At 43.3% G+C, this 220,413-nt stretch overlaps 2 protein-coding genes, 1 long non-coding RNA gene, 1 other non-coding gene and 3 pseudogenes across 7 annotated transcripts; 5 read left to right on the top strand and 2 right to left on the bottom strand.

The window, feature by feature from the left end:
- The first annotated feature begins 78,080 nt into the window (after positions 1-78,080).
- STOM (stomatin) lies at positions 78,081-109,049 on the top strand. The gene is made up of 7 exons (XM_012771736.3): positions 78,081-78,237; positions 93,261-93,361; positions 94,283-94,355; positions 95,652-95,734; positions 98,526-98,729; positions 100,004-100,138; positions 106,829-109,049. The coding sequence occupies exons 1-7, from the start codon at positions 78,177-78,179 to the stop codon at positions 107,021-107,023; spliced, it is 852 nt and encodes a 283-aa protein (XP_012627190.1). The 5' UTR covers positions 78,081-78,176; the 3' UTR covers positions 107,024-109,049.
- Positions 84,823-85,171, bottom strand: LOC142874311 (HIG1 domain family member 1A, mitochondrial pseudogene; annotated as a pseudogene).
- Positions 109,050-114,632: 5,583 nt separating the features above from the next.
- On the bottom strand, positions 114,633-174,389 carry GSN (gelsolin). 4 transcript variants are annotated; one of them, XM_012771732.3, is made up of 18 exons: positions 174,301-174,389; positions 160,403-160,475; positions 140,943-141,147; positions 140,071-140,225; positions 132,685-132,846; positions 131,055-131,204; positions 129,863-129,952; positions 127,199-127,331; positions 125,837-125,925; positions 125,457-125,672; positions 124,088-124,221; positions 121,516-121,606; positions 119,622-119,792; positions 118,840-119,014; positions 117,711-117,835; positions 117,401-117,478; positions 115,641-115,701; positions 114,633-115,025 (listed from the first exon to the last, which is right to left on the bottom strand). In XM_012771732.3, exons 3-18 carry the CDS (start codon positions 141,136-141,138, stop codon positions 114,856-114,858), a joined length of 2,196 nt encoding a protein of 731 aa, XP_012627186.2. In that variant the 5' UTR covers positions 141,139-141,147; positions 160,403-160,475; positions 174,301-174,389; the 3' UTR covers positions 114,633-114,855. The 4 variants fall into 4 exon arrangements, with proteins under 4 accessions (XP_012627186.2, XP_012627188.2, XP_012627180.2 ...); XM_012771734.2 differs by lacking the exon at positions 160,403-160,475 and having other exon boundaries at positions 174,301-174,359; XM_012771726.2 differs by lacking the exons at positions 160,403-160,475; positions 174,301-174,389 and adding an exon at positions 142,691-142,899.
- Positions 128,223-128,342, top strand: LOC142874587 (uncharacterized; annotated as a pseudogene).
- LOC142874312 (uncharacterized) lies at positions 173,653-177,897 on the top strand. Its single transcript, XR_012922135.1, has 3 exons — positions 173,653-173,759; positions 175,185-175,334; positions 177,390-177,897. It is a non-coding gene; the product is annotated as an uncharacterized LOC142874312 (long non-coding RNA).
- Positions 177,898-185,527: 7,630 nt separating this feature from the next.
- On the top strand, positions 185,528-218,959 carry LOC142874247 (small ribosomal subunit protein uS2-like; annotated as a pseudogene).
- Positions 198,777-198,883, top strand: LOC142874640 (U6 spliceosomal RNA). Its single transcript, XR_012922299.1, has one exon. It is a non-coding gene; the product is annotated as a U6 spliceosomal RNA (small nuclear RNA).
- Positions 218,960-220,413: the final 1,454 nt, after the last annotated feature.

The raw sequence follows: 220,413 nt of genomic DNA, 5'->3' as shown, positions 1-220,413 counted from the left end.
AGACATTTTATGAATAGCTGAGGTCTAGCTAGGAAAACAGAAACTACTATTCTAGGTATTTCAAACAGTGGGAATTTAATACAGGAAATTGGATATATAAGTGATAAAATAGCTGAGAGGAGATACAAGAAAGAATCAGACAATCCATAATTTTTTTTAAATGAAGACAACAACACCCTGAGGGCTGTAGAGAAAATGTCCAGAAAAAGCTAGAACCTAGCAGAAGTTACCTGGTATGAGCTAGGACAACAGAGAGGGACTTCCTGCTACTGCTAGATATGACACCCAGGGTGTGTGTGGGTGGGGGCGGGCAGAGATCCAGGCTGTCCTTTTTCCTACCCTGCTTTTTTGTCAATAATTTTCATTGCCCGATGTTATGCAACAGTCAGAGAACAAGTCTCTGCCACATTGAGCAGAGCACAGGAAAAATGAAAAAATAGATTCAGAAATAAACAGGCAAATGGCTACTACAGTCCACCCATTTTGCTACAAAGCACGCATTCTCACCCTTCTACCCATACCTAACTCTCATAAAACCAGACGTGAGGGCGATCTGGCTGTGACATTTGTCCCCCCATCGATCACCAGGGTTGATTTGGCTAACTCTCAAAAAATGATGCCATATTTCCACCTAGTATAATTCAATTAACTTTTGTACAAATGGACAATCACTCTCTTCTCAAAATCTCAAAAATACAGAACATAAAGTACCACCTGACAATATCTCTCACCATGTCCAGGAACCCCAAATAATATGAGGTCCTCTCCACCAGAACTGTACGTGGCTCCTCACAATTTTGTGAACTCTGATCTAAAGTAATAAAAGAATGTAAATCTAAATAACAGAGAGAGATTCTCCAAAGATATTGAATTTATTTGGGAGTGTACCAGGGATTGACAAATCTAGGCTATGCAGGCTATGGGGAGCATAAGTATATCCAATGAGGTTGAAGAAGGGATACTTTTAAAGGCAAAAGGAAAAAGTATAGCAATTTGTTTTGAAACAAAGAGAACATCGGTTAGAGGAGCTTATCTCAGGAGTTAATGCTAATTCATTACTGGAGGTAGTGTGTCAGGCAAGTGTTCTTGTGTATACCGTTAGCTGTCCTTGGGACTCATGTGGCAAGCTATAATTAGGAAGTCCTTGGCAAAAGTTCTTGTTATAGGCATATGTATGTAAGAGCCTTTGAGAGAGTCTTTGTAATAGTTCTTATCATGGGCATGTGTGCATGAGGGTCCTTCTTTCTCAGCACCATTGGCTTTATTTATTTTTCATTAGGTTTTGACACAAGTGACTCCATTTTTATTCTGACAGCTTTCACAAGAACAACTTCTCATTAAAAAAATAAGAGTAGGAAAAAGGAAAAATAAACAATTGGTTAACATATATTATTTAGATACAAATTATGTAATATATTTATATTTATAATATTTAGAAAAGAAGAATATGCATACCTGCTGCATTCCTCATTTCTTTAACTGGTCAAAGGGTCAAATTAATATTTATTCATATTTACCACTTCTTCCTTTCACCACCCATTCCATGTTCCTTACTTTCTGCTAGAAGCTCAGATAGACAGGGTTTTTCACCTGGTAGGATCGTATAAACCTTTTCCCTATAGAATCTTCAACTTTGGTGGGTCTCTCTCTATTGGATTGCCACAGTTTTCCCTTAACAAGGGCTGTTGGATAAGGTAGTATTAAGAGGCTCTCAGGGAACACCTTGAGTTGTAAATATAGCCCCCATTCCATTACTGTATAGTAGCAATCAACTTTCTTCTTGATAATTGTGATGAGTCTCTCAATCCAGTAAAGAGAACTCCTTCTCTGGCTGCTGATTCAACATGAGAATGCAAAATGATCAGGAGAAGTCTCAAATTCCAATTCAAAAGGATTATAACTGTGTTTACATGTAGGAATATTCCTTCCTTATACACTAGGACCTTCAAACCCAGTGAGCCCAACCCAAGCAGAGACAGAAACAAAAATTATTCCAGTGACTATTTGGTGTAATTTTAAAAGAAGGGCCACATGACCTCTACCTTGTGCATTCTGGTTATTGGGAAGCCAATATGACATAGTGGCCACTATTTTAAGGCATATCCCACATCCTTTAGGACAACTCCAACCTCACAGAGTGTTGTCTCACAGCTGGCATTATAACTAAATCTTCAGCAGGCCATTTCATAAAGTAAATTGCTTCCAGTCAAGAGTTGCATGGTCAGACCAATGTACTTCATGGACATGAGCCTATTGTTACATTTACTTTACAATAAAATGTATCTCCTTGTCAGAGTCAATGGATAAAGCAATTCTGTAAGACCATAAATAGTGGCCCTGGCAGAAGAACTATAAGAAAGGAAGATAAAAAAGAAAAAAGAAAGAAAGAAAAAAGAAAAAAAAAAGAAAGGAAGGTAAATCTGTACCCAGGATATATTTGTTTAGTGACAAATTTCTTCATTTATCTGATGGAAAAATCCAAGGTAACCATATGCCATCAGTAGCCAGATGGGCCCTTAGAAGAAAGATACCATATAACCATATATGAGGTAATCAGGTGGCCTCTGCTGTTGGTAGGCTGGGCATTTACCAGTAGAGATAGCCAGATCATCGCTGATGAGAGGAAGTCTATCTTACTGAGTATGGGCACAGCATCCATCCCTGTACCAAGGCCACTTTGTACAAAGGCCCGTTGAGCAAGTCTTTCTGTGGTGGCTACAGAAAGAGGCTAAATGAACTCACAGAATAGATTATCACATCTACTTGATTACTGAGGACCTCTTCTTCTGAGATTGCTCTTTGGTGAGCATTTTCATGGGGCATATATATTCTTATACTCTGTGCCTATTTCAAAAGCCCATAAAGGAAGGACCTCAGACTGTTTTGTCACCAATCTTACAATCTGTCTGAATCCAATCTAATATAAACCACTTTTATTTCATAATGGATTGCAGATGCATACATCCAAGCTTTCAGTTTGTTGGATCAGAGAGCATTAAGTTCATAGTGGATAGGGGAGATCATAGCTCAAGTAAATTTCTCACATATTAAGCATTTCATCCTCTACCCATGCAAAATGCTTTACCCAGTGTCTGTATTTGCCATTTGAATCTACTAAGTGGCACAGACTAGTGGCACAGTCTTCTCTGCAGACTAGACTTAATATAGAGCTTTCTTTTGTCCTGGGCCTCACTCAAAACTTAGTTTCTTGAACCAGCCCGGCACTGCTTGCTGTGGAAACATGGAATTTTGCTCTGCAAAGTGAGCAATACTACAGCTTCTCCATAATGTAGCTCCAGCAGACTGCCCACTGCTGCTCCAGTAGATGCAAACTACCTGAGATTTTGATGAATTCACTCAAGATAATAATGACATTACGTTGAAAAGCATAGCAGGGTATTGCAACTAGAGTGTGCAGAGTCCAGATCTGGCAGCCAACAACTGTGGTCATGGCACCAGCAAAAATCTTGACGGGGAAGGAGGCCTATGAGCAAATAAGGGAGAGACTGAAGAATGAAGTCACTCAGATGAAGGAGCAAGTACCTGGTTTCACACCAGGCCTGGCAATTTTACAGGCGACAGAGATGATTCCAATCTTTATATAAATGTGGAGCTGAAGGCTGCTGAAGAGGTTGAGATCAAAGCCACTCACATTAAATTACCAAGAACAGCCACAGAATCACAGAATGAAGATTCTACTGTACATGGATTCATACTGCAGCTACCTTTAGATTCAGAAAATGCTATTAACACTGAAGCAGTGATCAATGCTATTGCACCTGAAAACGATGTGGATGGATTGACTAGTATCAGAGCTGGGAAACTCGCTAGAGGCGATCTAAATGACTGTTTCATTCCTTGTACACCTAAAGGATGCTTGGAACTCATCAAAGAGACAGGGGTGCAGATCGCCAGAAAGCATAGCGTGGTGGTTGGGCGCAGTACAATGGCGGGAGCCCCAGTGCATAACTTGCTTCTGTGGAACAATGCCACAGTGACCATCTGCCACTCCAAGACTGCCAATCTGTGCGAGGAGGTAAATAAAGGTAACATCCTGGTGGTTGCAACTGGTCAGCCTGAAATGGTGAAAAGGAGAGTGGATCAAACCTGGAGCAACAGTCATTGACTGTGGGATCAATTATGTCCCAAATGATACAAAATCAAATGGGAGGATTGTGGGTGATGTGGCATACAATGAGGCCAAAGAGCAGGTGGGCTTCATCACTCCTGTTGCCGGCGGTGTCGGGCCCATGACAGTGGCAATGCTGATGCAGAGCACGGTAGAGAGTGCAAGGCCCAGGAGTGGCAGACTCTGCCCTTGGAGGTGGGGTGAAGCAGAAAAGCCACTTTCTCTGTGTGGCTGGTGTGAATCTGTAGGACTTTGGTGCTCAAAAATAGTCAGTGGCCTATTGATTTGGCCCATCAGAGTGGCTTCGGTCATCTAATAAGAACATAATGCCAGGGCTTGCTCTCTGGGTCTGGGTGGCCACCAGCATTGGGATTTGTGGACAGGTAAGGAAAAACCTGGCCAGAGAGCTCAGCAATTGCACCAATTGACCCCTCTCATCAGAAGCATCCTTCCAAGTGTAAAGAGCCCTAAATAATATGTTAGTGGTTCCCCCTAGTGGCAGATGAAGCAGCCACAGAAGCACACATACCCAGGCTTGTGTGTATCAACTACAACCTATCTTACCCTTACCCCCACCTTAAGGGGGAACAGGGTCCAATAACCCTCGGGAGTGTCACGGCCCCTCCCAAAGATCAAGGCATTTGTATACCCCATCTGGGAGACCATAGACTACCACAGAGACATCAGATTCCCTTGATAACTGGGTCCTCTATGCAAGCTACAATCAATGACAGAGAGAGTAACCCCATAGCTTAATACAATGCCTTCCATCTCAACCTATTAGAGTGTAGTGTAGTCATACAAGTGTTATCCACCAGCTGGAAGGTTAAGCTGGGGGTCCAAAATCACTAGTCTTCATTGGTAAGAGGTGAAGACAATAGGTCAGAGATAACCCAACTTGCTAAAATATCTGTAAGGCAATACAGACCTAGCATGCCTCTCCCCAGCACTGTCAAGGAATGACCCTTGGCAACTTGGACATAGGCCCATAAATCAGTCCTAAAACCTCTACTTCTTGACCAAGTAGCCTGATAAGAAAGAATCAGCAAAAGAATGCAGGAAACATGAAAGATCAGAGAGAAAAGTCACCCCCCAAAAAATCATTAGATCCTCAATAATGGATACCAACTTAAATGAAATGATTAAAATGACAGAGGAAGAATTCCAAATATGGATTGTAAGAAAACTCAATGAAATTGAAGAGAAAATAGAAACTCAACACAAAGAAGCCACAACAACAATACAGGAAATGAATGAAAAATTTCTCTAAAGAAACAGAAGTTTTACAAAAGAAAAAAACATAAATACTGGAAATGGAAAAGGCATTAATGGAACTACAAAATACAGTGGACAGCCTTAAAAATAGGGTGGATCATGCAGAGGGAAGAATCTCAGAGTTCAAAGTAATGCCGATGTGCTAAACAAATCAGATGAAGATAAAAAAACACAGAAACAAAAGATATGAATAAAACATACAAGAAACATGGGATTTTGAAAAGAAACCAAACTTAAGAATTAAAGGCATCCCAGAAAGAGGAGAAGAAAATACACAAGGGCTGGAAAATCTATTTCTTGGAATAATGGAGGAAAACTTACCTGGCCTGGCCAGAAAACTAGATGTCCAGGTACAAGGAAAACATAGAACTCCTGGAAGACTCATTGTGAAAAGACAATCACCATATCACATAGTTATTAGGCTATCCAAAGGTAACATGAAAGAGGCAATCCTTCGAGCAGTAAGACAAAAATGGCAGATGACCTACAAAGGAAAACCAATCAGACTAACCACAGACTTCTCGACTGAAACTTTATAAGCCAGAAGGGGCCGGGTGCGGTGGCTCATGCCTGTAATCCTAGCACTCTGGGAGGCTGAGGCGGGCGGATTGCTCGAGGTCAGGAGTTTGAAACCAGCCTGAGCAAAAGCGAGACCCCATCTCTACTATAAATAGAAAGAAATTAATTGGCCAACTAATATATATAGAAAAAATTAGCCGGGCATGGTGGCACATGCCTGTAGTCCCAGCTACTCGGGAGGCTGAGGCAGGAGGATTGCTTGAGCCCAAGAGTTTGAGGTTGCTGTGAGCTAGGCTGACGCCACGGCACTCGCTCTAGCCTGGGCAACAAAGTGAAACTCTGTCAAAATAAAATAAAATAAAATTAAAATAAAATTAAAATTAAAATAAAATAAAATAAAATAAAATAAAATAAAATAAAATAAAAATAAAAAAATAAAATAAAATAAAATAAAATAAAATAAAATATAAAATATAAAAAATATAAAAAATAAAATAAAATAAAATAAAATAAAATAAATAAATAAATAAATAAATAAAATAAAATAAAATAAAATAAAATAAAATAAATAAAATAAAATAAAATAAAATAAAATAAAATAAAATAAATAAAATAAAATAAATAAAATAAATAAAATAAATAAAATAAATAAAATAAATAAAATAAAATAAAATAAATAAAATAAAATAAATAAAATAAAATAAATAAAATAAATAAAATAAATAAAATAAATAAAATAAAATAAAATAAAATAAAATAAAATAAAATAAATAAAATAAAATAAAATAAAATAAAATAAATAAAATAAAATAAAATAAAATAAATAAAATAAAATAAAATAAAATAAAATAAAAATAAAAATATAAGCCAGAAGGAACTGGGGACACACCCTCAATCTTCTAAAACAGAATAATGGCCAACCTCTAATTCTTTACCCTTCAAAACTAAGCTTCATCTATGAGGGATTAATAAAGACTTTCCCAGACAAGTAATAACTGATAGAATTTGTGAAGACCAGACCTGCCCTGTAGGAAGTACTCAGACCTGCATTATACACTGAACAATGCAATAGACACCCACCAAAGTAAAATCATTCAAGAGTTAAAGTCCATAATACTGATTCCACAATGGCTTGAGAGGTAAAACAAAACAATAAGAATTTATCCAACAGTATAAACAGAAATCTACCCCAAACATCAATTCTCTCAATAAATGTGAATGGCTTGAATTGTCCACTAAAGAGACATAGACTGGCTGAGTGGATTTAAAAGACAAGTGTCTGCTGTCTTCATAAAACACATCTTACCCACAAAAACACTTTCAGACTCAAGGTGAATGGTTGGAAAATTAACATCTAGGCAAATGGAAACCAAAAGAAAGCTGGGGTAGCTATTCTTATAACATAACATAAACTTTAAAATGGCAAAAGTAAATAATGACAAAGATGGCCACCATATAATGGTGGAGAGAAAAATCCAACAAGTAATCTTAACAATTCTTAATACTTGTACATCCAACACAGGAGCACCCAGATACATAAAGCAAACCCTGTCTGATCTAAATAACATGATAAACAGTAATGCCATAGTAGCTGGGAATTTCAATACCCCACTGACCGAACTAGACAGATCCTCCAAGAAGAAAATATGCAAAGAAACAATGGACTTAAACAGAGCTCTAGAACAAATTAGTTTAACAGACATCTATAGAACATTCCACCCAAATAAAGCTGAATATATATTCTTCTCATCAGCTCATGGAACGTTCTCTAAAACTGATCACATCCTAGGCCAAAAATCAGGTCTCAACAAATTTTAAAAAATAGAAATTATACCATGTGCCTTCTCAGACCACAGTGGTATAAAATTAGAGATCAATTCCAACAGAAACACTCACCACTTCATTAAGTCATGGAAATTAAACCATCTATTGCTGAAGGACTGTTGGGTCAAGGAGGAGATCCAGATGGAAATCAAAAGATTCTTGAAACTAAATGATAACAGGGACACAAGTTATCAAAGTCTGTGAGATACAGCAAAAGTATTCCTGAGGAAAACACATAGCACTAAATGTTCACATCTAAAAGACAGAAAGCTCACAAATCAACAAAATAATAAACTGTCTTCAGGAACTGGAAAAGGAAGAGCTAATCAATCCTAAACTTAGCAGAAGAAAATAAAATAAAAATAAATCAGAACAGAACTAAATGAAATTGAAAACAAAAGAACTATACAGGCCAGGTGTGGTGGCTCACGCGTGTAATCCTAGTACTCTGGGAGGCCAAGGGTGGTGGATCATTTGAGATCAGGAGTTCGATACCCGCCTGAGCAAGAGCGAGACCCAGTCTCTACTAAAAATAGAAAGAAATTAGCTGGAAAACTAAAACATAATACACACACACACACACACACACACACACACACATATATATACACACACACACACACACACACACATATATTTAGCTGGGAATGGTGACACATGCCTGCAGTCCCAGCTACTCAGGAGGCTGAGGCAGGAGGATCGCTTGAGCCCAGGAGTTTGAAGTTGCTGTGAGCTAGGTTGACACCACAGCACTCTAGCCTTGGCAACAGAGTGAGACTCTGTCTCAAAAAACAAAAACAAACAAACAAACAAAAAACTATACAGAAGATTAATAAAACCCAAAGTTGGTTTTTCAAAAAGATAAACAAAATTGACAGCCCTCTTGCTAGATTGACAAAAACTAGAAAGGAAAAGACTCTAATATGCTCAATGAAAAATGAAAAGGAGAGGTCACTATAGACATCATAGAAATATATAACATTATCTTTGAATACTATAAAAATCTATATGCACCAAAACTACAAAACGTGGAGGAAATGGACAAATCCTAAGAACACACAACCTCCCTAGGCTCAATCAGGAAGAAACAGAATTCATGAACACACCAATATCAAGCACAGAAATTGAAGGAGTAACTAAAAATCTTCCAACAAATAAAAGCCCAGACAAGATGGGTGCATACCTGAATTGTACCAAACTTACAAAGAACACATACCTATACTGCATAAATTATCCCACAATACTGGAAGGATGGTATCCGCCCCAACTCAGTCTATGAAGCTAATATCACCTTGATACCAAAGCCAGGAAATGACCCAACAAAAAAAAGAAAACTACAGACCAATATCCATCATGAATATAGATGCAAAAATCCTCAACAAAATCTTAGCAAACTGAATCCAACAGCATGTCAAAAAAATAATTCATCATAACCAGGTGGGCTTTATCCCAGAGATGCAAGGATGCTTCAATATACACAAATCTATAAATGCAATTCACCACATAAATAAAAGCAAGAACAAAGACCATATAATTGTCCCAATAGATGCAGAAAAAGTATTTGACAAAATCCAGCACACTTGCATGATAAAAACTCTTAACAAAATAGTCATAGATGGGACATATCTTTTTTTTTTATTTTGGCATATTATGGGGGTACAGATTTTAGGGTTTCAATAAATGCCCATTTACCCCCCTCCCCCCAAAAGTCTGAGTCTCCATCATGACCATCCCCCAGATGGTGCACATCTCACTCGTTATGTTTGTATATACCCGCCCCCCTCCCCCCTCCCACCTCCCCAATACCCTATTACTGTAGCACCTATGTGTCCACTTAGGTGCTACTCAGTTAATACCAGTTTGCTGGAGAATATATCTGGTGCTTGTTTTTCCATTCTTGGGATACTTCACTTAGTAGTATGGGTTCCAGCTCTAACCAGGAAAATATAAGATGTGCTATATCACCATTGTTTCTTAGAGCTGAATAGTACTCCATGGTATACATATACCACATTTTATTAATCCATTCTTGGATTGATGGGCACTTGGGCTGTTTCCACAGCCTTGCGATTATGAATTGTGCTGCTATAAACATTCGAGTGCAGGTGTCTTTTTTGTAGAGTGTCACTGGATCATTTGGGTAGATGCCCAGCAATGGGATTGCTGGATCAAATGGTAGATTCACTTGTATCGCTTTAAGGTATCTCCATATTGCTTTCCACAGAGGTTGAACTAGTTTGCAGTCCCACCAGCAGTGTAGGAGTGTTCCTCTCTCTCCGCAACCATGCCAGCATTTATTGTTTGCAGATTTTTTGATAAAAGCCATTCTCACTGGGGTTCAGTGATATCTCATTGTGGTTTTGATTTGCATTTCCCTGATGATTAGAGATGTTGAGCATTTCTTCATATGTTTGTTGGCCATTCTTCTGTCTTCTTTAGAAAAATTTCTGTTCAAGTCCTTTGCCCACTTTTTAATGGGGTTATTTGATTTTTTCTTCCTGATTTTCGTGAGTTCTAAGTATATTCTAGTTATCAGTCCCTTATCGGATGCATAGGATGCAAAAATTTTCTCCCATTCTGTAGGTTGTCTGTTTACTTTCATGACTATTTCTTTGGCTGTGCAGAAGCTTTGTAGTTTGATCATGTCCCATTTATTTATTTTTGTTGCTGCTGTGATTGCCTTTGGGGACTTCTTCATAAACTCTTTGCCCAGGCCGATGTCTAGGAGAGTGTTTCCAACTTTTTCCTCTAGAGTTCTAATAGTTTCATACCTTAGGTTTAAGTCTGTTATCCAGCATGAGTTGGTTTTTGTGAGAGGTGAAAGGTGTGGGTCCTGTTTTAGCCTTCTACAGGTGGCTATCCAGTTTTCCCAGCACCATTTATTGAAGAGAGATTCTTTTCCCCAGTGTATGTTTTTGTCTGCTTTGTCAAAGATGAGATGGCCAAATGAGGATGGTTTTATATCAGGATTCTCACATCTGTTCCACTGGTCAATATTCCTGTTTTTGTGCCAATACCATATTGTTTTAATTACTACAGCTTTGTAGTATAGTTTGATATCTGGCATATTAATGCCTCCCATTTTGTTTTTGTTGCCTAGAATTGCTCTTGATATTCGGGGTCTTCTTTGGTTCCATACGAAGCGTAAAAGTATTTTTTCTATATCTGTGAAGAATGCTGATGGGATTTTAATAGGTATTGCATTGAATCTGTAGATCAGTTTGGGTAGTATAGACATTTTGATGATATTGAGTCTGCCGATCCACGAGCATGGTATGGATTTCCATCTGTTTACATCCTCTGCTATTTCCTTCCTCAGTGTTTCATAGTTCTCCCTGTAGAGGTCTTTTACCTCTTTGGTTAAATATATTCCTAGGTACTTTAATTTCTTTGTTGCTATTGTGAAGGGAATTGAGTCTTTGATTTGGTTTTCAATTAGATTGTTGTTGGCGTATATGAATGCCTCTGATTTCTGTGTATTGATTTTGTATGATGGGACATATCTTAAAATTATTAAAGCCATATATGATAAACCCACAGCCAATATCATACTGAATGGGGAAAAATTGAAAGTATTCCCACTTAGAAGGAACCAGACAAAGTTGCCCACTATTTCTACTTCTATTCAACATAGTGCTGGAAGTCCTTGCCAGAGCAATCAGACAAGAGAATGGAATTAAGGGTGTCCAAATGCAGGCAGAAGAGCTCAAACTCTCACTCTTTCCTGGCAATATGATATATCTAGAAAATCCAAGGATTCAACCAAGAGACTCCTGGAATTGATAAATGAATTCAGTAAAGTCTGAATACAAAGTTAATGCATACAAATCAGTGGCATTCATATATGCTAATAACAGTCAAGCCAAAAATCAAATCAAAGATGAAACACCTTTCACAATAGCATCAAAGAAAATTAAATATTTAGGAATATATTTTACAAAGGAGGTGAGAGACCTATATAGGAAGAACTATGAAACGCTGAGAAAAGAAATTGTACTAAATGTAAATAGATGGAAAACTCTACCATGCTCATGGATTGGCAGAATCAATATTGTTAAAATGTTCATACTACCTAAAGTGATCTATCTACAGAATTAGTGCAATTCCTATCAAAATACCATCATCACTCTTTACAGACGTAGAGAAAATAATTCTATGCTTCGTATGGAACCACAGAAGACTTCGTATAGCCAGAGCAATCTTTTTTTTTTTTTTTTTTTGAGACAGAGTCTCGCTTTGTTGCCCGGGCTAGCATGCCGGCATCAGCATAGCTCACAGCAACCTCAAACTCCTGGGCTCAAGCAATCCTTCTGCCTCAGCCTCCTGAATAGCTGGGACTACAGGCATGCACCACTATACCTGGCTAATTTTTTTCTATATATTTTTAGCTGTTCAAGTAATTTCTTTCTATTTTTAGTAAAGATGGGGTCTCACTCTTGTTCAAGGTAGTCTCGAACTCCTGAGCTCAAACAATCCACCTGCCTTGGCCTCCCAGAGTGCTAGGATTACAGGTGTGAGCCACCGTGCCTGGCCAAAGCCAAAGCAATCTTAAGCAAAAAGAACAGATTGGGAAACATCAGTCTACCAGACTTCAAGCCAAAACAGCATGGTACTGGCACAAGAACAGAGATGTTAACCTTTGGAACAGGACTGAGAACCCAGACATAAAACTATCCTAATACTGTCATCTAATCTTTGACAAAGCAGACAAAAATATACATTGGGGAAAAGAATCCCTATTTAATAAACGGTGCTGGGAAAATTGGATAACCACATGCAAAAGATTAAAACTGGCTCCCCGCCTCTCACCTCTCACAAAAATCAACTCACGATGGATAAAAGACTTAAACGTAAGGTGTGAAAACTTAATGATTCTAGAGAAAAATGTTGGAAACACTCTTATAGACAATCGGCCTAGGCAAGGGATTTATGAAGAAGACCTCCAAAGCCATCACAGCAGCAACGAAAATAAATAAATGGGACCTGATCAAATTTAAAAGCTTCTGCACAGCAGAGGAAACTATCATTAGAGTGAATAGACAACCTACAGAATGGAAGAAAATATTTGCATGCTACACATCCAATAAAGAGCTGATAAGAATAATCTATATAGAACTTAAGAAAATTAACAAGAAAAAAATCAAACAACCCCATCAAAAAGTGGCAAAGGACATGAACAGAAACTTTTCAAAAGAAGACAGGATAATGGCCAGCAAACATATAAAAAAGTGCTGAACATCTCTAATCATTAGGGAAATGCAAGTCAAAACCTCAAGGAGATATCACCTAACTCCAGTGAGAATGGCCCTTATCAAAAAGTCCCCAAACAACAAATGCTGGTAGAGATGTGAAAAGATAGGAACACTCTTACACTGCTGGTGGGATTGCAAATTAGTACAACCCCTGTGGAAAGTAATTTGGAGTATCTCAAAGAGCTAAAAATAGAAATACCGTTTGATTCACCAATCCCACTACTAGGCATCTACCCAAAAGAAAAACAGACATTCTATAATAAAGACATCTGCACTCAAATATTTATGGCAGCACAATTCACAATTGCAAAGTTGTGGAAATAACCCAAGTGCCCATCAATACATGAGTGTATTAATAAAATGTGATATATGTATACCATGGAATACTACTGAACTACAAAAAAGCAATGGTGAACTAGCACCTCTTATACAATACTGGATTCCAAGCTTGAGCCCATCCTTCAAAGTGAGGTATCACAAGAAAGGATAAACAAGCACTGCATGTACTCACCATCAAATTGGTACTAACTGATCAACATTCACATGGTAGTAATATTCACTGGGTGCTGGTCAGGTAGGAGGGGGGTGATGGGAGTGGGTAAACTCACAGTTAACAGATGCGGTACGGCTGTACAGGGAAAGGGCAAGCTTGTAGCCCTGGCTTGGGTGAGGCAAAGGCATTATATATAACCAAAATGTTTTTACCCCCATGATATTCTGAAATAAAAAAAGAAAAAACTAAAGACTCCACAAAAAAACTCTTAGACTGATAAATTCACTAAAGTTGCAGAATACAAAATCAATATACAAAAAATCAGTAGCATTTCTATACACCAATAATTAACTAGCTGAAAAAGAAATAAAGCAATCCTATTTACAATAGCTATAAAAGAAATAAAATACCTAGGAATAAATTTAACCAAGGAAGTGAAAGATCTCTACAAGGAAAACTACAAAATACTGATGAAAGAAATTGAAGAAGACACAAACAAATGGAAAGACATCTCATACTCATGGATTGAAAAAATTAATATTATTAAAATGACCAAACTACCTGAAGCAATCTACAGATTCAATGTATTCCCTATAAAAATACCAAAGACATTCTTCACAGAAATAGAAAAAGAATTCTAAAATTTATATGGAATGGAAAAAAAAAAAAGCCTGAAGGGCCAAGCAATCCAGAGCACAAAGAAAAAAGCTGGAGGCAACACAGCACCTGACTTCAAAATATATTACAAGGCTATATTAACCCAAAGAACACAGTATTGGGATAAAAACAGACACACAGACCAATGGAACAGAATAGAGAAACCAGAAATAAATCCATGTTTTTAAAGCCAACTGATTTTTGACAAAGGCACCAAGAACATACAGTGAGAAAAGGACAGATAAATGGTTTCGGGAAAACTGGATATCCATATATAGAAGATTGAAACTAATCATTACACCTTCTATGCATGTAACAAAATATCACATGTACCCCATAAATATGTAAAAATATTATATATCAATAAAAAGTAAGGGTGATTATCTGAAGACAGTGTGATTACATTTGATTATCACTTTCTTCTTTGTTATTTAATGCACTTAATACATTTTATATTAATAACATGAAAATGTGTTACTTCTATAATTAGAAAAATAAGTACTTTCCAGACATTCTAATAATGAATATGGGATTAGCTCTGCCTGGAATAATTGGACAATATCTAAAAGAGGATTCAAAAGAGAGGATTTTGCACTTTTTCTCTGTTATTCATACACACACACACACAAAAACACACACACACACTCCACACATCATTTGAAATATATTTCCATACGAAGTAAAGATTGATCATCTTTAAGATTTACTTCCAAGTAAAGATAAGTCATCAAGAAAGGTAAGAAATACAACAAAGAAACTAAAGACAGAATATTTTTAAACCTTTAATTTTTCACATGAAACAAAGTTCTATTGCTTTGTTGCAATGAGAACTTGCTACCAAATGTATCATTATGACAGTTACTTTCTAATGCTTTCATCATCAAAAGAGTCTGGTGACATCACCATTAATAGAAGACTCAAACAGCAGGAGAGTAGTGTATAATATCTGATTTTATTTATTTATTTATTTATTTTGGCAAAGAAACGTCTATCGTAGCACTTCTCTGTGTATCACCAAAACTAAAGGTAAAGTGACTCTTAGGAAAGGACTGTATAAAAGTTTGGATGATCATGGAAAAATGATAGCTGGGATCTTCCCAAAATATTGGCCTTAAAAGTATATCATACAGAATAGTAGGTGACACATTAACATATTACTGGCTTTTAAGAATAATGTCATTGAGGGCATACTGTCAAAAATAATCTGTCTAGATGGACTGCAGTCTTACCTCATTCATATGGTATTTCAAATGATCTTGAATTTAAAAGATGATCATTTCACATTGCTGGGACACTAAAATTGTGTCCAAGTTAAGCCTGTCTAGTATGGTATTATCTATAGAAGAACTTTCTAATAGAAATATAATGCAAGTCATAGTTGTCACTTTAAATACTCAGGAACCATATTGCAAAAAGGTAAAAAGAAACAGATAAAATTCCTTTTAATAACATATTTTATTTAACCCACTATCCAAAATTTCATTTCAATTGGTAGTCAATATAAAATTTATTATTGAGATGTCTTAAATTCGTTTTTTTCATATTAAGTCTTCAAACTCCACTGTTTGGACTAGCAATGTTTCATGAGCTTACTAGCCATATGTGGCTATTGACTATTTTTTTTTTTTTTTGAGACAGAGTCTCACTCTGTTGCCTGGGCTAGAGTGCCATGGCATCAGCCTAGCTCACAGCAACCTCAAACTCCTGGGCTCAAGTGATCCTCCTGCCTCAGCCTCCCGAGTAGCTGGGACTACAGGCATGCACGGCTAATTTTTTCTATATATTTTAGTTGGCCAATTAATTTGTTTCTATTTATAGTAGAGACGGAGGTCTCACTCTTGCTCAGGCTGGTTTCAAACTCCTGACCTTGAGCAATCTGCCCACTTCGGCCTCTCAGAGTGCTAAGATTACAAGCTTGAGCCACCATGCCCAGCCAACTATTGACTATTGTATTGGAAGGTACAGGTTTAAAACATCTCACTCCTTAAATATTTAAAAATTAAATATCAGAGACCTCTCTTTTACTCCAGTACACATCCCAAAGGCAAGACGTACTCTTGGAAGATGCCCACCAAAAACCAGTTTATGCTTGTAAACAGACATCTAATCTAACACCTTCAACACAAGCTCAATGCATTGGCTAGAACCAAGGATTCCATTTTAGAGCTTAATGCCTTTAATTTAGACTTTTAATCACTGTTTACAAGGATATACCTTTGAGAGAGCTCATATATTTTTAGGTTCCTAGTCCTACAGTTTTTGAATAAAATGCTGGTCTCACTATCTCTGTGAAATAAATACATAAAAATCAACTTTGAGGCAGAATAGATCACAGTGCACAAGGACATCTCCAGAATTACCTCATTTTATGTTCACAGAGGCACAAATGAAATAGGAAGAGAGTTTTATTGAATTTCTTTTATTCAATCAGGATGAATTTTGATAAAGGAATACAAAGGTGTGTCATAGACACTTTGCACCTAATCTAGAAAGAATCGGTCAGTATCCTAAGGGCAATTGCCAGGCACTTCAAACAGAACAGGTGGTTTTTCTGACCCAAGGATGCCTTCTTCCTAAGGCTGAGAATTCTACAATCAGACACTTAGACTGGTGACCAAATTTCCATAAATTAATTTATTGTTAGAATATGCCAAGGAAGTAGTTTTTTACTTCCCCAAAAATCTCTATCCTCCTTTTCTAGGACAGAATGAATTTGAAAAGAAAAATGCTGTTAATGATTTTGTGTGCTTTATCACTGTCATTGATTGAGCGTCATTTCAGGTAAATATAAAATATTAATGAATCATCATCTTTAATGATTGGCAGAGTTGATCTAAAATGCTAAGCTTTGTCCAAAAGATAACACTCCCTAAATTAATTAGAAATAACCTCTTCTTGGGGGAAAATATATATTAATTCTTTCATTTTCTTCAACATTCAATAACTATTTATTGACCACTTTCTTGGTGCCAGGCCCTGTTCAAGGTGCTGGAAAAACAGCAATGACCTAGAGTCACTGCTCTTATGGAGCTTCTCATTCTATGTAGAGAAGAGTGACAATAAACAAATAAATATATCATATAATGCCAAGGATGGTACATTTTATATAATAATGCTATGAAGAAAGAAATAAGGCAAGATAAGAAGAGAGTTTTGGGCTGCTGTTTTAGATAAATTTTAAACTACATCAAAGTCCATTTAATGTGAACAAGACTCAAAGTAACCTGCTATAGAGACATGGCTGTAGTGGGGAACCAATTACTTAACCTGCTAAAATTTTCTCACTCAGATTCAAATTATTACTTCCTCCATGCCCTCCTCTTGTGGTCTTCTTTATAAGCATGCACCTTACTGAATGCTGTTTAAAAAGCAGCTATCTTGTGAGAACTAATGTATTTTAAAATTAACGCTATTGGTTTGGTGTTGTACATGTTATTTGCTCTCCATAGGTATTGTACCTTAATGGAAAGGATTCATGGCCAGTTACAATAGTATTAACAGCATCTTTTTGAGGATAATATATGGGTATCTTAGTCAAAAAGGAAATAATAGACCAAATCTAATGGTAGGCCTGGATTTTGTCATGTATTCCAGAACTGTAGAATTATGCTTGGTATATACTAAGCATTTAGTAATTATATGGCTAACAAATGAGTGAATTAATGAATTTGAATTCTAGATTTTTTTCTCATTCTAATTGCAATAGGCCTTTATTCAAATTTAAAACTTAAATGACTTTTTTCATTTATCTAAAGAATAAAGAATCACCTACAGAAGATGTATGACTGCTGGTAAGAATCTATTCTATTAATATAAATATTCTACAAACTATTGAGGGCAAACTGGCAGAAGTCAAATGTATTCTAATAGTGGGTAAGCAGAAAGAACAGAAAACTAGACTGAATTCTCCAGAGATAATCACTGATAAATTTCTTCAGTGTCAGTTCATAAATATTCCACACACATGCATATATATATGTATATGAGTTTACATGAACAAGTGTATGTGTACATCTCCAAAAATTTGGCTCACATACTCACCTGCTTACACTGGGCAAATTTCTGACATTTGTTATTATTTAAGTATCTCTACCCCCTTTAGTAGACCATGTTTTCTTCCATTGACTACCGTGTAGGACCCCCAAATTAGTGAAGCCAACCCTGAAAAGAATGAACTTTTTAAAAGTTCTCCATTTGTCACTGTACATTTTTAATGAATTTATGCATGGACAATTTAGATTTTGAAAGAACACCAGTCCTGGGGAATCCCATAATGAAATATCTTTGGCCAAAGACACCTCAAAAAATATCATAAAGGACATACTCTTTAAGGTGTTTTTTTTTCATTTTATTTTGAAATAATAATAGATTCACAGGAAGCTGCACATAGAAGCCATGTTTACCTTTCACTCAATTCCCCCAAAGTTATATCTTACATCATTGTACTAGTAATAATCAAAATCAGGAAATTAACATTGAGACAAAGTGCCTGTATAGTTATGTCATTTTATCATATGTGTAGATTCATGTAACAGAACTACTGATACTTCATCACCACCAAAATGTCCTATTTAAACTCACAGGCAACTCCCTCTCCCAGACCCTACTTAACCTCTGGTACCATTACAAACCTATTTTCCATCTCTATAATTTTGCCACTTGAGAATATTTCATAAATGGAAGCATACAGTATACAACCAGTTGGGACAAGCATTTTTCACTCAATGCAATGCCCTTGAGATCCAACCAAGTTGTTGTGTTTATCAATGGTTTACTCCTTTTTATTGCTATGTAGTATTTCATGAATAGATGTACCAAAGTTTATCTAACCAGGGACATTTTTTTTTTGAGACAGTGTCTCACTCTGTCGCCCAGGCTAGAGTGCCATTGGTGTCAGCCTAGCTCACAGCAACCTCAAACTCCTGAGCTCAAGTGATCCTCCTGCCTCAGCCTCCCAAGTAGCTGGGGGACATGCACCATCACTCCTGGCTAATCTTTTCTAATTTTAGTAGAGACGGGGTCTCACTCTTGCTCAAGCTGGTCTTGAACTCCTGAGCTCAATCGATCCTCCTGCCTTAGCCTCCCAGAGTGCTAGGATTACAGGCGTGAGCCACTGTGCCTGGCCCAACCAGGGATATTTTTGATGACAGTTATTTTCTTATAGCACCCGAAAAATACTTTGCCACTTCCTTTTGGCCTCCATGGTTTCTGATGACAATGCCATTCACATTGGAATCATTTCTCTCTGAGTGCTTTTGAGATTTTTAATTTTTAGTTTTCAGAAGTTTGACTATCTTATGCCTTGGCATGGATTTCTTCAGGTTGATCCCAGTTAGGGCTCATTCAGCTTCTAAATCTGTTTATCTTTTGCCAAATTTGAGGGATTTTTAGCCATGATTTTTTTAAAATTACTTTTTTCAGCCCCACTTTCTTTTCCCTCTCCTTCTTAGACTGCAAATATATGCATATCTTTTAGTCCCCCATATTCTTGAGACTCTGTTCTTTTTTATGTTTGTTTTCCTCTCTGTTGTTCAGATTGAGTGATTTCTATTATTCGATCTTCAAGTTCACTGATTCTTTCCTCTGTCCTCTCCACTTTGTTGTTGAGCCCATCCATTGAGTTTTTCATTTTAGTTATTGTATTTTTAAGTTCGAAAGTTTACATTTGATATTTCTTTTTTTTTTTTTTTTTTGAGACAGAGTCTCACTTTGTTGCCCAGGCTAGAGTGAGTGCCTTGGCGTCAGCCTAGCTCACAGCAACCTCAAACTCCTGGGCTCAAGCAATCCTGCTGCCTCAGTCTCCCGAGTAGCTGGGACTACAGGCATGCGCCACCATGCCCGGCTAATTTTTTTGTATATATATTAGTTGGCCAATTAATTTCTTTCTATTTATAGTAGAGACGGGGTCTCGCTCTTGCTCAGGTTGGTTTCGAACTCCTGAACTCAAACGATCTGCCCGCCTCGGCCTCCCAGAGAACTAGGATTACAGGCGTGAGCCACCGCGCCCGGCCTGATATTTCTTTATATCCTCTATATCTTTGGTAAGACTTTCTATTTCTGTTTTTTTTTTTTTTGAGACACAGTCTCAGTCTGTTGCCTGGGCTAGAGTGCCATGGTGTCAGTCTAGCTCACAGCAACCTCAAACTTCTGGGCTCAAGCGATCCTCCTGCCTCAGCCTCCTGAGTAGCTGGGACCACAGGCATGCGCCACCATGCCCGGATAATTTTTTCTATATATTTTTAGCTGGCCAATTAATTTCTTTCTATTTATAGTAGAGACAGGATCTTGCTCTTGCTCAGGCTGGTGTCGAACTTCTGAGCTCAAGCAATCCTCCTGCCTCGGTCTCTCAAAGTGCTAGGATTACAGGTGTGAGCCACCGCACCTGGCCAAGACTTTCTATTTCTTTAACCTTCTATTTCATGTTTCAAGTGTGTTTGTAACTGCTCACTGAAACATTTTTGTAACGCTGCCTTAAAATCTTTGTCAGACCATTCTATTATTTATCTGTGTTATCTTGGCATCTGCAGATTGCTTTTTTAAATTCAAGTTCAGATCTTCCTGGTTCTTGATATAATGAATTATTTTCTTACTGAAACCTGGACACTGGGGGTATGTTACAAGACTCTAGATCTTATTTAAATCCTGTGTTTTCTCAAGTGTCCTCCATCACTGCTCCAGCTGGAAAATGGGATGATGCCACCTAATTCCCATCAGTTGGGAGTGAAATTCCAGATTTTCCACATTGCTTCCACTGAAACCAGGGGTATAGATTTGGAGTTGGGAACTCCTTGTTACTGATGAGTGGAGATGGGTGCTCAGGCTCCCCACATGGTCTCTAATGACACTGCATGGGATGGGCTCAACTGATGAGCAGTGGTCAAATTTTTAACCTCCACCAACCTCCTCTGACTCCGCATCAGTGAGGAGGAGAGGGGAGCTTCATTACAGTCTGGCAAGGATGGAAGTGTAGACTCTCTACTTGACTTTTGCTGGAGGGAATAGAGTTAGAGATCACATTTTTGTGTGTGTTATTTGGCTACAGTGGAATGGCTGGTGCCTAAAAGTTTTCTGTCTTGCAAGGGTTGCCCTTTTCCTGGTTCTTTAACTATAAAGAACAGCCTTTTCTTAGGGCTATTTTTGTGTCTGTGCCCATTGGCATTTCTGGGTTGTTGGCTTCTCCAGTATCCACTTTGGGAGACATATATTGCAGAAAAATAACCCATGGAACTTGCCATGAAGCTATTCTTCAGATCCCTAGGTCCCTAAATAGTCTGCCTTCTTTTTACCTTTCAGAGTTTTCTTATGTTTGTTTTATGTATAATGTACAGGATTTTTATCTGTACTTAGTGGGAGGAGTAGGGAAAATTAGGACTACTACATCTTTCTAGGAGCACAAGTTTTTAAAAGTTATTATTCTTATTTTGCAAAATATCCCAGGTTTATAAAAAGGAAGTTGCCTAATAACATTGTTAGTTGAATAATTAACTTAAATGTACAACAAAATCCTTAGGTAGATCCTATCTTTATATAATAATCAAAGATAAATGTCTGGACCCCCACTCTGACCCCATTATTTCAACATATAACAGAATACTGATCACATAGTAAGCTACTAATGATTGATGAATGAATTAGTTAAATCTGTATTTTTGTATGAATATACATTATTCTGCCTGTTCTATTAACTTTTAAAATATATCCCCCTCCCCAAGAACTATACTCTTCCTTGCCTTTGATTATGAACTCTTTATCATACACCTCTTACCTGGACTAGCTCTTATCCTTCCAGAACCAGTTGACATATTTCTTTTCCACATTTCCCTTAATCCCAAATTTATGTTGGATGCCCACTTGTGTGCTCCCATGGAGCTTTGCTTTTCCCTATTAGCACTTACTACTCTGTACTAGAACTGTCTATTTAATATTGTCTTTCCTGCTAGTCTATAAAGGTTCCTGGTGGGGGGGGGGAGGTTAGATCTAAATGTTCACAGCTGTAGAGTCACCAAACTGTGCCTATCATATTACAGGGGCATAACAAATATTTGTTGAGTGAGTGGATTACTCTTAACTTGATTTCTTTTTGTACCTAGGAATGATCAAGTAGAAGAACTTCAGCTCTCAACATGGTTTAATTTTAAGTAAGAACAAAATAATAATAATATAATTCAATTTGAAGAAAGAGGGTTTTTTTTCATCACCAAATTATAGCTATCCTATGAGATTTCTAGGACTTAGAGTTTTTACTTTGAAGGTTTTTACATATAAACTTAGGGTCTATTTATCAAATATCAGGCAATTAAGGGTTATAATGATGAAGCTGTCCCATTCTATCTGGTTTAACACCCCCAATATTATTAGGGGAAAGAAAAATGTCTTTAGAAGCAATCATTAGTGACTCCTCTTGACTTTGGCATTAACACTCAGGAAAGAACCCCATTTCTTTTAATGGTTATATAATATTTTATTTTATGGTTATATACCAATTTATTTAGCCAATTACTTATTGGCTTTGTATTATTTACTATTTGAGGGCTATTATAAGTAATGCTTCAATAAATATCTTTGTACATATATTTTTATACATCATCCCTAAAGCAGAGCCATAAGTTAAAAGGATATAGATTTTAAATTTTGATTCAGGTTTCTAAACTGCCCTTTAATAATTGTACCATTTATTTTCTAATCTTCAGTGGATAGATGTTAGTAACATTTTATTTATTTACTTAACATTAGTCTAGTAATATGAAACATTTTATTATTGGCAAATTGTTAGTTAAAATATCTGCATTCAATTTTCATTTCTCTAATTATTATTGAATTTGAGCATCTTTTTATATTTTTATTATTCATATGTGTTTCATGTTCTGTGAATTTTTTTCACATTTATATTTTTCAATGGGCTGCATGTACACAGACTTTGATAAATAATAATCCTTGGTTCATGACACATGTCATCGGTTTGTGAAAAAAACTTGTATTATTTATTTGTTTGCTTCCTTGTTTATTTTTAACAACACAAAAATCACAACCTTCAATAACTTCAATGTCTAGCTTTGTGTCCTTTCTAATACCCTCAGCCTTTCCTCACTTGATCTCCTGAAACAGCTACTCTCCTGAATCCTGGTTCATCATCCCCTTGCTTTCTTTTTTTAGATTTAAATTTATATTCTATATATGTATTCCAGGGACAAAGTCCATTTTTAAACTTTAGTTATTTATAACTTTATAAAGAGGATATCAGGTGGCATGGCATCTTCAGGGACTTATTTTTTCCTTAATATTAGATTGCTAAGATTAATCCAGAAATTATATATCACTATAATTCATTTTAATGGCTGCATAACAATTGCCTGTGAAAATATACCACACTTTATTTATTCATTACTCTGTTTACGGGCACTTGAATTGTTTCTAGGTTTTTGCTATTATGAACAGTGCTGCTATAAATATTCTTACACATAGTTCTTTGGGTAGAAGTAGAACCCCTGAGTGGTAAGGTATGTGAATATTCAACCTATGAGATAGTGGCAATATTATTTTTCAAAGTGGATATACCAATTTACATTCCCACAAGCAAAGAAGAATAGATCCTATCGGTGTGTGTGCTAACACTTGGTACTGCCAATAGAACGGACATAAATATCTACCTTTTTGTGGTCTTTTGAATTTCTTTAATCACTAAAACAGTGGAAAATTTCTTCATGTGTTTGTTGGTTACATGTGCTTCCTCTTGAGTAACATGTGTTCATATATTTTGCCCATTTTTGTTGAATTATTTGTATTTGTTGATTTATAGAATATATTCTTGATACTAATCTTTAGTCAGCTATAAATATCATAAATGTCTTCTCTCAGTTATAGATAAAATAGCCCAACATTTATCTCTGATTTCATCTTTATTTACTCCTTTACTCACACTGCTCGAATCACACTGGACTCCTTGATGTTCTTTAGATACAAGAAGCATGCTCTGACCTCAGGGCCTTTGTACCTTTTATTTTTTCTGCATGGATCATTCATCCTCCAAATAGCAGAATGGTTCATTTTTCATTTTCCTCAAGAATCCACTCAAATGGTACTTAAGCAATGAAGCCTTCTCCAACTACCCTGCATAAAATGACAGCCCCCCACTCCCTTTCTCCCTTATCCAGCTCTACTTTTCTCCACTGTACCCATAAACATCTGACATATAATATATATGATTGTTTATTCATTTATTATCTATGTCTCCTTACTAGAATGTGCCTAGAAAAGTACATATAGTGGCTCAATACTTGTAGAATAAATAAATGAATAAAACCTCTTATTCAATTGTAATGACAGCACTTTCATAGCAATGTAATAGTGGTGGTAGCAGGCATTCTTTAATCGGAAGGCTTGTGTTGTATTATTAAGTATCACATAGGCTTTCAGATTAGGATATATATTCAGAGAAGAAATGAAATGACTTCTTCAGTGTATTCAATATCAGTAAAGATCTTCATTGTTGATTCTTATTAAAAAGAAAAAAACTATAAGCTTAAAGTAAGTATGAAAGAATAAATATCTCAGAAAAGGAAAGTGTGAAAAATAAGAGAGTTAAGAGGATTTTGTCTTAACAAATATCAGAACATACTATAACTCTACTGCAATCAAATCAACAAGGAATAGATTGGAGGAATGGTGAATCCGGTATTAGATCACATTAAGTATGAAAGCTGACATATAACAAAAATGGTATTTTAAAAATCAGTGGGAAAAGGATGGATTCTTTAATAAGTTATGACATCACTACTAGCAATACAAGTGGAAAAAAAGTTGGCTCCCATCTTATGCCATACATAAAAATAAATTCCTGGTGGATTTATTTAATTTTAATATTTATTAAATTTCATTTGCTTAATAAAATACATTTATTTTATGTATTCATGGCAACTGTAAAAAATAAAACAATAAAATATTTTCTTAGAAAGTCTAAAAGACAATATGCAAATCTAGGAAAGGAGGAGATCTTAATTAATGTTGAAAACCTAGTAGCTATTTTAAAAGATATATTGACTATATAAAATTTTTAAATGTTTGTTTGATTAAAAAACTCAAAATTTAATAAATTAGAAAACCACCTGGAAAAATATTTGTAATACAAATGACGGTAATTATCTAAATACAGGACACTCATAAATTTCTGATAAAAAATTAACAATGCAATAGAAAAATATGAAACTCATAGTAGAACACACTGAGTTGGCCAAAAAGCTTATGAAAAGGTGCTCAAATTCACTAGAAATCCAAGAAATAGAGGCTGGTCCGAAGGTAGTGAGTTTTCTCACTTAATTGTTCATGGTCGGTTACAGATTGAACTCCTTGTTCTACTACTTTCCCCCCTTCTCACTACTGCACTTGACTAGTGTTTAAAAAAAAAGAAAGCAGAGAAATATAAAATAATGCAACAATAAGCTGCTATTTATACCCATCAGTCTGGAAGTTTTACAATCTAAAACCTAATATTAGTAGAAATATTATATAATTAGTATATAAATATTATATAATTATATAAATATATTATACAAATATATAATTAGTATATAAATATTATATAATTAGTGGAAATTTATATAATCTAAAACCTAATATTAGTAGAAAAAATATTAGTGGAAATAAAGTACTATAGCCTTTAAAAAAATTATTGGATGGTATCTATTAAAAATAAAAATACCTCTAGACCCAGCAATCTCATTCTTGGAGCTGGAACTATCCAGTAAAAATAACAGGACCAAAACATAAAGACATAAGATTAAGAAGATTATTGTACCACTTTTCATAGTGACAAAAGTTCCAGAGATAAAATGAATGCCCATTTGTAGGCAAATGACTAAACAAACTGTCCACATCTTGGAATATTATATAGCTATTAAAAAATACATAAGAACTATTCCTGATAACCTAGACAGATTTCCACAAAGTAGTACTGAGTGATAAAAGCAAGATACAGAAAAGTGTATATTATCTCATAATTATAAAATAAACATGATTTTAAAAGCCTGGATAATATGTATGTATATATGTGTGTGTGTGTGTGTGTGTATTATATACATGTTACCTATAGAATCACATAAATATGGAGAAAAAGGGCACAAACTAAGCTACTAATAATGGTGATTTAGCCAGGAAGACATGGGGTGGAGAAACTGTATACTGACAGAGCAAGAGTAGATATGGAGATCATACACCCTGGCAATTCTCTACTATTAGTCTATCATGATTCTTTCAGTTCATGGTATATTCCCCCCATAGCACTTCTATTTCCTTCTCCATTTAGATTCCTTCTCAGCTTCCTAGATCTAAATATAGGCAAATATAGCCTTCACTTAAAAGAGGAGTCCCTTACTCTTTCTCTCCAGACACATTTTTGGAATAAATTATATTCCCATCTTATTATCATGAATCATATATCATCAAATCTTAGTAATAACTTCTAGCATTGACATTTCAAATTCTTTTTTTTATTTCAGCATATTATGGGGGTACAAACTTTAAGGTTTCAAATAATGCCCTTTTCCCCCTCCCCAATATGTCTGAGTTTCCAGTATGACCATTCCCCAGATGGTACACATCTCACTCATTATGTATGTATACACCCGACCCTCTTCCCCCTCCCACCTGCCCAATACCCTATTACTGTAGTTCCTATGTGTCCACTTAGGTGCTGCTCAGTTAATACCAGTTTGCTGGTGAGTATATGCGGTGCTTGTTTTTACATTCTTGGGATACTTCACTTAGTAGTATGGGTTCCAGCTCTAACCAGGAAAATACAAGATGTGCTATATCACCATTGTTTCTTAGAGCTGAATAGTACTCCATGGTATACATATACCACATTTTATTAATCCACTTTTGGATTGATGGGTACTTGGGCTGTTTCTACAGCCTTGAAATTATGAATTGTGCTGCTATAAACATTCAGTGCAGGTGTCTTTTTTGTAGAGTGTCATTGATCTTTTGGGTAGATGCTCAGTAGTGGGATTGCTGGATCAAATGGTGGATCCACTTGTATCACTTTAAGGTATCTCCATATTGCTTTCCAAAGAGGTTGAACTAGTTTGCAGTTCCACCAGGAGAGTTCCTATCTCTCTGCATCCACACCAGCATTTATTGTTTGGGGACTTTTTGATAAAGGCCATTCTCACTGGAGTTAAGTAATATCTCATTGTGGTTTTGATTTGCATTTCCCTGATGATTAGAGATGTTGAGCATTTTTTTCATATGTTTGTTGGCCATTCTTCTGTCTTCTCTAGAAAAGTTTCTGTAAAGTCTTTTGCCCACTTTTTGATAGGATTGTTTGATTTTTTTCTTGCTGATTTTCGTGAGTTCTAAGTATATTCTAGTTATCAGTCCCTTATCAGATGCGTAGGATGCAAAAATTTTCTTCCATTCTGCAGGCTGTCTGTTTACTTTCATTGTAGTTTGATCATGTCCCATTTATTTCTTTTTGTTGCTGCTGTGATTGCCTTTGGGATCTTCTTCATAAATTCTTTGCCTAGGCCGATGTCTAGGAGAGTGTTTCCAACGTTTTCCTCTAGAATTCTAATAGTTTCATATCTTAGGTTTAAATCTGTTATCCAGCGTGAGTTGATTTTTGTGAGAGGTGAAAGGTGTGGGTCCTGCTTCAGCCTTCTACAAGTGGCTATCCAGTTTTCCCAGCACCATTTATTGAAAAGGGATTCTTTTCTCCAGTGTATGTTTTTGTCTGCTTTGTCAAAGATTAGATGGCTATATGAGGATGGTTTTATATCAGGATTCTCAGATCTGTTCCACCGGTCAATATTCCTATTTTTGTGCCAATACCAGGCTGATTTAATTACTACAGCTTTATAGTATGGTTTGATATCTGGCATATTAATACCTCCCATTTTTTGTTGCCTAGAATTGCTTTTGATATGTGGGGTCTTCTTTGGTTCCAAACGAAGTGTAAAATTATTTTTTCTATATCTGTGAAGAATGCTGATGGGATTTTAATAGGTATTGCATTGAATCTGTAGATCAGTTTGGGTAGTATAGACATTTTAGTGATGTTGAGTCTGCCAATCCACGAGCATGGTATGGATTTCCATCTGTTTACATCCTCTGCTATTTCCTTCCTCAGTGTTTCATAGTTCTCCCTGTAGAGGTCATTTACCTCCTTGGTTAAGTATATTCCTAGGTACTTTAATTTCTTTGTTGCTATTGTGAAGGGAATTGAGCCTTTGATTTGGTTCTCAATTTGATTGTTATTGGTGTATATGAATGCCTCTGATTTCTGTGTATTGATTTTGTATCCTGAGACTTTACTAAATTCATTTATCAGTTCTAGGAGTTTCTTGGTTGAATCTTTGGGGTTTTCTAAATATAATATCATATCATCAGCAAACAGTGAAAGTTTGATCTCTTCTGTCCCTATTTGGATACCTTTAATTTCACTTTCCTATCTGACTGCTGTAGCCAGGACTTCCAGGACTATGTTGAATAGAAGTGGAGATAGTGGGCAGCTTTGCCTGGTTCCAGTTCTAAGTGGGAATGCTTTCAATTTTTTCCCATTCAGTATTATGTTGGCTATGGGTCTGTCATATATGGCTTGTATCATTTTTAGGTATGTCCTTTCTATGCCTATTTTATTACGTGTTTGTATCATGAAAGGGTGTTGAATTTTGTCAAAAGCTTTTTCTGCATCTATTGAAGAATCATGTGGTCTTTGTTTTTGCTTCTGTTTATGTGGTGAACTGCATTTATAGATCTCCATATGTTGAACCATCCCTGTATCCCTGGAATGAAGCCCACTTGGTTGTGATGGATTATTTTTTTGATAAGCATCTGGATTCGGTTAGCTAAGATTTTCTTGAAAATTTTTGCATCTATATTCATTAGGGATATTGCTCTGTAGTTTTCTTTTTTTGTTGGATCCTTTCCTGGTTTTGTTATCAGAGTAATATTTGCTTCATAAAAGGTGTGGGGGAGGTTTCCATTCTTCTCGATGTTGTGGAATAATTTCTACAAGATAGGCACCAGTTCTTTTTTGTAAGTGTGGTAAAATTTGGGTGTGAAACCATCTGGACTGGGACTTTTCTTTTTAGAAAGATTTTAATTGCTGTTTCTATTTCAGCTCTTCAGATTGGCCTGTTCAGGAGTTCTATTTCTTCCTGGTTGAGCCTAGGGAGACTGTGTGTTTCTAGAAATTTGTCCATTTCCTCCACATTTTTCAGTTTGTGTGCATAAAGGTTTTTGTAGCATTTGTAAATTATATCGTGTATCTCCTTGGGATCAATTGTGATATCTCCTTTTTTGTCCCTGATGGAGCTTATTAGAGATTTTTTTTTCCTGCTTTTTGTTAGCCTAGCCAATGGCGTGTCAATTTTGTTTATTTTTTCAAAGAACCAACTTTTTGTTTTATTAATCTCCTGTATAGCTTCCCTGTTGTCAATTTTGTTCAGTTCTGATTTGATCTTGTTGATTTCACTTTTTCTGCTGAGTTTGGGGTTGGTCTGTTCTTCTTTTTCCAGCTCTTTGAGTCATTTCATTAGATTGTCGTATTTGTGATCTTTTTGACTTTTGGTTATAGGCATTTATGGAAATAAACTTTCCTCTCAGTACTGCTTTAGCTGTGTCCCAAAGGATTTGATAACTTGTCTCTCCATTGTCATTTTTATTTCCATCTTGATTTCTTCATTTATGAAGTAATCATTTAGTAGGAGGTTGTTTAATTTCCACGTTTTTATGTAGAAATGTGAATTTCTGTTAGGGTTGATTTCTACTTTTATTACACTGTGATCTGAGAAGATACATGGTATGATTTCTATTTTTTTAAATTTCTTGAGGCTTACTTTGTGTCCTAGAATATGGTCAATCTTAGAGAATGTCCTGTGAGCTGATGAGAAGAACGTATATTCAGTGGATATTGGGTAGAATGTCCTGTAAATGTCAGTCAGACTCAATTGTTCTAGAGTTTTGTTTAAGTCCATTATTTCTTTATTAATTTTCTGTTTGGAGGATCTGTCCTATGCCATCAGTGGGGTGTTGAAATCTCCAGTGATTATGGAGTTGCTGTTAATCAATTTGCTTAGATCCAGTAAGGTTTGCTTTATGAATCTGGGTGCACCTAAGTTGGGTGCATATATATTTAAAATTGTTAAAATCTTTGTCTTTTACTACTTTTGTTGGTTTAAAAACTAAATCATCTGAGATTAGAACTGCCATGCCAGCCTTCTTTTGGCTTCCACTTGCTTGGAATACTGATCTCTACCCCTTTACTTTTAGTCTATATGCATCCTTGCAGGTTAGATGTGTTTCCTGAAGACAGCATATACTTGGCCTGTATTTTCTTATCCATTCAGCCAGCCTATGTCTCTTGAGTGGAGAGTTTAAGCCATTCACATTTATTGAGAGAACTGATAGGTGAGGTAGATTACTGTTCATTCTGTTGGGTTCGATATTGTTGCTTTGATTTCTCTCTTGAGCCATTGTAATATCTGGCCTTTAATCTTTGGGTTTTGGTTGTTTTTATATTCGTGGGTTTTTATTATGGTGTTCCGTGCATAACACTGTTTTGAGTACTTCTTGTAGGGCTGGTCTTGTCTTGGTGAATTCTCTGAGACTTTGCTTATCTGAGAATGTCTTAATTTCTCCTTCATATATAAAGCTTAGTTTTGCAGGGTACAAGATTCTAGGCTGGGCACTATTTTGTTTCAAAAGAGTGAGAATGGGGCCCCAGTCTCTCCTTGCTTGTATTGTTTCAGTTGAGAAATCTGGCGTTATTCAGATCCATTTTCCTTTGTATGTAACTTGCTTCTTTTGTCTTACAGCTTGTAGGAGGGTCTCTTTTGTTGATAGTTTGGTCAGTCTGAAGACTACATGCCGTGGTGTTTTCCTGTTTGCATTGTATCTCCCAGGAGTCCTTTTGGCCTATATTAGAAATACAAGATTTCTAATTCTAGGTTACTGGTTAGACCTGGGAAGTTTTCCTCAAGTATTTCTTCAAATAGCTTATCCAATCCTTGGGTTTTCTCTTCCTCCTTCTCCGGAATCCAGTGGACCCACAGGTTATTTTTCTTTGTATAACCCCGCAATTCTTGTAAGCTTTGCTCATGTCTCTTATTTTTCTGCTCTAACTCTGTGACTAAATTATTTGATTTGAATGTGTTGTCTTCAACCTCTGAGATTCTTTCTTCTGTTTGGTCCACCTTATTTTTGAGACTTTCCACTGTGTTTTGAATTTCCCTGAATAAATTCTTCATTTCCAGGATATTGGATTGATTCTTCTTCAAGATCTCAATCTCCTTGGTGAATCTTTGTTCCAAGTCCTGTATCTTCTTTGTAGTTTCTTTGTGTTGGTTATCCATTTTTTTCTTGCATATCATTGAGCTTTCTTACAATCCAATTTTGGAATTCTTCTTCTTTCATTTTAGTGTTTTGGGTTTGTTCAGTGTCCGTTTCTTGAGAGCTGGTGTATCTCCTAGGGGGAGTATTTTCGGTTTGATTTTTTTAATTATGCTGGGCCCTCCCCATCTGGATCAATTGCTGGAGCTCAGGCGTCCTCTCTTTTGTAGTTTCTTGATCAGCCACTGGAGAGAGCTCTTCCACCACACTTGGAATGTTCCGCTGATAGGGGTAGTTTCAGTGGGTTCTCCCTAGATTTGGGGGAGAGTGGGTTTTCTTGTCTCGTCCCACTTCCAGGGGTGGAGCCTACCACTTTCGGCAAGAGAGATGCGGGCTGGGGAGAGGAAGTATCTCCCCAGTCTGCCCTACACCCCGGCGCCCTAGTGGCTGTAACTTCCCTTGGCTGTTAGACTTCTCAGTAGTTTGTTGATGAAGCCAGGCCTGGCAAGCCTATCGCAGATTGTGTAGGAGCGGGATTTGCCAGGAGAGACTCTAGGCTGGGTGGGGAGAAGGCTTGCCTGCCACACTGTATGACGGCTGGGCTGTGGACCCCCTCAGTGGCGACGGCTTGTCCACTCGCAGGGCACCAGTATTGGGGGCAACTGTTTAGGGTGCGGCAGGTGCCGGGTTGGGAGCCTGGGTCAACAGGATGACCGGTAGCCTCTTCTATGCCACCTGCCCGACCGCCAGTTTAGCCATAGCCCTCGATCTTACTGACCCACCCTGTGCAGTCTTACTCACCCGGGGCAGTTCCAGCTTAAAGCCCCCGGCTTAGTCCCGCTGGTTACCAGAAGCAAGACATCTAACTGCCTCCCCATCAGCTCAGTTCAGTTTCCTCTTGTCTTGGAGCCATCCTAGCACAGGGTTCAGGGGAGTTCACGTTGTTTTCCACCATTAACCACACTCTCCAGCACCCTCTTCTCCTGCCATGATTTTGCACAAGTTTCAGACAGCTCCCTGGCTGAGTGAGTGTGGAGGTCAAAGGAGTTCTCCTGTGGGTCTGATCCCACTTCACCCCCTGGCCTAGCAGTCTGGCGCCCTTCCACGTGCCCTATTGTTTGCTTTGCACTCTCCAGAGAACATGATCTTATCTCCTGATCACCTTGTTTTTCCTTTTATGAGAGTCCACGCTGAACCTCTGTGGATTCTCGATGCTGTCCTTGTAGTGGGGAGATCCACTCGCGTGTAGGAGACCAAGATCTGTGTCTCCTTCTCTGAGAGCAGGAGTCCAGGGGGTTACCTTTACTCCGCCATTTTCCCCAAGTCCCTCAAATTCATTTTAATACCCATGTTCTCCCAACTGAGAATGTGGATATCTTAGGCTATATATACCATTTACCTCCTTTATCATTATGCTTCTTTCTATATCACATCTATCATACTCTATAGTACAGTACTATGAAACTTAGCATTTTATCTGTACACTTTCTTTCTGGAAACTTTCATTGCAAATATTATACCTCATGATCAGATCACCTTGTATACTACTGAATACCAACTGCTCATGTCTCGTGTGATGTTTTCTAACCTGCTCAGATACTGAATCTGTTGGAGTGTAAGAAGAAAACCCAATTGAGCTGCAGTAACTTCAATAATGAGATTGTTTGCAGAGATTTGGGCAAGGTTTAAAGACCTTGGAGGCACTCAGGGGCTTACACCAATAGCAAGCTGTGGTCGCCCCTGGGCCTAAAGAGGCAAGGAAAAGAATGGTATTACCAGAGAACAGAGATTGCTAGATCCATGAAAGAGCCACTCAACAGAAGTTGTAGTCACAAAAGCACACAACCACTGTCAAGGTCTCACAAAACTGGAGGGAGAGGAGGAAAATAGATAATTCGACCTGTCTATCTTCCTGTCCTATGATCATATGTTGGTGCCTCCCATTAGCAGAACCCACTGGAAGCCATAAATCAAAGGATATACAGCCTGGCAAAGAAGGGCTGAAGGTAGATGGGGAAGTAAATGGAGAATAACTAGCACAATTCACCTCTTTTCCCATTCAGCATCATTTCTCAACCTTCACTTAGATAAAGAAGCTCATGGTCCCAAAACAGGAGAAACACAAACTCCCATAATCTATTGTATCGTCATGAGGTGATGACAATTCAGTCATAATCCCACTGGAACCTAAATTGTAACATTAGCCACCTCCAGTACTCTTCATATGAGGTAGCAGGGAAAGGGGAGAAAATAATTTAATAAATCACTGCTATAGCCCCATCTCTGTACCTGTTCAGGAGGTTGATAATAAAAGAAGGTAGTTAATAATCACTGTTTCATGGTTTCCTTATCCTCTGCTAATACCATTGATGGCCACAGTCCCTATTTGGTAGGGTGACCCAAACCTCCATCCCTAAAGACTCTGAGTTCTTTAGTGGCCCTAGCTTATTATTGAGTTGACATCATTTCCCATTGATCATTATTACTGGAAATGAGAGGACTAAGGAGCATCCCAGAGAATTCCCTGGGTTCTACATGTAGCCCTCCTTGCCAACATTGTGTAGCAGAAACTTAATGTCTCCTTGGTGATGAGGACCAGTTGCCCCAGCCAATACAGTAACACTATTTCTGCCTATTAGTGCAGCAGCATGGAGAACCTCAAATGACCTACTATTAGTTTCAGAGAACCATGATCTTATTCCCAAAAGAAGGATTCCTTCCTTAGAAACTAGGAACTCCAAACACACAGAACCCAAGGTCATTAACAATGGCAAGCAAACATTCCATAAGTGAGTTATTAGATGTAATAGTGAGCAGGAACATTCCCACAACCACTTTGCTTTTAATAGACCAGGTATTTTAGCTTTGTAAGAAAATGTATCTCATATTGGTCACTGATTCAAAGAATGGATGGCACTCTATAGGACCGTACGTCAACCTTTCAGGGAATTGTCTCTGAACTAGCATTCAAATGGAGACTTTTCCTGGCCATTCCACTTTCTACCAGGCCAGCTGCCTCTGGACAGTGAGACACATAGTAAGATCAGAGGACTTTATGGAAGTGAGCCAATTGCCACATTACCTTCACCATAAAGTACATACCTTGGGTGAGGCAATGTTGTGTGTGATACCCATGGCAAAGAATAAGATATTCTGCAAGTCAACAAAGCTGGCAGATTTGTAGACAAGGAAAGCAAATCCATACTCATAACATGGAACTATTTCCCCTAAGGAAAAGGTGCTGTCCCCTTCATAAACCAGCTCTCAGATGGATGGATGGTCACCCTGGGAAATCATGTCATATTGCGAGCTCACAGTTGGCTTCTGCTGTTGGCAGGTTGGGCACTCAACACTGGCTTATAACTCAACCTTAGTAAAGGGATGACCTGAGCTCATACATAATCTCCATTCCTGTAGCAGGGGCCACTTTGTGCATAGGCTCACTAAGCCAGCAACAGGGTGACTAGGGAAGGTGTCTGGCTGACATCCAGTGGGATAGGTCATCTTGTCCATTTGATTACTGACAGCCTTCTTTGTAGAGGATGCCCTCTGCCCAGTATTTATCTCTCAAGTGAAAAGTTTCATGTTTATAATATAAATCTAATCTCTTACTTTTTCCTCTTTTGTCTTTTATTAAATAATTTCTAGACACAGGTTTTAAATGGCCTTTGGCTTTCAGAGACTCTTTTTCTTTCATTCTGGCAACAAACCTTTAATCTTATGAGGAAAGAGGGATAATCTTCAAACCCTTTCATCTTATCAAATAGATAGTGATTTGTATCTGCAGCATGACTAATTTATAAACATCATTACTGTGACAAGAATACATCTGGTCAATTTTAAGATAGATTTTGAGATTTGTGAGTCAAATAGAAGTATTTGACTATAAATTCTAAGTATAGAGAAGGTTTTAAAATAACTATATTAAAAATATATAAATGTATTCAGCTCTAAGAAACAATGGTGACATAGCACATCTTATATTTTCCTGGTTAGAGCTGGAACCCATACTATTAAGTGAAGTTTCCCAAGAATGGAAAAATAAGCACCACATATACTCACCAGCAAATTGGTATTAACTGAACAGCACCTAAGTGGTCACATAGATACTACAGTAATAGGGTATTGGGCAGGTGGGAGGGGGGAGGGTATATACATACATAATGAGTGAGATGTGCACCATCTGGGGAATGGTCATGATGGAGACTCAGACTTGTGGGAGGAGGGGGGAGGGGGGAAATGGGCATTTATTGAAACCTTAAAATCTGTACCCCCATAATATGCCAAAATGAAAAAAAAAAAAAAAAGATAAAGTGCATGTCAGGCAGGTGGGTGGGGCATGGGCAATATACGTAACCTTAACATTTGTACCCCCATAATATGCTGAAATAAATTAAAAAAAGATAAAGTGCAAAATACATACATATATATATATATATAAATGTATAAGTCAAAGAATCCCTAACACAGTAAGAGGGAACACTTTTGAAGGACTTCTTATATTGTTATTATTATGACTATTATTAATATACAATTAAGGGTTGCCAAATCCTACCCTTGTCTGGATATGGATTTGTAATTAAAACTTCCAATCACCAATGGCAAAATGTCTTCTCACTTTGTATTTGACTTCTTCCAAAATGAAGTTCTTAATTTGCTTTAATAGATTAATGCCTTGATTCTAGCCAAACTATTCATTATTATTAATGTTGCTACTTCTGCTGTACATTTTGTTGTTATTATTAGAAGCAAATCTAATGTTTTTCTCCCTTTTGGCACTGATATTTCCATCCTGGTTGCATCAATGGGTAAAACATTAGGGAAAAGGTGAAGAGAGTAGTATTCTAGATCTTCCGGGGCAAAGAGGAAAAAAAAAAAAGAAAAATGAGAAACAGGATAAACAAGAACACATATAAAAAGACATTGATACTATCAACTTTAGGCAATAATCAGAGAAATGTTCAGATATTGGGCTACCTAGGTTTAATCTGCAGTCAGAGCTCAAAGAAAATAATCCCTGGCTCAAAAGACAGTATGGTATGATAACTAAAGCATATACTCTGAAGCCAGACTATTTGGATCTTGAATTCTGACTCTGCTGTTTATTAACTGTGTAATACAAAGCAATTTACTCAACCAATCTGTGCCTAAGTTTCTTCATATGAAACATAAGGATAATAATAGTACTTACCTTATAGGACATTGCCAGAATTAAATTAATTATATATCAGCACTTAAACACAGTGCCTCTCACACAGTAAGTACTCTATAATCACTAGCCACTGTCACTTGGACAACTTCTGCTGTCATAATAAAGTGATATTTGCTTAATTTGTTTCTTATTTGTTCAACAGAAAACGACCTGATGTTATAGCAAGAACTGACTGGCTTGCTCCAATCATATGGGAAGGAACTTACAATAGACATGCCCTGGAAAAATATTACAAGAAGCTGAATATTACCATAGGCTTGGCTGTATTTGCTACTGGAAAGTAGGTGTTACTAATATTCATCCTTTTTTATTTTGAAAAATATGTATAAGCACCCATGGACTTTCAGCAATCAAAGAACTACTCATAATTAACCATAATCATTATGTTTGACTATTCTGTATCATTATTTATAGTGGTTATTTTCTCCAGTTTGGGCTGAGTTCTTAACACCACTTGGGAATCTTTTCATTAATATCCATTTAGCTCTTTTTCTCTTTTTTCGCAACAAACTTTATGGTTTTTTTTCAGGTCCCCAAACTTAATACATTCTCTTTCACTAACCAATACAATTGAAGCTCTAGACCCAACTTCTTTATGCTTACCTTCTTTAGCATTATTAACACATATGTTAGTGTGTTTAAATGGCATGCATTTTCCTGAAAGTTTTTAGCAAAATAATTTTTTCTGTTTTTTTTATGTTTCACAGATTTATAGATCAGTACCTGAAACAGTTCATACAATCTGCTAATAAGCACTTTATGATTGGCTACAATGTTATCTTTTACATCATGGTGGATGACTTCAGAAAGCTACCTTACATAGAGTTAGGTCCCCTTCGAACATGTAAAATGTTTGCTGTATTCAAAGATCGTACATCTTTGGATCAAGACTTTCATCTCATATACATGATGAACTTAAATGTGAACATCATAGCCTACATCCAGCATGAAGTCGACTTTCTCTTTACTATGGCTGTAAACCAGATCTTCAAAAGTGACTTTGGAGTAGAAACCCTGGGCAGCTCTGTAGCTCAACTCCATGCATGGTGGTATTTTAAAAATTCTAAAGATTTCCCTTATGAGAGAAGATCTACATCAGCAGCTTTCATCCCCCTTGGACAAGGAGATTTCTATTACCATGGTGCAATTCTTGGTGGCATGCCCCACGAGGTTTTAAACTGCATTAGAGAATGTCAGAATGGAATGATTAAGGACAACACAAATGACCTTAAAAGCCTATATGAAAGCCACCTAAACAAATATTTTTTTGTCAATAAACCCACTAAGCTGTTATCACCAGAATACAATTGGGATCCAAAGTTTAGAACCCCTTCACAAATTAAACATATTAAGATAGAATGGAAGTCAGAAAGAATTTGATAGTTATACCATTAGGTTTAGGATTAACTAGTGAATCACAATAATTCCTCAAATATAAAATTTATAAAATTTTCAGCATTTTTAGAAACTTACAAAATTGTAAAATCTTCCAAATTATTTTTCTCTTTGTAATTTTGAACCATCTAATTCTACCTATGCTGAATAAACAATAAATGGATGTAATTTAATGTTATTGCTTATGTAATGGAATGTTTTTATATATGTACTATAAATAATGTGGAAATACTTTGAGTCATAAAGTGATTTTTTATGAAGAAACACATGCAGACTGTAGTTCAGAAAATATAGATGGATATACAGACATACAATGTCAAAGGGATATGTGCAAGGGAAAAAATTTAATATTCATCAACTCACTTCCCATCAGATATTTGCTATGTTTTCCAGTGTTAGCATATATATTGCTTGTGATTAATTTCCTCCTTTGTATTCAGTCTGTTTAGCATATGATTGACTTTAGAGACATTGTACCAAATATGTATCTCACTTTTATTGTTACATTGTACCAAATGTATATCTTACTTATATTGTTACAAAGAGAGATGTTGAGTTCATATTTTTAAATGCTATGGGGATGTTTTTTTAAAAATAGCTATTGTACCAAATATGTATCTTATTTTTATTGTTACAAAGAGAGATACTAAGTTCATATTTTAAAATGGTATGGGAATTTTTTTTAAAAGAGATATTTACTGAACTCCATGGTAAATGGACTCTTCTGGGTGCAATCAGAAATGGAAAAATATTAAAAACAAAATTCTTCCTCAAGGAGCCTGCAGTCTAGCAAGGGAGATAAGATTATTCATAAATATTTCTTTTGCAATTTTAAAAGTGTCCAAAATCACAAGGAATACATGGCTAAAATGCTATGGTGGTTCACAAAAAAGAGCAACCACCTCCATAAGAATATGTAGTCATGTTGATTATGTTTTCATAAATTTGGTGAGATATTATAACATAATTATAAGAACTGGAGGTTCTAAAATCACAGTTATTATTTTAATGTCCTTTTATGGGAGAAAAACTGAAGTTTTGTAAGTATTCTATAAATGATAAGTACTATTGACCATGAAAACAGTAAAATTATAAGGAATACTGATAATGACTATAGGAGGCAGACTATGATGGCTCTTAATGATCCCATTTTGATATCCATGTCCTTGCATAATCTGCCTCCTCTAATCCCTCAACTTGAGTGTGAGCTGAATGTAGAGATTTGCTTCCAATCAAGAGAATATGACAGAGGTGATGAGATGCCACTTCCAGGATTAGGTTACAGAAGATTGTGACTTCTGTCTTACTAGTAGATTTTCTTGCTTGCTGCCTTGGATGTAACAAGTTGCCATGTTGGAGAGGTCCTTACAGCAAAGAACAGAGGGCAGCCTCTAGCCAATAGCCAGAAAGGAACTGAAGCCCTCAGTTCAACAACCTTCAAGGAGCTGAATACTGCTACCAACCACATAAATGAGCTTAGAAGATCTTTTTACAGGAGAGTCTTCAGATGACACCTCAATGCCAGCCAACACTTTGATTACAGCCTTGTGAGAGATCCAGAAACAGAAGATTCAGCTAAGCCATGCCCAGATTCCTGACTTATAGGATGATCCATGCCTACTATTCCCTGACTCTTCCCCTCCAACACCAGTGGTAGAAGGCAGTCCAGGTAGATGTCTCCCACCTCAGCAACAATAGCCAAGATGCAATAAGAAAGAAGCTCATAGGCAACAGGTGACCTAGAGACCAGGCCCTCGGAAACACCCTCTGTTCCATGGGCCCAGCATTCTCCCCCCATCACCTAGCACTAGGGAGTGCAAAAAGCACATTCTACCTCCCCACCCCACCAAGCAATACCAGTAAGGATCAAGCAGGAGCCTGGCTGGCACTGGCCAGCCCAGAGGGCAAGGGTAGGGAAACATTTACTGACACACGGCTTAGCATCTCCCACACTTCAACTGGCAGGACCAGACCTGAGAAAGTACGTTCCACCCTGTAGGCAGGATCAGCAGAATCAAGCAGGAGCCTTGGGGGTACTAGGTGAACAAAGTCCAGAATAGCTCTGCATAGGCTTTGAAATCTATATTGCTATTACAACCACACCCTAAAAAGTAGGCCAGGAACTATTATTAGTTAGGGTTCTTCAATGAAACAGAGCCAATACAGTCAGTCTTCCATACCCGTAAATTCTACATCCATGGATTTAACCCACTGAGGATTGAAAATATTCGAAAAAAAAAATTCTGAAAATGTACTGACTTTTTTCTTCCCTAAAACATAACAACCATTTACATAGCATTTACATTGTATTAGATAGTATAAATAATCTAGAGATTATTTAAAGTATACAGGAGGATGTGCATAGGTTATACGCAGATATTATGTCATTTTATATAAGAAACTTGAGAACTGTGGACGGAAAAATCCAAGCCCTGAAATATCTGAAAAAAGTTTATTCTAAGCCAAATTTGAGGAACATGACCCAGAGCCACTTTCAAGAAGCCTTCAGCAAGTGGGCTCGCTGTGGCTGGGTTACAGCTCAGTTTCATACATTTTCAGAGAGACAAGGGTTACAGGCAATCACAAATCAATACATGAGAGGCATACATTGGTTTGGCCCAAAAAGGTGGGACATCTCTAAGGGGGGGGGGCTTACAGGTTATAGGTGGGTTTAAAGATTCTTTGGCTGGCAATTGGCTAAGAGAGTTAGACTTTATCTAGAAGACCAGAAAGGATATGTTTATTTTAAGATAAGGGTGTGAGCACCCTGGGAGGTCCAGACAGGAGGACATTTTAAATTTACAATAGGCGCCTTCTAGGATGTTTTAAGATGCTTTAAATTTAAGAATAGGCATCTGCTAGGATGCTTGAGTTAAGACATTTTAAATTTATGATAGGCATCTGCTAGGATGCTTGAGTTAAGACAGGGGCTTCTTATTTTTTAGTGACGTTAATGCCATACCAGAATCAGGTTGGGAAGTAAACCACTGCTTCATTTGGTTAACAAAAGCCGCTTAGTGGGAATTTACCATTTGTCAACCTGACCCAGCTGGCCTCCTTAGGAAGGAGTTTTTAGCAAAAGAAAAAAAAATCAGAGTTCAGTCCTCAGGACCCTCAGATTTTGGTATCCACAGTGTCCTGAAACAAAATCCCCATGAATACCAAGAATGACTGTGTTGAGAAAGAGAGAGAGACAGAGAGATTGATTTTCAATACAAGAATTGGCTCACACAATTGAAGTTGAGAAGTTCCAAAATTTGCCATCTGCAAGCTGGAGAACCAGGAAGGCTGGTGGTGTAATTCAGTTCAAAGACTAAGTCTCAAGAACTAGAAACATCAATGTCTGAGGTTAGGAAAAGACAGATTTCCCAGCTCAAACAGGGAATAAATTTGCCCTTTCTCTATCCTGTTGATTTAGTCAGGCCTTTGGTGGATTGAAGCCTGCCTACACAGGTGAGGGCAGAGATTCCTTACTTGGTCTACAATTCAAATGCTAACTTCTTCCAGAAACACCCTCACAGACACACCTAGAAATAATGTTTACCAGCTATCTGGTTGCATTAGTACGTTTCACACTGCTATGAAGGAATACCTGAGACTGGGTAATTTATAAAGAGAAGAGTCTTATTTGGCTTACAATTCTGCAGACTGCACAAGAAACACTGTGCCAGCATCTGCTTCTGGTGAGGGCTTAAGGGAACTTCCAATCAGGCAGAAGGCAAAGGGCGTGTAGGCATGTCACAGGGCAAAAGAGGGAGCAAGAGAGGGAGGAGGTGGTGCCAGGCCCTTTTAAACAACCAGTGCTCCCATGAACCAATAAAGCCAATTGAGAACTCAATCCTTTCATGAGGATTGGTGCCCTCATGACCTAAACAACTTCCACCAGGACCCACATTCAACACTGGGGATCAAATTTCAGCATGATATTTGGAGGGGCCAACAATGAAAACCATATCACTGGGTGCCCATTAACCCACTCAAGTTGACACAAAATTAACCATCACAGGTTACATACTGTATGATTCCATTTATATGACCTTTTCAAAAAGGCAAAACTATAGAGACAATAAACAGATCAGTGGGTTTGGGGAGGGGAGGGTTACACAAGTGAAGCACTTTTTCAGGATAGTGAAACTATTCTGTATAATACAGCAGTAGTGGATACATGTCAGTATGTATGTGTCAAAGCCCACAGAACTTAATAGCACGGAGTGGACTTAAATGCATACAAATTTTTAAAACATCACATAGTAGGTCAGGAGATTCCAGGATAGAAGGTAGACCGTGATAAAAAAAGAAAAAATCTAACAGTATTACAAATGTATTAAATGACCTCACTGAAGAGGTTGTGAGGGAAACATCCTAACTTTGGAACTTTGGAATGTAACTTTGGAAATGAGTGGAGACTGTAAGACTAAAGATAAAAGGAACCACACATAAGGCTGAATTATTAACCCATAGGGGTATGGGCTAATAATTGTGAAATCACCACACATGGACATACTGGAATTGAACAATTAAGTAAATGGATGGCAGATGGTTTCTCACTGTTGGAGGAGGTTACAGACAAGCTAGAGGAAGAGGCCAGAATGATCCATGTGGTAATGGATGAGAGTTGGAGACAATATGAATTCATGTTTAGCTCAATATAGACACAAATGGATACATGTAGGAATATTTATAAATATGTATGTAAATACACATGTTAATAGAAACATATATCTCCTTGTTCTGTCAGCTGAGAGGGGCTTAGAAACAATGACACCCCAGTAGCAACAATAGACCTAGCACCCAGATCTTGGTTTCTGATACCATTCCTCAGTAAAAGGAACCAGGTGCTCCATGGAGAAAATGGTTGATTCTGGAGCACAAGTAGGGAATATACAAAATGAGCTGGAATATATTCTAGTGCCAGAAAGGAAGGAAGTGCTCAAAAAGAACACAATGATGGGGATATGTCAAAGGGACACAGAAGCCAACTAAAAGAGCTTCCAATGGAAAAATCTGAACAACAAAATAAATAATGTAACCCAAAGTATAAAATAAATATCCATGAGTCCATACAGATATGAATAAGTGAATTATTGCAGAAGAATTCCAAATAATTTATGTAGCTACTCTGGCCTCAAGGAGGTGGAGAATAACTTCCCACACATTAAGTATGGGCTGCACATAGTGACTTCCTTCCAAGGAGAACAATATAGAAGGAGGGGTGAATAAAGAGTAACTTTACAGTGAGGAAATAACAAAACCACCTTTGCCAAGTGATCAAGGTTAACGTCAACAACGATAAGCCATGCTGATTATCTGTATCCTTCATATGACATGATGAGAACAGCACTGTTACGGGTTGAATCATGTCCCCTCCAAAAAGATATGTTAATGTTTTAACCCCTAGTCCTATGAATGGGACCTTATTTGGAATTAGAGTCTTTGCAAATGTAATTAGTTGAGTAAAGGTGAGGCTATTAACTTAGGCCTTAATCTAGTATGTCTGGTATCCTTATAAGAAGAGGGAAATTTTAGCACAGCCATTTCTCTGTGAAGACAGAGGCAGAGATCAGAATGAGGTACCTATAAGCCAAGGAATGCCAAAAATCACCAGCCATCACCAGAAGCTAGGAAAGAGGCATAAAATAGATTCTTCCTCACAGCCCTCAGAAAAAGGCAATCCTGCCAATATCTTGATTTGGGGCTTCTAGCCTTCAGAACTGTAAAGAAGAATAAATTTCTGTTGTTTCAAGTCACCCTGTTTGTGTTACTTTGTTATGACTGTCCTAAGAATCTAATACAAGCAACTTACTTCTATGTGTGGTCTTTCTCCCAAAAACCCATAACCTTACTGTAATCATGATAAGCACATCTGACAAATCCCAACTGAGGGACATTCTGCAGTCCCTCAAAACTATGCAGTTATCAATACTCCTCAAAACTGTCAAAGTCAGAATAAACAAGAAAAGTCTGAGAAACTGTCACAGCCGAAAGGAGCCTAAAGACATATGATGAATAAATGTAATGTGGTCTCCTGGAACAGAAAAAGGACATTAGGTAAAAACTAAAGAAATCTGAAGAAAGTGTGCCCACTTTTTAATAGGGTTATTTGATTTTTTCTTGCTGATTTTCATGAGTTCTAAGTATATTCTAGTTAGCAGTCCCTTATCGGATGCGTAGGATGCAAAAATTTTCTCCCATTCTGTAGGTTGTCTGTTTACTTTCATGACTATTTCTTTGGCTGTGCAGAAGCTTTGTAGTTTGATCATGTCCCATTTATTTATTTTTGTTGCTGCTGTGATTGCCTTTGGGGACTTCTTCATAAACTCTTTGCCTAGGCCAATGTCTAGGAGAGTGTTTCCAACATTTTCCTCTAGAATTCTAATAGGTTCATATCTTAGGTTTAAGTCTGTTATCCAGCGTGAGTTGATTTTTGTGAGAGGTGAAAGGTGTGGGTACTGTTTTAGCCTTCTACAGGTGGCTATCCAGTTTTCCAAGCACCATTTATTGAAAAGGGATTCTTTTCCCCAGCGTATGTTTTTGTCTGCTTTGTCAAAGATTAGATGGCTATATGAGGATGGTTTTATACCAGGATTCTCACATCTGTTCCACTGGTCAATATTCCTATTTTTGTGCCAATACCAGACTGATTTAATTACTACAGCTTTGTAGTATAGTTTTCTTATCCATTCAGCCAGCCTATGTCTCTTGAGTGGAGAGTTAAAGCCATTCATGTTTATTGAGAGAACTGATAGGTGAGGTAGATTATTGTTCATTCTGTTGGGTTGGATATTGTTGCTTTGATTTCTCTCTTGAGCCATTGTATTATCTGGCCTTTAATCTTTGGGTTTTGGTTGTTTTTATATTCGTGAGTTTTTATTGTGGTGTTCTGTGTGTAACACTGTTTTGAGTATTTCTTGTAGGGCTGGTCTTGTCTTGGTGAATTCTCTGAGACTTTGTTTGTCTGAGAATGTCTTTATTTCTCCTTCATATATGAAGCTTAGTTTTGCAGGGAATAAGATTCTAGGCTGGGCATTGTTTTGTTTCAAAAGAGTGAGAATGGGGCCCCAGTCTCTCCTTGCTTGTAAAGTCTCATTAGAGAAGTCTGGTGTTATTCGAATTTGCTTTCCCTTGTATGTTACTTGCTTCTTTCGTCTTACAGCTCTTAGAAGGGCCTCTTTAGTTGATATTTTGGTCAGCCTGATGACTGCATGTCGTGACGGCTTCCTGTTTGCATTGAATCTCTCAGGGGTCCTCTGAGCTTCTTGAACTTGTATATCAAGATTTTGAGCAAGACCTGGGAAATTTTCCTCTATTATATCTTCAAATAGCTTGTCCAACCCTTGAGTGTTGTCTTCTTCCCCTTCTGGTAACCCTATGACCCTCACATTAGGTTTCTTCACATAATCCCACATCTCTTGTAGGCTTTGCTCTTTTCTCTTGTTTCTCTGCTCTATCTCTGTGACTATTTTATTTAGTTGGAGGGTGTTATCTTCAATCTCTGAGATTCTTTCTTCTGTTTGATCTACCCTGTTCTTGAGACTTTCCACTGTATTTTGTAGTTCCCTGAATTGATTCTTCATTTCTAGAAGTTCGGTTAAACTTTTCTTCACTGTGTCTATTTCTTTAGTGAACTTTTGTTCTAGGTCCTGGAGGCTTTTTGAGGTTTCTTTGTGTTGGTTATTGAGTTGTTCTTGCAGGTCGTTAAGTGTTCTTATGATCCACATATGAAATTCCTCTTCTGTCATTTTGGTTGCCTGATTTTGGTTGGTGTCCGTTTCTAGGGGGCTGGTGCTCCTCTTTGGGGGTGTGTTTTCCGTTTGGTTCTTCATATTTCCTGAGTTCCTTTGCTGATTTCTTCCCATGTCGATCAGTTGTTGTTTCTTTCCTTTAGGTTTTTGTTTGGGTATTCACAAGCCTTGTTTAGTTTCTGAGCCGGTAGGTGGTGTCTGTGGGTGAGATTCGAACACTCCCTGTATAATGAGTCAGTAGGTGCCGTGAAAAGGCTGTGCAGGATGCCCTCCCTGTCAGTAGGTGGCGCTTGCTTGGAGGAATAGGCTACGCTGTTGTTTTTGTGTCCTGTTATCAGCTCTTGTTCCTGTAGGGAGGCACTCTAGTGCCTCAGGTGGTCGGTGGGGCCCTGGGACTTCCAGGTGTGTCCTTTTCTCCCCCTCAGTGAGGACTGGTCTAGGAGAGAGTCTGGGCGGAGCTGGGTTGGGTAAGCCTGCCCTCAGGAACCACCAATGCCATTAGCAGGGGTCAAAGTTCTGTTCTCTGCTTCCAGGAAAAGCTGTCAGGGAGGGGCTGGAATGGCCCCACTCGGCCAGAAAGTGTGTGTGTGTGGGTGGGGCTGTCTGCGACCCGCAGTCTGGAGCGGGCCTCACTTCTTTCCACCCTCCCCAACTCCACAGCTACTCCTGGGCCTCTGCCAGCAGGCCAGACCACACCCCACCAGGCCTCCCTGGACTGTGATGCCGGCGGGGAGGTTCCCTGTGCAGGAACACCACTTGGGCTGGGCATAGGGCCTCCTTTTGGGAGGAGGTTTGCCCTCTAGGACGCTGATCTGCCCCTGAAGGCACACACACCTCAGTAGGCTGTTCACATATATCCCTTCTGTGCCCTGGGCAATGCGAGACCTTGGTGCACGGGATCTGGTCTGCAGGTCTGACCTCTGGGTCCCAGAGTTCAAACTGTATCCCCACCAGGGAGAGGAGTGCTGATCCCAATTCACCCACAGGGAGCCCAAGCTGGGTCTATGTCTCTCAGCCTCAGGGTCTGCACCATTCTCCTGGGATCACCATGCCAGCAGCACCCAGCTGGCGGGTAGGGAGCTCACAGTCTGAGTTCCCCTTAGTCAGCTGTAGGGTCCCAAAAGGGAGGGTCCCGTTCCCTGGAGGTGCCTCCGGCTGGTGGCTATATTGTCTCTCTGGGCAGCCGCGGGTAGGGTCGGCAGAGGGGAGAAGGAGGCAATATGGCGCCTGCCGCGCGGCTCAGGTCTGTGCACATGGAGGTGCCCCGAGGGATTTGGGAGCCTGGTGCCACGTCTGCTACAGGCTCACCACTAGCTGGTGGCAGCCATCTCTGTCTGGGCTAGTGTCCGCAGGTCTCTCCACCCGCTGGGGAGCCCACCAGCAGTCCCAGATGCAGGGGAGAGGAAACAGCATATCCACCTACCCTTCCCGCTGGTCTCTGGGCTGCTCCAGCGGTCTCAGCTTCCAGTTCTCCTCCACAACCTCCTCCCGTGGAGTCTCCAGGGGTCTCAGGTATCCCTCCTTCTGGCCCTCGTCTTTTGTATGCTCGTCTTCTTGCTTCTTTTTTCTAATTTCTGCTAGAATCTGTCTTTTCTGCAGAGACACTTTGTCTGGCAGTGTTTCTCGTCCGCCATCTTGATCCTCCCCTATGCTAAAAATTTTTATCATTAATCTATTAAAATTTCATCAAAATTTTTTGTGTATCCATGAAGATGATCAAAAAATTTTCTCCATTATGTGTTGATGAGGTGAATTGTTAAATATATTGATTTTTTAGTTCAAATTAACCTTTCATTTCTGAAATAAATTCAAATTAGCCAGATTCTATTAGAGAACCTAAAATAAAAATTTGTAACAATATCAACTGCTAGCAGGATGCAGAAAAACTGCATCTTTCATACATTACTGACAGTAAAATGGTACAACCACTCTGAAAAATATTTTGATGGTTTCTTAAAAATACTAAACACACAGTACCATACAACCCAGCAATTGCATTTTTAGGTATTTATTCCAGAAAAATCTTATGTTCATACAAAAACATGTATATCAATGTTCATAGCAGCCATTTAGCCAGAAACTGGAAACAACCAAAATGTCCTTTAGTAGGTGAATGGTTAACCAAACTGTCATATATCCATACTGTGGAATACTACTTGGCAACAAAGAGGAACAAACTACTGATAGACCCAACAACTTGGATGGACCGAAAAAGCATTATGCCTATTAAAAAAAGACAATTTCAAAAGGTTACATACTATATGATTTTATCTATAAAACATTTTCAAAATGACAAAATTATAGAGATGGACAACAGATTAATGGTCGCCAGGGGTTAGAGATGGTATAAGTGAGGGGAATGAGGTGCCTATGAAGATATCCTTGTGTTTTAGGTAACATAAGAAATATCTTTGTGATGACAGAATAGTTCTGTATCTTGACTGTGGTATTGGTTACAGGAAACTATACATGTGATAAAATGGCATACTACTATACATGAACATAGTTCCAATGCCATTTTCTTGGTTTCGATACTGTACTATAGTTGCATAAGACATAACTATTGGTGGTAACCAGGTAAGAGCTAACAGGACTCTCTGAACCATCTTTGTGATCTCTTGTAAATATATAATTATTTCAGAATAAAAAGTTTTGAAATATGTAACCTCAGTGAGGTCTTACATATCCATCCACCATTTCTTTTTTTCTTTTTTTTCTTCTTTTTGAGGCAGAGTCTTACTCTGTTGCCTGGGCTAGAGTGCTGTGGCATCAGCCTAGCTCACAGCAACCTCAAATTCCTGGGCTCAAGCAATCCTTCTGCCTCAGCCTCCCGAGTAGTTGGGACTACAGGCATATGCCACCATGCCCAGCTAATTTTTTCTATATATTTTTAGTTGGCCAATTAATTTCTTTCTATTTTTAGTAGAGACGAGGTCTTACTCTTGCTCAGGCTGGTTTTGAACTCCTGACCTTGAGCAATCCACCTGCCTCGGCCTCCCAGAGTGCTAGGATTACAGGCATGAGCCACTGTGCCCGGTTCATCCACCATTTCTTAAATTGCAATCCAGTTTGTTCACTTCCTATTCCCTTCCTTAATTATTTTTTTTCTTAGCCTTTAAATACCTTCTAAGATACTTAAATATTATATTATTTACTTATTTATGTATTATAAATCTCCCCCTACTAGAATGTAAGCTTCATGAGAGTAGGAATTCTTGTCTGTTCACTAATGCATTCCCAGCACATAGTAGGTGCTCAAAAATATTTATTGAATGAATTAATGAATAATATTTAGCAAAAACAACTAGCTTAGAAGGACACATACTGTATGCTACCATTTATATGATAGTTTAAAAAGTACAAACTAATACTACCTACTGTCTAGGGACATATACAGATAAAATTATAAAAATGTGAATTACAAGAATAATCACCAAATTCGTGATTGTGATTACCTCTGTGATAGGAAGGAAATGCAATTAGAAAGAGATATTCAGTATGCTTCATCTATATTTGAAATTCCTTATTTCATAAGCTTGGTTGTCAGGTATTAGAGTATTCATTGGAAGAGTCTTTATATTTTTATGTCTGAAATATTTTATAATAAAAACAACTTTATTGAAAAACTGTACTGATTGATGCCTGTCTCTTATAGTTCAAAATTTTTCACTCACTACCTTAAACAAAACATTAAAGTGAAATATGGCTAATTTTTGCTTTGTCTAACTTTTAAAGTTTTAAAATTATAAAATCTGCTGTACCCACCAAAGACTGTACAAAATGAGTATGTTTTAAAGAAGAACAAAATATATATGTGTAAAACCATTATCTAGGCTAAGGTCCAGAACATCATCACTACCTAGAAAAGAAGACTGACAACATTCCACTTCTTACCTAATAGTGGTTTTTATTTTAAAAAACTAATAAGGTCATGTGCAGTGGCCCACACCTGTAATCCTAGAACTCCAGGAGGTCAAGAAGGGAGGATTGCTTGAGCTCAGGAGTTCGAGATCAGCTTGAGCAAGAGCATGACTTTTTCTCCACTTAAAAAAAAAAAAAGAAAAAGAAAAATTAGCTGGGTGTCCTAGTACACACCTGTAGTCCCAGCTACTTGGGAAGCTGAGTCAGGAGGATCGCTTCAGCCCAGGAGTTTGAAGTTGCACTGAGCTATGATGATGTCACTGTACTCTAGCTGGGGTGATAGAGCAAGACTGTATATCAAAAATTTAATTAATTAATTAATTAATTAATTAAAAATACTAATAAAATTGACAAACCTCTGGCAAAATTAGACAAGAAAGAAAGCACAAATAATCAATATTATTAATCAAAGGGAAGGCATTGTTACCAATAGAATAGATATTTAAAAAGATAACAAAAAGATATTGTAAACAACTTTATTCCAATAAATTTAAATAGATTGATGAAATGGAAATTGTTTTAAGAAAAATATAAAATTGCAAACGACACAGGAAGAAAAGAAAACCCAAAATATCTTAAAGAAATTCAGTCAGAGGGAAAAAAATCTTCCCACAAAAATAACTCTAGGCTCTTCCCTCAGACCATTTACAAAAGTTAACTCAAAATGGATAAAAAATCTAAATATAAGATCTAAAACTATAAAACTCTTAGAAGAAAATACAGAAATACATCACAACCTCAGATTTAGCAATGGTTTCTTAGATATGATATCAGAAACACAAGCAAAAGAAAAAATAAATTAGATTTCACCAAAACACAAAACTTTTATATATCAAAGGATACTGTCAAGAAAATGAAAAGACAGCCCACAGAATGGGAGAAAATATTTGCAAATCATTTTCTGATAAGGTTAGTATCTAGAATATATAAGGAACTCTTACAACTCAACAACAAAAGAATGAACAATACAATTTTAAAATGGGCAAAGGAGGCTAGGCACAGTGTTTCACGACTATAATCCCAGCACTTTGGGAGACGAAGGTGGGAGTATCACTTGAGGCCCAGGAGTCCAAGATCAGCCTGGACAACATAATGGGACCTATCTCAACAAAAAATAAAAAAAATTAGCCAGATGTGGTGGCACATGCCCATACTTCCAGGTACTTGGGAGGTTGAGGCAGGAAGATCACCTGAGCCCAGGTGTTTGAAGTTTCAGTGAGCTATGATTGTACCACTGCACTCCAGCCTAGAGACACTATCTATAAAAAATATAAAACAAGATAAATAAAACGGGCAAAGGACTTGAATAGACATTTTTCTAAAGAAAATACACAAATGATCAGCAAGGATTATTTTAAAATTCAACCTCATTAATCATTAGGGAAATGAAAACAAAAACCACAATGAGATACACCTTCACACACACTCAAATAGCTATAATAATAATTAAAAAAAAAACAGAAAATAATTGTTAGAGGAAATGTGGAAAAATTGAATCCCTTATACATTGCTGGCAAGAACATAAAATGGTGCAGCTGCTGTGGAAAACATTTGAGCAGTTGCTCAAAAAGTTAAACATAGAATTACCATATGACCCAGCAATTCCACTCTTAGGTATTCACCCCAAATAATCAAAAACAGGTGTTCAAACAAAAATATGTACATGAATGTTCACAGCAGCACCATTCACAATAGCCAAAAATGGAAACAATCTAAATGTCCATCAATGGATGAATGGGTAAATAAAATGTGGTGATTATACACATACACACACACACACACACACTAAAATGTTATTTGGCCAGAAAAAGGAATGAAGAATTGATAAATGATATAATACAGATGAATCTTGAAAATAGTATGCTAAGTGAAAGAAGCCAGCCACAAAACCTGCCTATTAAAGAATTCCATTCATATTAAATGTCCAGAATGGGCAAATCCACAGAGTCAGAAAGCAGATTAGTGACTGCTTAAGGCTAAAAAGTAGAGGTGTAGGAGGGAGATGGCTAAAGAGCACATGCTTTCTTTTTGTGGAGATGAAAATGTTCTAAAATTGACTGTGATAATGATTACAGGTTACGTACATTTGTGACTATACTAAAAAACCTTTGAATTGTATACTTTAAATGGATGAATTTTTTGATATGTGAATTGTATCTTAATAAAGATGTTTAAAATAAATCAATTAATTTTAAAATTTACTCCAAGCCCTGATGGGTTCTCCAGAAAATTCTAAATTCAAAGAAAAAATAATTCCAAAATCACATAAACTGTAAGATAATAAAAAAGAAATATAATTGATCAACTTGGTTTTAAAGGCTAACCCTAATACAAAAACCTGACAAAGACAAGAAAAACTATAGGCCAATCTCATTCATAAACATGAGTACAAAAGTATTAAAGAAAATATTAGGAATCTAAATTGAAGAATATATTAAAAAGATAATTCATCATGACCAAGTTGCATTAGATTCTAGCCAATACATGAAAAATAAATAAAAGGTACAATTATCTACAGGTAATAAATTGTGTATGCAGAAAAAAGATTCATTAGAATTAATTGGAATATTTAGCAAAATTGCTAAATTAAGAATGAATATGCCCCAAACACCAGCCATAAATTGTTAGCAAATAATTTTTTAAAGATATCTTTTACAGGCCGGGCACGGTGGCTCACGCCTGTAATCCTAGCACTCTGGGAGGCCGAGGCGGGTGGATTGCTCAAGGTCAGATGTTCGAAACCAGCCTGAGCAAGAGCGAGACCCCGTCTCTACTATAAATAGAAAGAAATTAATTGGCCAACTAATATATATAGAAAAAATTAGCCGGGCATGTTGGCGCATGCCTGTAGTCCCAGCTACTTGGGAGGCTGAGGCAGGAGGATCACCTGAGCCCAGGAGTTTGAGGTTGCTGTGAGCTAGGCTGATGCCATGGCACTCACTCTAGCCTGGGCAACAAAGTGAGACTCTGTCTCAAAAAAAGAAAAAAAAAAAAAAAAAAAAAAGATATCTTTTACAATAGCCTAAAAAAATCAAGTATGTACAAATAAATCTATCAAAAGATATTCAAGATCTCTATGTTTACTGAAAAACACTAAAGAAGACTGAAATAAGTGGTTAATTAAAAAACTCAATAGAATAAAAATGTCAATTCACTCTAAAATGATTTACCAATTCAACTCAATCCCAATTAAAATTCCCAACAGGTTTTATAGAATCTGACAGACCAATTTTAAACTTTGTAGAAATTTTAAAGGCCAAAAATATCCGAAACACTCTTTAAAATAATAATGTGGGAGTTCTTGCTCTACCAAATATTAAGACTGATTATAAAGTAAAACAATAAAGACAATATGATCTTGTCACAGAAATTGACAAATGAATCAATGGAACATAAATGAGACATGCAATGACCCACATATAAATGGACATCATATATTACAGTAATGGCCACTGCAGAGTCCTAAGAAAAAAGATAATCTTTTCAGTAAATGGTGCTAGGAAAAAAGAATATTCATATGGAAAAGATGAAAATGTACTCTTTCGTCAATGTAAGCTTCCATGAGTTCAAGATTTTTTCTGTTTTGTTCACAACTGTAACCCCAATACTGAGAAAAGTAACTGGTATTATAGAAGGTACTCAGAATCAGTATTTGTCAAACGAATGAATGAATGATGACTTTGGAAACAGGTTCTTAATTCATCAGAGCCTTCTTTTTTTTTAATATCTTAACTACGAAAAAAGAAGTACATGAGAGTTAACACTAGATGGCAGAACATAACAAAGAAAGTAACCCTAATCTACACATTCTTTCCATCTGGCTGGAATTGCTTCAAGGAAAGCCTGCTGATGTCACCTTTGCTGTAATAGCTCAAATTTCACTGATTTATGTCCCACCACACAGACATAATTCTGCTCTTCTAAGTATTTCTGTTCTTCTGTGTACCAGTACATGTTACCAAGTTCCTCCTTCTCCCTCTTCCCCACCATCCCCATTCCTTGCAACTCCCCCAACCTATATTCAACTGAAGTCACCAATGCACTAAAGCCCTCAGGTTGCCAGAGCTATGAGGTAGTCCACAGTGAGAAAGAATCTATCCCCTCTTGGTTACACTCTGTTAGAGGGGGCTGCAGATTAGGGAAACAGTTCTTTCTTATTTTATCTCTAATCTCCTGTCTCCCTGTAACCCCAGACTAGATCCACTGGGTGGTGGATTTGAATGATAGCTAACATATAGTTTAAAGAACTATCATTTCCCTGCACCACTGAAGGCTCTCTCACTGGGTCAAGGTTGTCCCAGGAGGTGTCTCAGTGCTCATGCCAATAAGCATGTCACTAATCTGCCCACCAGTTAATATTAAACTAGTGTGACCAACTCATCCTGATTTGCTGGGGACTTTCCCAGTTTTAGCACAGGAAGTCTCACATCCCAGGAAATCCCTTAGTCTTGGATAAGCCATAACCTTTTGTCACTCTACATTAGGCCTGGATCTGTCCGAACCCCTCTCAAACTCAAACCAGAATTGTGTCACACGAGTGTAAAATTTTTGACCACGTATATAAATTTTTGTTTTCTCCTCCCACTCCACATGTAGTAAGTCACTGAGCCTGTCAATTCCACCTCCTTTGTATCACTTGAATTTATTTTCTCCTCTGATTCTCACTATCTTACTTAGCTCATGTCTCGTCACCTTATTCAGGCTAAGTAATCTTAAGCAACAATTTTACCCTAGTGTTGCCCATCTCCAATTCTCCCTTCTCATGCTCACAGAATGTCTTTCACAACAATTAGATCACATCACAGTCCTAGAAAAAATCACTAGTTTCTCTCAGCCCATAGGATTTTGTTGACATTCTTAGCATGGTACATAAAGCTCCTTGCAGTGTAGCCCTATGCAATCCTTCCAATTTTATCTCCCACCACTCTCTGTACTCTTTATCCCCAATGCCACTTATTACTCTTACCGAAGTAACTGCTGCTCCCAGAACCCACTATACCTGTAGGCTGTTGCTTCTCCTATTCTCATTTTCTAGAATGCTCTCCTGTTTCTCTATCTGGTAACTTCTACTCATCAGAACCACCTAAACTGGGAAGGGAAGTTTGCCATATCAAGAGATGCTATGGAGACAAAAAAGAAAAAAAAAAAGAAAGAAAGAAATATCTACCCAGCTTGAAGCTACCCTTCTTACCATAAGATCCAAAAATTTTCCTACCTAACAAAAATGCACTATTTTATGTTCAACTATATATGAAGAGAAAACAGCGAAAATCACATCTGGCCACCGTATCAATAGGTAATGTTATGGAGTCCTTGTTCTCCAAATTCAGGATCAAAGTGTGCCAGTCCTGGATGGACATCTTTAGATTTTGTAGGCAACACAAACCACATTTGGTTATGCTGCTCAAACCCATTTATATCAAGTAACTGGTAAGGCTGCTACTTCTAAGTGATGCCTGGAGCAAGAGAAGGCTCTGTAATGGACCCAGGCAGTGATGAAAGCCACAATATCACTCCAAGCCATCCAACAATGTCCAAAGTGTCAGGGCTAAAAATACTGCATGACTCCTTTGGCAAGCCTCAATAGGAAAATTACAGAACAGGTAGCTAGGGTTTGAGAACAGAATCATGCCCTCCTCTGCTAACAATTATTCTTCTTTTGAGAAGCAGCTCATAGCTTACTATTATACCCTGGTAAAAACTAGATGTTCAACAATGGGATAGTACATGATTCTATGACCTAAGCTGCCCATTATGAACAAGAGTCTAGCCATAAGGATGGGCATTTGCAGCAGCAATCCATTATCAAATGGAAATTGTATGTACAAGATCAGACTCAAGAATGTTCAGAAGGCACAAGCAAGTTATATGAGCAGGTGGCTCTGATCCCCACAACACCTATTTCTGCTGCCTTGTGGCTCCTCCCTCAAACTACACTTAAGGTTTCATGGAGAGCTCCTTATGACCTGTTGAAGGAGGAACAAAAACTCAGCCTGATCCCTATTAAAATACCAATAACATTTTTCACTGAAATAAGGGGAAAAATTCTAAAATCTGTATAGAAACACAAAAGACCCCAAATAGACAAAACAATCATGAGCAAAAGAATAAAGCTAGAGGCATCACACTACTAGATTTCAAAACATACAACAAAGCTATAGTAACCAAAACAACATGATACTGGCATAAAAACAGATACACAGACCAATGGAACAGAATAGAGAACCCAGAAATCAATCCATGTATCTACAGCCAACTGATTTTTTTCTTTTCTTTTCTTTTCTTAATACCCTATTTTTACTGTATACAGCCAACTGGTTTTTCACAAAGACACCAAGAATACTCACTGGGGAAAGCACAGTTTCTTCAATAAATGGTGCTGGAGAAACTGGATATTCATATGAGGAAGAATGAAACTAGACCCCCACCACTCGCCATATACAAAAATCAACTCAAAATAGAACAAGACCTAGATGTGAGACCTGAAACAATAAATGTACCAGGAGAAAATATATGGGAAATACTTCAGGACATTGGTCTGGGAAAATAGACCTCAAAAGTACAGGCAACAAAGGCAAAAATAAACAAATGGTATTATATCAAACCAAAAATCTTCTGCATAGCAAAGTAAACAGACAATCTATAGAATGGAAGAAAATATTTGCAAACTACAAATCTGACATGGGCTTAATATCTAGAATATACAAAGAACTCAAACATTTCAACAGTATAAAAACAAATAATCCAATTTAAAAATAGGGAAATGATCCAAACAGATACTTCCCAAAAGAAGACATACAAATGGCCAATAAATATTGAATAGATATTGGCCATTTGTATGGCCACTATCACTCACTATCACTTATCATCAGGGAAAAAAAGCTCACTATCACTTATCATCAGGGAAATGTTAATCAAAACCACAATGAGGTATCATCTCACCCCACTTAAGAGGACTATTATCAAAAAGACAAAAAATGACAAATGCTGGTGAGGATGTAGAGAGAAGGAAACTCTTATACACTGTTGGTGGGAATATAAACTAGTACAGACATTATGGAGAACAGTATGGAGGCTTCTCATAAAGCTACAAATAGAACTACCATATAATCCAGCAATCCTACTTCTGGCATTTATTCCAAGGAAAGAAAATCAGTATATCCAAAGAAATCTGCACCCTCATATTTATTGTAGCACTATTCACAATAGCCAAGATAAGGAATCGACCTAGGTATCCAACAACAGATGAATGGATAAAGAAAATGTGGTATAGATAGGAAATGGAATACTATTCATCCATAAAAAAGAATGAAATCCTGTCATTTGTAGCAACATGAATGGAACTGGAGGATGTTATGCTAAATGAAATAAGCCAGGAACAGAAAGTTAAACACTACATGTTCTCACTTACATGTGAAAGTTAAAAAAAAAAAAAGTTGATCTCATAGGAGTAAAAAGTAGAACAGAGGATGCTAGAGGCTGGCAAGGGTAGGGGTAAGGAAGGGATGGGGAGAGATTTGTTAAAGAATACAAAATTAAAGCTAGACAGGAGGAATAATTTCTAGTGTTCTATAGCACTGTAGGATGACTATAGTTAACAATAATATATTGTATAGTTTCAGATACCTAGAAGGAGAATATTAAATGTCCCCAACACAAAGAAATGATACATGTTTGAGATGATGGATACTCTAATCACCCTAATCTGATAACTATACACTATATGTATCACAATATAATTATGTACCCCTAAATATGTATGATTATTATGTGTCATTAAAATTTTTTATAATTTAAAAATGTGTTAAAAAACTGGTTCACAGAAAGGTCTACACATTATGCTAGTACCAGCATACTCACGCAGGGATGCTGCTAAAGGAGAATGGTGAAAGGAAATCCCCCAAAGGACAGCACTTTTGGCAGTACATATTGCTGCACCGTTGGCCAAGATGGAGAAGGGGCCCTTAGCATAGGTGTACATTTATTCATGGACAATGAATAATGCTTTTGGTCAGCTGGTCGTGAAACTGAAAAGAACAAGCCTAAAAGACTGATAACAAAAAAGACTAAAGAAAAGATGCATGCACAGATCTTTCAGAATAAGCACAAACTATGAAGAAATTAGTGTGAGTGCTACCAAAGGACAGCAGCTGTAGAGGAGGTCTCAATAATAGAGGTGAACAAGATGATGTGTCCGGTAGTTATCAGTCAGCATTTGTCCTCATCCTAGTGTTTTAATGGGCCTATACACAAAACAGCCATAGTGGCAGGGATGAAAGCATAGATCCAACAACCTGGACTTCCCATCATCAAGCTAATCTGGCTATTGGCATGGTTAAGTGCACAAATTACCAAGAGCAGAATCTAAACTGTGAGTCCCCAGTACAGCACCATTTCCCAAAGGGATCAGCCAACCGTGCATTCGTAGGTCCATCGTGTGAGGGAAAGCCATTTGTTTGCACTAGAATAGATACCTATTTGGGTCTACATGTACCTTTCCTGCCCATTGCGCTTCTGCCAGCACCACCATATAATTCCTTGCTCACTGTCATGCTATCCCACCCATCATGGCTTCTAACTAAGGAACATATCTCATAAAAGACATGACTAGGGTTTGTAAACCATGGAAATCATTAGTTTTATCACATACCCCATCATCCAGAAGCAGGTGGCCTGATAGAATGATGGGATGACCTACTGAAAACTCAGTTATGGCATTAGCCAAGAAACAATATTTTATTAGGTTGGGAATCTGTCTTCAAAGATGCTTTGAGCCATCAACCAATATATGGCACTGTTTTTCCCATAGCCAGAATACCACACAGGTCCAAGATCAAGGGGTAGAAGAGTAAATGGCTTTTCTCATTATTACACCTATTCATCAAATTTCTGTTTCCCATAATTTAAACTCTGCTGGTTTGGTGGTCTTAATTCCCAAAGGAAAAATGCTTCCATTGAACTTCTAACAGCTATCTGGCCATTTTAGACTCATTACACAACTGAACCAAGGGGCAATGAAGTGAGTTACTGGCTGGAGTGATTGATCCTGACTATTAAAGAAAAATTGGGTTGCCACTACACAGTGAAGCCAGGGAGGACTATGTCTGGGTATGCTATGGGGCACCTCTCAGTATTCCCATTGCTGTAGTAAAAGTTAATGGAAAACTACAATAACCAAGAAAAGACAAGACCACTAAAGATTCAGACCCTTCAGGAATGACAGTTTAAATCACACCACCTGGTGTATGCTGGCTCAGAGCAAAGGGAACATGAAATAAATAGGGGAAGAAGAAAGTTATAAATATCAACTATAGGCTCATGACTACACAGAAAAAAGGACTAATAGCTAAGCATTACTTTCTTCCTTGTTTAATGTATATATGTTTATGTGTGTGATGACACATTTTTGTATATATTAACAAATTTTTCTTCTCCTTTCTCATTGTAATTTTAAGAATTAATGGTATATCAAAATATAAGTTAAAAGAAAAAGAAAGAAATAGTGGGAAAATTTTTTAAAAAACAACAAAAAAAGAATTAATGGCAGTGGTTAACTTTAAATTTTAATCTTTCAGTAACAGAACATTCATGAGGGACTCTAACCAAACTGAGGCATAATTAACAAAATCCAGAGATTAATGTAATGACATTTGGGGAAAGGGTGAGAGTGCCTATTTCTACAAAGGTTAGCTGTATCTTCTTAAAGAAAATCTGCAATTTGTTATTGCTGTCTGAGAAGCTCGAATACATACATAAAATGTGTATGGATGTTGAGTATGCAAAGTGATGAGCTGTCCCAGGTATTTTGCCATTGTCTCTCACTCCAAACCCACACTTTTATACTCTGCTTTGTGATGACAGTGCTGGGACTATGAGAACTGCATTTCTATTTTGCCACTTGGCTTCCTGTTAAGTTCTTCAAGGCAGAAAGAAATAGAGGGGATATAGTTCTTTCCTGACCAAGGGTTATCAATTACAATATTCAAATTTTGTTGGCATTCCTAGAACCAGCCTCAACATGCCCAAAGATGTCAGCAACAGCAAGGCAGTGGCCCCACCTCAGAAATCTGAGATGCCTCTCCTTCCAGTTTCCTTTTGTGCAAACTTCCTTTTGTCTCCCCAGACCTAGGAGTGGTAGCTTTTTCCTATAGTTACAATCTCTATGTTAATTCAGTATCCTTTTTTTGTTCTCAAAAATCTCTTAACGAAATTCTTATTTTAATTCTCTCACTTGATTTAATTTCTCACTTGAAATGCCAAGTGTCATTTCTGTTGTTCTGATTGTTTCCTAACTGATATAGTCAGGAAACCATGCTACCAAGTAAAGAACCCTAACCACTTGCAGTTCTAGCTAAAAACAAAGGAAATATGAAATAAGTGGTAGAAGAACAAGTGATAAAATTAACTATGGCCTTGTGCCTTTTTATAGCAATATGAACTGTAGCACTTATGCATGCATGCATGCGTGTGTATAAATATATTTATGTACATATATATATAGTGCAGTGAAGAAAGCAGAGAGTACAAAATAGTAAAAATAGTATGGTATATTTTGGGTAAGAGAGGATAGAATAAGAATATATATACACACACACCAATAATTCTACTTTCCCTCTATCTCCCTCCCTTACAATTTTGTATGGAGAGTGGAAGTGGTTGCTTAATTTACAATGCATAAGTTACCAGGCCACAAAAACTCACATCTGGACCTGACGGAAAGGAATGAGGAGCCCTAGTAGATTCCAAATGATTAACAAGACTTTGAGTCTCTTTTCTTGTTTGTTTGACAAGCAGAAGTATGAATGTATTAAACTTGGGTAGAAGGGTGAACTTGAATGCTCAGTAGCAAAAGGGGTGGACTACGTGGGTTCTGAGCCCATCTGTCCTCGAATCCATTCCTTGCCCTTCTCCTGCTCTGCTCTGTATTGCAAGGGGGCTGACTGACCCCTATTGATTATGATTCCCAGGCTCACTATCAGATGGCTCCTGAAAGACTGGAGGGCAAGGGAAGGAAAGAATAAGCCAGGATATTTCTCTCCTCCCTCTTCTACCTCAGGCACTTCTCTGGTAGTGACTGCATCTCCTCAGTGGCCTCAGCTCCCACCAAACAGGTCCATAGCCACTCTAACCCTAGCAAATGACCCCAAACTCCGGGATTCAGTGACTCAGCCTTCTTACTTTTGTCTTTCCAGGCTACAAGCAATGGCTTTTCTGTTGTTACTAATCTCTGAGTTGCTTCATTTGCTCAGGTAAATGCTCAGTTCCTCCATCACCTGGTAACCACTTCCTTGCATTAATTTCCTCTGTTGTAAGTACTAGAAATTGTTGCTATTTTCCTAGTTGTCCCTGACTATTTAAACAGATGATAGCTAATCCCACTGTAGATATACTGTAATACTAAATCAATATTCTGCAACTCTCTCACTTCTGGGTATTTATATACAAATATACCTACACATCTACAAAATTCATTTGTAAGTTATTCATTGCAGTATTGTTTGTAAAGCTAAAAATGAGAAACAAACTTAAATCATTTTCTATAGTGTACAGGTTAAATAAATATTGGTACACCCACAGAGCTATAGGAAAGAACGAGGAAACTCCCTATGTACTAATATATATTATGCAATGAGGAAAGCAGAGAGTACAGAGCAGTATAAATAGTGAGGTATCTTTTGGGTAAGAGAGTGGAGAATAAGAATATATGTTTGTGGCCGGGCGCGGTGGCTCACGCCTGTAATCCTAGCACTCTAGGAGGCCAAGGCAGGCGGATCACTCAAGGTCAGGAGTTCAAAACCAGCCTGAGCAAGAGTGAGACCCTGTCTCTACTAAAAATAGAAATAAATTATTGGCCAACTAAAAATATATATAGAAAAAATTAGCCGGGCATGGTGGCATATGCCTGTAGTCCCAGCTACTTGGGAGGCTAAGGCAGAAGGATTGCTTGAGCCCAGGAGTTTGAGGTTGCTGTGAGCTAGGCACTCTAGCCTGGGCAACACAGTAAGACTCTGTCTCAAAAAAAAAAAAAAAAGAAAAAGAAAAGAAAAAAAGAATATATGTTTGTAATTGTATAAACAAATATCAAAAAGACAAACAAGAAACTAATTAAAATGGTTACTAATAGGGAGCAGGGCAAGAGAGAACAAGGCAGACAGGGACAGGAGTGAGAATTCTCAATACATACTCTTTTATATCATTTTGGTTTTTGAGCTACACTTACCTATTGAAAAAGTAATGTAAGTTATAAAAATGCATGAAAAAGAAAAAACTGCAAGTCACTAAAACATTATAAACATAACTGGTACCACAATATTCTATTTAAAACTGTAGGAAAATGAAAGGTGAAAGAGAAGGGAGGGAGAGAAAAGAAAGAGCAAATATACACAGAGCTATAGTCCTCATTTATGCAAGTGGTCAAGGAGCCATAGTGGATATTTTAACACCCCACCTCTACCTGTTCAAGTTTTGGTTGGCTTTGGCTAGCTCAAGCCAGTTAAGGTTCTTTGTCTCGTGGACTGACCCAAACTTGAATTCCCAAAGTGTCCAATCCTGCCTTGCTTTTTGTTAACTTTAAAAACTGAGCACGGTAGTATACAGAAGCACCCCATTGTAAAGCCTGCTTTATAACAATAACCCTAAACCTTTGATAATCAGGGCCAGTCACACCAGCCAACATTAGGAGACTTGGTTCTCTAGCTGTGAACTGAATTTCTGATTGATCATGTTTTATGGAATGTAACAATGGTACCAAAAATAGCATCTAATAATTCCATGTATTATATCAATAGCAGAATTATGACAAGCAGAAATGGCAGATCCAAAGATAGAATAAATATCAATTGTGATGATTAAAAATGTTTCCCCCAAAGCTTCCAGATAAAGAAGGCAGACTGAACATAATAATCCAATTTTATTTCCTCTGAAACTCCACTAAAACCATAGTAAGAGGATTTTTTAAAACCCCAAAACCTATAAATACAGAGAGAAGAGGATGCAATAGCAACAAAATTTTGGAAGCTGGAATGCAGAAAAATGGTTTAGGATACAGCAGGGAAAGCCAAAAACTAAAGTGATGTATACCACAGAATCTTCCAAAGGCTCAGGAACCAAGTAGAATTTTGGAAGTAAGGATAAAAAGGGGTATTAAATAAAGATTGATAGAATGGAGGCTTAAAATGCATTCCCCCCCTCCTTGAGTGTGGGCTGGACTTAGCAATTGGTTTTCAGAGTATGGAAAGAGAAAAAGAGTAACTAGAGAAATCTTTCAGATACCACCTTAACCAAGTGATCAAGGTTAACATCACCAGTCATGTAGACATCATGCACCCCTTATACGATGCAATGGTAAGGACAGTTCACCTCTGTGGTATTCTTCCCCCAAGTGCATATTCCCAATATTATCATGACAAATCCAAATATCAGACAAATCTAAATTAAGGCAAAGCTTACAAAATATCTAATCAGTACTCTTCAAAATTGCTAAGGTCATGAAAGACAAGGAAAGATTAAAAATAAAAACTGTCGCAGACTGGAGACTAAGGAGACATGATCACCAAATGCAGTGTGATATCCTGAAACAGAAAAAGGACATCAGTGTAAAAACTGGTGTGATCTGAATAAAGTCTGTGGTTTAGTTAACAGTACTCATATTAATTTCTTAGTTTTGATAAATGCACCATGATTGTGTAAGGTGTTAACATTAGGGGAAGCTTGGTGAAGCATATACAGGAACTCTCTATCATCTTTGCAACCCTTTTGTAAATCTAAAATTATTTCAAAATAAAAACTTTTTTAGATACAAAATTTTTAAAGGAGATAGAGCTCTACTTCTCCTCTCTCTCCCATGGCATTGAGCAGCTACCCCTAAAGATAACTAGAACTGGTGATCTATGGAATGCAGGGTGATAGAAACAGTTGTGGGAATAACTGCCCTACTGGGAAATAGGAGCAAGAAGTGAAAATGTGCATGCTTAATGCAAAGACTCAATGCCAGCCTTAGAACTGAGCACCTGGGCCCCACATGCTCAGGTCCCTACATATCAGAGAGAGAAAGAAAGAGAGAGATCAATGTATGAAAGAAGACATGGGGCCGGGCGTGGTGGCTCACGCCTGTAATCCTAGCACTCTGGGAGGCCGAGGTGGGCGGATTGCTCGAGGTCAGGAGTTCGAAACCAGCCTGAGCAAGAGCGAGACCCCGTCTCTACTATAAATAGAAAGAAATTAATTGGCCAACTAATATATATAGAAAAAATTAGCCGGGCATGGTGGCGCATGCCTGTAGTCCCAGCCACTTGGGAGGCTGAGGCAGAAGGATTGCTTGAGCCCAGGAGTTTGAGGTTGCTGTGAGCTAGGCTGATGCCACGGCACTCACTCTAGCCTGGGCAACAAAGCGAGACTCTGTCTCAAAAAAAAAAAAAAAAAAAAAAAAAAGAAGACATGGGTACAGGTATCTATCACTCAGGCCTGGAACAGAGCAATCTATTAATATAACCTTAAAGATTCCCTTTTGTGATAATAACCTCATTTAGGCTCCAGGGAAATACTTCACCCCTTGCTATGTAGGGGTATGGGTTGTGCCTCTGCAGTCAGAGACAGACTGTGCCATGGACAACAGTACAGGCAAGCACTTTGGTAAGAGAAAATACAAATGAATTAGTATGACAAATCCTTCCTCTTGGAGAGCATGAATGAAATAGATATGTGTATAGCAAAGTCTCAGAGTGTCAAGTGTCCACCCTTTTCTTTACTTCTATTCAGGTTCCACTAAAGTATCCAGTGACAATCACTAATTAGCATACTATTCAACTGTTACACATGGTGGCTGAGAAACATTTTGTAATATTAAACAATTTATATTACTCTTAAATCTGTGTATATATGTCAAGATGTAATAGGTATGAAGCAAGCTATTGATATTTTACATTGACAGATGGATATTGATTCTAGAATTATAATTAGTTTTATTTTTATAAAATGTTTAACAGTGTTTAAGTTTTCAAAATAATAAATTAGAAAGTCCAGCTTTAAATATTTTATTTAAATTTTTACATTCATTGGTATAACTAGTATCTTTCCTTTTAATTTTAATAAATAATTCTGAATGTTTTAAAAGAAAAATAAATGAGGTCTATAATGACTTAAGAAAGGCCTACTTTGGCATTATTGTCAATAAATCAAAATTTATGTGAAGTTTTAATACAACATTTTGCTGAAATTAAGACAAGAAAAATAAAATGTATAGAAAAGGGCCTGATCACTTATTATAATAGTTTTGCAAGCCTTTACTACTTATCCAAACATCATTGACCCAGACATTTGCAATAAAAATTTAAATTCAATTGTCAGTCTTTCAGTCATATAAAAATCACAGCTTGATATACATTTTTCAATTTTGCTGTGAAGATACATATGTTAAGACTGGAAGGCCGGGTGCAGTGGCTCACGCCTGTAATCCTAGCACTCTGGGAGGCTGAGGCAGGCGGATTGCTCGAGGTCAGGAGTTCGAAACCAGCCTGAGCAAGAGTGAGACCCCCATCTCTACTATAAATAGAAAGAAATTAATCGGCCAACTAATATATATATAGAAAAAAAAAATTAGCCGGGCATGGCGGCACATGCCTGTAATCCCAGCCACTCAGGAGGCTGAGGCAGTAGGATTGCTTGAGCCCAGGAGTTTGAGGTTGCTGTGAGCTAGGCTGATGCCATGGCTCTCACTCTAGCCTGGGCAACAAAGTGAGACTCTGTCTCAAAAAAAAAAAAAAAAAAAAAAAAAAAAAAAGACTGGAAAAGAGAAGAGATTTTATTTGGTAGTTTGATTTATAGCTTTTAAATATGTAAACATGTAGACTGTGGACCTCCATTTGTATTTGCCCTGGGCCACATGAAATTGTACTAAAAGGTAGTAAGACACAGTGTTTCACACCTATAATATCAGCACTGTGGGAGGACAAGGTAGGAGGATCACTTGAGGCCAGGAGTTCAAGACCAGCATAGGCAACATAGTGAGACCCCATCTCTCCAAAAAATTTAAAAATTAGCCAGATGTGGCGGTACACATCTATAGTCCTGGCTACTCAGGAGGCTGAGGAGGGAGGATAGCTTGAGCCCAGGAGCTCACATTTACAATGAGCTGTGATTGCGCCACTGCACTCCAGCCTCAGTGACAGAGCAAGACCCTGTCTCTAAAAAAAAGAAAAGAAAGAAACTGTACTGAAAGGCTATTTGAACCAATAATGGGTACAAAGAAAAAAAGTAAAATTTAAAAATAGGCAATTTTTAACTTCAGGAAAAACAAAAAATAAGAAATATGATCCTAATACAATATTCAGCTATGAAAAACATATGCATAGGTATAATGTAAATACTGAATAGTTATTTAACCAAACATTATATTGCAACGATAGGGAAAGGAGGCAGAGAGGATGGCAGCATGAAAAAGAAATCTTCATCTATCAGAAAGGATGCCACTAGATAAGATCTAAAATTATGGCTCCCTGCTCTCCACAGCAGAGGCAATCCAAAGTAATATACCTGCCAAAAGAGAGCTGGTTTTACCCTCAGAGGTATAATGCTAAGACCAGGACTCAGAATTGGTTGCTGATGCAGACAAATTGAGACCTCAGCAATGGCAGTGATCAAGTCAGCGTTGGAGAAGGGAAGTCTATGTTGTTGAAGCCAGTGTGTAACCTTCACTACTGATACCATGACTGCTTTGTTTACAAGCCCATTAAGCAAGCACTGGGTTGCCTGGAGACCAAAGACAACTGGCATTGAAGAAAGGGCCAACTTGAACATCTTATTATCAACAGCCTCTTTTGCAGTGGGGAATTTTTGGTGAAATTCATGAAGGCAAGAATAATAAGAGAAGAGCCTGGGCGGAGTGGGAGAGTTCTTTTATTTATTTTGTTTTCATTTTTAACAATAAGAAATATTGATATATTGCTCCTACAATCAAAAATAAATTTTGCCAAAAAATGATAAGTATGTGAGGTGATGGCTATGTTAATTGGCTTGATTTAATCATTTCACAATGTCAACATAAACCAAAATTTTATCACACTGTACACTGTAAATATATGCAACCTTCATTTGTCAATTATACCAAAATAAAGCTGGGGGAAAATAAATTTTAAAAATACATAAATTTTAATAAATTAATTTAACTAACTATAGTAGAACTTCCTTGAGATTTGATTATCATATTCACCCTGCTGTCTATTTGATGATCATGCCATCAAATAGACATGCTTATTCATTTCTGTCATAGGGCTATGGCACCCCCACAGAGATTAGAACTCGAGTTCCAAATGTAACTGCTCCCATCAGCATTCTTGGCCTAGAAAGGGCAGCCAGTAAAGTACTTTTTAAAGTTTCTGTTCCTTCCTTCACTAAGGAAGGCATTCCTTATGCCAAAACTAAACTGAGAATCTTCTGGACCATCCCAGAATATATATGAGGAGTACATGGGAAGATTGTATGACACATCTAATCTAGCACTCTTATTCTCTAATGTTTTTTAATTCCTTCCTCTACATTCAGCCAAATTCTTTCTGGCCTTTCAATATTATTTGACATTAACCAGCTCAGTTCATTGTTAGAACTATAGCTGGCTGCCCAAGTAAGCACATGGACTTCCAAATCTCTTGCATGTGCAATATCATCAATAAATTCAGTTTAATATGAAATTACATTTCTGCTTTCATATTCAGGCACTCTCAAATCCATTCCTACAAATATTCCTCATATTGTCATGACATAAATTAGCAAATTTCAATAATTCTTGTAGATATAACATTTAATCTTCCCTCCTTTGATCCTACATCTTGCCTTCCTAGGCATGTTAAGTTTGCATACTGGTACCAGACAAGCAATAATGAGAGAAGGGGCATGAGACAACTTCTTAGTTTTCTTACTCAATGAGCCATAGTTTCCTCAAGCAAGAACTGCACAACAGGAAACACTTCAGACCAGTGTTTCTCAAACCAGAGGCATTTTCCTCCCTTGCCCCGCCTGGAGAGATATTTGGCTATATCTGGAGACATGCTTGATTGTCATGACTCAAGGGAGGTGGGGGGAATATGGTAGGTAGAGGATAGAGATGCTAGTAAATATCTTACAATGTACAGGGCAGCTCCCCACAACAAAAAATTATCCAGTACAAAATGTTAATAGTGTCGTACTTGAGAACCTTATTTTAAATGAATCTAGGAATTTGAGGTTTGCCAAGCCCTTATTTCTCTCATTTTCCCAGAATATATCTATTCCATTTGTTAAGACCCTATTCTTCCTTAATCTAGCTTAACCTAATATTCATATAAAATACAAAATTCGTGAGTTCATATATTGGTATAATTAATCAAATCACAGAATCAATCTCTGGATTTAGTTTTCAGTTTGTCAGCCCTATCACTACAAGCTGTAAGAGATTTTTTCCAAAACTATCCCATAAAGGTTTTGAGTTTTACTCTATTACTTAAGGCAACACTTAACAATTTGAATATACTGTCTGTTACTTTAAATTATCCAATGCCATTAAAGGCATCCATCATGGTTCAATCACTCCTGTTCCACTTTAAGTTTGTCCATGGCAATAACTACCTAGCTCCCCAGAGCATCTTTCTCAGTGGGTACATAGTCCCATATGACCATACAAAGTAACTTAACTATTTTGCCATTTCATGATATGAATGCTACTTTCCCATCATGGAATATGAAAGGAAATCTCTGTCTATTGCCTGATCCCTATAAAAATAACCATTACCCTGAGGATGTGCTGCCTGCAGTCTACTCTCCAGAACCACTAGGCTATAAGCGTCATGAGAGCAGGCACCATGTCTATCTCGTTAATCACTGAATCTCTAGCACTTGGGCAGTACCTGGCACATAAATAGACACCTAGTAAATAAAGTTTACTTTCCTCTAAAAGACTGTAAATAAAGTAAATAAAGTTTAATTCCACTATAAAAAGACTGTTTTTATAGTGTTTATCACATACTTTTCTTCATCTGTTCTTCTTCCTCAAGTGAGTCTCTTCAGGACAGGGACCTAACAACAAAGATACCTAGTAGCAAAGGGATAGGAAGCTCCTGTCTTTCAAACAACTCAAGCAATGAAAGCAACATCTCTACAATTATTGTCAAAGGAGACATTGTGTGAAACTGAAAGTTTAAGAAGAATTTATAGGTTCATCTGTGTAGAAAAGTAAATCTGTGAAAAAGCTGGAATAGCTTAGATTGCTATGTACAAACAAAACTGATCTTGCAAGATGTAACCAAACTGCCTTTACCTCTACCAAAAAAAAAAAAAAAAAAAAAAAGCCTTTAAAACTGCCTGAATATCTTTTTACATCCCTATAATGAAAACAATTCTTTCAAATTTAAATTACTTAGGTATAAGTAGGCATTCTTCTTAAAAATAACAATTATCTTCAGAACTGTTAAGGGGTTGCCTATTAATTATGTGCTTATTAGGGGAAATCAACTCAATACTTTTTTCTAATATCAGAGACATACCAGGAGAGGAATGTAAGTAGTTTGGGTGCAAAGAGAGTTTTGAAAAGAGAATACAAGCTTGGATGGACTAAGACCAAATGGCAATTAGGGCAATTAGTACCATGCACTATAAAGTAGAAGAGAAGCAGGTAAAAGAAATGAAAGGATGCCAAGGATAAAGTATACCAATTTAAAATCGGCATAGGATCGATCATTTCAAGTCTTAGAATCACCATCTTTTATTCTAGTTTCTGTACTTCATCCCTAGCTTTCCATGTTAGTACCTGTGGTTTACCTGTTTATAAATTAAGGACTACATAAACAATCTGAGAGGAAGCTTCTTTTGAACATGAACTCCACGTAATAGCACCATGAGCTGCTCATTTTCTTTACAGTCACACAGCTTTGGATAGCCACTGCTGCTTATAATTTCACTGGCCAAAGTCAGTTACAAGGCCAGTAACAAGCCACTAACTTCAAGTGGCTTTAGGAAAGAGAGGAGAATTAGATATTAGTTAGCAGTGTTAATAATAATCACACCATTAATCTGAACTTTTTTAATTTCTTAATTTTGTATTTATGTTTTTGCTTTCTATATCTTCCCCCATTCCTTCTTATGTGTATAGATTCATTTGGTAAAAGCCTAAAGATTACTTTCATAGAAACACCTCTCTTTCAGAGAGGTCCATCAGAGATATCCTTTTTTTTTTTCAAAATTATGTGCCTAGGCCCCACCCAATATGCTACTGAATTGAAATATCTGAGGATCAGGCTCTGGGCATATATGTTCTGAAAAAGCTCTCCAGATGGTGATGGTTTGCACCTGTTCTGACTATGCAATAGTAAGCTCATATGTGTTCCAAGGATCCCTTTGAAGACAGATGGAAGGAAACAGAGCTGAAAGGATCAGAAAGAGGGAGGCATCAGGCAGAAATTATGACTCAAGTGTGTCAGGGTTCTCAGTTCAGGCTTAAACTATACTCAGCTACCCTAGAAGTTCACATTAGAAAATATATCTGGACATGCCTCGATGACCGGTGGGTCAGTCATCAGGGTTCCATTTACATAAGCAAATATGGATCCTCCTGGAAAAGGACTCATCTTAAATTGAGAGACTTTTTCTTTCAACTTTTTAATTGAATTTGTAATCATACAGAATGTTAAAAGAATTTACTCACCACTTAGATTCAAAACGTGCTACCATTTTGCTGTATTTTCTTTATTTGCTAATTTTTTAAAAAGTCCTGTGATCATTGCCTGAAATAATTGTTTCATTGAGGAGTGGGCATTGCCAAATAGTGATTTTCTGATTCTATCATTTCTTCTACATTTATTATCTACATTATTCTTTTAAAAAGAACTTTTCTTTATCAACTGGAGAGGAAGTAAGTTTTCCTAAAACGATAGTCCTTTATCAGACATGTCTTTTGCAAATATTTTCTCCAGTCTATGGCTTGTCTTTTCATTCTCTTGACAGTGTCTTTCACAGAGTGAACATTTTTAATTTAATGGAGTACAGCTTAATTTCTTTCATGGACCATGCCTTTGGTGTTAGATCTAAAATATCAGCCCAAACCCAAGGTCATCTATATTTTTTGCTATGTTATGTCACAGAAGTTTTATATTAATAGTTTAGAGTTTTACATTTAGATCTATGATCTATTTTGAGGTAATTTTTGTGATGGGTGTAAGGTCTAGATTCATTTTTTACATGTGAATATCCTATTCAGCACTATTTATTGATAAATCTATCTTTTCTCCATTATATTGCCTTTGCTCCTTTACCAAAAATCAGTTGACTATATTTGTGTATGTCTATTAATATATCCGGGCTCTCTCTGTTCCATTACTCTATTTGTTGATACTTTTGCAAATACTACCCTGTCTTTATTAGTATAGCTTTATAATAAGTCTTGAAGACCGGAAGTGTCAGTCCTCCAACTTTGTTCTTCTCCTTCATTATTATGCTTGCTCTACTGGGTCTTCTGCCTATCCATCTAAATTTAAAAATCAGTTTGTTGATATCCAGAAACTTATCTGCTGGGATTTTGATTGGGATTGCATTGAATCTATAGATCAAATTGGGAAGAACTGACAGCTTGACAACATTGAATCTTCCTATCCATAAACATGGAATCTCTCTTCATTTATTTAGTTTTTTATTTTGTTCATCAGATTTTTATAATTTTCCTCATAAAGATCTTATATATTTTTTTTAGCTTTATGACTAAGTATTTAATTGTTGGGTTGCTAATGTAAATAGTATTTTGCTTTTAATTTCAAATTCCATTTGTTTGTTGCTGGTATATAAGAAAGCAATTGACTTTTGTATATTAACCTACACTTGCTACCTTGTTATAATTGCAAAATAGTTTCAGAAGGATTTTTATTTTTCTTTTTTGTCAATTCTTCCAGATTTTCTACATAGACAATCTCATCATCTGTAAACAAAGACTGTTTTATTTTCTTCCTTGCCAATTTGTATAGTTTTTACTTCCTTTTCTTATCTTATTACATTTCTTATCTTATTACATTATTTACTTCCTTTTCTTATCTAGGACTTCCAATATGATGTTGAAAAGGGTTGGTGAGAGGAGACCTCCCTGTCTTGCTCCTGATCTTAGTGGGAAAGCTTTAATTTGTCACCATTAAGTATAATGTTAGCTGTAAGATTTTTGTACATGTTCTTTATCAAGTTGAGTCAGTTCCCCTCTATTCCTAGTTTGCTGAGAGATTTTATAATGAATGAGGGTTGGATTTTGTCAAATGGTTTTTCTACATCTACTGATATAATCATGTGATTTTTCTTCTTTAGCCTGTTATTATGATGGAATACATTAATTGATTTTCAAATGTTGAACCATCATTAAATACATAGAATAAATTGTACTTGGTCATAAAGTGTAATTATTTTTATACATTATTAGATTGGATTTGCTAATATTTTGTTGATGATTTTTGCATTTATGTTCATGAGTGATATTGGTCTGTATTTTCTTTTCTTGTAATATCTTTCTTTAATTTGGGTATTAGGGTAATGCTGGCCCCATAGAGTAAGTTAGAAAGTATTCCCTTTCCTTCTACCTTCTGGAAGAGATGGTAGAAAATTGGTATAACTTCCTTCTTAAATATTTAGAATTCACCAGTGAACCCATCTGGGTCTGGTGCTTTCTGTTTTAGAAGGTTATTAATTACTGATTCAATTTATTTAATGAATATAGGCCTATTCAGATTGCCTATTACATGATGTTTTGATAAGTTCAATATGTTCATCTACCATCACTCCTCCCCTCCTGTTAAGATCTTTCAGCAGCTTCATAATTGCCTTCTAAGTTTGGCATATACCTTTCAGTCCATTGTCATCTCACCACAACTCCCTGCATTTGTTACCACTTACATTCCCCCCAAAATATCAAGCTTTGACATACTCCTACGCATTTACAAGGGCTTTTGTGTATTCCTAAAGAATCTTTTTCTAACTTTTCTTTATCCTTCCAAACTCAGCTTGCCCTGGAAGCTTTTCCTGATGTCTCCAGGCAGTTAAGCTGCCTCATTCAACTTGTACAATAGAAAAACAAAAATTATCCTTTAAAACTACAAACAGAAAAATCCAAACTTTCTAATGATTATTGTAAAATTTCAATTCAAGGCCAGGCGCGGTGGCTCACGCCTGTAATCCTAGCACTCTGGGAGGCCGAGGTGGGCGGATTGCTCAAGGTCAGGAGTTCGAAACCAGCCTGAGCAAGAGTGAGACCCTGTCTCTACTATAAATAGAAAGAAATTAATTGGCCAACTAATATATATATATAAAATTTGCCAGGCATGGAGGCGCATGCCTGCAATCCTAGCTACTAGAGAGGCTGAGGCAAGAGGATCGCGTGAGCCCAGGAGTTTGAGGTTGCTGTGAGCTAGGCTGATGCCACTTACTCTAGCCTAGGCAACAGAGTGAGACTCTGTCTCAAAAAAATAAATAAATAAATAAAATAAAATTTCAATTCAAGATACATAATCAAACAAAATATAAAATGCTGATCTGGTTGTGGATTATGTCCTGTACTTTATAAATTCACTATCTAAGATGGAAAGACATATTTGACACAGCATACCAACAATGATACAAGCACTGAACAATAAGGTATCATTTCAGTATAAGATAAAGGTTAAGATATAACAATACTGAAGGCAAACTTGAGTAACCATTTAGGTATTATGCTTAGATGTGTTCATATCTAAAAATGCATTATGACAAGTTTGTATCTTTTTGTTTCCCTGTATTTATTCTGGGCAAGTGACTAAATCCAGTCTCAATCTTTTCATGGGATAAAAATAAATAGTAATTGGTAGTGATGATAAATGATGAAAATGATATTATTTGTATTATTAAAAGTAATATCATTATATAACCCCTCTTTCCTTCCACATATAGTATTTGAAACAATATTTTTTTACTATGAATACTTAGTGCTCTGTGAATAATAGCCTTACTATTGAATGAAGAACCCCTTCTCCAACATACTCCCCCTTTCTTCATTTTCATAACTTTGACAAAAGTAGTAGAATATGGTGAACACTAGATGGAGCAACATTTCAAGTAGAGTAATCCTTCCTAAGCAAGAACTTTCTAGTATAGCTTAAAAATAAATCATGTCTTGTATATTTCAAAATAGCTAGAAGAGAATAATTTGAATATTTCTAGCATAAAGCCAAATATTTATGGTGATAGATATTCCAATTACACTGATTTGATCTTTACAAATTAAATGAATGCATTAAATTATCACATGTAACCCGAAAATATGTATATCTATTATAGTCTCATTTTAAAAGTTAAAAAAAATAAATGTCTAGAAAAGTAATCACTCATAATTATAGTCAACTGCACACATTTTGCAAGTAAACATAAATGGCTTTGAATATTTCAGGGTTATTAATAGGAGAAAACAGGCAAAACAAAGATTTGGATACACCATTGTATGCTCCCTCAAAATTCATATGTTGAAGTTCTAACCCCCTGTACCTCTGCATGTGACAATATTTGGGGACAGGGTCTTTAAAGAGGCAATCAAGGCCAGGCGCAGTGGCTCACACCTGTAATCCTAGCACTCTGGGAGGCCGAGGAGGGCAGATCGCTCAAAGTCAGCAGTTTGAAACCAGCCTGAGCAAGAGTGAGACCCCTTCTCTACTAAAAATAGAAAGAAATTAATTGGCAAACTAAAAATATATACATAAACAATTAGCCGGGCATGGTGGCGCATGCCTATAGTCCCAGCTACTAGGGATGCTGAGGCAGGAGGATCGCCTGAGCCCAGGAGTTTGAGGTTGCTGAGAGCTAGGCTGACGCCACGGCACTCTAGCCCAGGCAACAGAGTGAGACTCTGTCTCAAAAAAAAAGAGGCAATCAAGTTAAAATGAAGTCATTAAGATGGACGCTACTCCAGTATGACTGATGTCCTTATAAGAAGAGGAAATTTGGACACACACACATAGTGGAAAAACAAGGCTAAGCTATAGGAAGAAGATAGCCATCTACAAGTCAAAGAGAGAGGCCTGGAACAAATCCTTCCCTCATGGTCCTTAGAAAAACCCGCTGCTGATACCTTGGCCTTGGACTTCTAACATGCAGAACTGTAAGAAAAATTAATTTCTCTTGTTTAAGCCACTCAGTCTATGGTATTTTGTTATAGAAACAAAGTATTGCAATATTTTGTTAAGGAAACCCTAGCAAATTAATACATGTGGAAAGGAATACTATAATAGAAGAGCCATGACGATAGGAATTTTCATCTTTTTCATTCATGGATGTATCCCAAACTCCAAGAACAATGCCTGACACATAGTTGGTGCTGAATAAATATTTTTTGAGTGAACTAATAAGTAAAGCAGATTAATAAGATTCTTCCCATAGATAACTCTGCTAAATGCCATTAATGTTAGAGTGATGTTTTTCCTAAGACCTGAGGATCTGGGCTCCCATTGTCTTACCTGGTGTTGTGGGTATAATTGGTCTGTTGCCACAGCCCAAATGTATAAAATCTTCTGCTGAAACTCTTGTGATGATTCAAATCCTGAGGTAATTTCCTGAAGAAGAGAAGAGCTAAAAAGACATAAAAAAAACAAAAACACCTTGCTGTAATATGATAAATGTGAATTAATCCATGTAGAGAGACAGTTCAAATTTGTTAGTCCCATCCTGGGGAAAATGCTTCATACAGTAACTTACTGGTATTACTGTTCCCTCAAGGTATTTGGTTAGCTGGCCTCACTAAAGGCATTGAGAACAGTCTGGATTAGCAATTTAGAGGGAAAAAAATAAATGAGGACTTTTCTGTTATTATTGAAGCATTTCTTATGGACATGAGAAAAAATTAATTAAATTTCCTTCTGATTTATTCAATTAAGGATTCATGGTGCATATCTGTCTTTAACCTGATCTCCATGTCTTAATGTTATCACTAATACCATCAATCAATACTTAATTTGGTACCCTGAATATGTTTGGCAAATAACAGTAAAAATAAAACATAAAACAAATATGGAATTTACACTCTGATTTTAACTGCATACAAATATCCTTTAAATAACAACCAGAAGAAAAATTCATCAAGATTATAAGAGTGGTTTTGTTAGAGGTGATGAGATTATAAGTAATTCTCTCTTCAAAGTATTCACAATTTTATATAATAAGTCTCCATTTTTAAAGCAAAAAGTTCTAAAAAAAATCATTCTAACTTCTAATCAAATTTAGGATTATATTAGGATTAAAAATCCCCCACAGGGAGAGAGTGATATGCTAATATTTATTTGTAATATACATTTAATTAATCTATCTATACAGACTGCAGATGAGAAAGCCAGAATAACAACTGAAAGTCAGTATATTTGAATCAAAATTGGAAACTCTCACCTATTCTGAAAACAATTTAAAAACTAAATCAAAGCTTGTTCTTAGTTTGGGAGCTGGAATTAGCTCTAGAACTGATGCAATCTGAAACCAGAGCCAACAAGTGTTTACCAAAGTCTTTGTCCCAAAGGAAAGGCTTCTTTTCTAATTCTCCAGAAGTGACGCTGTTGGGATTGCCTTGAGACTTCAGCTAAGGAGCTGGTAGTATAGACATTAAATTCATTTTGAAGCTTCATTTTCCTTTCCAGCAAAAATGAAATCTAAAATCTTTTTCACAATATCCAATTTGTAATCAAGCCCTCCTCTACTGAAGGGTTTAATTCACTTCTTGTGCATTTGCCCCTTTTTCCTGGGAACCACAGCATTAACAGGAAATTTATGCCTCAGGGGCTTACTTGTTACAGAATGGAAAAAATGAAGCTGTGGACTTTCTCAAGGATGATTTAGAGAGCAGAGATCATTAAATTACTGCACTGCCCTCCTTATCGTCTTCAGAAGGCTAATAAACAAAGTGACTGCACAAGCTACACTCCACCCCAGGAATATAAACAATTCTTTGACAGGATTTGACTGGAAGTCAACTTGATAGCTCTGAATCAGGTTTTTATCACATTGGAGCCTGCACCCTGTTGCAAGGATCAAGATAATTGGGTATTATTACACAGCCAAATATTGAGCACATTAAAAAAGAAGAAAAGGGCTTCTCGCGAGGGAGATCTTGGTGGTGATGGAATAGTTTTATATCTTGATGGCTGTATTTACATGAATCTACACGTGTGATTAAAAGGACATAGAACTATATGTACACACATTGTGTCACTGTCAATTTCCTGGTTTTGATACTATAGGTAAGTAAAATGTAACTACTGGGGAGAAACTGAGTAGAAGGTACATGTGACTTCTCTGTACGGTCTTTGCAACTTCCTGTGAATCTGTACTTATTTCAAAATAAAATGGTTTTAAAAGTGCGCCTTCTTGTGTACAATTAACATACTTTGAACATTCTGCGTTAGAACAAGTCATGGAGAATAAAACAGAGCGCAGTTTTCAAATGTGAGGTTTTCAGCCCCAACCCAAGAGAAGGCTCGAGGTTGGGGATGCCCTCGCATAAGTTCTTCCCTCTGCCTGGGACACCCTTTCCCACCTCCAGCACCACCTGTCCCCCTTCCCAAGGCTGGCTGGCTCCTTCGCATCTTTCAGGCGACATCTCAAGGCCACCTCCTTTCAGAGGCCTTCCCTTATCCCCCCAAGTAAAGGAGATGCCCTTTGCTACTCTCTGAATACTCCATGCCCTTCACAGCGCCTTCACCAGGTGTACTGATTCGTTTACCTGTGTGTTGCCTGGCTCCCCACTGGAGCACGCAAATTCCATGAGGGCGGGCCCGCGCCTGCCAGGCCGCTGCATCCCCAGCTGGAGCACACCAGTGCTCCAGAAGGATTTTGTTTGAATCAGTGCACCTCACTGGAACTCGTTCACTTCGGCTGGGGGTGGTCATGTTGGTCCCTCAGGTCAGGCTGGCCTCGGTGCCCCTCCGCCTGCTCCCCTCAACTCAGGCCCCACCCGGTCAAGAGAGGGCGCCATTTTCCTCCCTCTGACTCCTCAGCCCAGAGGGGGCGCCTGGATCCAACACCTCGACCCACTGAGACGCCTTTTCCTCACTCGCACCTTTCCCCCTGGCCATCCTCTGGGCCGCCTCCGCAACACCCTCAGTCCCCGCACTGTGGCCGCCTTTCCCTTCCGAAGTCTCCGCTCGGCCCCGACCCCAGCAACTGGGGGAATCTAGCCCCTCAGACCACACCCTTCGGCCCGCGGACTGAGCGGGAAGCGAGCGCAGAGCTCCGCGAGGGAGGCGGGAGGGCGGAGGATGGGGGCGTGTCCTCCTTGATCCTGGGCGTGGATTGGCGGGGGCGCGGGGAGGGGGCGGGACCTAAGGGGGCGGGGCTGCAGCCTGGGTCTCTAGTCCCCCGGCCCCTCCGGGCATTCCTGGCGGCTCTGGCGTCTGCGGGCCCTCGCTGACAGCCCGACTCCGGCTCCTGCAGCATGGCTGAGAAGCGGCACACATCGGACACCGAAACCCGGCGGGCCCCCACCGCTTTCAGTGGTGAGCCCCGCGCGCCCCTCAGCCCTCCCCCGGGGACCGAGCCCCCGCCCGCAGCGTGAGCTCCTCGGTCTGAGGACCGGGTTCCCGGCCGGTCTCCGCTGCTTTGGGCTGTGCGAGCTCCTCTCGGAGCGCGGTCACCTCACTCCTAAGCTGAGAACAATGAACCCTGTCCCGCAAGCTGGGGGTCTCGACTTAGGGGCGGTGGGGTGCAAAGCCCGGCCTACGGTGGCCGTGCCGGTGGCGCGGGGCGTTTCCGATACCCTGCGCAGTGGCGGGGCCGCGTTATCCCGCGGTCGCCAGATGCCAGGCGCCGTGCCAGCGCTTCGTTATCTCGTGGCGCGCGCGATCGAGGAAACGCAGAAGGAACCGGCAGCCAGCGGGCAGGGAGCCGGCGCCCCGCGTCTGCACCCCTCGCCCGCTCCCCTGCCCGCCCCGCCCCCTCGGAGGCCGCCGCCTCCGCCCAGCCCTCGCCCCGCAGGGGCCGCCCGCGCCTCGGGAGCTGGGAAGAACTCTGGGTCCCCCTCCCGCAGCTCCTGACACACAGTAGGCCGCATTTGCAGAAGAAGGAAGGGAGGTCTCTCTTTGGCTCTCTTCCCACCTCTCTTTCTGGCTCCGCTTTCTGCCCTGTTTTCCCGCTCCGCTTTACTGTGTCTTAGAGAACTCTCCTTCCCGGCTTTTGTCCCTCACGAGGAACTCTAAGTTCCCCTACCCTAACCCTATCCTGCTAGGGTGTTCTCAGTCTTGAAGATGGGAGTGTCTCAGTCTTCTTCCTTTGAGAAGGAATTAGCACTCCTGAGAGGGCTACCACCTTGAGCCTTTATTGGCTAACTCCGGGGATAGGGGGTTTCAATAAGGAGAGGTGATGGACCTCTCCTTTTGGAGAGGAGTGTTGGTATCTTCTGGGGAGCTCTTAGTGGTCCAAATTAACAGTATTTCTAAAGATGCAATTTCAGACAGGATGACACAGAGAAAGAAATTTAGGCAGCTGGGTGGGCTTTTGCAGCACCCTACAAAGAACACTACATTGAAGTCATCTGTTCTGGTTATTTGTAAAGCCAGTTTTGTCCATCCATTTTATATAAGTCCCCTTTGTCTTGCCCAGGGATCCCTGTCTTTTTAGTTCCTTACCAGGGGCATTAAAAGAATTACAGAAATCGTTATCCCTCACTTTTCACTACTGAGCACCTTGGAAAGTTATCTTCCCAAATTGGGAGTGTACATATACGGGAATTGATGAGAATAATACCGAAATGCATAAATACATAAGTAAAACTTAAACACTGAATAGGCCAGGCTCTGTGCCAAATATTGTATATACATTATTTTATTGAATTTGCACATCAGATGATGTGGTATGTACTGTTCTTATCCCTACTTTATACTTGAAGAAACTGATACTCAAAGGGGTTATGTTGCTTAAAATCACACAGTTTATAAATAATGGAGCCATATTTTACATCTGGATTTGATTGATTCTAAAACTTGAACAGGAAAAAAATTGTTTCACTTCCTCCATAGTTAGTTGTCTTATCCTAGATAAAAAGATGGGTAGCATGCATTCCTCAGTACCCTGACCCCCTGGTGGGAAACTGCAGTGGGAAATCTGTTTGGAGGAGTTATTTAGGAATAAGCATGATCTTTGTACTTAATGTTTATTTAGTTTCTCATGGTTACAGACCAGTTTTTACTTGTAAGTTTTTTTTTTTCTTGGTTCTACACTTAACTAATTTTTAGACAGAAATCTTTTAGGAATCTTATGGAAACTAATGTACCCTCTCAGAAAATTATACATACAAACACAATTTTGCTGGTCTGTTCCCCCCCCCTTTTTTTAATGTAAACCTTCAAGACTTGAGATTGGTAGGAAAGCTATTAGTAGAATTTATTAAATAGAATTTTTAAATGCTTGCCATGTGCCAAACACAGCCTAAGTGATTTACAAACATTATCTAATTGCAATTTTGCAACAGCTCTGCAAGGAAAACGTCACTGTTCACCACTTTACAATAAGGAAACTGAGGCTAAGAGTTTAGAGCCAGGTTTCAAACCTGGGCTATCTGATTTTCCAAACCGTTTTCCCTGTCCTAGAGATGCATACCAAAATGTAGAACCCTGTCTGACATCAGTACTTTACTTGAGAGACAATAAACAAAGCGTAGAGGAACCCTGCTTCAGACCTCTTGGATAAGGCAAGTCCAGAGGGTTGCTTCTGAGGGAAGCAGTGGAATCATAAAAGCCCAAACTCTGCCTCCTAGGAGTTTGCTGAGCTTTAGTTCTAGGTACGGAATGTGACCAAACCTAGGCAAAACCAGTTTTTCTTAAAGCTAATACATTCACTTTGAATGAAATAATGCAGGTGGATTGCAAATAAATGTATCATTATAATTAAGAGCTATATCAACAGAAGGAATCCCTTTGGGAGAGTGACTGAAAATAAGAAGAATCATGGGACTGATTTGTTTATTTCAGTTGTTATAGCCGATTGGGGAGAACATTGTAACTTCTTCAATAATTAATCTGAACTAAACCAGCAATGGTCATAAATTAACTCAAACGGTAGACCAAGTCTACAAAAACTGGCATTTATGTATTTTTTTAATGATTAAATAGGTTCTTGGTGCCATCTGATGGTATGAATTTTGCAGGGTGAAAGACAAAGTCGCTGATTGACTAGTAAGCTTTGAAGAAAAAAAAATTTTAAAGAAGTGGGTACAATGATACAGATAGGGTTCAAAATAAATTTTTTAAAAAGACTTGGAAAAGCATTTTCCTGAAAACTATTGCAACGATACCTGTTCTCTGTGTCTGCCTTGCATCCTGTACACGCCTGTCATATGTTTATCATATAGTATTATAATTATCAATTTGATTCATCCACCTCCCCACCACCCCATGAGAGCTTGTGAATGCATAGACTGTCCTTCCTCATTATATCAACTACATAGTAGGTGTATAAAAATGTTTGTTGAAGGCCGGGCGCGGTGGCTCACACATGTAATCCTAGCTCTCTGGGAGGCCGAGGTGGGCGGATTGCTCAAGGTCAGGAGTTCAAAACCATCCTGAGCAAGAGCGAGACCCCGTCTCTACTATAAATAGAAAGAAATTAATTGGCCAACTGATATGTATATAAAAAAAATTAGCCGGGCATGGTGGCGCATGCCTGTAGTCCCAGCTACTCGGGAAGCTGAGGCAGAAGGATCTCTCGAGCCCAGGAGATTGAGGTTGCTGTGAGCTAGGCTGACGCCAGCGCACTCACTCTAGCCTGGACAACAAAGCGAGATTCTGTCTCAAAAAAAAAAAAAAAATGTTTGTTGAAAGAAAAAGAAAGCAGGTAGGGAGATAAAGATCCCCATAGAGTAAATTACATTGGTAAAGGTTTGGCTTATGTTGATAGTGGAACAATTTTTCTGTTTGCAGTTTATTTCATTAAGTTTGTTATAACCCAAACTGTTGACTTTAGGGTGTGACCATCATGTTTCTTGTTATATATTCTTATTACAGATAGAGTATTTGTCTGGGTTTACATCATCAATAAAGGGATTATAATTGTCAAGATAATTTATTGTGCCTAGTAAGGAATCTTCATTTACTTACTAAATCAGAAAAAGAGAAGTTAGAACATTGGCCTCCAACCTTTTTGGCACCAGGGACCAATTTCATGGAAGACAGTTTTTCCACAGATGTTGGGGTGGGGTGTGGCAAAGAGGCTCTGTGCCCTGGTCCCCTAACAGGCCACGGACTGGTACCAGGGGTTGGGGACTACAGCATAGATTGGTTACTTTCCACTTTGATATTTCAAGACCTCTGAGATTCTGGGCCAATGTTAAGGAGTGTTGCAAAATGATTTATAGGGATTAATGACAGTAAATCCAACTATGGTGGAGAGCAGTGGCGATCCTTAATCCATGGTGAGTTTAGGGCAGCGGTCCCCAATCTTTTTAGCACCAGGGACCATTTCATGGAGGCAATTTTTCCACGGGAGCTGGGGGATGTGGAGCTCGGACGGTGATGCAAGCGAGGCAGAGTAGCTGTAAATGCAGATGAAGCCTCCTTTGCTCACTTGCCCCCTGCTGTGCACACCCCCCAAGTTTCATGGAAGATAATTTTTCCATGGCCGAGGAGAGGGGGTATGTGGCAGAGTTCTGCAACCCTGAGGTTGGGGACCATAGAATTAGAGGACACAATTGGTGGAAAGAAGGAAGTATGTGTCAATTCTCTATTGACACATACTTGTTTCTCCATTCTTTTTGAGTCTTTGTCTTTTCTCTGGAGCTAGTAAAGTAACTTTGACCCCAAGCATTTGGCATGTTATATCAGTAGATCAGCCTTGAAGATACAACCAATGAAGTGTCTGCCCTAAAGTCTCAGACAGCTGAATGCAATGGCTCATACATGTAATCCCAGCAACTCAGGAGGCCAAGGCTGAGGCATGAGGATCGCTGGAGCCCAAGAGTTGAAGGCTGCAGTGAGCTATTATCATACTACTGCACTCCAGCCTGGGTGACAGAGTGAGATCCCATTTCTAAAAAAAAAAAAAATAAAGTCTCAGACAATGAAAATTATACCAAACTTGTTGTCCAGTTAGAGTAAGCACTATGGTACAGTAGTAGAGTTTAGTGAAATAAGAGTGGAATTTATAAGTAAAACTCTAGGTTGAGGTTGCAATATTATCACTTAAAGATTTGTATGAGAGATGGTCCAAGAAAGTTTAGAACTCTGACTTACTACCCCACATGTAGTCTGTTTCTCCTCCAGAGATAGAGTCCCCAAGCAAATTGTTAGTCTTGATATTTTCTCCTTGGTATGCTGGTCCCAGAAGGCAATTCACTTAATAAAAGTTTATTCCTGCAAACTATATTAATAATGATCTGAAAGTTGTGATAATAATAGTGGCCACTATTTATTGAACATTTCCAAAGTGTCAAACACTTTACATATTTTCTCATTTTATCTTCATAGCAACTGTGTGAAATGTGTACTATTCTTTCTCCCCCATTTTACTGATGAGAACATTTAATGGTAGAAGTGGAATCTGACACCAAACACTCAAGCTCTTAGCCACTGCTTAGCTATTTCGCCTCAATGAAGAATTGGGAACCTTATGATCTAGTTTCTTTATGCTTCTCTTTCCCATTTTTTAAATGAAAGTGATTTACCTTCCAAAGACCTTAATGAGAAAAACTTAATTATAGATAATTTTAAGATGTCTGAGCAAAAGAGCAAGGAGGAAAAAAACTGAAAAAGTAGGAGGTTTTCTGTTTTCATGTATTTCAGGCCTGATCTAAATTTAATTAACTTAATACCCATTATGAAATTGTTTTTCTCTCTAATTTTTCTAAACATGAATGTTTTTATGTTTCCAGACATGGGCATGTTGAACCCATTTTTCTACCTTCCTGAATTCTCTCTAACCTCACAGTTGGAAAAGGTCTGATTTTATAAAAAAGAAAAACCCTTGAGGAAAGCTGTTGACAACTACGTTGGGACAGAGGGTGATTCTGAATTGTTTTCTTGGATCTTGTGTGCTGATGCATAGTTTCAGTTTGTCTTATGTAACATCAGTCTTTTCTTTTTTTTTTATGTGTCCACTTATTGTAATAACAATACATATACCATGTTATCACCATGGAATGTAAGTTCAGAGAGAATACACAAGAGAATTACAAGTGTAATGAGAATATGACACAAGAGAATTTGACAAGTGTAATGAAATATTCTGTAGTATATCAAAGTTTGTGTACAATGTTTGACCAAATCATATTGCTCATAAATCATTAATCACTCCCATTATAGGCAATTTGTTTATTTTAACATTTCTAATTCTTACAGAGAAAATAAACATAATGCACACACTTTAAAAAGTTCTTTATTTACCTATGCATTAATGCTTAAAATACATTATTTTTATTTCAAAGTGACATTTAAAAATTACACAAATATAACCGCAGCAAAAATATAATTTTACAGTTACAAAAGGGCTAAATGAGAATCCATAATTAAGTTTTTCTTGTGTTTACAATCGTGATTCTGAAATAAATACTACTACTATACAGCTCTGTTGTAAGCTTTCTAGGTTTGGTTTAAACACATACACATACACTTTCAATTTTGAAAGGCTTTACAAATTATATTCATGCACTTTTTTAAAAAAGAGTTCTAAAAGAACCAACCAGTCCCCAAAACTGAAGTACTCAACCAGTCCCCAAGACAGGCAGAAAAAAGTTAAATTAACTGGGGTAAACAGGACTCCTACATGACATCCAAAGCATGAGATGTTCTGCAGCAAACTGGGAGTACTTCAGGGTTGGCCTGCTGTCCTCTTTAGAACTAATTTCATTTAACAGTTTAAGAAGGTGGACATTTTAACATCACCAAGTGCATTTAGGTGACATGTTTCTTTTTGTGCTAACTTGACTCCTGTGAATGACCTAGTTAGTGAACTAGACACTAGTAATTTGGTCACCAGGCAAATCAAGCTGCAAGAAAGGAAGCCAATATTCAAAATACTGTATTATTGTCTGAACTCACTGAAATAATTTATTTTTGACATCGATAGGTAACCTCAATAACTAAATCAAGCTCCTCCAACAAGACCAAGACAAAGACAGCAGCTCTTCTTCTAAGGTTTAGGTTTTGCCCAGAATTCCCAATACATGGAATAGCCCATACCCAGAGTCATTGCTCCCACAACAAAGCCTTGGGCTGCCACACACATGTGTATCAGGTGAAGGGACATTTTAGTATTTCCCCTGCTCTTCAATTTGTATAATCCATATGCAACAATTGCTGCAAAACCTGCCATTCCAATGGGGACAAATGGTGCCTCTTTAGCTTTTTGGATAAGTTTGGATCCCTGATCTTCATCATATGAAGAAAGAGAAACATCTGTGTTGGTTGACATAGTATTGCTTGAAGAATCTTCCCAGAGCGAGAAAACCCCTTACGGTACCACTGGCTTTGACCCCCCATCAGTCTTTTCTTCCAGACAAACAACAGAATCAATCACTCAACTCGTTCAGCAACTATTTATTTAACAAATTTTTTGGAGTACCTATTTTTAACTAGGTATCTTCCATTTTGCTCATTTACTCATCACACTAACCCTCTGAAGAAGTATTCTTATTAGCCCTATTTTTAAATGGGTAGACTGAGGCACAGAGGAGTAAGGTACTTTCCCACGATCACAAAGCTATTAATAGTAAGTGGCAGAGCCAGCTCTGAACCCATTATGCTATATTGTTTTAACAAGACCGACACTGAATAAGATGATTACAAGTATGATAAATGTTTTTTAAAGAGGATTAAGTGCAGGCCGGGCGCTGTGGCTCACGCCTGTAATCCTAGCTCTTGGGAGGCCGAGGCGGGCGGATTGCTCAAGGTCAGGAGTTCAAAACCAGCCTGAGCAAGAGCGAGACCCCGTCTCTACTATAAATAGAAAGAAATTAATTGGCCAACTGATATATATATAAAAAAATTAGCCGGGCATGGTGGCGCATGCCTGTAGTCCCAGCTACCCGGGAGGCTGAGGCAGAAGGATCACTTGAGCCCAGGAGTTTGAGGTTGCTGTGAGCTAGGCTGACGCCACGGCACTCACTCTAGCCTGGACAACAAAGCGAGACTCTGTCTCAAAAAAAAAAAAAAAAAAAAAAAAAAAAAAAAGAGGATTAAGTGCTATTGCAGCTTAAGAGAGAAAGGCCTATTTAAGACTGAGGGGTCCAAATTTAAAAGTATTAATGTGGCTCTTACCTATTTTCTTCCTCCTGTTATATGGCCTGAAATATTTGAAAATCTTCAAAGTGCTTGGGAAATACGATATTTATGCTTACTTAATTTCCTTATTCTTTTTGAGGTAAGCAAAGGATTTCCTTTATTTCAACTTCTGTTGAAAAATCTTTCTTAAAAGGATTAGTCCATTTCCTTTCCTTAATATTTCATGGTAAACACATTTTAAGCTTTGTGATTCAAATCATATAATGCCTTGTCAGTGTCTGTTCTTTTGGTTTAGTATTTATAGCCATAGATGGTTTATAACAGGGAGGAAAAGTTACAGTTTTCAATCATGGTTCTTAACTCACTGCCATCTGGCCTGTAGTCACCCTAGCCCAGAGAATAATTTCCTCTCTAGAGGTTTAAGGATAAGGGTATTTGAAGAACTAAACTGTGCCTAATTAAAGTAATGATTTGAAAGGCAAGCTATAGTGGGTGCTTGTTTGCTTTGAAATACTCTGCCTAAATAAATTGCAAGTTGTGATCTACAATTAAACACCATGTTTTTTCAACATATATTTATTGAGACCCTACTAAAGTCTGCCTCTTTCTTGCCTCTAGCTCTTTTAATCTTTCTATCTTTGTAGAATACTGCCTTTATTTTTGTGTGTCTCCCATCTTTACTCCTCTCTCCTTCTATTTATTTTATTTCCTTCCTTTTCTGTTATCTCCTTCCCTTCTTTGTCTTTTTCTCCTAAAATTCCAGCCATTTGAAAAATTCAGTTATAATAAAAATTTGATTATTTGAAGATGTATTTATATTCAATTTTACTTGCCCTTTTGCTTATTTTCACCTTGAGTTCTTATTTATCAGGTCTTACAAAGACCTTGTTTCAAAACAAGCAAAGAAAAAAGAAACTGAGAAGCTGGGATATGTACCCCTATTTGAATAGCTGGGAGTAAGATCAAATGCATTACTTAATTTATGAAAATCTTCCTCCTCAAATAAATAGTTGTATGAGATAAAACAGGAACAGGGCTCTTAACAGCCTTTGGACCAAATCTGGCTGACTGCCTATTTCTGTGTAATCCACAAGCTATGAATAGTTTTTACCTTTTAAAATGTTTTTTTAAAAATCAAAAGAAGAATAATTTTTCATTACATGTGGAAATTATATGAAATTCAGATTTTAGTGTCCACAAATTAAGTTTTATTGGAATACACCCATGCCATTCATGTATGTATTGTCTACGGTTTCCTTTGCACTATAGTAGCAGAGATGTGTAGTGGCAACAGGCTTCATGGCCTGCAAAGCCTAAAATGTTTTACTCTCTGGCTCTTTACAGGAAAAGTTTGCCAAATCCTGAGATAGAATCTCTAATGAGGAATCATCGAGTGGTCAAAAAGAACACTCATATTCTGAATATATATGCTTTTAAGAGGAAAAGTCAAAAATTACCAAGAGCTTTCATTTTGACTTAGTACTGTTAGAACTGGATTGCACGTTTTTGAGACTAAACTCCCAACCATCCTATGTTTACCCACCCAGACTGCACTATTCTTGGCAGTTCACAACATAAGATATTTCACCTGCACTCTGTGAAAGGAAAGGAAAAGATTGTGCTTTAAATGTTGCAACTTAGGTATTTCAATAATTCTTAAGCCTGTCTTTTCCTTTTTGTGTGCAATAATGCATGTAACTCAGAGTCAGAATTTCAGATACTATGTAAGACGTTTCTGGCCTTTCCCAGCAGAGGAAATCCAGTATCTTTTGAACTTCAGAATAATTAAATCTCAGTGATGAATGGAATTTATTACTCTTCATGATTTCCAGTAGTGCCAAATTCAATAGATCTTAGAGTAAATCAGCTGATATGGGATTGGAAACAGCATACAATGCTCTGGACATGAGCCTATATTGTCATCTTGGAAAGAATGTTTTACTGCTTTTCCAGAAGCTGACCCAACAAAATTTACTATACAACTTGTCTTTTTTCATTTGTTTGTTTCAGTTTTCTTTTGTTTTCATTTGTCTCTTCCCAGAAGGTCTTTAGCTTTATTATTAATACTTTAGAACTCCAGGAGGAATATTTTATAGTTACTTTACAGATTTTTGTAAATATTAGAAATACTAATGTACTTAAGGAGCTAGCTGTGGCTAACATGTAATAAGCATTCAATAAACAGTAGTTATTAGTAGTAATAAAAGATACTTCAATAAGAGAAATTTAAGAATTGTATAATTTCATCTTTTCAGGAAACTTAATTTACGTAGGAAGTAAGCAAGTACAGAAACTTTGCTAAAAGTGTATTCAATGCAGCAGAGTTTCTAATTGAGAAATTTGGATGTGACTTAAATGTTCATCATATGAAACAGTGGAATATTATACAACCATTAATAATGTTAAAGAATATGTACTGACATGAAAAACATGTTCACAATGTAGGGAGGGAGAAATAGATTTTAGATCATTATATATATCACTATTTCATTTTTGAAAAAAATAGGATAGAAAAGGTTTAATGGACATACAGCAAGGCAAAACATAATCCCTATACATAGATAATGAAAGTATAATTTTTCTTTTTCTATTTAGCTATAATTTCTGATTTTTATAGTGATTATTTTGCTTTTAAAATAAAAAGCAATAATTTTTTAAAATTTATGTTAGTTTCCTGGAGGTAAGCCCAACTTGAATGTTCAATACAAAAGTTTAAATGTATAGGCTTACATCCATTTTTCAGTCCCTTGTTTTGATTAGTCAAAAGTTTATTCTTGGTGGCTTATACCTGTAATCCTAGCACTCTGGGAGGCTGAGATGGGAGGACCAGTTCGAGACCAGCCTGAGCAAGAGCAAGACCCTGTCTCTACAAAAACTGGAAAAATGAGGGGGGTGTGATGGCACATACCTTCAGTCCCAGCGAATTGGGAGGCTGAGGCAGGAGGATCACTTGAGCCCAGAAGTTTGAGGTTGCAGTGAGCTACGATGACGTCACTGCACTCTAGCCCTGGCAACAGAGTAAGACTCTGTCTCAAGGGAAAAAAAATAAGTTTAGTCTAATATAGTTTTTAGGAAGGAGTTTGGTAGTAAAAGAAAAAAATGCTCTAAACCATGGCAAATCAGTATTTACAACTAAGTATCGCATAGGATCCCTAAATTTGAGGCATGCTACCACCCAGCAAAATATCAACAAGTATATCAAGCAAAATATCTCAGGAATGCTGATTGCCTGTTATTTGTCAATTGTGTCATAAAGCTGGCAGGAAGGATTCAGTCATAAAGTAATAAATGAGAAACTTGAAGGAAATGAATTTCATGAAGTTTTGTTGGGAATTTCTTTCCTCTTATTCCCAGAGGTGGTAGATGACTAAGGGTTCATTTACAAGCCTGGCAAAATTTCAGCCTCACCTCTCTGAGGAATGTGATTTATGCACCTTTTTGAGCTATAAGTCAAGTGAGGAAGAATTTTGAGGGTTGAGAATGGGATAATTTGATTTTAAAGGCATTAGAAAAATATGAAAGTGCCATTTACCCAGTGTATTCACTGATTATTTCTAGCTGAGCATTCAACATGTGAAAGAGCAAGCCTGGTTTTCAGAATATCCTACTGAATTTCTTATTTCTCTTGCTTTGTAATCCCATATTCTCATATGAGGTTTTCAAAAACACAATGTGACAATGGAAACAGCACAGAAAAACTGGGCTGAACCTTCTGGCTTGTCTTCGTGTAGATCTCTCCATAAATGAGCTTCTTGAGAGTGTTTGAATGTCCATGCCTAGCCTGCCTGGGGGGAGGCATGAAGCAAAGGACAAATTAAATTGTTTACTAGGCATTTATCAAAAGGGATAAGTGTCATCTATTTTCCCATTTTTCACCATGAAAATTTGAACACTTGAGTAGGATTGAAAAATTATAGAAAACTATCATCCAAATTTACTCAGCACTATCTCAATTCTATGAGGCCAGTCCAATCTTTATTTTTTTATGGGAAAGGAAACTAAGATTCAAAGAAGATCATACAACTAAGAAATACCAGAACTGAAATTTAAACCTAGACATTCCTCATTCTCAGGAAATCTCAGTCTAATAAGGAACAAAATGCCCAAGAAATTAAAATATTAGGCAAAAATATAAGTGCCACAAGAGAGGTTAGAAAATGCTATCAAGATTCAGAGGAAGGAACAAACATATCTAGCTAGAAAGCTTGATAAGTATTTTATTTCCATGAGGTACAGTGGCTCATGCCTGTAATCCCAACACTTTGGGAGATTGCTTGAGGCCAGGAATTAGAGACCAGCCTAGACAACATAGCATAGACCTCCATCTCTACAAAAAAAAAAAAAACAAAAAAAAACTAGAAGTATTTTATTTTATATCCATTCTATGCAGGATACTGTGCTAGACATTGGGAATATAACAATGAGTAAGAAACACCCTGTCAGGGAGTTATAATGTTCAGGACACAGAGCTATGTAGTTTGTTTGCCTAGAATATGGGAGACTTGGGGGAATATTTTACAAAGTATTTGTGACCAATCTATTCCTAGTTTGGAATCCATTTCACTCTGGAAACCTAGAGCTGAGCCTGGCACAGAGTCTTGAAACTATATTTTTCTGTAAATAGGCACAGGTGGAATTAAGAGGGAGTGGATATTCAGTAAGAATATCAGATTTCATTTTCAGAACTCCTGTGCTTTCCCTGTTTGGATACTGTCTCGGGAAAGATGAAAACATCTTTAATGAGGACGTTTTTTTATTCAGAGAGGAAGGGTCAAAGAGTGAATTTCATGGACTTTGGAGTAAGCTGACCTATATTTGGATCCTACGTCCTCCATAGTGTGCCCTTGGGAAAGTTACGTTCCTTTAGTTGCCTCATTCATAAAATAGAGTTTAAAATATCCTCACAGAGCGATTGTAGAGTTAAATGAGGTACATGTCTAAAGTGATTTAACACAATGCCTGGGGCATAGAAAACCATTCAAAACAGCCACTGATGTTGTTGTCACACTATGATATTGTCATAATGTCATAATACCTGATAGAACTTTCTCCACAAGCAGCATTGTGGCCCTGCTTTGAGTATTCTCTCAGTGAATATGTCTGTGCTCCCAAATTATAACTTTGAAACCTTCAGGACTACCTTAGATCACTTTATTTAAGTATGCATGAGGACATTTACCTCACACTATGACACAGGATCAGAAAATTACAAAGTCAGATATAACCAAAGTACTCACTGTATTTCTGCTTTTTCATCCTGTCTTTAGAGCACTTGACCTTGGTCCCAACGTGTTTCTCTTTCCTCTCATGCTCCCAGCCTGAACTCTCTGCTTATTTCTTGGCCTCCTATTTATTCAAATCCTTACCTCACTGCCACTTTGCCCTTTCTTCTGAGCAATAACACATGCTTGGCATACCTTTTTTTCTCTTGCCAGACACTCTCTCACCACTAAAACAGCTCCTAGAAGTATGGCAGAAGCCTTCTAAGGGATTATAAAAAAAATTGATACTATGCCTTGGCCTTCCCTGTGTCCTCCACAGAAGGGACATGCAAACTAAAAATGAGGGATACTCTGGATACAGAAAATAAGAGCACACGAGAGGTGACAGGAATTCCCAGGACGATAGTGAAAGGCATTCCGAAAATGCTGGCTGTGCACACCAAATGACAGAAGTCTGGACAAGGCTTTGAGACTTCTTTCAGAAGATGAAAGTGATAATGTACCTCGCCCTTTTGAGAGGAAATTTAGACAATTAATGAAGAGTTTAAGGTTAGGCTAATAAGTAGTAAGTTAAAAACTGAGCTAAGGGAAAAAAACAAAACATTAACTTTAGAAAAAACAAAAAGTTACACAGGAAAGGAAAACGAATGATACTTTACTATATGGCTTAGCTCTGAATAGCATTTACAGATTCATAATATATAAAATTTGATAGTAATCTTACTTAAATTATGATATCATTATGTTAGAAGGTATTAGAAGGAGGGGTATATGTATGTGTTGGGGGGAGGGGGAGGAGAGAGAACTAAATCCTCTTCCATAGTGGAAAGTCAATAGATAATGCTCCAAACTGAAAAAACAAGAAGGAACAAAACATGCATATTATTTAGAAACATGGAGGTAAATACTCAATACTCAGCCAAAAGAGCAATTGCATTTGCAGAGGAAGAAACTAGAAGAGGTGAGCAGGCGACTGCATTTTTTATTGCGCTTATTGTACAGAACTGTTTGACTTTCTAAACTTGATGCAAGTGTAACCTTAATAAGAAATTAAAAACAGGAAAAACACAAATGCATAGTTATAGAGGCTAAAAAAAGGAGAAAGAGTAATAGCTGGAGGGGAGAAAAATAGGTTACAAATTTTTATTTTTGAAAATATGGTTGTGTGAACAAGGAAAAATTTTGGAAAAATATACCAAAAGATTTATTATCTCTGGATTTAGAGTATTTTTCCTTCATTTTTTATACTTTTTTGAACTTTTTACAGTGAAATATATATTACCTTTGTAATCAGACAGAAAAGCTATTTCATAATATAAAAACAGAAACATTTAAAAATATAAAAGAAAAACTATGTACAAAGATGTTCATTATACCATTGCTTATAGTAATAAGAAATCAGAAGCCACCTTTCTACAGGAAATGGACAATAAATGATGCTGTGTAAAGCTAGTAAAGTATTTTACAGGTGTAATTTTTAAAAGGAGGCTGTAAATGACTTTATACTCACGTGTCATATGATTTTCACCTTTAATCAGGCTGTATCCTCTGCTAAAATGCCCTTTTCCTTCCTTCCCCTTCCTTTACATTGCTATTTTGCTTATCATTTCATCGTTCAAGAAGCTGACAACCATCACCTACCCACCCCACTCCATTCTCCATCCTAACTGCATAAGTTACTTCATTCTGTGTCTTCAGAGTATTCTGAACAGATACTCTCCATCTGCACTTATCACCTAATATTATAATTATCTGTTTGTCTTCCCCACTAAAATTTAACCTTTTTGAAAGCTGGGATTGGGTCTTATCCATTTTTATCACTTCAAGCAGAGGGTGTAATAAATAGTTGAATGCTTAATAATTGCTGGATAAAATATTGCATAATGTGAAAATCTACTTGTGTTATCATGTTATGTAGATTAAGGAAAGTAGTACCTGCACTAAGCGTTATATGAGGAATCAGTAGGAAAATTCATGTAAAGCAGCGAGCATAAAGGCAAGCACATAGTTGTTCAGTGAATACTAAGGACAAAGATGGTCTTGATAATGCTAAGAATAATAATAAGTGTTATATATTTTTGTTTTCGACAGATAGTTATACGGGCCTTGGACTTTGTGGATGGCTTTTGGTGATTGTCTCATTCTTATTCACGCTTATAACGTTTCCAATATCAATATGGATGTGCATAAAGGTAAAAACCATTTCATTCACATCTGGAAAGGGGCCAACTCCTACCTACATAAACCCACTTTGTGTATGTCAAAGGGAGACTATACTGGCCTATAATTCTTATTTCTTCATCTCTCTTTTGGAAAATTTATTCTACTCCCTGATTATAATGGCATCTTAAAACTTTTCAGCCATTGTCCAATCGATCCTTCCCCATGAGCTAAAGTAAGGATCACCATCACAAATTTTCTGGGGTAGGGATGTGAAATGGTCCTATGAGAACAAGTTCTCCAGAGTTAGGATGGTAAGATTTGACTACTGGCTTTATTATTTACTATGTTACCTTTACCTTGTTTCCTCACTTGTAAAATGAAAGAAGATAATAGTGTCTACTTCATGTGACTGTTGCAAAGATTAAATGAATTTGTGTGTCTAAATGTACTTATTGCAATGCCTGGCACATAGTAAGTGCCCTCAGATGCTGGTTGTGTTTTCTATAAGGCAATTAATACTTGGATAAATGACTATCATTTACATGTTCCTAAAAAGATAAAATTTGTTCTAAGCATTTTCAGACAAATTTATTCTTATAATTAAAAGAGTCAGAAGAAAACGAGGACTTCAGGGTTTTTTTTTTTTAATTAACAATGCATGAGTAATTTAGTAATGTTAACAGCTGAGGAGTGAGGTTATGTATACTATTCTGTACTTTCCAAATTTATACAGTGAATATCTATTGCTTTTATAATCAGTAAAAAAAATTAAATAAATATTATGCTTTGACAAGGTAAACATTGGACATGTTTTATTTGTAGATATTATCTGGATACAGAAAAAATATGAGGCATCTAACCTGTTTAGAGCAGAAATACATATTTAAGAGGTTGTGCATGTAAATATTTGTACTACTCATGTTAAATTATCATTTGTGTTTTTATTCTAGATTATAAAAGAGTATGAAAGAGCCATCATCTTTAGATTGGGTCGCATTTTACAAGGAGGAGCCAAAGGACCTGGTCAGTACTAGGATTGTGGCTTGTTTCTTTTTGTTGATGTGATTCCTGTTACGGGGGCCTCTTCTTTGTTGACTTAGAAAAAGTTCATATAGCAGAAGTTGTATAACAATAGCAGTGGCTCTAGCCAATCTTACTATTGTTACCATTTCCTTTCCACCCTTTCCGTCCCCCTTCCCACTTGAGTCGATATGATTATTTTAATAGGCCAGGAATAGCTATAGCTATAGAAGTTTGAGCTTGAGGATTCCTACCAAAGAAACTTTCAGTTATTCACTTGGCAAACTTCAATTAGACTATTGTGTTCTAGGCTCTGGGAATTCAAGGGAGACTAAAACACAGTTCCTTCCCCTGTTCCTTCCCCGCCAACAGGGAAACATAACTACAATCCTATGTGATCAGTATTATGATCAAGTAATCACAGAGAGCTTTGAGAAGAGAGAGACCCAGAGAAGAGAAACTGATCCAAACTAGTAGTAGGATGAGACAAAGCTTTCTGGAGGTGACATCTTGGCTGAGTCTTGAGGCACGAAAAGGTGTTAGCCAAAAGGGGTGGTATTCCCAGCAGAGAAAGCAACATGTACAAAGCAATGTACAGAAGAGAGTGTTGCAGATTCAAGAAACTATAAGTAGCTCAGTCCAGCAGGGGTGCAGGATGTAAAGAGACAGGGAGTGGCTGAAGAGGTGAGCTGAGGCGGGTCTTGCAGGACCATGTATGGGGCAGGGCTTGTATTTTAGGGGAGATTGCTCTGCTTGCAGCTTAGGAAATGGATCATAGGAGAGAAGCCACCAGAAATAGAAAGATGGCTTGGGAAGGGATTGTATTGGTCCAAGTGAAAAAAAAAGATTAACAGTAACAGTGAGGTGAGAAAATGAACTCCACAGGCCCTAGTGGGGACAGTTAGATGTGGGAAGTAAGCAAGAAGAGTCAAGGATAAATTTCCTGGCTTCTGACTCATTCACTAAGATGAACTGATGACTTTCAGCTCATTAGATTGACTCTATTAAAACTGAATGGAGGCCGGGCGCTGTAGCTCACGCCTGTAATCCTAGCTCTCTGGGAGGCCGAGGCGGGTGGATCGTTGGAGCTCAGAAGTTCAAGACCAGCCTGAGCAAGAGCCGAGACCCCGTCTCTACTAAAAATAAAAAATAAAAAAAAAACGTTAATTGGCCAACTGAAAATGGAAAAAAAAAAAAAAAAAAAAGGAATACAAAAAAAAATTAAAAAAAAAAAAAAACTGAATGGAAAAGTGAACTGATTAGGTGCCCGTATCTCTATAACCTGTGTCTTTTTTGCAGGTTTGTTTTTCGTTCTGCCGTGTACTGACAGCTTCATCAAAGTGGACTTGAGAACTATTTCATTTGATATTCCTCCTCAGGAGGTAAGGTTTTTGTTTGCTGTGAATAACTGAGATATCATGTGTGAAAGTGATTTATAATCTAGAGATGATTTAATGTAAACAGGAAGATATATGTAGGTTATATCCAACAACTATGCCATTTTATATAAGGGACTTGAGTATCCTCGAATTTTGGTATCCACTGGAGGTCCTGGAACCAATCTCCCATGGATACCAAGGGATGACTATATTACAAAATGTAATGTAATGTTAATGTAAGAATAACATTAATGTCATCATTGTTGTCATTGTCATCATTTTTACTACCATATTTCTCCTCTTTGGGTTTCTGATAGAAAATCTTATTTAGTACAATATTCTTTCTTCTTAAGGTTTTATTCTAGATAAATTGATTAGAAGCCAAAGAATTAGAAACCCCTCAGTTGGCATTTTAGATAAAACATAAAATGTTTTATATTAGTAATTATTTTGTGCTTTTTCAGACTACTTCACAAATATTATCACAGTTGGGACTCACAGCAGAATCCCTAGAAAGTATATAGTTTTGGTGAGACAGAAATTCCTCCAGACTACAGTGGCAGAGCCAGGACTCAAATCCAGCTTTTTGGATTCCCTGTCTACTGCTTTTCCCACAGCTCCATGCTAAGTACATTCTGTGTTAGCTCCATCATGGCCCCTGAAGAATTGATGGCCAGCCTGTTGCCCACATCTTAAGAGGCATAAGAGTGAGAGCATCGCTGTATTTTCCGCATGTTTTACCGTCTTTCAGGGAAGAGTGACTCTCAGAAGGAGGTCCTCTCAGGGTAGCTGGGAATCCTGGCATTTTCCTCTATAAACATTGCAGACATCTGGCAGGGTTGCTGTTTAAGTTTCTGCCTTCCAGCTGCTCTCTCCATTCCCGCAAGCTGCTAAATGCAGAGCGAATTGGAACTTGGCACGCAGTCCTTTTTCCAATCCCCTGCGAACTGACTGTGAAGGGAGATAAACACCCTGCCTATGATAAACAGTAGGCAGAGAAGCTGTAGCTTTAGGAAGCAGCTGTGGCAAAGTCAAAGTAGCAAGCATCAGTTTAGGAGTGACACATTTCACCATCGTACCATGGGAAATAATTTTCACACAAGATGGTAATAAACTGTACATTTATTTACAAATCTCCCATTTCTCTTCTAAGTTAGAAATATTTTTGGATTACTGAAAAAAAGGGAGAATTACTGCTTTGATGCCTTGCAGGGCTAAACAGCTATGTAACAACATTGTTGTTATTACCTTCTATCTACATAGCTCTTTACATTTTCAAAAGAGCTTCACTCACAAATGCCTTCTTATTTGATCTGCACAGAAATTTGGTGGAATTGGGCACCCTCTCATAAGTGAGGATCCTCTGGGTCCAATGGTTCAAAAGCCTGGCTAGAGGGATGTGCAGAGCTGCAGAGCTGGAACTACAGTTCAGGTCTCCTGACTCTCCCTCCTGTGTTCCTCATCAATCATCGTTCCTAGAACCACATTTCAGTTCCATTCATCTCTCATTTATTGACTACCTGCTGTGTATCAAGCACTCCGAAAGTGCTAGAGATACAACGAGCTGCCCTTAAGAAATTCATAGTCTAATAGAAAAGTAGGAATGTGAGTAAATAATGCCCCTGCAGTAAGGGAAGAGTGTTTAACTCTGCAAGGTGAGTCAGGGAAGTTTCTCAGAGAAAAGAATACTTGACTGATGACTAGAAATGTGCCAGTCTGATGTTGTGAGGAATGAGAGGTGGGAATTCCTAGGCTCAAGTGATCCTCCCATCTCAGCTTCCTGAATAGCTGGAACTACAGGTGTGCCAGGGCACCTGGCTGGCATCTTTCTTATTGTCTAAATTAACTTGTTACAGTTACATTAGCAGAGTCAGTGTTTTACTCAATTAACACCATTATCCAAGATGAAAGAAAATAAAGACAGCTTTTACCATGTGTCAGGGACTAGTCTTAGCACTTAAATGTATTAACTCATTAATTCTAGCAACAGTGTGAAGTAGGTACCATAATCTCTACAAATAAGGAAAGTGAGTTTCAGCAGGTTGAGTAATTTGCATTACTGGCTTCCTGGAGCCTCTTACTCAGATAAGTTTTTAGTTCAAAACAAAATGATGCCATATTTTTATGTATCATGCTACAAATATAATTTAATGCACCTTTTAAAAACACTCATATACTTTTTGTTCTGGTAATACTGTACTACTTATAGTTCATCAAACCTAGCCTCTCTCATACCTCTGTGCCTTTTCACATGCTATTCTCTCTGCCTTGAATACTCTTCCACCCAACTCTCAACCCTCAGAAAATTTTTATCCCTTTCTTCAAGATTCAGATGTGCCCCTGCCACCACAGCTGCCCCTTATAGCCTCCCTTAATTCCCCAACCTCCTTGAAAGTAGGAACCAAGACTTTTTCTACCTTTACCCCTGGTATCTAGTACAGTGCCTGCTATTGAGTGGCATCTCAGTAGTTGTTGAATGATTGAGTGAAATAATGGACTTAATGAATAAATGAATGTATTCTACTAAATGTTTAAAGATATAATTAACTTTTGAATGCCTTGCTAAAGAAAATCAGCTGTGGTTGGTCTGAGTGCAATGGTGTTTACAACTAATTGATCACAACCAGTTACAGATTCCTTTGTTCCTTCTTCACTCCTACTGCTTTACTTGACCAGCCTCAAAAAAGAAAAAAGAAAATCAGCTGTGTTATACAATGTTCTATAGAATAACATTCTTTACAGTTATGTTACGGAGTTGGTTGACAGATGTAATATTGCTTCCTTTACCTTGTAGATCCTCACCAAGGATTCGGTGACAGTTAGCGTAGATGGTGTGGTCTATTACCGTGTTCAGAATGCAACCCTGGCTGTAGCAAATATCACCAACGCTGACTCAGCAACTCGTCTGTTGGCACAAACTACCCTGAGGAACGTTTTGGGCACCAAGAACCTCTCTCAGCTCCTCTCTGACAGAGAAGAAATTGCACACAACATGCAGGTAAGGAATGCATCCACATGATTACCCACCAAAAATTGAAAAATGCAGCAAAGAATCAATGATTGTTTGAGAACCTTTTATTAATTCAAGTTAGTGGATCCCTGGCCTTTTTTTCTTCATAGTAAAGTTTTCCCAATTTGATGTGGGAGAACATTTTTCACATTAGCAGCTCATGGGTTAATAACACTCATATGTGTGCATTTTTTTTTTATTCCCTCCAGTGTTTATTTTTTTCCCCAGAATCAGTATTACCCTTTTTGTTTAGCAAATACTTCAGAGGTTGTTATACATGACAGTGCATGTATTTTTAAAGCTTTTTTTCTCTGTGTGAATCCCATGAATTCCCTTATAACTGTTAGGCTTTCTAATCTTTTTTTTTTTTTTGAGACAGAGTCTCACTTTGTTGCCCAGGCTAGAGTGAGTGCCGTGGCGTCAGCCGTGGCTCAAGCAATCCTGCTGCCTCAGCCTCCCGAGTAGCTGGGACTACAGGCATGCGCCACCACACCCGGCTAAGTTTTTCTATATATATTAGTTGGCCAATTAATTTCTTTCTATTTTTAGTAGAGACGGGGTCTCACTCTTGCTAAGGCTGGTTTGGAACTCCTGACCTTGAGCAATCCACCCGCCTCGGGCCTCCCAGAGTGCTAGGATTACAGGCGTGAGCCACCTCGCCCAGCCGGCTTTCTAATCTTCCTTGAGTAATTGATGTTAAGCCTGACTTGTTCAGAAAAGATAGTTGCTATAAATCTGCATTCTTATTTGTTTAGACTTCATTGTGAGTAAAATCTATGAATTTATTTGATATCAGTAACAACCTTATGAAATAGACAGTATGGTTTCATTCCTGCCATTCTAAAGGGAGGAAGTTGAAGCATAAAGAAGTAAGGAGTTGGCAAACTGTCTCCCACGGGCCACAGTTTTTGTAAATAAAGTTTCACTGGAATACAGCCATACCCATTTGTTTATGTATTATCCTTGGCTGCTTTTGACTACAACAGCTAGGCCAAATAGTAAAGACAGAGACTGCAAATAAACAATCACTGCATGGCCCTTTTAAAAGTTTACCAACCCCTGCATTAGCTTGTTAATGACAGAATCAGGATCAGCTCCCCAGTGACCCAGCCCCTGCTTCAGAATTCCTTCTGCCCTTAGGGTAACTGTCTATCTACTACTCTACCCAGCACCTTATCTGCTCCAAATCCCAGTGAGTACAGCCACTGTAGGTGTCTAGGCTGGGCTGGCCATTTCTAGCTTAACCTGTCTCTTCTCAACAGTGTACTCTGGATGATGCCACCGATGACTGGGGAATAAAGGTGGAGCGTGTGGAAATTAAGGACGTGAAACTACCTGTGCAGCTCCAGAGAGCTATGGCAGCAGAAGCAGAAGCATCCCGGGAGGCCAGAGCTAAGGTAACGTTATGGTTTTTTTGGTTTGTTTTTCTTACTGAGTTTTCTAATTACATAAAAAAACATGCTTGTTATAAAAAAAATCAAAATAATGCTGAAGCGATCAGTAAAGGTGAAGCCCTCCCCATTACTTCGATTCATATTCCCCCAGAGGCCACCAATTTAGTGTGTTTTCATCTTATTTGACTAGGTTGTTGGATTATTGGCTTGTTTTATTTACAAAAGTAGGGTTATACTGTACATATTGTTCTGTTTTTTCACTTAATATCTCATGAGCATATCAGTACAGAGAGAGTTACCTCATTCTTTTGTGACTACATGTCCCATACTTTATTCTCCCAATTATTAAGGACAAAGTAATGGGTAATGTTATCATTCCATCCACACCATCCATTCTTACTTATTTTTGTCTTTTCATTCTCACTTCTCCCAGGATCTTCTTCCTCCTTACTGTTTCCTCCTCCTCTTTTTTATTTCTCTGACATCTGCTTCTTCCTCTTTGTTTTCATCATCATCCCTGCCTATGTCTTACCCCTGCATGGGTGACATGGCCCCTCTGGGACGTGCTGAGGAGGAAGTATTTGTGAAGCTAGCCTAGAAAAGAGGATCTTGTAAGATGATATATTTAATACACGGCTATGTGGCTAGCTCACCAAACCCAAGGGTAGCAAGTAGAGTCAAATCTCACCAAAATTGGAGGCAGGACCCAGAAAGCAGTCAAGACTGAAGGGAGTAGTTATTCCCTTTCCTGGGTTACATCTCACTTTAGATACCTTGTGGCGAAGAATCTGACTGCCAAGGTTACATGTCTGCCCAGGTTAACGCTAACCAGCCCTAATTCTGTATTGATAGAAGAGAGATTCTCTTTGGTCCAGCTTTGGTCAAAGGGCAAAGTCAGATCCTGTTATGGTCCGTTAGCCACATGCCTGTGGATCGGGGAGGAAGACGAGCCATTTTCATAGGAGCAGTTGCTGTGGACTTGACAAATCTCCCAAGCTGCAGAGCAAACCAATTTATTAGTAGAAAAGAGTAGCAGCTGGTGATAATTGATGAACCACAGAACCTTGTCTTCTTAGGATGCCCTTTGAGGCCCAAATTGGTCACTATCATTTCTTAACCCATATCAAATGGAAAAGTACATTTGACATTCTGCCTCTAGAATTTTTCATTAACCAGAATTTTTAGGTGTTCCTGATAATTGATGCTTGTGATGATAACCTTATGATACTGCAGAACCCTCAAGTGCCTTCTTTCAAAACCATCACATTTAGAAGATTCAATTATATTTATGATAATGTTATTAAATGTGCCCTAATATCTGATTCTTTTGAAAATTAAAAATTGCTTTTACCTAGAATCTGTCATTAATCAAAAAGCCCCATTCCCACACCATAAAGAATAATAGAATTTAGCATACATGGGCTATATAGAATGTCAGCACCTGAAGGCTCCTCAGAGATTGTTTTCCAGAGGTGACAAATACCTAGCACAGATGCTGCCACTCCACCCTCCTATTCCCATGCCAGTAATTAACCACAGCGCTGCTTTCCACTGAGCTTAGACTGGGCCTCAGAACCCTTTAGTAGCACTCCAGGTAACAACCCTCACCTGCTTAGAGTTAGCCCTAAAAATGAAACTTGTTTGCCATTCCACTATTCAAAGGAAGAATTAAAGCCCAGAAAACTTAAGTGATTTCCTCAAGGTTACCCAGTTGATCAGTAGCAGTGGAAATTAGAATTCCCCATCGCTCCCCACTGCCTTCTCTAGGAGTACCCAGGAAGAGCTGGGCCTCTTCCACAGCATTCTCACCAGTTTGGAAATAGAGTTCCTGTCTTCCCTTTATAGCAATAAGAGAAGATAAAGGAAGCCAGTTAGAATTCTGGATTACCATGCTCCTTCTTGGATGAGGCCATAGGGTTAGTCTGCAAGTAGTTTCATGAACCTGGACAGTGATTGTCTTACCTGTAAAGTTAGGGTTTACCCATAGAATCATAATGAGCGTAACCATTCTATAATATAAAATACGGTAACCCTGCAACAACCATAGGTTTATTTTGAAAGTTCTCATGGAAAATAAGGGGTCACAGTTTCTTCAACAAATAAATTGCAGAGATAGGGTGGGGGAGTCTATAGATTAAGTGACTTCAGGGACAAATTTCTTAAGTTATTTTTCCATCAAGGAAATGCAAATTCAGGTTACAAGCAGATGCCACACTAGACATCCACCAGAATGGCTTGAAAATAAAAAAGAAAACCAAGTGTGGGTGAGAGAGGAACTAGAACTCTTCATATTCTGCTGGTGGGAGTGTAAATTGGTACACTTTGGAAAACAGTCTGGCAGTATCTACCAAAACTGAACATTTGTATACCCTATGAGCCAATTGTTCCACTCCCAAGTACATATCTAACAGAAATGCACTCATATGTTTACCAAAAGGCACGTAGTAGAATGTTCACAGCAGCACTTTGTAATAAATATCCATCACTAGTCTAATGGATAAAGTGTGGTTTATTCACATGAGGGAATACTACATAGCAAGGAGAGTGAACACTTCTCACTGTCGATAGCTTGTGGTGAAGAATGTCTGACTGCCAAGGTTACATGTCTGCCCAGGTGAGCATGAAAGGAGATAGACCAGCCCTAATTCCACACCAGCAGAAAGGAGATTCTCTTTAGTCCAGCTTTGGTCCTAATATGGATCTGACTGTGCCCTTTGAGTGAAAGCAGTCAGTCACAAAAGAGGACAGATTCTCCCACCTGCTTTACTGTATATTCGGCAAATCTCTTTTTAAAGTCTTTAGGCCAACTCTTAACAGCTCGAAATGTAATCTTTTGTGCTTCTATTTTTCCTTATTTCGTTTTCATAACTCAGAAAAATGCCTGACATATGCTCTCAGGCTTGTATTTCTGGGCCTGGCAGTCTATTAATTGAGAGGGTGGAGTGCAAATACACAGATCACCTTTCTCTGTCCTTCCTCTGACCAACCTATCCGGTCTACAGAGGGAAACAGGAAGTACTAATCTCATATCTGTGAAAATGCCAGATTTTAAAATGATAATCTATAAATATAAAGTGTTGATTGATATGGGATTACTGCACATTTGACAAAGTCCCACACACCCACAAATAGCTTGCATTGCTCTCTAAGATGCTGTCAGCAGAATGTACTTGGCCTATACTTAGACAAAGCCAGTGGTGTTGTGTTCACATCTTTGGCAGCTTGCTCAGAGCAGCTTTTCTATGAACAAAATGTGTGCCCAGCCCAGTGGGTCTGGCTTCCCAGCCAAGAGATTGTGTATTGATTGGTGGTGGGAAATGAGATATCTTTGCAGTTGGTCCATGTCCAGACAAAAAAAGTGCTTAATTGGATATCCAAGATGACACGGGAAAAAATCAGAGCCTGCTGCTCTCATGGCAGGAGACTCAGCCTGGGACTCAGCCTCTGTTCCCCTTTCCTCCCCATACCCAGTTTCAATTCTAGTGATTCTCCCTCCTGAAGAGCTCACTAATGCATTTTATCCTCCATCACACAGAAGCAGGGCCACTAATAACTCTCAATCGCTTCTGTCCCCAGACATTCATCAGAGCGTTTTCTCAAACTAGCACTGCTAGAGTTACTTATCTTCTGGAGCCGTTCCGCAGCTTCACGTGCTGCCGAGCCAAGACCAGACATCCCGCCTTCGCTGCCCTCAGACCCGCCTTCCCCCCTTCCTCACACAGCCGCTTACAGTTTTCTGGAATATGCTAACTTTTCATACCTCAGTACCACTGCATGTGTTCTGCCTAAAATGTTCTTCATCTTTGTCCAAACAGCAGACGTTTCATCCTTAACCTCACCATCTCACTCTCTGCAAAAGTTGCTTTCTTCTCTGTGCCAGCACTGTGCTTTGTACATGTTCTGTCAGCGTTCATCACTGGAGGGAAATCATCTGTTTCCATGGCTGTCTTCCCAGGTGACCAGAAGCTGAAGGAGGCTGGAGATTCCAATCTCTATCCCTAGTAGTCTATACAAGGCTTATTAACACCTAGAAGGCCCCCAAAGTTTGCTGTATAAGTGAATAAAATGTCATCGGGCATAAGACCATTGCTTCCAATTCCAATATTCACAGAGTATTATGAACCATTAATATTTCGAGATCCATGTGAGGATAACCTAGTGAAACTGTACTTTCAATCTTGATAATTATGGTATCTTTACACCTTTTCTTCTCCTATAATTATGAATTAAAGTAACTGCCTTGAATCTTTTGTGCATTAAGGCATAGTTGGATCCAAAATTCAGGTCTTGTCACTTACCATTTCTATAGTGACCTCCATCTATTCATGGAGCACTTTATATACTTTCTCTATCTGCCTCACAATGGTCCTATAAAGTAGCTGCTAGCCTGTCTTCAGATTGAGAAACTGAGGTTCAGGATGTTAAATAACCTTTCTGCGGACATTTGGCTAGTACATGTTAGGTTTGGGACTTGAGTTCTAGTCTGTTTAACTCCAGAGTCCCTGTTTTCTCCAGTGATCTTCAAACATTTTTTGCCTGTATAACTCCTTAAAGAATTTTTAAAAATTATATAATCCCATCGCACATTTGTTACAGCCTCTTCCATTTTAGGACCATCACACATTTTATCAATAAGTTGGCATGTAAAAATTTTCATACTCCATGTTAGAAATATTGACATTTTAAAATAAAACTGTTGGCTGGGCGCGGTGGCTCATGCCTGTAATCCTAGCACTCTGGGAGGCCGAGGCGGGCAGATTGCTCAAGGTTAGGAGTTTGAAACCAGCCTGAGCAAGAGTGAGACCCCATCTCTACTATAAATAGAAAGAAATTAATCGGCCAAATAATATATATATAGAAAATAAAAATTAGCCAGGCATGGTGGCACATGCCTGTAATCCCAGCCACTCAGGAGGCTGAGGCAGTAGGATTGCTTGAGCCCAGGAGATTGAGGTTGCTGTGAGCTAGGCTGATGCCACAGCTCTCACTCTAGCCTGGGCAACAAAGTGAGACTTTGTCTCAAAAACTAAATAAATAAATAAAACTGTTAACATCATTCTTTTAAATGTATCCAGTGAAATTTAAATAATAATGATTTAATTGTCCATTTAAAAGTATATGAATAAGCTTTTTTTAACTGCCAGAAAGTTTTTGTTTCTTTTTTCTTCTTAAAGTTAAATTTCCATTCTAACTCCCACACAGATTCTTTTCCTAATATATTTTGTCATGAATTATTTTATTACTCTACTGAAACACATTTAGTCTATAAATTAGAATTAATTGTTTAATACCCTGTGACTACAAACAAGGTTTTACAAAAATTTCAGAATTTCTCCTATGTTAGCAAATTTTTACTAGAAATGCTTCTCTTAATGAGATGAATGAGGAATTAAATCATACATGTGCGTATGGCTATTACATTTTTTTTTTTTTTTTGAGACAGAGTCTCACTTTGTTGCTCAGGCTAGAGTGAGTGCCATGGTGTCAGCCTAGCTCACAGCAACCTCAATCTCCTGGGCTCAAGCAATCCTACTGCCTCAGCCTCCCGAGTAGCTGGGACTACAGGCATGTGCCACCATGCCTGGCTAATTTTTTCTATATATATTTTTTAGTTGGTCAATTAGTTTCTTTCTATTTTTAGTAGAGATGGTGTCTCGCTCAGGCTGGTTTGGAACTCCTGACCTTGAGCAATCCACCCGCCTCCCAGAGTGCTATGATTACAGGCGTGAGCCACCGTGCCCAGCCGCTATTACTTATTGCTAGAATGAGACAGGATTCAGCATCAATTTTATTCCTATTTTTCATCTTTATAGATATGAGGGCTAAGAAACCTTGTTTATATATATAAGTAGATGGAGATGGAAGTTTTGTTTAAAGTAATGTTATGCAATTCTTAGCACTCCCTTTGAATTTATGTGCTAAAAAATCATACAGTAGTCTTTAATCAAAAAATATTTTTAAGCCGGGAGCGGTGGCTCACGCCTGTAATCCTAGCACTCTGTGAGGCCAAGGCAGGTGGATTGCTCAAGGTCAGAAGTTCGAGACCAGCCTGAGCAAGAGTGAGACCCCCGTCTACTAAAAATGAAAGAAATTATCTGGAAAACTACAAATATATATAGAAAAAATTAGCCAGGCATGGTGGCGCATGCCCTTAGTCCCAGCTACTTGGAAGGCTGAGGCAGGAGGATCGCTTGAGCCCAGGAGTTTGAAGTTGCTGTGAGCTAGGCTGACACCACAGCACTCTAGCCCAGGCAACGTAGTGAGCCTCTGTCTCAAAAAAAAATTAATTATCTAACAGCTTTCTTCAGTAAGGTCTTCTTTCCTTTCTTGAAAATCAAAGAATTGGAAATCTGCCTGACTAGCAAAAGGATTTGTATCCTGTCCTTAAAAGTCATTCACTGTCTCAATCCCACACAGTATCAAATTGTTCTTTGGTTTGGCACCCTGAGAAATGGGAGAAAGGCAATAGTAAAAGAGAATGTTTTTATCCAGGCATATTCTCAGGCAAATCACTTTCAGGAAAAAGAACATATGTAAATTGAGTATATAGAAATTGATTTCCTTAAAACTATTCTGACGTACTCCCTGGAAAGTTTTGTGTATCACCTGAGGTCTACATGCCCCAGTTTGAAGATTGCAGCATGTCACCATGTGGTTTTCTCCTGTTTGACCTCCCCTTTCTCCTGTCCATAGGTCATTGCAGCTGAAGGAGAAATGAATGCATCCAGGGCTCTGAAAGAAGCCTCCATGGTCATCACTGAATCTCCTGCAGCCCTTCAGCTCCGATACCTTCAGACACTGACCACCATCGCTGCTGAGAAAAACTCGACGATTGTCTTCCCTCTACCCATAGATATGTTGCAAGGCATCATGGGGGCAAAACACTGAGCCATACACACCAGCACAGACATGAGCTCTACCCTTCCAGGGATGAAGTGAGGGACCAAATTAGCCTTTTACACGTAAGGAGAGGGTAGGGCAGGGAACCTTGAATATTCTCTCTCCCTTTCCCATTCCCTTTCCATATATCAAGTGGTGTTCTTAGAATGTATAGTACTCATAGAAACAGATGAAGGAATTGTTAGCTTGTAAATACTGAAAGAGAGAGAGAGAGAGATTGCTGATTTATATAAGTAATCGCTTACTCTTTAAAATAATTAAATGTTTGTATATTTAGATTATTATGTAGTATGTTAAATCCTACTTCATTTGACTTCCGTTGAGTCATTCTGAACCCTCCAGACAGCCAGGCCAGAGGCAAGAACATAGACTATCACTGCCACCTGACGCCCCTGGCTGGATAAATGCTTTGCAGAAAGTGATGACCTTATGCTACAACCAGCTTCTCTGGGCCATATGTGCCTTACCTTCAGGGAGTCTTAATTAAGGAAATTTCCCTAATAACCATTTACTTTTTAAACAAAATGTTTCCGAATAATCCTCACTTCAGAGTAGGCCTTTTCTTGCCTGTACCTGTCAGAATTAGAAGAAATGGTCAAGATTGATGAAAAAGATTACCTTAGCCTTTGAAGACTTTTCAATTCTATTATAGTGCTCCTTTTTAAAATAATATGTTAATCTTTTTTAACTTCTTTGAGCCTTCTTTATGAGCAAATTATTCCTCCGTGGTCTTTCAAACCAGCTAAATATTTGTCACAAAAGTGCTTTTTTCTCACTTTTGCCTATTTTCATATATCAGGTTTTAAATAGTTTAATTTTTTAATAACATTTTCTCAAAGTTCTATAAGCAGTTATATACCCATTTGAATAGCTTAAGAACTAAAATACTTTTTAAAAAATATCTTTAGGAAACAATTATATTTTACTGTCTGCATGCAACTAACTCTTATACGCTGTGAAATATCTTGGTTACAAGCCGATTGATTAAGTAGTATAAGGAATTCACAATATATTGGCATATAATGTCTAATGAGCTTGGGCAGACACTGTCAAACTTAGGCTATCTATGTAGATGTAGATCTTTGTTGTTTGCCTAATTATTCTTGATCATATGTATTGACACTGAAAAAGGAAGTGGTCAGCTCCTCTGGACCACAGTTTCTTGGTCTATAATATTAGGAAATACCTTCCGTTTTGCAAATGCCCATGAATCTGAGCAACATGGCATTCTTCCTACTGGCTCAGAAAGCTGGCTGGTGACATTTGTAACACTTCCTCTTTGAGACTCTGAGTTCACCTGGAGAAGTCTAAGAATAAAAGCTTCCTTTCCCAGCACAACACTTCATATCTGTCCTCAGCTTAATCACTCTGTCAATCCCAACATGTGGATGCATGTCCCTTCTCCTACACCCCATTCCCAAGCTTATTTTGGAAAGACTTGAACCACCATGTATCCTGGTTCCTAGCTGAGTTTATTAGAAGTGTATGAAGCATTTCAGCTTGGAACTCAAGTCGCAGTTATATCTTGAATTTTAAAATGGTAGCTTTATTTGTTTTGTGAGGTGGCTCACCCTTGACCACTGAGGACCAGGAAATCCCTATCCTCAATGAAAGTATCTTCTCAGATTTAAAGTAAAAAAGCTTTTGGTTCCTTGAGTTTCCCTATCTCCAGATACCAAATGACCTTCACTTTCTGCCCTGTGGTTGAAATCAAATTGCTTAGGAGGTAAGAAGCATAGAAGGAGTTCTAGGACAGGGATCCTCAAACTTTTTAAACAGGGGGCCAGTTCACTGTCCCTCAGACTGTTGGAGAGTGCGCACTGTGGGCCCGAGACAAGTCGGCTGCTAAGCAGGACAGGCAGCGGCGGCAAATAAATGTCCTAGGTGGGCGGCATGTGGCCCGTGGGCCGTAGTTTGAGGACGCCTGCTCTAGGCTGAGTGTCGGTGCAAGAGTTTTATCAAGTGGCCTCCCTTTCCAGCAGTGTACATAATAAAGTGTGTGTACTTTAGCTAATTTTCTTTGGGTGAGAGTCTGTTTCTATTTGCATTTGGTGTATGTGGGTTCCAGTTTTCAGAAGTGGGACAGCAGATCCTCCAGTTCTGAGCTGGCTGCCTTGGCTTCTTCATGTGGTCTTTGTGGACCAGAGCAAGGGGAGAGACCACAGTGGTCCATCTGCCCATCTCCCAGGTCCTGGCTCCCTCTCGTGTACCAGCCCACACATTTCCCCTGGGGAGTTTGAGATCATGCACCCCTCCCCCCCAAAGCTTTGTCTGGCTTCCTTTTCCTTTGCCAAATGGGACAAGAACCCACTTCTTCCTGTCACGCATATAATCATACAGACATACCCTCTACTTAAAAAAAGAGAAATAATGACAGAAAACCAAAGGGTTTTACCTACAACATTTGACTTTTGAAGAACTGTCTTGAATTAATGCCTACCATTTATGGTGTACCAGTCACTTGGCCTTGTGCTCAAATACTTGTACATATATTCTTTTATTTTATCCTCAAAATAGCTTGACAGATGAGTATTATCCCATTTTACAGATGAGGACACCAAGGCTCCAAGGTTAAAACTTAGCCAAAATCACATGGTTGGAAAGGAGCAGAGCTGGGATTCAAACCCAGATCTGTCTAACACCAAAGACTCCTAAGGTGTATCAGTGTGTATTCATGTGACACCACCTGCTTCCACCTCCCCATACACACACCACCACCACCAGTCATCGGTAGATCACAGCTTTTCAAGACTGTCGAAGTTCATTTGCCCTTACATTCATACCCACGCAGGCCCTAAACTTAAACTTTAGTTTGGTCTATCTGATCCAGCCAAAGTTCAGTACAAGTGAGGGGAATTGACTGGGTGTTTGTAACAACATGTTGCAACACACTGGCCCCAGCAGGAGGAAACCACAGTTCCACGGACTTTGAGCCTTTTAAACTGTATCATCTCTTGAAATCTGCACAATAGCAGGTCACTTGACTAGTGATAGTGAACCCAGTGCCCTTTGTACTCATCAGTGGTTTTCAAACTTCCTTTAGCAGCAAACCCCTTTTATCAAAGGAAACCGTACACTGGTAAAGGATTTAAAGTGTCTTTAACCAAGATAAATTATGTTCACATTTCTGACACTGACTTAATGTAGAGTAAATCAATGAGAACCATGAGGCTGTTTCAAAAATCAAAACTAATATTAATTGAAGTTATGAGTTATAATTTTAATCAGGCTGTGTGTTCAATGAATTTCTTCATTTTGCTTCTAAGTAGCTATAATTTTGATTACCACTTTAAAGATGGAATTTGAATGAAATATATGCAGAATCACAGAAGCACCTGTTGGAATTCGACAGATCCCAGTTTGAAAATCACTGCCTTTGAGTGCTTTTCCTGCTGTACAAACCAACTTATAATGTGACCTTAAATAAGTCATATCCCCTCTCATCTTATTTTCCTCACCTGAAAAATAAGGAGCTTGTAGTCTCAGGCTTTTTGAGAATGTGTTGGAAGCTGCTGAGCTTTGTCTGAAAATTTTACAATGGGGTGTTAACACAAATTTGCGTACTTTGGCAGGTACATGGACCCCACTACCAGGCCTATCCAAAGACGTATTAAGAACCACTGAACTAGATCATCTCTAAGACCCTTTGTAACTTCAAAACCATACAGTTACCTGAAGATTTTTTAGTTTGTAGGAACTAAGGCAAAGGGAACCACAACTGTGTGCCAAGCCCTATGCACATCTGCTTTCGTTTCTATTTATAATTTCATTTGGCTGCACTGTCCAGGCCACGGGGAAATCTCTGCATCCTTTGGGGTTATTAGTGACAGTCTCTTACTGTGATAATGATAACATCGGGTCCACAGCAAATCCAGGCTCAGATCAGGCTAGGATCGACCGACCTAAAGGAGTTGTACTTGCTAGTAGGATGCAGCCCTTTTCAATCTACCCGGTAGCCACAAGAGTTTGGTGAGAAAGGAAATTGAAACCACTGTTAACACTGAGGTTTTAGAAAGATACTTAGGAACTATAATGTAGGCTGCAAATCTTGCCTAAAAAATTCCTGGGGAAAACTGGCTGGAAATTGAGTAGGGAACCATAACCGTTAATGATTTTTTTTCAGCATCTGCCCCCAGAAGTCTCCAACAAAATGGCTGTCTGTTCAGTATCTGTTTACCCCCTCCCTCCTTCCTGGGAGCCCTGACTTTGTCCAGATACCTCCCCTCTAGCGCTTTCACCTCAGGAGAAGAGGAAATCACTGCCAGCTACCGGGATGAACCCAACTAGCCCATGGGCTTCCATCCTCCTAGCCCACAATTCCATCAGGAATGGTTATGTGACCCAGTATGGGCTCTTGAGACCTAAGGAAAGGTTTTCTGTGGATTTGGGAGCAGTTCCTCCTCCCTTTTCTAAAAAATTTCCTAGAAATAGTCATTTCTGTTTTTCTCTGGACATTGTCATGCGTGAATGTGGAGCCAGAATGCCTACAGATATTTCAGTAGCAGACTGGGAAGAAGCAACAGGAAACGCAGACCCCTGGGTCTAGTCAACCATGAAGACCCCCTGAACCCTGGGCTGTCATCTGTGACAGCACATAGGTATGCTCATGGTTCAGTTTGGTTTGAGTTGGCTCTCCACTGCTTTCAGCCAAACATCCTTTCTGACCCATGGTGCAGTGGGTCTTTGCCTCCATGAACATACACTAGGTTCTGCTAAGGGACAGACTCTTTAAATTTTTTTTTAACCATTTTTGAGCACTTACTATGGGCCAGACATTGTGCTAAGCATTACCTCTTTTAATCCTCATAAAAATCCTAAGTGAGTAGACACTGTTCTTATTCTCATTTTGCAGCTAAGGAAATTGTCAAGAGCTTAAGATCACACTGCTAATAAGTGGAGCCAGAATTCGAACCCAGATCTAACTCCAAAGCTATTAGCCACTATATTACACGACCTCCAGCTAGGTAATATATTAATACAGTAATACTATCTTGCAGGTAGGTAATTTGAGGCTCAAAACAATTTTTTTAAGTGTTATATCTCTAATGCCTTGCACAAAGTAAATACCAAATAAATATCTGTTGAACTGCATTGCCCCAAATTGGACACAGGATCCACGCCCAGGCCAATGTCTTTCTGAGAGAGATACCCCCCCTTGACACATTTCACAATGACTTCTCCATTACAGGAAATGATGACGTCTAAAATTATCAGGAAGATAAAATATGTGGTTGAAGTGATACTGTTCCTGATTTGCTATTTCGCCTTTGAGGGAAAAATATGAAGTCAGCAACTCAATTGTCCCAGGCAATTTTTTTCCCTCAGAACATTATAGAACTCACTCTTGAGGCCATGGTCACACCCTTAATGCCAGTATATACTGAAATGAAGAAACCATGAGCAGGTCTAGCAGCAATTTTACCTCCCACAGATTTCCAGGAAGTAAGCTGGCTTTGTCCAGACAGCCCTCCACCTGTCTCTAGCGAAGGCCCTAGGAGCTTCAGGTGGTAAATGCTACTTTTGTTCCAGGACTTTGTCAAGTTGATTACTTTGACCATGAAAGCAACTCTTTGGGGGTAGGCAAGGCAGGCATTACAGGATCAAGTCCAAACCCCTTGGCAGGGCATTAAGACCCTACCCACCTCTTGGATTTGAGGCCTACCACTCCCTGCCTCCTCCTCCAGCCACTCTGGGCTGTTATCTGTCCTCAAACATGCCATTCTCCCTCAGGGCTCCTGGCCTTTGTACTTGATGCACTCTCTGACTTCCCCACCACCACCACCACCACCACGCTTCCCCAGAAAATTCCTTCTCCACTACCCTCCTCACTGCTGTGGCCAGATCAGAATCTCTGGAGGTAGGGCCACTGGGGAATCCATGCTTTTAAAAACTTTCCTGGGCAATTTGGGTGATCAGCCAGGTTTGGAAACAACACACACATACACACACACACACCACCACCACCACCACCACCCGCTTTCCACCAGTGAAACACTACGCTGGTTTCTGTTCCTCTACAGTCACGGGCATGGGAGATCTCACTCCACAATCTAGATGGGGATGGAGTGGGGGAGGTGACACGGAACAAGAGGAGGGAAAACATGGTGAGAAGAGACCAGACGGATCCAGGGGAGGGGATGAGGCGTGTCCTCCGGCAGGTTCCTTGCACTGCTTTAGAGCCTCCATGGAAAAAATGTTTTGAAGTAGTTCGTGGAAATATCCAAGAGGGACTTTGTGACGTGCTGAGCACAAGCAGAGCTTCAGGGCCCAGGGGACCAGCAGGGGCACAGAGGAGTCCCTCTGCCACACCCCAGAGACACCGGGAGCATCCAGGGGAGGCTCTTGTGACGGCAGCTCAGCGGCAGAGATTTCTACAAACAGCTTTGGAGCAGCAGATTGAACTTGTAGGAACCAGAGGGAGAGGAAGGTCCAGGAAGATGTTACAGGACGCAGTGGCTGTGAAAATGCACCTTGCATTTCTATACAGGGAATATAATTGACTAAGGGCCCCAGCGGCTGGCTTTGAACTCCACCCCACATGTACACCAAGGCTGTGCCTCCTGATGGCGGAGCGTAAGGGGCAAATAAGACACACCTGCTCACGGGAGACACACAGCTCCTTTGTTGGCTGACTTTGACTCTGGCTCAAGAACATTTTGAATGGAACATTTTTACACCCATGTTGACAGCAGCATTGTGCACAATAGCCTAAAGGGGAAAACAACCCAAGAGTCCACCGATGGGTGAACGGATAAACAAGATGTGGTACATACATACATACAATGGAATATTATTCAGCCACAAAAAGGAATGAAATATCAATATATGCTACAACATGGTTGAATCTTGAAAACATTATGCTAAGTGAAATAAGCCAGGCATAGAGGGACAAATATTGTATGATTTCACTCTCATGAATAGGCAAATTCACAGACACGGCAAGTAGAATAGAGGCTACCAGGGGCCGGGCAGAGGGGAGAATGGGGAATCATTATTTAATGGGCACAGCCTGTATGTCGGGGGTTCCGAATAAGGTTTGGGTACAGATAGTGGTGATGGCTGCACAATATTGCAAATATATGCAATGTCACTGAATTGTACACTTACAAATGGCTAAAATGATAAATACTCCATTATATATAGCATTCCACAATAAAAAACAACAACAAAAATGGGACCATACCATTAAATCAAAAAAGAACACTGACTTTGGCTCTAGGATTGCCCGAAAACTTTGCCGGAACTCCCCGGATTACAGGACGGTGTAAGGCCCTTCCACCCACCCCTCTCCCTCTCTTCTTCACTTAGAGTGAGACTTGCTTCTCGGTCCGATGGCTCTCCCAGCCTACCTCAGTTCTCTCCCCAGGCCCCGTCTCATAGGTGTTTCCCCTATGCATGCATATCTCACTGTAGCATCTGCTTCTTGGAGGACCAGGATTAATGGACAGGTGGATGTAGCTCACCTGCGGTGCACGGCCTCATGCGAGGCACCCCTCTGGGCATGCTCAGAGTTGCCCGGATGTGCTCAGACAGGCCGACTATTACTGTCAGGTGGGTGGGGGCCATCGCATAGGGAAAACAGTGGAGCCACACTGGGTTAACACACTTCAAAAAGCTTTTATTGAATTTAATTTCCAAAGCACAGACATTTTAGACAATTGTGCACGGGCCCTGAATTTTTTCAGGGGTGTTTTTGGCTACTGTAAAAAACACACACACACACACATATCAGTGAGCTGCCCTGCTCACTGTAAGGCCTCTTTGAGGGATGGACAGTTCAAAAAGGCACTGACCGGTGACACTGGTGGTCCTGTCCTTCCTCATGCAGCCAGCTCAGCCATGGCCCTGTGCAAGGGGTCCACAGACCAGTAGTTGTCATCCCAGCCGAGGAACCAGCCCACGAAGGATGGGGGCTCGAAGCCTTGTTTCACCACGGTGATGGGGGTCCGCCTATCCCGGTTAGCTGGGTCCGTCTCGATATACCGCTTAGCTGCAGACACGCGTGTGGGAAAAGGAAACCCCAGGAATTCTTAGTGACTGTCTCCCTTACCAAGGAGAGGGTAATTCAGGGCAGGGGCTGCCAGAGAAGATGGTCTGCGGTCCTGCTGTCTCTACTGCCTCACCCCTGCACTGGACACTCCCATCCCTTAAGGGCAACGACAGCCACATGGGTTCTCCACCCCCCTGCTCAGAAGCACAGGAAGGGACAGGGCTACCGTTTCACCTTCTGCTTCATAAAGCATCTATCCTTTTTCCCTTGCTGTCTTCTATTGGACGACACTGAAGAACAAGCTTTTGGGTTCCCAGCTCTTTCTGGAATGAAGTCTATAAATCTACCCGGGATCTGCTTTGCAGCATCTAAGCCTTGACAAGTTCAGCCCTTGGGTTCTGGGAACGTGGCGTGGCTTCTCATCTGGTTCTTCCTTCCCCTGGAGCAGATCAGTTCCTTCAGAAAGCCTCGGGGTTTCTGATCTGGTCTTTCACTACCCTAAGCAGGGCTTCCATGTGGCTGACCAGCTGACCATAGATCCCAACTCCCAGACCCATGAGGAAGCTGCTCCTACCAGCCCACAGGCAACAGACCCACAGTGACTGAGATGCTCACCAGAGGTCAAGGCTTCTGTCTTTTCCTCTTCTTGAGAATCCTTTCCAACCCAGACAAAGACCTGGAAGTGAGATGTGACATGACAAGTACATGAGGGGTATGAACCAAATTCACAGCCAGAGGTAGAATGGGGAGGGGTCCAGGTGTTGGACTAGACAAACACAAACACAAACAGAGCCCGTGGGTGATGATCAGTAGGATATAGAATGGAGACTGCAAACTGGCAACCTACAAACATGTTTTGTTTGCCCACCTGCCATCCCAAGGTGGCTTGCAATGTCTTTTTAAACAAATTTAGTTACCAACTGATGACATAAAAATCTGGATTTCTAACTTCTCTTGAAAAATTGGAGGATCTGGCCATCTGGGCCTCACCCTCACTTGGCTGGAGCTGAGCAGTTCCCGTGTGCCTCAGACCCCACCACTCCTTCACGCTCCCTGTCCCTGCCTGCCTGACTCATTGACATTGCCAACCAGGTGCCATCAGGCCTTGAGTCTGAGATTCCTTTCTAAATTATGGGATAATAAGGCATTTATTTGTTCAACACATGAATGGCCAAACATATTCTCCTTCATTTATTCATCCAGCAAAATGCACTGAGAGTCTACTACATGCCATTCTGTGTGTCTTAGCCAACATGGGACTAAGGCTTGGAATAAAAAGAACTCACCCCTGCTACCACCATTGTGAGCCCTCTTACAAGTTCTGTCACAGATAAAAATTTATTCAGCTGATTTTTATGCATATCCAAAATATTATTTTAAAGAGCAGCTGTCATTGGTAAAATGGCATTAGACGATAAAATATGAGACTTGGTTACTCTTACTTATTTATGAATGTGCTCCCTACTAAGCTGGAAGCCCCTCAAAGGCAGATATTGTGTCTATTTTGCTCATCATAGGGTTCCCAGAACTCAGCATTTTTCCTGGAAGACAGTGGTGCTCAGTAAATAGTGGCTGAGTGAATGACTAACAGATTAAGTAGCCAATGGATCAATCGACGACAATAGCTGAATGGCTCAAGCCACAAACATTTTCGTTCCTGGTCTTCCAACTGGGGATTCCGGCTCTGGGGGTAGAGGAGCATCTCTGCCTGCGTGGCCAGCCACTCTCAACCCTGATGACTCTGGGAGAAGCCAACTGGCTAGGAAGGATTACTGACCTGGCTCCCCACCTCCCATGAGAACATGAGCCCTGCAGGGAAGTGTCTACTTTGTTCATTGCTCTAACCCAGCATCTAGAATACAAAGAGTCTGGCACAAAGCAGGTGCTCAATTAATATCAGTTGAATGAATGGTGTTTTCCCCTGCTAAGACCTACACAATCGCCTCCCCTAGCAGACGAAGCAGAGCAAGCCCAGAGCCCTCTGAAACAGGAGAGGTACTTCAAAACCTCCAGGTGGCACTGGACAGTCTTATGCCTGCCTGTGAGATGCTGCTAGGTTCAGCTTTCTTTACCAACAGACTTCGGGTAAGAGCTCACACTCCCCGAAGGCCTGGGAGAGAAACATGGAGGTCGTATGACTTGCATTTCTATGGTACTTTGCAGTTTTCCAGGTGATTGTGCCTGCAAGGTAGGTGCCATCACTCCCATTTTACAGATGGGCAAATGGAGGCTCAGAAAGGGGAAGTGACTTGCAGCAGCCCAGAGACTTTTCTGCCCACACCTGGACCCTGCCGCTTTTAAGTCCTTCTGGCAACTGATCTTAGAACCAATGTCTAGCGTCTCCACTCCCTCTGGCGCAGAGAGCCGTCACCTACCTGGTCCCAGGTGTCCAGAATCATGACGTCATCCGTAGCCAGGTCTTCCTGCATGAGCTCGCCAGGAACCTCTTCGATCTGGGAGGGAACAAAGGACAATGAAAGTGCAGGGGCAAGACATCTTCCCTCCCCGGGGGTGGGTTTCGTCTATCTCCCCCCAGGAGGGAGTCGCAGAGCCAGTTCCCGCTGGCAAGGGGGCGCCTGCCTCTGGGCTGTGCCATCAGCACTGACTCCCCATTCCGGCTGCCGGCTGGCGCCTGGGAGCCCCTTCCCCAGGGGAACGAGGGGCGTGACCTCCGCAGGGGCTCACCACGAAGCGCCCGATCTTGTTGGAGCAGGCGAAGAGGCGAGGAGGGTGGGCGTCCATCTTCTTGTCCTTCAGCCGCGGGGACGTGCGGTAGGCGGCCTTCCCGCCCAGCGCCTCCCAGAAGCCGTCTGCGAGGGGAGCCACACGGTCACTGAGGGAGGCCACAGCACCCCTCGCGCCCCTCATCACACCTGGGACGCCCTGGGACGCCCAAGCAGCTGCTCTCCCTCCGCGTTCAAATCCCACAGGGCCAGACAGGAGAGGCCCCAGGGCACTCCAGGGTGATGAAACCCAGGCCCAGAGGGGGCAGCCGGGACTGCTGCTGGCAGGCAGCTGACAGCAGCGCTGGGGGACAGGGGTAATCACCTCCCCTCAGCAAATGAGGTGACTAAGGCTCAGAGGGGTTGAGCAACTCACTCGAGGTCACACAGCTAGAAAGTGGTAAAGCCAGGATGCAAGTACCGCCCGACTCCAATCCCCACATTCCTCCCACTATACCTGCTGTCTACACCTGCTCTGTCCACGTGTGGCTATTTACATTTAAGATCATGACAATTAGATTCAATTCCAAGTTCAGTTCCTCATTCCCCCCAGCTCCCACTGGTCACATTTCAAGTGCTGAGTATGCACACGTGACTAGTGGCCACCACATTGGAGCTGGCAGACATGGAACATGCCCGTCCTCATAGAAGTTTCTGCTGGACAGAGCCGCTGTAGACCAAGTTACACTTCTCTTTCTCTAGTAAGTATCAACAAAGGGAATGGGAGCAAAGAAACAGTGGAAACACTGAGGGCTGGCGTGAGCACGGTGTTCTGGAAACAGGGCAGGCCTGTGGCTCTTCTGTCCAGGAGGTTCCAGAGATTAAGAGAGGCCACTACCCCCCTGATGCCATTACCCCCAGTCTCTCTTTCAAGGGTTCCTAGCAAGTGACCGCCTCCTCCTGCAGCCTTCCCTGCCTGCCCCAGCCCACGCTGAGCTCTCCTCTCTAACGCCTGGAGACCTGCCTCTCACTGACCATATTTGACTCACATTAGGGGACAGGCACCGGGGAGGGGTGAGGATCTAGACCTCCTAAGCAGAAGGGAACCCTAACAGCTACAGTCCCCACCCCCGCCGCGCCCCAGCTCCTACCTGGCTCACTGCCTTCCGCCACCTGCACAGGCTGCGCCCGCAGCACCCTGAGCAGCTCCTGCGCGCCCGTCTTCTCGGCCTCGCTGGCTCCCGCGCCCACCCACAGGTAGGCGGCTGAGGGGGTTTTCAGGACAAAGGCATCGTTGGAGTTCAGTGCGCCAGCCTTAGGCATGACCTGGGAGGGCGGTGCTCCGTTACTCGGGAATCAGACAAAAGCCCCCAGCCCCCATCGCAGCCCAGGAGACCCTGCAGCAGGACGAGCTCTCAGGTGGGGACGTGGAGGAACACAGCCCAGCACAGCTGAGGACACAGACTCTGGACACTGATGGCCTTGGCTGACCCCTAGGAGTCACTGAGGCACGTGATTAGCCAAGATGCTTCTAGAATTCTGGGCTGCATTAACAGAAGTTGAGTGCCCAGAACAAAGGAGGTGACAGTCCCATCCTCCTCTAGGCTTCTCAGACCATTCTGGAGAATTATGTCCAGAGCTGTGCCTCCCACCACGCAAGGGATGGCAGCCGACTGGAACGTAATTAGGAACTGCACCCAGATCACCTAGGGTGGACTACATGGTAGGTTGTGAGCTGCCCGTTATGCAAGGTGTGCAAGGGATACTGGATGTCCTTGAAACAGGGAGAGTCTAAGACAGTCGTGCTGCCAGAGCAGGAAAGTGCAAAACCTGCTCCTTAAGCCCTCACCCAATCCCACCCGAGACCTGCCCCTGCAGCCTGGGAGGTTTCAGGGAGACGAGTCCCCGCAGTGGTCCGAGAGCTGGGTGTTACCTCGACAGCCCGGGTGGCTCCAGCGCTGTTGGCCCGGACCTGGAAGAGGCGGGTGCTGGCGGGGGCCGTCTGCCCGCCCTCGCGGGAGGTGCCACCCTTGTAGACGATCATGGGCTTCCCGCCGAACAGGCTCATGAGGTGGGCGGGCTCCTTGCCCTGGACCACGCGGCTCTGGCAGGGAGACAGGAGAGCACGTCAGGGAAGGTGGCAAGGGGTGTATCAGTCCTTCTGTGTGGCACTGGGCCACTCCCCGACAAGGCCATCATGCTCTGTGTATGGCGCAGAGCATGACCCCATGACGCACAGGCGCTGGGCAGGAACTCAGCTTCCAGGAAGGCTGGAGAGGCGCTACTGCCTGAGGTTCCTCGGGCCCTGCCTCGGCCCCCCCCCGACCCGCTCGAGGACTTGCCTCGCTGACCCTATGTCTGGTCCAAGAACCAGGAGAGCCTATGTTTGCAAATATTCCCTTAAATGGAAGCACAGGGATCATTCGTGGACATTCTTCCAGAATGCTGACGTCAGCCTGGGCACGAAAGCTGGTGGAGTGATGAGAATAGAACCTTCCAAATCTGGCAAGACCCACCCCCTGCATAGCCAGCACACCCCAGAGGGTGGATGCAGTCGGGGCTTGGTGGTGGGAGGGAGGTGGGCAAGATCTACACCAGGATGAGTCACATATGCTCCGTCCCTGTGCGCCCACCTGACTTCAGGTTCCAGCTGCAGCCCCAGCCGGCTAATCCAGAGGGTAACTTCACGTGTGTGTTGGGTGACTGTGGTCACTTCCCACCATGACCCACCGCTGCTGGGTTAGTGCTCAGATCCCAACTCCAGCCTGACAGGGAGAACTGGACACGGGCCCCAACCTCTACAAAATGCACAAGGATGCTATTCCCAAGGCTGTCGTCCGCATGAGATGCACTATGACAGTCATCATCTCAGTGCCACGGTCAAAGGTCAGGGTGCCAGTCCCAGATCCAGATCTAGAGCCCTGCCCACTCCAGGGGTAGGATGGAGGAAGCACAGCTCCTGTCTGCCTCCCCCATGTCTCCGCTGCCCTCCCGTACCGCAACTGTAGCCAGAGCAGCCTTCCAAACCAGAAATCCCTACCCCCCAGACTTATCACTCAGCAACTTCCTGTTGTTCTCAGGATAAAGGTCAACATCCTCACTGTGGACTCTGAGCCCCTCTGAGCTCCTCTCCAGCCTCATACCAGGGCACTTTAAGACCCAGTGCTTCTTCCCAGCTCAGAGCCTTTGCACATCCTCTTCCCTCTGCCCGGAATGTCAGTCTTTTCCTGGCCAACTCCTGCACTTCCATTAGACCCCAGCTGAAGAGTTTCTTCCTAGAGGCAGGGCAGGGGGTTGCTGGTCCAATTAGATCCTTCCTTATATTAATACTGAACTCATACAAAATAAGGGAGGGGCCTATTATGTTCCAGGCATGGCTCTAAAAATGTTAACTCTTAGTCCTCATAGCAGTCCTGAGAGATGGTACCATTATCCCCATTTTGAGAACACAGAGGCACAGACAGGCGAGGTGACTTGCCCAAGGTTGCCCAGAGGTGAGGACAGGATTCAAACCCACGAGGGCTGGCTCCGCGTCCATCCTGTTTGCTGCTCAGCCACCCCTCTCCCACGGGGTCTTATCACTCCCGCTCATGGTATCCGTCTGTGTGATCATTCACCCATTGGTGTGCACGTGTGTTGGATGTCTGTCTCCCCCTAGACTGTAAAGCTCACAGGGGCAGGAGCAGTGTCTGTGTGTCCAGTGTTGCACACAGTGTCGGACCACATGGAAGCCCTGCATGAATATCTGTGGCGTGGATGGATGGATGGATGGATGGACAGTCAGACAGACGGGTGAACAGACGGACGAGGCAGTGGACCCGGCTCACCTGGACAGGGGTACCTCCCAGCTCTTCATCCAGCTGGGCGGTCAGGATGGCAGACGCAGCGACCTCATCCTGGGTAGACTGGGCACCTTGCCTGGGAAAGGAAGTGACACTTAGCACTGAGGTCTGCACAGAGCCCAGACCCTCTCCCTTGTCCTGTGCTGAGAAACCCACAAATCTTCCTGTTGCAGGTAATGAAACTGAGACAGAGCGGGAAAGGGACTGTCTCAAGAGCTACCAGAACGAGGAACCAAACCAACACTCGCACTCTGGCCTTAGCATTGTGCCATTTCCTTATCCTAAAAGTGCCCCACAGGGGACTGACTGGGGCAGCCACAGAGAAAGTGCTCTGAGACTCAAATCTGAGATGCAGAAAGGTGCCCAAGACATTTCTCTAGGTGGAAAGGCAGGTCAGAGAATAGCAAGCATGATGTGAGCCCATTTGTGGAAAAAGACATCAGTTGATTTAGCCTCATGTGGACACGTGCAGACAGGTCCACACGGATGTTCACCAAAAACATCAGTGGTGATTGCCCTTAGAGGGGAGATTTAGGGGGATTTAGGTTTTCTATCCTACTTCTTCCTATATCATCTAAATTTCCCATAACGTTATTTCCCATAATGTTATCTGTGTAAGCAAACAAATTCTGACAGATCAATGTGTTGGTGCAGCTACCTTTTAAAAAAGCCTTCTTAATGAATTCTGTGCCATGTGCAAGTATTATTGTCCAGTAAAAAAAAATGTTTAAGTTGCTTTTAAAAGTCTGAATTGAGAGTCATTCTACAAAATAACTAATGAGGACTTCTCACAAGTGCCAGGGTCATAAAGGAAAAGGAAAGATGGAGGTGTTGTCACAGAGGCGAGGACACTAAGGGGACAAGATGAGTCAGTATCATGAGTTGGATTCCAGACCAGGAAAAGGACATTAGTGGGGAAACCAGTGAAATTCAAGGACCGTCTAAAGATTAGTAAACAGTCTTGTGCCAATGGTAGTTTCCTGGCTTTGACAACTGAACTACAGTTATGCAAGATCTGAAAATAGGGGAAGCTGGATAACGGGTGGACAAGAACTGTCCATACTCTTTTTGCAACTTTCAGCAAGTCTTAAATTATTTCAAAATAAAAAGTTAAAAAAAAAAATGAAGAAATCCAACAGTCAATAATGAAACAAAAAGTTTGAGACTGTATAAGAGAAATGTAAATTAAAAGTACACTGAGATATCATTTTATAAACTATAAGGTTGACAAACATCCAAAAGTATGACGACACAGTCCACTGGTGTGGATACAGGGAAACAGACGGTGGGAACATAAAACACAAGAAATATTATCAAGGGAAATTGGGCGCTATCTATCAAAATGACAAAGGCATTTGCTCTTTGACTCAGCAATCTCACTTATGGGAACTTACCCTAATATTTCTCTACATGCTCAAAATGATGTTTGCTCAAGATTGTTAATCACAGCAATAATAGCAACAAAAGACTGGAATCGACCCAGGTATGCCTCAGTAAGGAATTTCTTAAGTAAACTACAGTATAGTCACCCAAAGGAATATTACACAGCTGAAAAAAAAAAGAACAAGAACAAGGAAGCTCTCTATGTATGGACATAGACCAACCTCCAGGAAGAACTGAGTCAGAAAAGCAAGGTTGGCATGATACACACAGGACGCTATCTTTATGTAAGGAAAGGCGAGGATTAGGAATATAGAGTCATGTTTGTTTATGTGCATAAAGGTTACTAGAGGGAGATACCGGAAATAAATGAAAGAGGTTACCCGTAACGGGGCGGGGTTTGGTGAACGGGGTAGAGTGGGACAGGAGTGGGCACAACATTTCTCAATAAATGCCATTTTATTTTGTTTTGATTTTTGAACCATATGAATGTATTCTCTGTTTTTGTGTGTGTGTGTGTGACAGAGTCTCACTCTGTTGCCCAGGCTAGAGTGCCGTGGCATCAGCCTAGCTCACAGCAACCTCTAACTCCTGGGCTCAAGCGATCCTTCTGCCTCAGCCTCCCGAGTAGCTGGGACTACAGGCATGTGCCACCATGCCCGGCTAATTTTTTTCTATTTTTAGTTGTTTGGCTAATTTCTTTCTATTTATAGTAGAGATGGGGGTCTCATTCTTGCTCAGGCTGGTCTCAAACTCATGAGCTCAAGCAATCCTCCCGCCTCGGCCTCCCAGAGTGCTAGGATTATAGGCGTGAGCCACCACGCTGGGCCTATTTTCTGTTTTTAAAATAATTTTTTAATTAAAAAGTACATGTGGGATGATAAACCCCCGTGTGTGGAGTACTTGGCGTGGACTTGTGGGAAACATTCTGTTTGTTTCTTCCCACTGACCGTATCTGCTACAACTAGACGTGAAATATTTTGATAACAATAGCTTAAAGGCTGTTTGGAGGAATAAGACAAGTGGTGTTGCCCTGTGGCTGACAATCTTTCCCGGTGGGGTGTGGCAGTCCCATGCTGGCCCTCACGCCCTCGGACGTCCCTCCCCTTGCTGCCACGCTCAGGGCCCAGCAGTACCCGGTCCGCTCCACACACGCCCCATGGCCCCAGGCCCTCACCAGTTGTAGATGATCTGTCCCTGGCGGTTGCCATGGCGGTAGTTGTACAGAATGATGTAGCTGTCACCTCCGTAGAACTGCCCGTACGTGGCAGCGTCCACAGGCACTTTGTTGGAGCCTTCAATTCTCCAGATCTGCGGGAGCCAAGCTGGGGTCAGGCGCTGCGTGGCATCCCCGCCCCCAACTCAGCCCAGCTGGGGAACGGCAGCATGGTGGACCACGGTTAGACCACGGGGCAAGCTTTCTATCATTTGGGCTCAGACCAGGGTTAAACGATTTGCCCAAATCAGAAAGCCACTAGGAGGCTGGGCTGGGCCTCAGTGCCAGGTTTGCGGCTCTGGGCCCTCACGCCATACGCCTGCCCCGCCCTGCACTTCCCGGCACGTGGGATGTGGCACATGGGGTGAGGTCAACAGCCGGACACAGAGCGCAAATCAGGCTCCGCCCCCTTAGCGGCCCTGTGACCCGGGACGACTTGCTTACCCTCTCTGAGCCTCAGCTTTCTCACCTGAAAAATGAGGATAATAATAGCAGCTACCTCGAAGCCTTGATGTGAGGCTCAACTGAGTTTATTCATGAAAGTCTGGCACAGTGGCAGCTACTTTTATTATTATTATTATTATATTACTAATGTTGCCAACATCTGTACCATTATTGAACTGCTTGGATTTCACAGGCCACCTCCAGAGAGGCAGGGCCATCGCTAGGTGACCTCAGAATGACCCCTGCTGGCAGGTTTCTTTGCAGAGCTCCGGTGACACGGCTTTTTGCAAGTGGTCACAAGGCCCTGCAGCGCCACCTGGTGACACTGCGGAGACATTGAGTCCTCTCCAGTCCCAGGAAAGAGAACCTTAGACTCTCTGGATCTTGAACACTGTTGAAGGTGATGGAGTGGAATGAAGCCCCATTGCACAGCTGAGAAAGTGAGGCTCAGAGAGGTTACTTAACTCACCCAAGGTCACACAGCCAGGCTGTCAGGGCGTTTTCCACACCCTAACACAGCTCCCTCCTCCCCAAACACAGGCCTGCCTGGAACACCCACCGCTCTCCACGCTTCCTCCCTAGCAGCAAACTCTACTTCCTACCCTGAGACCCAACCCAAGGGTCCCTGTCCCTGTTCAGGCTGCCCTGACCAGGCACCCCACTGCCCTCCCTGTGCTCCCACAGGGCCGGCAATCAGCTGTGGCTGCGGTCACCTCCCACCCAGACCAGGCACTCCTTGAGGCAGGGTGGGGTCTGCGCCGTGCACACAGTAGGTGCTCAGAGCACGCTGGATAAGTAACACCAAGGATCTCATCTACCAAAACCGAGGTGAAAGGCCCTCAGGGGAGCGGGAGGCAGTGCACAGGCGGAAGTGCCCCGGAGGCACCTGTTTCTGGCCGGTGCCGTCGTCGTCCATGCCGTGCTGGGCGGCCATGGCGGTGGAGGTGTGCAGGGTGGCCGCGTCGAAAGGCACCCGCTCCACGTTGGCGATGTGGCTGGAAAGGTAAGCCAAGCCCAGGCCGTCCGTCTGGTCGGGGTCCCGCCAGTTCTTGAAGAACTGCTTGAACAGAGGGGTCTCACCGCCCTCGGGAAGGATGGAGACCTGGGGAGGGGTGGGGGGAGCAGGATGTGGCTGGGCTGCCCAGCAGGGGCCTGGGGGAGCCGCAGATACCCCATCCACACTGAGGGTGGGACACCCACCCCAGCCAGGCCCAGCCCCCCACACTGGACCATCCCTCCCCGCCCTACCTGGCCTCCAGGGCTCACCTGGGTCTGCCGGGGGTAGTCCATCTTGGAGATGAAGTCGGAGGCCGTTTTGAGGGCAGCCTTCCTCTCCTCCATGTTGGCCTGCTTTCCTGTCGGCAGCCAGAGGGGCGACGGAGGGTCAGGGGCCTGGGACCCTGCCGCATCCTGCGCCCCGGTGTCCTAACGTCCAACGGCGCAGGGAAAGGAGCGGACAAACCCCCTCCCTCCTCTCCTCAGACTGTGGACAGGCAAGGCCGCAGACCCCCAGAGCCGACCACTCCTATAGCCCTTGGGGGTCCATCTGGGGTTCCTGGCCCATGATGCCAGCCACAGCTACCACTGTGGTCTGTCTGCTGAGCATGTACTCTGGGCTTCAACTACACACAGAGTATTCCGTGTCATCCACACAGCAGCCTCACGTGAGAAGGACGTTTACTGTCTTGTTCTCACGCACACCTAAGGAAGCTTGCATCTTAGAGAGAGTAAATGACTGACCAAGGTCATGCAGCAAGTGGGACAGCTGTGATTCAGACCCTGCCCTGTCGATGCTGAAGCCCACATGCTAAACACTCAGGCCTCCCTCCCCAGGGTGGGGGCTCCTTCCCCCTGTGCACCTCGAAGTCTGCCCCAACCCTGAGAGCACTGCCATGCCAGGCGAGTTCCCACGGCCAGTGCCAGCCCTCGGTCCCCAGCTTCTCACTGCCAAGGCCAAGACCAGGCTGGCTGGCCCCAGGCCCGAGGGGCCCAGATAGTGAAAATAATAATAGCAGCTTCCCTCTCTCTCTGTCCATCCACTGCCTCCCTCCCTCTGTCCTCTTCCTCAGGACCAGCCTCAGGGAATCAGGGGAGAATATTCATGGGCCCTCTCAGAACATCTGGGCCAACGGTTTCCATGAGCCTCCCACAACATTCCTTAAAGTGTTCATGGACTTCTAGCATGGCCTTTCCTAAACCAGATCATCACCATGAAAAGCCCCAATGCACATCAGCAAGTTAAAAGCCTACAGTAAACAAACTTGTTTAGCTATATTTAATCCACCATTGCCCATGAAATTTATTTGACCACAGAGCTACATGCTTTTTATATAATTTTTACATGATACTAATTAACCTTTCAGAGAAATGATGTTATAATGCACTTGGGGAACACTAATTGTAGCCCAGAGAGGGAATCTGAGCCCAGAGAGGGTAAGTAAAATGCCCAAGATCACACAGCATGGCAGTTGCAAAGCCAAGGCATTAGCCCAAGACTCCTGATTTCCACTGCACCAGGTGCCTCCAACACACACTCTACCCTGCCCTGGAGCTGAGTTCCTGGAAGCTGCAGGGGACCCCACCCAAGGTCCTAGAGGCCAGGTGGGACCCTTCCCTTGTCCCTAGTACCTTTCCAGACAAAGATTTTCCCATCTTTGCCGTGGTCCAGGATGAAGCAGTCCTCCGACCTCAAGGCCCCCTGGGCGAAGGGGTTCTCATCAGCCACGAGGGAGACCGACATGGTGCCCGCACCATTGGAGACCTGTGGGGACGAGGGAGAAGGATGTGGCATGTGATTGTCTGCGGCCACCCACCCCTGAAATTTCCACCACCTTGCCCCACCCCCGCCCCAAATGACACTGCAGAGCAACACCTGGGCTCTCGCCCCCAGGACATGCAGGCTTTCTTTGTCCTCTTCTGCCTTTTCAGAACCACATCTACAGACCTGCCCTCAGAGGTAACATGGAAATTGCACATGGCAAGGGAAGGCAGGAGAAAATGCAGGAACACGGGTGGCACAGGGGAAGAACAGTGTAGTTTGCTGAAAGGTATTCAACCTCATGAGAAAAGACAAGACAAGACGAGACTAGACAAGAAGAGTAAAAAGAGCTAAATTCAATCTGGTATCCCAGATTGGAACCTGGAATGAAAAACTGGGGAAATCCTAATAAAGTCTGTAGTTTAGTTAATAGTGTTGAGCTGATGTGAATTTTGACAAATGCATCTGATTATGTTAAGATGTTAAGGAGAAGCTGGGTGAACAGTGTATGGGAACTCTCTGTACTATCTTTGCAGTTTTTCTATAAACCTAAAAATATTCCAAAATAAAAAGTTCATTTTCCTTAAAAAAAAAAAAAAGAGTGTAGCACACTACTCAAAATTCTAAAGACTGATAATATCCAATGTTGATAAGGCTCTGGGTAAACAGGCACCTTCAAATCCCTGGTGAGGGTAATTTGGGAGCTCTTCCAAAGTACAATTGAGTGACACGTATCAGAACTTTAAATAATGTGCTCCACACTGATTAAGTACTTACCACTAAGTGCCAGGCACTGTTTGAAGTAACTGATATAACATAGAATTATAGAACTCTTTTAGTCCTTGATATGAGAGCACTATCACTACCCTCATTTCACTCATAAGGAAACCAAGGGTCTACAGTGATACCCCCCTGAACGTGCCTGATCTTGTCTGATCTTGTGAAGCTAAGCAGGGTTGGGCCTGGTTAGTACTTGGATGGGAGATTGCTTGGGAATACCAGATGCTGTAGGCTTTGGCCAAAAAATAAATTAAAAAACAAAAACAAAAACAGGCCGGACATGGTGGCTCACGCCTGTAATCCTAGCACTCTGGGAGGCCGAGGCGGGCAGATTGCTCGAGGTCAGGAGTTCAAAGCCAGCCTGAGCAAGAGCGAAGACCCTGTCTCTACTATAAATAGAAAGAAATTAATTGGCCAACTAATATATATAGAACAAATTAGCCGGGTATGGTGGCATGTGCCTGTAGTCCCAGCTACTTGGGAGGCTGAGGCAGTAGGATTGCTTGAGCCCAGGAGTTTGAGGTTGCTGTGAGCTAGGCTGACGCCACGGCACTCACTCTAGCCCGGGCAACAAAGTGAGACTCTGTCTCAAAAAAAAAAAAAAAAAAAAAAAAAAACCAGAAACAAAGAAAGGAAAGGAAACCAAGGCCCAGACTGGGTAAGCAACTTGTACAACTTGTACAGCTTGTTTGGGATTCAAACAAGGACAGTCTGACTCTGAACCAGTCATTTCAACCACCGACTCATTCTTCCCTCTGCGACCCAGCAATTCCATGTCTAGGGACTGTCCTAACTGTACTCAGCACAAGTGCACCAAAAGGGACTGTTTACAACTGAAATGAGTAGAAACAATCTAATGTCCATCAATTACGATCTGCTTAAATCTTTACATTCATAAATTAGAATATTATATAGCTGTTATAAAGGGCCATGGTAGATCTTTATTATAGAAAGATATTCCAGACCATGTTTGCTGGCAAATAGAAGGCCACAGAACAGCATGAATAGTTTGGATCCAGCTGGAACAGTAATTAGGCACAGAAAGATGCGTCTTGACAGAGGTGTCCTTTCACCAAAATGGGAACAATGTAACCATGGTACCCACAAAGAGGGTGAGGAAGACAGGGTGATTTTTTAAATTGAGTATTGTCACTTTTGTAATTAAAACACATTAATAAAAGTAATACTGGTTATCTCCTGAGTATCACTCACTATTTTTTTTACAACAAATATGTATTACTTTATAATCAGAAAAACAATCAATAATGTGGTTTTTTCCTTGCAGGTGATGGGCATCTGCACCCCCATTTTGTTGTTTCACCGCACACAAGCCTGGGGCACGGCATGAGTGTAATTGGGCTTTCTCCCAGCGCTCAGCCCAGTGCCAGAGTTCCTTAGCTCAAGATAAACCTCAATTCAGTTGTAAAAATCACGAGGAAGAATTTATAAAGTCATCAACCATAACCTGCAACCCCACACACAGACGCAACATTTTTGTCCTATTTTCCCCCTAGTATTTTCCTAAGATACTTTCCCCAACAGTTTTCTCTATGAACTCCCCCAAATCCTGCAAAGTTGACCTTTCTGCTTTCCCTCCCACTTTACAGACTAGGAAACTGACACCCAGAGAGAGAGCCCACATCCGCACATGACATAGGTATGTCTGGAGTTTATCGCCAAGAGGCACATGAGCGTCCACTGGAGGCTTGAGAAAGCCCAGGCCCGGGGCTGGAGACAGTGCATCTGGGGCTCACCTTGTACAGCTTGGCCAGCTTGCGGTTGGCTGCGTCCTCCTTGGCCGTGTCATCGGTTCCTGGGGCCAGATCCGGCTTGGGGCCCAGCACCTGCAGGAGACAGAGGTGGAGAGAAAGGGTGGCCGTGAGGGAGGGGCCTGGGCTCCTGAGCGAGCTCCCCAGGCAGGCAGGGGCCACACAGGCATCCACAGGACCCCACGCAGGGTCCGGTCCCCTCCACAGACGTCCTGCCTCTGCTCACACACCATCTGTGCATGGGGACCAAGCAGATCTGCCTATTAAAAGTCTTCCCCCCTGTCTCCCTGACTCCTGGAGCTCCAGACCACCTCTGCTCCTCTGCCTCCAGCCAGCCCTTCAGATACCTAAGCGACCTTCGAACTGCAGCTACCGAGCACCTCCCACCACATGCTTTAAACCGGTCTCACTGCATCCTCGCACCCACGCCAGGAGGCACAGACTATCACTCTCGCTTTACAGAAGAGGACACTGCGGTCCAGAGAGGTGAAGTCACTTACCCACATAGCTATTAGGTGGCTGAGTCAAATTTTGAACCTCAATCCCTGTGACTCCTGAGCCGATTTGCACTCCTTCATTTGGGGCCTTTCCAGCCTTAACAGCCCAGGCCACTGTCCCTTTCAAGCCTTGGTTGGTGTCCAAGCTCCTCCCTACAACTATCACCCTTCTGCTCTTTCCAAAAACTGCAACTGGATGTCCCCAGATAAGCAGGAGCCACGTGACATGGAACAGAGTTCATGGTCTCCTCCTTTGCCTAGTGAACCTTGCCTCTATTGATATGTCCTCAAAGCACATGGCTGGCAATTTTAACATGCAGCTGACTAAACAGGCCATACACCGCAAGGAAGAGTCGGAGGAGGAAAGAGGGGATTGGGTCCCAGTGGTTTCTTTCTATTATAACCTTGCTCCAGCACCAAGCTGGCCCTCAGGGAATAGTGGAAGATCCTCTTCCTCATCTCCTGCTAGGACTGGCCTCCCCTGCTGCAGGTGTGGCTCACACTTCCACAGGCACCTGTCTTGGGATTCCACGCCCAGGGGAGTGTGGGAGTGGTCAGGGAAGCTGACCTTCCCCATCCCTAAAACATTCAGGCTTGGTGGAAAAACAGTCTCAGGGTGAATGGAAGGATGTTGCGAGCAGCCTGTCCCCATGCCACCCCACCCTGCGCCCCACGGGCACCTGGAGCATCGCCTCGGGCTCGGCACCCTCCTCAGACACGTGCACTCGGGCCCGGCCACTCCGCTCGTTGTCCCGGATGCCCTTGGACACCTGCGTGGCCTTCAGTCTTTCAAATTTGCTGCTGGTAGAACCGCACCACTGGTAGATGTCCTGGAAGACAGAGCCCCCGGTGGGCGAGTCAGTGCCACAGCCTTCGTATGAGCCCTGGGCAGCGACAGGGCTGGTAGGACGCCGGGGGGCTTATGCAAGCTCACCTTGTTCTGGGCTTGCCCAGGGGAGGGCTGGCAGAGTTCGCACGTGTGCATTATCCACACACGATGAGTGTGATCCTGCACACCAGGGGATGTGAGTGCGTGTCTGGGGACATGTCTTTTGTCACAGGTACAGCTACATCTAGAATGTGTATGAACATGTATGACGGGAATGTGAATCGGTACAACCACTTTGGAAAACCATTTGGCCATCGCTACTACAGCTCAAGTTACCTTATACCCTGTGACCCAGCAATCCTACTCCTAGGAATATAAGCAACAGGAATGGACTCATATGTCCACTGAAAGGACTGTGCAAGAATGTTCACAGTAGCACTACTCGCAGTAGCACCAAATCAGAAAGCACCCCAAGTGTCCATGAACATCATAAAGGATAAATTGTGGCATGCCAACACAACTGAACCTTGGGAGGCAAGGAGAATGAGCGATCTACAACCAAATGTAACAATATGGATGCCTCTCAGAAACGCCATGCTGAGCAGAAGTCAGACATAGGAGAGTAAGGTTCCGTGTCTATGAAGCTCAGAAACAGGCAGAACTAATCCGTGCTATTGAGAAGTTCAGGATGATGGTTGCTCTTGGAGTGAAGGGACTGGAAGAAGGAAACGGGCTAGAACGTTCTGTTTCTTGATTTGATATTACGAGGGTGTGTTCACACTGAGAAATCCATACAGCTGCACACTCAGGATTCACGCACTTTAATAAAAAGCTTACACTAAGCCAGTGTGAGCCTGTGCATGTGCGGTTCAGGGTAGAATGCCTGGCCACGTCCGTTTGCAGGTCTGCACTCACGTGGACTTGTGAGGTAAACGTGTACAAAGCATCACACACCTATAAGGCGGGCCTGGGTAAGTGCATCTCACACATATTGTCATATACAACGTGCATGGGCAACTACATGTATGACACACACATGGGACCTTGAACAGCACACCCAAGTCTACATGTGTGCACATTCATTATGGTACAATGTCTTATATGTTTTTGCCCATGCCCACCACGTGTTTATAGGTAAAAAGGTACACAAGATGTGCATATGAACAGAAAGTGTCTAGAAGTCTCTATGTCAATCAAAGTCCAGGTCCACTATGCACCTGGTGCATCCTTGAGGTCCATGTGTGACAAGCTTGAGTCTACACGTGTGGGAGTCCGTGCATACCAGAAATGTCGGTACCCGGGTCTCTGCCTGACTCCCACACAGCACACAGCGCACAGCGCACAGGGGCCTGCAGGTCGCTGTGGTTCGCCCTGCCCGTGTCCATACATTTGTTCACGTGGGTGCATCTCATCCCCAGAGCCAGGCCCGGCCAGACCGGGAGCACCTCAGCACCCCCTGGGAAAGGGAAGGCAGGACTCACATTGCCCAGGTCCAGGATGAAGCAGTCGCCGTTGTTGAAGCTCTCCCAGGACACAGGCACCTCAGTGGCACGGACGACACGCCGCCCTTTGACCTGGAAGAGTCTCTGCACCACCACCTCGTTGGGTACCACGTGCTTGAATCCCGACGCCACGCCTCCTTTCTGTCAGGTCAAGGAGACAGAGTGAGTCAGCCCAGGCGAGAGGGCCCGGGAGCAGGTATGGGGGAGGGAAGAGGACTGAGCCGAGGGCAGTTCCGGCCTCTGGACCAGGGGCCTTCCAGCAACATAGACGTTCTCGGTTAACTCAGGACTTTCAACCTACTATCTTGTTTGAGACTGGGACATTCTTATGCCCATTTCAAAGAAGGAAACTGAGGTTCAGGAAACGAATACAATTGGACCAAGGCCGCACAGCTAAAAAGTGACCAATTTCCTTCCCTACCCACTGCATCTTGCTGCCCCCCCCCCTTTGAATCTCACATTCCACTAACAAAGACCCCGGAAGCCACTTCCCTGGATCAAAGAACTGCAAACATTCCTTTCTTGAAACCAATATTTCCCAAGAGATGTTCTATGGCACCCTATCCCCCTAAGATATTCTGCAAGGGAAGAGTCCCATGATCTAACAAGCCTGAGGAATGCTCCTTACCCACCTTCCCTGACTGCTACACAATGCACATGAGCATAACAAAGGCTCTGGCAAATCCTTTGGTGAATGTATCTGCTTGCCTTTTGTTTTACATGGCATTTCCCTACTTTGAATCAAGAACCACTTTTCTCCACCACATCTTGCCTCTAGCGCAAGTGTTCTACAAAACTCACTTTGAGAAGTTCTAATCCATAGCACTCTGGGAGGCTGAGGCGGGAGGATTGCTCGAGGTCAGGAGTTCGAAACCAGCCTGAGCAAGAGTGAGACCCCGTCTCTACTATAAATAGAAAGAAATTAATTGGCCAACTAATATATATAGAAAAAATCAGCTGGGCATGGTGGTGCATGCCTGTAGTCCCAGCTACTTGGGAGGCTGAGGCAGTAGGATTGCTTGAGCCCAGGAGTCTGAGGTTGCTGTGAGCTAGGCTGATGCCACGGCACTCACTCTAACCTGGGCAACAAAGCGAGACTCTGTCTCAAAAAAAAAAAAGGAAGTTCTAATCCAAATCTTTCCCATCCTTCGAGGCTCCCTAGGAATTCTTCTTGGACTGCTCCAGCCCACGCCACCCATCTCCTTGGCCCTGTGTACCGCAGCAAGTCCCACCCAGCTGTGCCTTCAGAGGCAGCTGGTTACGAGTAAGGGGCAGCTGCCCTGCCTCGACAGTGCTGGATGACTTTGGGTAAGTGTCTTGCCCTCTCTGAGCCTCGAGCCTCTCATTTCTGAAATGGAGACATAACCGCCTGCTCTGCCACCCTCTGCAAAGGAGCAGGCCCCGGCCCAAGGCTGAAAAGGCACTTACACAGCACCCCATTTCACCCAAGGTAGGCTGAAGCCCAGAGAGGTGAAGTGTGATTCGATTCTGGAGGGCAGGGAGGAAAGGGGGCCGTTTAAACTGGGCTCCGTTCCGTCTACGCGTGGTAAGCAGTGGACACGCGTGTGACGTGGCCATGCCCGCCGCGCTGGGCTTCTGCACGCATCACTAGGAGGGAGCCGTCGTTCGCCCCATCTCAACTCGAGGAAAGCGGCGCCCGCTCGTGGGGAACGTGCCCAAGATCTTACACCTGGCAGACGGCGGAGCTGGAGTGCAAACCCAGGCGTGTCTGAATCTGTAAGTCCCCCAATATCAGGGTTTCTTAGAGCAAAGGTCACTAGGGTCACCAGGACGGGCGGCGGAAACAAGCCGCTGTTCAGAGCGGCCTTTCAAGTGGAAATGTTTTCCCGCTGCAGGCAGTCGGAGCGCCCCCTGGTGTCCCTTCTCGGTCTCGGCATAAGGTCTTGCAAGAGTTCCCTGGGGCTCAGGAGGGAGAGACTGTCCTTCTGCCCTGCTTCAAGGGGCCTTCAAGGGGAGCTGTGGCATGGCCACCCTGTATGAATGACCTCAGCGTGGAGCAGGGGGTACGGCCGTGGCTTCCACTCCTGACCACGCCGCCCGCAACTGAGCAGCAAGACAGTAATGTTTCCCATCACCAGGGGGGAGCGAGTTGGGCTCCAGGGTGAGTGAGGGCCAGGTCTGAGGGGGCCCAAGATGCCCAGGGTCTGCGTGCACAGTGGAGCACACACGCAGGACAAAGGTCAGGGCCCGTGGATGGGAAGTGCAGAGAGACAGGGGGTCCTGAGGGCCATGTGACCAAGCCAGGGAGCAGGGGAGGAAGTGTGGCCGGGGAAGATAGTACGAGGCCCCGCGCTCACTGTGCTCACCGCCTCCTGCTTTACGTGTGTCCCTGACAACAAGCCCCTCAGGGCCAGGCGCGGTGGCTCACAGCCTGTAATCCACCTGTAATCCTAGCACTCTGGGAGGCCGAGGCAGGCGGATCGCTTGAGGTCAGGAGTTCGAAACCAGCCTGTGCAAGAGCGAGACCCTGTCTCTACTATAGATAGACAGAAATTAATTGGCCAACTAATATATATAGAAAAAATTAGCCGGGCATGGTGGCATGTGCCTGTAATCCAAGCTACTTGGGAGGCTGAGGCAGGAGGATCGCTTGTGCCCAGGAGTTTGAGGTTGCTGTGAGCTAGGCTGATGCCACGGCACTCACTCTAGCCTGGGCACAAAGCGAGACTCTATTTCAAAAAAAAAACACACACACACACAAAAAACAAGCCCCTCAGGTGGGAACTCATCATCCCACTTCACAGGCAAGGAAACTGAGGCTCAGAGAGGTGAAGCGCCGTGCCCAGGGCCCCAGCTGGCTGGCAGCAGTGCTGGGTTCTACCCACAAGGCTCCCTTCCAGGGACCAGCCTCATGCATCTGCCAGCCCAGTGTCTATGCACAGTCCTGACCAGGGACTTCAGTCCTCTGGATACAAACAGAGAGGGGATCTGAAAAGCTGTTCCAAAAGGTGCTAGAAGGACCCACCAACCAACCTCAGAGACAAAGAAATGGGGAAGCAGGAGGAAACAAAGACCATTAACTTTTTTTTACACATCTCCAAAATATTTTACTTGTTCAAACGTGCCTTTCATTGTTATTAAAAAAAATTTATTTTAATTTTAAAAAAGGAAAAGGGTTGCTATATATCATAAACCTCAGTTCCCAGAAATTCTCTGCATATTTATTTATACAGTAAAAGAATATTTGATTTCTAATGATTACAGCCATGAGTTTCCTGATTCTTTAATCCCTCAAATATTAATGATCTAGGAAATCAGACTTGGAAAGATGAGTTAACAAAAATAAATAAAAGCAAGCTCTTAGAAGACATTAGTGGATCTACAAAGACAGGAGGCAAACATTTCTGAAGTTTTTCCTATTTTTTACTGGTTTTACTATAATCTTTAGGATTGCTTGTTGCTTTCTACAGTCTAATCATTAGATGGGCAAGATTGGTGTCAAATTATTTGAACAAAATTTTAAAGGATAAAGTACCTTAAAAGCTGCTCTACAAATGAAAGTGAGATATATATATATATATATATATATATATATATATATATATCCAGGGAGAGAGAAAAAAATTAACCAGCATTTGGTACATTATCTCCAAGGGGAAGATCACCACGTCTGGGTGGGGGGAACCTATCTTTCTATAAAATATTTGACATTTTACAATAAGCTTGTATTACTCCTATAGTCAGGAGCAGGGGAAAAGGCCATAAAGATTTACATGAAAAAAAAAAGGTTAAACTGTTTATAAAACAAAGAAAAATGAATTTGATCCGTCTTGGTCTCCTCTACCCTCTAAACTTGAGTTCTTTAAGAAATAGGAGGGAGGACAAGAAGGGTTCAAGTGATTCTGTGGGTTTCCAATTGTGTTCCTGGGTCCCAGGGCTCCCAGGACTCTGCCCAGCCCAGATTCCATCTGAACAAAGGGTTTCAAATAACCCAGCCCCAGGGGGTCTCCAGGGTTAGGTCTGAAAAGGGGGGTGGGAGGAGGAGAAGGAAAAGCAGAGATCAAGGGATTCTGAGCCCTTTGGCAGAGAGTGAATTTAAGGATTTGAGGGTCCCGGAACAAGAGGGCCAGTCCCCATGTCAGCCTTTTCTAGTGGCTCTGTCCCCTCCCTGCCCTTTCTCACACTCCCAGGGCAGAATTGGCTCGGAGGAAGAGGCTTTCACGGCAACAAGTCTTGCGTAACAAGCCCTGCTCCTCAGGGATCTATAATTGATGAGGGCACCAGGCCAAGAACCTTGGGCTGGACCTGCCAAGTGCGGGGGCAGCCTGAGGACTCGCAGAAGGTGTAAACAGGACCAGCCTTGGACCTCCCGTTTCCACCAGGAGACAGTGCCTTTCAGGCACTGACGCCCCACATCTGGAACATTCCTCAGAATGTGGTCCAACAACACCCCAGAAAATCACCTGGAGGCAGGGCGGGCTTACTAAACAAGCAGATTCTACATACACCGAGCTAAGATCCAAGATCAAGGAATCTTGAAACATCCATTCTGAACCAGCTGTGCGTTAGGCCCTTCACACCAGGGTTTAAATCCCAGTTCCATCACTTACTAGCTGTGTGACCTTGGACAAGTTGTTTAACATCTCTGTGCCTGAGTTTCCTCATTTATAAAATGGTGTTAGTCAGTAACTACTTCATAGGGTAAAAATGAGTTTATGAGTAAAATACCCAGAAGAGTCTCAGATAAATAGCAAGCAAAATATGTAAGTGTTCAGTGATAAGCACCTTCCTACTAGCTGTGTGAACTCGGGCAAGTTAGTTCACATCTCTGCACCTCAGCGTCCTCATCTGTGAAATGGGAACATCACCACCCACCCTAAAGGTTACTGTGAGGATTAAATAAGATCCTGTGGTACAGGCTTGATATATGGTAGTGGTTCTCATCACCCTTACTTATTCCTAAAGACCAGGGAGCTAGGACCTGCTCAGCAACATTCTCTAAATGGAACATCATCTTTCTTGCATATATGAGAACGTCCATGTCTATGACCACACAAGACTGGCGGGCTGTCCCCTAAGAAATAGGTGACCAAGGTGAGATAGGTGAACAAACACCTACTCATCCCTTTAGTCCCTGAACCCCTTGGAGAGCTGAGCCCTCCCTGAGATTCCACCTGTCACCCCACCTGGACACATGGAGTGACCTTTCCTGAGCCTGCCAGGCTCCCCGACTCCTCAGGGCACTCTCAAGGGCAGGGACCAATCTTTTTCACCTGGGCACCCTAGCACTCAGCCCAGAGCCCACAGGTTAGGGGAACACGGGCCTAGGTTTGAATACGGCTTATGTGACCTCTCTGAGCCTCAAGTCTCCTCATCTGTAAAATGGAGCTCCAATGACCTGCCTCCCACGCTGTAAGGTGGTGAGGCTTATGGGCAATACCATGTGTTCCCAGTACTGTGTCTGCCACATGGCACCAGTAAACAGGCACCATTGTTACAGGGACTCAGTCAATACCTGCTGAATGAATGATGCATGGGGGATGTGTGAACACACGCCCAGAGCTACACGACTTGCCCAAAGTCTCACAGCAGTTAGAGGGGTGGCCTAGAGACCTGAACCCCAATCTGATTCCTGGCCAAATAAGTGCTCTGTCTACTTCTCGCTCCAGGAGTTGCAAAAGCACCTGGTCCTTCTCCAGCTCAGGGGCCTGGCTCCCAAGATTCTTATCTCTCCCTCTGCAAGGTACCAAGGCCCCAGGAGGGGCCGTAGGAAGAAGGCAGACCTGCACAGCTCAGCAGGAGGAGCTCTGCTCGAGGGGAAACTGGCAGACGGGGAGCTGGGTGGGCACCAGGGAATCCAACCCCACCCAGCCCAGCTGCTGTTCCCAGGACACACCCTGCCCTTTGCTATCTGAGTCTCACTGGCACTTTCCCATCAGTCAATCCCTTATGCCTCACCCAAGCAAACAAGGTCACTGCCCCATTGACACAGATGATCCTGAGACCCAGAGAGGGACAGTGACTTCTCTAAGGTCACATAGCACATCAATGGCACAGACAGGGCTGGAACCCTAACCTAGAACCCTGGTCATGAGAGGCATGTTGGTTTAGTGGAAAGAAGGCTGGGAGTCAGGAGATCTGGGTTCTTGTCCTGGGTCTGGCACCAACTCATTGTGTGACTCTGGGCCAGCTGCTTAAACTTCTCTATGCCTCAGTCCCATCCCCAGCCCGTCCCGTAAAATGAGAGATCTGGACTCTGACATTAATGGCCTATCCGGCTTGTGATCCCCTCTGTATCCTTCCCAAAGAGAACAGCAGCTTTGCAAAACCATAGCTTTCCCAGGGCCCTTCCAAGGAGCCAAGCCCCATGCAAGGCATTTCTTGGCTACCCTTTCACCAAATCCTCCCCCAGCCCTGTAGGGCAGGTACAACTGGCTCTCAAGTAACCAGAGAGGAAAGGGAGGCTCAAGGAGGTCAAGTGGCTTGCCTGATGTCATGCAGCGTATTAGGGTGCAGCCTCCTAAGCTCCCAGCTTGGCTTTGCTCAGCCCCACCTGGCGGGGACCTTAGGGAGAGAGCTCTGTCTTGGCCCCGGCTCTTAAGAGTTCAAGTTCAAGGGGGGATTCTAGGCCGGGCACAGTGGCTCACACCTGTAATCCTAGCACTCTGGTAGGCCGTGGTGGGCAGATTGCTCGAGGTCAGGAGTTCGAAACCAGCCTGAGCAAGAGCGAGACCCCGTCTCTACTATAAATAGAAATTAATTGGCCAACTAATATATATAGTAAAATTAGCCGGGCATGGTGGCACATGCTTGTAGTCCCAGCTACTCGGGAGGCTGAGGCAGGAGGTTCGCTTGAGCCCAGGAGTTTGAGGTTGCTGTGAGCTAGGCTGATGCCACGGCTTTCCTCACTCTAGCCTGGGCAACAGAGCAAGACTCTGTCTCAAAAGAAAAAAAAAGGGGGGGGGGGCATTCTAGTGAACAGAAAGAGGAACAGAAAGAGGAACTGACTAAGAGTGACCTATCAAATGCCTAACAGGGGGCCCTCTATTGGCAGGACCCTAAGAATTAAGGGGTACAGGAACAGAACTAGGCTCAAGCCCCCGGGGCCTGTGAGAACGGCTGGGTTTCCATTTATGGGCCACTCCTCACTGCTGGGGCTGGGGAGACAGCACTGTGAAGTTATGGCAATTTTCTTCTCCCCATTTTAAGAAAAGAAAAGGATCTGTCCAAGGTCACTCAGCTAGGAGAGGTCCAGGATTTAAACCCAGTATTGGTTGACTCCAAAGCCTGACCTCTGACCTGTCTACCCATCACTCCACAAGGCCAGAAAACAGGTGGACCCAAGTGAGCCTGGCCACTGACCCATCTGTCCCAGCTGCTCGAGCACAGTGGGGCCCAACCCACCTTATACTTCAGGCCAGACTTGAAGTAGCCAAGGAAGGTGGCCGACTCGAAGCCCTGGACCTCACGGTGCTGCACAGCCCGGCCGTTCAGGTAGTCATCGAGCTGCACGGTGAAGATGGCGGCCGCCCCGCTCTCGTCCTGGCTGCACTCGTTGCCTAGGGGACATCAGGGCGGCGTGAGCCTGGCTTCCCTAAAGTGGTCCCAGGCCCCTGGGGAGGAGGAGAAGGAGCCTCCAGCCCCGCGCTGGCCTCGCTGCAGAAGCTGGGCAAGCCTCTGCCTCCTGTGAGCCTCAGTTAGTCCATCTGCATAACAGGACAATGGGCCTTATTTTTCTCCAAGGGTCCTCCCAGCTCTGACACGGTCCCCCACACTCCCTCTCGGCCCCCCGAGCATGAACTCAGGACTGCGAGTGTCCACTCGATCCACAGATTAGGAAACTGAGGCTCAGTAAAGGCACAGGACCCTAACTCTGAAGGGCTAAGTGGGAGGTGACTGGAGTGGACCCGGGGAAGCTGTGCAGGGGTCCAGAGCCCCCAAGTCTCCCACAGTTCTGAGAGCCACAGTAGCTTGTTTAACCGTCGGGACGCTCCTGTGAGGAAGTGCGGCTTTACCACCATGTCCACTCCACAGAGACACCTGGGACTTGCACAAGGGCACACCGCAGGTCGGGGCAGAGCCGGGGCTGAACTCAGCCAGGCTGGCTCCGGCGTCTATGGTCACTGGTAACTACCTGCCAAGGGCCTGGCACATACTTGGTGCTCAGCAATCAGTTTGCATCCTCAATACTTCCCGGGGACTTCCTGGGACCATGCCTCAGAGGTCCGGCTATTCAGGGTGGGGGCAGGGGCAGGGCAGGGCAGGGCGGGCCTCACCCAGCCAGTAGTGGAGGTCGTACTGCAGATTCCCATTCCTCAGCTGCACCGTCTTCAGGATGACGTAGGCGTCGCCTGTGAAGAAGTCTCCGTAGAGGTTGGGGGGCACGGGCACCAGGTCGAACTTCTCCACACGCCAGATCTGCAGGCCAGGCTCCTTCCCCGCCTTGAGGAACTCGGGGTGTTCCACCACCATGGTGCCGGGCTGGGGAGAGACGGGCAGAGCCTTAGCAGGGCCAGGTCCTGGCAGGGAGAGACCCTGGGCACGAGGGAGGGTGGTTTCCAGCACCAAGAGCATCTCACTTGAGCCTTCTGCTCTCCCCACGCCCGAGGCGAGGCCATCCCCTTCTGAGTGCCCTGTGCCAACGAGTTAGCAAACAGGGCAAGGGTTTAGTTCCAAATCCTGTGCCTTGGCCAGTGTCTGTCTCTCCTACCAGCTCCCCGATCTGCTTTTTCTGGTGATGGAGGGGACAGAGGGCTCTACCTGCCTCCCCTCTTTTCTTCTTATTGCCAGTTGGATGTGACAACTGAGGCACAGAGAGATGAAGCGACTCTGCCAGGGACCCCCAGCTAGGAAACAGTGTAGCAGGACTGCCCCAGGCTCCCAGAGCACAAGCTCGGGGACTATGAGTAAGTAGACCCCTCAGATGGCACAGGTAAATCCGGGGCCCCCAGGGGCCTCAGCTCACTCCCTTCCAGCATCTTCACTGGCTCTTAAAACTAAAGGGCCCTCTGAGAATTCACTATCCAACCCCACTCTGCAGATAGGGAAACTGAGGCCCAAAGAGGGGAGGGGACTGGCCCAAGGTCACACAGCCTGTTTGCTTTTGCTCTTTGGAATTGGGAAGATTTCCCGTGCCCCACCCATCCCTCATCACACCTCCAAGAAGGGTCTAGAGGGCTGAGCCCAAGTGGCCTCCTGAGCTGTCTGCCTCCTCCCTCCTGCCCCCCAACACCCCACCCCCAAATTCCATTTCTCAGGAGAGGTGGAGAGGACGCAGCGGGGTCTGCAGGAGCCTATTGGAGAGGATTCGGTTAAGGATGGGGAAAGGCTGTCAGACATGCAGGGGGCGGGGAAGGGAGACGCAGGAGGGTTAGGCTGGAGGAGGAGGAGGAGCGGGGGAATCAGCGGGCGCAGGTCACCTTGGGCCGGAGGAGAGAGCTGGTGGGAGTGAAAATCAGACGGGAGAAGGCAGAGAAACCAGACGGGGAGAAGAAGTCAGGCAGAAGGGTGGGAACGCAAAGGGGAAACAGGCGGGAGGAGAAGCTGATGGGGAGAAGCTGATGGGGCAGAGGAGACAGCAGAAAGGGGGGAAGAGATAAGAGTAGAGACCATAAGCAGACACACAAGAAGGAAATCATACAAGAACGAGGGAGAAATAGAAGAGAGGGAGAGAGAGCAAATGAGCCCGGGGATCTGAAGTGGAAGAAGATAGCAGAAGAGAGGAGAGAACCCAGGCAGACAGGGGGAGAAATCAGACACGGAATTAGAGAAATCGGGCGGCAGAGGGAGGTAGACACCAGCAGGGGGCAAAGGGAAAGGAATCCGCCCAAGGTGAGGTTAGCACAGCCGGCCCCACGCTCCCACCCCGGTCCGCCAGAGGCTCCAAAGCAGCAAGAGATACTTACAAAGCAACAAAACAGTTTTTCCATTCTAGACCTGAATTATTCCCCTTTTCCTAGCGCTGTATCTGCAAGAACTTACAATAAAGAGTTACTCCGGGAGCCCCGGGACCCCGGGCACTCACCCGCGCCGTGGGCACCCGCCCCTGGGGCGCGCGCGCCTGGGCCGCCCCTCGCGACGCGGTGGCCGCGCGGGCCGGCGGCGACAGCGCGCACAGCGCCAGGACCAGCGCGCAGAGCAGCGCGGGCGCGGAGCAGCGCGGAGCCATGGCAGCGACAGCGACAGCGGCAGGGCACCCAGCCGGCAGCCAAGGCCCCGGGTCTGCGGGTCTTAAGTAGCCGCCGCCGGCCCATCCCGCCCAAGCCGGGACCGCCCCGCAGGGAGGGCGCGGGGCGGGGACCTGTTCCCGGACCGACCCGACTGGGCGCGGCAGCCCCTGCACCCCAGCTCGGGGTTGGAGACCCAGCACAGAGCCTGGCAGACAGCAGGCGCTAATTCAATGCACGCTAAGTGGGCACGTACGTGCATGAACCCAGCTAAGCCTCCTGTAACTGCCTCTCTCCTCCCCACCTAACATCTCCAGCAAAAAGAAAAAAAAATCACATAAACTAACATTTTTAAAAGACTTTCCACTAACACATCAGGACATTGTTTTCACGGTGGGTACAACCCAGTACCCATTTTACAGAGGGGGAAACTGAGTGCAGAGTGGTTATGCACCTTGCACACCACTAGTAAATGGTACTGTCAGGATTTGAACGCAGGCAGGAGTGGGTCTGGGCGGAACCCTCACCCGGGCAGCAGAGCAAGGCACTCAGCTTCATCCCGCAGGTGAAGCAAGCAGGACTCAGCTCCTGGGATTGCTGCTTCTACTGTACTACGACAGCCTTTCCTTCCTTCCTTTTAAAAAGTTTTTGTTTCTTAAAAAAAGTCTTATTTTGATCAAAATGTAAAACCCATTTCCCTCTCCCCAGAAACAACCGTGTCTATCTACCTCTTTTAGCTGATGATTCAGGGCTCACCTCCATGTCCCTAAACAGCAAGCCCTTACTGCCTCTTGAAGTTTTTTCTTCCATGTCAGGTACTATCTACCGCCTCTCCCTGGGGAAGACAGGATTTGAGTGTCCTCGCCCACTCCCAGGCTCCCTCCCGCCCCTCCACCCTGCCACCAGCCACAGATCACTGAGGGGGATGGGGGAGAGGTGCTATTCCACTCACCCAGGCTTCCTGCCTCTACCAGGTTCCCTTCCCATCCCAGACCTCCCCTCCCCCTGCAGCTCCCTGAGGTGACAGCAAGAGAATTGGAGAGTTGGAGACCTGGGTTTGATTCCCAGCTCCACTGTGTAGTTTTTTTCAGTCTCCTCATCTACTAAGTGGGTACAGCAGTTGCTGAGGATTAAATCAGTCTATACGTATGAAAACAGCACAGCCTGCAGCTGGGTCATGTGCGTCCTCTGCCCCTGCCCCCCAGCTAGGGTCACCCATCCCAGCCCCTCCGGGAGCCCAGCCTCTATCTAATCGGCTGGAGTTTGCCCTCTCCCTCCCACCACCTGCTCCCACCAAGCGGGGGTGTGGGTCCGATAACAGACTAAGGGAACACAACACAGAGAGGGGACAAGTTCAAACTGGAGGGATTGTAAGAATAATAATCCCTTATAACAAGAATAATGGAGAAAGGGACCTGTGGCCTGGGCCTTGAAGGACAGAGAGGATGGAGCGTGGGAAGATGAGGCATTCTGGGGGAGGGAACACAGGCCAAGGGCAGGCATACACGGGCCACATCCAGTGAATGGCGAGGAGTCCCATCTGAAACTCGGGAGCAAGAGGAGACCAGACAGGGGAGAGCGGCAAGGGTCACGGAGGCCTGTGTGCCACACTAAAGAGTCTGAATTTTAACTTGGTGTCCATGGTACCAGAGTTCTCAGGGTTCCATGTCCGGGTAAGTCCAGGCCTGAGCCAGCCGAGCCTGCAGTGGCCAGCCCCGGCCTCAATGCAGAGCCCTCCCTGCCCCCCAGCCATGTGGAGGATGACTAAACCCACAGCTCACATACTACGCTCTGGATGGAGCACAAACCGGTCTCACCTCACCTCTGTGCACAGGAATGCAACTGTCCAAATTCAAGACACACAATGCAACAACAGTTCCACTTCCTACAGAATTAACAACGAACACAAAAATGTGGCATGCAAGGATGTTCACTGAAGCATTGTTCGAAGAAAACTGAAAAGGACTCAAGCGTCCTGGTGAGATAAATTATGGAGCCGCCATACAATGGACCCCTATGCAGCTGTGGAGAAAGAACGAGCTGGACCTGACTGTGCCTGGCACGTAGTAGGCGCTCAATAACCGCGGGGAGATCGCCAAGTGCAGAGAGCAAATTGCACAATGGCCACAGTATAGCTCCCCTCCTCCCCTGTGGAAGGGTGTATGTTTTTGCATCCACTCTTGAAAAATCGGAGGGTAAATACCAAACTGTTAAGGCAGTCTGCTTGGAAGGGAGGACGGGGGTAATCTCATCCTCAAACACTGCGTGGCTGCCTGGGGCTGGAGGAAGTGCCCAGGTCACTGCAACCGGCATTAGGGAACTCTTTAGGGTGTCGAAAGTATTCTCACACTGGATTATGGTGCTGATTATAGAACTGATTACATCTGTTAAAAAAATCACAGAACTTACAATGGATGAATCTTTATGGTATATAAATTGCACCGCAATATACTGGCCGAAAAAAATTGCAAAAAGCATTGCTGAAGGGTTTAAAACTTTACGAGTATGTGTCCAATATAGTTTTGTTTTTTATAAAACACTAATCCAGAAACAATACCTTTTAGTAGAATATACTTATAGTGATGTCTGCTCATTAGACAATTTGGAAAATTCAATCAAGTAGGAAAAAGAAATTTCCTTGTCCACCCAGTCCCCACACTGAACCCAAGCCAGCAACTGGCCAAGCCGAGGTCAGCGTGGCCCTGACCTGGCCAGCTGGTGATTAACAGAGGGCTGCTGGGGCTTGGCCTTGGCCCCAGCAGTCACTGACCACCCGGGCCCACAGGTTAATGATCACAAAGGCCCTGCAGCTTGGCCTGCCATGACTCTGGAGCCTGGGCCCTTGGCACCCAAGAGCTGGTGAACAGGCCCCAGCCCCTGCCCTCTCGAGACCCTCACTGCAGAGCCCGGATCCCTCACTCCAGAGCTCTGACGTGTGGGACTACGACAGGGGTAACACTGTCTTACTCTGCTCCCTGCCTGGAAGAGGATGTGTGAGTTGAGGGAATGGGGGACTTCAGGTACATGAGCAAGACCCCTAGGTGGAAAGGAAGAGGCCCTCGTGCTAGGGCTGGCTCTGCTACTGAGCTCCTGGGTGATTTGGGGCAAGTCACTGTCCCTCTCTTGTCCTCAGTGTCTCCATATTCAAAATACCAGGTAGGGCCTGACGCTCTGACTCTAAGCCTCTTTCCCAGCCCCAGCACTTCCAGATACTACTGGCTGTGCAACCTATAAGTCTCTGAGCCTCAGGGTTCCCATGTGTTAAATGGGGGCATTGGACCTCCTGAATCAGACAGTCCAGGGCCTCTGGCTTGAAGAAGGAGGCACTGCAGTCACTGATAGCAGCATGCCACCTCACCTCTGGGCCCGGACAAGGAAACTGAGACTCAGGGGGGGTTCAGGTCACTCAACTGGAAAGAGTACTGAGATTCGAATACAATAGGCTGGCTGGCTCCAGAGCCCAGGATATGTCCGGGGCATCAAACGGAGCTTGTGGCACCACCTGGCCTGCGCAGGGAGCAACAGTGTCCTTTCCCGGTGAAGGGCCCCAGCCTCCCAGTCAAGCCTCCACCACGCCTCCCAGGCCAGGGCAGACGGTGGCACCAGGAAAGCCCTCTAGCCCTTCCCACACCTGGTATGACTGCCCAGGACAGGGACATGTCCTGGGAAGATACCCAGGCCATGGCCACCAGGTGGATGGCAGACTGGGGCATGGGCATCTACACTCTGTGCCACCTGGCACTCAGGCCTGGCATGGTTTCTTTGACTCGGTACATGGGCACACCCTAGTGCCTGCCCCTCTCTGCACCTCGGAGATCCCCTGGACCTCTGGTCTTGGCTGTCCTGGGTCCTGCCCAGCACACGCACACAGCAGGCGGCTTCTCAGCGTCTGCCGCAGGACAGAGCTGCACAGCCCACGTCCCTCTGGTGGACGCCTCGCTGCCCTGTAGCTGGACCCAGAACCTCCGCAACCAGCTGCAGCCCCTCCATCCCTCTGTGACCTGGGCTAATCTCTGTGTCTCTGTGGGCCTCCCAGGGCAGCTACCAGAGGCCAGAGGAGGTGACCTCACCCCTCCCTCCGGCCCCAGCTACAGTGTACAAAAGGCCTTGGCGAGGCCTGGAAGACACCACCCTGTTCTGTTCCCCTCACCCCAAACACTGTTGTTCTTGATTTTCCAGGCATGAAGCCACTCGTGGGAAGCCCTCTCTCAGAATCTGTTTGCCTTTTGGCTCACTGCTGTTCTCCGAGTCCTCCCGGGAGCATCCGCCCCTCTGGCCGGGATTTTGCTAATTGGGACAATGGTCAGTAAACAGAGAAGCCAGTTATGAAACCCAGTGAAACTGGGAAGGGCGGGTAAGTGCACAGGAGCCCTCCGGACTCGAAAGAGCACAGGTTTTAGAATCTGGCCACCTCAGCTCCTATGATCAAGGCCTCAGTTTCCTTGTGTATAAAATGAGGAGAACTGCACCTAGCTCAAGGAGCAGGGAAAAGGCCCAGGACCTGACATATGATGGGAGCCCCCCCCCCCCCCCGTTAACACCCTTCCTCCTCAGCAGGCTGGTTTCTGTGCAGAGGCCTGTGTTCAGCCTGCGTGCACCAAGAACAGTGGGACTGTGGGGTTCAGGTCTGGGCCGTGTGACCTGGAGCAAGTGACTTGCCCTCTCTGAGCCTCAGGTCACTCACCTGTGAATGGGGACAGTGACGCCTGGCAGCAGGAGTGTTGGGGGGACGGGAGTAGGACTGGTGGAGTGCACTGCACACAGCAGGATCTGTGAGCAGCAGTGGTCATTAGTTCATCCTCTCATTTGTAGATGATGACACTACGAACAAGAGGGTGACTTTTCGAAGTCAAAAAGTGAGCCCCTGGAAGGGTAGATCTAGAACTCTAGAACCCAGAGCTGAGGCCGGGGTCTCCAGGACACAGCAGGGCTCCCCATCAGGGCCAGCTAGGCCTCTGCCTTGGCCAAGTCCATCCTGGGTGTGGACAGTGGTTGGGGAGATGGCCAGTGAAACTTGGCTGGAGCCACCTCCGGGAGGCCAACTATCCCAAAGCCACTGGCCCTTTCCCAGCTTCCGGAGCCAAACTCACCTAGTGTTGAGACCCAGGGCGGGACATGAGAAGGGGGCCTGGCTCTGCCACTTCCTGACCCCGTGCCCTGGAAGCAGCCAGATTTGGCCTTGGTGTGGGCTCTGGGCCCTTCTTGCCAGGACCCGCTCCAGCCACTGTCTCCTCTTCCAGCACCCACAACCCACCCTGGGGAGCCCGGGCACACACAGGCCAGCAGCAGGACAAGGAGGCCCAGCTGCAGACACTGTGACTGTGGAACCAGTAGAAGCCACAGGGGGACACGGTCTCTGTCTACAAATCTGCAGGGGAAGGCAGGGTCTACGGCGCCCCAGCTCAAGCCAGATGAGCAGGAGAAGCCACAGAGGCAGCCGCCTACGCCACAGAGGAAGGACCTTCCAGGAGGGAGAAAAACAAAGGGAGCAACCCTGTGTGTGACTGTGGGAAGAGCTCCCAGTAGAAAAGTCTGGGTTTAAGTCCCTCATCTGTCCCCTACTAGTTATGTGGCTTTGAGTGAGTCGCTCCTGCTCTCTGCGCCTCAATTTCCCCATCTGTAAAATGGGGGTTATGATACCTTTCTCCTAGGGTTGTTGTGTGAATTTAGTAAGGTAAACTACGTCTGGGGCTTAGCGCAGTGCTTGGGACAGAGTGAACGCACAGAAAGGAAGCTGCTATTATTGTTAGAAGGGAGGCTGGGAAAAGTTTCTGTATCTCTGAGACCCCATTTCCCTACGTGTAAAATAGTGGTAAAAGTGCCTTTCTTGAAGGCCAGTTGAGAGGATGAAATGAGGCCATAAATGTGAAGGACCCTAGGGCCATGCCTTGTACGAAATTGATGTTCAAAATTGCTGGTTTCCAAAAGCAGGGTCTCAAAGAGCTATCTGCACACCTGTGTTCCCAGCAGCGTCATTCACAACGGCTGAAACACACAAGCAACCCAAGCGTCCGTCAACCGACGACTGGATAAACAAAACGAGGTCTATGCATGCCTTGGAATCTCAGCCTTTAAAAGGAAGGGAATTCTGCAACAGGCCACAGCACAGATGAACCTTGAGGACATTACGTTCAGTGAAATAAGCCAGTCACAGAATGACATACTGTGTGATTCCACTTATACGAGGTACCTAGAGCAAATTCATAGAGACGGAAAGTAGAATGTGGCGCCGGGACGTGGGAGGAGGAGGAGGGGAGAATGTGGAGCTGCTGTTTACTGGGGACAGAGTTTCAGTCTTGCAAGAAGAAAAGAGTTCCAGAGACAGGTGGTGGTGCTGGTCACACACACAACGCTGTGAATGTATTTCATGCCATAAAACTGTACACTTGAAAGTAGTTAAAGTAGCAAATTTTATGTTATGTATATTTTGCCACAATCAAAAATATTGAAAAAAAATGCTGGTTTCCTGAACCCCTCTTCCTGAGAGACAATGAGCTGCCCAGAGGTGATGTAGTGCAGACGACTCGGGTGACAAGCGAACCAGCCCATCTCTGAGAACATTCAGGCCCTGGGACTCAAGGACACTGAAAGACACAGCAAAAAGTAAACGAGGTTTGTGCACCTGGCCAAGATCCCCCCCACACCTGTCTGGGCCTCCTTCACTGGGATCCCCCAGGGCTGGTGGGAGCTTCCCCAGGACAATCGTCATCCTGATGGGAACAATGTTGCAGGATGTCAGAGATGGTGCCATGTCCCTCCTGCGGCTGGCTCCAAATGAAGCCATTCTCTGTCCCCAAGCCTCCTGCAGCCAACCATGGCCAAGATTTCCTCCTTGCTGGGCTCTGGCAGGATGCGCAAGCCCATGGCAGGCAGGACTCCCTGAGAGAGACAAAAGGGGCAGGTGTGGGGAAGAGGTGAGAGACAACAAACTCCAGGAGTGCTCAGCTTGAGATGCCAAAAATGACTAACAAGGTAAAGAATGAGCCAACTTCAGACCAAAGGAATACCAGGCAATGTCCGGGGATGAACTGGGACAGAGCTTAAATCCTTACCACCAGGGGACTTGGGCCAGTGGCACCTTCTATAGCACTTCAGTTTCCTCATCTGTAACATGACGTGATGATTCCTACCCTGCGGAGTGTCTGGCGGGATGGAAGGAGCAGCAGGTGCTCAGTCACCATAGCATCCAAAGACGACCCCCCAGCATGTGTCTGGACCCTACTCATATACAGCTCACTGGCCTCACACCCACACTTGACCTCTACCTCTATGTCTTTGACCCCAATGCAGGGGAGAGTTGGAGGGTTCCAACCAAGGCTCAGAGACCTGGGGTGGTGGCCGGCACCAGGGATGGGGACGCATCTCAGCAGGGGACCTCATGCCCACACATCTAAAGAGCCAGCCTTGCTACCCAATCCACTTCATGCATCTCTCCTTATGATACCCCCTCCCCTCCTCTCTGAACTTGGCCCATTCTGCCCCACCCTAAAGAACAAGGGCTCTGGATGCCAGGCCTGTCACACACTAGCAGGGTGATGCTGAGCAAGGGACTCAGCCTCTCTGAGCTTCAGTGTCCTTAGGAATAGAATGGCCAGGCTCCCTCACAGGCTTGCAGAACTCGATAAAACTGGCAAAAATCAGTTAGAGAAAAACTCTAACAGGGAGATGGGGGTCAGAGAATGCCATTGTCCCTCAGTATGCATAGAAAATTGCTTCCAGGACCTCCCTCACACACCAAAATCCAGCATGCTGGACGCTGTTATATAAAATGACAGTACAATATTTGCATAAAACCTGTGCACACCCTCTTGTATACTTTAAGTCTCTCTAGAGTACTTCTGATACCTAATACAATGTAAATGCTATGTAAATTGTTATACTATATTTTTTTAATTTGTAATATTTTTATTTCTGTGTTGTTATTTTTCTTTTTTTTCCTGAACATTTTCCATCTGTGGTTGGTGGAACCACAGGTCGGGTACATGGAAGGCCAACTGAACGAAGTAGTAGATATGTAGAATGAATGAATAAGTCTAACAATCTAAGGTACAATATGAGGATTATAGGGAATGAAATTGCACTATATTTTGGGATTCATGCTAAATGAGTACATTCTAGCTGCCCTTGCTTTAAAAAAAAGGTAGCTATATGACATGATGGACATGTTAATTTTTTTCACTATAGCAACCTTTTTTACTATTTATATGTATATATATCCCATAACATCATGTTATATACCTTAAATATATACAATAAAATTTATTTTTTTTATTTTTTTTTTTTTTTTGAGACAGAGTCTCGATTTGTTGCCCAGGCTAGAGTGAGTGCCGTGGCGTCAGCCTAGCTCACAGCAACCTCAAACTCCTGGGCTCGAGCGATCCTTCTGTCTCAGCCTCCCGAGTAGCTGGGACTACAGGCATGCGCCACCATGCCCGGCTAATTTTTTATATATATATATCAGTTGGCCAATTAGTTTCTTTCTATTTATAGTAGAGACGGGGTCTCGCTCTTGCTCAGGCTGGTTTTGAACTCCTGACCTTGAGCAATCCACCCGCCTCGGCCTCCCAGAGAGCTAGGATTATAGGCGTGAGCCACCGCGCCCGGCCTTAAAATTTATTTTTTAAAAATCAAAAACTCCAAATACTCTCTCCATGAGAGAGATTCTCTGCAATTTATCTCAAACTTTTAACTACAATAGAATTATCAGAGATTCAGATATTTTATTGCTAATAATCCTTTTAATTCTAAGGGTTTTTTTAAAAATACTTTCCTCCCTTTTAACCCAACAGAGGTACAATACTGGAGTGCTTTTCTTCCTTGCCCAGCTCAGAGGATACTCATAACCAGCTAGAAGATTTCAACGAGACCCAGCATGTAAGACACAGCCTGGCACAGAGTTGGGCTCCGAGTGGACGCTGCCTTCTGCTCCCAGGCGTGCTTTAGGCCTCGCCTCCATCCAGGTACCTGCACAATCGCCAGCATTATCCTCTAGGTGCCTGTCCCTCTGGGGGCTTCTAGAACCCTCTGGGATAGATCCCAGGTCTCTGGAGGCAGGACTCAACCAGGGTCATCCCACCAGGATAGCACATGAGGGCTGAGACCACAGCCGAGAGTCTCAACCCCTCCCTCTCCCCAGTTTACACCCACCTCCCACGCCACCCCCCAGCACGGTCCTGGCCCAGTGTCCCCATCTTTTCCCTGGAATCACAGCACCTGCTTCCTCACTGCCTTAAACTCTGCCCCCACCCAGTCCATTATCCATAGCGATTGCATCATTCCCTGTTCTAGACCCTTCTGTGGCCCCCAGTGCAGACAGAGAGAAGTCAGGGCCCAAAGCTCGGTCCTCGATGATCTGGTGCCCATGTGGCCCCTGTAGCTGCATCACCCACTGACCCTGCAACAACATCCTCTGTGCCATCTCTCTTTATAACCCCTGACCTCAATTTCCTGCCTCCAGGAGACCTGGGGTCAAGCCTTGGCTCTGCCTCTCTGTGTGACCTTGGGCAAGCTCTTTGCCTCTCTGAGCCTCAGTTTCCTCAACAGACTACGAGGGCTCTTGTGCAAAGGAGACAAGATAAAGCAGTGAACGCCAGGTGCCAGGAGGGTGCATGTTAGCCTGCAATCTACGGCCATCTCGCCCGCACGCCCACCCCTCCCTGCAGCAGCTGCTAGCAATCTAATTCCTCCACCTTAACAGCAACAACTCGACTCTCCCTCTCTCTCCTGAGCCCGGGAATGCAGACACGCTTGCAGCCAGCGCCAGCAGCCAAGGAGGGGAGCGGAGGGAGGCAGCTTAGAGGAAAATTACTCAGCTCCGCCGCAGCCAACACTGGCGCTCACAGCTGCCTCGGAGCGCAGGGACCAGGGGGCCTGGCAGGCCCTTCCTGTGCTGTGGACTTGGCCCCAAGCCCTGACCCCTGTCTGAGCTGGTGGGATGGCGGGGGGTACTCTGGGCCCCCCAATCCTCTGGGATACTCCCACTCTTTGGCATCCAAAGAGACAGGGAGGAGGATAAAAAACAGACAGGCCTTTGTGAGGAGCAGAAAATGGGCTCTGCCGCTGCTCGATGGGGCCCAGGCACTGACACAGTGGAGGACCCCGGATGCAAAAGGGTCCCACGGTGGCCTAGGAGCCTGCCCAGTGGCCATATCTCAAGGCCCACACCCTGAGTACCATGTCCCTGCATCATACACTTTGTCCCATGGCCAGCATCACACATGCCATGTGACCGTGCCACATACCGGGCCCTGAGCTCCTCACACCTCGTCCTGCGTGTCTCCCGTGTAGCTGCATCCCATGTGCTTATGCCCTGGGTCAGGCTTCATGCACAGAGTCACGTCTGTCATGACAGACTGTACCGTGTCCCATCTTTCAAATCCCATGTCCACCGTGCCAGGTCCTGTCCCTTGGAAGTATGTGCCATGAACCTAGTCCCAGGTCTGTGAATGTGTCCCTTGCTCCATGCCATTGGGGGGTGGGAGGGGTGGAGGGGCAACGTAGTGTCATGGTCGGGGAGGACAGGCTCTGGGACAGACTCCCAGCCTGACCAACTATCGCCTATGCCACCCTGCAAAAGTTACTTCCCTTCGCAGTGCCTCAGTTTCTGCAGTCATAAAATGGAAAGGACATTAGCACTTACCGAGTAGGGTTGTTGTGGGGATTAAAATAGGTAATGCACTTATGGGCTTTGCCCAGTGCCTGGCACAGAGCGAGTGCTTTAAAGTGATTGCTAGGACAGCTACAGCCATGCCTGGGCGTCTGTGTGACACCCTGTGTGCTGCGCACCAGCTCCCACAGCCCCAGGCCCTCTGGTGCATCAGACACTCTGTGCACATTAGTGAAACTCAAACAACAGCCTAAGAGGAGGGTCTGATTATCCCCTGTCGTACAGAGGAGAAATCCAAGGTTCGGGGCAGGCCAATAACTCACATGAGGTCACAGGGCCAGAGAGGCTCAAGCTGGCATTCAAAGAGACAGAAGGCGGATTGGTGGCCAGCCATAGGGTGGGAGTGGACATGGACTGCAAGCACGAGGGATCGTTTTGGATTGCAGTGATGGCTGCATAACTGTGAATTTACTAAAAATTACTGAGTTAAAAAAGATGAATCATGTGTATGTAAGTTATATGTACATTTACATATAACAAATGTGCAATGAATTACATAAAGTATGTTTCAACAAAGCTGTTAACAAGAAAAAGCCCAGGCAAGCACAAGCCAAAGCACTCCGCAGGAGAAATGAGCTCTCTGCAAGTCAGTGGAGATGTTCTAGCAGAGGCCGAGCGACACTTTGAGGCCCAGCTGGGAGTAGCCTTGCGCCACGTGGTTCCCCAATGCGGTGTGCAGGTGTGCGGCAGAACCGCCCGGGGAGGCAGGAAAACTGTAGCTTTCCAGATGGATCCCCCAGCCCCGGAGTCTACAGGTCTGGGGTGGGGCCCTGGAACCTGTGATTCTGGGGTTCAGCCAGGACCGGGAACCACTCCTCAAAGCCCAACATCCTGCTTGCACTCTTGGGGAAACTGAGGCTAGGCAGGAGAGAGGATGTGTCAGACCCAGTTGATCCAAGGTGGGAGCACCGAGGCTAGAACTGGGGCCCTTCCTTTCCTCCTCTCTCCATTCCCTACTCCTCCCGCTGCCCTCAGCCTCCTGGTGACTCAGGGCTCTGAGTCATCCAGTGGCACCACAGGGGAAACTTCTTAGGAAAAACAATCCCCAAACAATGTGTTCCCAGATCTGGAGAATAGGATAGGCCCAGGGGGCTAAGAGAGAGCGGGGAGGGAGAACACCCTAGACCTGTCCTCTCCTCTGGCCACCCCTTTGTGTGGGGCCCCAGATAAAGACTGTCCCACCCTGAGTTTCCCCGCCTGTAAGTAACACCCCCAGCTGCACACAGGAGCTCCTTATGGACCAGGCAACGCAAGTACTTTACAAGCATTGTCTTGTGGAATCCTCCCCTGAACCCACGGCTGGCATCATCTCCTTTTATAGATGGGGAAACTGAGGCTCTGAGAGGTTCAGCCCAAGGTTGTACAGCTAAGAAGTGCAGAGCAGGGCTTGAATCCAGGTCTCTCTGGCTCTGAAGTCTGACTTTCCTCCACACCTTTAAAAAATACCTACTGCACACAGTGGCATCATTAGTTCTCACCTGCCGGGTAAGGTGAGCGGGCACAGGAGGTACTCAAATCACACGTTTTCCCCTTTCTTTCACCCTCTGTGTCAGACCTGCCCCGGGACTTCCAGCCCGGTGGGGAGCACACACATGAGCCCCGATCATCACTGAAGGGCTGTGGGCGGTGGGTACGCAAAGCAGGGAGGGCCCACCGCCCGCTGGAGCCACGCACAGGCGCATCTGAACAGAGCCTTGAAGGATGAAGAGATTTGTCTTAGGGGTGGGAAAGGCAGAAGCAAAGGCCCGGAGGTGTGGCCCGTGCAGGGAATGTAAACAGTTTGGAAGGAGTGGCCCAGGCTGGGACAGTGGAGGAGTTTCAAGCAGGGAGCACAGGATTGAAACTGGTTTCTGCAGAGCCCGGCTGGTGGCTGCACTGGGAGCCAGGAGGGGGGCTTCCCTTCAAACCTCCCTGGCACTCCTCCTCTGAGCTGCTGGCTTTGGGGCCCACCCCAGATGCCTGGCTACTCACCCCTGGGTCAGAGCTGGCTTCCTCCTCGGCCATGGCTAGGCTGGGCGTGGGGAATGCGGGCCTCTCCTGGCACGGGCCAACCTAATCATATCGGCCTATAAATAGGACGCTGAGGCTTGGTCTGAGATAGCTGTGCCAGGCCCAACTCCCTGGGCATCAAGGCACGCACAGTTCCGGAAATGGCCCTTCTCTGCAACACAACTAAAACCCAGAACTTCCTCAGGAAACCATTGTTCACACTGCCTCGCTTCCTTAGGAATGAGGCAGTGGATCTGGGGGAAAAGCCCCCCCCCCATTTACTGCTGACCGCTGGAGGGGTGCCTTGTAGCCCCCTTCCTGCTTCTCCCCCTCTGAGGACCCTTGTTGCACCACTACCACTGTCTGTAATAGGAGGTTGGACATGATGCCCTTGGGGTACTTGTCACCAGGTTGCTCCCTGGAGTTGCTGGCGGGGAGCCCCTGCCACCAATGCCCATCTTATTGTTACCCCTTCCCCAGTCAACTTGGGAATTTTTTAATTATCGGCATTTTAAAAATTAGAATTACAATACGCATTTAAGTCAGGGAGAAAGGAATAGTTCCAGCACCTGCCACTGAAGGGCTGGGGACCTTGGAAAAGCCACTGTCCCTCTCTGGGCCCCAGATTCCTCAGCCATAAAATGAAGGTGCTGGCAGGATGATGCCCAAGGTCTATGAATTTTGTTTTTATTTAATTTTTTTTTTTTAGTATTTTTTTCTTTTTTTAAAGACAAGGGTCTCACTTCGTTGCCTAAGCAGGAGGGCAGTGGCATGATCATGGCTCACAGCAACCTCAAACTCCTGGGCTCAAGGGATCCTCCAGCCTCAGCCTCCTGAGCAGCTGAGACTACAGATGCACCACACCACATCCAGCTAATTTTTCTAATTTTTGTAGATGTGGGGTCTTGCTCTGTTGCTCAGGCTGGTCTCCAACTCCCGAGCTCAAGTGATCCTCCCGCCTCAGCCTCCCAAAAGGCTAGGATTACAGGCCTGAGCCACCACACCCAGCTTTTGTTTACTGTTTATGAGAACCCAGCCAGCCATAGTCTGCCAGCCTTGTGCTGAGTGCTGGGGAGAGAGACAAACAAAACCTGGGCCAGCCCTCCATGCCCAGTCCCATGCCAGATCCTCAGTGTCCCACTAGAGGCCTCTTTTGGGCCTGCTGAGGACACTTTGTTTCTAGTTGAGATTACAGATTTATAGTCACAGAGAAGGCCTCACCCGGGAGATGGGGCGGGGGCAGATTACCACATGGACTGGGCCATTACTATCCAACAGGGACAGAAAAATAACCTAGCAATCACTATGCACCAGGCATGTGCTAAGGACCTCACTTTCCTGTGATTTAATCCTCAGCAACCCTATTGTCACCCCCATTTCACAAACGGGGAAACTGAGGCTGAGAGGGGTGAAGGGACTTGTCAAGGGGCAGACAGCAAGTCAGGGCCAGAGCGATGCTTCAGGCTCAGACCTGTTTTCCTCTGGAGACGGGGTTTAACGTGCCGCAGCGCTGCAGTGAGACAGCTCTGGCGGCCCAGGCTGGCCGGCCCACGGGGGCAGAGCCGAGGGGCACTGAGGCACTGAGGACGGTACTCTGTGTGCACAGTGGGGGACCGGTGGGACTCATCCTCTCCAACCAGTTCCCAGCACTGCCCCTCTGATTGTTCTGAAATCTTACTGATCCAGTCACTCCTCAGCTCAAGGCCTTTCCATGGCTCCCTGGCACCCAGAGGATGGAGACCTGGCATCCAAGGCCTCTCCCAACCCACCCTCCCTGTCATCTCTGGCCACTCCCCACTTCAACGCCCCACACTCCTGCTGCAGCCACACCGCTCACTAGCCCCGAGCACAGCGGGCTCCTGCGGGTGGCCAAGCCCTTGCACACACAGCCCTCTTGCCTGGAATGCCCAACTGCCCCTTCTCAGAAGAGGAAAAGCCCTCCCTGGCTCCCTAGTCCCCTGGCACTTATCACAGTGCACCCTGGGCGTCATCACCCAGTCTCCGTCTTGGCTAAAAGTAGCTCTCCAGGGGCCGGGCGGCGTCTCATTCACCTCCCCTCTCCAGTGCAGAAGCTGAGCAAGAGCTGCCCGAGCAAATGAAAACACGCAAAGAGCTGAGAGTCCTGGGAAAGTGCACATTTCCCAGGACTGCCTAACTCCAAGGTTCCTACGGAGGCGCAGCGTGAGGACGCCCCGCTGTGGAAGAACCGAAAATTGCACCCTCAGGGCTTATCAAGGGTTCTGACCATGAAATCTGGGCAAGTCTGTCCTCTGCTTTAAACCCTCTGGTGGCTCCCAGAGGTCTGTGAAATCCAAACTCAAGGTGCTGCCTGGTTCCCAGGCCCTTCTCCCGCCACGCCCCCTCCCTTCTTTCAGTTCCTCGAGGCCACCCCAGGCTTGTCCTGCCTCGGAGCCGGCCCTCGCCATTCCCTCTGCTCCTCCCTTCCCTGCTCACCCGGCCGCCTCCCGCTCCTTCTCCAGGTCTCGGCTTTTTCAGAGAGGCTTCCATGATCTGCCTGGACAAGATCTCACCACGCCCCCCTAATCCACACTCCCACAGCCCGACCCTCTCCTTCACATTACAGCGGGACACAGAATCACTCATCTACAGTAGGACCAGGAGGTATGGGAAACACCTGCTCTTTGCTGACTCTCCAACACCCAGCTCCCAGCCGAAATATCTGTCAAATGAATGCATGCATGAATGAATGAATGCATGAATGAAGAATGAACCGATATAGGGACTCAAGGCATGAAGGTGGTCAGGATCCTGATGAATATTTGAGGCAGAAAAACAGGGCCCTGACTAAGAAGGTCAGAGGGGTAGGAAATAAACCAGGCAGCGCAGCCTCCCAGAAGCAGAAAGGAAGAGGGAGTTTCTAGAAGGAGTAGGTATCCAATGTGCCAGAGACATGGCACCTGGAGCCCTCAGGAAACTCCACTGAACTGGACATCGAGGGCGAGACTGGGGCCTCCCTGGCTGAACCCAAGTTCAGTGGGGCGTGGGCGCTGGTACATTGCAGGGGGCAGAAGAGTGAAAGCTTGAAAAGCAAAGCTCTCTGCCGATGGGCTCTCAGCTGGGCCTGAGCCTGCCGGCCCTGCAGGGTCTGCAGAAGTCAGGGCTCCTGTGTCATAGTTACTGAAAGGGGCAGCCTTGCAAAAATAACAGGAAAATACCTGTTTCCCAGCAGCAGGTAAAGATCAATCCTATGAGTTATCTCACTAACAGGTACCCTGCAGGAGATCTGTTTTGCACAACTTCTGCAAAGAGCTGAAGGAAAGGAAAAGAGATGTAAATCTCTCTCTTTCAAACTTGTTTTTTGAGAATCTCTTTTTTACAGCCCAGCGAACAGCAGGGTTCGAGCTCCAAGCCTCAACCTTATCTCTAGGCCAGAGTCACATCTGCAGAGATAATCCCTTCTCCAGGGAAAGGCAGGAGAGCCAATTCTTGGACTTTGACATCCTTGCAGTTTTTGTTATCTACCTGCCAGCCAGTTTCTCTGCTATACCTGCCATTTTTACATCCCCCTTTAGCCCCAATAGCTGGTTTTCAAGACAAGCACATTCTTCCTTTTTCTACCTCCCTTCTCCCCAAGGAAAAGTAAACTTCTTTCTATCCTAATCTTTGTCTGGAGAAATCTTTTCTCAAAACCCACGTACACCAGCGTGCTCCACCCAAGGGTTACCAAAAGCATTGACAGAGCTTCACACTCTTTTTGTTGACAGATCACTTTGAAACAATCTGGCAGTGGGGGTTGTCAGGGCTCAGTCTCAAAAGCAGGAGCATCAGAACCAGGACTCTGTCCTCAGTCCCACCTGGGGGGTAGTATCAGGCCTGCCCCTTTGCCAGCAGAACCCTCGGGCAGTGGCTGTAGTGGGACCAGTCCCCTCTCCAGGCCCTGCAGGCCTTCTAGGAATCCCCAGCTTTGGGGACAAAGCATCCTGGGGAGCTTCAAACGGCCCTTTGATCTGAGCTCTGGGAAAGAAGATGACCCTGGCTGTGGTTTGCTCAAGTCACCACCCAGACGCCAGCCGGCCGCAGTGATGCATCGGTTCTGTGTGCATTCGTCTCTTCACCTCTGGGCAGGAGACTGATGTCATGAGCTGGGGGGGTGGGGGTGGGGTGTTCTCCTGGCTCCTCGCACAATTGCTAAGTAGAAATTCACTTCTGTTTTGGTGTTGGAAGCGGGGTTATCCCCCCAGTAGTGATACTTCCTGTTTCACGGCTCACAAAGCCCGTGGGCATCTACAGGAGCGTTGGGTCCTCACGACAACTTTGCTAGGTGGGCAGGGAGGGGACTAAGGCACAGAAACTGAGGCCCAAGCCAGGAGGTGAACCGGGTGTCCTGGCTTCCAGCCCAGGACTCTGCACTCCGCCCCCTGCTTCCCAGCCTCCTTCAGTGGGTCACCTGTGAATCTGATAGCCAGGTGGGCCCCGCCCAGCCAGCTGTCCCCAGCGGGCATGACTCATCACCCTACGCATGACTCACACAGCTCAGGTGTTCCTCTGGTCAACAAGCCTACAGACTAGGCAGCCACGCCCTCACTTTTCTCACCTCTCCAAAGCCTCCGGGAGAATTCCTGCACCACCTCCTCCTCCACCTCCGGGGAAGGCTACCCCTCTACAGAAGAGTCCTTGAGAGGGGAAGCAGCTCCCCTAAAGTCACCCACAGAGCAAGAGCAAGCTGGGGGCACCCAGCCCAGTCCCTGCCTCTTCCCCATAGAATCACCCTGGCCGGGCCTCCCTCTCCAGGGTGGGTGAGGAGCAGAAGCCTTATTAGGGAACTCTCAAGGACTCGCTCTGAATCCACTGTGGCTACCAGCGGCTGCTACCACCCCTGGATTCCCCTCCAACTCCCCTGGGCAGCCAGGGCTGGGTTTAGGAGGGCGATGGGTGTCCGTGCCATTCTACCTACCTTATACGGCTATGCAGGGTTCCGCGCCTGCAGAGGGGCTGAGGCCAAGGGCGAAGGGAGTTATTAGCACCACCTGTAAGCAAAGGGCCCAAGAATCTCAGCATGGGGGGGGTTAAAGATCACATGATCAAATCCCCAAGCAGTTTCCACACCCTCTGTCCCCACCAGGGGTCACACAATCACTACTTACACAGCCCCAGCAATGGGGCACTCACTTCCTGCCAAGGCTGCAGGACCTGCTCTTGGAGAGGTTGGCTGGTTACAATTGTCCTTACAATGTGCTAAAATCTCTCTCCTTGTGCCTTTATACCTGCTGGCCCCAGCACTGCCCTCTGGGGTCACCCAAGACAGGTCTGTCCCCTCTTTCCTGACGGCTCCTTGGAGAGTTGAAGACACTGATCCTGGGCCCCTCGAGCCTTCTACAGGTTGTGTACCTCCTTTCCTCCAGCTCTTCCTGGGACCAGGGTGTCCAGTTACCTCACTCCCTTCCCAGATATGCTCCAGACAAACCCTGTCCCATTGATAGCACAAAAGCCAGAATGACACATTCAGACAAGCTCTACCCAGGGCTGGGCAGGCATTGTTCTGGATATCATGCCTCTATTAATACAATCTGAAATCCCATTAGCATTTAAGGCAGCCCTATTGCATGGCTAAATTCATGAGGTTTGTAGTCAAATTCAGAGCAGTGGTCCAGGACTCTGGAGTTACACAAGCTGGCCCCACTGAATCACCTGTGTAACCTGAGCAAGCAACACCCCCTCTGTGTGTCTCAGTTTCCTTCTCTGTTCAAAGGGGATACAGGGGTCCTCAAACTATAGCCTGCGGGCCACATGCGACCCGCCAAGGACATTTATCCAGCCTGCCGGGTGTTTTTGCTGCCGCTGCCTGTCCTGCTTAGCAGCCGACTCATCCCGGGTCCACAGTGCACATGTGTGGAATGTGCGCCGCGCTCTCCAGCGGCCCTCCAAGGGTCTGAGGGACAGTGAACTGTCCCCGTTTAAAAAATTTGAGGACCCCTGGGGGATAATATTAGAATGTACGATAAAGTAAAAGATGGCAAGTTTTTTTTTCACAATGCATTTGTTACTCTGATTATTAATAATTAAATTTCTAACTCTTTTTCCTGTAAATTGTATCTTTCTCATCCTACACGTGTGCAATTTGGGAATCCAAGCTGTTGACATGTCACATTCCCACCCCTATGCCTAAGCATTGCTCTATTATTATTCTACAGCTCTATTACTGAGCAAGACTGCATTATCACTGTCTAGTGATGAGGATTTCTCTCCTACCAGGCTGTAAGCTCCTTGGAGGCAAAGGTTTTGCATGCTTCACCTCTGAAGCTTTGGCACGGCATGTGTCCCGGCCAACAGCAGGACCAGAGGGCATTTGCTGTGAGTGAATGAAGGATCATCCTGCATCAGCCCCATCCTGGGTTAGGTAGTTCAGCCCTCCCGCCTTGCAGGGACAACCCGGATCTTCCCCCTTCCCCATTACCCAGAATTCCAGTCATCTGCATTCAGTGGGGCAGCTGAGCAAGCTGGTTCCTGCCCACCCTGGAAAGTTTCTTTGCCCAAACCAGACTCTCTGAGCCAAGGCGCAAGTCCAAGATCACAAATGCAGCAGGGCCAGGCAGGCTCCTGGGAGTAAGGCACAAACAAGCCCAGTTCTCGGCCTGACAGTAAATGATGCAGACATTCCTGATGATTTCTGCATTGTGAGTGACAAGGTCCTTAGCAGCAGATCTGGAGTCACAGTACCCAAAACCGGAGACACGCTTGCCTGGGCCCCAGAACCTGGTGTTAAATGGTACCTCTGGGGGCCTTTCTCAAAAAGTCCTGCAGAAACCTCCTAGTTCCAAGGGACAGGTCAAAGCAGAGTTGGGTTTTGTTGTTCCTGCAAATGACTGACAACCTCCCACAGTTGGTTAACTCTGTATGAGGATGAGCCTTTCACATCCAGCCCCTTTCTCTTATACACACCACAAATCACACTGTCTGGCTCATTTGTGGCGCTGCATTTGTTTCCAATTGCAACCTGCTCCTCTCCCCTTTCCCCACTGCTTCCCATGTCAGCAAACAGCCCCACCGTCCACCGTCCACCATCCACACAATGAACCAGGCCAAACACCAGGGCATCCCCTTCCTCACCCCACCCCTGACTCTGTCACTCTCACCTGCAACGAAAGAGTCACAACGTCATGCCAGTTCAGACCCTGTCTGCTTGCGGAATGTACCCTCTTCTCCCCACCCCACTGCCACATGGTCCACGGCAGCATGACCTCTCAGCTAGGTGACTGCAGACGCTTCCTAATGGGTCCTCCTGCATCCTTTCTCTGCCCTGCAATGCAATCTCTTCAGAGCAAGCCCAGACCAGGTCACTCCTCTGCTCAGCCTCTACCACGGCTGCCCCAGGGCCACAGATAGAATCTAAGATCCTTAACAAACTTTTCAATGTCCTTCATGATCTGCCTCCCTCAACTGCTTGAGCCTCAGCTCTCATCTCTTCCTGTCTTCCACCCACCCAGTGGGCTCCAGCCTGACACAACTGCCCTCTCTGTTCCTGGAGTCCTCCCTATAATCTCTGCACAGACGCTTTCCTCTGAGTCCCCACGGCAAAGCAAGGACACAGGCTCAGAGAGGTGAAGTAATGTGCTCAGACTCACACAGCTAAGATGTGTGGGCATTTCCCACCAAGTCAGGCTGCTCCCCCGAGGGTCTCCCTGTGGTCATACTCTGTTGTCATAGTCTATTTCCAAGTCAGCCTCCCCCATTAGACTAAGATCTGCTCCCATGTATCCCAGAGCCTCGCCTAAGGCTGACACCAGCACAGCTCAAGAGTCAATAAGGGAAGAAACCAGTGAATCACATGCATGCACACGTGCCCGACACATATACACACACATGCACTCACATGTTCCCACAGAGCTGGCTAAGAGTGCAAATGCTGCCATCTATGGGCAAGAAGAGCATTACACTCCCCAAGATTTGGACATCAGGAGCCCCAGAATTTTCAAACTTGGTTGGGTTTAGAATTAGCCCCAGCTAACTCCAAGTTGATCTGTTTTCCATTTTGGATCTTGAGGCTGCAGCAGCTTAAAAACAAGGTCCACAAACCACTGACTATAGTTCACCGCCCACAGGCTCCAGATGGAGTCATGAGAGAGGTTTCACTCCAGCACTCATGATCTCAGCCCAGGGCTCTCGCTCGGTGCCTGTCTGCTGAATTGCATTTCAGAGAATAGGAAGAGGAGGCACCTTCTCATAGAGGTGGGGAAAGGCTGGCCTTTGGGTAGAGAGCCTGCCACTAGTGAAAGCGTGCAAGCCCCCAGGGAACCCCATCTGTCTGGGTGGCTAAGAAGGAAATTTCTCCTTTGGGGGTGGGGTGGGGAGAGACTGGAACAGAGTTTTTTTGGTTTTCTGGGTTTTTTTCTTGTAAAAGACTTCTCCCAGCTCACTCCCAGGGGAAGACCTTCAGACTTGGTAGGAGAAACATGACATCTGTCCATTCATGCCTTAAGGGTTCAAATGGCCACCCCCAGTAAGAATAGTTATCATTTGCTATGCACCTTCCAAGTGTCAAAGTCTATAGGCATCAAGTCTCATCCTCGTGATAACTCTGCCAGGCAGATATCAGGGTCCCCAATTTGCAAAGCAAGGACACAGGCTCAGAGAGGTGAAGTAATGTGCTCAGAGTCACACAGCTACGATGTCTAGCTACCTCCCACCACGTTAGGCTGCTTCCCCTACGTCTTGATCTCACTCGATTTCAAGCTCTAAGGCTAGGCCTCTTGCTCACTTGAGAAAAATACAAAGTGATGGGTGCTCTAGATCAGGGGTCAGCAAATTTTTTCTGCAAATGGCCAGGCAGTAAATATTTCAGGTTTTGCAGGCCACATACCCTCTTTGTTGCCTATTCTTCCTTGTTTGTTTGGTTGGTTGGTTTTGTTTTGTTCTGTTTTTTGTTTTGGGTTTTTGGGCTTTTTTTTTGTATGTGTGTATTTTTGTTTTGTTTTGGTTGGTTCTAAGACAGGGTCTTGCTCTGTCACTCTGGCTAGAGTCCAGTGGCATCATCATAGCTCACTGCAACCTCAAACTCCTGGGCTCAAGTGATCCTCCCACCTCAGCCTCCCAAAGTGCTAGGATTCCAGGCATGAGCCACTACATCTGGCCTTGTTTTTGTTTTAATAACCCTTTAACACTATAAAAACCATTCTTAGTTCAGGGGCATACAGAAACAGACTGAGGCCTCCCCAGGGCTGTAGTTTGCATCCATAGATACACAGAGAATGATGCTTATAATCTTAAGTATAAAACCTCTGGTAGAAATGTTTATCTAAGTCAAATGCTAGGTTCTTGGGCTATATTCCTCCCCCTTCAGATAGCTTCCCAATGAGTCACTCTCTCCTAAGGAAGGGCCCTACTTGTTCCACAATTAGGCAGCAAAGTATTTCAAGGGCTGTTCAGATTCTGAAAACTCACAGCTGTAGACCATATAGATACTAATAAGTCAGATATCAAAGATAAGACATTGAGAAAAAATCTGGGCCAGGCACAGTGGCTCACCCTGTAATCCCAGCACTTTGGGAGGCCGAGGCAGGAAGATCACTTGAGCTCAGGAGTGCAAGGTTACTGTGAGCTATGACCAGGCCACTGCACTCCAGCCTGGGCAACAGAGCAAGACCCCATTTCAAAAAAATAAAGTAAAATAAAAAATAAGAAAAGATCTGGGCTCTAGGCTGGATCCTGTTACTATTACTGGCTCTTTGGCCCTGAACCAGGCATTTATCTCTTAACTCCCTTATCTCTTAAGTATGGATTCTAAATTGATAACTGATTGATTTCAAATTTATAACTCAAAGCGTGATCCCTGGACCAGCAACACTGGCACCTCCTGAGAGCTCGCTGGAAATGCAGAGTCTCAGGCCTCACTCTAGCCCTACTGAACCACAATCTGCATTTGCACAGAATGCAGGTGATTTGTGTGCACAGCAAGTTTGAGATGCTCTAGAACATTTTTTACGTCATAGTGTTAAGTCTCTGACCTAACACCTGTACCAGTGACCTAATAAAGCACTCCACTCCAGGACCAATAGACACACCAAGACCTATCATTGGATCTTACAATAAAACCTTAAAGAGAAACACAAGTAGAGCTGGGGGAAGAGGAGAGGGTGCCATTCCCCATTTCATGGAGTGGGAGAGGATAAGTTAGGGAGAGAAATGACTTACCCAAGACCACACAGCCAAGACAAACTACGGGTATGACCATGGTCAAGTTCCTTAATCTTCCTGGGCCTTAGGTTTGATAATAGCAGAAATAATTTGGTTTAGAAGAGTACTGTTGAAACCTCACAAGTGGTGGTGTAGCAATCTGAGGGCTTGCTGTGTGCTTTGGGAAATTCATTTGTTCTCTCTGGGCATGAGTATCCCTAGCCATGAAGTGAGGGGGTGGGGCCAGGTGACTCCTCAGGTCCTGCTATAAAAGAGTCTGGAAACTTTGTTTTGAGGTGAGGAGGCACCCTCTGCCTAGGGTCACCACTGTGACACCAAAGTCCCTGAAACTGGGAACATAGAGTCAAGTCCTTCAGTCTTAAATGTGGAGGCAGGAGTGACCCAGCGTGATCAGCAGCCATGCACCCCCTTGGGAGTCACCTCAGCTGGTCACCATGGGCTGGCAGGGATGCTTAGAATGTAGTCCATTTTACAGATGAGGAAACTGAGGCCTCAAAAGAGGCCAGGGCTTCTTACCAAAGCAAAGAACTCTTTCCCTTCGGTTGAAAATGATGCAGGTCTACCCTGTATTAAGAAAACCCAACATATGAACACACAGATGTGTGCAAATGATTGATTTGGAAATAATCATTCTCTTTACAAATAATGTGTTCTGTTTTACAAACAGATTCGTTACAAAGAAGATTCATCCCAGGCTTTGATCACAAGGCCCCTGGTCCATGCTTCTCACACTTGAATTTACACACGAATCCCACAGGGATCTTATGAAATGCAGATTTGGCTTCAGCAGGGCTAAAGTGGAGAGAGTTGCCAGACAAAATACAGGATGCCCAGTTAAACTTGGACTTCAGATAGACAATGAAATTTTTTAGTATAAGTATGCCCCAAATATTCCAGGGGGCATACAAATGCTAAGCAATTACTCATTATTTATCGGAAATTCAAGTTTAACTGGCATCCTGTTTTTTTTTTTTTTAATTTGCTAAATATGGCAACCCTAAAGGCAGAGCCTGAAATTCCACATTTCTAAAATGCTCTCAGATGAAGTCCTAGTACATTTAAAATACAATTTAAATCTATGAAAACTGAATTTTTTGCAACCATGAATTTGTATGGTCTTTTTTTAAGACCACCAAAAAGGCTGGGCAGGCAGCTCCCACCTTCTAAAAGAATATAGAAAGAAGGCAGGCGACCACCATGCTTTCCAGGAGAAACAGAGATGCCATGGAGGGAGGGGAGCTGTGAGGGGGGCAGGATACCAGGCTCGCCCACAAAAAAAGCCTGTTTTACCTCCTGAATGACACAGTTCAACAGGACTGAACCGAAGCTCAGAAAGCCAAGAACACACTGCCAGTTCTTCTCTGAGGCTATAAAAATGGGAATGATCTGTCCCTACCTGCTTACTTCCCAGGGCAGTTTGGAGGCAGACGAGATAATAAAAACTCCCCGCACCTGAATGCTCACACTTGCCAAGCTCCATGTGGGACACTTTGCAGAACCCTACGAAGTTAGTGCTGACGTCCTAATTTTACAGATGAGGAAACCGAAGCTCAGAGAGGTGATCCGCTCCAGGTCTTATGACAAGAACAGAACAGAAACTGGAAGGAGAAGCAAGTTCTCAGCTTCATCAACCTGGGACCTTAACTTGATACCCTTTATTGCTGCGGAACTGTGCAAATGTATTTTTGCTAAACGAATGAATGAAGTGTGAAGTTTCAGGAAAATGGTCCCTGCACTCTATGTTAGAACAGCTGTACTTTTTACAACCAGCTTCAGATGCTCCTTCAAGAATGCTGCCACCTTCGTGTGCAGCTGGTGGGAATAAGGACAACTGCAACCTTTCTGGGCAGCAATTTTGCAAAATGCAGCCTGACAAAGATTCTTTGCTTGGCTAAATTTTAGAGACGCTTCTGAACCTTTCCCTAGACCCAAAGGTACACTTCCTTGTAAAATCCAGTTTTAACAAAAGAATCCTGCTAAAGCAGTTTAGCCCATCCTTAATATCTGATCATCCTTGATATCTGATCAGGCTCCTCATCCCCGCCATCCCCCCAGGTGATGTAGGAGCACCCCCGCCTGCCTTCAGCAAGGATTCCGTTAGGTCAATTTAGCCAGAATCCCCTTTACTCCTTAATGATGTTTCCTCTTAGTGATTTTCCATCCACTGACCCCCACACTGCTCCTTGGCTATAAACTCCAGCTTGCCCATGCTGTATTTGGAGTTGAGCCCAATTTCTCTCCCCCACTGCAAGACACCATTGCCATGGTTCCTATACCTATTACAATGGTCCCAAATAAAGTCTTCCTTACCAGGCTTCAACAAGTATTATTGAATAATTGGTTTTTAATAAGCAAAACCTGCCAGGCGTGGTGGCTCACACCTGTAATCCTAGCACTCTGGGAGGCCAACGCAGGTGGATCATTCGAGGTCAGCCTGAGCGAGACCCCATCTCTACTAAAAAAATCGAAAGAAACTAATTGACCAACTAAAAATATATATATATAAAAAAAAAAATTAGCCGGGCATAGTGGCACATGCCTGTAGTCCCAGCTACTTGGGAGACTGAGGCAGGAGGATCGCTTGAGCCTAGGAGATTGAGGTTGCTGTGAGCTAGGCTGACGCCACAGCACTCACCCTAGCCTGGGCAACAAAGTGAGACTCTGTCTCAAAAAAAAAAAATAAATAAGCAAAAGCTGTAAAATGTATCATTTTTGACCCAGGAACTCCATTTCTAGGGCCCTCTTCAAGGAAATAATGAAAAAAGGACACAAAGAAATTATGCAGTAGGATGTTCACTGCAGTATTATTTATAAACAGCCTAAATATTTAATAATAGAGGATTGTTAAGCGAACACCAAAGTCAGAAAAATGACCTTGCTGGGCAAGAGTGATGAAAAAATCAGGTCAGCATATATCATTTTCATTTAAAAAGAGTAAAACTTATTTTTTATAAATAAAATGCATTATTTCGGCTGGGAACGGAGGCTCACACCTGTAATCCTAGCACTCTGAGAGGCCGAGGCAGGAGGATCGCTGGAGGTCAGGAGTTCGAGACCAGTCTGAGCAAGAGCAAGACCCCGTCTCTAGCAAAAATAGAAAGAAATTAGCCAAACAACTAAAAATATATAGAAAAAATTAGCTGAGCATGGTGGCATGTGCTTGCAGTCCCAGCTACTTGGACCTGAGGCAGGAGGATCACTTGAGCCCAGTAGTTTGAGGTTGCTGTGAGCGAGGCTGATGCCACAGCACTCTAGCCCAGGCAAGTGAGATTCTGTCTCAAAAAGAAATAAAAAATGTATTATTTCACTTTTTAATCCCATGGCCTATTGGAGAAAAAGATTTTAAATAGAATAAACCATACATTTATCTACTTAAGGTACAATATACTTTTAAAACTCTTTAAAAATTAAATTTAAGAAGAGTCTTTAATAGCATGAGAAAATATTTATGCTATCATGTTGAGGAAAAACAAAAAGTCAGAATAGAAAATTATAAATGCAGGATGATGGCAATTATGTGGGGGTAAAAAATGCACTGAAAATATCAGGAAGGAAATGCACCCACACATGTTAGCAGTGATTATCTCTGGTCAGTTATGGACAGTTCTTATTTTTCATACTTTTTTTTATTTCCTAAATTTTCTCTCGAAAGGGTAATAGATTTAACAAGGGTTAAAAAAAACAAAAAGGGTCCTTGGAGGAGGGGAGAAAAAGTACATAGGACACCCACACCACTAAGGCATGCCCAGAAATTTAACTGCTATTTACTGAGAACAAACCAAGAGCCCAGCCCAGCCACAGCCTCTGCAGCAGGGACAGTAAGGGCCAAACCCCGCCCAAAAGGCTCACAGAGTATATATCCTTTGCTTAGCAAATAAGTCTGAGCCAGATAATATTCCCGTTGAGGTTGGAAGGTAACAGGACTGTTTGCTTAACCAGTTCAGCGGAATAAATGAATCCACTGCCACTGCTGTGACTCTTTCATCGGAGTTCCCTGTGAAGCTCTGTGGCTCAAACCCTTTTTGGATCCCCCTTGGGAAGAATGGGTTTCAGGGATACTTTATAGTCCAGGAAGAAAACTGTCCACATCCCTTCATCCAAGCATTGAATGCAAGTGGTGCAGAGGCTCCTGGAAGCAGAACAAGCCAGGCACCAGGGAGGAGCAGAGGGCCTAGAAAGAAATCTAACTGGCCATGTGGCCCCTGGGGACTCCTGGGCAAGGGAGCTCATGTCTCCAGGCCTCGCTGTGCTCGTCTGTAAAATGGGTCACATAATGACAACCCCAGGGCTACTCTGAGACCCAAAGAAGAGGAAGTATAAGTTGTTTCATTTCTCTAGGCTGAGCCTCAGTTTCCTTATCTGTAAAACAGAGTCAATATCTCCTCCCTCACTGGGCTGTTAAAGATTAAACAAGACAGTGAAAACAAAAGGTGAACACGCACAGTGAACACGCCACATGCAGTAGCCACTATTATTATTGCTCATAGAACAGGGACTAGGATACATACATGCATCCTAGGCCTCAACTTCCTTATCTGCAAAATGGGGCAACCAATTCAGTCTGACAAGAGCAAATTCAAGAGCAGTAGCTGAGTCACCAGCTGCACTGCTGTGGACTCATTTTGTGTCACAGATACGCAGGTCCTGTGTTCACACGTTCATGCGCTGAGCCCAAAGCCCTCCGACAGTCAGAGCTGGGAGAGCCTGACATTATGCCGTCCACCCCAAGTGCAGAACCGACAGTGGGGCCCAGAGAAAGGCATGCATTAGTCCAAGTCACTTTGTCAGTGGCAAAGCCAGGACCCAAGCCCGGGCCTTTAGCTGCCCAGCCTTGCCCACCACACCCCTGCTTTTCCCTGCCCAACCCTTAAATTGCTGATGTGGTCGCAGGCAGGGCAGGGAAGAGCTGGCATATGGCAGGGGAGGGAGGGAGGGGGAGCTGGCGGGCAGCAGGAACTGAGCCTGCCTGTGGTCTCCAACCTCACAGACCACATCAGGCTGAAATATGACACAGGCTCGCTCAATTGAAAGCCAGGAGGTATTTTTACTTAACATCCCCCTGCAGCCTAAACATTGGTCTCTACTTTTCCCTCCCCCCGCAAAATGCATAACCCCTGGAACCTTCTTTTGCCTGCTTCTGCCAGCATTTTTCAGGGAATAACCATGGGACAGGGGGTGGGTTACCCTCTTTTCCTGGCTTACCCAGATAGATTTCCAGAGCATGGGCTCAACTGGTGAAGAGGAAGGACCAGTCCTGGCTGGGCTCCCAACTGACCAAATGACCTTGCTGGGCAAGTCCTGTGTCGCCTTAGAGCCTTGGTTCCCTGAAATGGAGAGGAGACTCACCTACACTCAAGGATCCTGTGGATGGTACAGGAAAGTATGAGTTTACAAACAGCCCTGGGAGGCCCCTCCAGGCCTCTCCGCTGCAGGGCTGAGCTCCCCACACTGTGCACACTGACCCCCATCCCTCGTGACAGCCACAGCAAAACTCCCCCACCAGCTCTCATAATTCAGGACTACACAGAACCTTCAGGAGAATGTTTAGTCCAGTAATTAAGGGCTACAGCTCTGCGGTCAGACCTCCGGAATCCTGGCACGGTCACCTAATAGTCACACATCCCAAGGCACGTTATTTAGCCTCTAAGCCTTAGTTTCTTCACCTGTAAAATAGGATAGTTGTGCGTAGTCCATGAAGAATTTGATGTTGCTGTGTTTGGTATATTAAAAGGCAGCTTTTTATTATTACCATGCAGACCATTTTACAGATGAGGAAACTGAGGCCCAGAGAGACAGTACTTGCCCAAGGTCGAAGAACCAAAACTGCAGTTTCTACTCCCAAGTCAGCGCTTCCAACTTGTCTCATACCTGAGACCCCTAATAAGCAAGCATACACCCTTACAGGCTGTAGACATAGGCTGTAAAAGTTTTCTTGAAGAAAACCCAAGACCAAAGCCTCAGCAAAGTACTATAGACCAAGCAGAAACCATCTCTATGATCCTGACACATCTCACAAAAGACCCAAACTATTCACATGGAGTAGGGAGAAGTCACCTACTGGCACCGGATGGCTAAGAAGAGTGAAGTTGTCCAGACAACATCTTGCTTGCGACAGCTCGGCAGAAGTACAAACACCGCTGTTACCAGTGGCTACCTCTGGGTAGCTTTAAACAGGAGGGTTTAAAGCAGGCGTTTGGGGGCCGCTGCCTGTCCTGCTTAGCAGCCGACTGGTCCCGGGCCCACAGTGCGCATGTGTGGAATGTGCGCCGCGCTCTCCCACGGTCTGAGAGACAGGGAACTGCCCCCCTGTTAAAAAAGTTTGAGGACCCCTTGTTTAAAGAGTTGAAGGTGCCTCTTCTCTGTGTTTGAATCCTTAAAAATATTTTGTTTGTTTTAAAAATAATAAAAAAGAAACAAAATCACTCTGAAAAACTTAGTCTTGTCCAGTAGCTACAATGATGTAGTGGCCATATCCAGCAGCGTATAAGCCTGTTGTCTGATTTCAGATGAAATGTATAGCAGGTTCTGAGACCTTCAGACAGGCTTCCAGAATCTGCCACTGTGATCCATCCCAGTGGCCACGGCTCTGGTTCAGACCCGCGCTGTATTTCACGTGAACCGGGCAGTAGCCTCCTAGGGAGCCTCCTCCACGTCAGCCCCTTCCGATGCACCCGCTCCACCAGCCACCAGATTCAAGAGAGGTTTTTTTATCATTGCTCTGGTCAAAAGCCTTTCTCAGCTCCTCATTGCCTTCAGGATGAGGTCCAAACTCTTAGCCTACAATCTAGTTCCGTCTTCATTTACAATCTCAACTCCCACCACGCCACCCCCTTCCCCCATCCTCCACTCTAGCCACATGGATTGCTCAGAAAACCTCAGTGCCTTTGCACAAGCTATTCCTGCTTCTTAGAATGTCTCTTCCCTAATCCCTGTTCCTCCTGGTAAACTACTACTCATTTCTGAGGCCTGGCTCACCCAGACAGAATTAGTCACTCCTCTTGCCGGCTGACGTAACTCCACTACAGATGGGAATTATCTTGAGGACAGAGAGCTCTGTCCTCCTCAGGGGCTTTTGTGCCCCTCACAGGGCAGGGCACAGAACATAGGCCCAGACGAGTGCGGAATCAAGGGAGGAAGGAAGGAAGAAAATGCTACAAGTGCCAAACCCCGCAGCCACTCCTGGGAGCAGCCTGCTTCCAAGCTCTTGTGAGTCCCTAATAAAAAGACTATGGAAAATTCTGGAGGAAAGTTCCCTTCCCTGATTCACACAGAAACCGTCTTTGCTGCTGTGTAATTCACTGGGTGCCAACCCAAGCTCCCAAGGCTATTTACAATTTTCCTGGCATTTATAAATAGCCAGGCCCCAGGAAGAAAAAAACGGAGTTTCAAAGGAGCTGAAAGCCAACAGTTCCCCTCCCATCCTTCCTCCTTTGTTCCCAGCATCTTCCACTTAATATCCCTGAGAAACACCAACCGACACCCCCAAGTGTGGACGTGGGTGTGGTGGGGTAGGGTCCTCAGGCCTTTAAGTCCCACCAGGGAGAAGTAGGCAGCAAAGGGCAGACTGGAATCGTGTCCCAGCCCTGTCCCGCTCACTGTGTGACGGTGGGCCCTTGTGGAATGGGGACGGGGTGAGACTCCAGCAAACCGTGGTCTCGACAAAGTGCACAGCGGTGAGAGGTCCTGGTGCCCTGGTCGGAAATGTGGTCCTGGGAGAACAGGACTTGCAGGATGAAGTCTTTTAAAAGGCCCCAGAGGCCAAACAAAAGCGACAGGGGACCTCCCCAGAGGCCCCACCTTCCACAGAGCCAGCCTTACCCGCAGGACAGCCTGGAATGAGTTCTGGGTGTTTAAAGATCCCTTCTCTGCTCTGACGGAGGGCACGAGGACGAATAGGGAGCCGATGTCTGGGCAGACGGAGCCCGCGTCTCCGGCCCACCCACACCCCAGGCCCCAGACTTCCAAGGAAGGCCGGGGCTTCCCCCTGGCACCGCCCAGAGCCGCCAGCCTGCGATCGATCGGGCTGTGACCAGGTTCTGGGGGTATGGACTCGACAAGAGGTGGGGGCCCGGGGGGAAGAGGGTTCCAATCTCCGTCTTCAACTCTGAGAGAAGTTCCGCGTGAGTCAGGGAAGGGAACGCACACCGCGGGGCACTTACAGGTAGCAGACAGGCAGATTTCAGACGAGCACAAGGAAGAACTTTCTAACAGCCCCGGGCTCAGAAGGAGGAAGGAGTTGGAGGGAGAGCGGGCAAAGGTATTGCTCAGGAGTGAAGGATCCAGGAGGACTCCCCGGGGGAGCAGCCACCCAGACCGCCACCAGCATGCCCGGGTCAGACACCTCGAGTGTGACGGTGACCCCGGGCCCAGTCCCCCCAGCCCGGGGGCGGGGTCAGGGTTATTAGGTCGGTGGCTGCGGCACAGCGGGGCTGGTGGGTGCAGGCCCGGCCCCCTCCTGCGTGCCCCAGCCCGATGCACACTCCTGGGTCCCCGGGAAGAAGGGCGAGGCGAGCGCGGAAGCCCTTCTCCAGCGATGCCCCGAGGCGAGGCCGGGCCGGGCTCCAGGCGCGGGCGAGCTCGGACGCGAGGGGAGGGCAAGGAAGGACTCATATCAGCCCCGGATCCCCAGATTCCCGGGGCCGGGGCCGCCCCCTCCCCTACCTGCTGCAGCGGCGCTGGCGACGGCGGCTGCTGGGTCCAGCTGTGCTCAGCTGGTTCCGGGCGGCGGGGCGGGGCGGGGGCGCCGCGGGGCGAGCGGCCGGGAGGGCAGGGCGCGGGCGGGAGCCGCCCTCGGGGCGGAGCGGGGCGGCCGGGCGGGGTGGGGGCGGAGCGCCGGCCCTCCCCTGGGCACCGCGGGGATGGGGTCCGCTCCCGCCGGTGTCCGTGCTGTGCCGCCCCTCGCCTTCTCCTGGCGGGAAGGCATCAAGCTCCCTGCTGTACCCAGGAGGAAACTAAGGTCCGCTGCTCGAAGGGGAGATCCGAAGGGGCTTAGAACCGGGGGAGCAGACCCAGGGGAGCTCCCGGGCTGCGCTGCGGCCAAAGAGCGCAGGTGACGCGGGCAGCGTGCAATGCTCCACTAGGACCAGGCGAGGAAGGGCTTCAGGAGGCAAAGCCCGCAAAGCGGGCGAGATGGCAAGCAGCCTCTGGAGGGAACAAAGGGAAGAACGATTCCCAACTTCATTCGGGAGAAACAAGAAGCGCCAAAGTCCATCCCTGTCCTTAAGTGGGGCTTCGGACTCAGAAGGCCCTGGTTGGATTCCCTGACACTTGTTCCTCCCATAACTTCGGTCAAGTGACTTAACATATCTGTCTCAGTTTCCTCATTTGTAAAATGGGCATCATGAACTGCCTCTTCGCGGCCGGCTGGGAAGACAGTGAGAGAAAGACTCCACGCAATGGCAAGGACTGTGGGCTCTGGGTCCGTGGATGTTCTTACCAGTGTGGTGGCAGATGTTATTTTAGAAGATTGAGAAAATCCACACTGGTCAGAAAGATGAGTGCAAGGTCACTTTTAAACAAGTGTCGTATTTTATTTATCTCAACAGATGCATTTGAGAGAGAGCCATTTATAATGGAACGAGGCATGGGTCAGCCTCCCAACAGTCCTGGTGCAAACATGGGTTCCCAGGCCTCTGGCAGCTGCTCTGTGACTCCAGTTTGGGAGGATTCATACACTCAACAGGAGCCTGGACCAGGTAGACGACAGGGATGTCCATGTCCAGCCTATGTGCTGGAGGCTGGCCCGCGTCCTGCCAGGGTAAAGCCCCCTCCAAAACTAGGTAAAGTAGGCCAGAGTCAATAACTGCTGGGTGCTGGGGGTGAGAGCAGGAACAGCTGGCACTGTTTAAGCAGCAAAGAAGCCAAGAGCATGGCACTCACTTCCTGGTTTTCCCATTGAGCAGCAGCCAGGGAAGCCACAGGGCCTAGGGAATCGCAGCCTGGCTCTTCCTCCTGCCCCTCTCGGTCTCTGTACAGCACCACTGATCGCAGGAACCATTTCTTGAATGTCACATACCATGTTCTGGTCTTCCCACGTGTTGGGAAGACCACTCTCACCTCCCTAGCCCACCTCCCAAGATAGGTATCACCACGTGTATTTTTCAGATGAGATGGCCAAGCCACAGAAAGGGTTAAGTAGGTCTCTGGAGGTCACACAGGTGATACCATACAGCCTGGTCCTCTATGCCTGAGTCCTCGGCCTCCGCTCCTTTGCTCAATGTCCTGAGTCACACTCTGCCGCCCTTCCTGGCTTGGGAAACTCTGTCCAGTTCCACTTTCTCAGAGAACTGAAGCAAGGTGTTCACCCCTCCACCCCCGCCCCCAGGGAGGCTCGCACCTTCTCTCCGCCACTCTCTGCTTTTTCCAGAGGCTGTCCGTGGCCCGCTGTAGGGCGGTGGGGAACAAGGCAGAAACACAGGCTGTTTGGCTCCAAGCTCTTTGATTACAAGCCTCAGCCTACACAGGCCCTGGAATTATCTAACATGTCATTTCCAACGCCAGCAACTTCTCTCAGACAAAGGGAGGTGGACCTCTGAATCTGTGTCTCCACAGAACCAGAGAAAACACTGGAGAACATCTGCTCCAACCCTTTAATTTAGAGATGGGGAAACTGAGGCCAAGAGAGTAAAGGGGCTTGCACCCATGATCCTGTGATTGTTCCATCTGGTGGCTGCAAAGTCACATAGGCACAGCTATCACCAGAAATGGTAAAAATAATAGTGAAGATGACCAGTACTTTATCAGAGGGCCAGGCAAGTTCCTAGTGCTTTGCTTCATGCATCAACATGTGTGTTCTGCAGCTGGTCAGGATCTGTCTTGGCCTGCCCTTTCAGGGTCAGGTCTGCCTTGCGTGGGTGCCTAGAAGTTCCCTTTGCCTTAGTGTCCTGTCCTCGTTCCTTTCCAGACTCTTTTTTGTACTTCTCTTCCCAGTGCATCTAGGCAACAGGAAGACCAATCTTCCCTGGCTCCTCGTCTCAGTGTGCATGTCTCGCTAACGTAGATCCCCTCCCATGGGAGAACATGGAGTGAGGATGAGGAGAAACGAAGGCCACACACAGGCCGTGCAGTAGACAGTCTGGGGGTGCCCACTCCCCCCTCTCAGGACGCCTCTTCCCACCCACAGGTTGGCCCTCACTTGGCACCATGCTTGTGCCAGAGTCCTCCTTCACAACGCAGTCGGCAGCATTAGCAGTTGACACCAGGACCGAGCTGGGCTCTCAGGGTTTGGAGTTGGAGCGTGGGACGTGACAGTCGTGGTTAATTAACTGGGCCTGTGAGGACTGATAATCCCCAAGGCCGCCATTTTGTGGTGGCCATCTTCTGTCATGTCCACAGAGAAGGCCATGAGACTTGTTAAATGACCAGATGGGCATGGAGAAGCTCCCAGAGGAGAAGGCTGGGCCAGCCAGGTAGGGAAGACCTCAGGATCGGTGGGGCTTTTTGGCTGCAGACCTTTTGTGGAGCTAGCTTCCGAAAAATAAGTTATTAGGACAAGTATTTATTGAGCATTGAATGCCTTATAGTAAGTTCCCAGAAGCAGAGGACAAGATGGGGATTCCGTGCCAGGGATGACTTGAGGGAGTGCTCTCCGGAGACCCTGGAATGCCCCATGGGGCCTCAGTGTCGAGCCCCAAGCACAGCCTGAGTACCAAAGGGGACCCAGAAAGTGCTCTCTCTCCATCTTCCATCCCTGCCCATCTGCTTCATTCCTCTGCCTCAGTCGCACAAGCATTTCTCCTTCTCCTTTCTAGAAGATGGCATTTACCAACAGCAAGCTGGAATCTTGGTTTGTGGTCCACACCCTCACTTGGGGCAGATTCCTACCCTTGATCCAGTTAACTGTAGCCAGAGCGGCAGGGTCACCGCACAAACACGTGGCTCCCACCGTAACCTGGGCATGCATGGAGGGCGCAGTTCCCATGGCAAAGGGGAGGGGACGCGTGGCAGAGAGACAACTCCACGAGGCAGAAGGACTCAGTCGACCCTGAAAGGATGGGAAGAACAGGAATGGAGGCGAGGCAGGGAACGGCAGCTTCTGCGAAGGGCACAGAATAAGCGAAGGTGTGGAGGCTGGCGGAAGACGGAACTGGAAGAAACGAACGAGTCTGTCATTTGCTCCAGGCTGCTATTTGCCCAAACTAGCTCACAGGAGCTGGTTGTTAAATTTCCATGAATTCTTATAGCCAGCTGTTAAGCACAGCCTTCAATAACAATTCATATAAACTTATAATGAAATACGTTATAAATAAAGGTAATAAATTCTCAAAGCTTATTACTTCCTGATTATTTTACTATACTTCACTACTACGTATGCTCTTAAGGATATTTTAGCTATTTGTCCATATGGTAGGAATACTATATAACTGTGTGCTATTTATTGCACATCTCTTCTCAACTCCACATTCAGTGACACCATGCTGGTAGCCTGAAACCAGCCACAGGGGGAATATTTACACCGTGGAAATTGGCAAAGGCTATAAATCAGGGCTTCCCTCTCCCCTTCCCCCAGAGCCTGTTGTTTAACATTTACCAGCACACCACTGCCCAGTACCCTGGATATTCCCCGCTCCCCCTTGTTCAACTCTGTATTTGGATTGTCTGTTTATGTGTGTCTCTCATTAGACTGGGAGCTCAGTGGAAGGAGTAAGTGCGTTTGCTTGGTTTTCTTATATAACCCCAGTGTCAAATAGTGCTTGGCACAGAGCAGATGTTTAGCAAATTTTTATTGGATTAATTAATTGGTGAATGAGGAAAGTGACCAGAGATGAGTTTGGTCAGGCAGAGTGATTTGGGACACGTCAGGAAGACTGGAGACGGTTGTACTTTGAATTCCAAGAGCTGCCAATCCAGACATTTCCTGAACGCTCTGGGCAGGAAGGTGTTTGCCCCATTATTTTAATGAGAGATTAAAACTGTGAGTTCCGCACAACCACTGTCAGCTCAGTCCTAAGACGCCCAGCCTATGGACCAACACACAGTTGGAGTGCTAGCAGGCGTGAGTCTATAATCATGCCCCATAAATGCCAGTAAGATGCCCAACAGCATGAGCGTCAGCAAGGGTCACTGATTCTGTCACCCAGCCCGCCCAAGTCCCAAGTTAAATTTTCAAGGAAAGAGCAAAAGTGCCCAGAGACTCTCCCTCCTGCTGCCAGGCCTGTCACTGTCCCTGGAGCTACACACAGCTGGCATTATGACAGTGGCATTCATAACAACTAAAAGCATAATTATAACTTCCGCATTCCGAGTGCTTACTATTAATATATGCCACTTTGTTATTTCAATTAAGCCTTAGCACTCCCCTCTAAGTTAGGTCTTCTTGTCTTCAATTTTACAAATAAGGAAACAGGATTAGAGAAGAGATGTAACCTGCTTAAGCTTCCACATCTGGGTGTGATAGAACTAAGATCTGAATCCAGGTCTGCCCCCAGAGCCCTGATTCTTTCTGCAGCCGAAGTGAAAGAAAGCTAAAGGATAGGTAAGGGCTTCTCCACACCTCCTATTCGGGACCAGGAATTATTTCATTGCATCTTGACAATTTTGGGGTCTGATGTTAGACGCTTCTCTATACATTTCATATAATGCTTAATTACAACTCACTGTTTCTTTGGACGGAGGGTATTTGGAGCTGTTTAAGAAATACAGAACTATTTTAAGAAAGATTGTAAACTGTTATGCTTTAGAAATAAAAAGCAATTCATAACATCTCTTAAACACATACTCACCAAAAAGTCTTTGAGGTAGTGCTATTTTTGTGCTTATTGGCCTTGGAGGACAGGACCTCCCTCCGTCCCAGTCACTCAACCCATCTGTGCCTTGGTTTCTTCACCTGACAATCATGTCCACTCAAAGAGTTGCGGGGAAATGAAGTGAAATTATCCATGTTAAGGCCTGGGACATAGAACGGGCTCTGTCAATAGTGGCTGGTGTCCGTATGGGAACCCACTAGGGAAAGGCACGGAGGTGTTTAAGGTGAGCGAGCTTGTGCCGGCGAGTCTGGGGTGCAGGGTACGTGGACGAAGGGAACTGTGCAAGACCAAGCCAGACAGCAAGATGCATCAGGTTTACACAAAACAGGACAGCAGTATCCACGAGTGCCTGACAGCCTTGAAGTTTGTCCTTCAGACCCGACGACAGATTTCTCAGATTGGAGCTACTCTCGCTCCCAGCTTGCAGATGGAGCAACTGAGGCTGAGCAAGAAGTCACTTGTTTACGTTGCATAGCTGGGAAACGGCCTACATGGGACTAGAACCCAGATTTCCCTCCAAAGCCACCGCCTCCCGCGTGGGGGCCGGGAGCATGCCAGGCCGAAGGGACTGGACGGTGGGAAGCTGCCCAAGGCGCTCAGGCAGGAGACTGACATCTAGACATTTGGAGCTGAGTCAAGATGTTTCCCTCGGAGAGGCACAGGGGCCCAGCAGCCTCACAGCCGTGCCTGCCAGGGATTTAGCAGGAAGAGCTGGCTTTTGTTTTGCATGAATCAGCCCAGCTGTTTCTGAAAGCCCAGCCCCACTCTTGTGGGCTCAGCGACCAGAAGGCATTCAGCTGTCCCCGCAGGTCACCAGTGGGCTGGGCGGGGCGGTACTCTGTACACTGGACTGCACCATTTACAGAGAGTTATATTATCACAACACGGAACAATGGGCTTTTCAAATGTTGTGCTGTGTCTTGGAGCTGAAACACAATCAGGCCAGCAGTGTATTACCTTCTTTGGAACTTGGAGAAACTAAAAAAAGAAAAACACAGAAACCCACAGCCAATGATCGGATTAAGGTTTTAGTCAAAAGTCGATCTCCCTCCTCCACTTTCCTCATCCCTCCTCTCCATTCCTCCTCCTTTCCCTCCTCCCTACTCGTTCACGCTTCTCTGTTTCTTTTTCCTGTTTTTCTCATCTTTCTCTCCTCTGCCTCCAGCAGTAGCAGCAATTTGCTGGAGACCTAGGAGCTTGCCCAGGAAATCAGGACACCCGAGTTCCACTCCCTGTCCTACCTTTACCTTGCCGTCCAGCTCCCTCTCTGCTTAGCCCAGACCCAGGCTGTTTCTTACCCAGCACTTCTCCAAGGTCCCAGCCAGCTATGAACCCTGCATCAAAATTTGCTTGTATATCTGCCCCCTGGGGACTCTGACCACCCTCTTTCTTGTCTCCAGATTCCCTGTGTGCCCCCCTTTAGGGATGAGGGAGCAGCCTTTAGGCGGTGGAAGAAGGTAAAGTATCCCAAGAGGACTTCCAAGCCTGTTTTTCTCTAGAGCTGAAAACGAAAAGCAGTTAAATCTTCAGTGGCAACCTGGGACATCTCTTTTAAAATACACAACCTGATCATGGCATAAAATACGACTGAAGCAGTCTGGCTTTATCAGGCCCATGGAAGGCTCTGGGGGCCTGCAGGGCTGAGGGCCATGGGTTAGTAACCTCTGCATTTTATCACTATCCAGTCAAACTGCAAGCCGCTTTCCCCTGGCATTGGCCGCCACACACCATCTGGCCTTGCTTTGTCCCTGCAGCCTCATCCTGTCCCCTCCCCACCTGAACCCTGTACCCCTATGCCACTGAATCACCTGCTGGCCATGTTTTCTGTCACCCAACACCTTCAAGCCTTTGTACCTCAGGTCTCTTTCTTGGGGCTGCCCATCTTGATATTTTCCCTATTGAACTCTTCCCTAACTTTTCAGATTCAGTTTGAGGGACCTTCCCTGGCCCTCCAGCGTGTATTTTATTAGCGGCACAGTCCCGCAGTCCCCTGCACATGCCTCTGTCATGGCACTTTCTGGGCCATTCTGCTGAAATGGGCTCCCTGGCCTGTTGTTCTTAGTCCCAAAACTCCCCCTAATTGCCTTACAAGTCATGGTTATTTGTGATGGTTTAATTACTGGCTTGTTTACTGCCTCTCCCATAGCCTGTGAACTCCTCGAGGGCAGGGCCGGAGATCTCATTCTCTATGGCCTGTGACAGTGCCAGCACAGTACCCTGGACAGAGCAGACCTTCGCACCAAACCTACAGAATGAACTGCAGTGGCACTTAGCACACGGTGTCTTAATCACCGTGTATGTTTCCAGCTCTACCAGTGAGCCTCTCGTGGGCAGGGACCAAGTCTTCCTCGCTGTCACGCCCCTGGTACCCAAGGGACCTGGTACACAGCAGAAGACTAGCAAATGTTGAATGCATGGGAGGACGGATGGAGGAATACAATGAATAGAGAGAAGGACTAACACGAAGGCAGGATGAACGATGATCAAGTGAAGGAAACCCAAATAACCTTTCTGAAGCAGCCAATCAGTATCTGTAACTTTCACTATTTGAAATAACTATAAGGCTCCTCTCTTGATTCTGCTAACTTGGACTGGTGGGGAAAAAAACTTAGAATTGGCCAAGGCTAACCTTTAAAAAACAATCACCACAGAAATCCAATGACGGAGTAGCCTTTTAATGAATAGGCAACACATGGATATCAATTTACATTAATTAGTAAGGCTAAGATACCTTCTCCAAATGTCTGCGTCCTTAACCTTCTAGATTTGTATCAGATATCACCCCTTAGTTTTTCCAAGTTTCATATTTTTAAAAATGCAGTAACTGCTTAAATGTCTTCAGTATAGTCTTTGGATTTAAGTGAAGTAGCCATATTTCCCCAAGTTTCCTAAAATCAGAGCATAGCCTGATTTAGGACTGACAACAGTCAGAAACTTTAAACCGGGGACTAGCCTAGAATATTCTGGATCAGTAGTCAGCACACCCACAGATATTTCTATTTTTACATAGCTGTGATCATCACATTTAAACAATTATACACCCAGCTTTTTTCTCCTCATTACACTAGTAAGCAAACGTTTTTCTATGTTGCACTATCTCTTTATATTTCTCTGAACAAGTCATTTAACCCTGAGGTCCCCAACCCCCGGGCTGTGGACTGGTACCAGTCTATGGCCTGTTGGGAACTGGACTGCACAGCAGGAGGTGAGTGGCAGGCTGCAAGCCAGGGAAGCTTCATCTGTATTTACAGCTGCTCCCCACTGCTTGCCTCACTACCTGAGCTCCGCCTTCCCCCCTAGCCCCATCTCACCCCCCACAAACCCACCTCCCGTCAGTGGAAAAAGTGTCCTCTGTGAAACCAGTCCCCAGTGCCAAAAAGGTGGGGACTGCTGATTTAACTTCCTGAGCCTCAGTTTTCTCACCTGTAATCACTTCTTCTCCAAGGACACCTCCCCCAGAGCTCTCAGGAGTTCAGTGAGCTAATGGAAGGGCCTGGTCTAGTGAGCGAGAGTGTAGCGTTTGGGGTCACACACCTGTTTGGAATCCTGGCTCTGGAAATTCCTATGATGTCATCTTTGGGAAGTTCACTTATCATTTTTGGTCCTCAGTTTTCTCATTTGCAAACTGGAAATTATAGTGCCTTAGGCAGAGAGTTGGTATATGGATTAAATGGTTTTTGAAAATACATGTGTACTATTTAACCTAGTGCTTGACACACAGTAGCTCTAAATAAATGATAGCTATTATTATTATAGTTATTATTATTATATTTTCCTTTTCCATCGAGTTTATATATCATGCTTACTTAACCTTTACCAAATGACTTCCTGTTTGTTACTCTTTTTTAATTGATAGATAATAATTGTATACATTTGGAGGGTACAGGTGATATTTTGATAGAGGCATACAATGTGTACTAATCAAATCAGGGTAACTGGGGTACCCATCACCTCAAACATTTATGTTTTCTTTGTGTTGGGAACATTACAAATATTCTCTTCTAGCTATTTTGAAATATATAATCAATTGTTGTTAACTATAATTTCCCTACTATACGATTGAAAACTAGAACTGATTCCTTCTACCTAACGATATTTTTGTGCCTATTAACCAACCTGTCTTCATACCCCCTACTCCCCTACCCTTCCCAGCCTCTGTAACCACCATTCTCCTCTCTACCTCCATGAGATCAATTTTTTAGCTCCTATACATGAGTGGGAACACACAATATTTGTTTTTCGGTGCCTGGCCTATTTCCCTTAACATAATGACCTCCAGTTCCATCCATGTTATTGCAAATGACCCGATTTCATTCTTTCTTATGGCTGAATAGTATTCCATTGTATATACACCACATTTTCTTTCTGTTGCTTACTCTCATAGGTAATTCTGCAAGGCACATCCTCAGGTATACAACTTTTTTCCTGTCAAAAAATTATCACAGCTGGGCGCAGTGGCTCACACCTGTAATCCTAGCACTCTGGGAGGCCAAGGCGGGCAGATTGCTCGAGGTCAGGAGTTCAAAACCAGCCTGAGCAAGAACGAGACCCTGTCTCTACTATAAATAGAAAGAAAGTAATTGGCCAACTAATATATATAGAAAAAATTAGCTGGGCATGGTGGCACATGCCTGTAGTCCCAGCTACTCGGGAGGCTGAGGCAACAGGAATTGCTTGAGCCCAGGAGTTTGAGGTTGCTGTGAGCTAGGCTGATGCCACAGCACTCACTGTAGCCTGGGCAACAAAGTGAGACTCTGTCTCAAAAAAAAAAAAAAAATGATCACTTCAGATTAAATTCCCAAAAAGGGCCAGCATGGCCACATTGCCCGCCCCCCTCCCCCCCCCCCCCGTCCTGCTTCTGCTTAGCGACCTCCTGATTTTTCAACACCCAATTCAAAATCCTCCCCTCCAAAAAGCCTTCTTTGACCCCCAAAAAGAGTGAATCTCCACTAGCCACACTTTACCTAGAACATACCACCTCTCTCGTAGGTCTATCCAGGTCCTCTCCCTCTAATCCATCCCCACATGGCCCCAGAAGGATTTTTCAAGAAATACACGTAAAGCACTGTGCAGGGGGAAAAAGAATTTTTTTTTGAGGCAGAGTCTCACTCTGTTTCCCAGGCTAGAGTGCTGTGGCATCGGCCCAGCTCACAGCAACCTCAAACTCCTGGGCTCAAGCAATCTTTCTGCCTCAGCCTCCCGAGTAGCTGGGACTACAGGCATGCACCACCATGCCCACCTAATTTTTCTATATATATTAGTTGGCCAATTAATTTCCTTCTATTTTTAGTAGAGACGAAGTCTCGCTCTTGCTCAGGCTGGTTTTGAACTCCTGACCTTGAGCGATCCTCCTGCCTCAGTCTCCCAGAGTGCTAGGATTACAGGCCGAAAAAGAATTTCTTAATGGCTAGGGAGAATAAATTGGCAGAAGACAAAAAAGAAACAATGGGAAAACTTATTCCACTTCCAGGAATTTTTTATGCAGATGTACCCAAACATGTGCAACATGGCATATTTACAAGTTATTAAGTATTGCTTGTAGTAGCAAAAAATTGGAAATAACCTAAATATACACCAATAGGGGATTATGCAAATAAACAATGATACATACATATACTGGAATACCATTTAATTGTAAACAAAGAATGAAGAAAGTCTTCATGTAGTAAAATGTGGGTATTCCCAAGCTGTATATAGTTTTGTTTTGCTTTGTTTTTTTAGATTTGGGTTCTCACTCTGTTGCCCAGGCTGGAGTACAATGGCAACTTATAGTTCACTGCAGCCTCAATCAAACCCCTAGGCTCAAGAGATCCCCCTGCCTTAGCCTTCTGAGTAGCTATTTTTAAAATTTTTTGTAGAGATAGGGTCTCACTATGTTGGCCAGGCTGGTCTTGAGCTCCTGGCTTCAAGTGATCCTCCCACCTCGACCTCCCAAAGTTCTGGGATTACAGGCATGAGCCACCACGCCCAGCCCCAAGCTATATATAGTTTTAAGTGAAAAACAAGGTGCAAAGCAATGTGTATGGGGTACCAGCATGTGTTTTAAAAACAAAACAGAAAGCCTTTCTGTGCTACCCAGAGAGGGGTCCATATGGCATTGTTAAAGGGAAGCATTAACAACAACTCAAAGGGAAATTTTCACAATGTCCAGGGCCCTTGACATTCTGCAAATGAAGGAGGAGGATGTCCTCAAATTCCTTGCAGTGGGGAACCCACTTAGGTTGCACCAACCTTGACTTCCAAATGGAACGGTACATCTACAAAAGGAAAAATGATGGCATGTACATCATACATCCGTGTCCTATCCTCCAGGAATACTGGCCAGCGAGCTGTGCTGAAGTTTGCTGGAGCCACTCCTGTTGCTGGCCGCTTCACTGCTGGAACCTTCACTAACCAGATCCAGGCAGCCTTCCGGGAGTGGCATCTGCTGGTGGTCACTGACCCCATGGCTGACGCCCATCCTCTCACAGGGGCATCTTATGTTGCCTACCTACCTTTGCTCTGTGTCACACAGACTCTCCTCTGCATTATGTGGACATCCTGTGCAATGACAAAGGAACAGGGAGCTCACTCAGTGGGTCTGATGTGGTGGACACTGGCCCTGGAAGTTCTGCCACGCATGACACCATCTCCCTGAGTGCCCATGGGGGCTCATGCCTGACGTCTGCACCTATAGAGACCCTGAACAGATTGAAAAGAAAGAGCAGGCTGCTGCGGAGAAAGCTGTGACCGAGGAGGAACTTCAGGGTGAACGGACTGCTCCAGCTCCTGAGGTCACTGCTACTCAACCTGAGACTGCAGATGGGCCTGAAGACGAGCAGGTGCCTCTGTGCCTAAGCGCTCAGCTGGCCACGGAAGACTGGTCTACAGTTGCCACTGCTCAGGCCACTGAATGGGTAGGAACAGTCCCTGAGTCATCCTACGCTGTTCCTCCACATGCTCTTAAGCAAGATGGAAATAAAGTTGATGGAAATAAATACCAGTTTCTTAAAAAAAGAAAGAAGAAGAAGAAAGAAGAAGAAGAAGAAGAGGAGGAGGAGGAGGAGGAGGAGAAAGAATGGATACATGTAATTGCTCATACCTAGGTAAAATACTTTGGAAGGATACATAAGAAACTGGTAACATTGATCACCTCTGGGAAGAGTACTAGGTGGCTGGCAGGTGGGGTCAAAGAGAAGATTTTTCTGTGTATATTCTTTTGTTGCTTTTGAATTTTAAACTATGCATATGTATTATCTATTAAAATTATAATAGAAATCAAACAAGTGGTGGGGACACAAAAATATTGCTATGTGTGCTTGTTGCCACAAGAGGTGGCAGAAAAATTCATCTTTGGGAAAAAAATTCCTCTTGTGCTGGGGAGAAAAACCTTCTAAAGTTCTTTTGGTTGTGCAAAGTCAAAGCCCAGAGCCCATTCTGGAGGGGAAAGGTTAAAACCATCATAAAGTGAAGGATGACCTCATTAGGTGAAGAGGTAGTTCTGATTTTAAATAATTCTTTACCTCCTGTGGGGTGGACCCAGCAGACAGGAGTTTGGGGCACTGGGAACAAGAGGGAAAGAGAAGGAACTTAGATCTAAATAAGAGTGGAACCCAGGGCTGAGAGTGCTCCCCGCACATGGTAGGAAGCCAAAGGCCTTTGGAGCAAGTGATCCTGTTTTGTGTGGAGCGGAGTCTTGCTATTGCGCATGTAGCAGGTGTGAAACTCAAACTGTTTTAGTACCAAAGCTGAACTCTTTTGCAGTTGCCTCTCTTTCTGCATCTACTGCCACTTCTGCCCTCACATATCATGCAGTTTAAATGCTGAGCACCCCCTTAAAGAAAAGGAATTTTTTTTCCTTTTTTGGTTTGTTTTGTTTTCATGGCTGATGATCCAGACTCCAGATTTAATAGGTCATCAAATTTTCTGCTAAAGAACGGGAGCCCAAAGGAACTAGTAGAGTTTAAGAAGGAAGTACTATTGAGGAAGCCACAGAAGGAAAAATAAGGGTTTTCTCAAAACTATAAGGAAGTCAGAGGATAGAGGGAGGAGAAGAAAGTAAAGGGGGGTTATCCCAAGTGCCCTGCCAGCCTGGGATCTGGGGACATTTACCAAAAAGGAGGAGGACTTGAAGTTCACTTGAGATAGGTGAGTGGAACTAGCAAAGAAGGGCTTTAAGGGACATTGAGCGCCAAAGAGCAGAATGAGACCTGAGTCATTGTCACAGATCTCTCAGCCATGACCAGAGACAGAACCTCCTGTGCCTGCACCAAACTCATCTATGCACATTGTCCCTCTGTGAGCAGCTGGCAAACGTGTCCCTCCACTAGCACTGATAACTGCCCAGATGCCTGCCACGCTGAGAGATGCTCATTTGTACCATACAACTTCGACATGGACCGGTCTATTGCTCCAGGTGACAGACACCCACATAATGCTCCTGGTACAAAACCTATATGCCCAAAGCAGAGAAATGGGGCCCTGGGCCCAGTGGAGTGGTGACAAGAAAGCTCAGGACATCTATACTTGGTGGGGAGCAGAGAGGAGTAATAAGAAAAGTAGGAGCTGAACTGAACAAGCTCACATTCTCCTGAAATGGGACGATGATTAATGACACCACTGTTCCAAGTAGACAGGAACAATCTGGATGGCAGCTGTCTGGCAAATCTGACAGCGTTACCTGCTTAAAACCTGTCAAAGGCTATGCAATGGACTGAATGTTTGCCTGCACCTCAAATTCATATGCTGAAACTCTAATGTCAATGTGATGGTATTTGGAGGTAGGGCCTTTGAGTGAGAATTCAATTATGAAGGTGGAGCTTTATAAATGGGATTCACGCCCTTATAAGTAGAGGCCAGAGAGCTAGCTAGCTCTATTTCTACTATGTGAGGGTGCGATGAGAATTTGGTGGTCTGCAATCCAGAAGAAGGCCCTCACCAGAGCCCAAGCATGCTGGTGCCCTGATCTCAGACTTCCAGCCTCCAGAACTGTGATAAATAAATTTTTTTTGGTTCTAAGCTACCCAGTCTGCAGTACTTTCTTACAGCAGCCTGGACTGATGAAGACGAGCTACTCTCTACCTCCAGTGTAAATTCCAAATTTCTTAGCCTGGTGTATCAGTCAGGATAGGCTAGGTTATATTATAGTAACAATTAATACCCCAAATCCTAGTGTCTTAATACAATAAAAGTCTATTTCTTGCTCATTTGCTCCACATAATCACTCCTGGGCTGTAGACAGATGGAGGCCACTATCTTGGAGCTGCACTTGGAACATGTGGCCTCCTTGGTCACTACAGCAAGGCAGGAAGCCAAGGGAAGACTCACACTTGCTCTTTACAATTTAGCCCAGAGCTGACCTATGTGACTTCTGCTTACAGCCCACTGGTGAAACTAGTCATGTGGTTCCTCCAACTGCAAGCAGACTGGGAAATGTGGAAAGTAGATGGATATTCCATGAACAGTAAATATCTCTGTCATACGTGGCATTCAGGACCTTTTGAAATCTGCCCCCAGGAGCGCCTCCACCATCATTTCCTGCCACTGTCCCCCTTTCCAAACTCATAATCCGCCTCTGGCCCACAGGAGAATTTTCCCTGCTTCCCCAGCATGTCCTTGAATCATCACTCCCCCTGCTTTAGCTCACACTGGTTTCTGAATATAAAATGCCCTTTTCTACCTTCTCCAACAGTTGAAATTCTACTTTCTCCCTTTAAGATGAGCTTGAAATCTACCTTCTCCATTCCTGATCCCTCAAGGTAAAATTAATTCGCCCTTCCTGGTTTGGCCACATCTGATTTTATACACTCCCATTAGCACTCCCATTAGCAGTTCCCTGGAACTGACTTCCTGGCATTTTTCACAGTGCCTGGCACATAGTGGACACTAAATAAATATTTGTTGATTAAATGCTTCCACTTTAGACGCTTTCAGAGGAAACTCAAACTGTCTGTATGTCTTTCTCCACACCCACCCACCCACCCACCCCAGTAGGTTGTGAATCCTGGATGATAAACTAGACCTTACGCATCTCCATTTGCCCATCACCGAACAGCACGGGGACACTTTTCAGTAAATGTCTGGGGGAGATATAATAACATAATTTGTCTTATTTAGATTTGAATAATGATTTTTAAATAATCACAAATGGGTCTTTTAAAAATGAACATTGGTTATATGCATGTTATACTTCAATTTAAATATTTACTTTAGCCAGGCATGGCGGCACACACCCTTAGTGCCAGCCACTCAGGAGGCTGAGGTAGGGGGATTGCTTGAGCCTGGGAGTTCAAGTTCAGCCTGAGCAATTTAGTGAGATCCCATCTCTGGGAAAAAAAAAAAAAAGTTTACTTTAAAAAACAAACAAGAGTGATAAGCAAATAAAAAGGAAGTATCTACAGAGTAAATTGCACAAACACAAAGGCACTTCTAAAACAGTCATCGGTGTGTGAATTTTGTAATGGCACCTGTGGACAAACGTATTAAAGTTCTTTTGGGTACAGTAGCATCGGCCAGAGCTAGCTAGCTACAGCAACAGGGAACAGAAGACTAGAATCACATCCTGGCCTTAGGATAAGGGAGAATCAGCTCCAGATGCTGAGGGGAACACACACAGCCCTCTTTATTTCTCTTACATCTGCTTCTCTCTGAGCATACGCTTTATTATTCTCACTCCCTAAAACCCAGCTTTTTCTACTTCTTAGAAAACAGCCATTCAAATCATCAGCCAACAGCTGCCTGGTTTCCACCTCCTTTCAAGACAGCAGCAGCCATGTTCTTTGTCCTAATTTCAAGATCCCAGAGAAACACTCTGGTAGGCCCAGCTTATTCAGGTGCCACCTGGTGCAATCGCTAGTGACCGGGATGTGTATGCCTAGATACACACACGGCTGTTTCCTGCCATGACTTTGTTTATAGGGGAACCAGACACCAGAAAACAGGGGTTGGGGAGAAAAAGCAACTCCTGTCCATTAAAATCAGCAAGAAGGAGAACCATCCTTGAGAAAGTAGCTTCTGAAAGAGAGAATATATAATTATAAATATGTCCTCTGAAAAGAATGGATGATAAGGACACATGATTTGGGAAGGAATAAAATGGCAGAAGCACTTCATAGTTACTCTCTCGAATCTCCCTATACATCACCCTGCGTGTATCTCTGTTGCCAAGTCCTGTCAATTCTATCTCCTAAATCTTTTGTGAAATAGCTCCCTCCTCATCACCACCATCACCTCAGCTCTTACTTCACTATCTCTGGTCTGGACTCTTGCAACAACCTCCTAACTGGCCTCCATTCCTCCAGTCTCATCTCATCCTGATCATCCATCACACTGTGGTCTCCAAATGATCCTTCTTACAGAGGATAAGCAATCCAGTTGCTTCCCTGCTTAAAACTCTTCAAATGGCCCCCACCACCTTCCAAATTTCCTTGATGTGGCACCAGCCTCATTTACTCTCCTTCTTTCTCAGACACCAGGACTTCTCCCCCTCCCACCCCACCGACAATCTATGCTTGCGTGTCTCCTAAAGCTATGATCCCCAACCCCCGGGCCTCGGACCAGTACCAGTCCGTGGCCTGTTAGGAACGGGGCTGCACAGGTGGAGGTGAGCTGTGAGAGAGCGAGCCAAAGCTTCATCTGTATTTACAGCTGCTCCCCATCACTTCCATCATCACCTGAGCTCTGCCTCCTGTCAGATCAGCGGCAGCCTTAGATTCTGCATTACGGTGAATTGTGTGATTATTTTACTTTATATAGTACAATGTAATAATAATAGAAATAAAGCGCACAATGAACGTAATGCACTTGAGTCCTCCTGAAACCATCCCCCTCTCCTCCCCATATAAATTGCCTTCCATGAAACCAGTCCCTGGTGCCAAAAAGGTTGGGGATGGCTGTCCTAAAGCATCTGCTCTCTCTGGTCCATCTGCCTAGGGTGCCCTTCCCATCCATTATCTCTGCCTGGTGACGCTACTTACCCTTCTAGGTCTAGTTGGATGTCTTCACTTCCTCTGTGATGCCTCCACATCGCATCCCTTTTTAGCTCTGGATACATCTGCTCCCCTGCTGTGCACTCTCAGAGCAGTAACCGTGCACGTGTATCTTCTAATCCCCCGTCCCAAGTCTAGGTCCTGACTCACACCAGGAATCAACAAACGCTTAAGGCAAGAGGGAGGGAAGATGGAAAGGAGGGAGGGAGAGAAAAAAGAAAGAAGGCAGGCAGGAGAAGGAAGGAAGAAGAAAGGGAAGGGAAGGAGGGAGAGACGGAAGGAGGCAAGGAGGAAGGAAGCAAAGAAAGGAGGGAGGGAGAAAAGAAGGACTAAGGAAAGAGCCAAGAGATTGAAGTTTTAACACTTGTTTTCTCCATTTATCACTAACTTGGATGCATTATGACACTTTCCTGAGACTCAGTCCCCTCCTTCATACAATCACATGTCCTATCAACTCACAGGCTTATTGAAGATTAAATAAAGAAGAGAATGTGGAAGTAGTTTACTCATTTCCATGCAAATACGAGTTATTATTAATTGCACATTGCGTAGCACATATGGATTCTCTTAACTACCCGAAGACTGCAAGTCTTAGTGGACTGCCTTCACCGCTCAGCCGCCCTTGCAGTGGGTGGGGCGTTGCAGGTGTTAGGGGTGAGGTTGCTTTAGCTGTGTTTTATCAGGGATTCATTACCAGAATCTGGTGAGTTGGGTGGGGCTAACGTTGGGGTTCATTAGGATCACAGTGTAACAACTGGGTAAACGTGATGACATTTTTCCATTTTGGATACTTTCTGTACTTATTTTAAATCTTGAATGCTCTCTTCCTCCTGATTCAAATGAATCTACAGAACACTGGCATCTACTGGCTATTATTAATGATTTCATCTTGAATCACAAATTTTCTACTCACTTCTCTCTCAAGCTTCAAGATCAGTTTAACTGAAAAGTAGCTTGAGCCTGATATTGCAGTGGGAGATGATGAAAAACTGTTTCAATCTGCAACAACTTATCTGTGTGAATCAGGATTTTCTCAATACTACGTAACCAGAATAGAAGGCAGAGGGAAACTAGAAGCCGCACAGATGGAGGGCTACAGCTGTCATGCTGCTTGCCTGGCAGGCCAAGTGGAGCCTATTTGGGCCTGATGGTGCCGTAAGAAATGGAACAATGTGGGACAGATGTGGCACAGCAGTGCGGCAAGGGTTCCCTTAGGTGGGAGTTGACGGGCCCTTGAGCACTGACATGGCCTTTCCATGAGCACCAAGGCCTGGCTGGTTTCTGACTACTCATGGGCTGCGCTGACCACTGAACTTGAGCAAGCCTCTGGGAGAACCCAGGAGGCCACGGGAACTGAGTCGCCTCCCTTGTATCCTTGCCCCATGCATAGCTTCTGCTCCATTTGTTTGCTTTCCATAGTCAAGCAAAGTTCAACCTGTCCAAGTCATCATTCTCACCAATCTTTGCACCCATTCTGGACTTCGCAATCTGGCCAGACTCATCTAGAGCAATCTATTGTTCTGTTTGCATAGTCACTTTCCACCCCCGTGTCTCTGGGCATTGTTCTCCCCACCTCCTCCCTTCACATGAACGCCACAAACACCACAGGAGCAATCATTTCACACATGCCTTGAACTTTAGCCACCACTGACCTAGAAGTGGGCTATCCCTTCGGATTGGACAATCCCAGCTCCTGGACCAATTGATTTCTTCTAGAATTTCTGGAAACGGGACTGGGAGAAAAAAAATCTATCTGTATTTGAATGGCTGAACTTGGGCTTGTAAAACCCAGAAACTATGGGTGGGCATGTTTCCCATGATGTGGACTGGAAAGTGAAGAATGCTGTTCCGCAACAAGAGAGAGCAGAGATAGTCAAAATAATGCTGAAGAGTGGAGATGAGAGTTGGAGAAAGAATCCAGAGGAACTTTACATTCTGAACCATGTTCTTCATAAATCTCAGTGGTATTTCTGTCCTATAATTCCACAAGACTGCCCTAAGTCCCAATAATAAATGTCCAACTTTTGACTAGGCTAAGCTAAGGTTTCTACTAATTGCAAGCAAAGAATTCTCATGAATGTATACATTGAGAACCCCAATTTCAAGATCTTTGTCCATCAGAATTGCCTCAGTTTCTCATTAACTAACTTTACAATTAGTTCAATACATTTGAATTTATATAAATGAAATATCTATCAATATGGATGCTTTCAGCCTCTGGCTTGCCCTCTCATTGTCACAAAGTGGCTGCAGCAGCTCCTCACAAAACAACCACATCCTCACACAATATACACAACTTTCTTCACATCCCTTCAATAAAAAAACACCCATTTTTATTGTGGAAAATTTAAAAACCATCCAAAGGTAGAGAGAATAGTATAATGGCACTAATGTACCCTTCACCCAGCTTTTACAACCATCACTACATACTCATCTCAAATCATCTACATGTTCACATATCTTTCCCCTCCTTGCCCCTAGATTATTTTGAGGTAAAATTCTAGACATAATATTGTGCAACTATTTCACAATATATCTCCAAAAGATACAAATTCCTTTGTTTTAAAATTTATTTATTTGTTTATAGAGACAGAGTCTCACTATGTTGCCCAAGCTGAAGCACAGAGACTATTCCCAGGTGAGATCCTATTAATGGCACCCTGCAGCCTTGAACTCCTAGGCTCAAGCAATCCACCCACTTCAGCCTCCTGAGTAGCTGGGACTATGGGCATGTGCCACCACACCTGGCACAAATTTTTTTTTTATCTCTACAATATCATTATCACAGATAAAAACATGAATAATCATTTCCTAGTGTCATTAAATGTGCAATAAAGTTCACATTTCCCTGGTTGTCTTAAAAATGTGTTTTCCAGCCAAGCCTTGTGGCACACACCTGTAGTCCCAGCTACTTGGGAGGCTGAGGCAGAAGGATTGATTGAGCCAGGAGTTTGAGACAGCAACGTGCTATGATTGTGCCTGGAAATAGCCACTGCACTCCAACCTGGGCAATATAGCAAGACCCTGTCTTGGAAAAAAAAATGTGCTTTTATTTTTACAGTTTACTTGAATTTCAATTATTCTTAGTGGGCATAGTTTATATATATGTATATGTATATGTATATATGTTGTTTTCTAAAGCTAAAAGGTATAATGCATTTATACTGATACTTCCAATTAAAATGGAGGACTGCAGTTTTTACTCAACCTTATTGATCTTGCATCTTTATCTCCTATCAACTATGCCAAATATCTGAATTCTTAAGAACATCAATATAAGTATTCTTTTTGTCAGATGTGCAGTTCTTTTTTGTCAGATATATTCCTCTAGTGAAACAGAGTCAAATGATAGTGATTTAAAGTCATTCAAAGTCTTCTCTGTATGGTTATGTCATTAACTGGATGCACAGTTAGCGTCATTTTTTTTTTTTTTTTTTTTTTTTTTTTTTTTTTTTTTGAGACAGAGTCTTGCTTTGTTGCCCAGGCTAGAGTGAGTGCCGTGGCGTCAGCCTGGCTCACAGCAACCTCAAACTCCTGGGCTCAAGCAATCCTTCTGCCTCAGCCTCCCGAGTAGCTGGGACTACAGGCATGCGCCACCATGCCCGGCTAATATTTTTCTATATATATTAGTTGGCCAATTAATTTTATTTCTATTTATAGTAGAGACGGGGTCTCGCTCTTGCTCAGGGTGGTTTTGAACTCCTGACCTTAAGCAATCCGCCCGCCTCGGCCTCCCAGAGTGCTAGGATTACAGGCGTGAGCCACCGCGCCCGGCCTGCGTCATTTTTAATTCATTTTATTTTCAACCTCCAGGGATTTTTTAAAATTTTTGTTTGTAATTACATGAAATACATTGTTCCAAAGTTAAATCTACAAAGCAAGCTACATTTTAAAAAACATAGCTTCTTCCCTCTTCCTCCCCATTCCCTCCCTTTTGCTATAGTAATATTTTATTACATTTTTATAGCTTCTTTTATTTATAGATAAATGATTGCATACTCTACATACTTCTCTCTTTTTTGCTTAAAAAATATATATCCTGGAGATCACACATAGTAGTAGAAAAATTAACCAACCTCCTTCCCTCTCTCCCTCCTTCCCTCCTTTCTTTCTTTCCCTCCCTCCCTTCCTTCCTTCCTTCCTTCCTTCCTTCCTTCCTTCCTTCCTTCCTTCCTTCCTTCCTTCCTTCCTTCCTTCCTTCCTTCCTTCCTTCCTTTCTTTCTTTCTTTCTTTTTTCTTTCTTTCTGACAAAGTCTCACTCTGTTGCCCTGGCTAGAGTACAGTGGCATCATCAAAACTCACTGCAACCTCAAACTCCTGGGGTCAAGCTATTCTCCCACCTCAGCCTCCAAGTAGCTGGGACTACAGGCACACGCCTCAACTCCCCCCCCCCTAATTTTTCTATTTTTAGTAGAGATGGGTCTCACTGCTGCTCAGGCTGGTCTCAAACTCCTGAGCTCAAGCAATGCTCCCGCCTCAGCCTCTCAGAGTGCTAGGATTATAGGCATAAGCCACCACACCCGGCCATAAAATTTCTTGTTCCCTGTTACAGCTGCATAATTCTCCATTTGAGGGATGTGCCATAGTTTATTCAATTAGTCATCTACCAATAGACATTTGGGTGGTTTCCATTTTCTTGCAATTACAAATAGAGCTGCATAGGTTTGCCTTGTACCTGCATCTTTTCATATTTTTGCCACTGCATCTCTGTGATATCTAGAAATAGGATCACTCCTACATAACTAGTGGGAATGCAAAATGGTGTAGCCATTTTGGAAAACATTTTGTCAGTCCCTTATAAAGTTTAACATGCAGTACATTTATAATATGACCAGTAATCCCTTTCCTACATATTCACTCAAGAGAAATGAAAACTTATAGCTACATAAAACTTGTCTATACTTGAACATTTATAGAGGCTTTATTCATAACCACCAAAAATTGGAAAGAACTCAAGTGTCCTCCAACTGATGGACAAATTGTGATTCATCTATACAATTGAACACTACCCAGGAACAAAAAGGAACAAACTTCTGATACCCTACAACATAGATGAATTTCAAATGAACTATGCTAAAGGAAAAAAGCCATATTTTAAAAAACTACATACTCTATGATTCTATATATATGGCATTCTCAAAAAGGCAATATTACAGGGACAGAGAACAGACCAGTGGTTGCCAAGGGCTAGGGCAAGGGAATGGTTTGATTACATAGGGGCAACGTATGTGAATCTCTTGGGTCTATATCTTGATTATTGTGCAGTTACACAATCATATGTGTTGGTAAAAACTCATGGAATTATACACTAAAAAGAGTACATTTTACTACGTGTAAATGATACCTCAATAAGCCGGACTTCAAAAAAATGTACAGGTAATTTTGCTAGGTAGTGCCCAAATCCCCTCTGCGGTAGGCTAATTAATGGCCCCCACAGATATCCAGATCCTAATTTCTGGAACCTGTGGGTGATACTTTATTTGACAGAAAGATTTCGCAGATGTTATTAAGAATCTTGAGATGGGGAACGTAGCCTGGATTACCCAGGTGATCCCTAAATGTAATCATAAGCATCCTTATAGAGAGGAGGCAGAGAGAGATTTAGCCACGGAAGAGAAGGCAAGACAAAGACAGAACAGAGAGAGATTTGAAGACGCTATGTTGCTGGCCTTGAAGACGGAGGCAGGAGCCACATGCCAAGGGACGCAAGGAATGAAACTCTAAAAGGTGGGAAAGGTGCGGAAGCAGATTTCCTCTGGGGCCTGAGGAGGGAGCACAGCCCTGCCGGCACCTTCGTTCCAGCCCAGTAACGCTTCTGATCCCGAGAACCGTAAGAGAATAATTCATGTTGTTTTAAGTCACCGAGTTGGTGGTAATTTGTTACAGCAGCAATAGGAAACTAATGTACCCTCCATAGGTTTGTATTGTTCTAGTGTCACCAGAGATACAAGGCACGTCCTTTTCTCAAGAATGAGGAAACATTTCCCAGAAGCCCAGGCGGCAGCCATCCCCTCATAGCTCATTGGTCAGAACAGTGTCACATGCCCATTCCTAAACCAATCACTGGCAAGAGTGATGCGTCTTCCTCCTACCCCCTGTCCCGGAGGCTGCACCCTTCTCTCCCGAGCCACTCACCTGCCTGATCCGGAGGAAGGTCAGTGTTCTGCTCTCAAGGAAGGAGAAGGCATAGCTTTGGGTTAGCACCCAGTGGTACCTACCTCAAAATTTATTTGCAAGAAAAAAATAAGTTCTTCAGTTGAACATATAAAAGTTAAAAACCCTTGGACTAGACCCTCTGAGGGACCATCAGCTGTGGCTCCCAGGCCAGGGCTTTCCCCTGTCTAGCACCGTCAGGCTCCTCCCTCCTCTCTCCCCCTTTTTCTGGAGGAGGCAGAACCCAGCTGAGCTCTGGTTGTGAGTCACCAAGGTTAACTGAGGCCCTATGAACACTCATGCCATCTTCCAGAAAAATATCTTCTTTGCAAGTACTGACTCAAGCCCTATTAAGGGACCATTTCTGTTTTCTGTCTGTTTTAGCTTTTCTCTGACATATTATTCTCAACGTTTAAAGCTGCAAAAGCCGTTAGAGCAATAATAATGATGATGGTAAGTGCAACAGCTAATCATTTATAATGCTCATTTATTGAGCGTTTACTAGGTTCCAGGCACTTTGTGTTTATTATCACAGTTAATCCTCAGGCCTCCTTGATGATGGAGATAATATAATGCCTGTGTGATAGATTCTGAAACCCAAGAAAAGAAAGGACAAGTTGCTGGCTATAGAATTCAAACCAAGATCTGAAAAGACGCCAAAGTTTATGCTCTCACACACCCTAAAGTCCAAAACCTTTTATCCTACAGATGACAATGTGGGTTGAGGGGACAGTGGGGAGGAATAAGCCTTTTGCTCAGTTCTGTGACCAGTGAGTGGCCGAGCAAATGACTTCTCCCTCTGGGACAGCAAGCAGCTTGCATTAGCTTTTCTGTGCTTCACAGGAATTAAATATTTAAATCATCATGCAACTGAGTTTACTGAGAGTATTTGTCTTTTTTGCAGAATCAGAGCAATGGACACCTTTTGCGTCATGATTTTTCCCATTTATCTGGTATTGTTGAAGAATAAAAACAAAAAGAATAGCTATAACATGAAAAGTGCTTCACAATTTATAAAATTCTTTCTCTCACATGATTCTTGCTACAGGTCTGTGAAACAGGAAGTTATCTCACTTCACGGTTGTGGAAATTAAGGCCCAAAGAGGTGACATTACCCGCCCAAGGTCCCAAAGATCATTAAATGACATAGCCAGAATCAAAACCTGGGAAGAAAGCTTGTTGGCTATGACGATCTGACATCCAAGGACAGAGACTATAGTCCTGTCACAGGAATAGTCCTATGAATTTTAGACTCATAAAAATTCATAAAACTGTGCTTGCTTCAGCAGCACATATACTAAAATTGGAACGATACAGAGAAGATTAGCATGGCCCCTGCGCAAGGATGACACGCAAATTCGTGAAGCATTCCATAAAAAAAAAATTCATAAAAACTTAAGTTTTTCAAGTTAAAAAAATCTAAGTAAGATTTTGATTGGCTGAGGTTTGTTTGTTCAGCTGAAATCTTTAACTGAATCAATTCATTTATGGAGCAATGATATCTTTATTATCTCAAGTCTTCCTATCCTTCATCTTTTATGCCTCCAAGGAGAATCTGATGTTTTTTTCTTCATGGGGACATGTTGCATTTCTTGCTGAGTTTATTCTTTTACAAACTGCCTTTGTAGCTAAGTTGAATAACATCTTTTGTTCTGTTATGTTTTTTTCCTAATTGATTAATATTACATTATTTTTATTTCCAGTTAGTAACTTGATACTTGGTTGAACTTACTTGTTTCCAAGAGCTTTCCAGTTAATTGTCTTCAGTTTTCAGGCTAGAATTATACCATCTGCAAATATTTTAAAAGGCAAAACAAAACTTGCTCTCCTTCCACAGGAGTGCTCTTTTTTGCCACATGACACTGCATTTCCCCACAACTGCATTTTCCAGATGACTAAATGGCTCCTTAAGCGCCAAAATATTTAGAAACATAGCTGCCTGAGCTGGAAGTCTTTCTCAAATGAATGACAATGTACAGCAAACACCTGCACAACACACCCCTCCCCTATCTTTTGGTCACAGCCCCTCACTTTCTTCTGGGGAACTGCCCCTCCCCGACACCACAAGGTCCTAGCAAGATTGTCCATCCCTTGATCCCACTCACATGCTTCCAAACAGACCCTGGTCCCACCACAGGCCAACCTAACTAACTCTTCCAGGAATTTGTATCTTAAGAGAAGGGACACTTAGCCAGAAGGACCTCTAGAGGCAGGCCCTAAGGAGATGTCCAGGAATTTTTGCCTGGGGCCACCCTGATTTCTATCCCTCCCAAGGCCTGATTGTTCAAGTTCTCCTTTGATTCCAGAAGCTACCTGATATCTTTTCAATACATTGTCTTTCTTTGCTTAGTTTTGCTTCTGTTACAAATGATACAGACATCAGCACCCAAGAGTTGGTTGCAGATAACAGACCCTGCTATGGTTTGAATTGTCCCCCACTCCCAAAAATATGCTGAAGTCCTAACCCCCAGGATCTCCAAATGTAATCTTATATGGAAATAGGGACTTTATAGAGGTAATCAAGTTTAATGAGATTGCCAGGCTGGGCTCTAACCAATGTGACTGGTGTCATCAAAAAGGGGAATTTGGACACAGAGACAGACACATATGGGGGAAGACAATGTGGAGACACACAAGAATGCCACGTCATGACGGAGGATTGGAGAGAGGCAGCTACAAACCAAGAAACTTCTTTTCTCCTTTCTTACCAGTTGGAACCTGGGTGTGAGGGCAGACCAGCTTCATCTATGTGGAGAAATGAATGACAAAGGAGCAAAGTTGCCCCGCTGCCCTGGACTACTCCTCACAGGGGGAAATAGGCTACTCTGTTTGTCTTTTTATTGCAGGAGCTTAGCTTTTCCTTGGTTCATGGTTCTTGAGCAGAGATAGGGAGTGGGACACTGAGAATCCTAATTACCTTCTAGAATGGGAACCAGCAGCCCATGGAGCACAGAGGTTAATTAATCTCTTTTGGTCACTTGGGATTTTGGACAGGCTGAAGCCAACACTTTAACCACCTAAAAGAGAGATAAGAGGTTGCAACCAGTAGGGGGGTGGCTGCTTCTGAAAGCATCAGGTATCTTAAATTGAGAGAATGACGAGCTCTAGTCTTGAGATGTTTACCACAAGGCACAGACTGAAACTTGGGACTTTTCTGTGGCAAGGTGAAAAATTTTCACCGTGGGTTTGAGATTGTTGAAGCCGTGCTTAGATTCAAGGAGTTGCTGAATTTCAATGTCAGCCAAATACATGACTTTGCCAACTTTCTTTTAGGGAAGGATGGAGCTATCCAGAGCTTGTGGAGGACTTGGAGAGTCCAACCCTCTAATCATCTCCTGTCTGCAGTCTCTTCTGTGCACCTCCCTCTTGTGGAGAAGGAAGTTATTAGGTCATTAAGTATGAAATGTCCGATTTTAAGTCAAAAGTTTAGTTTATTATATCTCAAACAAGAGGCAGTACAATTAATCAAAGTATGCACCTAAATTATCCACACAGTGTTGCCATCTTAAGATGGCAAACAGTAGCTGTTTATGCCAGTAGGGAAGAAGCCTGGTGAGTGATTGGTGATGAAATTGTGAAAGGCATTTTCCACAGCTTGTTGAGAATGGAATATTTTTTCTTGCAAGAAGTGGTCCAAAGCTTGGAAGAAGTGGTAGTCAGTTGGTGCAAGGTCTGGTGAATACGGTGGATGACAGAGAGTTTCCAAGTCCAGCCTCTGTAGTTTGAGCAGCATTGTTTTTGTGACACATAGTTGAGTGTTGTCTTACAAGAGGATTGGCCTGTCTCTGTTGACCAATCTCAGCTGCTTAATTGCAAGCATCCTCATCATTTCATCCAATTGGTTGCTGTAATGGATTCACAAGGTTTCATGAAGCTATAATAGATATTGCCTGTGCCAGACCACCAAACAGACACCGTTAGCTTTCTTTGGTGAATATTCTGTTTTGGATTATGTTTTGGCACCTCACCTGTTCCAACCATTGTGCTGAACACTTGCGACTGTCAAAGGTAATCTATTTTTTTATCACGTGTAACAATACGGTGTAGAAATGGTTCACCTTTATGTTGTGACAGCAAAGAAAGGCAAGCTTCAAGATGACTTCTCTTCTGATGCTTGTTTAATTCAGGCAGTACCCATCTTTCCAGCTTCTGTACTTTGCCAATGTGTTTCAAACGGTCCAATACTGTTGGAATATTAATAGCAACATCAAACCTTGCCACTAATTCACCCATAGGTTGAGATGGATTGGCTTCCACTACAGCTTTCAGGTCATCATTATCCACCTCGGTCTCAAGTCACCCATGTGGCTCATTTGCAAGATTAAAATCACTAGAACAGAACTTCTCAAGCCATTGACATACTGTATATTCATTAGCCACATCCTTCCCAAACACTTCGTTGACATTTTGAGCTGTCTGTGCTGCACTGTTTCTAGGATGGAACTCATATTCTAAAATAATACAAATTTTGGACTTATCCATGGTTTCACAAAAATTGCTCTAAAAACATTTGAAAGATAATCACACGGCAAACTGTGCATTTCAAAAAATGAGGATGTACCTTCACAATAAAAATAAAACAAGATGTATCAAAGTGAAATATCAGAGATAGGAACTGTCGAACTTAGTTCTTAAGGTAATTGGACATTTTTTTTAAAGCCAGTCAAATTTAGCAGTAATCGGACATTTTATACTTAATAACCTGATAACACTTTCCCTCCTACCTCATGCCTCCCTGTTCCACAGCTGGGGCTAACTCCATCTGGAGCAGGTAAATTGTTCTCACAGCAATGTACTACATTTGCTTTCGATTGGGATTTGCTTTCCCTGCCATTTATGCCTCTGCCAGCATTACAGCCTGGAAAGGTTTGACCCAGTCATGGGATGTCAGACGACATTGCATCTATCAGGGAATTCACTTTGCATCTATCAAGGAATTCAGCAAAAGTGGCAATGGCCTAAAGTCCATAGAATTCATTCTTTGCCTAATGGGCTCCACCCCTTATCCAGGAGCAGCTGGTCTAATAACTTGGTAGAATGGCCTTGTGGAGGCTTACAGTGCCCACTGGGAGACACCTGCTTGCTCCCCTCTGGCAGGGATCCATGCTCTGAGTCAGTCCCCCATACATGATGCAGTTACCTTGTGTTTCTCTTTCCAAGGCATAGCAGTGAGACAGGCACTATGAAGTGTCTCCCAGTGGCCTTTCTTACCTAAAGTAGTAGAATTTAGAGCTGGGTGCATGGCCACCAGAATCAAGACAGCATTTTCCAGTCTCCTTTGCAGCTAGGCATGGCCATGAGATACATATTAATCAATGGGATATAAGTAGAAGTGACATGTAGTGACCTTAAATAATCTTCCTTTGTGCTCTTCATCCCTTCTTCCATCCTACTTCTCAAGCATTAGCTTGATGCAAGAGGCTAAAGTCATGCATAGCACAGAGACAAGATAAAAGACCAGGTTCCTGATATCTTAGAGCACTATTCCAGTCTAGATCATTTCCGCAGGCTTTTGTGAAAGAAAGAAACTTCCAACTTGTTTAAGGCACTATTGTCTGGGATTTTCTGTTGTTTGATGAAGCCAAACTAAATAATAACCAAAACAATTGGTTTAGGAACCAAGGGGTGGAATTTCTCAGGGTAACACCTAATATCTACTTCCTGTCCTGAGACTAGGCTCTGCTAGTCCACAGGTTTTAGGGCCTCTTTTGGTTATCTATTCCTCTGTAACAAACCACCCCAAAACTTTGTGGCTTAAAAAAAGTATTGTTATCTCTCATGGTTCTGTGGATTGGCTGGGCTCAGCTGGGTGGTTGTTGCTTGGAGTCTCTTATGGGGTTTCAGGTAGATAGGGCTGGAGTCATCTGAAGGCTTGACTGGGCTGGACATCAAAGATGACTTCTTCAGGCCAGGCGCGGTGGCTCATGCCTATAGTCTTAGCACTCTGGGAGGCTGAGGCAGGTGGATTGCTCGAGGTCAGGAGTTTGAAACCAGCCTGAGCAAGAGTGAGACCCTGTCTCTACTAAAAATAGAAAGAAATTAATTGGCCAACTAAAAATATATATACAAAAATTAGCCGGGCATGATGGCACATCCTTGTAGTCCAGCTACTCGGGAGGCTGAGGCAGAAGGATCACTTGAGCCCAGGAGTTTGAGGTTGCTGTGAGGTAGGCTGACGCCACAGCCCTCTAGCCTGGGCAAGAGAGTGAGACGCTGTCTCAAAAAAAAAAAAAATGACTTCTTCATTTGACCTGCAGAGCCTCAGTGATCTTTGAGTGGCCTATGTCTCTGGCAGAATAGCCTGGACTTCTTACATAGCAGCTCAGGGCTCCAAGAAGGAGGAAGAGGAAGCTGCCAGTCTTATTGAAGTCCTGCCCCAGAACTGACAGAACATCACTTCCACCATCTATTGTTGGTTAAGCAGTCTCAGGTCAACCCAGATTCAAGGGCAGAGGAAACAAAATTCATCTCTTAACAGGGAAATGATAAGGAATTTGCAGCCATCTTTAATCCACCAGAAAGCCTAAGGGAGAAAAGCTTCTACCAGGGGATACAACAGTGGTTCCTCTGAATTGGAAGTTGAGATGACCATCCACCCATTTTGACTCCGCAGGCCTCAAAGCAAACAATAAGAAAAGAGGAGTTTCTCTGCAGGAAGTGCCCATGAGTCCCTACTTCTGTGACCCCTGAAGTTTTGGTTTCTGGCCTGCCTGAGACCTAACTGTTGCCCTTCCTCCATGAATTCCAGAGCTATTCAGAGTTCTTCCAATTGATTCCATACACAAAAACACATTTTTTTCTTGGCTTAGATAGCAAGGTTGAATAAGTTCTAGAGAGCTGCTTGCTGTACAACATTGCACCTATAGTCAATGATACTGCATTGTACATCTAAAAATTTGTTAAAAGGGTAGTTTTCATGTTACATGTTCTTACTACAATAAAATTTAAACAAAATTTAAAAGGTAGCAAAATTGAAGTGTGCCCCTTAACTGATGCATTCATCCCTGTCATGCAAACACACGTGGTGTTTTACTCCTGTAATTCCACCAAGAGTGCTCAAGGCTGTGAAAAAGGGTAACTGACTGAGCCCCCTGCCCAACGCCCTCCATGAAATAGAAGAATGACTTCTATCAGACTATAATGATTTTTGTAATCATAGTGAAGGCTCTGAGATGTCAAGATTTTCAGTGACGTTCCCCAGATTCTCTCATTACATGTTTGGTAAATTGCCACCAGATGCCAGATCCATTTGGTACTCAGCACTGGAGAGACAGTCGTGGAGCAAATTCAGTCCCTGACTTCAAGGAGCAACAATCCACGTTGTACTGCACTATGGCCAGTTAGACCTGGGAGGATTAGATCTTCTGGTCTCTTCCATCATCTCCTCCTATGTTAATCTGGAATAGCTGAAAATGCTTGTTTTTTTTTTTTGTTTTTTTTTTTTAAGATTAAAACTTTTATCCATCATTTTCTTTTTTTCTTCCTTTTTTTATTTCTTTTCTTTTCTTTACAGTTTCCTCATCTTTAAAACAAGAAAACACCTACCTGCTACATCACCATGAATGTTCATAATGTAGGGCCTTGTGATCACTCTCAAAAATTTGGAACATTTTCCCTGTCCCTTTCCAGCTCTCTGTTGAATTGGCTATAGTTCTGATACCTAGTGAAGTTACTGGGTTGTTACTCTTTTCTTTTTCTTAGAAATAGTGTCTTAAATGAATTACAGCTTCAAAGAGCTTTTCTACTCAGCTGCTACAGTTGAGGCATTTGGTTCTGGGCTGGCCTGGTCTCTGCCACCTTTACCCTGTCATTGTTTGAAGTGTAGGAGGAGTCTTTGGTAAACAACATTAAACTAAGACTCTCGCGAGTTAGCTCAAGGATAGAAAAGAAGAAAAAAAAGTTCCAAAGTCACCTGCTTCTCTCCCAGTGACGTTTTCCATGGAAGGAATGCCAGTTGCTAATAATAAAACTCTTTTCCCTTTATAGTTAGTTCTCTGCAGCTTTGCAGAACATTTTCACATGTAGGTCTTCTTTCCCCTTCTGAACGCCATGGCCTCTCTGGAGGTCAGAGACGACTGGGGGGAATCCCAGCTTTGCTTCCCGTTGGCCCTGGACAGCCATTTGATCCTGTGTTAAAGGAGGAGTGCAGCAATGTTCGCCCTTTGGTTTTGGTGTTAGGAATGTGATTACCCTACACATAGTAGGTGCTCATGGAATCTGCTGCGTGAGGCTGTGAAGTGTGCAGGGAAGGGATTATGAGCCCTGATTTACACGTAAAAAATAAAAACGAAGTTCATGGTAATGGGGACAGGACCTGTCTGAGGTCACAGAGGCTGGATAAGGGTCTTTTAGAATCCAAATCTATTGCCTTTACTACCATCTTAACCCACTAAATAACAGGGTTTTCTCAGATTTTAATAATAACAGCAGCACTATTGTTAAAGTTAGCTTTTGTCTGTTGAGCGTTGAACATGTGCAAGACATTACATTAAGCACTTTATATGAATGAACCCATTTAACTTTATGAGATGGGTATGATTACCCTATTTTACAGAAGGATAAGTCTGGGATTCAACAAGGTGAAGTAACTTGCCCCAAAACACATGCCAGGGCAGAATCTGCTTGGGCCTTAGAGGAAATCTCTGTTCTTCCTGACTCTAAACCCCATGCTCTCACCCTCCTTCCACCCCACGATACAACTTTGTCAATAAATAAAATATTCTTGGAATGTGCTGCTAATTGTCTAAGTTCAAAGTTATCCAAATGTCTCCATCTTATTAGGCATGCTCTGTGCGTAGTCAGCTAAGGATTCAGCTGGCTTTAGGATCATCCATGTCTCCTTATAAGGTCCTCTCTGTGCTATAAGACTGGCTGGCCTAGCAGTTTAGCTACTTTCCTAGGAATTTGGAATCAAAAGTATGGAGCTTGATCAGGATCTCCCGAATACTGTGAGGAGGCAAGTCATTTCCTTTCTGTGAGCCTCCTTTTTCTTCTCTGTACAATAAGGGTAAAATATGAAATATTTCGTGCCAGAAAGCAAAGGCACATTCAAAGCTATTGGAGACACATCAAAGCACTCAGGAGCCAGCTCAAGCTGGTCAAGTTCCACTGGTGAAATTTGAGACAATTTTAATATCAAAGTGAATAATGACCTAAACGATTGTTATACACTGAGTAAAAAAAAGGAATCCATGAGTGCATAGTGATACACTAACAACAAAGAAAAAGTATAGAAGAAATTAGAAAATCGCCATTTTGGCCGGGCGCAATGGCTCACGCCTCTAATCCTAGCACTCTGGGAGGCCAAGGTGGGTGGATCGCTCAAGGTCCAGGAGTTCCAAACCAGCCTGAGCAAGAGTGAGACCCCGTCTCTACAATAAATAGAAACAAATGAATTGGCCAACTAAAAATATATAGAAAAAATAATTAGCTGGGCATGGTGGCACTTGCCTGTAGTCCCAGCTACTTGGGAGGCTGAGGCAGAAGGATCACTTGAGCCCAAGAGTTTGAGGTTGCTGTGAGCTAAGCTGATGGCACAGCACTCTAGCCTGGGCAACAGAGTGAGACTCTGTCAAAAGAAAAGAAAAGAAAAGAAAAGAAAAGAAAAGAAAAGAAAAGAAAAACACCATTTTGCAACCACCTTTGTAATTGATTCAGGGAAGATCATCAGTGGACACTAAAACCATTCAGTGAGAAGTTGTTGGGTTCCTATAGTCTCAAAGTGTCTCCCTAGAAATTACAAAGATTAAAAGGTAACTTTATGATGAATATATCTGGTGGACATCACTTTAACCAACTGATCATATTTATTATATCCCCAATAATGGAACAAGCTGATGACATGTGCCTTCTGATGTGACACACTAGAAGACACAGCATCACTTGAATAGCATTTTTGCCAAAAAAGGTATAACCTAACTCATCGAAGTTTCATCATGAAAGACCAAAAAAAAAACAAAAACAAGTGGGGGAAATTGTTCCAGATTAGTAGAGACGAAAGAGACATGACAATTAAATACTCTCTATAATGCTGGATGAAAATTAAAAATCTATAAAGGATATAATCAGGTCAATGGGAGAAATGAAAACATGTACTGTTTTTAGATATTACTTTTGTATCTTGTATTTATTGATTGTAACAATGCCATTGTGATTATATAGAAAAATGTCCTCATTCTTGGGAGATATTTGTAAAGATTTTAAGAGTGAAGAGTCATAATATCATCAACTTTCAAATGATTCAGCAAAAAAAGTGTGTGTATATATATGTGTGTGTGTATAGAGAAATAAAGTAATTGTGGCAAAATTAGTAAATCTAGATGAAGGGTGTATGGGTGTTTACTGTATTGTTCTTTCAATTTGTCTGTTTATCTGAATTTCTTCAAAATAAATTGCTGAGGAGAAAATGAAGGCAAAATAATGCCAACCTCCAAGAAAACAATTCAATGCAATAATACAGGTAATGTATCTGGCACATAGTAGATGCTCAATGAAATATAGCGTCTGGGGGTAATAGTTACCTAAGATCAAATGAGTATGAGTAGATCTTTGCAAACTATCTTTTTTTTTTTTTTTTTTTTTTTTAAGACAGAGTCTCACTCTGTTGCCCTGGCTAGAGTGCCACAGTGTCAGCCTCGCTCACAGCAACCTCAAACTCCTGGGTTCAAGCAATCCTTCTGCCTCAGCCTCCCAAGTAGCTGGGACTACAGTCATGCGCCACCAGCTAATTTTTTCTATTTTTGGTAGAGACAGCGTCTCGCTCTTGCTCAGGCTGGTCTCGAACTCCTGAGCTCAAATGATCCGCCCACCTCTGCCTCCCAGAGTGCTAGGATTACAGGCATGAGCCACCTCGCCCGGCCCAAAATATCATTTTTTATCCATTCAAAAAACATACACTGGGCAGCACAGATGTGAGATGTGCAGAGTCTATGCTGGGAGCTGGGGCAGAGGAAGGAGGAAGACACACTCCTTTTCACAGGGAGCTCCTAAGATAGCAGAAGAAGACATATGAAGAGATCATTGCAACACAGAGTAGATGTCAGAGAAAGGAAAGTGAGACTTGCCAAAGGAGAGTGACTGATTGCATCAGAGTTAAGATCAAGAACATGGGGCCAGTTGTCCATTTCCTGGTTGCAGTGGTGCAGTAGCCAGCAGGCTGCGCCTAAAGTTCTGGGTGTGCTAACCAATCCCCAGATGGACCAGGTGATTCCAGAAGTAGTGAGTTCTGGGCTCTAGAATGTCCACACTGAAGCTGGGATGGACCCCTGTCGGGATGCTGGAGCCAGAATTCCTGAGCTGTGATGCTGGGCCGGAGTGGCAACTGCTCTGCCCGGGCTCCAGCTACAGAGTCCTTCCTTTAGTTTCCAGGTGTTAAATATAGAAAAATCCCCAAAATGTTTTTCCTGCTCTCACATACCCCTCCACACAACACTTCTGATGCCAGCGTGGGGGTGGGGGTGTTATTTCCCCACACACCAAGCAATTCTCCAGCAGACACCCGCCGGGTGTCCTCTAATTCAGTTCAATTCTGACAGTGTCTACCTGGGAATTGCACCAGATCCCACGGGTTGCAAGTGTCCTCAAACTTTTTAAACAGGGGGCCAGGTCACTGTCCCTAAGACCGTTGGAGGGCCGGTGGAGAGTGCGCACATTCCACGCATGTGCACATTCCACGCATGCGCACTGTGGACCTGGGACCTGTGAACTGCTAAGCAGGACAGGCAGCAGTGGCAAAAACACCTGGCAGGGCTGGATAAACGGCCTCAAGGGCCACATGTGGCCCGCAGGATGTAGTTCGAGGATGTCTGGGTTAAGGGCTCGGTCCTCCCAGGCTGCCCCCACCTCAGACACCCATTGCAAGTAGTAGGTGGTCACCTGTACTTCTGACCAACTAGCAGGTATATAAATTGGGGCTCCTGCTACCCACTCCTTGGGTTCAACTAATATTCCATGATGGCTCACAGAACTCAGGGAAACATTTTATTTACATTTACCAGTTTATTAATCAAAGATATAATAAGGGATGCAGATGAACAGCCAGATGACAAGATGCACATGGTGAGGTCGGGAAAGGTCCGGAGCTCAGAAGCTTCTGTGCGCATGGAGTTGGGGTGCACCGGGCCCTGAGATGTGTTCATAGTTCAGGGATTTTTATGGCGGTGTCATCCCATAGGCACGATCCGATCATTAACTCCATTTCCAGCCCCTCACCCCTCTCCGGAGAATGGGGGAGGGGGCTGAAAACTCCAAGCTTATAATCATGGCTTGGTCTGGTGACCAGCCCCCACCCAGGAGCCCACCAAGAGTCACCTCTTTAGAACAAAGATGCTTCTGTCACCCAGGAAATTCCAAGGGATTTCAGAGCTCTGTGTCAGGAACTGGGGTCAAAGACCAAACATTAGAACAAAAGATTCTGCTAGTACCCCATCACTCAGGAAATTACAAGGGTTTTAGGAGCTCTGTGCCAAGGGACTGGGGGCAGACACCAATATTTAAATTTCTTATTAACCCTGGTCGGTTCTGCTTCTCTCTGCCTGGACTGCTCCGGCCAATGCTGATTCCCCCAGTCCACCAGGTCCCTTCCTCAAAGGACTTTCCTGAATAGCCCACACGCCCTGCATCCTCTGTGACTCAGTCAAGGCTGCTGGTACACTATAGGCTTCTTTTCCTCATCGCTCTCCTTTAATTGTAAATAACTTGTTTTCGTAAAATCTGTCCTGTGTCTGATGTCCTAGTGAAACCGGAAGCTCCACGAGGGCAGAAGTTGCCCGTCTCCTGCACAGATGCCCAACAAACATCGTGGGACGAGTGCGTCGGAGAGTCCGGGAGTCAATGGAGCTCCCAGAGAAGACAATGGGGAGGGAACACACCTTACCTTTTATTGTCTAGTAGGTGCCTGTCTCTGTGCTGGGCAGTCCACACTCATCATCTTATTCATTCCTCAAAAACATTCTGAGATGTGGGTCTCATTAGACCATTTCACAAATGAGGAGATACACGCCTGTCAACGGAAAGGCAAATGCCAGCAGAGCCAGATTCAAATCCAGATGTGGCTAGTTTTAAAGCCTGAGCTCTTTTCCGTTTTCGAGGAAAAGTGATTAATTGACACTGCCATACCCTTTCACACCTGTACCCATGTCTAATGCTTTTCCATACGGATTTTGGCTGCATAGCTGGAAATCTTAAAGATCATAATGACAGCCACAACCACCATGCCTAATGAAAAATGCCTTTGGATGGCCCATGTTCACAGGATTATCTTTCCTAATCCTATAATTGGCCTAACAGTTGGTGAATGCATAAATGATTTCTGATGTGCTTTTGTGTGTAACGAGTGGTTTAACAGGGTAAATTCTCCTTTCAAGCCCATTTGTAGTGATTTTTTTTTGCCATGTAGACATTTAAAAATATTTAGTAGTTCAATTTGTTAAACTTTTCCTATATGATTTGTTTATAAATAATAGAAATAAACTATAGAACTAATTTACTCATTTTTCTTGTGGTCTTTATTATTCATCTCCATTGACTGAGTAATCTAAAGTAAAGGAGAGTTTACTGTTCATGAGTTGCCAATCACTCCCGCTGGTATTCAGACTAAAAGCAACACTGGTGGCAGGGAAGCCCATAGAAAAGGTTCTGTCTATTCCAGAAGGAAACCAGAAGCCCTGGTGAGAGTCCCAGTTCTGCCCCCTAACTCACAGGATGGCCTTGGATAGATCGCTTCTCCTCTTTGTACTGTTAGCAAAAAACCAAACTCCGTAAAAAAATGTAAAGAGGTTTATTCTGGCCGGGCACGGTGGCTCACGCCTGTAATCCTAGCACCGGAGGCCGAGGCGGGCAGATTGCTCGAGGTCAGGAGTTCGAAACCAGCCTGAGCAAGAGCGAGACCCCCCCCCTACTATAAATAGAAAGACATTAATTGGCCAACTAATATATATAGAAAAAATTAGCCAGGCATGGTGGCACATGCCTGTAGTCCCAGCTACTTAGGAGGCTGAGGCAGGAGGATTTCTTGAGCCCAGGAGTTTGAGGTTGCTGTGAGCTAGCTAGGCTGACGCCTCGGCACTCACTCCAGCCTGGGCAACAAAGCGAGACTCTGTAAATAAATAAATAAATAAATAGATAGATAGATAGATAGATAGATAGATAGGTTTATTCTGAGCCAATATGAGTGACTGTGGCCTGGGAAATATAGTCTCAAGAGGTCCCAAGAAAATGCACCTGAGGTGGCCAGGTTACAGTGTAGTTTTATACATTTTAGGAAGACAGGAATTGCAGGTAAAATCCTAAGTCAATACATGGAAGGTATACATTGGTTTGGCCTGAAAAGCCAGGACATCTCCAAGCGGGGCTTGGGGGAGTTGGGGAGGTTGGGAGGTAGGGTTACAGGTTATGAGTGGATTCAGAGATTCCTTAATTTGTAGTTGGTTGAAGGAATAAAGCTTTGTCTAAAACCCTGGAATCAGTAGAAAGGAATGTTTAAGTTGAGAAGTCTGCTAATCACAGCGCAAGCCACAACGTGCTTAAAATAAGCAAATCGATGGCCTGCAGGTGTGACTTAACCTTTGCCTTGTATGGCCTTAGGTCCTGTTTATAATTTAGTATCTTATTGCCACAAAGAGTCTGTTTTGTCAGTCTTATGATCTCTATTTTAACATTAATGCTGGTAAATTGTTGTGTCTCTACTCCACAGGGAGTGGGTATGTCAGACCTCCCTTCCCTTCATGACTGGGAACTCAGTTTTAAGGGTTTTTCTGGGGTTCCCTTTGCCAAGAGGAGTTCTGTGCAGTGAGGGGAGGGGTGTTAGGATTTTATTTTCAGTTTTCAGTACCTTCCTTTGAGTTTATAGCTCTACCACTGCAGAAGAGGAGGAGGAACAAAGTGATCTCTGGTACTAACAATTATCCTTTCAAAACAGTCCTGAAGAATTATTGTGTTAAGAAGAAATTTACATTAAAATAACACTGTGATACTTTTTTTTCACTTATCAGACTGGCAAATACTGAAAAGATTGATATGACTCATTATTAGCAAAGACGTAGGGAAACTCTCTTAAAAAAACTCCAGGCTGGCTGCTGGTGGGAGTGTAAATTGATTCTGCCTTTCAGAGGGCAATTTGGTGGTGTCTACATGAATGTAAAATGCATATATTCTTAGATCCAGCAATTCCACTTCAAGGAATTCTGAGAAGTGGAGAATGATATGAAGACATTCATTGTTCATCATAGAACAAAACCTAGAAACAACCCGACTGTCCATCAATTGCTAGTTGGATAAATAAACAATGGTGGTAACAGGGCTTGAATTCTGGCTTCCCCACTTTCTAGCTGTGACACTGGGCAAGGTATGTAACCTCTCTGTACCTGAATTTTCTCACTGGTAAATGGAATGATAATAGCTTATGCCTTACAGGCTTGTTATGAAATTTAAATGAGATAATACTCATATAAAGCTTACAACAGTGCCTGACACATGGTAAGAATATTAGCTATTATAATTATGATGTACGTTTGGGTGAACTACTATAAAAGTTTATTGGCTGTCTTTTCAACAGCACGCTGTCTAGACTCTGTGGTTTCCTAATTCTGTAGCGGACTTTCACTATCTCTGACTAGGCTATTTCACAACTAAGTGCAGTTGTGGAAAAGTAATAGTAATGCAAATTATTCTTGCCCATGGAAATGAAAATTCTGTCTCATAATATACAATTTAAGAGATGATTATAGGTATCACATTTTATTGTCTTATAGCTAATAATCAATTTTGCATTTATTACCCAATTTCCTTTTGCACTCCTGATTGCCTATATAGATATCTGCTAATCAGATTCTTCCTTGAACTGGTTTTAATATATTACTTCATTAATTACTGAGTTAAATAAAATCTTTGACAAGCCAAGTGTTCATTTTCTATTTCTATGAGAGTCGTGATTTCACCTTTTCAAATATTATAACAGTGTTTCTAATATGATCCTATGTTCATTATAAAAATGTATGTCTTTATATTTCTTTTTTTTTTTTTTTGAGACAGAGTCTCACTTTGTTGCCCAGGCTAGAGTGAGTGAGTGCCGTGGTGTCAGCCTAGCTCACAGCAACCTCAAACTCCTGGGCTCAAGAAATCCTTCTGCCTCAGCCTCCCAAGTAGCTGGGACTACAGGCATGTGCCACCATGCCCAGCTAATTTTTTCTCTATATATTAGTTGGCCAATTAATTTCTTTCTATTTATAGTAGAGACGGGGGTCTCACTCTTGCTCAGGCTGGTTTCGAACTCCTGACCTAGAGCAATACACCCGCCTCGGCATCCCAAGTGCTAGGATTATAGGCGTGAGCCACCACGCCCGGCCTGTCTTTATATTTCTTAAGGAAAGCTTGAAAGGCTGAACACAAAAGTGCTTATGAAGGATGTCTCAGGCAGGGGTTGGGGGATGATCTCTCAATAGACTTTTACTCTCATTTTTATACATTTCATATTGTGCAAACATTTTTACACTGGGCATCTGTTTCATGGCAACTAAAAAAAAATAAAAACCAGTTTTCATTTTAAGAGATAAAACAAGAGGCTTTCCTGCTGGCACCAGCCATCTGGGATGCGAGGAGAGAGCATTGAGGGGTCAGACGTGAGCGGGTCCCTCACTCTGTAAGGCCTGTTTTTGTAAAGTGACCTCTTAGGAAGCAGGACAGGCCAGCTCAATTCCCGGCAGAACTGTTTTTCCTGACATAGCATAAAATAGGCATAAAGCCATCAAAAATGCCCAAGCATCAAAGTCCTCTCAGAGTCTCTTTCAGCCTCTTTGATCTTTAGCTGGTGAAGTAACTCAGACTCAGGCTGCAAGTGGCAAATGTCAGTCCTGGAAGAGACCTGCCTGGCCAGATCCCCCTTTCTACCAGTGGGGAGACTGAGGCCTGTAAAGGGGAGGGAATACACACACGACACCCAGCAAGTTGAGGGCCACTCTAGCACTAGAACCCCGGTGTCTGGAGTCCTGGGCCAATGCTCTTTTCCCTCACCCTATTGGGCTGATTGCGAACAGCCTTGATTGCCATGCCAGGGAGACTGACCCCAGAGAAACATGGCACGTTCGAGCAGGAGAGGGCCACGGTCAGTGTGGTGCTACAGGCCGAGGCTTCACTTAGGGCCGGGAGGGGAGGAGCATACCCCTCCCGCTCCTCTCCTTCTGGGCGCTGGGCCGGAGTGGGGCTGCCCTTAAGACCTCCGCCCTACCAGGCCCTCAGTAAGTGGCTCCAGCAAAGCGGCCCACCATTGAAGTGCAGTTGAAGGGGAAACTGGCTGCTCTTTTTTTGATTTGGGGAAAACCAGTCAGGGGACTTTTGTATGCAAAGAGAAAAGGAAATCTCCCTTGAAATGGAGAAGTTGAGGACAACAAAGAGGCAAAATGGACCGGCTAAGCTTATGATGTTAATGGCTTTTCTTGAGCTGGAGCTTGGCTGGGCCCAGGGGCCTCTCCCTTGGGTCCCTGCCAGAAACGGGAGAGGGGCAGCCTCGGCTCTGAAGAGGCCAGGAAGTGGGTTCTGGTGTCCAATCTTAAGTTCCTTTTTATTACACGCAGTGTTCCCCAGTCTTGAGGCCCCAAATCTCACAATTTCTGCCATGAACTAACCACACTGTTGTTTACTTAACATTTTTCTGTAGAGCTACTCACTTGTAATAACCTATATTTTAAAAAATATTTATATTGCTATGTCAATGGAAAATCAACTTCATTTCCATAAAAGTAAATGCAAGGAAGACAAAACAATGTGATTACATTCTGGCTGGATACTGTTGCCTGCTCTGTCTTTGTCAGAAAAGGGAGATTGGCAAGACGTTAGAGAACTTTTAAAGGTATATTAGAAACAACCCGATGCTTTCCTTGATGCAATCAAAAGGAATGAAAGGATAACTGAAAATGGAATAATTATCTCATTAGGTGGTTCAGTTATGTAATGCCTTTGTGTGAAACAGCTAAAATGAGCTGTGGTTCCACCACTGACACTGGCCCAACTTTGGGAAACGCTTTGGGCAGGGTCCTGCCCTCCCATCCATTGGCTGAGTGACCTCAGGAAAGTTTTTCAACCCCTCAGAGGCTCTGAGGCCTCATCTGCAAAATGGGTATGTTACCAAAACCTCCCCCCTAGGCATCAGGGGGACCCTTAACCCACTGTGCTCTTTGAAAGGTGAGAATAATAATAATGAGGCTATTAGGAAGGCTTTGGCAAAATCTCTTAACTTGAACTTTCTGATAGGAATGTTTTGGGGAACTGTGTGAGCAGTCTGGTGTCTGGAGCTGAGAGAGAGAGACACACGAAGGTTCATGTGTAGCAAAATGCTGTTTATTTTGAGCATCTGGGTGCAGATGGGTGGAGGCCAAAGAGCGTCCACGAGAGAAAAGGGGAGAGCCTTAGGTTTTATAGAAGGCTTTCTGGGGGGAGTGAGTAAGTAGGCCAAAACAGCCCTTTGTAATTAATTCTTTTTCAAACAACCAGCTCCTAGGACGCCTGCCCCAGTCACATCCATCCTTCAGCTCTGGCATGATCCTTATTAGGAGAGCTCAGGAGGGATAAACTTCATCTATCAGGGAGGGAGGAGGAAGGAATGTTGGCTACCCACTGTCTGTTAGATTTACAAAGTAAGGGGACTCTCCAGACTCCTGCGGCTGTTGTTTTGCAAGCCTAAGTTTTGCATTAACCGCATTCTGTCCTATACATACTTTTTGGGTTCCCAGCTGGAACAAACCTGACAGTCTGGGTCTTTGCTTGGTTAGAGAAGAGCAGAGAGGCACAGAGAGCAGCAGCAGAACTGCATGGGCAAAAGGAGTCAGCCCCCACCAGGTGGATTTTTGGAAAATGGAAGCATTGGCCAGCACTCTCAGAAATAGCAAGGAAGTGAAACTGCACAGCAATATCAGACTTCGATGGTCACGCAGGAAGGATGCTTAGACAACACTGGTTGGGGGACCTCTAAATGCCAGAGAATTTGAGGATCTTAGGAGATGATTATTATAATTATTGTCCTCCATTTTACATACAAGAAAAAAGAGACTTGTGAAAGTTGCCAGTACCAACATGGAGTCACTTATGTCAAACCCTAACCATGAAGAAAGGGCCCTCGTACATGTATGCCTATGACAGAAACTATCCAAGTAATTCCAGATAAGCTGCTTGCACAGGAACATTTGCTAACTATGGCTGTCTCCACCAATAAGCTAATGCCAACGCCTGTAACAAGCCCCTGTAACAATGCCACATATACCATGTAACATGACCACATGACCACATATACTACATGACCACATATACTAGTTTATAGAATGATCACTCTGCTGGTCCATGGGGAAGGAGTTGAAAACTGATGGCCCAAGAGACTTGCAGGTCCACAGAAATGTTTTGCTCCACTCATCCATTTATTTTTTTCAAAAGTAATTAACTGAACAGTTAAGAAGTTATAAATAATTATAAATATAAAATTTATATACCATTTAAAGTATATTATTTCTAATATAATTTATACTTATAAACATTATAACTGATTTTCTAATAACAATATAATTAATTGATATGCTATAATTATATTGATATAATCTAAGATACATTTTAAACGTTGATAAATCATAAGGGCTCATACAACTTCAAATTTTTTGAAAAATCTTTTATCAAGGGTTGTGAGTTGAATTGTGTCCATCCCCAAACAGATATGGTGAAGTCCTAACCCCTGGGACCTGTGACTCTGACCCTATTTGGAAATAAGGTCTTTGCAGATGCAATTAAGATGTCAATTAAGATGTGGTCAGACAGGGGTAGGGTGAGTCATTAATTCAATGTGACTGGTGCCCTTATAAGAAAAGGAGAAGAGAAACCAACAAGGGGAGGAGATGGCTGTGTGATAAAGACAGGCGCAGAGATTGGAGTGAGGCAGCTGCAAGTCAAGGGACAGCAAGGATTGACAGCCACCACCAGGGGCTAGAGGAGGCAAGGAAGGATCCTACTCAGTCTCAGAAGCAGCATGGCCCTGCTGACACCATGGTTTTAGACCTCTAGCCTGTAGAACCGTGGAAGAATACGGTTCTGTTGTCTTAAGCCACCTAGTTTGTGGGGCTTTGTTACAGCAGCCCTAGGGAACTAATACAACAAGGAGCCCATATCCCCTCCTAGTAATAGTAAGCGTACCCCTTGGGGGCACCTCTCTAGCCAGATGGCAGCACTCATACCTCCCAAGGGGCTGATGCTGCAGCAAAGGTCCAGGGAAGAAAAGACAAGGTCTCAGCTAATGCAGTAGCTACTGGGGGGGGGGGGTGCAAAGATAAGAATCGCTGTGGATTTAAAGGTAGGTGGACCTTGAGACCTGGGGCAAGAGCTCTGTAGCAATATGACATAGGATAACTATGGAAAAATGATGTGTTCTTGGGAATGCTCTCTGATAGGTCTTTGGAAGTAGTAGGAATGCACACTTATCCCTCTCTTTGCTCTTAGAAATAGTCATTCCTTACTTTATGAAAGGGAATAAACCACTATTTATTATTATATATTGTATTTTATTGTATCATTACCATGAGCCAAGTCCTGTGCTGAGGGTTTTATCGGTTGTGCCATTCAATCCTCCTGTATGAAAAACTCCCACTTTACAGATGAGAACACTGAGGCTCAGAAAGGTTACATGACCTAGATGTTAAGAACTAACATTTACTTAATGCCTCCGAGGTGCCAGGTGCAGAGCTGAGCGTTCTAGGTATGTGCTCATTGAATCCTCGCAATATCCTGTGAGGTAGGTACCATTATCCCCATTCATTGACACCCCCACCACTGACAGGAGGAGACTGAGGCTCAAGAGGTCAAGGAACTTGCCCAAGTTACTAAAGCTGGACGATGAATGCAGGATCCGTGTTTTTGTCTGGATCCAAAGTCCTTGCTCTAAAATACTGTACAACCTTCTTAAAGGGCTTTTGTCTTTCCGTGCATTCATTCATTAACAAGTGCTCTTTAGGTTTTACACATTTTGGAAAGAAGGTAGCTGAGTGTCGCTGAGAGAACACTAGCCCAAGTGCAGAGAGATTTGTGCTTTGGTCTAGCCTGGGCCTGAATGTCCCCATCCACGAAATGTGGGGGCTCTACTGGCTGGTCTCAAAGGTCCCTTCTTATGCCAACTGTCTATAACTTTGTGATTTCCCTAGGCTTGGGAAGAAGTCACCAATTCTTAATACAACAGCTCAGAATGCTGACTCAGTTGCCAAGATCTCAGCTGATGGCGGAGCCAGCATTTTAATCCAAGTCCACCTAACTCCAAAGCTTCCCCACTTTCTTCTGGGTTGGGGAAAGAAAAGGACCAACAAAGAGACTGAGGAAATCCTACTGCCACACCAGGTCTGGGTGAGCAGCACGAATGGGACCAGTAGCCACAGGCTGGGAGTATTGGCTGCAGAGCTGGCCATGGACGGGCTACGCCCTCTGGTGGATCTCGCCTGAAACGCTCTGCCCCGCCGGGTTTTTCATTTTGATACCGGTAGCAGGGAATGGTTTTTCCCAGTAGTTTTTAGAAACCAGCGACCCCAGCTATTGTTCTAAAACAAAGACTGCTTGAAGGCATTTGTCATTTCTCCGCGAAGCCCAGCTGCCCTGTATTCATTTATTGATGAACAAATTATTTTTTGTTTCTAATTTTACATCTTGCGCATACTCACACCAGGTATAAAGCTGTGGAACCCTCCAGAACTGGTTCCTTTTCTCCATTGCTCAGGGTGGGGGAGGTCAGACATTAAACTTGTAAAATTAAAAATAAATGTATAGGCAGGAAAAAAATTTTCCTTCCTTTCACACCCTTTTCTCCTTCGCTTTCTGTCCTATCTCTGGAGAGGAAAAAGATCTTTGGCCAGACGAAGGAATGAGAGAGAAAGACATTTAATTGCAATAAATCATCAAAAGTATGTCTATCTGCACTCCATAGTTTCATTTGTCTCACAGACACTATGCTCATGGATTCTAAACAAAGTCCTAATCTGAACTGAAGCAATGCCCAGTGTCAGCCTCGAAGGCTGCTTTATGGGCTCCTCCAGCAGGGAGCTGAGTCCTCCCGGCAGGAAGAGCAGAGGGTGGGAAAGGCACAGGGCTATGGTGGAGGGGGATTTTACATACATTTATCACCTTCAGGACGATCCAAGAAACTAGGGACCATCATACCAAAGCCCAGAAAGATTAGGAAGCTTGCCCAAGTCTCAAAGCTAACAAACTGTAGAGTTAGAATTGAAGTCTTGGGAAAGCAGTAGATTAGGATTCCAAAATCTGGATTCTAGTCCCAGCTCTGAAAACACTGGCTGTATGGTTGCTGGGCAAGCCAATTAAGAATGTCATGCCCTCGTAAGTTATGTCTCTAAAGGATAATTTTTGGGAGGTGGTGGTATAAAGTGTATAGGAATATTGGTGGGTACTATTTTAATGGATACAAAGTTTCTTTCACAATGAATATAGAATGTACTTATCCTCACATTTATGTATCACCTTCTTTAGTATTGTAAATTCAATCTAATCCTTTTTCATATCTGGAAATTAATGAGTCTTATGCACTTGATTTTGGCTTCTTTGTTAATCTGCTAAATTTTGAAGTATATCAATCGCCATTTCTTTTTGGTTAAACTAGTATTTTTTAGCTGTTTGGTTTTACTTAATTGACTTATATATCACTAGAAGTTAATCAACTACATTTTAAAGTATGTTAGTTTTTTAGTTAAGTAGAACATGCATGTGGTAATAAAATTCAGAGTACAAATTGTATTAGTTCTGCTATATCTTCAATATCACCTCAGGAATTAAGATACCAGTGTTTTAATATCTGATTCTACATTGGTGGCAACTCCAAAACCACTAGACCAGGGGTCCTCAAACTTTTTAATCAGGGGGCCAGTTCACTGTCCCTCAGACCATTG

The sequence above is a fragment of the Microcebus murinus genome, chromosome 12 (assembly GCF_040939455.1).
Source record: "Microcebus murinus isolate Inina chromosome 12, M.murinus_Inina_mat1.0, whole genome shotgun sequence".
Classification (NCBI taxonomy): Eukaryota; Metazoa; Chordata; class Mammalia; order Primates; family Cheirogaleidae; genus Microcebus; species Microcebus murinus.
The sequence above is the reverse complement of the archived record's forward strand: the minus strand, read 5'-3'. Positions and strand labels throughout refer to the sequence as shown.

Excerpts from the sequence above, each read along its gene's own strand:
- GSN (XM_012771726.2), bottom strand. The coding sequence starts at position 142,834 with ATGGCTCCGCGCTGCTCCGCGCCCGCGCTGCTCTGCGCGCTGGTCCTG. Across the intron at positions 127,332-129,862 it reads AGCTGGCCAAGCTGTACAAG|GTCTCCAATGGTGCGGGCAC; the intron begins GTGAGCCCCAGA and ends TCGTCCCCACAG. Across the intron at positions 119,015-119,621 it reads GAGCCACCCGGGCTGTCGAG|GTCATGCCTAAGGCTGGCGC; the intron begins GTAACACCCAGC and ends CCGCCCTCCCAG.
- STOM (XM_012771736.3), top strand. The coding sequence starts at position 78,177 with ATGGCTGAGAAGCGGCACACATCGGACACCGAAACCCGGCGGGCCCCC. Across the intron at positions 93,362-94,282 it reads CAATATGGATGTGCATAAAG|ATTATAAAAGAGTATGAAAG; the intron begins GTAAAAACCATT and ends TTTTTATTCTAG. Across the intron at positions 100,139-106,828 it reads CCCGGGAGGCCAGAGCTAAG|GTCATTGCAGCTGAAGGAGA; the intron begins GTAACGTTATGG and ends TCCTGTCCATAG.